Source organism: Xiphias gladius, chromosome 21 (assembly GCF_016859285.1).
Source record: "Xiphias gladius isolate SHS-SW01 ecotype Sanya breed wild chromosome 21, ASM1685928v1, whole genome shotgun sequence".
Taxonomy (NCBI): Eukaryota; Metazoa; Chordata; class Actinopteri; order Istiophoriformes; family Xiphiidae; genus Xiphias; species Xiphias gladius.
Window position 1 is genome coordinate 8,295,001 of NC_053420.1, and position 205,000 is coordinate 8,500,000.

At 41.0% G+C, this 205,000-nt stretch overlaps 5 protein-coding genes across 19 annotated transcripts in view; 1 reads left to right on the plus strand and 4 right to left on the minus strand.

The window, feature by feature from the left end:
- Positions 1-27,823, minus strand: part of LOC120783464 (membrane-associated guanylate kinase, WW and PDZ domain-containing protein 3) — a 127,459-nt gene extending 99,636 nt beyond the window's left edge. For both annotated transcript variants that reach the window (XM_040116509.1, XM_040116510.1), the window contains exon 1: positions 26,882-27,823. In XM_040116509.1, the coding sequence (XP_039972443.1) occupies positions 26,882-27,188 (307 nt within the window). In that variant the 5' untranslated portion in view covers positions 27,189-27,823. The remainder of the gene's footprint in view (positions 1-26,881) is intronic.
- A 5,218-nt stretch (positions 27,824-33,041) lies between these two features.
- lrig2 (leucine-rich repeats and immunoglobulin-like domains 2) lies at positions 33,042-52,558 on the minus strand. 2 transcript variants are annotated; one of them, XM_040116082.1, is made up of 19 exons: positions 52,209-52,558; positions 51,896-51,980; positions 50,945-51,019; positions 50,315-50,449; positions 48,324-48,467; positions 47,940-48,083; positions 47,522-47,665; positions 47,061-47,204; positions 44,628-44,708; positions 44,190-44,261; positions 43,934-44,002; positions 42,201-42,364; positions 41,479-41,790; positions 40,903-41,184; positions 40,108-40,548; positions 39,773-39,925; positions 38,183-38,323; positions 36,587-36,856; positions 33,042-36,041 (listed from the first exon to the last, which is right to left on the minus strand). In XM_040116082.1, the coding sequence occupies exons 3-19, from the start codon at positions 51,013-51,015 to the stop codon at positions 35,809-35,811; spliced, it is 3,000 nt and encodes a 999-aa protein (XP_039972016.1). In that variant the 5' UTR covers positions 51,016-51,019; positions 51,896-51,980; positions 52,209-52,558; the 3' UTR covers positions 33,042-35,808. The 2 variants fall into 2 exon arrangements, with proteins under 2 accessions (XP_039972016.1, XP_039972015.1); XM_040116081.1 differs by having other exon boundaries at positions 51,896-52,558.
- On the plus strand, positions 52,043-67,371 carry padi2 (peptidyl arginine deiminase, type II). 2 transcript variants are annotated; one of them, XM_040116084.1, is made up of 17 exons: positions 52,043-52,149; positions 53,422-53,713; positions 56,835-57,006; positions 57,486-57,555; positions 57,931-57,992; positions 58,505-58,622; positions 60,738-60,890; positions 61,074-61,264; positions 61,715-61,818; positions 62,234-62,345; positions 63,146-63,253; positions 63,337-63,488; positions 63,659-63,806; positions 64,000-64,093; positions 64,183-64,262; positions 65,284-65,424; positions 65,561-67,371. In XM_040116084.1, exons 2-17 carry the CDS (start codon positions 53,559-53,561, stop codon positions 65,792-65,794), a joined length of 2,094 nt encoding a protein of 697 aa, XP_039972018.1. In that variant the 5' UTR covers positions 52,043-52,149; positions 53,422-53,558; the 3' UTR covers positions 65,795-67,371. The 2 variants fall into 2 exon arrangements, with proteins under 2 accessions (XP_039972018.1, XP_039972019.1); XM_040116085.1 differs by lacking the exons at positions 52,043-52,149; positions 53,422-53,713 and adding an exon at positions 54,363-54,510.
- Positions 67,372-68,125: 754 nt separating this feature from the next.
- Positions 68,126-154,534, minus strand: rap1gapb (RAP1 GTPase activating protein b). 12 transcript variants are annotated; one of them, XM_040116091.1, is made up of 26 exons: positions 154,405-154,534; positions 137,732-137,769; positions 114,649-114,684; positions 97,378-97,554; positions 97,114-97,207; positions 87,176-87,223; positions 85,265-85,303; positions 84,879-85,064; positions 83,980-84,083; positions 80,934-81,012; positions 80,786-80,839; positions 80,585-80,668; positions 80,393-80,493; positions 79,812-79,941; positions 77,079-77,234; positions 76,800-76,871; positions 76,619-76,705; positions 76,183-76,329; positions 74,558-74,689; positions 72,169-72,278; positions 71,777-71,893; positions 70,786-70,927; positions 70,490-70,589; positions 69,858-69,964; positions 69,166-69,213; positions 68,126-68,989 (listed from the first exon to the last, which is right to left on the minus strand). In XM_040116091.1, the coding sequence occupies exons 6-25, from the start codon at positions 87,212-87,214 to the stop codon at positions 69,205-69,207; spliced, it is 1,995 nt and encodes a 664-aa protein (XP_039972025.1). In that variant the 5' UTR covers positions 87,215-87,223; positions 97,114-97,207; positions 97,378-97,554; positions 114,649-114,684; positions 137,732-137,769; positions 154,405-154,534; the 3' UTR covers positions 68,126-68,989; positions 69,166-69,204. The 12 variants fall into 12 exon arrangements, with proteins under 12 accessions (XP_039972025.1, XP_039972024.1, XP_039972031.1 ...); XM_040116090.1 differs by lacking the exon at positions 154,405-154,534 and adding an exon at positions 143,056-143,179; XM_040116097.1 differs by lacking the exons at positions 97,378-97,554; positions 154,405-154,534 and adding an exon at positions 143,898-144,000.
- A 26,053-nt stretch (positions 154,535-180,587) lies between these two features.
- On the minus strand, positions 180,588-202,010 carry slc2a1b (solute carrier family 2 member 1b). Its single transcript, XM_040158841.1, has 10 exons — positions 201,478-202,010; positions 191,066-191,161; positions 185,378-185,538; positions 184,446-184,686; positions 184,113-184,275; positions 183,610-183,797; positions 183,277-183,381; positions 182,694-182,795; positions 182,380-182,583; positions 180,588-181,096 (listed from the first exon to the last, which is right to left on the minus strand). The coding sequence occupies exons 1-10, from the start codon at positions 201,490-201,492 to the stop codon at positions 180,896-180,898; spliced, it is 1,476 nt and encodes a 491-aa protein (XP_040014775.1). The 5' UTR covers positions 201,493-202,010; the 3' UTR covers positions 180,588-180,895.
- Positions 202,011-205,000: the final 2,990 nt, after the last annotated feature.

Genomic DNA, 205,000 nt, shown 5'->3' on the forward strand with positions numbered 1-205,000 from the left:
GAGTAATAGTCTCAAACTGAATCCAGATGAGAGATGTCAGCGATCTTTTGCCATTCCCAGTGACAGCCGGTGACAGAGGCGGCGAGTTGCTCGGGTGAAGGTGGAGACGCCCTCCCCCTTACCCTGCTTCTCAAGGTGCGTACAACAAGAACAGGTGAGCACAGAGGAAAAGGGGAAGGTTTGGCAGCTGGAGTCCTAGCTGTCTTTTCAGGCATTCATTATTTAGTCCTTCTAAAAATACATCAGAGGCTGCCTCCCTTCCAGCACATGGTGCATATGAATTTCACAGCATCCTGCTCTCAGCCGCTCAGTCTGATCTGAGGAGCTGCTTGATCTACTGTACATCAAGGTAACACGTGTACACCCAGACAAACAGGCACACACACACACAAAATGTCAGCGATGCACAAAGAGGCATGGATACAATTAATCAAAACAAGAAAGGAAGAAACAGAGAAGAAAACATTCACACATTGACATTTTTACAGTAAATTACAGGCATGAATTAAAGAAGTTATCTAACAGTCACTCGTACTCAAAGTCAATTCCTCTACACACGTTCAAAAGCGACAGCCATCGTGCGAGCCTGCTAATTTACGCCAACAGCACAGCTACGTGACAGTGATTTGTACACAAGCAAGCAAGAGCTCACACCACCTTAGGAAAATGAGCTAAGTGAACAATATACGCCTCACAGGCAGCGTCCTCTTAACACCACTTACCCCTGGTGAGTTTCACATGTTGCCTCCTGGTGGAAAGTGCTCTGTGTCCTGGGCTTGTAAGACACAATCCATGAAATCGAACATCTAACAGGTCACAGATTGGACAGCGCTCGTTGTTAATTGCATTGGGGAGAGAATGTCAACTTAATTATTTCAGCCAGAGCTGGAAATGATTCCTTGCAAATCTATTAGACACGTATGCTATGCGAGTCATGTACTGAGTCTAGCAAGTCAATAAGCAGTTGTCCAGCAGGATGGACTGGCAGTCCTAACAGGACAGCTGTGATTTAGACGACGTCCAGATTACAGCGGTAAAACGTTAAATCTGGTCTGATTAAGGCTGGAAATTTGTGTGTTACTGAACTGAGTTGATGTTCACTCACATATTTAAGAATAAATCACTCCTACTGCTGCCCCAATCAGTAGACTGAAGTCATGTTAATTTAACTAAGTAAAGATTTTTCTCATTATTGATTAATCCTTCTCTTATTACCATCTTATCACTTTCCTTAACATTGCGAGATAGTGCACTTTTAGACATTTTCATCAATCTCTCAGTTTTTCTACTATAAGGGCTGAAGGAATTTAATACATGTTGATAGAGAAGAGAGAAGGGCAGCAAATTCTCACATTTCAGAGGCTAGAATGAGGAAAACCTGCTTTTAAAAAACATTTAATATCACTCTGAATGATTTGCAATGGAGATGACTCTACCAAAAAAGCTTGTTGACTGAAGTCATCCAATCGTCCATTGATAGAGAGCCATGTAACTGGTTAGTGATTTTCAGTTTGGTCCAATTGACTCCAAGATCTCCCATCAGTTCAAGCTCCAATTGAACCAGTTCTGTGTTTGAGGGCGAAGTAAACAGATCAATTGTGCGTTTTAGCACTTCGTGGGAGAAGTACCTCTCATGAGCCAAAAAAACAAATCACAATCCACCTCACATGCATGCCGACAACACAGAAGGTTTGTCAAGCGCGGCCCACTGCTATGCAAAACCGACCCTCAGATCTTTCTGTGCAGTAAGAGCCGTGAACGGTGCGTGCGTCCGCGTCCTGATGTATGCATTCATCACAAAACTCAGCACGATTCGCCGTAAAAAACACTGCACAACAATTGCAGCCATGCCCCAGTTATAGGCAGGGACTGATGGGAACACAGCTTTGAGGGAGGTAAAGTATTGGCATGGGAAAAGGGACCAGGGAATGGAAAAGCTGACTACTTCAAAGACTGAATGTGAGCCGGTGGCTCAAAGCATACTGATTGTACGTGACGTGAAATCTACAGCAGGATCTTAGCAGCCCGACAGAGCAGATGGAGATGAGATTTTCATCACTGAAGGATATATCTGATAACTATCAAACTTTGTTAGAAATATCTTCACTGTAAAAAACTCTGCCGAGGCTCCCATTTGAGACTGCATTATGCATCGAAAATGGGTCATATATTTTACATGTTTCTTAGCAGTTTTGTTTGGAACACAAGGCGGATTCAATTTACTGCTGTAGAACAAATCAGACAGGTATTAAACTAAAAGCCAATTACTAAAATTTAAAAAAAAAAGAAAAAAGGCATCAGGTGATGACTTATGTCTGCCTCTATTTTGGGGGACTTTTGAAGTAAACAACTGCTACTGTTCAAATAGTCGGTTTGATTTTGGATCCAGTTCCAAATTGGAAAAATGCCTGGATTTGTTAAACTCTGCATGTAACAGATCTCTAATCCAATTTTTTCTCTCCCCTGTCTTCTTTTTTCAATCTGAGTCTTTAAAACTTAAATTATTTATAACTTGTTTAAACTTTTGAACAGCTTACTCTGAACAGATTTGATGAGAGATTTGAAAAGAGTCGGATAATCTGATTCAATACTAGATTCAGGTTTGGTGAACTGGTCCGGAACCCCAACCCTTCATATCACACACAATGAAAATGCAGTTATAACATAGTAATCTACTAATTTAGATAACCTGCGATTTTTTTTGCATATCCTGGAGAACACTTGTGTCCCTGATAACTGAAAACCCTCAATGCAGCAACGAAGAAGGCTAAAAATAAAGAACTACATATATTTTCACATACAATTTGACACAGCTCCTGAACAACTGAGCTGTATTTGATTATTTAATTTATAAGCTGAGAGAGCACTGTGGTAAAACCCCTGACTATTGACCTGAACATGTAGGGCCTACGTGAGGGAGGCATTTCCATCTCTCCGGCATCCATCAACGGCACATGTAAAGCTTTCAGATGCTGGATCTCTCTTTGCCAGCAGCCACGCACTCATCTAAATATGCAAACAATATATACTGTGCACACAGCCATAAATAACTCTTTACTCATTGACCATCTGCACTGATCATAACCCGATTCTTATTCTGACCTTATCTCCAAATGCAAATCCTGATTCTGAAGTAGAAGAAATGCGAACTAGAATGACTGGAGGTTTTCCCAGAGTCTCTCACTGAGTACATACGGTCCTGGTAAACAGTTACGGAAAGTATCTAGGTACATTTAACCAACTACTGTACTTAAGTACAATTTTAAGTACTGGTACTTTACTTCACAACTTTCATTTTATTTGACTTTACTTTCCACTACATTTCAGAAGGAATTATTGTACTTTTTACTCCACTACATTTATTTGACAGCTGCTCTTGTTACTTTGTAGATTAAGATTTTGCAAGCAAAATATATGATCAGTCTCCAAGATATGCATATTAATAATAATAATATTAATATTAATCATAATCATCATCATCATTTTATTTATAGACTGCTTATAAAAACACTGAAAGACACTTCACACAAGTAATATATCCTGGAGAACTAAAAACACACACATGCTATGATTTGTTATATGAAATTAAGTTTCCAAAGTTTCTCCACCTCAACCAGCTTAATGTTAAGGCATCAGTAATAATTAGAGATTAAATGATTAGCTGACAGACAGAAAATTAATCTGCAACTGATTATCAGTTGATGTTTACGTAATAAGTTGTAAGTTCTTTCGTCTCGATAGCTGCTGTGGCTCAGGAGGTAGAGCAGGTCGTCCACTAACCGGAAGTTCGGTGGTTCGATCTCCAGCTCCTCCAGTCCGCGTGTCGGAGTGTCTTGGGGCAAGATACTGAATTGCCCCTGATGTATCATCGGTGTGTGGATTTTCTAGATAAGACTACAAAAGCTCTATGTAAGTCAAGTCAATTTACCATTTACCACAGAAAGTGGGAAGATTTCCAGGTTTTCTTCCCCTTTTTTAGCAAACTAAATAACTTGGGGTTTTGAACTGTTAATCGGAAAAATGACTCCTTGGGTTTTTTGGAGAGTTATTGATGGGTATTTTTCAGTAATTTCTGACATTTTATTGACCAAATCAATTATCAAAATAATAATACCCTTAATAATACCCATAATAATAATAATAATAATAATAATAATAATCCACAGTATAACAATATAACACTTTGAAAGCCATCTGCATTAAAAGAAAGTTTACTTTTGATATATTAAGAAATTTTGGCTGACAGTACTTCTGTACTTTTAGTTCAAATTTTTAATTAAGGACTTTTATTTGTCACTGAGTAGTATAAACCATGGTATTACTTCTTAAGTAAAGGTTCTGAATACTTCTCTCTGCTTCTAAGTACACAAATACAAGAGGGTACACGGGAGCTCACATGTTCTGGTAAATGACACACTTTGGATCTGGAAAGACAGGCTCTCAGCGGAGCAGAAACTAGCCAGAGGTGGATCATAGCCTAGCTTTAAATCAACAGTCGGGCAGGCACATCCTATTATCCACCTCGGCTTTCTACCCCTTCAATGACAGCAGTGCACTCCCGTCCAACTCTGCGGCAGACAATGGACTATCTATCTCAAACCTCTCTTTCTGTCAGCTCCCAGGACACATGTGGGCATGTTCATTCACCCACGTACACACACACACACAAGTGCAGGCACACATATCTCTTGATTCCATCTCTTTAAGCACAATGTAGGCATGCATTAAGAGCTATGAGTAAAAAAAAAAGAAAAAGAAAAACAAATACTGTTTTCTTCTTTACAGGCAATGCTTGAAGGATCTACGCTTTGACTCCAGGGCAAGTGGTTGGACACAGACACATACCTTAGCGCAGTTCCCTATGGCAACGCAAGAGCGTGTGTGCTTGACTGAGAGTACAATACATGCGTGTACAGCATGTGCGTCTGCGTGCACTTGTCTGTGGAGGGGCCAGATGGGCCAAAGAGAAGAACAGAGCCAAATAAAAAAAATTAAAAAAAGGATGATAGCAGAGAAAAGAGAGGAGGAAGAGGGGAAATGGGGAGAGAGGACACTTGGAGCGGAAATGCTTCAGTGCCTCTGCGGCCTGCCACCTTGTATCACGGAGCATCCACTGACAGATGAATGCAGGAGAGCCCAATAATAGAAACGCTCGAGAATAAACACCGGAATGGAGGGGAGGACCTCCTGCATCCGTGCTGATGCAGAAGGATGGAAGGGGGTAGCCAGGGGTCAGCCGTCCAGATGACAGCTACCCATCTCAGGGGCCGATGCAAACACAGAGCGTCAAGTAGAATCCTGCATGAAGTCTGATTTATCTCATTAGGGCTGGTTAATTTTTTGGTTTCACAGAGCACACTTCAGTACTGTTACTATGGAAACTTGTACCTTGAGCCTAGACATATTATCCAAGGCGGCTAATTTTACCGATTCACCCTGTTCTTTTACTGTGCTTCTCCTTGGTTTCGAAATGAACTGCTGATTCAAGGTTCCAAAACAAAGTTGAGGAGATCAGATGTGAGAGCAGTTGACGAGGCCACTTTACCAAAATGTCTTTCAGAAGGGACCATGGCCATACTGCATCTTCTACTAAATCATGATAACCAGAACCCTCTCTTTTATTGATTGATATCTAGATATATGTTCAGGTAAAGGATGGAACACCAAATGTGTCTACCAGGCAGAAGCCAATGGGGTCTGGAGACCCCTAAGCCTCTCATTAAAGTGACTGTTATTTCTAATAAAGGCAAAGGGCTCCGTCGAATGATCCAAATCACATTTTTTTTTGCTCCTAATCCTGATCCTTTGTCCTTATCACCAGAGTATCTGACAATACTATGTGCAACCCAATATTTATTTTCATCATAAATTTCTGTAATTCTAATTAGTCGGTAATGTTATTTATTGTGTCATGCAAATACAAATGCCCACCCATATCGATTTATGGACACTAAAAAAAAAAAAAAAATACTGCTCCAGTGGTGAAACATCTGAAAGGGTTCCTTTCCTAAAACATCTCAGTTTTTATATAATCAGCGATTGGGAAGAACTCATTAGAAATTAAGGACATTTAACTAAAAAGTGTAGTCTTACATAATACAGCTGCACAGTGCATAATTAGGCAACAGAAAGCCTAAATTAAAATTGGTAAAGCTCTGATCTAACAGTGCCGTTTGGAGTTTTTGTTGTAAACAAAAAAAAAAAGTTCTGTTCAAATTCAGTGTTACTCACCAAAGCGAATTGTGTCCAAAAGGTCCAACCAACATGTTGAGTTCATTCCTTCGTCATAAAACATATGCAAAGCCAATTCTTTTTTTTCTTTTTTTTTTTTTTTACATTGAAACCTGCATTGTTTTCATCTATGTTAACTAGCTTGCAGTCTTCTTCTCCACTGCCTTTGTTGGCACATTGCTGCATGTCTTGGCACATAACCGCCACTTGTGGATCAGTGGAATAATGTGTGACCGTTGGCAGGAATGGATAGCGCATCACCCGTAGGCGTGTGCGTCATTGTGCAAATGCACGAGACAAACGAAAAAGAGGACTCAGTCCTAAGAAACTGCTCCATAGCGCTGTCAGCGGTCACGAACTTGAAGGGCTGAGAGGCTGTAACTTTTGAAATAAGAAATAACACAACCCTTCTCTTACAAATGAATCTGGAATTCATGGGCAATAGAATCCATACTTGCTCATTTCATTACACCCAGGGGGTTTGCAGCTACAGCCATACTTGGTCTGATATGACCAGTAGCTTATGATTAATAATGTTTACTAATATAAACAAACCTAAGATACTCTATTGTTGTATAACAGCAAGTCTCTTGACTTTATGACTCTTGTCCACTTGTGTTACAGTTTCAGAACTTACCATTAATCTGTAAATGTAGCTTGTGGCCACGGTGACTTGCCTCGCTTTATGAAAGTATAACCTACAACACAGTTTTCCTTTGATGGTTTCCTGTAATATTTGTATAACCCTATTTTTTTTTTATATTAGCTGTAGAAAGGATGTTGAGGCAGAAAGGTTTGGACAGGATTTTGAAAACCTCTCTCTCATCTCCAGCAAAACAAAATACTGAAGTTGAGGTGCAGTTGTCAACAGTAACAACACTTACATTTATGCTTAAAGGACCATTGTGTAGGATTTAGGTGGATCTATTGGCAGAGATGGAATATAATATTCATTATTATGTCTCCATCAGTGTATAAATCACCTGAAACTGAGAATTTTTGTGTTTTCGTTAGCTTAGAATGAGCCCTTCATATCGACATATGGAGCGGGTTCCCTTAACCGGAGTTCGCAATGTTTCTACAGTAGCCCAGAATGGACAAACCAAATACTGGCTCTAGAGGGAGCCGTTCGCGTTTTTACGTTACCTGAAGGCCACCGCAGGTTCACCTGCACACTTGAAAAGGGGGGGGTGAGGGGAGGGGTATTCAGTTGGTTGGTATCTGCAACCTCACCGCTAGATGTCGCTAAATCCTACACAGGTCCTTTAATCAGAAAAATGTCAAAATGCAAGTACTGCAAGCAACGTAGCTCTTCTCACAAAGGAGCCTTTAACTTGTTTGTACCCAGGAATATATTGTCTCTCCAACATTTTGTATTGGAAACATTAGAATACTGGATGTTTATATTTCAAGAAATGCCATCTGCAGCATTAATATGTTTGGTCTGAGCTTTCAGAGTATCTAAGTATTAATTGTATATGTGTGAATGTACAACCCTCCCAGCTTTGCTGATTTTTTTCTACTTTTCCTCCTTTGATCCCTGATAAAAAAAAAAAAAAAAAAGGAGTGCAGTGTAGTGTGGGGCAGGGTGGGGTTAGCGTTTCAGGCAGAGCTGACGTAAATTGAATGCAGGTACGTTAATAGGCTGCTGGGATTCCTCCCATGTCTGTGTAAAGCTATTATAATAGGCATCACAGTAAAAAGGTGCGATAAGAGGGCATTGGCTGTTGCTGGAAAATGAAATCCAGCTCTATCGCAGCTACAATTGCTTTTCAGACATCAACGGGAAGCCTTACAGTGCGAAATCCACCACCACAATATGACCGTAAAATTTGCTTTACCAATTCACATCCCGCTGAATGGCCCTCCAAATATGTCCAAATACGTTGTTTTTGGATCCTAAGTTGTTTAGAGGCTTTTAACATGTTTATGTTCGAGAGGATGATGATTCGAGAAGGATTTAAACCTGTTGTAGGAGGGAGCACTTCAAATATGAAGCTGGGGAACATCAGTGGTGTGGCTGGGTGGATCCGAATACCGATGCCTTAATCACTGGCTTTACAAAACAGGTTGATTTAACTTATTCTTTTCATAGAGGCAGGCAGGGCCTTGTAGTGGCAGCTTGTTCTTCTCCTGTGGCCCAGACACACTGTGGAATTCAACTATCAGGATAAAACGGTCTATACAAATCCAGTCTCTTTATCCATACCTGTGTCTCCGTCCATTTAAAAAAAAAAGAAAAAGGTGTTTCCTCGAGAATTACACCAATTAGTGACATGAATTAAGACATAAAGCCTGTGAAAACACTGAAGGCACGGACATCAGTCAATGCTTCTCTCTCAGCCGCCTCATACTTACAATGTGCAGAAGTTTCCCCACACATATAAAACATTAGAATATGCAAATAAGCAAAAGGCTAAGTCTGTCCTGAATGTTGCAAGTTATATGGAGTGTCAGGTTGGAGTTCATGTCGTGAAGGGGAGATGAAAAGTAAAGTGATCACTCTTCCATGTTCTGGTCAACAGCATGCTTAAAGTGTCAGAATTTATAAAAAAGTATGTTTGTCAAAGTCAAAGAGAGATATATATTTTGAGAAGAACGCAATGACCCACTGCGTGATACAAAATACATTTCAATAAAAAGGCAAATTCACTTGTCAGTGGAGCAAAGAAAAAAAAAAAGACTATATGATTCCATTTTCTATATAAAAAGGTACATATTGCATGTGTGTTCATATTTTATATATATTTAGAATATTTCATCAGGATTGCAAGATGCAGCTTGGGGTCAAGTTTGCCCCCTATCAGCTGTTAGCAAATATAGCAACTATAAAAGAGAAGGACTTGTTGGAAAGTAGCTACCACTGGGAGACAACTAGTGAGAAGCAGATTGTGTTTTTAAGTCAAACATACAGTCTCGCAGAAATGATGAATTAGTAACCGGAACAAAAGCACGGCAGGGTTTTACAAAATTTTGTTGGAAACATTAAAAAGGAAACAAAATATGGTGAAATCTAATTAGAGTTTGACTTGAGGAACTTATTCAATGTGACAGTGAAGGCTACGTCTCAGTATTTTATCCCATCCCCTTCTCCTTAAAACCCTGAAACAGCAAAAGAAAAGAGAACAAAAAAACAACAGGTCCTAATGCTTTTGTTTCAAACTGTGAATTGGCCTACATGTAGCCACCAACTTTTGAAACTCCACTTCATCAGTTTACACTGCAAAATATTTAAAAGCTAGGTTTCTCCCTCCGTAAATGAAAAAGCACTAGCTTCATAGTGAACTAGCCCTTTTGTTGCTATTTAAAGCTGAGTTTTACTGATAGAGCTTTGTAAATGAATATACAAGATACTTCACATACACCACCTTTTTTTCCCCCCAGTGACTCACCAGCTAGACCATGAAATGAATTAACTTCATAGCTTTTTTCTTTCCCTTTTGAAAAGGTCAGCAATGTAATTAAATCAACTCACATACATCTACCCTTCTCCGAGCGAGACAGATAAATAAATAAGGTATCCAACAGCAACTGTGCATGTCCAAAGGTGCTACTGGTTCAACTGGTTTTCATCAAAAAGCACTCTCTCTGTCGAGGTGCACCCGCATGGATTCCATGCATGCCACAGAGGTGTGTTCAGCCTGTCGACAGAATGCACTTTACCCTCCACATCAGCCTGACAAGCACTCGTGTCGTCCTCTGGTTCCATAATCCCCAGCTCCTCTTTGGCCTGTCAATAAGCCTGTCACAGTGAGCAACATCCCTGTCAGGGAAGCCGATGTCTGGCCGGATGGCTGAATGGACAGATGGACGGATGGACGGACGGACGGACGGACGGACAGACAGATGGACAGACGGACAGATGGACAGATGGACAGATGGACAGATGGACAGATGGACAGATGGACAGATGGACAGATGGACAGATGGACAGATGGACAGATGGACAGATGGACAGATGGACAGATGGACAGATGGACAGATGGACAGATGGACAGATGGACAGATGGACAGATGGACAGATGGACAGATGGACAGATGGACAGATGGACAGATGGACAGATGGACAGATGGACAGATGGACAGATGGACAGATGGACAGATGGACAGATGGACAGACAGACAGATGGACAGATGGACAGATGGACAGATGGACAGATGGACAGATGGACAGATGGACAGATGGACAGATGGACAGATGGACAGATGGACAGATGGACAGATGGACAGATGGACAGATGGACAGATGGACAGATGGACAGATGGACAGATGGACAGATGGACAGATGGACAGATGGACAGATGGACAGATGGACAGATGGACAGATGGACAGATGGACAGATGGACAGATGGACAGATGGACAGATGGACAGATGGACAGATGGACAGATGGACAGATGGACAGATGGACAGATGGACAGATGGACAGATGGACAGATGGACAGATGGACAGATGGACAGATGGACAGATGGACAGATGGACAGATGGACAGATGGACAGATGGACAGATGGACAGATGGACAGATGGACAGATGGACAGATGGACAGATGGACAGATGGACAGATGGACAGATGGACAGATGGACAGATGGACAGATGGACAGATGGACAGATGGACAGATGGACAGATGGACAGATGGACAGATGGACAGATGGACAGATGGACAGATGGACAGATGGACAGATGGACAGATGGACAGATGAATTAACTTCATAGCTTTTTCTTCCCTTTTGAAAAGGTCAGCAATGTAATTAAATCAACTCACATACATCTACCCTTCTCCGAGCGAGACAGATAAATAAATAAGGTATCCAACAGCAACTGTGCATGTCCAAAGGTGCTACTGGTTCAACTGGTTTTCATCAAAAAGCACTCTCTCTGTCGAGGTGCACCCGCATGGATTCCATGCATGCCACAGAGGTGTGTTCAGCCTGTCGACAGAATGCACTTTACCCTCCACATCAGCCTGACAAGCACTCGTGTCGTCCTCTGGTTCCATAATCCCCAGCTCCTCTTTGGCCTGTCAATAAGCCTGTCACAGTGAGCAACATCCCTGTCAGGGAAGCCGATGTCTGGCCGGATGGCTGAATGGACAGATGGACAGATGGACGGATGGACGGACGGACGGATATATTCGTCTGTGTTCCTCCGCTAAGCCCCTCCAGCGCAACAGTAATCCAGTCTATTTACACAGATCAATTTTTGTTTCTTTGTGCCAGAGTAACAAAATTGGTTTGGTACGTGGCTGTGAGCGTGGGACATTGTGTGAGAGAGCTTGCCAAACTGACGTTTTTCCTTAGCCGCATTGTTCTTTCAATCTTGCCTCCTTTACAGTTAATACAATCTAAAAATTCAAATGGCAGAGGTCTTTCCAGGGCATCTGACTCACAAGCAGAGAAATATATATCTGCGATGCAGGATGCATAAATGGGATTTTTGTCTATATAAAAAAATTAGATTTTCTTTTAAATTTCTTCTCACAAATGTCTCCAGGAAGTAAAATGTTCTGTTTTGTAAGTGAACTTTGGTGTTTCAGAAGTACAAAATTAAAACAATGTGTGCTCAAAAATTACAACACGGTTGCCCACTTTAAAACACGTACAATATAGACCGAACAGCCACAACGTTAAAACCGGTAACTGGTTTCAGTGCTGTGGCTGATTGGTCTGGTGGACATTTGCAGCCCCTGACACATCAATACACCAACTTGCATATTTTAAGTGACTTGGAGATTTTTATAATGAACTGTCTCCGCAGAGACACAGACAACAATGCTGTTACTTCAAGTACATTTATGAGAACAATACTATCAAACAACGGACAGCAGGATTCCTCAAGCAGGGCTGCTGCTGTGTTTTGAGGAGCGGCGAAACGACGCAAGCTTTCCAACTCATTCTTTAATTGGATATCATATGAAGTGTAAGGTATAATAGAGAGGAGCCCTTAATTAATGATTCACTAGCGTGCCACATTCTATTTCCCTTAACTTGATAACGTGCAAAAAATGTATCCTCATAAGCGATTGTATGCATTATTGAAAATGACAGCGCCAAGCAAGGAAAGGATGGGCCTAAACATTCATTTCACAATATTGGATGGAGCTAGAAATTTGTCATCACACCACAATAAAATTAATATCGCAACTGTCAGACTTTGATGATTATTTCAAAGTAATAATCACCTATCACCCTACACAAATTACCCATATAATAAACATCAGTTTGATGGATGGCCGGGCCACATTTTACTCCTGCCTTCACCTCATCCAACCCAACGGCTTTGTGCGCGCGCGTGTGTGTGTCTTTGCGCGCACGTTTGTGTGTGTGTGTGTGTGTGTGTGCCCATGCAAGTGTGTTATTTGGGATTTGTTCGTAGGTAAGGTTCATGTGTGGGTGACTGCCATGGCAGGGTCGTTCAGCCAGGTATAAAAACAGCCTTCCAGACAGAAAGGGGCTCGGGGTCAGAGTCAGCCATGTCAAAACACAAACTGGCTCAGTCCGTAATGAATCAGAGGAGAGATCATGATGCCACACTGCATCATCCGGCCGGAAGCGCCAAAGCACGGTTCCAACGCCCAGTATGAAAACTGACAAATCTGTTGAGATGGTGGATGGCTGCGTTACAGGTTTCACAAAGTTCGCTTTGATAGACAGAAATCTAATGAGCAACAACTCAAATGTGAATATTTTCTAGTTTTTCTTAGTCCTGAATACCTTTAGGTTTTAGACTGTTGGTTGGAAATTCGATGGGATTTTTTTGAAGTCTTTTCTTACATTATGTAGACTGAATTATCAATAAACTAATCAAGAAAAATAATCAAAAACATAATAGGCAGACTAACTGATCGAGAAAATAATAGTTAATTTAAGCCCTAAGTGTAACCGCAAACGTGCAACTTTCAGGCACCTGCTGCTTCATTATACACTGTGTATCATTTATACAATGAGGTCCTTCGTTGGCTTTAAAATCAAGTTCAGATCTCAAATATAGACAGTAGTTAAGGGAGAGAGCTCAACTCCTCAGTAAATCCCTCTGCAGCACTAAACAGAACAGGCCCTGACTTGTAAAAACGACACGAGGTCAGACTAGGAGAAAGGAAAGAGAGACAGACGGAACAGATCTGTACCTAAATTCCAGAGGTAAAACCACAGTTTGTCAGCGCATCGCTGGCACTGCGTACGGAATAGCAGACACAGACCAAAGAGCAGAGAACAGCAAGTCCGTGAACAATGGAGGAAAAGTTGGCAGAGGGGAGCATTTGATTGTTACATTTTACTGGCCACTCTGAAGCTCAGACGGGATGGAGGCGACACCTGCTTGTATGAGCACACATACGTGTTCTTAATTACAGACCGGCGACGCGGACGTGTACGGTCTGCGTTCACACTGAATGCACAGACGTAACTGCCGTTTTACATTCGGTGCAATTGTAGCTGCATGATCTCAAGCTTGTTTGAAATTCAGAAGAAACAAAAAAAAGTTGTACTCCAGTGTGAGAAACAAATCTTCAAAGCATTCACATATTGTAAGCACACAAAAAGGGAAGCAGCTGCAGTCTGGTGTCAAACAGAATTTTAATTGATGACTGTTTCTCTTTTAATCCACACTATTAAAACTTTTTCAAAGGCTTATTGCAGAGTTACACCTCAGAAACAAACTTGTATGTTGCTTGCTTTTATCGCGTACACTTTTATGAGTCTAGGTACAAATAATGAGGTTTATTAAATCTGTTGTTCTTGATTATGGGGATTTGTTTACATCAGCTCGGATCCTTTGGATTTCAGCCACTGTTTATTTTGGTGCTCAATTGCAATTTTCAAAAATTGTAAATACTTGACTCATCATTTTACCTTGCATGCCGAGGCCGGTCTACTTCTCTGGACATGTACAGGCTTAGTCACTGCTATATAATTATTTATAGGCCACTTTGGGAAAGCCTCCTCCGTATTTATGCGTCTAGGTTAGTCACAAATGGGGAGCTCGGGATAATCTGACTCCCAGGATTCGTTGTTGCTGACAGTCTTTAAAGCTTAAACACAGTAAGAAAGCTTTCATCATCCTCAACTACAGAAATGGACATGACTATCGCAGCTAATGAAGATTAGTATTACAGATTGTTGTCCTTTTAATGCAGTTGTAGCCCATCTCTAACACTCTTTCCATCAACAACACTTTTTATACGTTTTATATTTGTTGTATTTGTTGTTCAGGTGCAATTTTCAGTACCGCTGCCACGTTGTTGTGAAGCAAATTGCCATGACGTTACCGCAATTTAAACTTAACAGCTTCATGGAGGAAATTTCTCTTTCCAATCACTCAACTGAGCAAAAATTTCTAATAACGGCTCATCATCATAATGGGCTGATAAAGAATGAATGCTTTATACATAAGAAATGAATCGCAGTTTTACATCTCATTTTAACTAGACTGCAGAGAATTGACCCCAACCCTTAAAAAAAGCAATCAGAGAGAAGAAAATCCGTTTTATAATTTTACTACTTTTTTAGAAAGTAGTTCTGGTGCTGCAGAGGTTGAACTGGGACAGACCAGAGTTTGCAGTAAAACAATAAGGAAACCCCCAAAACAACACAACAACAAAACAACCTGGGAAGAAATTATGATTGCTTTAAAACCAGCCCTTAACACCCATAATACTCATCATACATAGACACGATCTCTATTTCATTACTACCTTATAATTAACAATATGAAGTATCATAAAGCACATGCTAAACGACAAAAGAAAAATAAGCCAAGCCACTAAAAGATATGAATTCATAATTACCACCAATGCAAATTAATTGCACATCGCTCACAGCAGCATAAGACCAGAAATTAGAAGACGGCAATCACATCGCCCACAAGATCTTTGAGAGAGCAATAAAACAGCCAGCTACCGACCATGTAACATTAGCTAACTGATATTGCCAAGCACACAAACACTGACTGAACATAGCCAAGACAGCGACTCACATTAGGTATGTTAGCATGAGCGGCAAGTATTTTTAATTTGATGAAATGTAGCAGGAATTACCCTGCATCTCTCCTCTCAAGGGAATTAACCCTTTAAGAAGAGAAACTGCAGCTCCAAGCTGCAAACAGCAGGACAGAAGAATCCAGCCTTTGGCTTCAAAACAAAGTTTGAGTCCCCGACACATTTATTTCCTCAAAAAAAAAAAAAAAAAAAAATGTAAAAAACCAATCCTGATAACATGACTGAACTGCTTTCAGGGGGTTGGCTCATAAAATTGTACATGAGCAGCAGCAGCAGCAGGTGTTACAGCATTACAGCAGAATTAACGAGTGAACTGTGCAGAAGGGAGGAAAGAGCATTGTTATCTTTAAAATAGACTTCTTTATTGCAAAGGGTGCATTCGACGTATGTTGCATATAGTATGGTGTTTCAGAAGTCAGGTGAGTGTAACAGCAGGCGATTTAAGAGGCAACCACAAATAGAAAATGCATCTTAAATGTACATACTTAAATTGTTTAAATATCCTTACCAGTATGTTGTGGTAACCTATCAGCTAATTCATTAAATTTGCTCTACATTTATGACTAAAATTCGATCGAAAATTCAGTGTATTTTCTGTATGTTGGTACCCTGCAAATCTGAAAGCTCCTCCAGCACCAGCTGCCACCACTCAGCTCTTAAATACTGCTGTGAAGTCGTTTTTTGGGTGGGGACGTCTAGAGAGATGCGATGTTCATCGGCACGAGCCACTCGGCCTCTTGATTTGTTTGATTTAATTCATCAGTGGTGAAATGTTTGCTATATAGGATCTGATATAAACGCACTTCATCGTTCATACTGTCGTCTTCATCCTGTGAGGGAAGTTAACATTAGGGGTCATAATCGGCCATTGGCAGTTGCCCTAGTGCCTGGGCGAATTATGGGAAATGTGGCTCAATGATGCCAACTTTGAGATATTAAGAGAACCGATGAAGCACTACAACCGCCGTAAGCTGTAGGATTTGACAACATACCTGGATACGGAGCAAACGAGACAGACTCGGATGCAAGTGAGATTTCTATATTAGCACAGGATGAATTCTATGTCACAAATGCTTCAAAAACTCCCTCACTACACAGACCTGGTGATTGTATAACCATTACAATATAATGCAGTGGAATGCTATCACATGATTTCCTCATCTGAACACCACAACTGCATATTACACAACAGAGTTAACCACAGCTGTTAACAACCACGGCTCTTCCATCTGTCCCTTCCCTGATGCCCTCCCTTCATCAGCCAGGGCGACTGTGTGAAGCCGTCTGTAATCAGATTAGGCTGTGACTGGGTGACTGGGGCTTCTGCATCCACCCATCATTCCATCCCACTGTTAGCAACATCTGTGTCATGTGGAGAACCATGTGCGTGCTGTGAAAGAGACAGATTAATGTGCTGGTGTGTGTGTGTGTGTGTGTGTGTGTGTTTGTGTCGGCGTATATAAATATATAAAAGAACAAAAGTTTAACAGCTCTCTATTTATAGTACATATAGTAGTATATTAACAGGTCCTGTGTTGTTGTAGTCAACTGCCCGTGTTGTCTGTGTGACCTGCAGAATTAAGAAGAATCAAGATGCGACATAAAACACATACCCATGCAGACGCAGACACCCTTCAGTCATCCGTCGCCTTTGCAGTCATACAGATGTGTACTGGACTGCAGAGGAGAGCCGAGCAGCAGGGCCGGGTAATATATGAGGTTTGAAAAAGTTCTTTCGCATTACCACTGCAGTTTGATAACACACACATCTTCAGTGATGTATTTTTTTTTTTTATTCAGTCATCATAAAATTATACAGGCAATAATAAATAATTTGTGGGGATGAGAGGAGAGCCAAATGAGAGGAGAATATACTTGGATAGAGGCTACAGTATATACGGCGTCATTATAAGGAAGTCTGAAATAACACATCACATTCATACATTTTCGACAGAAAAAGGCAAATATTACCAGATACTGACAGGAGACTGAAAATTAAGAAAAATGTCATTCTATGTCATTCAATCTGACCCAAAGGGTAGAGTGCAAATTACATAAATCAAAGACAAAGAAGCGGCGCCAAGTCACAGTCGAACAGATTGCTCTTACATTATCTCCCTCTTGACAGAGAAGCACAAGAGAGGGCATATCCTGACGATTAGGTGCGCTGAGATAACTCTGAGACACAAAGCGCCTCTCGCTGTGCAGCTTCTGGGAGCAAAACATGTGTGCCCCTCACCAGGTAAAGGGCTCTACAGCCACGCAGATTGTGGCTGGCCTGGCCTGATCCATCCCGCCTCCACCCTAATGTCTCATTAGCATTCAGTCACACGCCTGCAGCAAGCGGCGAAGGGAAGGCTTGGCACTAGCTCACCACTATTAAGATTCTACAAAGCCAGCCGTTCCCCTGCCGCCACAAGCACACAGCGAATCACACAGCCAAGGAATAATAAAAGGGCTGGGGAAGGGACGAGCGTAACAGCTGGGCCAGCCAGTCACACAGCAAAGACACAGAGACAGGAAAAGGATCTTGGTATGAAATCTGAAAGATCTGCTACTCTTAAAGTTTATGAGGGAGGCAGCTTGGTTAGCTGTTCACACTGCAGTATCGGCTAATGAAAATTATATACTTCAAGTTGCTATATCACCAGTGCAAACACATAATCGCATTGGCCCCAGTCACCCGCTCCATCCCACCCTCTGTCATCGGCACAACTACACCGTGACCACTTCATGATGAGCCGTATTACTGGCAAGCCTCCCATCACGAACCACAGAGACAGCATCCCACCGGCCCATCGCCCCTGCCTGTTTATGTCTGCCTATCAACATCCCCCCAGAATCCTAAGCTGCTTGCTAATCACCCTTTGAGAGAGCAGACTAATTCAGATGTCAAGGCCCATTACCTGTGAGCTGTCTAGAGGTGACCTGGGCCCATATCTTGCAGTGATAACACCAGTTGGAGGATAATGCACATCTGGATAATAGGAAAGTGGGAAGTGACACGCTGGCCAAATGTGCAATCACTGAACACTGCTGTAGGGGGGGTGGAGAGACTACGGTGTGTGGCAATCATTGTTGCATAAAGATAACGTCCTTCATGACAGTGCTAGGTCAGTCAGCCACCGTATGGCTGCTGTGCCTCCGGTAAAATAAACAAGGCTCTCAGACCGAGGAGTGACTCCTCACCAGACGTCCCCTCCAATCTGGTCTCAGACACTGACAGAGATAATGCTCAACCAAAGGAGAACCCACGCCACAGTCACATCCAGCCCTTTGTTTTTTTTTGTTTTTTCTTTGCCCCCTATCCAGTTTCACATGTACAGAATGTGACTGATCAACTGAGGAGCAAGACAAGAGGAAAGAGTTGAGAAAAAAAAAAAAAAAATCCCACTAGTGAGAAATACTGTTATTTCAGATTATCGCTGTGTCACATATCAACATCTTTCGGGGATTTCTGAGCTCCTGTTGTGACCCTGTTTTGACGATTACATATTCAGGGGTTTTCTACGGGAGAAAATGATATGACTAATCAATTTTTAATGATACAACCAGGTACAAGGGCTGCATGACAAGTATCTGGATATTTATTGTATGGACACACAAATACAAATAGATAATACATTTAGCAACTCTCAGTTGTAATGATGGGCAGACAGGGGCAGAGAAAAGCAGAATTCTCTGCAAAGCAGGCAAAAGGAAAAGTGGGTGATGAGGCCAAATAGGATGCAGGTCAAAGCCAAAATAACCACTTTCCATACCCATTACACCTCGTCCATTAAGTCAGAAGTGAAACCCACCCCCAATTGCCAATTTGCTTCCACTGTTATAGCACTATGTGCAACTAAAATGCAGCAAATGATTTTATGATCCCCCCTAATACATATTTACAGGGTCAGGATTAGAATTAGTCATTATAGCGCGGAATGAGCGCTAACAGGCATTTAACATGACAACAGAGTCTTTAACTGGAACAGGGACTGAATGCACCGACTAACTGAAATCCCCCAGAACCTCCTACTGATAAAGTCAAGTGAAATTTTATTTATATAGACCAATATCCCAAAAATATTTTTATAGATATTGTATATCTATCTATATATCTATATCTATCTATATATCTATATATCTATATATCTATATCTATCTATATATCTATATATCTATATATATATATCTATATATATATCTATATATATATATATATATATATATATATATATATATATATATATATATATATATATATATATATATATATATATATATATATATATATATATATATATATATATATATATATATATATATATAGATATATATATATATATATATATATATATATATATATATATAGAGAGAGAGAGAGAGAGAAATAGATATCTCTCTCTATATATATATATCTCTATATCTCTATATATCTCTATATAGATATATATCTCTCTATATATCTCTCTATATATAGATATAGATATATATAGATATATATATATAGATAGATAGATAGAGATATATATATATATAGATAGATAGATAGATAGATATATATATATATCATATAATTCTTATCTATAGATATATAGATAGATATATATACATATATAGAGATATATACAAATATATATCTATATATTTATATATAGATATATAGATAGATAGATAGAGATATGCATATATAGACTTCTAATATTACTTTGCTGAAAACTAAAGTAAGAGTTGTTTCTGATGAAGATCAATGTCTTTGATACATTTACTTGTTAACAGAGGAATTCATTTACCTAATTTTAACTTTTTTGCAAAAATCTTTGAAACAACTGAAGCTGCACGGGAAATGTAAAAACTAGTAATCACTTAGGGACCAAAACTTCCATCATCACCGTACAGTTCACATACAAAATATTCCATCACTTCAGTTTTAATCTAGATTTCTTCACCTTTGATAATCATGTTTTGTAAGAAAATCCTTCCGCATCCGCCAAAATTTAATCGATTTCTTCACCCTATCTGGTTTCCAGATTTCCTAGGAATCCAAGTAATTTTTTTTTTTTTTTTTCCAGCAGTCAGGCAGGTCTTTTGGAAAGAAATATGACTTCTTTCCTAAAGTTTCAATTTAAATTATGCATCAAGATGGACTTTTTGTACAGGTTACTTTTAGATTCATTTGTGTATGCACGTGTGTGTGTGTGTGTGTGTGTGTGTGTGTGTGTGTGTGTGTGCGCACGCGCTAGGTAAGACAGCAGCATTTCTCTACAAGTCTGACAGCTGCCTCAGGCACATATGGGAGATGCTTGATGAGAGTCACAGAGGACAAACAAGCTGTATTTCAACAAAATGCTTTGTAGGATGATATAGCAAAAGGCCAAACAGATATGAAAAATGTTGAGTGGTTACAAAGAAATAAATAAAAAGGAAGGAAAAATTGACATATCTTCCTTTCCACCTATTTGAGTCTCGTACAAATATCAACAGACTGACACAGGTTTGAGGGCTTTTGAAGGCCTATAATGATCAAGACATTTTAATTGGACTTGAATATTTGCACTGACATAATATTTCTTTAAATATTTCCATTTAATATGAAAATAATCATTAACACGCACCTTTCTGATAGCACATTAAAACAGATTCCTCTGTAACGGTCTCACATAACACTGTACAACAAATATATGTAATCAAAATACAACACGGATATTATAAGGATTGTATTTTTAAGAGAAGATAAAAATCACCCTGATAAACACTACTGGCAGAGCAGCAGATCTGTCAGCCCCAAAGAGAGCAGGGAAGAAATCGCTAGGAGAGACAGCAATGAAAGTTAGTAAGACATTAATGAGGTGAGGTTAAAAGGTTAGGAACATCCAGCGATGGAACAACACTCCTGCTAATTTGTCATACTCTGGCGCTGTGGCCAATGTCTTACAGTTTGACAGTCTTGCTCAAGCGTCCCCGTGCAGCATCAACAAGCGGCTGCTGGCTGATGAGTGTAGTGACATGCCGGTGGCCTGTTGATGTTAACAAAACATTGGGGCTCGTGATCAAGCGTTTGCTGCTTTGCTTCTCATCTCAGACACTAGTAGGGGTTAAGCATTATGACTATCACATCATCAGCTCCCGCTCGGAGGATGTTGCAAGGCAGTTGTTCCCGACCTTTTTTGTCTTACATAACACCGAGGCACTATTAGACGAGCTCTTCATCAAGACCTGTCACGTTCCAAATCTGTTCGCTTGAATGGATTTTAAAATGGACGCTTTTTAAACACTGTTAAATGGATATTCTTACATTTATTTTTTAGCTGCATGGCTCTATGGACTGCAGTGCCACAACTTTGGTCCAAACTGAAATATCTCAATGACGATATGATGGACTGGCACAAAATTTTGTACAGACATTTGTGGTTCCCAGAGGATTAATCCTATTTACTTTGATGATCCACTGGCTCTAGTGGCGCTGTGAGTTTCACATTTGCGGTTTTGAGTGAAGTGTCCTAACATCTATTGGATGGACTGCCATAACATTCCTGTGCAGACAATCATGTCCTCCCCAGGATGTAGAGGAATAACTTGTAGAGCGATCCCTTAACTTTTCCTCTAGTGCACGTTTCAACTATTTATCCATTGTTTTAGCTATCAGTTGAAACTTCTCTGCTCAATTGTTTTTCATGCACTCTCAATCATAGCACCTGGTAGGAGGTATATCCTGTGCAGTTAACTTATCATAGCAGGTTGCGTAACCTGGTTATTGTGACAATACTGTGACAGTTTGTTATTTATAATCCAATTTGTGTGTTTATTCTCTTCCTGAACCCAAATATCTCGTACATTTTTTTTTTTTTTTACTAAATCATAATTTTTATTTTTCAAAATAGCCAAGCTACTGTACTCCCACACATTTCCATATACCTTCCAACAACTGCATAAGTACTCCCTGGGGTACATGTGCCTTGGAATGGGAATCACTGCTTTAAGAAAAAGGGGACCATAGTCAACAGATCCCCCTCCATGACAACTGAGCAAACTCACCCACTAATATGAAAGTTCTGTAAAAAGCTAGTAGGTGGACCTTGAGTTGGGATTGTGTTGTCCGGCCATACCAACCCTTTAGCATGTTTTATCCCACTTTCTGCAAATAACATAAAATTTACATTATTGCCCAACAAAACAGTATTTTTTAAGACTTTTTGAAATTAAGACCTAAGTTAACCAATCGATCCGGGTGAACATCACGTCTGCTATTATTGCTGCCAAAAGCAATATTGTCTTTGTGTGGAGGGTGAGTGAAAACTTTTATTAGCATTACCACACAATGATAACTTCGTCAACAATAAAAGCAGACATTGTATCTACTCTGATGGATTACCTAAATGAAAGTTTCTGCTGGGCGTTTTTTTAGATTGTACTGAAATGAACCGAAAACATTTGAAACCTGAAAAGGAAGGAGAAACATATTCTGGAATCTAAAACACTACAGTGTCATTTAGAAAACGGTCAGCAGTAATATAGAGTGAACATATTTGCAGTTAACAGGCTGAAACATGCGTAACACTGGTATGAATCTTTAAGATCTTCCATAGGGAGAGTTTCCGCTTTTAATCCCGTATTACCTGCATTTTAAATTATTAATGACGCCAGTGAGATTTCAGTAAGACCTACAGTTTATTTTGTGTACAGAAATCATTTATCTGTGCCCCTACTTCCTCATTCAGCCTTTATCAAACCAGTTGGCCCCAATGACAGTAGGAATGTTTTTTGTTTTTTTTTTTCCCAGGGGACGCCTGGCCTAGAAAGCAGTATCAAGACAGTTGTGGGAAACATACAGTTACATGCATACTAAGCAACGGTGCAATTAAAATCACTAAGGAGCTGCAAAAATAACTACATTAGCACCAGACAGTCAGTAATCCAATAGAAGATCAGCAGGATCGGTGCCCAAGCCTAAGCACATTTTAGCGAAACAAAAACATAGCCGGCAACTTATTGAATCTGCATAAAAAACACTCATAATCACCTTAAACTCAATAAGAAGGAGCTAATTCAGCTTTAAATTACTTTGAGTTCAGTGCCAAAGGAGCCATGTATGTGATGGCTCTCCCGCTTCATTCAGTGGATTGTCAGAAGCATCTCTAAGGCGAGAACAGATGTCTCTAGTTATTTGACCAGGCTCTCTGGGCTGCTGGATTCCCACTCTCACTCTCAATCCCCATTTTTTTTTTTTTTTGCAGCCGACTGCAAATCTCTTTGCAGTGACAAAGCATCGCCTGTCAAGAGGATGATTCTATTGAGAGGCACTTCCTGATATGAGAGGTGCATTAATGTGATTAACCCACACTCACTATTGCTGTCTGATACGGGGGCTTAGGGGCTCATGTCACTCTGTATTCTTCTCTACTGGCATGATCAGCAGGTAATGGAAAACATGATGATGCTGATGTGTGAGTAGAAGCAGGTAACTCTAAACGTGATCTAGAAAAGGCAAAATTGTTATCAACAGCAAACTCCGCTGCTGCAGTATTCAAACTCGATCATGCCATTTGACGTCAAAATTCAAAGATAATTAAGGACAAAATGAGCCTCTAAAACTCAGTAGCTTACAGAGACAGATGAATTATGCCCTTCTGCAGACACAATATGTTCTCACCGTCACACCAACAATTATCAACCATTAAGATCAATAAAGATAAAATGACTATCTTCTTCCAATAAAGAGGCTGCTATTCCCCCACCCCAAAGGCATTGCCGTATTTCAATTAATTACCATTTCATTTAAAACACACATTTCACGACTATATGTAATATCATGATACCAATTCCAGGGTTCTAACTAAGACACAAATGGCTTTAGAAGCAGGGTGCATCAATTTTAAAAAAAGACGGCCTGTGTACATGTGTTTCCTACATTCATACAGCTAATATTAGTCATCTAAAAGACAAATAAAAGCTTGTTCCAACGGCTCCAGTGTGTACTGCAATGTGAAATTATTCATTTGATATCAGAGTCATCATCCATTCAGCAGCATGCAAATGGCTACAGGTTGTACATATGGTTTGATTGCACAGTCACTGAAGCTGCGAACACACTGTAAAGGAGAAACAGCAGAAAATAACCGCGCAGGAGTGGGGAATTCAAGGATGCCATTCGTGAGGCTTTTCATCAGGCATCTTTTTCGATCCTTACCTGGGGGTACCGGCAGAAATAGATTCCTGTGCTGAGCACATGGCTTTTAATAGAGGCATTTCCCAGCTTAATCAAAGATACCGGGGAAAATGGGCACATCCGCCTCACCGTACATTGTTAAGCCTTTGCGTAAGCTTAGCGTGAACGTCTTCGTTTCAAAGCAGTGAAAAGGGGGAACTATGTATGTGAGAGAAGCCTCTTGGCAGCCCCTAGAGAATATACGATGGAGCTATAGAAAAGTAAGTATAGTGCCTAATGCAACTCTCTCAGCTCACATTCCTTTTCGATCAATGGCGGAGATGGATAATAGCATCCATGGAGACTTGCATCTTGCATCCTGCCTCTCTTTATCTTTGGCTCAAATCTCCATTTTCTCTCTTTGCATCTCTGCTCACTCTCTATCTCTTGCCTCCAAGCTCCGCCCCAGCTCTCAGCAGCGGCATGGGAAGCCCACCAGCTCCAGAGGGCAGGGCAGGGAGAGCACAGGAGGATCTTGGAAGGGGCGCAGGAGGAGGGGGGGGGGTAACATCTGGTGGACCCGGGGAGCCTGTCCATCGCTACCGGCCGCCGTCATGCAGCTTTCCGGGCTTCCAGGTAACAGCTGATCCTCTAGGCCCACTGCCTCCATCAGAGTAGAGAAAATCCACTCGCTAGCTCAATTATGCAAGAGGTGTGAATTAAACATGAGGCTACCACACAGGAATGTATACACACACATCACAGACGTGCACAAATGCACAATACTTAATCATACAATATAATAACCCCATCTGTATGCTGAGGCCAGGGGGACTTTGTGAAGCATTCCTGCAAACAGTACGTTGAAGAGCTGATCCACGCTGGCTGCAAACTTACATACGACTGAAGCAGCATATGGACATCTAGGCCAAACTGGTACGGGCGACGGTGAGGAAATAGGTGAGGAGGAATTTTACCATCTTTGCCACCTATTATTTCCCTGTGAGCTTTAAAGAGCACAAAAAAAAAAAAAAGGCTGGCGTGGGTGTCAAGCCTGCTGCCAAAGGCAGAGCTGATTTTTTTCCCCCCCATCTCTCTTTACATCCCTCTCCCAATGCATCTCTCTCTCCCTCCGTTTCTGTGTGTCTCCCTCTGTTTCTTTGTGTCTCCCTCCCTCACTCCCCCTGCCCTTTATTAATCATCCTTGGTTAGTGGGGCAGAGAGCATGGTGTTAGGAGCTCTGGGGAACGTAGAGCCATGAAATACACACACACACACACACACACACACACACACCTTAGTGTGCATGCACACTAATAGGCACTGGATTCATAAAGCTAGGCAAATATTTTTCCCTTTTATATTGATGAAAAAAAAAACAATAAAATATTGATTAAAAAAAGTGTAGGAAAACTCGTAGGAATGACCACACACGCGTGCACACAGACACACACCATACGTAAGCATGTGCGCAAATACAGTTGATCTTCAGGGATCCTGGCCTGGGGGTCCTGGGACTCAGCTGCTGCTGCTGCTGCTGCTGATGTAACCCTTCGAACAGTCTCAGTTGTTGTTTAGACATTTCAGCTCCAGCCCATAAGCAAAGTAAGGCCATCTCCCGTGGGCATAAACACACAACTTTCACTCCAATGCCACTAAAGCCCCTTGGGTCAGAACCAGTACAGTACAGACAGGCAGCATCGCCAAGCCATCAAAGCTATTAGACCTCGTTATCGGTGTCTGGAAGTCGCGGACAGCATCCTTGGAGAGCTGCATGTGGAATAATGGGACAACAGGATACAACAGAGCCAACCACTCTCAGCGCCGTGGCCAATGGGCAGCAGAGTAGCCTGAATAATGGAGGACGTAATTAGGCCTTATTTCTATGCACGGAAGTGCACTTAGCCTAGAAGGCCCCGGCTGGGCTACATGCCATTATTACCATTATCACCATTTGATCTCCCCAAGAAAGGGGTGAGAGGACCGGCCCATTAGACGGCATGGGACAGTCGGAGGCTTACAGAAGAAGTCGGGGATGTCTATAGGAGGTGTACAAGGACGTAGTGGTGCGTGGACACACCTAAACTCACTTTCTTCACTTTTGTTTCAATTTTTATTGGTTTAGTCAAGCTGACACACACACACACACACACACACACACACACACACACACACACACACACACATATCTCACAGGAAGACATACAAACCTAGTGCGAGTTATATGAGGAGGGGGTCTTTAAGGATAAATCTATACATTTATCCTCGTAATTTAATCATTCTGATTTTTGTACTTTAAACGTTTGTCTCCAGGTCACAGACCGGCTGTAGGCCTAATAGATGGCAGTTGATCCCTACATTACTTGGTGTGTGTGTGTGTGTATAATCCTGAGGTTTTCTGTGTTCGGAGGACGCCACATATCATAACGCTCGTCTCACAAACAGAGCTCAGGTGACACAGCAGCAGCAGCAGCAGCAGCAGCAGCAGCAGCCGCGTTAAAAACAGAGAGCAGGGGACGCACCTGGTTTGACCGTCTTCAAGCGAATCGGCTCCCGAAAGTGGCGTATGACAGCCAGGGTGTCACGGTTTGTAAGTCCACTGACGGGCGTCCCGTTCACCTCCAGCAGAACGTCGCCGTAGTAGGGCAGCTTCCCGACGTGACACACCAGCACGTCCAGCTTCATCTGGCCCAGGTAGGGGAACTGTCCCAGCTCTGCTCCTCCCAGAACCTCCACCACGGAGCCAAAGTCCCCCAGGTTCCCCCACGACACGGCGCACTCCACCACTTTACTGGACCAGTGTTTCTTCTTCTTTAGCGTTCTGGACATGGCTGGCCTGCCCTTCTCAAACAACTCGCGATCTAGCTGGTTACGGTCGCCCCGGTTCGCTGTGGTTAAATGAGCGCCAAGTGACGCGGCCTAACAAACGCTCCGGAGTTAGTCTCCCGACCCGCTGGGGACCTCATCTCCCTGACGCGCGCGAAGCTGATTTCCACCCGCGAATGCGCCGCTGGGGTCCGTCATCCCCGCGGGGTTCCCGCTCCGCTGTGGGCACAGTTGCCTCGGCTGCAGTAAATCCAAGCGCTCCCTGTGCGTAAAAACAGCGGAGTGGATGGCGGCGAGGCTGTTAAACAGGGGACGACCGCGGGTCTGTGCCCCGCGTCGCGAACCCTGGAACCGTATCCGTGCGTTGCTTCGTCTCCGGGGGGAGCCTCCCGACGCCAGGCAGCCAAAAACAACAAACTGTAAACAGAGAGTGTTTCACTCACTCGGCGGCGGATCGCGAACCGTCTGTCGCTGGAATGCGGCGCGCCGACGAGGAAGCCCCGCGTACCTGCGGGCGGGCTGAGAAGGGACGCGCGGCTGCGGTCACCGATCGGCGGCTTCTGCGGCTGCGATCCGGCCCATGGTGACTGGGGCTGTGAGGCATCCGCGAGCGTCTGTCTGCCACAGGTTTGAACACACCTGGCACCGCCGACAGAGACGTTGCCAAGCTACGAAACGCCCCTTTTACGCTCGGCGGCGGCGGCGGCGGCGTTTTCTAGAGCCTCGCGCGGGCTCCATCCTCCGGTGTGCTGTGGTACTAAATGGAAAAAAAAAACAAAAAACAACCAAACGTACTGTATCAGTCCAGTAATGTTCACTTTAACTTATTGTCCTCTCAGTGCCCGTCAAAAATGCATTGTTGATCAGCTTTTTGTTTTCTTTTCTTTCTTTCTTTCTTTTTTTTTACATTTACCGGACTTATCTCGCATGTTAGGCGGAATAAGTGTAACACAGAAGACTAACTGCAAATACAGAGGGCATGTAATCCTAATATCAACCGTGCAAAACAAATTACACCTAATTAAGACTCTTAATTTGCATAGGGAGGTAAGTATTCTCGGGGAGGAAATTCCGGGTGACCACAATGAGTGTCTCCACAGCGCCACCTGCTGACATGACCGGAGCAATTCACGCAGTTTACTGCCCTGGTCCCCATGTGTAGTCTTAACATTCTCTGTACTCCCCCTGTCCTAAGGGTCAAAAATGACCCCCTTCGCTAAGCCCCTAAAGCAAAGCAGCCTCATTGAACTTTAAACCCCCGAATCTTTTTTTGCACGAAGAAACAACTCGTCCATCATCACAAACCTTTGGTGTGTCTGGGTTTTCCCTCTTCACAGTACAGAGAGACTGCATTTAATCATGGGACACCACTCGGTTTTATTGCATCTGTCATAGTTTTTCTTTACTAAGGTAGAGGCTTATCCTTATCATTGCTAAAGGTACAGCACGGGTGTTTTTTATTTTTTTTTTCTTCAGCAAGAGATAGCACTTGTATAGGAAGCCGCAGAAATGTGCAGAAAGTCGTTTTGAAGGGAAACCATAACGCTCTTGAACTTTCCGGCAACACAAGGATATATTCTTATACACTGTACAATGAGGAATTCAACTTTGAAAAATACTAGTCTTCTCCCATTTTTTGAGCCATTGCCCCCACCCACGAGGTGTACAAACAGCAACAAATAAATAAGAATAAAAGAAGATAATAGATACACAACAAAAATGTGAAGAACATAAATCAAACAACTCTAATTAGCGCATGTAGGACAGTGTATAGGTGTGTGTGCATGGACTTTGCAGATGTCCTTCTTTCTCATATGCGCAGCGCATAGTCTTTGTTTTACAGTCCTTCTTTGGGGGGGGGCGGAATTGTCATCTCAGGTGCAGCCTCAGGTGGATCAGGACCAGATTCAGTCCCCTGAACCGCTTTCACAAGTGCTGCGGAGGCCGCTGTGTGGGGGGAGGCGCTCCCTTCTTTGAATGTGTGGGGTTATTAGTGCCTTTCACCCTCCTCTTGTTCCGCCTGTCAGGCATCTAGGTAGGGCTGGTCTTGTTCCATATCATGAAGGCATTGTATTAGGACACACCAATGATGTCATGATGTGTGTGTCCGTCTTTGTGGTTTTTTTGTGGTGCATAAATGACTCTATAGCTGCCAGGGGCCAGCGGGCAGCCATCCTCCTGCAGTTGCAAGTTCCAGTCAGCTTGTCCAGGTTTTCTCCACGCCTCCTTTGTTGTGGTTGTAGTCCAGGAGGGTAGGCTTGCTTCCTGTCCTCACTGATCTCCTTTTTCTGCGGTGTGCTCTGGTCCACCGGTCAGCTTCCCTCTGTAGACGTGCATCTTCCAAGCGTAGCTGGACTGTGCGTCACGGGGGAACCAATATATTGATGCCATGCTTTGCTGGCCTGCTGGGCATAGACTACTGAGAAGGACCGCGACCTTTTGAAAAAAGAGATTGCTATCAGTATTTACCATCAGTGTCACAGAAAACAATGACTTAAATCAATGATATTTCAGCAATGCATAATAAAATTAACAGTGAAAATCACTTACATTAAAGATATGAAAATAGAAATGGACCCCTGAATGGAACCAGTTGCTCATCCACGCTCCGTCCCTTCTCCCCTGTTTATCTCTCACATGTCTTGCAGGTCTTGACTCACGGCTATCGTTCGTAGCGTCGTGGCATGGTGGCTGGTATGATGAACATGTGGAATGTCGACGCAATCTCCTGGGCATGTGCAGCTGCATGTCTTGCGGGCCCCGGGGCTCACCCCCTATGACATTTTGCGCCGCCATCCTGTCCAGGTCGTCATACGGTGACGGGGACCATGTTATTTCCCTGCTCTCCGACAAAAACGAATCTCTTTTTTCTCCTTCATCTGAAGATGAGGCACCGTGGTCTGGGTTGAGTTCTTCCCCATCGTCGTCTTCAGATACCTCCGCCGCTTCTACATCATTGTTCCTCCTGGACATGTGAAGAAATCAGACCTATGACCTGGTGGGCAATGAAACGTGCACTCACGGCCACAGCAAAGAGAGAACAGGGGGTACTGTCAAAAGTGACGACAATCTTTATACCCTGGCGGTAAACAGCCTACATGGAAATCTGAACGAAGGTGATGTTTCGCTTTTTCTAAAGTTGGGGTCAAAAGTCATCAAATTTCAAGTTGAAAAAAAGATCATGGGGGGGGGGGTTCTCTGCAATTAAACAGAGCGGTGGGTCATTTTTGACCCTTGAGACAACACAAGGGCTGGTTCGTCCTGCACTGAGATCTTTGATTGCTCACCTACATACTATCACGATTGGCTGCTTTTACCTGCTGTTATCCATGCATGATCTATACGACAATGATTGAATTGATTTAAATTGTCGATTATCACTGGAACGTTATCCACAGGTTTGTTCTCCGACTGTTCATATAGGAAACACAGTCATCGTTATTTCTGTGGGATAGCACTGTGTTCATGCATAAATTATGATCACATAAGTAGATCCACCGCTGTAAATCTGACCTTTTACTCAAGGGGAAACTTTACTCCCACCTACTTGCAAAGCCCACACACTTTCATGGCCTGAGAGCACAGGCTTTACATGAGCTCATACATTTACTAAACCTATGTGCATTGGTATCAAAGTGTATAGAACATATGTTTCGTGTTACCAGAACTCTATAAAGAAGCTGACGATGATGCAAAACTGACGTGTGTTAATGTGGCTTTCGAAGTTAATTCAGCTTTGTTGAAAAAAAATGTCAGCTTATCTCCAGGGATAACTAGTCCCGTTGCTTTTCTGTCGTCTGCTTTTGCCTCCATACAGCATGCTGGATCATGACAATTTGGGCATGTTGACTCACAGGACGGTCATATGTCAGCGCCATGCAGTTGAGTTAATTAACTTTATTACTGGAAACAGGGAAGCACTGTCGGATTCAACTTGCGTCACATGTTTCCTGGGATGCTACTGGATTTATGTTGGAGGGACTTAAAAAATTAGGTCTTTTTTTTTGTAAAGTCAAGACTGGTGATGGACTATAAGTTCTTTGAGGCCGATATTAGCTGGCTTTGTGTTGGCCTGACATGACTAAATACAGATTATGGAAGGCTTGGCATTTTAAATCGTTCTCTGGCGTGCCCAGAAATCCTGCTGTGGTTAAGACCCCTGCGGCGGCAATTACATGCAACCTAAATCAAATCCTGCAAGAGCATTTTCTCTTTTTTCTTTCAGCCCTCCTACTCCCTGTAAAGACAGACGCCATCTCAGACACCTGAAACAATTACTTGATTAATCAACTGACCGAAAAGGAACTATTTTGAGAAACAAACATTTTAGTAGTTTTTCTTGCAGAAATGCCAAACATTTTCGTGTTCTAGCTTCGAATGTGTGGGTTTTTTTCTGCCTTGCTCTTTTATATATCACTTTAAATTTAATATCTTTGGGTTTCAGATTGATGATCGGACAAACCAAACAATTTGAATATGTCAGCCTGGCCTCTGAAAAACGGTGATTGGCTCTTTTTCGGAAGTTTTACAAACGAAAACGACTAATCAAGAATACAACTCAGTATATTTTTCACCTGCATAACATCGCAAAACTCCGGCACACCCTGTCTCAAAAAGATGCAGACAAACTAGTCCATGCTTTTGTTTCTTCTGGGCTGGATTATTGCAACTCCTTATTATCAGGCCCTCCCAACAAATCTTTAAATCCTCTCCAGCTGAATGCAGAATGCTGCAGCGCGAGTACTGACAGGAACTAGGAAAAGAGTTCATGTTTCTCCTGTGTCAGCTTCTCTGCATTGGCTCCCTGTAAGATTCAGAATACAATTTAAAATCCTCCTCCTCACCTACAAAGCCCTCAATGGTCAGGCAGCATGATGTCTTAGAGAGCTCACAGTACCTTATTACCCCCACTAGAACACTGTGCTCCCAGAACTCAGGCGTGCTTGTGGTTCCAAGAGTCTCCAAAAGTAGAATGGGAGGCAGAGCCTTCAGTTTTCAGGCTCCTCTACTTTAGACCCATCTTTCAGTTTGGGTCTGGGAGGCAGACACCCTCCCCACATTTAAGAGTAGGGTTAGAAACCTTCCTTTTTGATAAAGCTTACAGTTAGGGCAGGCTCAGGCTTGGCTTGAACCACCCCCTAGTTATGCCGCTCTTGGCTAAACTGCCACTGGGACTTCCCATGATGCACCTCGAACCTAAGAATTCAGATGGCATCAGTGCTCGTTACTAACTTGACTTCTTTTCTCTCGCCCCGTCGCTTTCTGCAGGTATTTCTGCCTCTGGTGCTGCAGAGTCTGGATCTGTGACTGCAAACTACCTACTGCCCCCATGATCCTGCTCAATACCCGCTGCTTCAATTATTATGATTACCATTACTATTATTATATTTAGTTTAATTAATATTATTATTCACCCTATTATTTTAATTATTAGTTTTGTTATACATCTTTGTGTTACATCTGTACTGTGCTATGTATTCTACCTGTTAAAAGGGAGTTTTTCCTTGCCGCCGCCGCCAAGTGCTTGCTCATGGGGGAATATTGGGTCTCTGTAAATATAACTATAAAGAGTACGGTCTGGACCTGCTCTATATGAAAAGTGCCCTGAGATAGCCTCTGTTAATATTTGGCGCTATATAAATAAAACTGAATTGAATTGAAAATAATCCTACTTCTACCTAAGGCAAGTGTTAAGACAGACAATAAAGATTCAAACCAAATTATCAGAATTCATGTTTTAATGTTTGAGTAATGGCTACGTAACAAAAAGGCTCTTTAGATATGCTTTACAGAATGTACAGGTAAACAAGGTCCAAAAATACTACTGAAAACAAAATGCAAAACTTAAACAATACAAAAAAAAAAAAAAAAAAAAGCAGCATTGGATATTGCCAGAGCAGTTACTGCTAAACTTTGGTATAAAGTCATAAAGGATGTTCAGAGAATAAAACAATACAAATGCACATTATGTTACACTGTGTTGGCAGAAAATATTGAACATTGAATCAATGTATGCCCCCCCCCTGACAAATAACTCCATTAGGACGACTTATCACTGCTAGTTTTCATTTTAATTTCTCTACCACTAGAAAGGGGCATGAAATTGACCTTGGGCACCAGTCAGAAAACATCAAGACACAACAAAAATCTGCTTCCACTGGAGAAATGACTGTGTGAAAATACAGATGAACTCAGGACAGCCAAATTGCTTTAGCAAATTATTAAGCTTTTTTTCAATTCTTATTAAAGGTAATTATCTTGTAGCTAATACCAATGAGGATTAGGCCTGCGGTCTGCTGATTTGGGCTGGGCTGTGCTGATTTGGTAATTAAAAGGCAAACATGACTGACAAAGTATGAAAACAAGTTAGAATCAAAAAAGAGTGCAAAGAATGACATGCCATTCACATCTGCACGCACCACCGAGGAGGCGGAGGTGTAACGATACCATGTGCTGCTTCACACATGCTTGTAGTGAGTTTTGAGGAATTACTGACCAAAGCTAACAATAACTCGTTTGGCCAGGTCACACTTTGAAACATGTGAAACGGAAAACATAGTATTCAAGCACGATCACACATTTGCACCGTCAATGAACTTTTCAGCATGACTGATTTTTTAGTGTCTGAATTCAGTACCCTCGAACACCCAATGTACCGATACAAAAGAAGGAGTAAAGGAACATGGCAAATCCTTCCTTGGTCAAAAAGAAAAGAGGCAATCAGTCATCAGACCTCATGGCGATGAAGAATGAGTATGATATAGACGTGTTTCTGCTATTTAGCCTACTCTCATTGATCTAAATGGGGTGGGCAAAATAATAGGAAAACCTGTCATGGTAACACAATTCAATTCAACAGCACCACAAATTAAATCCTCCAAAATGACCATGCAGTTGAATCAACGTCTCTCTAAAAGAGTCTCAACGAAAGCTGATTATTATAACCTTCATGGAGGCAGGATATATTGCGGGGCTGTTAAATTAGATTGCCTTACTTCTAGATGGTGCAGGTAATAAACTGCCAACTGAGTGTAATTTGCTAAATATATTGAGCAAATAAGTTTGTGAGAGTCAAAGCCAAAGCCAATCACATCTGAGCTTCTGTGAAGTGCAAAAAATCGAGAGGATTTTCAAGGACAACAAGAGATCAAACCTGATGAAACAAGTCCACATTCTTACACAATAGAGGCAATTTCATTCTCAAATCCTCAAAGCAACATAATAGCTGACGTTTGAAAAAAGTACACCCATTTCTAAGAAAAATGGGTCATCTTTTTACCTGAACCAACATGTCTGGATTACGCTGGGACGATGAAGGTTTAAAAATAATTATCTTAATGTTTTAAAGTTACTGCAGCTTACATCTCAAACTTCTCTGCAAATGAACTAGTAGGACATGGAATTTAATAGATAACTAGCCTTATGTACACATACATACATACATACATATATAAAATAATACAATACATTCTCAATTTTCACAGTCCCAAATGAAAACCTAGACTTTATCAATTTCTATGGAAGGATCATGAACTTTTTGAGAAAAAAAAACAAAAACTGTGATGATAAATCGTAACAAGGTAAAACGGCATGCACACTGCATAATTAAGTTTACCACCATTAAATTAAGTGCCTGTAAGACATGATAAGAAGGGAAAACAAATCAGCGCATACTGTATATACATATATATATAGATATATATATATATATATATATATAAACCATGTCACCTGATTGAGGTTACTGAGAATGCTTGTTAACAAGGCCATCCTGTGGACAACCATCAGAAAATACCCAGCAAAACTATGATTGTCACATGTGCAAAAAAATTGTACGCTTTCTCCCCAAACTGCTTTTCATTACGAAGATATTAAGTGAAGGAATTAACAATTGTGTTTGACATAGGACAAAAACAAGATCGGATAAAGATGATATAGGATATATTCATATATATATATTCATAATATACACCACATCTTGGTGTCACTGTCTCTGGAATTTGCATAACAGGATACTAGATAGCATAGTTTAGAGTCACTCAGAATAGCTGTGGGAATGTGGGACATATGCTTTTAAGTCTCTTACCTATGTTAACCACCACAATCTGCTGGTGAGGGAACTTCAATTGTCCCCCATTTAAAACTCCTTATTCCCCAGTTGGGAAGAGAGGGTTTGTAATATCTACTGAAGTCTCGTAGGCAGTACCAACAGGTGTCTGTACCAGGAATGATGAAACGAACTGCCAGTGTGTAGTGCACTGGCATGCATTTTCAGCCCCACAGCAGCAGGGATGATCCCATCCAACATGGCTCTTTAAAGCATACATTCATAGCTTTCTCTATAGAGAGAAAAAAGAAGAGTGGTGGAGGATGTGGGAGTGGGGAGTCCTGCAGAGGTGGAGGTGTCAAGGAGAAGATCACTTTAGTCACCAGTCCATTTCTCCACCCTGACACAGCGGTCTTTCCACAGTGGAGAAAGTTAGCATGTCCTCTTGAGTGAAAGTGGAATGTAAACATACAAGAGAGCTTCTTTGGCAGAATGTGAGGAGTCTCTTTGGAGGTAGTGGGTGAAGGGGTGCAGCAACGAGGAGTCAGAGGCAGAACGTGGGTGGATTGTAAGGACCTATGTGGGAGCAGGATGCTCCTGAGGGTTAGTCCTATTAGAGGCACTTTTGTGGTCCTGTGTGCATTGGCTGGGGAAGTAGTCCGCCTCTGCTTCATTCGGTTCCTCTGCCCTTTCTGCAGTGGAAGTCAGAGGTGTTGTCCTGTGAACAATCACTGGGTGCTGGGACGCGTCTGGTTGGGGTTTCGAGGACAGATCTTCCCCTTCTCCCCAGAATGACCTGCTAAGGGAGTCTGCAAAGATGGCAAGAGAAAAAATACTTAGGGCTGCACTTTACACTCCACTAACTGATTCACAACCACACACTTTTTTTTTTTTTTTTTTTTTTTTAAACGCGGCATGGATTAGTGTATTTATCCATCAATCAATCGTCAGAAAATTAGCAGACAATAATTTTAATCTGTGATTTATTGTTTATGTACTTTATCCAGCAAAATTGCTGAATATTATTTGGTTCCAGTTTCTCAAGTGTGAGGATTTGCTGCCTTTCACTGTTTTTATATCCTTGTAACTTAAATGCCTTTAAATTTTGGAGCGTTGGTCAGATAAAATTCGAAGAAAGCGAGAATCTGCAAGATTTATAGCAGTCACAAAAAGTAGACGAGAATGTTTACACCTACTGTTTTTCTTTTCCAATATCTGCCGGATGGTGAAAATTCATGTTACTCAAAACACCTCAGCAGGTAGCACATGGCACATAGTTTGCACCTGGACCAAGGATGGTGTCACCATCTCGCTCTAAAAAGGTAAAATGGAAATTTCTATTTCCAAGTCTCACCATTAGTGTAGTGCTCCGGGGGAGTGTGGCTGCTCAACCTTTTGTCATGTGAGGTGAGGAAGATGGAGGAGTTGTGGTTGCTAATGAGGCTCTCCAGTGCTGCGTCCTCATGCTGGGCGTGCTCATTGAAGCTCTCCTTCAGGCTGGGTAGCGTTTTGTCCAGCGGATCGTCCTCCCCCAGATAGGCGTAAGGGCAGTACTCCCGTGTGCGAGAGTAGATGTTGGCATTGTCGTAGCAGTCGGAGCAGATGACCAGCGGACCCGCACCACCTGGCAAGAGAAATATGTACGTATGTTGTTTGTTTTCAAAACTGCGGATCCATTTGAAGATTCAGTCAGTGTGATGTTTGCTGACAGTGGCTGGGAAAAGGCCTCTAAAGTACACTTAGACTGATCAACTGATTACTAATGATTATTCTCACAACTACTCACCAAATCACCATATATTTATTATATGTGAAATAATTACAATCTGTATTCATTTGTTTCAAGATTGAAAACAATCTCACGGCTTTTTTTTATTTTAATGTACTTTACAAAGCATTGTTTGAGAGTTGGAATTACATTTCAAACTTAAAAACTCATTTTCTATGTTTTTACACTGTTGGGGACCTGGATACAAACGATTACTTTACTTCTGTGGTGGCAATTTCTGTTCAATAAAGCACTTAGAGTCAACTCTTATCTTTCTGTATGTTTAATTCGCTATCTGCAGATGGTCTAAAGCATACAGAGATCAAAGGCGCCCACAGCAACGAGCAGTGTATGGCAATGAGCAAAAAGCACAAAACTTAGTAGAGCTTATACCCTTTCATGAGTACAGAAGGGAGGGGTTGTTGTGAAACTGTTCAGAGGGATAAAACACACACATATCCTTAGTTCCATAATTAATTGGTGAGATGAATTGCATCTGCAGGGAGGAAGGACAACCGCTTGGTACAAACTGGTTCCATGTTTTATCTTTCAACTTAACAGTGAGCAATCAGTACATTCCATAGATAATGTAAGTACAGCTTAACAGGTGAATAGTATCATGTAAATAGTATTAAGATTTTCCAGTACACTCCCTTCAGCTTTTTAGATGTATTTTAATATTTCAGCCGCTTGCTGTTGTATGCACTTTTTTGCCTTGTAAAGCACTCAGAGCTGCCTTTCATGTATGAAAAGGTGCTACATAAATGAAGTTTATCATCATTACATATATCAAGTATTTTATCTGGGTGTGTTATGCTTCCATCATCAAATGCATCGATGCTAGTATTGCTGCAAAATACTACAACCCTGACCTGATTATTTAGAGTAGTATGCATTTTCTCTTACTTAATTGAATCAATTGTAATTATATTGAAATGACATTAAAATATATAGACATACATATGAAGAGACCATAAAGCTCATTACACCTTAATGTGAATAGACCTACACATTTACTGGACAAGTTGAAAGACCTGGTGAAAGGCACAGCTTTAGCAGCTTCAAAACTCCTCAGACATGAAAAGAGCTTGGAAAAATGTGAACAGTACGAATGCATAAAAAACCAATCCTATAAAAAATAAATAAAAATCACATAACCGCTCGTGTGTAGTTGACACTAACCTATGGGGACTCCAGCTAGGACCTCCCGGGGCTCCCCAGGGTGGAAGCTGCTACGGCCAGTGAATAGAGAGCCAACCCTGCAGTGCAGCATGCCATTCCCCTCAGTTTCCACCTCACTGCTCGTGTCTCCATAACACACACCTGGGACACACATGATAATTAGTCAGTGTCTCATTTCAGCAGGGATCAGATCCCAAACACAAAAGCAGACACAAGAACCTAATAAGCATGGAGGTTTTCAAAACCTTTGGATTCTGAAAATCACATCCAAAAAGCTGTATTTATTTTAAGACATTTGAAAATTAATTTTTCGTGTCAGAAGTGATTCGTATGAAAGGCAGGACATGCGGCAGCGTATCTTGGTGCGTTTCATTTCTCGTGATCACGCAATAATCTTGTAATCTTTGTAATGTCAACATAAAAGGCTTTGCTTTCTTGTGATCAAAATGTTGACATAACCCAACCAATTAGATTAAAATTTACAAGGAAATAATGCGGAAATATGACCTATAAACAGCACTAGGCCTGACCTGAATGCCTCGAAGCTTCTACCATTGCCTTGGTAATCGACGTCCAAATCAGTATTCAAATGCTAGGTTTTGTGTTTTTTTTTTTAAATTATCATCATCATTATATATGCATTACCACAAACATCCCACATAGCAAATGAAATAGGATATAGTAATCCAACATTATTCATTGTGCATTAACATGAAATATTATTATTAGTTATTCTCAGAAAAGGACATTTAGTCTTAGTGACAGTTTTGTGCGTTACATCTCTCATCTAACATTTCCAGCACCGACACTGGGACAGCGACATGTGACCCTGTGAAAGGCTTACAAGTCACAACTACACTAGCAAAATGCTGAAAAAGTCAAGTGCTTGGAGTAACTATAATTTGTGAAGATGACCCCCAAAATGTGGAGTGCCAGATATGCCAAATGAAACTGGCATTATCCACGACAAGTTTGGCAAATCAACTGAAAACTGTAATTAACAGCTTACTTAGCCCCCTTACCTCCCCCTACCCCCCGCATCTGCAGGTAATTCTCACTGAAACTTCCAAGCCCCAAAAATGGTATTCGGGTGAGACCTAATCAGCACACACAAGTCAGTCACTACCGCAAACTCCTGATTTATGTCTAATCAAAAGTCACTTAATTGCAAACTAATGAATCACTTACTCCCACATGTATGCCATCTTTACCTCTTGTTAAATTACTGGAATATTACAATGCCTTGTATCTAATTTGTACATTATACTGAAAGTTGGCAAGACAATAAAAAAGCACAGTATAAATCTTTATATGACAATTAATGGGATACTACTGGAACTTTTCATTGGTTTCCAGCTTCTGGAGACGCCAATGTTGTCTTCTACTAAAGTAAAGTGTGTGCAGTGATAACAGCAAAGATAGCCATATATGTGCAGTTCGTAGGGGATTTCTATATCATGTGTTGTTTATACCGTACAAGAATTGCAAAGCGTGTATATCAAGATGATGATATAAATAGCTTGTGATGATGATAAACCAAACATGTCAAATATGGTAAAATTGATCAAATGTAAAAGCAAGATGACCTACCATCTGTCCCCTTATGGATATATCCATTGGAGAGAGGAGGCATGAGCTGCTGGTGGCTGCCAGCCTCAGAGTTACTGTAGCCTTCCTGAGGCTCTGACAAAGTACCCTGCGAGGACAGGTAGCTGGGGATGTCTGCTGGCAAATTCATCTCATCTGGAACACACAGAGACATATGTTGTCACTCGGTATCGATGGCTGTGAGACGTTGTATTCTCAGAACAAAGTGCTGTCCCCATTGACGTGTTTCATGGTTTCCAAACAGGCATCCCTATTGGGCACATCTTCAAATAAGATTCATTTTATATCACAGATGGTTATATATCTAAACTGCTCACCTGTGTTTGTGATACTGTAGTCCTCGCTCTTTCTGCGCATGTGATAGATAACTATGACCCAGACCAGCGAGGTTCCCACCACACAGCACACCACCACAATCACCACAATGCCCACAGTGGTCCAGCCATCCTGGTCGTACCCTGCACCTGTATCGCAGTTTGGTGATGGTGAGACGCTGAGGTAGATGTGGCCACGCTCTGTGCCCAGAGTATTAGACATTATGCAGGTGTATTTCCCAGCATCAGCAGGACCAGCATCTACTATAATAAGGAGCTGGTTGGCAGCAGCAAAGAAGTGGCGCTCTGTGAGGACCAGAGGTCCGTCATCTTTGGTCCAGTTGAGACGGGGGGCGGGGCTGCCTCCAGCTATACACTGAAGCACAGCAGTTTCACCACGGGCCACTGTTCTGTCTTCCAGAGGACGCATGAAGGATGGTGTTTCTGGAGGAGAAGAGGATTCATTGGTTTTTGATTTAATAAGGATTATCCCAGTGACATTCGTGTCAAACTGTTTAGATGGATGTGTGTGAGGTCAAGTTTGTTATTTTTTAGAAAATCCAACTCTGTTTTTTTCGTATTAATGTAAAGATTTAAGTATTATACATGGCCATGGTATAACAAGGTTTTCATTTATATTGTTACTAATTAAAACTGTCGAGGAGGAAACATAAAAATAGGAGTATGTAATGAGTGACAGACATCAATGAGCAGTCCTTTTAAGAAGAGTGACTCAGCTGAAATGAGCTAGTAGCAAAACATCAGTAATACACCCTGCTAATCGAGTGAGTGACTCACCAAGGACGGTGAGAGTAGCGTTTGCCGACAGGCTACCAGCTGCATTTTGAGCCGTGCAGCTGTACACTCCCATGTCTTCTGTTTTCACGTTAGCAATGAAGAAGATGTCATCATCCGGCATCACGTGCATCCTTCGCTCTCGGGCAGCAGGAAAGTCTGTGCCTCCGTCCTTCTGCCAAGCAATCTGGGGTGATGGATGGCCTTCAGCAGCACACTCCAGCCTGGCCATAGTACCAGTCCGGATTGTTAGGTCCATGGGAGTCTTAAGAAAGGATGGCAGCTCTGAAAGACAGTTGACATACAGTCAAGGGTGGGACAGTTTCCTCAATTTTCTGGCAGTCACTGCATTATCCAGTAAGTAGGGACACAATGTTACTAAACAAATAATAAAACTATGCACAAGAAATATTATTCTCAGATATAAATGAGCTGTACCAGAACTCAATGTATACTACATTGGCAAGAACAGAACCTTAAAACCCAAAGAAAGTAAAGGGCTGCAGAGCAAGTGAAAAACAAATGAGCTCAACTGACAATCATAGATCACATTCTTTGAATAAGGGCAAACATCCTCACCATTGACGGTAAGCTTGGCCCTGTTGGAGTAGTTGGAGCCAAAGTGATTGGAGACCACACACTGGTACCGCCCCTCATCAGTAAAGTTAACATTGAGTAGGTGGAGCATAGTGGTATAGATCAGCTCTCCCTCCTGGTACCGGGCGTAGTTTTGCACCTCTGCATCATACAGCACCTCTCCGTCCTTCCGCCAAGCTGTGGTCATTGGCGAATCACTGCTGCTGGAGGCAATGCAGCTCAGAGTCACATTGTTCCCCCGTAGTGCCACAGACGTCTCTGGGTGAGTTGTGATCAGAGGCTTGGGGAAATCATCTGAGGAGGGGCAGAGACAGAGAGTTTAAAAAAGTCAGGCAGCATTTTTACAAGTTAGAGAATCCATATTTTTAGGCAGACCTTTTAATCAAAATGTAAGATATTAGTTGGTGGTCAACATGAAGTATTCAAATACAGGGAGGACAACATGGTTGTCAGCTTGGAATCTATTAGGACTTTTTATGAAGTTGAACTTTATAAAACCTGTGAACCAAACTTCCACAGTGAAATAATGTGCTTATTGTGAAATATATAAACACCATGAAATGAAAACTCAATGCCCTTTCCAGATTTGCACCAACAAACTTCTTCCAAGTTCTGTGCTGACTGAAGACTACCTGGTTCGGATTAGACTGGGAACAATTAAAACCAAAAAAAAAAAAAAAAAAAAAAAACAGACATGAACTGACCACAAACAAACTCTTCTGGGCTGATGGACAGAACGTTGCGGCCAAGTAGACTCGCAGGATGAGCACAGACAGCAGAGACAGACTGCTGGAACTGACTGTCAGTCAGCCAAGGCCCCAACCACTGCATGTGGCAGTCACACAGCAAACTGCTTGTGTTCAGGATGCTGAGGACAGAAAAGTAATGAAGGAAGCATGAGATGAGTGATTGTAAAATTAGTTGGAATCATCAAACTACTGTAGAGATAAAAGTATGCGATGAGCAAAACCCACTGAGCAAATCAATATAAATTTGGGATTTCTAGGATTTGTTTGTCCACATTTCAGAAAGTGATTCGTGATTTTACCTTTTAGAAAAGCAAACCTGCATTTATGTGCATGAAATGAAGATTAAATTGACCTCAGTTGTTTAAAAAGGTCTGTTATCTACTCTGCAAATGTACAGGTATCTGACAACACAACAGTAAGTCCAGTGCTGCTTGAGTAACTGTTTAACAGTGAGCATGCAAGCAAGAGTAGCTGTGCAAGAGTAACTTTTCTTATACCAGTTATAATGAAAGCAGTGCTCTGGTGACTCTGTTACAATGTGTGACATTTCTTACTAAAAAGCCTTGTTCCTCTGAACCACAAAGGTAAGTGTTATTAATAAACACAGAGTTTATAAAACGTTAATGTCACATTGAACATTTTTTGTGGCAATTGAGATACATAAACAACACAGTCTCACTAGACAATTAAAAACACAAACAATATAGACAACGAGCAATGATACACAGCTATATAAAACCATTGTTAATGATCAGTGATGATTATATGGAAAGGGGTCATTTAATTATCTTAAAAGCATAAACACTATCTAAGTCATATATCAAGGTTATGATTTTAAAATGAATCAGCAGATGTCAAAAAGTCAACCAGAGTCAGCTGGACCATGGCAAACGTAATACAGGCATTACTGCAAAGTTTCTATTATCTAAATCATGACAGGAAACTGGATTCTTTGCTATATAAAGCACCAGCAGGAGCCTGTTTTTAAATATACTTTGTACTAAAATACACTTCAATTACAAGGGTGTTGCCACTATGCTCTTACAGCTAAATAATCAGGCAAAGCCAATTATCCACTTGCAAGGCAAATAGCGCTATACTCTATTAAAGCAGCAGACTAATAACAAGAGGATATGACTACTATCATGACACATGTTCTGGGGTTGACAGCTACTGGTGCATTTCGTTAGCCACTGCTTGACAGACACTGCTAGGATGGGCTGATCAGAACCTCAAAAAATCAAGAGACTTAAAATTTCCACTGTCTTTCCTCACAGTCAGGAGAGACAGAAATCTCTGCTTGGTCCCGTCTGAACCAATAAATGTATAGTTGTGGTAAGACAACAACCTAGTGACTCAGCAATTATGCGGATTTTTAAACATCACCACCAAACAAACAGGGTTAACAGCTAACAAACTAAAGTTATAGTGCTCTTTTATTCGTTCATTACTAAAACTACAGTAGGTCAAAAACTAGTCACATTGGGGTGGTTGGGATTTTCTTCATATAACTGTATATGCCAATTTAAAATGCTAATCATGACACTTAACCATTATTTATTTAATCATTATAATTTCTTTTTCATGAAAGTATCGATAAATCAGTTGAGAAACAATATTAACACAGGTAAAAGCTAGCTTGCAAATGTGCTTAAGAGTGAGTTAAGTTTAATTTTGTGTCTACTCACAACACTTTGAGCTTCATATGGGACAATGCCCCAGGGTGTATCGACATGATGCCATTCTTGCTGAGGTCCCTGCGGAGGGGACAGAAATATGATTAGAAACACCTACCATGTGATTCGATCAAAATGGCATCCCCATTTCACAAGCATAAGACAACAGCAACAGCACGGTGGTAATAAAAGCCTTCTGCTATATTTGATCATTCAGCAATAACAACAGATCCTACAAGAAAAAGGATTGTGCAGTGGTTTAACTCACAGGTGCTCCAGCTCCTCCAGGCCCTCAAATGCTTTCTTAGTGATTGATTTGATTTTGTTCTGCTGTAGGATTCTAAAAAAACAAAAAAAAAAAACAAAAGTATTGTTCACTGGAACCAGTGTATCAGCAGCTATCATTAATTCTAAATTAGGACATTTGACCAGACTTTCAATGCAAGTTAGAACAAACTTAAGGAACAATTTCACAGGAAAATAAAACCATACCTACAGTGTCTGAATAAAGCTTCACCTTATCGGTTCGCACCACAAAAGCAGTATACAGTATTACCATGTATCTAGAACACTGATATAGAATTTAAGTAGCACCCACTATATTTCTCTAAATGCAGACATTTCATAACCACACACTTGTGTGTGAAATTCAAATCTATCAATATTCCTCTCTATTTATTTATCTGCACAATCAGAGTGTCCTCACAGTGTGTTCAGCTTCTTCATTCCATCAAATACACCAATGGAGTCTTCAATGGCCCAAGAGATTTCATTGTTGCGGATATCTCTGAAAAGCAAAGAGACAGAGTAGACTGAACATCTAAAGCTTTTTTTCCCGCAAAGACCACAGAGATTGCACATTATCTCCACTGCCATTGTCAGTGGCATTGACTCAGTTAGGAGACTAACAATTTGAGACACCACACTTCCACATTGTGTCACAGTTCACTGCCCCTGCTGTTCTGATGAGGAGAAATTAATTGGCTCTGTTTAGCACTAGAACAGTGCAAGGGTCCACTGGAAACCCAGAGAGGTCTTGTGTTTACAGGATGGGTCATGGGCTCTTTTGTTTCTCATTCCTCATGCCTGGGCACCTCTGAAAGAACTTTGGCACTCTCCAGTTCCCCTCTCCAATGAAAGCCCCCATGACGGGTAACCTCCCAAATATGACCCTTTCCCCCTGCAGCTCAGTGGCTTAAGTGGAACTCTGTGTGGCAAATAATGAGTTCACAACTTCCTCGTTTCTCAGCACTTCTTACCTCGGACATTAATGTAAGATGAAGAAGACATACTTGCTTAATTAGGCTGATACTCTGGACCTTAGCTACACTAAACTTTTCAAGCTTTTGTGCCGTAACGCATAACTCCTAAGAACTTAATAAACAGTGCATAATATTTAGTGGTATTCAACGAACCAAGGAAGCACATCATCATTTCTCTCCCTGACAAAGCCAGAGCTGCTGTGTTATTTGTTGAAATGCTCAGTAGACACAGAAATGCCGGCTGAGCATATTGTATGTTGATATTATTTTATCACTGCTTCATGAAATATGAAAAAGCAAAGAATCTCAACGCCAAGAACATGAGGAGTCTCGCCCTAGCCACGCTGACAAAAGATTCTAACAACCTTCATCCCTTGGCCTCTGCCTCAGCTACAATGTAGCAACCAGTCTGCTCTCTCGCCCGTGCAATTTTACAAAAAACCCCTATAAATGTTTCACGTGGATGACACAGACTCAGCACTTATATTGCATCTCAGATATTCTGTATCTGTTTGTGCTTGATAACGAAGTTCCCGATGCTTTGTGGAGGTGTGAAATGAGTGTAATCGACAGACGCTTTAATGGCGAAAAGTCACTTCATACTATGGAAGCACAGTACTGTATTACTGTTACTATCATTACTGCATTACTGCTACCATATGTATCATTGCTTATTATGTACGTGTATTCTACAGTCTTTATAATCGCATGCACAATGATTTTATAAGGGCAGACACACAACTAACTATACAAAATTGCAATTATTATCGGAGCTCTGTCACAACTGTCTGCCACATATGCCTTGGTTATGATTAGGTGGCTAACAGAAAGATATTATATCAGCCAGAGAATATTGTCAGGTGGTTGCTGAGAACAGCCTGGGAATTGTGTAAGGTAAGTTGAGACAAAAATGTCAGTTGTATGAGAGGGATGCTAAAATGATCCCGAGAACAGTATTCGATTGTACAACTGACACACAATGCAACCTTCCAGTGCACTGTGACCTGGCATCAGTTCGATGGGGAAATAGAGCGTGCACAGCATGATAACAATTGGATTATGATACACATCTTCAAGGACAAGTCTGTAAGTGTAAGAACGTTCGAGATATCAGGCCTGACAGATCTGATAGCCACCGCCCAGATTGAGGGATAAAATATTGTGACATTTTTTTGAAAGGCAGTTGCTCTCAAGAAAACTCGGCTTGCTCGTACTTGTTGTTTGTAAACCAACGTGGACTGAATTGCACTCAGTCTCCATTTCTTGAAATTTCTAAGAGCCCGTCACTATGTTTGTGGTACCTCACCTACGAATTTTTAAGTAAAACAGTAAGTTGCTGAAGCCTTGAACAAGTGAAGAAAAAAATCCACCACGTTTACAAATTCAAGTGGGACACCTATGCTTGCTTCTACTGTGAGAGAACAGAACTGTCCTGTAAAGATTTAACCTTTTAACTCATTTGAAGTCAGCATGATGTTCAATGGCAGGACGGAGGATGCAACACCAAGAGAACAGGATTCTATGAACTTACACACTGGGTGGTTTGATCTAAGACTAAACAGGTGACAAAAGACAGGGAAGATCAGAACACAACTAAGTCTATATTAGAGGATGCAGACTTAACATACTGGCAATTTCTGTTGTTATTTCTCTAAACTACTTAGAATTAATCAGGAGATGTATTCAGGACAGGACTTGAATTACACATGAAGAGTCAAACAAGGAGACCTACTGTAGTCAGCAGCCTTTATGAGAATGCACAGACCCAAGAAAAAGTCAGGACTTGGTTATATTTTGAATAGTGAGCTTCATTACACTTCTTATATCAAATAGGTTACACATATTTTAGACAGATGTCCCTGAGGCGTAGCACTTACAGGGTGCGCAGACTTGCCAGGCCACTGAACACTCCCTCTCCCAAATGGCTGATGGAGTTCTCTCCCAGGTTCAGGCTCTGAAGGAAACCTAATCCAACAAAAGCTGTCTCCTCAAGCCTAGTCAAATGATTGAAGGACAAGTCTCTGCAAAACAACCACAAATATTATAAAGATTATTCCAAACTATTTCCTTATTCAACAACAGTTTTGAATGTAAATGTAAATCCACATTCAAGAATGATACTCCAAAATGAGACATTTTCACAAAAAACGTTAAAACCGTAAACAGTACATGCACTGGAGGCAACACAACATGGAATCAGCTTCAGACACCCCACAGTACTGCAGCAAGATAATAGTAACTCCTCTGAGCACTCAGAATTTCAGAGCCCGGGGATGGTGAAATAAAAAGGAGATTCTTAGCTGCATGGGGATTTTAACTATAAAGCAAACACACTCACAGTTCCTCCAACTTTTGGCAAAATTCCCAAGCGTCTGGTCGGATGATGCCGACAGCATTCTGGCTGACCCGCAGGATGCGCAGCATGCGCAGGCCATACAGCCAACCTTTGTTTACCTCAGTTAGGTTGTTGTGCTCCAGCTCTCTAAGACACATACGGGAAAAACAGTGGCATTAACAAAACAACTGAAATTACATAACTGTTTTTATTTTTGGGACAAATTTCATTTCAGGACAAATTCGTTGAGAATTTTTTCCTGCTTTTGTGTTTTCACCACTTAGCCCCAGCTGTCTTTGTGCATTTACAGATGTCTTTATAGCTATTTTAAATTTTTTTACAATCTACTACTCCACAATTGCTGAATAACACAATGTTGAATGTTGTTTTTTAAAAGGAGAGTCTATTACACTGTACTCACAGTTCTTCAATGTTGTTAAGTCCAAAAAAGGCTCCATCCATGAGCTTAGTGATGCTGTTCCTCTGCATCTTCAGTGACTTCAGTGAGTCCATCCCTTTGAATGTTAGGCTGTCCACTATCTTGATTTTGTTTCGCTTCATTTCACTACAACGACAGCGAGTGTAATTTTTCTCCAAAAAGCAAAAAACAAAAAACAGAGCTACTGTAATATAACTGACCCTTCGCTAAGCCCCACCCATCGCCCAGACTGACCAGCTACTTTAGTAAAAATTGTTACAACAGAATTAAAATCCACAGATTTGTCTGCCAACTATCAACTGCTCAATTCCTAGCTAATCCTGAATGATTTTAGTTTTTCATCAAAACATATCATACAATACTTACAGGAACTGAAGCTGAGGAAGTTTGAAGACTTTGGATGGTAGCACAGCTAATCTGTTCCTGTTCAGCTTCAGCACCAGCAGGGAGCTGGAGATGTTTTCGAAGCAGCCAGGCTCGAGGACGCTGATCTTGTTATTACTCAAATTCCTATGAGATAAAAGAGCAGAAACATTAGGGCCAAAATCAGCCAGGAGAATAATGTTTGCTCTGTAGTTACACCTAAGTAGGCATACAGTACTGCAAATGTGAATATCCACAAGAGAAGGCCCCACAAAGTCGGTCTGCCTACAATAAGTTGCTTCCTTACAGCAAACTAACCAAAATATGATGCCTTTAGTGCTTTTCCTTGATAAACACTGACTAGAATGAATGGTATGTGTAGTACTCTGTAATATATTGAACAGCCATAGATGCTATGTCACCTTACTGTTGTATTATACAGAGCCCATTCTTCCTTCTTATACAATTAGTTAATCTACAATTGTTAGATTATTTACTGTTATGACAAGTGTCTTTGTAATTACGTTAGATTAGATCCTAGACATTTGTTATTATTAAAAGAAAATATTTTTGCAGTATACAACCTTCTTAGATGTTTGCACTCCAGGGTCTGACATAACCGATGGCCCAGGGCCAGTAAAACTTTATGCAGAGCAAGTTAAAGAAGGTCGCTCTTCTTTAAGAAAGGAGCGGACGCCGGATCCCAATAACTCAACGATGTGGCATGTCGAAGATAAATTAAAGATCATAGCTGTTGTAAATCTGCTCATTATAGTGTTAAGACCCAAAATATGACTGTGGTTGAGGTTGTCATCTCATAGCAGTCTAAGGTTAACCCTTTTATGAGACACTTCGCTGATGTACTTGTGGCTAGCTAACCATGTAGCCAGCTGCATTGAGCTAAACCGCCGCGGTGACTTCTGGGGCTGTTTAAAGTTTAGTGTCTGATACTAACGTTAATATAGAAATCTGAAAATACTGACAGGAACATACATTCATCCTTTCTCCCCATAACCACTCTTGCTATGTAGTGCTCAGCTTTTTTTAAAATAATCTGCTTTCAGAGTTGTTTTCATCAAGAAAATGTATCCACTAATGTTAGGTCAACACAATAGACAGCCTGCCTATAAATTCCTTATCACGGGTTCCAGCGTTTTTGTGCACAGCACAGACTTTTCTGTTTCTACTACTTACTACTCAGTGACTGTATTAAGCTAACAGTAACGCTAGCTAATGTCAACTTTTACTGTAGCTGTCTAATGTCATGTTCTGTATAAGACATAACCGCCTGCTAAAAACCCACATCACCCAAGTGGAGAAAAAATAAGTCATCATGTTTCACAGTGTTAAGTTTTATTCAAACAACACAGACGGCGGTCTAAACAAGAAATGTGACTTCCATGGGCTGTGACTGGCATCAGATGATGGTGTTTTTAGCTACTTCCTAAACACAAAGAGAGCCTGGAAGATGTCTCTGATTTATTGCTCCCATCCTTGCCAAATTTGCGGACTGCTTCACTATTCACGATGTCATTTGCATCAGGCAAGGGCGGACGGACAACAACAACAATAATAATAATAATGATGATCATGGCATCTCTACAATGTACAGCACTCTTTGACTGTATAAATATTTACCTAATGTCATATAGTGTAAGGGAATGACTGAAATGTCCTTTTACCATATGTGTTGCAATATAAGCCCCCCATAATTATTACATTTTTAAATTATGTTAAAAGAAAAAAAAACGAGCTATTTTCCATTTTTGGCTGCTGGACCAGTGAAAGTTTCCAAGGGGCCAGCAAACCTCTGATCTACTGGCGGAGTGGACCAGTGGGGAAAAAGTGTTGCATTGGATACTGTATTCTTTAGTGCCCTCTAGTTTTTTTTTATTTTACGTTGATTGCATTGTCAGGCTATTCTTGTACATAAACTGGCCTACCTTAACTGATGAAAAAAATGAAGATGATTTAAATGAGCAGTGTTTGCTTACAGATACTTCAGCTGCATGTTGGGGAAGGATCCAACTTTGAGCTCAGAGATGGAGTTGGATGTCAGGTCCAGTGTCTCCAAGGAAATGTATGGCTGCAGCTGATGTATCAGCAGTTCTGAGATTCGATTGTGGACTCTGAAAAACAAAAAAAACAAACAAACAAAAAAGAAAAAAACAGGTTTTAGTCTTCAAAGTCATAATGACACTGATTTCTATGTCCAGCTATGTTGATGGTATACTCAAATCATATCAACAAGAGGAAAGACATCTGTCATTGTGCAACATGCTGGCAAACAAAAGACATCACCTTATGGTACAATACCAGTGTTTTAGTATCATTACATTCGTATACAACAAAAAAAAAAGGTATCAAGAACTTGCTTCATGAAAGAAAAGTGGTAAATGTTTTAAAATCAGAATTTAAAGTAATCACAACTGATAACAATATATATATATATATATATATATATATATATATATATATATATATATATATATATATATATATATAGAATGTCTGTCTTTAATATAAAGGTGGGGGTGTGTTTTTATACAATGAAATGCTCAGTTTATTTTGACTATTTGTTTAGTGGTGCCAGGAGAGGCAAGAAAGGGGGATTTTGTACTTACAGTGACAGTGAAGTGATGTTCGAGGAAACATCTCCAAGAAAGGGAAGAACAGTCAGCTCATTGTGATTCATGGTGCTGAAATGAAATTCAACAAAAAAATTATTATCATGTTTAAAAAAAAACATCTGCTGTGCAGTTTAATGGGGACATGAAATAATCGAGACTTAGAGCCATTTCATGAGTCAGATTACAGAATAAAATACTCCTGCCCAATTTAACTGTAAATTCTGAGCAATTTACTCAGGTCCACCATGGCTTGACACTTTCAATCAGTTGCAAGTTAATTATGTACACCCACCTAAAATTAATATACTCAAATACAGCAGCCCAACAACAAATGCTACCATGAGGAATGTCATAATGCTCAATTTTGGTTGATACATTTTGGAGGAGTGATTAACTTAATGTTATGTAGGAGGCTGCAATCTTAGTGCTGTTGAACTGTATTGTATTGAGAGATGTTTCTAATATTGTGTATTATATTGATAAAAGTAGATTAAATATTGGAATGAATGCAAAACAATTCAAAAGCACCACAAACTACATCCTCTACAGTGACCATAACATGAGTCAACACATCTCTAGAACAGTTTTAATAAAAACTGAACATAACAACTTTCACAAACCTCGGATTTATTGCAGGATTGTTGCATTAGATTGCATTAGTTTAGCTAGGACTAATTATTAAAATATCAACTGAGTGTAAATTATTTTAATATTTCAGGCATAGTTTAACTTGTTACTGGATAAATAAGGTTGGATGTGATTTTTTTTTTTTTTAAATGTACCCACTTTTGTATTCAAAGTTAAAATAAGGAGAATATATTATTAGTCTATTTCCAAAATAAATGCGTGTTACGGTTCACCCCTTGGTTTAGCAACCCATCAGTGCAGCGGATTCAGTACAGGACTAACTTCAACACATTAACGTCTAACCGATTGTGTACTTACACTTGGGTTATCCCATCTGGTGGTTCCAGGGGAGGCGACGACAGCCTTTTCCTGTTGCAGTCCAGAATACGTACCTCACTTTGTCCTTTTGAACAAGAGCAAGGAGCAGGACAAAACTCTAAAGCCCAGGCACTCACAACGAACAGCGTGAAGACAAGGGCCGAAGGAATGGGCCAGCCCTCCGCCATTTTAAAAGTCTTCCCACTGAAGGCTACGTAGCTACGTGGCTAACTCGCTAAACCGACACGTTAATGGTTAGAACACCACGATCAAATTGTTCCTGCAATTTGAATTCAGTCAAACGAACACATACTTCAGGTTTACAGTGCCGCGATTCCAGGCAGAACTGTAAAATACATTTTTTTTCCAACTTGCGTGAGGCATCCCAGTAGGTTTCTCCCCGTCTTCCCAGTGCCTGAATACCTTCCGCTCCAATCTGGACACCCTCCCGGAGAGGCTAGCTCACGGCTGAGCTCCTTTAATCCGACAAATGCGCAATTTTTCACCAGACGACATCGGTTTAACTCCACACTTGGCCGGCTTTTGGATATATTGAACCAAGCGAAACGTTATCTTCGCTTAACCCGGACCGTTCACAATTTTATTAAAAATATTTTTCTCCGTCTCCCCGTCCCGAAAAAACAACAAAGCGCCTTGAGTTGATGACATAGGATATCCTAGATCCCGCCCATTCCGAGCATGTTTACAGTTCTTCTATTGGTCGGCATTCATGCTTGTCAGACATTTCCACCGATTTGATTGGCTTTCGGCCCAATGTGTTTTTGTGGTAGTCTTTACTTCACACAGCAGAAAGTTTTTCAGGACTGCTCAAGTATGAAATGGGCTTTCACATCCTCGTGGTTATTGGTGGTAATATCCCGTTTTATGCCTTTTGAGACTTTCAAATCCAGGCATGGCCGGATTAATCTGTTAAACCGCCCCTGGGCAAAAAATTTTCTATGGACCCCCACTAACCCCCCACCTACGACCCTTTGAATATTTGCCCCCCTGCCTCCAAGTCCCCATTAAGTCCTGTGCAACCAGACCTCCTGTGCTGAAACTTTACTTCATTTGTTTCAATTTGTGGTCATTTCATCAAATGCAACTTTATTTAGGAATATGCTCCACATGAGGACAATATAAACTAAAATAATAATTTTGATAGACGTTATCTCAACATGAGAGGCCCTGATAATTAGCTATGAATGCAGGACCCGGTTGATATTGTGCTTTATTGGTGCAAATAACACATTTGTAACTAATCAAATTACCAAAAGCAATTGACATGGATGAACCCTTGGCTTTTGTCAGGCAAATAAATTACAAAAAAATGGAAAAATAATTAAATTACAACACAATAAAATAGGATAAAAGAGAGGTTAGTTTAGAGTTAGAAAACTTAAAGTTAGGGCAAACACCATCATCGTTAACTGTTACCGAGTATGTACCTATACCTGCAAAAGTCTTTTCGGAGGATGTAGAAAAAATTTGCCAATAAAGATTTCATTTCACATTGGCCACAACAGTGGAACTGGGACGTCGTGCACAGGCGGATCCGCACCTATTTATCCCGCCCTCCACCTGGAGAATTTACCACCACCAAGAACGACGGACGACAGCCGCGGGAATCCCCTCAGCGGTCCGAGGCGGACAACAACCGACGATGTTCCAAGAAATGTCCGTGACCGGCACGCCCGCTTTCCTGCGGGCGAGGAGATCGGGAACCCCGGAACACCACCGGACATGTAGCCTGAGCACAGGGCCTCCGCGGGGCGTCCTCCATGTTGTCGGCACCTCTTTGAAGGCAATCCTGAACAGGTAAGCTGAGATGCGGTCCTCGACTGAACAACACACCCCGAACGACCAGTGCACACGTTGCGTGTTATTAATGTTGATGGTGGCGGTTATAATAAGGAGGAAGGTGCTCGTCAGTTTCAGATCCAGCACTTTGCCTTACTTTACTTTTATTCTATTGTGGGAAGCCCTTGGCGATTTGACGTGGGAAAAGCAGGAAAGTAGGGAAAACTATGTCGTTGTTCCGTGTTCATAGATGCAATTATCCAAGTGAAATTCTGCTCGTATTTCTGTATTATATTGATGGAAAAGACAGAAAACAACAACAATGCGCTGTATTGTTACTTGGGCTTTAATGAATTAATAGTATATGTGCCAAGAGCGTTTTTTTCCCCATCACGGCTCGAAATGCGAGCCTCGTCTCTACACAAAGGAATACAAAAGCCCCTAAGACAATTCAAAGGGGGAGAGTGAACGGGGAGAGCAGGGCACAGACAATGAACAGAGGGGAAAGAGAGATGGGTGACATGGGTCGCGGGTGGTGGGGGGCGTGGGTTGTGGTTGGGTGCGGTTGGAGGTTGGCTCAACCAACCAGCGAACACGGAGGCTTGAACCCTCAGTACCTGTAGTACCTCACAGTCGCCCTGCTGCACACGGCTCTGACAGTCTGCGAGACCGGGTTTTTGCGTCTTTGCCTCACGGTAACGGGACAGCCGCGGGACCGCAACCATGATTCACCCCCGGACTCTCAGAGTCGATTATGACAAAACTACAAGTATTTTGTGCGTGGTCGGCTCGGAACTTAACGTGAACTTACACAGGTAAAACTCTTTCTTTCAATCTGCTGTCAGTTACAGTGCCGCGGGCTCCCGCAGCCACAGAGACGAATGTGGACTGTGGGTGACGGAGATTGCCTCTGTCCCGTTTTGAAAATATTCGCTTTTTCACGTGAAGATAGTCTATTCTATTCTATTCTTTTCTATTCTATTCTATTCTATTCTATTCTTTTCTATTCTATTCTATTCAATTCAATTCAATTCTTTTCTATTCAATTCTCTTCAATTCTATTCTTTTCTATTCAATTCAATTCTATTCTTTTCTATTCTATTCTATTCTATTCTATTCTATTCTATTCTTTTCTATTCTATTCTATTCTATTCTTTTCTATTCTTTTCTATTCTATTCTTTTCTATTCAATTCAATTCAATTCTTTTCTATTCAATTCAATTCTATTCTTTTCTATTCTATTCTATTCTATTCCATGATGTTCTGTTCTGTTTCCTCGTCTGTCACTGCTGTCATGCTAGAGACTTAGACAGCTCAACCTCAGCTTAGACAGCCGACGCACCTAATGCATTGACGACTGAGCGTGTAAGAAGGCCATTGTTGACCCATATCGACAGAGCTGCGGGGAAGATCATCATTTGCATGCGGGCCCCGGCGGTGGCGGACCTCGCGGTCTTTTGTTTGTTCAGTGGAAAGAAAGCAACAGTCCCCCCCCCCCCCCCCCCGTTGCTGGCAACAGGAGAGACTTTGTCGTACCAAAGAAACGTAGGCTATAGACTCTTGTCAGATGCCAGCCTACACAACAGAGCAAGGCTGGATTACGGAGTAGGCAGAGTGGGTTTTTTGGAATTTCCAAAAAATGAAAGTCTTGTATCATTTGAAAGGATACCCAGTCTAGATGCCTTGTTATGTTAACATCTTAAAGACCAGGCTTTTCATTCTGTCAAGTGTATCTTAAATACTGACTACTGTTCGTACACTGAAAGAGTCATTGGCTACTGTAATCATTCCTCCTGTCCATAGTGGCTGTGAAGACCAGTATGGACAGGATCCCAATCCCAACGCAATTCCACTCTAGGTGAGGGGGGACAAAATCCGCTCTCCTCGTTCTGTAAAGAAATGCATTTTAAAGTTCAGCCAGAGCTATTACGAGGCTTCACCAGCCCGAGTTGGGCAAATCCAGTGGTTAATCTGCCAAGGCTACAGTCTTTTTTAGTGCAAACTCCCCTCTTTATATTATGATCACTCCACTGCAGCTCAGCACGGAAAACCCCTATGGCTGTACACCTGCCCGGTACACTGATCAGGCACAACATTAAAACCGGTTACTCGTGAGGTGTTTGTTTATATATGTAGAGCTGGATTCATGTGTTTTCACAAAGGCCCTAGGTCAAAGGTCCTCCGAGGGTGCATTACAGTTTGAATAGGAGGAAATGCTTTGGACGTAGAGCCATATGTTAGTGATGTTTTTCAGGAAAAACAACCGCCTTATTTAGGAGTTGGGGACCAAGGCTGATTTTCAGAGTGGTTCATCGGCTTCACACCCTCCCGCAAGCAGACCTGCAGCAGAGACGCTTGACTTGACGCTGTACTTCTCTGTAATAAACCTTTATATGCAATCAAGACGGTGTCAGCGGAGTCTCCTTCATCCTCTTCACATCATCAACACCATCTAATAAACTAGTTTTAATGTTGTGGCAGATCTGTGTGTTTTTGACTCGGTCAAGCCACGAAGCCATGGAAAATAACAGAGGCTGCAAAATAGGTTTTAAATCACATTACTGAGGGTCTAGAATGAACTGTTTCAAAACAGTCCAGTGCCACAACATTAAAACTGCCTACCTGTTTAAATGTTAATAATTGCGGTGACCGATAATTCTTTCAGTGCACATATGGGCATGTCCGTATTGTTTATCAAGACGGACTTTAAGAAGCATGGAACTCTCCTTTAATGCCCCTTCAGCTGACGTTGGGACTGCATGGTGCCTACTCCTAAACAAACCAGTGGTGACGATATTACAGCAAAATAGCTGACACAAGGGATCAAGTGACGGTTTAATGTGGGACTATCAGGTATCTTAGTCCTTAGGCAGAAGGGAGGCACGTTTGCACTTTAGTGTTTTCCATGGAATAAAAATACAGACTGACTCATCATCGCGACTCTCTAGCTGCTACTTTGGCCTGCCACCTGTTGTGAAATACAAGCTTGTGGCTTGCCTTCATACACCAGTGCTGTTCCTCGCTTGTGTATGGATAAATATGGGCCGTCACGCTAACATTATATGTTTAATACGGTATGTGTGTGTGGTGTAAACACAGCTCTAATATGCAACAAACGTGATGTTTCTCTTGTTCCCAGGAGTGCCCCTCCCAGCTCCAAGTTCTTCTCTGTGAAGTGCACTTCCAATGTTCAGTACAGCATCAGCCCGCCGCCTCAGGAGACATCACATCTCTCTCCCATCCCTCTCAATGGAAACTCAGTGTTACTCATCCGCATGAGCCGCGCTAGTCAATTTGAAAACGATAGCAAGGTAAAGTAAGACACCAAGTTACTGATGACAAAATGCACACCGAGGAGGATGAAGTTCATGTGAAAAGATATTGACGTCAGAAAAATGATTCATTGTTATGCAGACAAAAATATGTAGTGATTTTTTTTCTAAGGTGCGTCAGTGACGAGCAGGTCCACTGAAACAACAGTTTTAAAACATCTGGGCTTCAAATGTAAAATATGAGTCAGTTTCAGAGCCCGAAACAAAAACACTAAAAGAGAAGTCAGTGAATTTCTATACTGCCAGAGTAGAGTTTTACTGAAATAAGTCAAAGTCAGACTCGCCCTCCCTGTAGCACTTGTACGTTCTCCTTTTTTGATTAATGAGCTTTTTTCTTTGCAATGCACAACTTATAATCCTAAAGTCTTTATTCTTGCTTATTTCAGATTTTACAATAAAAGGGATTCCAAATATTGTAATTTTGTGAATGTAAGTGACCTGTGCCTTTATTTTATAAGCTGTCTGTCCGGTACTATGGGGAGAATAAAGAGGTCTTGGGGAAAGCAGTTCTGCACCTGACAGCTGTTGGTAAGTTAAAACATTATAAAGCAACAATTAATTCTAGTAAAAAAAAAAAAAAGAGAGAGATGTATACCATACAATAGCCAATTATTTGCTTAATGTTTTGACTGTGAGTTGTTCTTTAGTAAGCATTATATCAGCAGAACATTAGTGGTGTGTTTCAAAACACATTACATTTAAAACAGGAATCAAGTTTTTAACCAGAACGGTCTGTATTTTGTATATATATATACATGTACAAAGCAATTTACACAATGATGGTAGAAGTATTTGCGAACAGCGTTTTGAAAACGATAGCTGTACCATGATAGGAGCCAATATCTGAAATATTTCAGCCATGCAAAGGCACCTGGTGATAAACAAAATGTCTCTGTCACACAGAGATCTCTCTGGATGTGGATGCTGACAGAGACGGCGTTGTGGAGAAAAACAACCCCAATAAGGTGAGCTCAGACGTATCATTTTTAGACGGCAGTGCAAAGTCTGACTCCTATTAAGGAGACATTTTCTGTTTCCGTCAATTTCTGATAAACAATAAAATGCCAAGTCTAACAAACTGAATTGAATAAAATTTATGGAATGTGCTGCGTATTCCTAGTTTTTAAAGTGCTCCTGCTTCCTGTTTGGGTTTTAAAACTTGCCAACCGTGCAGAAGATAGTATCTCCGGACAAGCCTGAAAAGGCTGTCATCAGAGACCATTGAAGTTCAAGTTAACTTTGACATCTGATTTTTCTCTACTTTTTTTCCTTTGGTTCTGAGACCTTTCTATATAGGTGTTTTGAAAACACACATTTTCATTTCTGTATTCTCTGTGTTTTGGCAGTTTAATAAGCACAAGTGAAAGCCCTGAAGTCAAAGTCTAAGCAGTTTCACAAAATGTATCGTGAATTAAGATTTTCCAGCAAACTGTGAATCGAGTTTATTGCCATGTCTGGTTTGTTGAAAACTTTTTAGGGCTCCTGGAAATGGGGTCCTAATGGGCATGGAGCTATCCTATTGGTCAACTGTGACTCAGAGCGGTCCTACGGGAAGAAACCAGACACCGAGCAGAACTACGTCTCCAGAGTGTCAGGTAAAACAGTATCAGTTCTCGTTCGCCAGTGAATACTCTCTTTCTGTACCATGAGCTTAATTATAACTGTTGCCAGCATTAAGAGGTCACTCATACAGTACATACTCATACAGGCACATAAGTATTTGGACAGTGACACAATTTTAATAATTTTTCCTCTGTAAACCCCCACAGTGGATCTGGAACAAAGGTATCAAGATGTGATTGAAGTGTAGACCTTCAGCTTTAATTCAAGGGGTTTATATATAAATGTATATTTATAAATATCACATTAACTGTTGAGGAATTACAGCCATTTTTATACATAGTCTCTCATTTTCAGAGGCTCAAAAGTAATTCGACAAGACAGCATAATGATAAATATAAGGATTATTTTTAATGCGTGGATGAAAGTCCTTTGACGTCGATGACTGGCTGAAGTCTGGAACCCATGGACATCACCAAATAAAGAGTTTGCTCCCTTGAGATGCTTTGCCAGGTCTTTACTGCAGCCGCCTTCAGCTGCTGCTTGTTTGTGGGTCTTTCTGCCCTTGGTTTTGTCTTCAGTAAATTAAAAGCATGCTCAGTTGGGTTGAGGTCAGGTTACTGACTTGGCCATTGAAGAATATTCCATTCCAAGAAGACATTCCAATATTCCAAGAAGACAGGAAGCCGTAGGCTGTTATTCCATTTCTTATAGCCCTATAAATTTCACAATTCATCCTGCTACTTCTATCAGCAGTCACATCATCAATAAACACCAGTGACCCTGTTCCCTTGGCAGCCATACATGCCCATGCAATGACACTTCCTCCACCATGTTTGACAGATGATGTAGTATGCTTTGGCTCATGAGCCATTCCTTTCCTTCTCTATACTCTTCTCTCCCCTTCATTTTGGTTAAAGTTAATCTTGGTTTCATCCGTCCCAAGAACCTTGTTCCAGGCCTGGGCAGGTTTTTTAAGATGTTTTCTGGCAAAGTCTAATCTGGCCTTTCTGTTTTTGAATGTTATCAGTGGTTTGCACCTTGTGGTAAAACCTCTGTATTTACATTCATGAAGGCGTCTCTTGATTGTAGACTTACAAACGCCTACCTCCTCGAGAGTGTTCTGGACCTGGCTAGATGTTATGAAGGGGTTTTTCTTCACAGAGGAAAGAAATCTGTGATCATCCACTTTAGTTGTCTTCCGTGGTCTTCCAGGCCTTTTGGTTTTGCTGAGCTCGTCAGTGCACTCCTGCTTTTTAAGAATGTAACAAATTGTTGATATGGCCACTCCCACATTTTCTACCACCAGTCTGCTAGGTTTGTTTTTGGTTTTTCAGCCAAATGATGGCCTACGACATTGGACCTCTTTGGACCGCATACTGAGAGTTCCCATGAACAGCAACCAAATGCCAATTCAACGCTTGGAATCAACTCTGGACCTTTTATCTGCTTTATGTGTGGTGAAATAATGAGGGATCAGGCCACACCTGGCCATGAACTGATTGGCAGTCAATTGTCCAATTACTTTTGAGCTTGTGAAAATGAGGGAGCATGTATAAAAATGGCTGTAATTCCTAAACAGTTAATGTGATTTTTTTGTCAGACCCCCTGAATTAAAGCTGAAAGTCTACACTTCAATCACATCTTGGTTCGTCAGTTTCAAATCCATCGTGGCGGTGTACAGAGGCAAGATTACTAAACTTGTGCCACTCTCCTAATACTTATTGACCTAACTTTATTTGCTTTATTAGGGTCAGTGGATTAAAGTGATGATATGGTAGATCAGTTTGATAAAATACACATTAAGAGACCTTTGTGTGAGTGAGCGAGTTGATAAAATAGGCCTCGCAAACCACTGTGCAATGGACAAACCAAGAGAGCTGAAATTTTATAGTAAAATGAGGTGTTTGTCATGCTGCAGTTTTACTTGTATGTGTGTACTTCCCTCTAGTTATCATATCCTGTGTTTGACCACATGCTGACAGTCGTATTTACAGTAGCTGTTTAAAAAAGTCACTCAAGTACATTTATGTCATGTGTACTGCATTCCACATGTATACTGTATATTACATGTGTTTAAAAGTCTATGGTATTTAGGATTGAACAGCACACTTGAGTAACATTTCCCATGTCTCTTTGTGGATGTGGAGATCTGAAGGACATGTCAGTCATGGTGCTGCGGACCAAAGGCCCTGCCAAGCTCCCAGAGGGCTACAAGCTCACCATGCACATCTCTCAGGGCGACGCAGAGAGTGTCAGAGTCTTCAGGTCCGGTTCCGCTGAAGCGGTGAATAATAGCCTGCGTGAGTAAAGATGAAAGCGCCAAAACAGATGATGTCACATCCATGTCATTCAGCTGGTTTTAGATAAGGCTTTGTGCTGTTTTAATCTGTTATTTGTATGCATTTTTCACTGTTGTTTTTTCTTTTTTCCAAATTAGGCACCTCGGTATTTGAACCTTGATCATGGTGTTCTTACCTCAACAGATAAACTCTTCTATAACTACTTCGTGAAGGACTACCCACTGGTGCTGAGTAGTGAGGTCCTGTCACAGGAAGTGCCTTACCTCGGAGGCGTAGCAGAGATGACGTTGTACGTGGAGGGCCTCAGGTTTCCTGACAAAGACTTCAATGGCCTCATCAGCATCAACCTCAGTCTGTTAGAGCCCATCAGTGCAGTAAGACCTACAGCGTGTCACCAACGATTTTGCACACCTTTATTTCATCTCCTAATTTGAGCTCCTCATTTTGCTTAATCTTATTTTTTACGCTGGATTTTATACATAGTGTTTGCGATGAAATTGTAAAAACAAAAATACACTTTGACAAAAACTCTTCAGTCAAGGTCCGTAGATTTTTTTTTTTCAGAGCTTCCAACTACATCTTAAAGAGTCTTCCTCTAATGATTTGGTTGATAGCTTCCAACAAAGTTAGTAGGGAGATAAGTTGTTTTTTTTTTGGCAAACTACAATTTCCAAGGACAAAAATTACCTTTCACTCTCAACAACATAAATGAACTTGTTAATCAGATTGAGGAGCATTTGTTTACCAAAAAACAAACATTAGGCCATTCTTAGATAAAATTTTTTCTAGCTGGCAGCACTCATCGGCCTCTCATGTTTTGACAGGGTCTCCCTGAGACGCCCATTTTCACAGACCGAGTTGTATTTAGAGTGGCACCCTGGATCATGACACCAAACACCTTGGAGCCTGTAGAGGTGTTTGTCTGCAGGTAAGAGAGGACTGATGAATAATAAAAATGATGTTGACAATAGATGTGTCAACAGCATGTTACAGTGTTACACATTCCCCTCAATTTGAACTCAAACTACCAAGAAAATGCGATGCAGAATACAAATACAGAAAATGATTCCCAGTTATCTGTATCAGCACTTTTGAATATTTTCAACATCCATTTACCTATTGTAAGCTTTCTCTTTGTGGTCCTAAATATATTATTTTTGGATGTTTTCAAATATTTCATTATTTAGTTTTACCAAAAAGAATCTGGACAATGTTGATGTTGTTTATTGGTGGAATTTGAAGATACAAAAAGCCAGATGAATTTTGCATTTTGCAAATGACAAGAAAATTGCAAAATATTACCTGATGAAAACTGTGTGTGTTCCTGTGGGTACCTTATTTAGCACATCTGATAACAACCAGTTCCTGAAAGGAATGAGGAATCTTGTTGGGAAGAGTGGGTACAAGCTGAAGATTTGCCATGAGTATGTGAACAGAGGAGATCGTTGGATGCAGGTGACAAAAACGAACTGTGTCACACTTTCATGTAGATTTTAGCTCTACCTGTCATTTGCAATATTTTGATTTTTGGTTCTCATTCACATTCTCATACAGTTTGTGAAAAGTCCTTCACTGGGATTACTTTTTAGTTCTTTTTTACATTATGTTTTTATAACTTTGGCTAAAGGCTTTCCAACTAAATTTGAACTGACTGTCAATGAGCTAGAGTACTTGGAGATCCTTGCCATACAGATTTATGTGGTTACATGCAATAGATAAAATGTGGACTATGGAAATTGCAATTTCATACGAAAATGAAAAAAAGGTATATAAATTGGTAATTGTGGAAGAATATGAAAAACTTAACAGAGCCTGGAGGTTGTTCAGGTAGATCCAGTTCTGGTTGGAAATTTGGTGACTAAAGTAACAGTGTCATAGGTTTCATAATCCTTATGTTATGAAAGTAAGAGGAAGAAGAAATTAAATTACTATAACAAAGTTTTTGTAATAGTATACTTTTCGGAAAAAGCTCAACTGAAAAAATGTGCTTCTTTGGAAAATGAAAAGCCAGACCAGAATGGGTCTATTTGGAAATACTGTAATAACAGGGGCAGTCAGTGGATCATGAGAAAGAAGAGCAAAAAAAGAAAAAACTTCAAACAAAATCTAAAATTTACACGAAACATTCACACTGAAAAAAAAATGACAACTAGAATTTTTTTTTAAACATCTCTTATGTTTTTGTTAATTATAAACCTCTGATAAGAACTAAAAGACAGAAAAAATATAACGTGTACATACGATCTAATTTTCAGGATGAACTGGAGTTTGGTTACATCGACTCACCTCATCATCGGTTTCCTGTTGTTCTGGACTCCCCTCGAGATGGACTACTCCTGGACTTTCCATATAATGAACTGCTGGTGACTCAAATGCTTTCAGAAATGAAAAGGCTCTGATAGAAGCAGGATTTTGTGCCTTATCCTAATCAACTTCATATCCCCAGGGCCCCGACTTTGGCTATGTGACAAGGGTGGCCCAGAGAAAGGATGTGAGCAGTCTGGACTCATTTGGTAACCTGGAGGTTAGCCCCCCTGTTACGTTGAATGGAAAAAACTACCCCCTTGGGAGAATCATCATTGGAGTGGCCTTCCCTACGTGAGTTTTCCAGAGAACTTGAAATGAGTCCATGACTCATGAAGAATTTGAATCAATGAGTTAAATATCAGCAGTTTTTCATATGATTAATAAATTCCGTTCATTGCACAGTAAACAGAACATGTCACAGATGATTTATGAACATACTTGCTTCTCTGAATTTCTTCAAGGGCAACTAAAGGACGCAACATGACCAAAGTAGTTCAGGACTTCCTTTGGGCTCAGAAGGTTCAGGAGCCCATTGCCTTGTTTTCGGACTGGCTCGTTGTCGGCCATGTAGATGAATTCATGACCTTTGTTCCTGCACCTGACAGAAAGGTGAAGTTCCCTCTTGAAAAGATACAACTTAAAGTGCTAAACTGAAGTAAAATATGACATAGTAAGAAGACAGGAAGCTGTCAGCTGTTAGTGGCTGATACTGACATGCTGTTATGTACATTGTGGGATTGTATAAGCTCTCAGGATATGAGACAGCCAGTGTTATGTTTGTCTCTTGTGTTTCTGTTCACAGCGCTTCCGCCTGCTGCTGGCCAGCCCAGACTCAGGCTACAAGCTATTCAGAGGCTTACAGAAAAATGGTCACGGACAAGCCAAACTGTTTGAGGGTAGGCTTGTCTGTCTGCGATGTGCATCTTAGCAATGAAAAAATTCACAATGTTATTCTCAACACCCGCTCTACAATATTTCCAAAAAGGTCTGAGAGATGAAGAACCCATAACAGTGGATGATATACTTAATGATGAGAGTCTACAGTCTGAAAATAACTACGTACAGGTGAGTGGGATTGTAAGGTTACACTTAAGCCCAGAAAGGATGATGAAGGGCTAGTTCAGTTGGTGAAAGTCATACAGTATCTGATTGATGAGTATCTCATTCGAAATATATGGGCAGTTATATGCTGCTATAACAGCCTCAACTCTATGGGAAGGCTTTCCACCGGATTTTGCAACCTGGCTGCAGGGATTTGCTCCCATTCAGCCAAAAGAGCATGTTGCTGATGTTGGGTGATAAGGCCTGGCACACTGTCAGCATTTCAGTTCATCCCAGAGGTGTTGGATGTGGATAAGGTTGGGGTGCTGTGACATTAGGATATTAGGATTTCGCCTTCACTCAACCTAAGGGGCTAGGCTTAAATCATGAAAAACAGCCCCAGACCATTATTCCTCCTCCGCTAATCTTTAAAGTTGGCAACCATGCATTCAGGCTGAAGTTTTCTTCAGGCGCCCAGCCAAACTATGATTCATCCATCTGAAAACCAGGCAGTGAAGAAGGATGCATCACATCAGACAACATGTTTTCATTGTTCTAGAGTCCGGTGGCGGCGTAAGCGGACTTTTTGTATTGTTGATCTTAGTCCCGTGTGCCGCCACTTGGCCACTGGTCTTAAAGCGCCTGATGAACAGTTGCTGTGCTGACGTTGCTTCCAGAGGCAGTATGTCCTCTCTCGCCACTAAGTTGGTGGCCCTGTTCTATGAGCTTTTGTAGCCTACTGCTTCACAATGAGTGGTTTTTGCTCTTAGATGTTTGCACTTCACTATAACATAACACACTATAATAGCACTTATAGTTGACCAGGTGCAAATCTAGCAGGGCAGACATATTGACGTATCGGAGAGATGGCATCCTTTGAGTCACTGAGCTCTGCAGTATGACCCGCGTTTTGTGAGCAATTGTTTGTCTTCATACTGTTGGTCACACAGTGGACTTTGTGCTTGAAGCAAAGATAGTTTAAAACTGGTGTGTTGTACAGTATGTGGAATGCATGGTATCTTTTTCACCGCCTCCTCTCTCCCAGAGCTGCATTGACTGGAACAGGGATGTACTGAAGAGAGAGCTGGGCCTGGAAGATGAGGATATCATTGACCTGCCAATCCTATTCAAGTTGGTGGAGGAGGAGGAGAAGGAGTACAGAGCAGTGGCTTACTACCCTGACATGGTGTGTTCAGACGTATTATTCAGCTGTGATCATCCCCCAATGGTTTTTTCCTATTTAAGAAAGAGATCAGATTTAAGTAAATCTAGGAGCTGGTAGCACTACTGTGAGTCGCATCATCTGTCACGTTTTTTCCCAGGTGAACATGATCGTTTTGGGGCGAAACCTTGGCATCCCCAAGCCCTTTGGCCCCAAGGTGAACGGACGCTGTGCCCTGGAGGCTGAGATGTGCTCCCTGATGGAGGGCCTGGGCCTCAAATGCACGTTCATCGACGATTTCGCCTCCTACCACAAACTGCTGGGAGAAGTGCACTGTGGCTCCAACGTCCGCAGGGAACCGTTTGACTTCAAGTGGTGGAACCTGGAGATGTGATCAACAACTGATCAGTGGGTGGAAATGGGTTAATGTTGTAATCCTTAAAATTACAGTCCTGGTTGATTTGGCGAATTCACTGCCAAAAATACTTAAAATGTTGTTTTAATAAAAAAGTCAATAATAATTGCGACTGTGATCTGATTAGATGCTGTGAATGGTGCCTGTATTCCCTGAGGAGATGGAGGTCTGCGGCCCTTTTGCCTGCAACTCTTCATCTTGCAGCTCACGGTGGCTGCTCCATCTTCCAGTAATAACTTGCAAAACTTAAAAATTATCCGCTGACAAAAAAATGCAGAATATGACCACTGTCTTGTTTTTCAGACATATTTCTGACTAACAATTGCATAGTGCTAACCAAGGTGGCAAATACATCGGTGTCCTGTGACTGAGTAAAGGCCAATTCCCGGTTTCACAAACCAAACACTTTTGATGTGAATCGGCACCAACAGGATCTGGTCAGTTTACATTAGCAGCATCTTAATACAGCTCTGACATGGTCTAAATAGAGTGAAGAGCAAACAGTAACGCTGGACTACTGTCACGCTTCGTTTCTTGTGAGTCGCTCATGCGTGTGAAGCCAATTTACAACGAGCGTGATAATGGCAGACTCCACTGCTAACAATGAAACGAACACAGAGACGTAATTGCAAATTGTTAATACATTGAGATGGCTATTGCTGAAAAATGCCAACCATAAATGGTATAAAAAAAAATGGGTTATGATTTCATGAAAATCTTAAAGATCATAACTTTGAACAGGCTGATAGAGATGGTTGTTTTCAACATACTACATTGCTTTAGAAAACAATAGCTCCTTGAGTTAACTATAGTTTTGGACAAGAAACAAGCCTTACATTGTCTCTTAAAAACATGAAATGCCTAATTTTCTTATCAATCTTTTTGCAGTAAGTGCTTTTTTTTTCCAGACATATACCTAATATTCATACTGAAATCCTTGCACAGTAACCATCAACATTTATGTGGCAAAAATTACCAACAGGGTTTGATGTAATGTATGCCTCTTCATCTTTATTAAACGTTTTTATTGGTTTAATTTACAAAAAGGACGTGAAGCACTATTTACAAGTCTTTTGAACAAGTGCTTAAGCAGACTGTTGACAACAGAAATACAATCATTTGAATCAAGCACATAGAAGGTTCACTCCCAATCTCATTGAGGTTTGGATCGGCCATTGGCATACAGTGCAAGCACAGTTAAACGAATGGTACCACACAGTGATGTGCTATAATATTACATAGCCACAGGAGGGCGTACTTCATCTATTCAAGCTTTTCCAAAGTCCAGAAGAAATCATTTGAAATCATATATTTTAATGAATCAATTTAATAGGCTGCACGAATGTGAAATTATTACCAAAAATGTATCTATATATTTTTTACTTTGTTCCTAGTGATTTGTCGGTACAAACAGCTTGATGAATACAGTATAGAAGGCTGTTTTGCTTTTGATCCAGTGTCCTTAACCTTTTGAACTTTCACATACTGTAAATGCTGTCATTAATTCACTATAGACAATAAATCATATGTCTTCTTCAGTTATATCACTGAAATAAAACAATTCCACGTATCAGTTCTTTCCTTCATAACAAACTGAAAACAGGAAAAAAAGCTGATCCGCTCGGGAAAGGTGAGCTGTTTCAGACTGAAGTTTACTACGGTCAGGGGTCAACACAGTATCACTGTTCAATGGAACAGATATGTACGAATAAATACATGTCTGCCTAGTTTTACATTCAATCCAGCTGGCAACGCAGTGCCCTTGAATAGGACCCTTCTTCAAAGCAGCTCACGCGACATCATAAAGGCAACTTCAAGACAAATCACAGTGTAATTCATATTCAGCAACAAATCCGGCTTTTTAGAAGGTCATCATTTCGGAATAACTCTGAAAATGTAGTGCTTCGGTCACGTACATATATTACACTTTACAAATAAAGTAGGAAACTATGGCATTTGGCTCTCTTATCAGCAATCTGCACTGCATCCGGAGATGCCGGCTGGTTTTCAACGGAACACAAATCACAGGGATGACACCGCTATGTCGAGCGCGACACCAGTGCACAGAGGAGAGGGCTTTTGACAGGCAGATTTACACCATGCACAGTACCGTCATATACACACCTGTACACAGACATCAAATCAACAAGTGGCGAGTGACAGAGAGCATTCGGAGACAGAGGTCTAAACAGCATACCTTGAAGCGTAGAGCGACGAAGCATGTTGCTGGTTGGGGCACTACAGTAATTCTGCTTTTTACTACAATTACATAGCATCAACAGAGTCTACATTTGTGTTAAAATATATATGTTTTTTTTTTTTGTTTGTTTTTTTACAGATTTACTGGGGTACAACTACATTTTGAATGCAAAAATTGCAGACACATTTTCGGTGGTGTATTTCAATCCTTCACCCACCTAGGAAAAAATTGAATGCTGCCTATGCAGCCACCAACAGCAGCATCATAGAAGTACCCTCCATCAAAAACATGATGAATTTATCGAAACTGTCATAAAATATCTGCTGCAGAATACTCAGAAGGAGGAGAATAGATCATCAATAAAGCAACAACCATGGCCTGACAGACAGCCACATACACACATTCGGTACATCAAAGTTAACCCCTAATATCCCCCAATATCACAGTGGAATGTGAGGTTGACATTAAAAAAAACATTTCCTCTCTAGTGTAACTCTTCTCTCTACAGACCCACTGTCTCGGTTTCTCTCACCACCTTTTCAGCCACAAGATTAAACCCCTGTGCAACTCCTGATCTTTAAAAGAGGACACACGGCATTTGAGTGTTTACATTAAGAATCAGGTTTAAGAGGATACTGTCCCGGAGAATGAGCAGGCAGGCAGACTTATTCTGCTAAGCCAGCTGACAGACGACAGTCAGTAGCAGATGCTTGGTGCACGGGTGTGGAGGTCTCTTTTCCTTTGCCTCGAGCATATAAGAAGGATCCCGTGTGGAGCTGGATTGAGGGCGACAGGTAGGAACATGTCAGTGAAGCTGGGTGTCTGTCATGACAGTGGCAGATCCATGCCAAACACAGGAGGGACAGTCTGTCAGTCTCTTGATTGGGCTTGTAATTCTACTCCCCTTCTACATCACTGGTGGAAATCACACGCCTTTGGCTCATTTTTGCCTCAGGAGGCCTCTTATGGGAATGCTGGGACGGAGGAGAGGAAATGGGAGCGAAGGTTACATAGATTATCATTAAGCTGAAACAGCTGAGTGAGGAGTTAACAGGTGAGGGCAAAGTAGAAAACAGATTAATGAAGAAAATGAAAATGTCTTTAGTATCATACTGTTAATTAGGCCCAAAATATTGAGAATATGTCTAACCTGAAAATGGATGTTGACGTAGTGATCATTTGGGTGTGGCTAACAGCTCTGCATACAGACATGAAGAGATAATAGAGAGACACAGTTAATATCAACAAATACAACAACAGAAGGCCTGCAACAATACAGGAGATCAGAGTAGGTCTGCAAGTAATGATCATTTTCGTTATTGATTAATCTGTCCATTAGCCATGCTAGCGGTGGCTCTATGGATGGAAATGTCAGTGTGTCAGTGAGCCCACCACTTTGGTCCAGGCTGAAATATCCCAACAACAGATGGATTGCCATGACATTTTTTTAAGACATTCATCCCCCCCATAAGATTTATCCAATTGACTTTGGTGATCCCTTGACATTTCCTCTAGCGCCACCAGGAGCTTCACATTTGTGGTTTGGAGTGACATGTCCGGACAACTATTGGCTGTATCGCTATAAAATTTGGTGCAGACATTCATGTCCCTCTCAGGACGAACTCTAATAACTTCAACGGTCCCTTAACTGTTCATCTAATGCCATCAACAGGTCAAAATCTTAATTTGTTTCTTAGTGGTGGGAGGGATAGGAAGTAGCGACTGTTTGGTCCTTCTACTCAATAAATGACTTAAACAATTATCAGAGAGAAAATTCATTTCAGTGACTTTGTTTATCTTAGTGTCATTCAATGACTGATGCCAAGTACTTTTTTTTCTCACCGGTGAGAACTTGTGCTCCTGCGGGGGGCGCTCTATCTTGGTCCTGCTGTCTGTCCCTTTTGGCTCTGACGTCTTCACTCCGTCCGGTTGCTGCTGAAGACGAGAAGCTGGAGGATGACAACAGATGTGTAGCTGTCATAGTTAATCAACTCAGGCACATAATGCTGCCAAACAGTTCCAGCCAAAAAAATTAAAGAGCATGCAAGAGATTAACGGTTCAGGGGGAATCAGCAGTGATTTAAAAAAAAAAAAAAAAAAAAAACTAAATGTGCAGAATAAAAGAAGTTGTGTGGGAATCGCAGATAAGTTTGTAATGCTGTAGGCATGGTGAACGTCACTCATTTAAGAGGAGTTTTGCAAAGTGCTCTTTATTCATAGTTACACACAATGGGCCATTGGTTGTTGGCAGTGAGCTCTACTGGTGCAGCTGAGGTGAAGTTCATCACTCAAGGCTGCCTCGATATTATTTTTCTCGGGAGGCAGAGAGTGTTATTCTTACATATGCCCCATCTAGATTTTCCCCAGATACCTTGGATGTGGGAAACGGTCGACCTTTTGGTAGCTTGCCTGCTTCTCACACCTTCAAGCTATTACTGGCCCAGTAATAGGAGTCCTTTTTCTCCCAAACTCACCTGGAAAACTTCCCTGGCTGGTACTGCAACCACTGTCCTCCAACCCGGAGCTGTACACAAATGAGTCTCTCTTGAGTGGCGTAACACAAGACACACTTTCCTGTAAGAGAGGTAAAGGAAGTTACTTTTTTCCACAAAGTAAAAGTAAAAGTAAAAGTGAGATAAATATTAATTGTAACTACAAATATGTCACTAGCTGTAAGAGAAGCTGTCTGCTGTTTTTGGTTTGGGGAAGTGACATACTGCACATATCTGCACTTCCATTATGTGTTGTCGCCCTGCCTGTCTCCACCCACCAGTCCGGTGTCGTACTCCTCCTCGGCCTCTTGCTCGTTCTCGTGCTCCTCCACAACACTAGCAAAGCTGCTGGCGTTGGAGGAGGAGCGGGAAAGGTCCTGTGCCTCGGGGATGGACGGCGCCCTGCAACACATCGCCAAACTACACACCTGGGTCACTCTGACTGCACAAACACCCGTACACTGAACATCAAGACACCTATTTGGGCAGTAGCAGTGAAAATGCTTCTTGTCCTTCCAAAGGTCAAATTAATTTGTCACCTATAGTTCACAGCCCTTCCCCCGTTCCCTCTGGGAGCGGTTTCAGGCGAAGTGACAGCAGTGCCTTTGCAACTATGTGCCGTGTAATCTCTTAAAGTGTTTGGAAAAAGAGTCCTCTAAATTAGCCTTTGTTAGAGCTGGGTAACACAGAGGAAAACATAATGCATATATCATAATCTTTTTGCCTGTATACCTATAACAGACAAAAAAACTCATGTGCAGCCTTTAAGACACAGCAAAACACAATTTAAGCTATACCATGCTAATATTATAAACCAAAAACCCAGATGTTTTCTTGTCCCATATAAGCTTTATATCATGCATGTATATGTGTATATTTTTCTCAAAATAAAATGTGCCTTACCCCATTAACAATGCAAAGATGTCAGTATTGTGTATATTACAACATCACGGTCAAAACTTTTACCAACTTTTTATATACTTTTTGTGAGGAGTCCTTCTGTTTCTTGTCTTTGTCTAGACTAGGCACCTGCCTCCTGCAGAATGAGAGGGGAGTGCTGCATTCACAAGCTACGATAAAGGGACATAAAATGGTTTAAAAGGCTCAGAACTATGACTATGAGGGCAGTCGTCCGTGGAAACTGTTCTAAACTGTATAAATGCATTCCCTACCCACTCACCAAAGGCATCTATCCCCACAAAAAAACTTCTCAGTGTGTTTGATTATAATAGAGCAAACCATTGGCGGATTAATTTAATTAATAGTCACCTGTTCTTAGTAGCAGGAAACTCTGGAGAACTGTGATTGGAGGAGTTGTCTGATTTATTTTCCTGCGACAAGTGGCTGCTATCGTGTGTCCTCTGAGTGCTGGGTGACACCTCTCGGCTTCAGGACAGGCATGGAAATTGAGACATGAAGACAAAGTGAGTTTATTTATTTCATATAGTAACAATTTAGATGAACTACTGATGAAATGTTACAACACGTTAACATCATCTGAACAGGTGTTGTGGGATCTGAAGAAAGTTGCCGTTTAACTATTTTTGCCTCGTTAAAAGGGACACACTGTTCCTCTGCTCATCCTGCTTCCATCTGGTGCAACAATATATTCTCTCTTCACTACCCACTCCCTGCTGATCAGCTCCGCTCTGTCCTCTCACCTCCTCTCTTGGACCTCCTGGATGTTCTCGATGCCAATGGCGCTGCTGCGACGGGAGCTGAAGGGCCCAGACTTTTTCCTGGTTGGGCTTTTCCCAGGAATTATCAACGACTGACAGTGGGTAGGGAGAAGAAAGTCAGACACACTACAGGAATACTATGAGCTTCTCACAACCACACTTTAAATTGTATACACTATATGACACAATAGGTTATCAAAGTGAAAGGCATTTACATCTAAAATATGCTACAAAGGAATTATGAACTGATGGCTTGATAAACCCTTAGATAATGTAATGACACATTTGAAAACATGTTTTACAAATCCATTATACACTGGGCTTCAGGTAGGAATTGATTCTATATTCTAGATTTTTGACTCTTAACTCGGATGAACACAACTTTTTTACCGTCCGTCTTTATTAGAGGCATCCTGCTGGGTGTTATGGGTGATATTTGGTTTTTATTTAAAATAATGACATCAGGCCGTGGAGTTTACTTGTCCAAAATTCAAAATGTCTGGTACATACTTCTACTTCAAGATGCAGTGTGATTCAGCAATGAATGACTGTATGAGAACATAAGTGGGAGTGTTTACAATTTTCTTTACCGATTTTCTTACTCTTCTCCTACAGTGATTAGGACCAAATTAAAAGCAAAATGAAGTGATGGAATTCACATGCATGAAGCCCTAAGATATGGTGTTATGGAGTGCAAAGCATGCAACAGGAAAACTGCAAAACATTCATCTGAAATGAAATCATCTACCTGTAAAAACTATTTACATTACAGGAAAGATTTTTATTAAGGTAAATGAGCTATAACATCCCTCAGTCCATGATGGACCATTCCCTCTCAGCCATAATACATAAACACAAGTGGGTTAGGTATGAATGAATGAATCAAATGAATGAAACTGTAATCGAACCATAACTAAACAAATGTCATTATAACTTATTACGCCTACAGATTGGAAAAACTAATAGCCATGAGAACTGAAAAACTCTAAACAGGAACATTTGAAACTACAAACAGGGTAACTACTAACTGTAGACTTACATTTTAAAAAGACAATAGCAAAGTTAAGACAAAAACAGTAAACAAGAAGTGAGAATTATACATGAACCTCTTCTATTGTTCCTATCCCTATGGCACTGCCTCGGCGTCCATATTTACTGGGACTTTTCCCTGGGACAAGCAATGACTGAGCCACGCACGACAGGGCGGGGGAAGCAGAGAGAGAAAGGAGATGATAGATTGAAGAGAGCAAGAGGGGGAAGAAAAAGAAAAGAACACGTCATAAGATCTCATGCTCACAGCACAAAGAATTTAAACAGCTAGGTGCAAACGAGCTTGAAAAGCAGCTCAGAGCACGAGTTAATAGAAGACAGTAAAAGAGAAGACATGATATCGAGGTCATAGTAAGAGGCCTTTTTAGAGCAAAAGCAGGCTGGGTTCCAACACAGGAGGGCAGAGCAGGAGATGGAGTGCCACCGAGGTAGCGGGCATGTCGACGGTCTCTGCCCTGAGGGATGCAGATCTGTGTAGTGATGCATTTGGACGGAGAACAGGGGCAAAGAGGGCTGACACAACCCAAAGGGGTAACAGCTTTTAGAAAACTTGGTCCTTTCAGAAATGGGGTAAATTTAGTTTCAATCCGTATTACTGTACCTAATCCCAAACTGCAATGAATCCCAAAACAGGTGAAACATAATCAACCCCATCTTTGAAAGAGACAAAAAACAGGAGAGTGTGCTCCTCGCATTTTTGGCGCATGCCATGCATATTTTTCAGCCATACACGCACAAGGATGCAAAGAGAGGTTATAGCATTTACAGGAGGAAACAGCCATGAACGAAGCACATTAAGGAGGGAGGGAGTCTGGGTAGTCAAACAGCTGTTCCACTGAGCTCACTTCAAGACTCAGGATAGAGACTAGACTGGGGCTCACAAACAGAGTCATCTTGTATTGTAAAGGAAATCATCGGTTTCATTCCACAATGTATACTTCATTTTGAATATAATCATATATATCTAACTGTCACACTATGTAGCGATGAAGATTCTCTCAACAGATGAGATTGAATGAAAGAATGAGACTGAGAATGAATACCGAGTTATTAATAGAAACACTATGAGCCATAGATGGAAAAGGGCAATCAGCGAAAGCCACTTTAGTACAAAGCAAGAGTGAATTTAAAATGTCGGGAATGAAAGTGAGTTAACATAATGATGTAAGTAAGGTGCTATAAAGTGCTGCTCATAAGGAAGAGGAGGGGATTGAGGAGTCTGTATGTGTACTTATCCACTCTGCTGCGAACAGTGAAAGTATAGTATATCCTGAATGTATGTGTCAGGTGGGCATCATGTGAACCAAAATGGGCTACTTACAATCCCCGGGGTTTTGGGGCTCTCTGCGGGATTGTGGGTAAAGCTGCCACTGTGACTAGTGGAGACTGTGTGTGACTTCTTGTTACTGAGGCCCATGGCGTCCATAGACTGGCTTCTGCTGCGGATGACCCGCTACAGAGAGAAACGAGGAGATACTGTCAGTGGATCCACTGATATTATGGGGAGCGCAACACACTGACCGACGCTTCAAGTGTCGACCAGCATTTAGATATTAGTAAATATTCATGCTAATTCAGTGTGTGTCTTATTTATAATGTGTTTTTACAAATTTCTCACATGATGAGAAATTTTCACGCAGAAGACATGTTGACACAGTTGGGAAGTAACACTTGTGTATACACCTTAAGTATTTTACGTATCCAGATGTATTTCATAGAATGTCAAAAATTCTGGGGAAATGGCAACTATTAATAATCAATAATTTGCTCCAATATTTTTTTACTTTAATGGAGGTAATTATGAGTACATGTTGAACCTATTTTAAAGTGTGATGAACGTGTGGGCACAAATGTGAGCATATTGCCGTGTGGTTATTTGTAACATATTTTTATGCAGGACTATTTTTGAACACTTAGGGGCAGTGCAGGTCAACAGGCAGGAGGGAGAGGCTTTGTGAAAGAGATATATGGTCGTACGAGGTCAAGGAGAGTGTATGCTTTGTGTTGGAGTAGCATGACGCCGCATCGGTTATTTTCTAATTCGTCATTTAACCTGGCAGAATCTATAGTGGGGTTTTTATGTCATGGCGGGTGAGAGATCATGAGCAAGGAGGACCAACATGAGAGAACCGACAATGAGAGGAAGTAGAAAAGACAGCAGCAGCAGAATCTACACACCCAAACAGAGAAGACAGAGAAAAGGAGAGTGGTAAATCTTTGCTGATATAAGTTGTGGAAGTGTGAAAGAGAGAAAGAGAGGCTCTCCACAGGTAGAGAGAAAGAGAGAGACAGTACTTGCAGGTAAGAGTGTATTTATACAGAGCTAGTGAATGGAGGTATGGAAGAGAGATGGATCTAAAGAGATAACATAGACAGAGAGAGACTGTGGGAAAGGCGGATATATTTCTCGACAAAGAAACACAAAAAATAGCCGAGATCTAGTCGGCAACTCAGAGGGAAGAGAAAAACAGCAAGGGAACACTGTCCATGGGGAGACATGCAAACTGCATCATCAGCTTCCTAATGAGGGGTCATTAAATCGTTCGTCAGGCACACACAATCACAGCTTCTACTGTCGTGCCTCAGCAGCTGGGCTACGCTCCGCAACCCTAATGGTCATTGATGGAGCACTCTCAGTCAGAGCAAAGTGCCTTTCATACACAGCAGGACGCTCCCCAGCCTCGAAACCACGCCATCATGTGAAAACACACCGAGTTCAGCAGTCTCAGCCAAGTGAGGAAATCAAATGCCACAGGGCTGGTCCTTTGAGATACTGCAAATTTTCTATGCTTTGTTTTCTCATGTGTGAATACCCAGAATCCCAGCCAAGAGACAGGGGAGGAAAAAAAGCATCCTTAAAGTTTCTCCACTTATCCCCGTTCTCTCTAATGCATGTGGAGTTGCAGATTAACGGTGCGTCTCATCAAATAAGGGATGGGGCTGTACCTTGAAGGACTCAAAGAAGCCTCCTCCTCCTCCTCCTCCGCCCCCGTTCTCCAGCTTATCTTCATCCCCACCCAGACCCATCATGGACTGGCTGTTGATGTGTAGCTCCTCATACAGAGTCTCCAACAGGGCTGAACGGGTGCGCTCCTGTCAACAAGTTCAAGTTAGTTCATCATTTCAAATGGAGGGATACGGGCGAAACTGATGAAAATAATACGACAGCAAATATTAGGAGTGGAGCTCATTTGCACCGTGACAGTTTGAGAAGTGTTAGAGATTACAATGAATCTGTGTTGTCACTTGAAATAAGAAGAACACAGGCAGCAGGATGCACAACTATACAAACAGGTGTGTGCTTAAGTGTGCGCACATGCACACACACACTACGGGCATCCACACTTCTATGGCGCAGTTTGCATTGCAACACTCTTCTCACCTCCAGCTTGGCAAACTTCTCAGCCTTGTAGCAGGCGTACTCGGCATTGATGAGCTTGGTGAAGAGGAACTCTCGGAACTCGGGGCCCTGACGGAGGCAAGTATTGAGGCAGAGTGAATGAAGGTTTAGGACGTCCACTTGTGATGGGGAACTGCGTTCATGAATTTGTTTGACTGCTGACCTTTTTGAAGATGGCAGGGTCAGGCAGAGCAGGCCCAAAGAAAGGTACATCATCCCTTGCTGTCACAGACACCTGGAAGAGAGCAGGCAGGTGAGAAAAGCCTAGGAAACACCTCTGAAAGATACACTGTGCTACATGATACACATGCCACTTTTTAAAGCCACACAGAAGAACAGAAACTCCTGAATAATGAATGGGTGAATCTATAATAGGCTTTAAAGGTCATTGTCAGTAAGAGTATCTTGATATTCAGTAGTATTGTCTGTCCTCAGAACCAACCTTGTAGGTGACATTGTCCGTACATGCGTTCTCCACCTGCACCACCACATATGCATGCAGGAAGTTGGACTGGATCATGTCTGGCACAAAGGGTGTGTTCTCCTCCTGGAACACGATGGCTACAATGTCGTTGCCTATGTGCCTCTTCCTCTGCAGCTGGAGGGCACAGATAATCAGAACTAACAGCGGAGGAAACATCTCAAATAACAAACACAAACACAGGGCCGTCGCAGAATCACTTCGAGGACTCGCACTGAAAGACTGACTGGGAGTAAATATTTTCTCAGCAGCGAGGTGGATATGACTTTGATCCAAGAGTACAACCTCTTCTCTGAGATGCACGACACTCCAGTTAAAACAACTGTCAGACAAAACATCCAAAATCATCTTGTAGCTCTTCTGTTTTTCTAATGTAGCTACGACTAGGCTAAAAGGATTTTTGGTTTCAAATGAAACTGATAAATCTGAATACCAGTCAAACAAAAAAGGTTTATGATTCAGTAAAATACTCTAAAATGTTAGTGGATATCAGAATGCCAAAATGAATCTTGTTCAGCCCTCCAAAATGATCCTTATCATGAAGACACTGTGACCTGAATCATTCCGCAGCTTGTAAGTAGAAGCAGATCTAGCAGATTGTGCAAACAGATACAGTTTGGTGATAGACGGACATTCTCAGTCAAAAAAATCTTATCAGTGCGGACAGTCCCAGCTCCCCTGTTCCTCCACATTAATAGCCTCAGCATTCTGACCCTTGCTCTGCAGCGGCATGCGTTGATTACCCGTCATCAGGCATCAGGCGGTTTAACACACTAAAATACAACCTTTTAACAAAGCCACTTCACAACAGTTGATATTAGGTACTGCTATAAAATTTGTCAAGAGTGGACCGATTGTGTACAAACTACAATACAGCAAATATTTATACTAGGATTTATAGATGATTCTTTTACAGTTAGTGGTCAAATTATTTTACAGCCTCTGTCTGTTAAAGCCAGTCTGTTTGTTCACATGAGAACAATCAACCATCTGTTTCAGGCGCTGCCAAGTTCTCATAAGTCATATCAGCCAGAAATAGGCCAGAAATATTAAATAAATGCCTCAGTAAAATGGAAAATGTTTTATATTGTTGAAAGGGAGAGAGTCTGACACTCCACCATTCATTTATCAAATATCTACAAATGTCTCAGAATTTTATTCCACATCAAAAAAAAAAAGCTACTGATCAGCTTTTTAATTGCAGGAGAGTTTTACTGCAAATTAACACACAGTGTAAGGGAAAGTTGAGGTCACAATTTGATGGATATAAATGAGGATCAAATACAGTCCTTTGTGTAGAAAATGAAATGTCATAACCAGAACATATTCTTTATATTTTTGATCCATTTAATGATGAAATTCAGGCAGCCAGGTTACAACTGCATCATCCCCGAGCTTATTAGGTGTCAGCTTTAATATTTTCTCACACAGAGGAATCCTGAACCCAGATAGCTGAATAACAATCATTCTCTCCGAAAACGGACTGCCAAACTAGACTTATAAATGACCTCAGCAAGCGTGGGGCTGGATTGAGACACTTGACATCTGTCAACGCTCTATATCTGCTCAAATCAGATTCATTGAACACATTCATTCAGATCTGGCTACGTAAATTCCACATTTTCTCCTTCCCTGAAATAAGGTTGTCTCATTATGGGTGCATCGTGCCTCATGAATCATTTCATGTCAGTGTTGTTTACGTCCTCTGTTTCTCTTCATGTATACGGACCATCTGTGCTTGGTTACTGTGGTAACAAAGTTCAAACGACTCTAAGAGACAGTGAAGAGCAGCGGAGGACCAATGCAGCTTATTGCAACATGGCATCAAAGAGATGAAAGTCTCCAGCCCCAAACCAACAGAAGAGAAACTTCAATGCGAGTAGAGAACACTGCAATGCTAGTGGAAATGGTAGATCTAAAAAAAAAAGATATTTCTCTAGGACAGCAGGTTAGGTGAGGAAAGCTGCAAAACCTTAATAAATGCTAAGCAGATCCCTGCAACTTAAGTAAGCAAGTAAAGCATTCTTAAAGTAAAATACTGTTTTTTTTAGATAATCACTCTTATTTGCAGAAAGAACAGTCAGACATTCGGGGAAGTACGGCACAATACTTGCTGAGAGTTAGATGAGAGGATCAATTCTTCACTCTCATGTCTGTACGGTAAATATGAAGGTACAGCCAGCAGCCAATTAGCTAAGCTTAGCATAAGGAATGGAAATACATTTTTGTATGGACTAAACAAATTAGATAATGTTAATTAGTGAGACTTTTTTCCCTGTTTTCAGTCTTTATGTTAAAGTTTGAGCTAATCACCTTCTGGCTCTAGCCACATATTTATTGTTCAGACATGAGAGTGGTTTTGATCTTCTCATCCACCTTTTTGTAAGAAAGCAATCAAGTGTATTTCCACTAAAAATGTCAAACTATTCCTTTAACTGCTAACTTTAGCTTTCGCCCTGCACCTCAGAACTAGGGCAATTACAGATTCAAAGGATTCATTTTGCCTCATCAACATGAACTTAAAAGAAGTAAATTAGGATTTTAGCCCCTGACCAATTACCTGCTGCTGCAGTCAAACACATGGTGAAGTCACAAGGAGAGGCCTTTACAAATCAATTAGTGAAGGATAGTGAAAACTGCCCTGAAAAGACAACCTAGTTACGCTGATGATTTATCACTGGAATGTCTCTATACCTGCTGTGAGTCGCCCTCTGTGTAAGGCAGCTTGGTGGACACGTGGAACATAATCTCCTTATTATGGAAACTTGTGTAGACTGATTCTGTGCCTGTCTGCCCATGAGTGACGTCCAGCCCACCCCGAAACCTAGAGAAGTAAAGGACAAGCAGAGATCGCAGAGTTAAGTGCAGACGCAAGGAAAGGGGGGGGGGGGGGTCAAAAAGCAGAAGAGAAGAATGAATGAGAGGACAAGGCAAGCAGAGGATTGAGGTGAACAGTTGAGAGGAAGAAAGAAGAAAGACGAACAAAGTGGTGTTAGGAGCGGGGCATTTGGGGAATACTCACAGAGCACCCGGCCCATCTATGCTCATCCATCATTGAGGAAATGCCAAGGGCACTTATTCTGCCTACTCAATCACAATGTCGGCAGACACGCTTTTGCAGGGATTTATTTTAACGTAACTCTAATCAGCAGCAAAGTGAATGGGGGCCCGCTACTGACAGACATTAGGTAGAGTGCTATACTGAGAATTAACCAAGTGTGCCTAAATCTGCTGCTGTGAAAACTGAAAGAAATTGAATTGAAAAGTGTCCAAACCCTTTGAAGTCATGAAGCTCAATCTTCTGGCCCAGAAACTCCAAGAACTCAACAAAGGCAGGACTTTCTTCCATATTCCCAAACAGCTCCTCCTCTGATGTCTGTGAGGACAAAGCAAAGGATATTTTCAGGGGGAGTGACACATGACTTCAAAAGGAAAGATTAGCAGCAGTATCTCTGAAGCACACTCACCTGGCCAAACTTTTGATAAATAACTCCAAACTTGAAGTTGTTGCTGATCACATGCTCGTCAAAGGTGACAATGAGCCTTGATGCCTGAGGACGAGAAGATAGGAAGTTTTAAGTCAGGTTCTTGAAGCTGTAGCGTTGGTGAAGCTGGTAGCGATAGAGAAAGTGATATTTCACTAAGTCACAATGAGGACCCGTGCCTACCTTTGGGTAGAGGACAGGGTAAAACCTATCCACATTTACTTCTTCAAAAACGAGCTAAAAGTGAAAAAGTACATTCAGCGTTTTTACATTTTAAATACATACTGAAATAGTTTTTGACAATATATCCAGCGTGATAATAACTGCCTACCTTAGCCATTTGAACCACATTGGGGAACTCGGTAAGGCAGGAAATGGGAATCACATCATGGTAGGTTTTCAGCTTTGTGCTGAAAGGGCAAACAAGTTTGAAAAGTCAAAGTTCTATTTCTAATGCAAAGCAGTCCTGCTTTAATGGGTTTTTTCTTTATTGCTTAGCTTTCAAGTGATTTGCACATTCAAAGGAGACCTTTCCTACAGATGCTGTGTGGAGCTGGGAGTGTGGGCTTTACACTTGATGTCTTTGAGACAAGATTGCCTGGGAGAGGGTTGAATGGGTCTGTCATTACTTTTCTAGGGGGGTCACTGCTCTATCAAAGGGGTTACAATAAACAATACTGTGAAAAGCTTACACCCACAGAGTGCGACAGAACGATCAGAAAATTAGAACAATTTATAGTAGCTCACCTTCATCGCTGAGATACTACATCCAATAGTTCAACACGTTGGAAAATATGCTTATTCCCTGTATATGAAGACATATATCCCACCTCATATCTGTCCAAAATCCACCTACCAGCACTTCTGAAACTCAAATGTATTTGGAGGAACTGGAAAGCGGATTTTGCAATGGTGCAAACCCCTCACTCAAACTTTTTTTTTTTTCAATCACAATCTAGCAACTGTAACTAAACAAGGAGCTAAGCCTTTTGAAGGGCTGAGTTGAAGGGGTTTGCATGCAGCTTTGGTGAGAGCAACAATCTTTATTTCAAGACTGTGGAGACTGACGTCTTCTTTCCCTAGCCTCTCAAAATTAAAAACTTAATTGCAAACATGTAAGGAACTGATTACACTTTATGTTACCCACTCCAATGTAAGCTGCAATCGTTAGCAGGCCCAGCTAGCTACCTACAGTAGTGAGCGAGCACGACTTCCAAGGCGGGGTTACAGGTTACAAAAAAAAAAAAAAAAAGTCAAATTTTTGGAAGCCAGTCCAGGATGCCTCTCTGGGTTTAGGGTTACATCAGAAGTTCTGTCCTGCTTTTTATTGGATTTGGTGAAGTTTACACTCCAGGGACTGAGATAACGAGACATTTGCCAAACAAGAGTGTTAATACTCATCCTAAAACCATTTTCTCTTGTAATGTTAAAAGTGAAAACATATTGTTTGATAACACCAACCAATACAATACGTAAGCTAAGCAACAAAACAGGTTCATGGTAGAATAAAATTACTGTCTGATCTTATATTTTTCCCATCACAGTTATAATACTATATGTCTACATTGCCTCTATTATCGTCTATGTAGATATCATGTGTATATTCTAGACCCCTTTTAAAAGATTCTCCCTTTGAACCAAGCCAGAGACAGAAATTCAACCAACTAATGGAGATTACATTAGCTCAACTAGTTAACTAGCAAAATCAACAGTTGCCAGCTACAAATGAGCATTGTACACTGTGTGTGTGTGTGTGTGTGTGTGTGTGTGTGTGTGTGTGTGTGTGTGTGTGTGTGTGTGTGTGTGAGAGAGAGTCTAGAGAGCCTGACAGGTGCAGCAATAGGAGAGTGGAGGCTTGGCAAACGGTCAATTCACGCTGGATTTCTAACAACCTTTTATATGCTAAAGAATATAAGTTGATGTTTTTACAGTGTGTAGGGCGGCAACAGTAAAATATAAAAAGAGACTATGACTTATCATGTAGGTCTTGTACAGATGCTTTAAATATAGACTGTGAGTCAGTGCCTGCGACTACACCAGCTGAGGTGACTGACTTTGACTGGGGGGGAGGGGGCTCTGGGTGATGCCCACCCTGTGGAAAACATCAGTACGTGGAAAAAAGTTGTTGGCCAAGTGACTGTAACCTTGCTACACACTCATCCACTCTGAAGCTCCATTACAAACAGGGAATGCAGGTACTGAAATCTGGAGTGGAGTCTCTCAGGTGCTAAAATTAATTCACAGGTTATACGGTGAGTTGAGTTCTGCCTCTCTCCCCCTCGTCTGCCTTTAGCAAAATGTGGAGGAGTAGAGGGTTTCGGTGAGTGAGCCATGAGTTTGGGTGAAAGTGGGTGGGAGGCTTGTACAGCATAGATTAATAATTTGTTGATTGTTGAGTACTTTGTGACACAGAGAGGCTTGAGCGTTTATGCTTCATCACGCAAACATTTTAACATTTATACTTGAATTATTACACAACTCCCAGAACATACATTACTGACACTGACCTTGGCACATGTTTTGCTGTGTTTTAGGGACCTAGAAGCTGCACCTTTTCGAAATCTGCAATGGTATTATCGTTTCAAAATATGAATTGAATTATTACATTAATTGGTTTATTAATATCCAATTATTCTCTCAATACAAGAAAAAAACTATTTTGGGGTATAATTTTGTTGAATAGCATCAGGTTATGACAAGCAGTGTTAGTATTAGAGGGTGAAAAGGTTATTTTTTTCACCTCACTCTGTCTTACACAAAGACTGGTAGCTATTGACTATTCACACTTCCTGAGAAGAAACTTGGTCAAAAACACCCTTCAGAAACAAAATACTGTGATCGAACCAAAGTCATTTTGTAGAGGAGAAACAAGTACATTCATAAAAGGCCACAATCCTTTCTCAATAGCGGCCTGAACACTATAAGAATGTGTAAAAGAAGCAGCAGATGTCTGAAGCCGTATTTAATTGAAGATGAAATTGATGAGAAAATTTCTTGGGAAACCTCTGACAGCAGGGGTAGGCCTTCCCGCTGAGCTGCCTAATGTCAGCAATCGAGCTAGAAAATAAATTTTGAATTTCATTACTGAGGCGACATGTGAGAATTGAGAATCTTTTTCTGTCAAAATTTTTTCAGAGCAGTCAAGTCATTTGGGAAAATACTCTATATGGAATGGTTCGGTTTGGGAGACCCCTATGAGTAAATGCCAAAAATCACTGCATTACATGGATCTTTGAAGCCGACGTCGAGAAGGGGGTGTTGTGGAGAAAACAAAGAGATATTGCAAACGAGAGGACTGTGATCAATAAGTGAGAATAAAAGAAAGGTACAAATGGGAGAGAAAACAGGTCAGAGATAAAGATAATAGGACAGTGTACCGAAGCATCAAGCGTAGATGCTCTTGATCCCCAATGACATCATACTTCATGGAAAAGACCAAGTGGCCCAGGGCGGCATCCATGGTGTAATAATTAAAGTGTTCCTGGGGGCAGATAAGTAGAAGAAACAAGGATGAATACTCCCCCAGCAACTGACAGTGGGTGACAACAATTAAAAAAACGCTATAATAAATTTGAAATGCAGAGGGGGGAGGAGAGTAACATGTCTTCTAATTAAGAGAAGTGGTTGAACTGGCAATATCTTTCACAGTTCATTTTCATTTAGCAAAATATGACAACACTGGGTATTGTTTTCTTCACACTGTGTGTTTATACACTTCTTCTTTTGATCAGTCGGTGAGGAAATACTTCATTAACATCAAAGAACGACCAAGGAGAAATTGTTCTGCGGAAACACAGAGAATTAGATTTTCATGTCATTAACGAAAAGTAGCAGCTGTTTTGCAAGGCCTACATGTTACTCCATGTGCCTGAAAATGATCCCGGTAGTTGTAAAGATGATTGGATATTAGAGAACACACACTCAGAGATGATCACAAATAAACCCACACACAAACTAAGGGTTTTCTTCTTTTCCTTCATCCCCCTTGACAGAAAGTAAAATTTTTACTTTACGTAACACAAAAAAGCAAAGTTCCTAAAAACCAATACTTTCAAGAGCAGTTTTTACTTGTTTGATAATGTTTTTAGAGGGAAATGTTATCTCAAAACATGGTAGATCATTAATATCAGGCAATTAAATTTAAGAAAATGGAAACAGGTGACCTTTCCCTAACCCACTTGTATATTTGAAATTGTTATACTAAATATAATAATCCAAGATCGAGACTTTTTGCAAAACAGAAAGAATACATTTTGTAGTGCATGAAACCAGACACCTTGCCCATGAAATGCTTCCTGTAGATCTTGGCGGTGCTGTTTGTCTCCAGTTTGATGTGGGAGGTTGGACAGGGAGGTTGATCAGCTTCTGGTGTGTCTTTAGGCTCATGATTGGTCCCCTCGATCCAGTAGCCTCCAAATTGTGGCAGCAGGATGAGCGGGAAAGGGCTGCTGCGACCCAAAACCTGGCAGCGATGGACAATAATGACGTTGAACAAGAATACTGATTAGTAACTAATAGTCACTGTGTTGCATGAAGCACTGCATTGCTTTCATTTTTCCAGAAAAGTGTGCTTTTTTTTAAACCTATTTCAGCCTTTAGTGTTACAGTTCTTGACATCTATAAAGTAGACCGTGTTTTGTGTGGAGAGTACACTGTATGTACCTCATGAACGCTGGGATAAGGGATGTAGTCCTCTTCTGTCTGCAGGGATGGAATCAAATATGAGTCAAGCTGACAAACAAATAATTTCAGTTTTAGTTCTTTGAGGAAAATAACAATGAGCATAAACACTGTGACACAGTATCGTGCAGTTCGCAGGGTTATGTTACTTATCCTATAAACATGACCACATTAGCAGCCTTTCTGACGAATGCCTTATATTCCTCTCCAGTGAATTATAAGCCCTTTTCTGTTACCAAGTAACAGTTATCTAAGGCTTCAGTCTGTACTCACTGCTTCTGCTGATATTATGTAACGATTGACAACCCATTTAAACTTGGCAGTTCTTTGGTAAAAGTTGAAATATTTTATAACCTCCGGTGGCTGGGTGCTAAGACCTCCCAGTATCCACAGGAAAACAGGGACAGCATCACCTTTTGCAAAATAAAGCAACTTGGTTCCTACTGGATATGCATGTGGTGGTGTCTATTGGCAGCTAATGCATGCAGTACAATTTAAAACATATCTGTGGTCATCTCATAATAACAGAGATTTCATCTCTCATTTTACCCTCTGATAATTGTATTCAGTTACTGTGGCATTAATCTGCGATGTTCGTTGCACTCCAGAAACCATTTTGTGACATAATGCTGCAATCAAAGTCAGGGATCACCCATGTCAATCGGTTTCATCTTCCTGGGACCATGGATACAGGAAATTTCTTGGCAATCCCACCAATAACTGTTAAGATATTTCAGTTAGGGTCAAAATGGTAGACTGACCAACTGACCAGCAGACCCACATCGCAATCTTAAGAGCTGCTAAGTTTGACAGATAAAGAAGCGTTTAGAGTAGGTGAAAAAAACAGTCTCCACTGTAGCTGCATTATATTGTCAACATTTGTGCAGCTATCCGCAGGAAACGGAGACAATATACCACCAAACAACAGAACTGCCCCAGGAGTGCAGAATATAGCCAAACAATGTTTCTGTCCACATATAAAATTAGTCTGAGGCTGTTTTCATGCTAAACTAGGCCCATAAACTCTAATTACAGAAAACTGCTAAAAGACCTAATATTTCAGATATATTGTATTTCTGATTTTGTGGCAGCAGTTTACGGAAGGCCCTTTTTCAACACAGTGCCACTGCCATGCATAAAGCGAGGTCCATAAAGAAATGGTTCTTCAAGTTTGGTGTGGAAGAACATGACTTTGGAGTGAACTGCAATGCTAACTGGGAGCAAGCCCAACATCAGTGCCCAATCTCACTAATGCACTTGTGGCTGAATGCAAACAAATCCCCAAATCTAGGTTTAAACATCTTGTGGAAAAGCCCTCCCAGTTGTGTGGAGGCCATTATAGCAACAGATTAATGCCCATGCGTCTGCAATGATATATTATAAAAATCTGACATGGGTAACCTGTCAGGTGTCTACATACTTCTGGCCATTTAGTGTACATCATTTACAGCAAATTTGTTGTGTGTAATTTTTATAGATTGGCATTTTCCTTTAATTATCCATGCCAATAGGAGTGTAGAACTTTCTCTTTCCACACCGGGCTGTATAGCAGCCTCTATGTAGCCAAACCCTGACAAAGTTACCTGACTGTTTTCAACAACAAATGGTTTTATATGCTCTTCTTTCTGATGATTACCATCTACAGGGTGACCTTTCTGACTTCACCCGAAACATCCTGCTGAGACAATATCCAACTCTTCAATACCTTTTGCATTATCCTGTCTAGGTAATAGGCAGAGGATTTGGAGTCCTTGTCCCCGTCGAGTTCCTAACCCAGTCGGTGAGCACCCTAAAGCCTGTCTGACAGCTGATAAGGAGAGGTTTATAATTCTGCCATTACAGATGCTTTACCAGACGGTGGTCTAAGAGGAGATGTGACGCTTTGTGACTCACTTTAAGGGGGGGAGGGAGGGGGCATCTTTGCTCATCCATTCTGCAACCCTTTGGAGAAAGAGAGACAAGAAAGATAGGATACTGACCAAGCAGGTGAAATATCTACAAAACAGGATCACGTGTGAAAAGGTACACAAAGAAACACACAGACAGAACATTATTTATTGTAAGTGCCATGAAATCTCTTGTGCAGTAAGAGAGTGCAGGGTAATTCCTTGTTATTATAATCCATGTTTAAATAATAAAAGCGAACTCAGATGGGCTGCAGAAAGAAGAAGTAAAGAGGAATGATATCTTAGAGACTATAGCACATTGGGAAAAAAAAAAGCAGGAGTCCATGAGAATATAGAAGGTGTTTTCTAACAAGCCATACTGCAAATTTCATTAACCACACTTCCACTTAGGCCCACAAAGTACCAAAACAGGACTTTCCATCTAATCTATCTTTCCACATTTTGCCGACTCATAACTACTGACAGTTCCCAAGGCACAGAGAGAGTTGAGTAACGAAGCATTCCTGATCAGTTGCCCCTTTCTGTGGAAGACCCCGCAGCAGGATTTGAAACGTATCAAATTTGATGCATATTTTTTAGGGTTTAAGGAAGATGAATCAAATAGAAACTGGAAGCGCTTTCATTAGAGTCATTCTTTGAGGGTTGTTCCGCTGATTCTGTTTTTCCTTCCCTCCCTCATTCTCTAAGCCTTTTTCTGAGGAATATGCATTACTAATAGTAAAAAATGCTTCCGTTGTCTGCAATTCAGACATGTTACTCCTGTGTTTTTCAGGTGCTTAATAACCAACAGTGAACAAAACAAATGTGGTTTGAATATGCCAAAATATCCCCAAGTTTCTTGAGCAAAGTTTTAGACATTATGTTTAAAATGAATGCATTAGTAATAGGTATCTTCAGGCCTATGCATCGTGCATTTTAATGCCTCTGATTTTTGTTGCTTCCAACGCTACAACTTTGTTGATGTTGCTGTTTGAACCTCTACAGTTCTTCAAAATCTGAAGAATGTTTTTGTGCTTCTGCTTCCACCTAAGATATGATCACAGTAGACTGTTCAGATTACTATGGTGTTTCCAGTGTTTCAGGATCACGATAAGTGACAAGACCCTGACACGGCAATGCCGCAGCTAAAAGATCAGTTTCATAAACTCTTTGACAACGACGGAAGCGGACTCATGAAGCAAAAATAACAAAAAATACCTTTTGTCAGTTTACAGACGACTTTTTCAACATCAAACAGAAGAAAGAAAAAAAAAGAACTGAAGTTTGTTATTATTCAGTTAAAAGGACAATTTGTTAATGCCTGTGGAGAAAAAGACACTCTCAGATCAAAGTATCTGTTTAAACTTTGCTGATCTCTCCACTGGCTTACTCAGAACCTACTGTTCTTGCTTCTGGTTCACGCAACACTGTTGAACATCACTGGCTACGAAACAAACTACATTCCTACAAATCTACCTCAACAGTTTGAAAAACCTAACAACATTTCACACATCTGATGACGCAGACAAAACTACCGAACTCTCAAGAGAAAACACAAAGGCTCTGTTCAGCCCATTCAGAGGCATCAGATCTCTAAAGACAGCCTCGGGGTGTCACGGCTGCACATACCAAAAAACACATTAATGGCAAAGAGAGGGCTACACAGGCACACATAAAAGTGTTGCAGTACAGAGCTGTAATCTGGAATACAAAAATAGCAGGAAAGGCAGAGAAACATGAGTCACGAAAGAGAAGAAAATGGAAGGTTTATGTGTGAAGCAATCGAAATTCTGAGGACGGCGTTTGATTAAAGTCTAAAAGGAAGAAGGGGATGGTTCAGGCAATGAGTACAAGAGGCAGATCCAGGAGACCACTTACTGTACCTGCATTCTCTCGATCATGGCAAACAGGTCTGAGGTCTGGGGGAAGAGAGTTGACACAGATCCAAAAATGGACATGGGTTTGACAGTTTGTCGAGCAGTGCTGATATGCTTTTCCTGTGGTCTTCACTCATCCTCCACCTCTGCTCACTAAGAAAGCTGGCTGTGCAGTCTCAAGACACGAGACCTCACGTTGGAATCTCTGAAACCCCCAATTCCATATTTCACTATGAAGGCACTCCCACTTGAGACCACTCTCACTGAGGCTCCATTCAATGCCAGGAGAATTGTCCTCCACACTTGAAGACAAACACACTGTAAACAAGTAACTCTTAGGGGAAATTGAGCCTCAGAGCGCCACGGTGCTTTTTCTCCGTTGCTACAGCCAACAGCTCATCTGACTCTGTGCAATGGCCAAATTAGCTGTAAGACACCCTAGTTTTGGTGTCTGAAAAACACAGTCAAATAAATGTGTGAAAGAGACAAACTTAACCTATCAGGTAACAGGCAAATGCAGAGTGTACAAAGCAGGAAATAAAACAAATTAACATGGATGGTCCTGCAACTACATTTCATGTCAGCCACAGTATAATCCGGATGTTTTGTAATCAACATGTAACCAGGTGGTGTACTGACACCAGTGCTGCTCATTAGACAAAGAGGCATCAATCCAGCTACTGGATTTATAATTACACCTTGACCATGCACTACCACATAACATAATTAGTAGTGTTTGGTCCAATTAGCAGGGGGACTAGTACAGGTTAAAGTACAAGAAAACACCCCCTGGCACGCATCTCTTATCTGCAGAGGCCAAGTTATGGATTTTAAGCATCTCCAACCTGAGATGAAAGAGGAGAGGATCACAGAAGCCCTGACAGCAGTGCTCATCGTTGGGTGAGCCCTCTGTTCAGCATGTAACAGAAGTGGACTGAAGTGCCAAGCTGATGTTTCCACATGACAGCTTAAATTTACTAAGGGGCTTGCTTAACACACACACACACACACACACACACACACACACACACACACACACACACACACACACACACACACACACACACACACACACACACACACTCACAAACTCAGACAAATACACAAAACCATAGGAAAGCATACACGTGCATACATATAAAGACTTTGACTAAATCATTACTAAAACATTCTTGTAACTTAAATGCACACATATCACCACCCATAGAAGCATGCTCACACAAGCACACACAGCTGACCCTGACCTAGTAAAGCCAAAGGTGCAGCCTCAGTCCATTGTTGCATGTGAAAATAAATAGTGCCATATGGTATTCAGGGAGATACTGCTCCGCTGACTGCAAAACAAACATCAACAAACACTGTCCTATGCTGACCAGATTATCAGTGAACTACAGACTCCACAGTGTCCACATCAGTGCTGAATCTCTCCTGAGAAGTGCGTCAGTGCAGCAGAATGTAAACCACAGATAGTTATACACAGTGTTCCAATAAAAATAGCATCATTAAAGAGTTTGCAAATTGTATTTAGCGTGGTATCATCAGGTTAAAAAAAAGAAAAAGTCATAGTAAAAAGGTAGTTTCTTTCTCACAGTCTATCCTATCTATACAGGGCTAAAACAGTTTTAGGGACAGTGGAGCATATATCTGTCTATACAATGTAAGAAAATTCAGTATCTACGGGTCTACTACAACAAGCACACTATATTTATCTCTGTCTCTAAGCTATTTTAAGAATGAAACAAGCAGAATTAACTAGAGCAAAAAGAATCTCTTACTTCAAGAAAGTGAAAATACTCACATCACTGAGGCATCTTCTCTTGAGCAAAGGCCGTCGGGGGACATTCTTAGCTATCCTGAGCTCAGTCATCATTCCTCAAGTGCGGATACAGGCAAGCTGACAAGAGCGAGGGTGTTGATGTCACTGTCAGCCACACGGAGAAAGGTGAGACTGACAATGACACTTCACACTCACTATCGCTCAGGCAATAAACCAGCAGAGAAAACTTAATAGCTATCCATCGGAGTCCACACACGTATGTGTGAAGTAAACGCATGTGCTAAAATGTGAGAATATACCTTCCTTCCTCTTTTCATGCCCCCCACCCCACCCTCTAATAGACACACACACACACACACACACACAAACAGCTGTTCTGTAGGAAGTAGGAGAAAGGGAGGATTAATGTTTCTCCCCTCCCTGTGTACTCTGCACAACTATCTTCTCTTTTTAATGCAAACACTTGCATGTTGACACACAAAAAACGGCATAGTTCTCTTTTTTGTTATAGCACAATATGAGACTACTCTCTTCCTCTTTACTTTCATCTCATATTTCTCAAGCCTCCTTTTTCAACAATTCTCCTCAGTCCCATACAGAGAGGCAGCCATAAACACAAAAGCAGTTCAGTTCAGGAATTTCTTTTACATCTCAGATAATAAATGACTAACCTAGAAATTTCCATAAATTTTACAGTTTGTTTTCCTTTGTTCTACAGCACATGTTGAAAAGTAGGATAATTATACCTGCAGCGCTCTTATAGATTGTAGGTGCTGTGCTATGAGCTGTTTGCCATATTCTTCTATTTCTCTACAAGGCATCAGATAGATTTTCAACCCTCTTCTTGGTGAGATATTTTTACAATCAGCGCTTAATCTAAAGTAACCATTATAAATGAATGAGAAAAGTTAATAAATGAGAGGGTGCACTCTGGGGATTCTACAAGGGAATGCATCAGGCACTTTTCACTGCATTGTGTCCTTGCTAAAAAAACAACAATGCGAAAAACCCCAAGTGTTATCACTTCCACGAAGGGAGATACAGCATGTGAGACAAGAAAGCAGACCAGTACCTCCGAAAATCATCTGTGCATAGTTAAACATGGGTATGACATGAGAGCACAAGAGATGGTGGGAGACAGAGGAGGAAAGGACAGATAGACAAGGGAAGCACTGTGAGATGAAGGGGAGCTGTCATTCTGTGAAAGTGGTCTTTTCTGTGCAGCTCTCTCCATCAGGTGCACTTCCAACATCAGATATCAACAAACACTGAACTACTTCTAAAAAAAAAAAAACACTGCTGAAAGCTGTCTACCCATATATATTAAGTTTTTTTCATTTTACAATAGAAGATAAGCATGGTCAGCTAATCGTCCGCATTGATTTCCCTTGAGGAAAATCAATGGGATGTACTCACAAGAAGAAGCGGTTACATGGTTTGAATAAAAAGTGCACAAAATACGGATTTTGTATGGACAGAGGAAACTTTCAGTAGAATGATAACGCACCAGAAGCGGACTGCCTTTTGCACTATCTCATCCTAAGGTTACACTTCATTACTAGCTGTCTGTTTACTCTGGTCTAGACTGACTTTAGCTGAAGGCCAAACTGGGATTTGATAACATTTCCAGATGAAAGATGAATACTAATTACATAATTGCCACAAAATCATGTATAATTGTTACATGAAGTCAAAATGTGAGTGAGACTTTAATTACTAATCAGATCCAAACGACGAGCACTGACATTGTGTCAGTTATAAAGCATACTGATTGCGAAGCTGCACTGGTGAGTCCGACTATTCAGCTCTAGCTGTTAGGAAAGTCAACCTTCTGTTGTACAATCCTGCTTGGTTTTGGTGGCTACAGTATGTGGTGTGAGCTAATGGAACGATATGTACTGAAGAAGCCCAAGGCCATCAATAAACAAGTGCAAAGAATCACAGATTTGACTGAGGAGTAGGCTTTCAGACTTCATGCACGTTAAGTCTTTTAAGCTGCTCACGTTTCATCTCCTGCCCTCGGAGACAATATGGAGCCACTGCAGTAAACGCACTATTGCTGTGTGAGAGCCATACATCTCTTTTCTCTGTTAATTACCAGCAATTGCAGTGTGGGTGCCTATGAAGGAAAGATCCTGAGAGTGCATGAGCGAGAGAGTGAGTGACCGACTGATCAACTGATTCATTGATTGACTGTTTGACTTGGTTGAATGGCTGAGTGAGTCTCAATACAGTACATGAGTGAATACATATGAGGGGCATTAATATCCATGAACCATACAGTCCAGACATTTCTCCTCAGTCTGCGAACTGAAGAGTAAAAGCTCTGACCCCAGTACTTCATTAAATCCTCACATACAGAGCCCCATTAAAATTTCAAAAGACAAATTGCCAGTGATCTACATCCAAAGCATCTCCACACCCACTCCCTGTCCCTCCATTTATGTTTTGCGGGTTAGCTACATCCTCATAGGCAATACAATAAAATGGAAAACTAAACTTCAAAGACAGTCAATCAGTGGGCAGAGGAGCCTATCTTTTCAGCCAGAGAAAATCCATCGGGGGCCATTCATCAGGTCTGGCTGGAGAGACTAGCCTGACCTTGCTGTGGCCACTGGGGCCTGAGAGACATAAATGGAGTTCACACAGATCGCCCACTCCACCCCATCAACGCCTCAGAAGAACTGGTTGATTGCCACAGAGTCTAAGGTCTACAGAACCGATGCTGAATTTTCTGTATGCAGAGGCAGAAAAAAAGCAATGAACTGTCGGTTTAGAAAAAGTAGCACTGTAACTCTCCCTGATGAGCATCTGGTGAGCATTGGTATGTGTGATGCAGTATTATCACCAAATGCCTTATCAAGGACTTCAGAAAGCAAAAACCTTGAACTTCAGTATATAGCTGCTGAATTCATTAGTACCCCTCTATTACTGCTGCAGTAGACAAGGGTATCAAGTTAATGAAATGATTAAAAGAGAACTGCATCAATTTAGCATTGCAGTCCTATAAAATTGCCAGACTCACAATGGACACTTTAAAAAAGAAAAGATCAAAATCGAGGCAGCAGAACCAGAGATATCATCTTTTTTATTCTAAGCATTCTTCTTTTTTTTTGTCAAAACCTGGCATCTAAATTATCCACAATGTAACTTGACTGCTGACAGATCACTCTGAGATGTTGGTATGTTCTGCTAGTAGCCTTAAGTTTCTAGCATCAAGCAGAGATGAGGAGTGGGCTATAGAGGTCTGGTAAACCCACTTTTCCTTCTAACTATGCACCCTCAGATTATTTTCTTTTTCAATCGTGTAGTATTCAGACGCAACTGATCCTGAGGCAATTTATAATACTTCACTTTGAAGCACGAAGCACATGTATGGATCCTCATACATGGACGAATATCTGAAATTGTTTGAAAAGGGACTCCTGTATTGTAGTTAAACCCGGAGATAACAATGTAAAAACCATTGGACTATCAGCTCAGATCATATGATTATAACACACTGAAGCAAGATGTGACTCGCATGAGTGCCAAGTAAAACCCCCACACTAAGAAGATTTAAGACATAGATCTATGTAGCTTCATCTATGTGCAACTTATAGGCCAATATGAGTGTATTAGTATGCATTGAATGAAAAGATAATGATCATCTGAAGTATTCTGAAGTACTCTTGGCTTTTCTCTGATTGAAACTCCACTACGTGAATCTGCCTTTAGTCCTTGCATCAGCTCTGTTCTATTCAGAAACACTTGGCTTAATTATTGAAATGGCTTTTAACTTCAACCACTGGCAATTTCTACAGCAATAAAACTATAAAATGTTGATGTCTTTCCGTAATTTCCAGCTCTATATCGTTATTCTGAGACTCCACAAAAGTGGCTTTGCATGATTAGCAGTTAAAAAAAAGTCCTTATTTATCTCAAATTGCCTATTATGCAACCCCTCAGTTGAGCCTCTGATTGAAACAGGCAATATTAGCTCAGGCCTCCTTAAGAGGCCTCCTTAAAAGCCCTCTTTCTTCTGATTGGCTAAAGATCCGGAAGCCTGCCGAGGGGTAGCGCATCCAGCACTTGTGAGCACCGCCTCATCCTCTTATCAGTGTGGAGGTTCTGAAAGCAAACTGTAAAACTAAGTAACTAGTAACTAAAACTAAGCAACAGAACATAATTGATTGGAAATGGAAACTTCCCAAATTCATCAGTACATTTTTGAGCCAGAGTCCATAATATGAGCGTGTAGACCATGACAATCCGTAAGATTACAGCAGGATGTCTCTCGGACTAGAATGCCTACTAAAGTGGAAAATGTCTGCCATCAGGAAATACAGAAATTTAAGTTGCTAGTAAAATGTTATTCTGCTGTTGACAGAAGAACATATAGTAAATCTGCACCATCGGTTATATTTATGCTGGGGTACAATATATGTCTATAATACTATGAAGTAGACTGGGTTCAGAACAGTCTGACACCTGAGCTTTTGTCTCACAGGGATTACATTTACATACGTTTACCCCATTATTTGAAACTTTGGCCATGTTTAATATCAACAAGGTTGTAACATTATATAAATGACAGAAAATAAGAATAAGCATAATAGGTCCCCTTTAAGCTCTTGGCTTTAAAAACCCTACTGCCGGCAACCAATAACCCTATATAAGTACTGTAGATGTTACAACTACCTGTCACTTTAGACACATGCAATCCATTTTGGCAATTGCCACATAAAGTTTGCCAGAAATCTCACTGGCTTCCATATAACTTGTAACATCATAAAATAATTGGGTCTACAAGTTTACATATACAAATATGTAAATGAAAACACGAAGACATGAACACAGCATTTAAAAACAAAAACAAATGTATTCCCGCAAGTCTACTCTTTGCAAGCTCCATATAAAGCTTCATATTATTAATCCCTTGCAAACTGTATTACAAGTACATGTGTGACAAAAACAATACCAGTATGCCTCCTATGGTATGTATTAGAGAGGAGCAGCTGCTGCAGATCTATATTTGTAACAGAAGCCCTTGACAGAAGGCACAGTCTCTTCTGTCAAGCACCACAACAGCCTGCCAACTATGCTAGCGGGGGAGGAGGCACCTTTCACCTTGGTGTAACAGCTAAAGGATTTGATGAGCGAAAAGGAGGGAGGACCCCAATGAGGAATTAAAATGCACAGATGCTGTGATGGTAGTGATGGACTGGTAACACTGTTTCAGTGCCAATGGTGACTCCACATACTGGAATCATGCAATCCCCAAAGCCAAATACTGATCTGTCCTATTGCTTTATAGCATAAGGCTGACATTACTCTATATTTTTCTTACTGGTCGACAAATATCATTAAAAGACCAAACAGAAGAATGTGTTAGTCTATCTTCAGTCCTTCCTGATTCCCTTACAGGCACCCTGTCTGTGGCACTTGTTCCTGCTGAAGATATGAATTTTTAAAATGGGCCAAAAATAAATACTTTCATTTTTTTTAATAAGGGAAAGTAATTTTCTAAAACAGCTGCACACTGTCGTTTTAAATAGAGCAATGAGGACCACCTTCTGCCACAAATTAACACATATTAGGACAAAGTATGTGTGACCGACTCAAAATGAACTACAGTGCCGTGTTCCTTCATTATTTGTTCAGCGACGATGTGCCTCTAACCCTTCCTAATAGTTTTTGGACAACAATTGTGGTCTATGGGCCAGATGTGCGAGGCTTTGGTTAGACAGGCAATACTTGTCAGTAAAATAACTTAATTGTCGGTTTTGGTCTTTTAAAATCATAATAGAGATTTGTTGACAATAAGAAAAGTATAGAATATCATCTGACTTGAAATAAACAACTCAAGATATGGGGTGGGAATAACTGCAATCCACTTTTGTCTACATCATCCTCCATTAGGCATATACCCTCAAACAGACCTTTTTCACAGCAGATATTTTGACCTGTCAAAAGAGGAAATGCACAGGTGCAACTAACAACATTAGTAATTAATGATGGCTCTTTTTTATTCAAGTGAATCAGTAAGCCATGCTAGACACCAGCCCTGTACAATCCCAGAGCCCTGGAACGTGGACACCTAAATGGAACGCAGCCATTACTGATGTTATTAAAGTATATAGTGGCAGTTTTTCAATAGTCAAGTGCCCATATGAAGATTTTCTTTGACATGTCTTCTTTTGTAAGCTCAGTTTAAGATTTGTCAGATCAGGTTCTCGGCACTGCGTCAGTTTCCAGCAACGCACACCTGAATAGAGAAGAGACCAGCAGCAGGTCGAAGTCATGCGTTACCTTTGAAAGTGAAGGAAGAGGAAATGGAGGGTGGGAGTGTGCTTGTGAGGGCTCTACTTCATCAGAAATACGAGGAATCCTTCCATCTTGTTTCCTGTGAGTCAGAGAGGATGGAGGGGTGGGGTGAGAGAGAGAGAGAGAGAGAGAGAGGGAGAGAGAGGTTATGGCTAGCCTTGAGCTGAGTTTCTGTAAGAAATAAGAGAACAGGAAAATGTCTGCAACACAACTGACTCATCCCATTGATGAGGATAGTTCAACACTTACTACAATGAGAAGGGTGCAAGTATTTCGCCACTGTCCTGAGAGTATTTCTTCAGTCAGAAATAAAACAAAAACTTCCTGTCCTTTGTGTGTAGCTTCCCTGCCGTTTCTGCCCTCACACCAGCTATGGTGAGTTGAGCGTGATTGGAGGCGAGACTGTGAAACAGCGGATCAGGAGAACTGCACACAGAGGAAGAGGGAAAATGTAAAAAACCAGGGAGAACAAAGCAAAAATTGATACAAAGCAGAGGAAGAAAGGACCCTCAGCTTTCATCTCTTAACCTGCTGCCCTCGCCTCCCTTTCCCTGTTCCCCTCGGCCTCCTCTCTTCACTGTGTGACTGGAGTAAATTACCAGTATGACCGGGATTCTGGTCGCAGCGTGTTACTTCACACCTGGTCTCACACAGCAGTCAGTTGCTAGAACTGGCAGCCCGTCTGTGCGTGCATCCTGTTCACAAATCTGCAGCAGAGGGCTTTCCTAAATACTGCTTAGGAGCAAAAGAAACACGGAACAATGGCGCAATCTGATCCCTTTGCTGAGAATGGAGTACAAATTGGTGGAAACTCTCACACTCACATATTTCCTAATTTCCGCCATCTTGTCACACAACACACAGTGGTTTAAAGGTAGAGACGTTAATAAGATCATTTACAGTGTGGTCTTTCTCCTGCAGGATTAGTAGATATTGCAGCTCTTTTTATCTTTAGACACCTTACCTATTATAGCTGGGGAGAATCTGTAAGTCTGAGTAAACAGAGCTGCACTTTTTTGACAACAGCCTGCTGACCGGGAGTTGGGGTTAGGAAATCTATTTGTAACATAGCAGGAACACTGCTCTTTGTTGCCTCCGATCTGTGCTGAATCCAGGAAAATTTGTGAATGAGGCTGTCAGTTCTTTCTGCAGGATCCTCAGCTTCTCGGAACCGCGGTTTCTCAAGAGTGTGAACTTTGTTGCGCAAAAACACAAAGAAAATATGATGTCAAACGCAGTTCCAAGCCAAGAATTATGCTTTAAAATCTGCCTTCAAAGAAGCAGCTTACTGCGCTTTTTCAGTCAGAAATCTGCCTATAGGCTGTGGTGACAACATGTTTAGCTGTCCCATGGGAACAATTAAAGTAGCAAGGTCAAATAACAATAATAAATCTGAATCCCAAATTTGTGAAACACAGTTATTATTACAATATGTAATGATTACATCTGCATATATTCCACACTCTATTGAAATTTTTTAATCTTTATTTCGGTTTTAATCTTCGTACAGTAGGTGTAAGTAACCTGCTCCTTCAGCATGCAGGCTGCTAACCCAAATTGCCCATATGGGACTACTCATGTCCACAATGAAAGGCAAAGCACAAAGGTGCAAATCAATATTGATTTAAAAAAAGACTCAATAAACAGAAAGATGGCAGCTGCCTGACAGCTGCCACTTTTACTACCAATGGCAATGCTTGGCGGGTCTCATCACAGAAGATGAATCATTTTTTTGTGGTTGTGTGTCTTTGTGTGTGTGTGTGTGTGTGTGTGTGTGTGTGTGTGTGCTTATGCCCTCATCGCAATGATTTACAAGGCAGATAACAGAAATACATCGGGTAAAGGGATAAATGTTAAGTTTGACTCAGGGAAGGATTTCAGGCTGGCATATTCTGACTAGCACAGCGAGCACACATTATCAAATGTCATCATCCTGACATACGACATGATGATACTGTAAGATATGGATTTATTAAGTCTAAAATCAAATAGGAATATTCAGTAATTCATCAATTGCTGCAAAGGAGCCGTGTGGCACTGGTGCATTAGAAATATTGTTAGCATGCAAAGAGCGTGACGAAAGTATGAACTGTACAGTCTGGACAAATGGTTCTGCGGAAGGTTATAGAAATATATGCATCTGTTCCATCATTCATCTCACTAGGTGCAATTAGGTGCATTGTTTGTTACATTTTTATAATGTAGATTAAAAGAAGTTATCTTACAGACAGAATGCTGCTACAAATTCTGTTGTATCATTCAATATATAAGTACTCCAACAGTGATAAAAAATACTCTGCTCTTTATAGCTTACACGGGGCTTCAAGCCCCTTGTGCTTCAAAATAAAGACTACAATTTCCAAAATACTTAACCTGTTGTATTATGTGTATTCCTGTATGTTTTGCTTCTTTTTCTCTCATTTTGGAATGACCAATGAATTTTAATGCTATTACTCACATCAATACAGCAACTAATATGTGTTTGACAAGACCGAATGTCTGTAAAGGCCTACTGTGCTACTATTAAGTACTGTAACTAATGATTGTTTTCATAATTTATGAGTAATTGTTTAATCTATAAAAAATTGCCATTTCAGTTTCTCGCTGAACAACAGTCCCAAAACCCAAAGATATTCAGTTTACTAGATAGATATATAGATATATAATATATACTAGAGATTCTTTTCCATTTTTTCTTTAAAAATTCCTTAAACTATTAAGTGAAATCATAATAGTTGCTGATTAATTTTCTGTCAGGTGATTCATTCTCATTCCTTACATGTGATGAACTAGGGTTATATAAAGAACCAACTATTCTATTAAGTCGAAATACTGCAGGGTGTCCTAATGAGTTCTGGACCTGGTGACTGCCACAGGTCAAGCCCGTGCAAGGCAGAAGCCAGGTGGCCAGGGTCACTGTGTCGCCTCGGCCGGATCCCAGGCAACACTTCTCTAGCCAGTTTAAACAATGGCAGTTAGGCTGCCTATTGCCAAGCTGCTCACACATAATCATAATATGATTAATTATTTGCAATTCGTGGATGTAGAGAGCCAACAGAGAAATATATATATATATCACGCTGTGTTACTTCTTTTTTATGACACACTTTGCTTGTGCCGGTGTTAATAAAAGATCTGTGATCATCCGCTTTTATGGGCTGAGTGTGTGGCTACTACCACAAACATCTGTGGTTTATTTTTTGCTAACTATACATTCATCTTACAGGTATTCTCTCCTTCTTCCTGTTCTTTCCATACTGAGGCTGATCTCTGGTTCAAGCCACAGTTGTATAAATACGTGCGTCACCTAGCAACATTACCTCTTCCCTGGATCACTGTTAGATGTTCCATTTAAAAAGACAAAAAAAAAAATTACAATATTGAATGAATGTTACAATGGCATAAAATTTGAGAACGTTATAGGTACTATTACCAGACTCATAAGTCATCTCAAAAGAAAAATACAGTTTTAAGGAGAGTGACAGGTTAATTTTTGAAATGAGGAGCTCCAGTCGAACATTTATTTTCTCCTTTGCTGAATAATACATTGAACATACGTATATTGCCATACATGACACTGATGAAAGGTATTAGGCAACTATAATGTGTAAGGAGACTGATTTAAAAAACATAATAGATATTAATCTCATTTAATTTAAAAAATCTCTCTGCAAACATAAGACTGTTAAAAACAGTACATTATTTGTTAAACAAAATTACAAGACTAAGTTGTAAATTATTTAAGTTTACACATTATTTACATGCTCTCATTTTCAACACGCTGCTAATCATGAGAGGTGACTCAAAATAGCATATTCTAAACTGCTTGCAGGAAGCACCAAGGTAAACAATTTACACTACCCGGGAAACATTGGTTAACTGTGCCATTTATGTCAGTAGACCAGTGAGCAAACCTCCAAAATAACTATTCACCCTTTGCTTGAGGGCTTACGATTTCGAACCATATGTTGTCATGATATTTCCTGGCAGCACGAAGCTTTCTAAAATGGACACAAAGCACTCTGAAACAAGATCCACCAATTAATCCCGTGGGTTGCTGCCAGCAACTTCCTCCACACACTGCTGGGTTATGAGCTCTGATAAGAACTCCGCCTCTCTGCAGTCCAATCATGGCTCAGGCTTTGCAGCACCTGCAAATACAAATGAGCTGGGCGGCACTGAATGCTCCAAAAAAACTTCACTCGAAAACATAAATTGGAGTGGGATGGGTCCGTAGTGGGCTCAGTGTAGTCAGTGAGAGGGCAGAGTGGAGAGGGTCTAGGCAGGTGAGATACAGCAAAACAGTGGAACCATTATTTTACATATTAAGGGACAATGTATCAACTGGCCATAGAAAAATTGCAGGTACATTTTAAGAGGTGGGTATACTGTGTTTTTATCATTCAACATATCATAATAGTAATGTTTTGATTGTCGTGTTTGATAGGTATATCTTTAAAGATAAACTGATTATTTGAACTGTTTTATATATACATAATATAGACATAGTGGCATGACCTTCATGTATGACCTAGATAAGCTGATTATAATGTATACCTACCTATCTGGGGTGACGATAATTGCATTGACTTTTCACCACAAAAATTAGTGTACAGTTAATTTATCGTTATCAGTTGTGGTTAGCCCTGCAAAGTCTAAGAAGAGTAACCACAGTCAGCTGAAAGTCAGGCCTACCAGCCTGTGTTAGTATTATGAGTATGGGTAGTATGATATTTATCACTGCAGCAGAAAAAACAGAGCAAGGTGTGTTATAAAACCAAATAAATGAAATAGTGAAAAAGAAAAAAACATGTCATGAAAGGTAAAGAAGTCTGAGATTAATCCAAAGGGTCGTCTCAGGGGCCCATCTGCAAAAATCTAAAACGGTTCTTCTAGTAAACACTCTTGACCTCAGGCTAAACATGGGGTGAACGTGACTATTGCATGTGTGCCCGCTCAACAGATACAGTGGTTTCTTTGGCAAACAAAAGAGAGCCACAGGGCACTGCAGGGAGAGTCAGATATTATCGGATTGAGTGCTGCTATTGTAGAGTACCCTTGTCTATTAATGGTCGAGTAACTTTCTCCATTAAAGCTTACCACATGGGCTTTAGCACACAAGTCTCCGTCACCGAGAAGACCTTGGGGCATCTTACATTAATAAAAAGATCAGAAGTGCTATCAATAACTTTGTAACTATGGCCCAAATGAGCAATAATTCCTGTAGGCAACAAGAAGTGGAACAAACTTTAGACTTATCTAATTGAAAATAGATAGATAGATCAAAATGGTGCTCTATCTATCAAAGTCAGGTAGGTCAGTGATTCTGTAATTATAGGTCTGAACATATAAAATCTGCAACTGCACGATCTGCGCAGGACGATTCTTTTATTGAAACAGGGCTTTATATATCAAAGAACAACAAAATTCTGCAAGTCTGGTGCAAAATACCTTTTACCCTGTAAACCACCAGTCAATACTTTGATGTCAAGGTTAATCTGAAGACTGTGGAGAGATCTGTCTTAATCTGTCAGCATGATTGAAGCCTGTGTGTTCTTACTTCTGATCTGAAACGAGGAAATGGCCCTTTGTAATTGGGAGTCTGTCAAAAATGACTTATTTTTCTAGTTTTGCTTACACCCATTTTACTGGGTGTAAAGCTGTAATTGTGTTTTGCTAATACTATACGGGGTCATCATCATCATCATCATCGTCGTCATCACCACCACCACCATCGTCATTCAGTTCCTCCCTTGATGTCATCAAAAGACAGATCCTGGAGTTGCTCCAATAAGACTGAAAATGAAACTGGCTCTGCCAAAGCACAAACTTTGCAAACATTCTGGCACATTTTCTACTTGATAATTGTTGATGTAAGTCAAATGAAGCTCAATTGAATGTGAAAGCTCAAAGCATCTACATATGAAACCAGAATGGTTTTTTTCCAATTCACCTTCACTGCAGCAGCTCCAGGTTTTTCCTTTCAGTGCTATTATAGATTAAATTCCTGCTATGGGCCTGGGTTCCTAAGATTCATAAATACTGAACAAAAAAATAATATTTGAATCATTTTTTTTTCTTTAAGGGTAATGTCTTGCTTGGCTGCATCTTTTCTTCCACCAGCACCACACACACACACTGAAAGACACACACACACACACACACACACACACACACACACACACACACACACACACACACACACACACACACACACACACACACACACACACACACACACACAGAGAGAGAGAGAGAGAGAGAGAGAGAGAGAGAGAGAGTCTGAAAGAGACAAGTACACATAAACCCCTAAGCTTTGCAGGTCCACTTAGTAGACAGCAACTAATCTAATCAACTACAGCAGCTAATGCACAATGAAAGCAGAGTCATTTACTCGAGATGCCAGTCAGCCACTTCCTGGAAGACTGAGACACACAGAGAGAAAGTTTAAAGTGGAGGATGAAGAGATCAGGACAGATTAGCCAGAGCTGGACACAGAGGTACACAAGAGGCAAACCCTTCTATAACTGCTTGTATGATATTTTTGTTCCTCTGTCTTATCTGGTATTGACTTTAGCTCCTTCCCTGTCAATTTATCTACCTTTCAGCAGTTACAAGCGCAATGGACTCCCATCATCTCTATCCATGCTTACCTGTCTGAAGTGCTGCCTCACTTGCAGCTAAAATCTCTTCTCAACAATTTGGTGCTCCCGAATGTATCGCTCGCTCTGTGTATCTGACTAAGTCTCTCTCTATATTCCAGCACCTGCTGTCGGAGATCAGCCTCTCTCCTGTCAGATGATGCTAAGAGCAGCCCTCCCTCTATCCTCCCTCTCTGTCCTACCCTCCCTCTTTTCCTCTCTCCCTCTTTCTCACATACATGCGCGCGGTCTCCTCACTGTTTTTATTCCGAGGCGAGCACAAATGCTTTCTTCTCTCTAGCTCCTGCTCTCCCTCCCGATGTCCCCCCTTTGTTTGCTTTCCATCTCCATCGCCCCTCATTTCTCTTTATCCCTCTATGACAGAGAGCTGCCCATTCAAGCTGTGGGTGTTGCTTCGCTTAGCATTTGCCTCACTGAGTCTGCTTGTTAACAGATTTTGCTCATTCAGTAGGACAAAAACTCTGCAGCCAGATGTAGGCTTGAAAGCAAAGTTTTCAAAAGCAAGGGACATTACCTCATTTTAAAGATGGCATCAGAACTCTCTGTCCTATTATCTTCCTCGCTATGACAGCTTGTTCCAACATCATAAAGCACGTCCTGCAGAAATTAGCCTAACTATCCCATTGCTCATGTGACATAGTAGTGTTAGGTGAAAAGGCAGTTAGGTGAAAAGCTCTCAAATGCTGCAGATTTTTTTCTAGAACATTCACACACGATGGAGAAAATCACTTGCCCAGCCCACACAGGAATAAGCACAGGTCATTGTTGTCCAACGTATTACTGAGTGATCACATTTTCCTATTTGCTGGGAGGCTAAATCCCCATGCATAAGACAGTAGAGGACATCACTACATATTATGTGTATAGTCGCAACAAAGTAGATTTGCATAACAGGAATTTATTGGATTTCCATACCATTCGTGTCGCCCGTTCGTGTCCACCCCTCTACACCAAACGTAGGACAGTATCTGCAAAGAACTGCTTAAATTCTAAATCACTTTATCATCCAAAATAAGTCCAATGTAGTAAATAAATGTGGTTTGAGCATACTCTTACATTATCCATAACAGGGGTTTTGGTGTTTTCAGATTAAACTGATGATTCAGAATGTGTCATATGAATGTCTTGGCTGTGACTCAGCTTCGTAACACTTGCGGCATTTTTTATATAAGACTATCCTACACATATATTACTGCACACAGGACAAAACAAAAGCTAAAAAAGATCTATGTATAATAAATGACCCATCACCTTACCAAACATGCTTAATTTTTCCGAAAAACAGTCTCAGAGAGGCTCACTCGCCAAAATCTTATGCCAATCCTTCCTCTTCCTGCACCTTTGCTCTGAAGCCTTACCTCTGATGACAGATTTAGCTGCTTGGTAAGGTTACAGCTGTCTGCTAGGAGTAGTACGAGCTGCAGAAAATGTGATGATAGTAGTACCAATCAATACGTCAGGCTGCAGGCCCTGAAACAAACCCTTAAGGAGATGTGAGGCAGGCTATTCGGCGGCCTGTGGGCCTCGTCCACACCCTCATGTGAGTGTAATGTTACAGGTAGCCCAGAGCTACGTTAAGCACACACACACACACACACACACACACACACACACACACACACACACACACACACAAGCAAGTACGCCACAACGAAAGGAACACTCACTTATTACTCAGGAGGTATCCCAGGTAAGATTGTCTGCCACTCAACTGGGGGAGGGTAGGACTCAACCGGAAAAAAAAGCCTGAGCTCCAACAGGCAGAGAAGGAGCACGAAGCATGCAGGTTACATACAGTACAATCAACATCTTTCTGCCTGCTTCAAGCCTCTGAGCTGACAGTGGAGTGGAGATGAAGATGAAAGAGGATCTTTGCTTACACGGGGCAGAACAAATGGGAGTCAAACCAGGTCAGGAGCAGGTTTACTAAACAAACGATCCCTATTTCTTTCAAGTGAGTACATGGGAATTCAGAATTGTCAAGTTAATCAGATGGTGTACAATTATAAGAGCAACTGTATTTGGGTCATGTTGAGACTCTTCTGACTCTTTTTTTTTCCCCATTTCTCATTTCATTAGTTTCATGCCCCTCTCTGTCTCTGTCTCTCACTGTGACTGTCTCTTCCCACTCTGTTCAAAGTCTTCTCCTGAGGCAGCCGAATTTAACATTTACACACCACTAAACTACAGAGAATACTCCTCGAAGCAGCGATAGCAACACTTTAATTTACAAGAATTTTGTCCTCTTGACACCCATAACATATGCGAGGACAAGTCAAGCCCCCCCCCCTCCTCTAACACTGTAAGGCAGATTCAGTCTCATCCAGAGCTTTCTCTTTTCTCCATCAATATCTCAGAAAGTCTGCAGTTTTTACTCTGGTTCCACTCATTTAACAAGCGTGAGCAATGTTATCTGATCTACAGTGACAAGCAGGGTATAGCTGAAACCTTTTGCAAAAATGCCCCTGCAGTTGCTGCTCCTCTATGTGAACTCCTCAGTTCAATGTAAAGGCTCCTCTGAGCTCTACCAAATGTCTGGCAGCTCTCTGAATGGGTGAATCCTTTAAGATTCGTGGGGGGGGGGGTTTCAAAGTGACAAGTACATGTCCTGGTTTGCTTTTACAGGCTCAGTGCAAGCCTACAAGAGCAAAAGATAAACATAATAGTGGAAAAGGTATACAACTTTTCCCCTATTGGTATCAGGCTGTTCCAAGAGCCAATCCCATTTCACACATCACTATGTATATCTAAACTACAGCAAAGGTACCCCTTAGGAGTTTTTTTCGACCACTAGCAGTGCTATGAAGAAATGTTTTTACGAGTGGGTCCCCGTTTTGTTTGTATTTTATACGCAAACGAGGATGCCCACGCATGCATGTGAGCGCACGGGTAGCACATTTTACATCCTGCCCTTGGTTTCGCATTACTCTGCTGATTGAGAGTTGGTTGCGGTTACGCTCCAATAAACGAGGTGAACATGGATGTTAACAATACTGGATTTAAAAATTTTTACTCAAAACATTTGGCAATGAATGCACCAAAAGAAACGGCTCTAAGAGCACTAAATGCAATTAAGAGAAAATCTTATAACTTCCATATTCCAATTAAAAATCTCCTGCCCAATGTGCTATATGGTAGCGAAGTATGGGATCCGCTCCGTCATCATAGCTATACCTGTTGGGACAAAAGCCCAACAGAATCTCTACATGCAGAATTCTGCAAATTCACTTTACACCTACAAAGGGAGCAGTCAATTTTTTTTAAGCACCTTAAATCCAGCCCCTTACATACCCTCCATGCCAAACCCCTCCAAACCCAAGAGCTGAACCCAGAAAAGAGTCCCCTGTCAGCTGGTACTGAGACTAACTGCCCCCTCTCAAACACACACTGACCAGTCTCTCAACAACACTGGCTTCCAAACACTAATCAGGGTAAACCGTATTATAACACAATATAAAGAAACCTATCTGAAACACTGAAAAGAAGAAACTAAAAGCCAGAGTAGATTAGAGCTTTATCTGTCCCTAAAGAGAGATAATGAATCGGCAGAATCTCTCTTAACTGTCTGAAATAGAAAACAGGGGCAGATCCTGACCAAGTACAGGCTCAGTGATCGCAAACTGACAATCAAACAAGGAAAAACTAAAACAAAACAAAAAAACAACAAAAAAATCATGGCAACCAAAAGAAAACAGAACATGTGGTTACTGTTGGACAGGTAAGGTTGAGACAGAGATTCACTTCCTCCTAAAATGTAAATCATTCAATGAAATAAGGAACATTTACTTCAAACTATTCAATTCTGTAATTTCAAATTTCAGCAACGTTGTGTTTTGAAACTTTCATGCCAATAAAGCACCTTTGAATCTGTATTTGAAAAAAAAAAAAAATGTTAGACATCAAGGATACACACAGTGTTTTGGTGAGAAACACTGAATGTAAACATAACTTTTGTTTGTTTACAAGAAAACTCGTCAGGGCACCTTTAAACTAAGGCAGGAAAAGAGACGGAAGATGACTTACTATCTAAAATGTAATTAACATGTGGAGCCTTGGGTTGCAGGACTTGGCCTTGGCCCCTCATTCCCCTCACTGCTTGACAGGCGGGAAAGGAAGCAGTTCTTCTAAACAACAACGGTGTTGTCAGCACTCCCAGATCCCCGCTGGCCCTCGTAATTACCTTGCATTTGGGTGGCCATCTCTATTGATGTTGGCAGTGATAAACCTGGACTCAAACTGAGTGTGAAACCACAGGACCACCAGTGGGGCGGGTAGCATATGGAAGAATTGCTGTGGCTCATCCACAGTTCACCAGCATCATTCCCCGATTTCCTTTCAGACTACACTCAAGTGTTGTCTTGTGCAGTTTACATTTGATAGAGTTTATGTGGAACCACTAAATCAAGTTTCAGGTTTACATTAAATTCCAATGTATTAGACAAAATTGATTAAAAAAAAGATAGCAGCAACAATGGTTTTGCTCATACTCGTCCATTTGTCTCCTGTACAGTGTGTCTTGGTCTGGACTATCCCAGCATTGACTGGGCAGGGTACAGCCCGGACAGGTTCCCAGTCACACAGGCTTTTACATTTAGACAAACATGATCGCATTCACACTTATGGAAATTGGGATCTCTAAATTGGCTGCTGGTGATTGTTTCTGTAAAAAACACTCCTTGAAGCACAGTGAACTGCCCTAAAAATTAATCATAAAAATATTACATGATAATTTTGACATAATTTGAGGGCCAGAAAAAAACGGTTTTGGAGCTAAATTTAGTCTGCTGGCTGTACTACAGATGGACTTGGTGGAAGAAAAGCTAAGAACTGCCTTTGTTTTCTTGAGAACCAGCGACCACCAAGGTACAGCTTAAATGCCTTGTAGTAGGCTTGGGATCAGTACACTTTATATTCAATCAGTTAAACAGCACATATAAACAGCTAGCATCAGCATTATTTTATTTCTATATGGTTTACTATTTTCATTTATTTCTCAGTAGGTAAAGTAAGACAAACTTTCCCAAACAAAGGGATATCACAATTAAAATTCTGACAATATTTTTCTTGTCCTGTGTTGATCGAGTGGACTGAACCGAACATCACCCTTCAGTGTTTCTGCAGAGTGGCGTTAGAGTGCCCCAGTGACTAATTGGGTGATTAGAGTCAATATTGTGGACATGCAGGGCTGTCAGCAGCTGTGCCAGGTGGGCACAACGGTCCCTCAGTGAGAAGTACTCACACACACACACACACACACACACACACACACACACACACACACAAAAAGAGAAATAACAGTAAACAACACAGCTGACCTCAAGAAAAGACTGAAGCAGAGAATGAGAACATACAGACATGAAATGTCAAAAATTAGTTGAAAAAGAAAAAGAATGTGAATATGGTGATACAGTCAAGTGCGTTCATGTTTCTGTGGGAAATCAAGAAGAACTGCAACCATTTGCCACTACAGACTACACCATGTGTTTATGAGCCATGCAGTAAAATTCTATCGGAAGTCTCGGCATGAAACATGACATTGTCTTCACCACTTTCCCTGAAAAAGAATGATTTCATCTCCAGTGACAGCTTGTGCCTCAGAAATGGATTCAGAAATACGTAGCTGACGACCCCGACCGCATACACATCATCGTATAACTATGAAGGATGATGTGAATTATGATCAATGTCCATAAATTGAACAAAAAAAAAAGCAAACCACACATGCCTGAGTGGAACAATTGCAGTGTAAGACTGACGCATCATTTCCTCCTTTGTCACTGTCCTTTGCTCGCTGTCATCCTACTCAGTGAGGTATGTACAAGTGACTAATTGAAGTGTCTCGTGAACTGAGATATAATAGAGCTTGATTACAGGGAGTCGACGCCCTGATAATGTTAAATGGCTACAACTGCAAGCAACATTACCCCCTCGGAGCTTTTCAATTATTCAGCCGAATACGTTTATACTAAGTGGGGAGGCTAATGAAGCGCAACATGGAGGAATGTACAGTAGGTGTTTGCACGAGGAACATTATAATTAATGCTTTTAATAATCTCTAGGTTAATGGCGAGTGGGCAAAAAAAAAACCCCACATTGTAATATGAAGTCATACATTACAAAAGAGTAACAACACCTCTATGTCACAATGTCTTAGAACTAAGCACTATAATCTTTAAAAAAGATGCGATTTTAAATATGACAAGAGGCTAGACAGTACTTTTTCGCATCTACCATGGCAGCCGCAGTCTAGCATGCATTTAACCGAACGGGTGCTACTGAGTAAGAGGCGAACGCCATCTGCTAAAATGACCTCCATCACCACCGCTATGGTCTTTCACTGTGCCCTCTGCACAACCTGCATAAGCAGACCTCACTGCGACGGCATTGGGTCGTAATGTTTTCCTCTGTGAAGTCACTGAGGGCCGGGCACGCCCGTCTGGGTCGCAGGAGGGGTCTATTCCCGGCCTGGTTTTGATGTAGCCAAAATAGCACACAGTCAGTCCCATGGACCAGAAATAAAGCCAGAACCCCGCTGCTTTTTATCTATGTTAAAACTCAACTGCTCTGCCTCTGCGAAACATTGCCAGAGACACAACCCGGGTTTATTTAGCGCTACCATCACCACTGTAAATGATACAAGAAAGGTTCTGACAGGATTTTGTTCTGTTCTCATCGTGTGCCTCTAGAGATAATTAACATCAGTCACATTCATTTGATTATGTAAAATATGCCTAATAAGATAAGTGGTTGTATAAAACAATGACATATTTTGAAGGGATATTTTGCGTGACATTTTTCATACAAAAGATTCAAGTTAAGTGAAACATTGTAGGATTTTTTATAGATTTTACCACCATGAAAAGATTTTTGTTCAGGTTTATTGAAGACACAAGGACATCACAAGACAGACCACTGCTACGGTAACAACCAGGCCATTATGTAAAATCCAAATCTATTGTGCTGCTATTCTGTAAATTAGACATACAGGCTACTCTAAATAAAACTGTGTGCACACATACTATAAAAACAGTACGCTGGTGATTTATTTAAGAACGATCTCTGCAATACATTAATCAAAATTCTAGGCAATGCCTTTTATTTTTTGCCTTTATGTTACTATGTGGATTAGATTGTGAATTTACATTGGATAGCAAAAAACAAAGTTAACAGAAACTTTTTTTTTTTGCATTGGATTATGATATTACTTGGTATGCAGAGTGGAAAAGTGGGATCGCTTACCCTCAGAGTGAACTGTGATAAATTTCTGTAATTTAAGGATGGGACCAATACTTTGTGATGTGAGAAAAACAACATCCAGTAGGTAATAGTGCAGTGGGGACAGAGGGATGAGGGAACTGAAGCTGCCTGAATGAAATCCAGTCCTGCCAGCTCCCGAGTGGTGTTAGAAGACTCATGTCTGGAGAATCCTTTGCATTTATGTGAGGAATACGCAATGAAAATGATCTTATCCACCCCCCCCCCATGCCATGTGTCAATACTGCAGTATGGTGGTAATGGTCGCATGGTGTTGGGTGTGTTTTTCGTTGCACGTTGGCTCTCATTGCTAAAACCGAAACAACAGGATATCCCGGCAGCAGCGTGTTGGAATTACAATAAATTCAGTTCGATGCAGTGGTCCGCTCAGCTGTCAGATCTCAGTTCAGTTGAACATTTGTGAGATAAGATGCCACCCAGGCTGCTCAGGAAGCAATAAGGGGTTCAACACAGTATTAGGAACGCAGCTCTAATATTTTGCTTATATGGTGTGCAAGTATATGCCATTTAGTGGATGTCTCCATCCAGAATGTCCAAAACGGCAAATGTTAACAGTCTGTTTGTCCCCATGACAGCAAAGTCATGCCCTGAATCAGTATGCGAGCCTTGATCTGCCCACTGAGCAACAGTTGACTACTCTGTCTTCCTGTTTGCTCTGTCAACATAGCACTGACTCCTGTATTAGGACGGAGAATGGCCATTAACAGCCATCTGAAGTGCCTCACTCTCTCTCTTCGTTCAGCCTGAGGACCATTTCATTACCAGCCAGCTCCTCGTGTCAGTCAAAGGGTTGCTCGGGCTCTTCACCCTGCTGCTGCTTAGAGTAGATGGCTGCAAGGCAACAGACGTGCCTCCAGCTTTGCATATACATAATATATTACATTATCTCAAACAAGGGGCCCTTAATGGCTGCCCGTAAATAAACATTATTTCAAAAATTATTTTAATTTATAGTTTATAGAGTACAGTAGACATGCTGATTACGTTGTTCTGCTTTATTTGCTGCTTCACTAGACGGACAGTAATTTTGATTGTAATATAACGTTCAATGGCTTTTACCCATTAGAGCAGAATCAAGTTGTTAGGGACAAAAATTTCCACATCCAGAATGACAACTCTTGCAGAAATGCCATGGCATTTATTCTGGCCTCCTTACTGCAGCACAGAAGGAGCTTTAGACTGAGGAAGATAAGCACCACCATCATCGAGAGCAATCAAGTTAATGAGTGTTTAATTGGGAAAACTGTGCTCTAAGCAGTTCAGCATAGGAAAATAAGGGTGTCCTCACCTTTCCTGAAGAGCACCTACTTGTCCAAATGATTCAAGGGTACTCAAGTTACATCAATACGAACAGAAAGTGTCGGAGACGATTCTGCTTGGTAAGAGTGAATGAAAAACGTGGGAGCTCTGTGTTTGTATCCACACACACACACACACACACACACACACACACACACACACACACACACACACACACACACACACACCCCTACAACTGGGCAGTTGAGGATAATGTGATTGATTTGAAGCAGTGGCCTTGGCAGGGGATCCAGGAAAGCCAATTTTTAATGACAGACACTGGGGTTTGAAGCCGCTGTCGTAAATCTCACCGTCATGTTGCTATTCCTGTGACAACAGCGGTGAGGGACAGACCCACACAAAAAAAAACTCCCCCATGGACAAAACTGAGACATGTCCTAATTTAGTTGTAAAGCTTTTTTCCAAAGTTATCCAACTATATTAGATTTTGGAACAAAGCGTACTGGATTTAGAGAAGAAGAAATCATTCCCTCTGCCAAAAAGAAATGAATTATTAAATACTAAGTATATTGTTCATACTTACGTTTTTTAATCTGAGTGCAGCCAGAGACTGATGGAATACACACTTGGCATGACTCAGTGATTATAATCAGAGAGTTGCGCTGTGGATACGCAGATATCAACTGCTCAGCCCAACCCTGAGGCACCATTAGGATGCGCTACAGACCTGTTTGCCACAGAGAGAAACCTGAACCGTCATTATGAATTCCTTGCGTCTTCAATTTCCCCTCTGCAGTACACCATCCCATTGTCCTTTCCAGACTCATTATGATTCAGTTTTTTTTTTTTTATGAGTCTTTAGCCCATTCGATATATAATGGTTAAGCAACACAGTTTTTTAGCTGTTGGTATGCTAGTTGAGAGCCTTGCAAACAAAACGATAAAATCCCTCTGAACAAAGGGAATACACTTCACTGCATATGACACAGAAATACAAATACTTAAGAAAATGTTTTTCATATTTAGTCTCCATTTCTGTGTCTCTCTCCATTTCTATTTCTCATTCAACTCGGGGATGGTTTTATACCCAATTCTGGTCCATGCAAAACAGAAACAGTCTGCCAATAACCTAAGACACTTATAGCAGATAACCGATGTTCATGAGGAAGTTTGCTGCCCTGATTCCATACTAAAGGAAACTGTGCATATTAGTACATCTACATATTACATCAATAATAAAATACCAAACTTATGTAAATATAGACTTCAATATAAAAAAGGCACATACTGTAACTAACAGCACCACAAACAAAAATTCTCATGGATTCATTACTACACTTTCATGTAAATGAAAAATTGCAAATAAGTATTTGTGTTAAAATTGTATTATCAATCTTTCTGTGGCCCTTGATGGCTGAGATCTCGGAGGCGTGTGCCCTACATGCCCAGCTGGTATTAAACACACACTTGTGCTCCCTGTCTCCCTCCATCTGCTCTTGCTCCTGTATTTACAGCCACACATTTCTTCCTCCATGCCGGGAGACTACCTGCCAAGTAGGGAACATTACAAGCTCCACTATCTCCATCCTGATCAAACGCAGATGTCCAAAGCCATAAGTAGAGACAGGTTTTTCTAAGTGAGAAAAAAAAAATTTATGCACATTTGAAAAATCTTATTAGGAGCTGAGAGTTGAGATAAGGAAGAGGGAAACTCTGCATATGGTTTTACTGCTCTGAAAATACAGGTCTTATCAGCCTTCACCTCTTTTTAACTATGTCTGCAGTCAGGACATCATAATTTCACCACTTTGGGGCAAAAAAAAAAAAAGCAGATTTTTAGAATATTAAAGTGAAGAAGGATGACTTCATTACAATACCTCTTCCACCAAGTCACTGACTAAGCATTAAACTGATTAAACTGGTGGAGAAGTCAGAAGCTATTTCTCAACTCTTCATACTGACTCAATTGGCCGTACAGTACAAGTACAGAGAATTTCTTGTTTATTGCTGCTGCACAATACAAAAAATGCTGGAAGTGAACATGGGTGGAACAGGAGGATAATATGAATACGGACATATAGTGCAATCCTAACTCCAGAGCTAGGGCACGACGTTTTAGTCATGTGTCATTCTGCTTTCGGATGATTGAAGTTGGATATATAATCAGAAGTATTTGTAGGTCATCTAGAATAGGAGAACAGCTTTGTAGCCTGAACCTCAAATGCTTTAATAGTTGGAAACCCAACATTTGGAAAGGGAGTGCAGTCAAGCATTAAAACAAAATTCTCTGATAATGTTGTATTTCAGTTAGGAGAGGACTCACCATAAGATTCTGGTTCTGGAGAAGCTCTTGTCAACTCTAGAGAGAAACAAATTGACAGCAGATTAATGTTGGTTCTCATCCAATGCTTATCTGAAGGATGATTAAAAAAAAAAAACATCTGAAGACGGTGAAACAAGGCAAGATGTGTGAACCTCCTAACCAACATCAATACTGAACAATCTTATACTGGAGTAGGCTAAGACTTACCTCCATTTATTTCCATTTTTAACGCTGGGCATTTTTTTCAGTTTTATTTAGACTAAATAACAGCAAGTATTGGAGAATTATTAAACATGCTGTGAGGCCTTTTGATGGTAATTTTTTTTTTTCAGTTAATATAAAAGAAGTTTTCATGAGCCTAGCTTTTACCAAACCAATGAAAATGCTTGATCAGAAGCCTTAATAGCTAAATGGCCATTGTTCCTATACTTTTTGGCAGCTTGGGGGCAGAAAAAACAAATATAAACACTACCATTGACATATTATCACCTTCAAGTAGACAGAGCAACATTAGTGTTCATTTTGAGTCAAGCTTCTGTTCTCCTGAACAATGAGTTTAATTCACTCGACTTTTACTTCTCATTTGGTCTCTCTCCATCAACTCTTGAGGAAAATACCTGGCTCCTCAGCCATTAAATGCCCCACTACAGTTGTTCACTAGCTGTTCACGACCTTTGTCTGTCCACTGTTTAATGCTGAGCAGGAAGCATACAGCAAAAACTGTGGAGCTGCTGTGAAAGCAAAACAGTGAGCTGCATGTCACTGTAAACCTCCACAGAGTTGAAGGGAACAGCAGATCTGGGTAATAATTCGTGTGGGTTCATCAAGACAGGCGATCCCTTTCAAGTTACATGATGATTTGATCAATTGCTGACACAAAAATACTGGTTTGTGCACGTTATGTTTTCAACGATATACACCACATTGTGCTTCCATGAAGCCAGATGAACATGATCCACATCGCCTCCCTCCACTAATCCCTTTTCTTCCCTCCAGTTCCTTTATCTACTCCTCTGCTTGCGAGCTACAGTACTTGCTAAGTATATCCAGAGTGGGATCGTCTCAAAGATGGAAAGGGGCGTCTGGCAGATGCAGGTGCAGGTTTTTCTATAAAAAGAAGACTCAGAAATCACATATGATGAAAAGGGAAAAAAAGCATGTAATGCTGACAAAGCGTGCAGAATGTGTGTGTGGAATTAATTACAGGAATTGTGATCCGTTGCTGATACATGGAAATATGGGTTGATATGAGTAGTGACAGAGAGGGAAAGACAAAGCGTGGGCTTTTATAGGTAACATTATCTGCCAGGAGGAGAAAAGTAGGGAATGGGAGATAAAAGGCAGCCAGGATAAGGGAAATAAGCGATTTGGCTGCTTTCCTCTGTGGATGCATTAAATTTCCAGAGTGTTAGGAGTTCTGTGGTGCTCCGTTTCCATTCATCCTGCACACAAATGATAGAGAGCAGATTCTCCCACCTGGATCAATCTTTCAAGCAGCCCCTTTTGGGTTGTGGACAATCAGTCCACAGCTTATCCCTCCCTCCCAAAGGGCTAAGCCAATCAAATAATTACTGTTGCCATTTGATGCAGACACACTGACAGGCACTTGTTCCATTCCTCAGTAAAAGAACAAAAATTAAAAACAACAGCAAGACCATTGAAGCCATTCTTCTGGCAGTCTCCTTTAAGTGGACAAAGAAAGAAAAGGCAACTGAAGTTTGGTTTAAGTTTAGCCTGCAATAACAATGTGCCAGACTCAATTTCAGCTTCTTGTGGGATCACTGCTGTGGGCATTTCAGTAATGTGTCTGCCTCAAAAATAAAAATCGACCGTTCTCGACCTTAGCAAGATTTCTCGAGAAGGGAAATTTTGTCTAATGACAACTTGCCATTCATCCAGCGTTTGTTGCACAATATCTCTTGACATTGACACAAAGACAACTTATTGAATATTCCATTTCTTTACACAGTCTCATGATGAAAAAAAAAATCAAAATGATTAATGAGATTCCTGGCAATGTCAAAAACCATTTACTGTAAGATTTACTCAGGGAGAGTGGGGATGCATTCAAAGGCAACACTTACATGTGATTTACTATCACTGCCATAACATATTCAAAGAATGACATCTTATTCAGTTTTAAATAATCTATTTATGCCAAAGAGGGTTTGAATTGTACAAGAACAGGGCGCACAGACTGACACCATGTGTATGTTTTTTTTTTTCTTAAAGAGCAGATTAAAACCTTGTTTTAGCTTTAGTATGCCCCCCTCTCTTTACATCTTCAAAAAATGAATTCAAGCCCAGACACACATCTCTGCTGCACCGCCAATGGTGGAGGAAGTATTCAGATCATTTACTACAGTAAAAGTAGAAATATTGCATTATAGAGATACTCCATTACAAGTAAAGGTCTTGCATTGAAAATGTCACTTTAGCAAAAAAAAAAAAAAAAAAAAAAACTCACAAGTATTACCCTATAAGCGAAATGCATTTAAAGTATCAAAAGTACAAATGACCCAATGACTGATATAATACTATATAATTGGATTATTATTGCTGATGATTTAATGGGTAAATAGCATTTTACTGTTGAATATGTTGAAGGTGGCGCAAATTTTGACTACTTTTTATACTGTTGGGTATTTCAATCTATAACAACACAGTGTGTGTTATAAGCTTGTCATGTGTTTTGAATGGAGTGCTACAATCTTAATCTGGAAAACAACTAGAAACTATAGCTGTCAAACAAATGTAGTTGAGGAAACTATCTGGTCTAACAGGGCAGCCATTCACTTTCTGTGGGAAAAGGCAAGTAACTTCTGTTGCTATGAGCACTCTACACCGGGACCGGGATCAGTTGACAGTACGAAAAGATCCCTGCAAATATCGTTTATAAACTCTATATCGTGGATTTAGTGTTAATTTACTCTCCAAAGAGCAGTGGGTCAATTTTCAATAGCGTGCCCACACCACTGGGTGGCAGGATAGAGCCGGGTGGTGAGACCGGGCCCGAGAACGTGTCTTACGCATATCTTATCTATGCATCTGTGCATGTCTCCGTCTTCACGCTGATTACATTGTCTTCTGCGTCTGCCGGCTCTATAGTTCACTAGCCCGTCACTATCTCTAGCTGTGTCTCGCTACCTGACCCACCACCTCTCACTCGGTCGTTCCTCCCCTTTTCTCTTATTTCAGTACTTGTGTCTGTTGTACAAATATTGGATAAAGTCGTATGCAAGAGGAGAAGGGTGATGTAAGAAATTGAAACAGTATCACCGCAGTGTGTCAGACACCAAAACATGTTATTCAATGACACTCTTACAATGCACACTCTTAGCACTTGGTTCTCTCATTAGGTGCAATTCACCTGTGACTTGTGAAATGTAAAAATGTGTTTGACGTGGAAACACCGACCTAATGCGAGTTGCTGCTGAGGGCTCTGCTCTATTGCTGTGTTTGTTGCCCAGTGTTGAGGATGGAAATATTAGTTTGCCAGTCAGCGATACGGTTAGTGATTATACCCCTGCTGACACAGGCAATACACTGTTTTGGTGTTAACAGTCAGGAGTGAGAAACAGACCGTCACATAAACAACTACACCTCCATCTACTGTGGAGGCACATGACACTCACTGAAGGACGGACACAAAAGAGCAGAGGGTAGCAAAATGGGCTTGGTTACTATGACAGTTTAAAGCTATGCAACACTGAGCTTTTATATTATGATGCAAGTAAAAACTATTTTTTTTATCCTTGATTAATCTTTCAATGATTTTTTGACTAACTGAGTAATCTTTAGTTTCTAAGTTGTCAGAAAATAATGACGAATGCCCATGACAAGTTCCCAGGACCCAAGGTGATGTCTCCATATTGCTTGTTTTGTCCACCCAGCAGTGGAAAATTCTCACAATAGAGAAGCTGGATCATGGGAATGTTCTGTATCTTTGCTTAAAAAAAAATTATAGAAACGATTAACCAATTCTTAAAATAGTTGCAGATTATTTTTTTGTTTGTCCACTAATCGATTGTTCGACTAATCCTTTCAGCTCTACATTTATATAACTTATGAGTTTTCAAGACTTTCAAATTCATGTCTCACTACAAGACCTAAAAACATACTAAGTAACCTCATTTTAGAGCTTATTTCCCTTGTTTAATGTCTGCATGTTATTACAGTGAGCTTAAATACTCCCAGTATAGTAAGATCATTTGATTTTAAATAAGCTAATATATTCTCTGAGAAATCAATGAGATGCTAGTACGTGTATCCATCAAGCTTTCTTTGAGTGGAAGGATTCGGAAGCGTTACCATTCAGAAAAAGACTGCCAAGAGCACTTCACTTATTATCCCACATCAGCACTCTTCCTCTGCTAGACCTGATAAATAAGGACTGTCGTGAACTGCTAAGTTCAGTTTGTGGGGCTAATCATAAAGTATGATTTATTACAAACTGTGATTGACTTGAGTTCACTGTTTTTGTGTTTTTTTGTTGTTTTTTTTTTTTTAACAATTTTCCTATTTTCTAGACAGTCTACTCTCATACCAGTTGGTGTGTATGTACATCTACTGAGATGGCGGTGAACCGGAATTTCAGCAGTTAATTTAGACTTAAGAGCTGCCATCAAACTTTTTGGAATAAAAACTGAATGCAGCTTTAGTAAAACTGACAAGCGTACCCCTTGAGGGGAAAAAGGCAGCACTTGGTTGGCTGCTGGGAAAAGATGCAGCTTGGCAGCATCCTGATAAGGCAAACAAACATTTTAATCTTCTCAAACTGATGTGAATAACTGAACAGACAAGTCAACAGAATTAAAAAAAAAAAAAATCCTCAATATAATATCTGGACTGAATATATTAGCATTAAGAAAGCTGCCTTTCCACAGAATTGTCATGGAGGGAATACAAATGAGAGACATCAAAATTACAGTCAGTGACCACTTCTTTTCTCAATCAGCTTCTTACTATTAGTGATGGGGTCCTACATTAACACAATGTTTTTCTAACAAAATTTTTGTTATTTCATGTGAAACATTTCTGTATTTGTGTTTTTTCCTCACTGTTTTGAAGTTAGTTGGGCTCAGTTGGAAAAAAGGTGACGTCATGTACTTAGGATTTAGAAACAACTAAATCAGAATCTGGTGACATATGGTGGTTATTTGGTCACCGTCAATAAAATCTGATCAAACCACACCCACACGGACCTGATGAAACAGACTGAATTTTGTGTGTTTTGAGTGCTAAACTAAATAATGACCTTTTTCCCAATTTTGATGTTGATTATTTAGTCATGAATATTTGATGTTGACGTACCATCACCTTTAAGTGGATATGGTGAACTTGTGAGCAAACAGTTGCTTATTTACACATCCAGCAGTTATCGAGCAACATCATGTTTCATTTGGAGTTGTGTTTCTGGCCTTCTGGCAATATATTCATCATACTTTTACCTCTGTTTTTGGTCTCTACCAACCCATGAAGATAATATCTCACTCTTTAGCTGCTGAACGCTCCAGCTAGTTGCTAACTGCGGCTGTCTGTTGTTTGGTGTTGGGCAGGTAGTGTACAGTGAGTTTTTTGCAAAAAAAAAAAAAAAACAGCTGTTCACTGCCAGTGAAAACAACGCTAAATCCCTGAGCTGAAACTCGCTATAAAGCTCCGTAAAGCCGAAGGGAGTTGCAGATACAGGTGACAATTCTCTACATGCTCATCACTTTGAACGACCCCTTTCATTTCAAATTGTCTAATTGTCATTTGATGCGTTGTTATGATAAAAAGATATATATTATGGCTGCTTAAAGCAATGAAATTTAAACTCTTTCACTAAATGTATTTGTATCTGGATGCAGATAGCTACAGCCACTCAAATGGATCAGAATAATACAAAAATAAATAAATAAATAGACCTGAAATACAGCCAAAATGTCCAAAAGTAAAGATGTGCACGATCCCACCCTCCCCCTCCTCTTCAACACCATCATCAGGTAGGTATAATACCTTCAAGGGACACTGTAACAGAGCAATGGGTTATGCGCACAATCCTCTAATCTTTCACTTGGCTGAGCAGTTGCCAGTTGTGTTCAGGCTTAAAGCTGACTTCACTCAACAGCAGGGAACCAGCCAGCTATTATTTTAGGCTGACCATCATAACCTCAAATCTCAACATAGGTAAGTCACTAATATCAAACAAGGCCTTCAAGCTTGTGTAGGAGTGCTTTTGAGGGGGCACTGACTTCACCTGCTTGTTCCTATGCTTTAAATACAAGTGGGAAGTTTAAAGAAAAAGCTTACGGATTATCCACAATGTTATAAATAACTGTTCATCCACACATCACAAAATTGCCTGTTCTCAATTTAGATGCCATTAAAAGTATGTCAGATCAACAAGTGAAATGGCACAGGTGAAAGTCAAATTGATGCTTAAACAGGGCCCAATTTCCATCCATTTTTGTTTGCAATTGTCTACAAGGATTTTGCAGAAACAGCCACATTATCAATCTAATAACAGCAATTTCCATTAAATTTGTATGTTGAAATTGCTGCGACAAAATCATCTTCAAGGACAAATCCTGAAACAAATAGACCAGTAATTTGATGGTCCAAGCCTGGGCCCCATTCACTTGTGTTTGAGAATCCTTTCCGTGTTATTCATTAAGCATTAATTTCCCTAGAGAGACTGTTTCTCAACAACAAAGCTTTTAACAACAGAGACAAATTTAGTTGACAATTGCAAACAAACCAAATCTCTTTGACACATTAAAGTGAAAAAGTTAAAAGCTTCTTTCTTCTCTAGAAACAAAAGTGTTAATTCATGTCAGATAGATGAATTAGAGATTAGAGGAGTGGGCTAGAGACTACAGGATTATCTGACTGGATCATAGATGTCTGGAAAATGACAATTAACACAATCCCTCCATAGGCAGGCTACCAAACTTGCAAACCGTTCCAGTAGAACTTCTCTGGGGACAAAGTGAAGTAGTGTTGCTCCAATATGTGACTGTGTGAGCCAGGACAGGCTGTAAAGGTGCTCTGCCAAACTACCCTTAAAACTCATGCAATTAATGAATGAATCAAATCGACTCTATACATTTCCTGTTCTAAACAGCTAAATACTGTAGCTCTTTCCCAGATTTCAGTAGTTAGCATCAACAGTGATGACTACCATTGGAACAAAACACTTGCAGTTGCTCAAAATGTACAATGAATCTCTTCAGTCATCATTATAAACTCCATTAAGTGACTTTTATGTCCACTTGCCAGGAGTGAAACAAGCTGTCAACATTACACTGACATTTGAGATACCAAAGCTAATCTTTGGTATCTGTTGAGACGCCTGACAGAAAATCTCTTTAGCTGATCATTTCTCTTCTCTAAATTCTATGGTCATGGATTAGCTGATAGACTGATGGTCTGTCACTAACCTTGTTCTTGTGCTGCTTGATGCTTTGCAAGTTGTGAGTGCAGCTTTTTAATGTAAATATTGTGACTGGCTGCTGCAACTGGAAATTGGCTGATGAGAAGAGTGAGCGTGAACCGAAACAGTTAAATCGCCAGCCATAAGTGCAAAATTGTTGTTGAAAGCTGCTAAAAAACACACTGTACTACTCCGGCCCCCTTAACATCACACATATTACACTAATCTATTGTCAGTATAAAATATCGATCAATGCAGCTTTAAATAACTTTAACAGGAACAGTGCAGATATTTAATTCAGAAGACGACAGAATTAAGCAACAGAATCATTGCCCAAAAGCAATTTCATGCATAATGAGGAAAATGGCCATAATCCATCCCCAATTATCACTGTAGGTGAAAAAAACATTCCTCACATGATTTTTCAGCTCAGAAATATATTCCACTAAAAACAAACAGAACTAACGAGATAGTCCAAGCACCTTAACAGCCAGAAATTTTTGTTGTTGTTTGAGACCTTGTTGAACCTCAATTCCAGGCTCACAGATCACAGATCACAGATCACAGTATCAATGATGCGTCGTCCACAGAAGCAAGTACTTCCAATTAACCAGAGTCACATCCGGTTGACCTTGACTGTCTGACACCCAATACTCGAGTCGATATCAAGAGCTTATCAGTGTCCAGTTTCTAGGTGAGCAAAAACCCTGTCAGGGTACTAGGGTAATTTACAAGAAACGGAGGTGATGTGACAACAAAGACCCAATTACCTAAAACCAAGACAGATTAACAAAACACAACTTTCTCTTTCCGCTACATTTTTATTTTGGACCGCATATTCCTGGAATCTCATCGCATATCTTGGTGCAAAGTGGTTGTTGCTCCTACAAAAATGTTGTTTTCCGTGCCCTATACTGTGCTTCCTTGTTCACGATTCGTCGGCGATATCTGCCTGTGCTCATAGGCTAGCTTTCAACCTGACAGAAATGTCAAATTGAGTCTCATGAGTGTCTTCTAGGCAGACTTGGCAGAGCTCACAAGTGATTTCTTTGGCTCTTGAATTCTAATGCATTATGTAGGTGAGCGGCTCCTTGCTCATAAACCAAAGTATTTTTGAATCTGAAAGATTCACGTTGTGACTGCTAAAGATAATTTCCTTTTTATATCCCTCTTTCAATCATGCTGATGAGATATTTAAGTTATTCACTACCACCAAAGTGAAGATGCTGCTAATGGCTCCCTTTTGCTTTCCTCAGAGTGATACACTACCTAAATAAGCCTTTAATTGAATCCATAATCTCACAATAACTCGGTATACCGAGCGTTTTATTGTTTTTCTGAGAAGCATTTCTTATGTCTTTGTTTTACCCAGAGGAAAAGCATTTTAGTGGTAATTTAAAAAATCCCCTTATGTCTTGATAATTTTTGGATTCATGTATTTATCACTAATGGACTGACAAATTTGCTACCAGTACATTGCTTTTATTCACTATCATACATTTAGGGTATTTTTCTGAGTAGTCTGCACTGTCAGACCAGCGTGGCCTCACACATCAATGCACTGATCTAATTATTTCGGCATCTCAACAGTAATTGCCTATTAACGGTCAAAGCTGTGAATGAGGAGGAGTTCACTGTGCTGGCAGTCCAGTTCTGCGGTGGCTGAGCAGGTGCCGTGCAACTCCCGAGAGCAGTGTCACGCCTTCCTCTCACCGCACCTCTGTGACAGAGTCAGACGGGCTGGTAACGCGACGCAACAGGTGCTCAAATACTGCCCTGTAGTTTTGTCATAGGAGAAAAGGGTGGCAAACTCTCAGAGTAAATCAATTCTCCATTGTCTTACCCTCCGTAGGCTCCAAATGTGAAGCTCCTTTTCCTCTGAGGCATCCTGCTGAACGGCTGGTGAGACTTTCCAGGGGTACGCAGGATAGCAGTGCCATTCACAACACGGGGCTACAGAATATCAAACATACCACTTCCCCTCTCTTTTTACACCTCTACCTCTTTCTCCTCTCTCCTCCCTCCGTGTCTCAGCCCTCATTGAACGTGTGTGTTTTGTCTGAGAGTGTTTTATGTGTGTACACATCCCAGCCCTCCCTCCTTGTGTCTCCTCTGTGCTCTCTGACTAAGTAGCTCCCATCTCTGCCAGATTAGAGGAAAGGGGTGTCCGGCTGCCCTGTCGTCCCCGTCATCCTAAAAACAAACAGGATGATTTCTTGTTGTTTATCTGACTAATTCTGTCTCATTTCCAGCAGGAAAAGAGCACAAAATACTTAAATTTCCTATCCATGTCTGATGAAGGCAACTTCCCCCTGCTGTTCAGCCCTGGCAAGTGATCATATGAATCACTCTTTGCTCAAGAATGGTTGTTGTGGAACATAAGCGTGTAGCGGTAACAACACAGAAAGGTTAGGGAAAAGACAGGATTTCCTGTCTGCTTTGTTGCAACTCGCAATTAATGTCATTATTGATTGATCAGCCAATGAGTTTCTCGATGGATCATTTTGACTAATAAATGTCAGAAAATAGGGGGAAAAAATTACCCATTGTAATTTCCCACAGCCCGAGGTGATGTCTTCAAATAGCTTGCTCTATTCAACAAAATGTAAAACTCAAAGATATTCAGTTTACTATTATGAATAACAAAGAAGAACGTCAAATCCCCACATTTAAGAAACTGGCACTTTCACTTGTAAAAAGAGTATTAAATTAATTAACGATCAAAATAGGTACCATTACTTTTATGTGGAGGAAGTCACTGATTAATCAACAAATCATACAACTCTACTGTAGTTGACTTTTTTTTTTTTTAAGCACAATACAGCAGAGTATATGGATTTTGAAAATGACTAAGGATTCGACATCGAGCATCTAGTTCACGTAGAGACACTGGCATGACAGAGGCAGCAGACAATAAACGTAAGCTATAATGTGATAGTTTAATCATTTATGTATAATATTAAGCAACATTCTTAAATATAAAGTTTAAATTTTTTATTTTAGCTCTTTATAAAAAGGGGCATGCTGGCAATGTTCAGGATTGATTTCATTCCTTCTCTATACCGTTTAGGAGGATTCCGTGATCTGGCAGAGTCTGCATTGGGCTGGAGTTGCCAAGGTGCTATGCCAGCTCACGTCAGATGCTAATTTGGCACACTTGTTTCCACTTTAATTTGACTGTCATTGGAGTGTAAGTTTTGAGCCTGGTGACTTCAAAGCAAACAGGGCATTTTTGAGTGTCACCATCTGAGTGGGCCAAAACAGTCTTTGTAATTTTGTCCGGCATTATATTAGTTTGCTGTCGAATTGCCAGGTCCACATCTTAGATGACAGCAACCGCTGAAATGGGGTCGGACCGAAATGGCGGCGAAGCAAATTATCGCCTGATGTATATGCAAAAGCCTCTCATGTTACCTGACATGTTTCAACTTAGCAGTTCTAGCCCTCTAACTGACATTAAAACATTTTGCATTTTGATCAAAGAACAGAGAAAGACACTTTACCACTGAAATCAACATAATTTCCCTTGAACTTCCTGAATAAATCGAATGACGAGACGTGTCAAATGACACCTACATCAGGCTAAGTGGAAAGGGATATATCAATTTCACATCACCTCTGATTTCACCTTCTTCTTGTCTCTTCTCATTTTCTTTCCTCTCCTTTTCAGCTCTCTGCATGCTCCCCTCTCCTCTCCTCTCCCCTCCTTGCCCTCTCTCCTGCCTGTCTTATATACTGTTTATCTGAGTAAATCATGAAGTTTCTGCCATGATGGCACTGTGTATCCTTCCGTGCCCTGTCTGGTTCAAGTTCATTGATTGTCCTCTTGTCCCCCTACACATAAGTGCTAATGTCAGGGTGCCCCGATGACTCCCCAGTCGACATTTTGTGATTCTATTCACTCTGACTGGACTCTGGCCAGACACGGGCTCTAAATCAAATCAGAGGCTTAGAGGAGAGGACGCAGCAATGTGCCATGGATATCCACAGTGTCCCCATCAAGGTCCTTCAGCTCCTTTTGTTGATTGATACTGATACTGATTGTCCTCTGACATCTGACTATTCAGTCAATCTTCTATTGATATTCACTAGGCCTAAATAGCTGGTTAGGGACAAATAAATGTATTGCGAGTTGAGGTGATAGATTTACAGAAATCTATCAGAATATATCTGGGTATATTTGGGTCGTGACTTCGGGGCTGACATCAAATATATTTGAGTCGGAACGCAATAACTTTTGAGGATCTCGTCTCAGAGGAGGTGGTTCAGTCTCTTAGAATTTGGTTGTTTGGAACCATTAGGACAGTTTGCAAATTCTGTGATTTCCACATTATTTCATGCTCATACATGCTTTTCATATACTTTTAGTTCTCATTTATCTGACAGCTTTTTATGCAATTTTTTTTGTACTGAAAAAGTATTTTAATGTACTTTCTCGTTACAGTCCACAGGCAAAAATTAGCATCCTCCCCCAGTCAGATCCCTTTTTTTTATTTAAGGCAAAGTGGGCACAATTGGCTGCTCCTGCTTTCCAGCCAGCCTGTCCTGATAATGGTACTAAAATTTCATGTCTCTAGCAGAATGATTCTCCCGAGCCAGACTTCTGCTGACAACCTTGTTTTTGTCACTAAGGTAATGTAGTTTCAAGAGCTCTTTTCACTGTTGCTTTTCCCCTGTGTCTCTCAAAAGAAGTCCTTCGTGAAGATGTGGAAAGAGAAGAAAAGCTATATACCCAGAGTAATTTTTGTGAGGCAGGTGAAGGGGAAAGGGCAGTTTGGTGTAATTAGTCTATGTCCACAGGTTTCATTCACGAGACGTGGCACGCTGGCTAGAGAGCTCTTCTGAAGCAGGTCAGCCTGGACTTTGAGGACTTGACTGGCAATGGGAGGAATGGGGCAGTAATGAGAGGCTGCCCTCTATGAGATGGGGTTCGGTCCACCCTCCAACACTGTTGTTGCAATAGTAGATAAATATTTATGCTCGCAAATCACCGCCAGAGCAAGACACAGAGTTACAACACAGGGTAAAGGAGCTCGTTACCCAGACACAACATCTAGCAGAAAATGATAAATATGTTCTCGGGAGAAAAGAAGAACACGGAGAGTGAAATGCATAAACATAAACTGTGGGATGGAACTTAATTACTAACATTTTAGCATTCATTTTTTTGTCTACAACATAGTATTTGACAAAGAAAGATGATACAGTATAGACAAAAAACACAGGGGCTTACTGCTAGTCTTGTGTTTCACACTGCAGTTGATGTTACAGCACTCACAACAGATGACTGCCTTCATTCGCCACCTGACATATGGTAGCTGATGTGCAAACAAGAGTTTATAGATCGCTAGATGAAAAGTAAAAAAAGGGATCACCAGAGTAAGTAGGGCTCATTCCATTCCAGCCAATAGTCGTTGAGATCATTTAACGTGGACTAAAGTGATGGACCGACCGACAGACAGACTGACGGAAAGATGGCTATTGCTACCCCTGTAGCCATGCCGCCAGCATGGCTAAATAAACACAAAGGGCTCCTGATCATCTTGTGGTTACAAAATAGTCAGTTGACACTTACAACCAACTGCTGCATTGATCCGCTACCTGAACGTACAGTAGCTGATATACTGCAGGTTCAGCACAAACACATTTTCCTATAGAGTAGCCGTCCAAACGTCCACACTCTCTCCTGGCGATAAAAGTCAGTAAACCGCCAAGCGCAGTAACACCTCTTATGTGGGTCTTAAGGACTAATGAGCTACTACATAGTTATAGAGTTCCTCCCCTGTGGAAACAGCAAAGAAGGACACAGGCATTAAATATTTACCAGCTGTGCGCACAACTACACCCCTGACAAGATCGCAAGGACAACAGACTCTGCCTCACTGGCCTGAAATGCCCGCAACCATGTTTCCGCTCCCTTTTTGTTGAACTTTATGCAGGATGAACTGCACCTTTGCTCCGCTTCAAAAAGCACCGCTTTAAAGCAATGGCTTCCTTAAGTTGTATTTTGAAGGCTGTTTAAGAGCAACCTCCAAATTTCTAATGAAGAAATGGCACAAAGTATTCACCAGTCCCTACGAAACTGAATAATCCTCATGCTCACTGTAGGCAGGGTTTAATGTAAGGATGCCAAACAGGAAAGAGGAAGCCAATTGAAAAGGAAGGCAAAAGTCTAATTAAGTTGTCTTGGAGCAAGACTACCTCTCGCTGTTGGCTAGACGAACTACTTTTCATCCTCTCAATCTGCTGAGTGTCTCAGGGGCTGTTTGAAACCTTTGTTTGACACAGAGAACTTTGAATTTTAAGCAGACAGACTCTGCCTTTCAAGCAACAGATTGTACCGCCTAGGATGAGTTACACCGCGGAGAGAAAAAAAAAAGAGCCAGAGCAGAACAGAGAGGACAAAGTATTAAGATTTTATCTCCCTTTATCTTCATGACATTATCCATTATTCCATTTCAGGTTGTGCACACGCTACTGGTCAGTATAGTTAAAAGGTTATGGAGCAGAAACGGGCACTGCAGAGGCAGCCACTGTTCCATAACCAAATGCAACAATTGAGATTCCCTCTCTCTGCCACAAATTGCAAGAGCGAGATTATCAGGGGTGCTGAAATTGTATAACTCGCTCATCAAAGACAGACAGATTCCAGCAGGAACTCGGGAGAGTATTCTCGTCCTCCATCACCCAGCCCCTCCAGATCTGAGTGTCATGAATTTCACAACTCCTCTCCGGGCCACGATAACAGAGGAAGCGGAGGGAGGTAGGGGCTTCACAGTAAAAAACATTTGGGAGATAGAGAGAAGAGAGACAGAGGAGAAAAGAAAGAGGGTGTGTGTCTGAGACACACACCCTCCACACCCTCGGCAACAGGGGTGTGGAGATATATCTCTATATATCTATTTGTATATATAGATATATAGATATCTCCTCTTTCTTTTCTCCTCTGTCTCTCTTCTCTCTCAACCCAGTTGCTTTTTATTCCTACTTTGGCTTCTTCAACCTCATTTACACTCATGAGGTAGCATGTTGGAGCGGAGACAAAAAGAAGAAATAGGATGTCGCAAATCACAACGGAGTGGGAGATTCTGTAAAAGTGCCCTTAGAGCAACACAGAGTGAGGGTGCAGCATAGCAATTTACAGTGCTGCTACACACACACACACACACACACACACACACACACACACACACACACAATCCCACTGAAAAAGCCCAGCAGGACACGTAACTCATCCTCTGGGGTGAAAACTAGGAGCAGAAGCCTATTAGAACAAATAAAAGACAGATGTGGTGAGTTGGGGAAAAGGCGAGGGAGAGAGAAACTAAGCTTATTTTTCATGTAACAATTATTGAGTCAAGCAGGAGTAGAAACCCCCGTAGGCCACATCCTTGGATTAATGACTTTGCAGACAGAGGAGCAGCAGAGACTCAGTTAGGGGCTGACTTTGATTTATCCACATGAGAGGGTGAGACAGGCACCAAGAGGAGGCAGGGAGAGACTCCTAATCATGCAGCCTCATCAAAGTAATCATCCATTCAGACCTCAGGGCCTGTCCACCGTCAAAAACCTCGACGTGACCTGCAATGGCTGTTTGTAGTTTCCCCCCCTCTGCATCTGCCACCAGATTAAAACTTCTTACACTTCCACTTCCACAAGGAAAGAGTAGACATTCGCAAAACCATATGCTCACAGTTCAAAAGAATGTGGTTGTGAAGAGAAAGAGGAGGTCATTAAAGTAAAGTTGTCCATCAGACAAGAGCTTTTGTTTGTTTCCTCTCTTCGTGGCATCTGAGAATGTAAAACTTAATTGGAGGCTGGTTCTATGCAAATTACCTGTCACTTTGCAACATAATGACATTTATGTATCTAGGAGAAGGGGAAAGAATGTCAGAGGAAAGGACACATTTTGTGATCAGATTATCTGGAAGTGCCCGAAATACTGAACAGTTTTTAAAATAAATGAATTTTTAAGAAAAAGCATTCTACGTCCCCGTAGAAGAACAAGTGTATAAATACTGTATGCTCATTATGTCCTAAAGTATCAAATAGTAGGGTACATTTTTTTCAAGTGTGTCTCAGTACAACATTCACATGCCTCAGGCTGAAACGCCAGGTGTATTTCTGTTACTATATTGGTAATTGTTAAGTTTTTTAGACAGCTTACAAGCAAATCTAAAAATTCTCAAGTTTCAACCTGATGAGTGTGAGGATTATAGAGTCAATATCTTTGGGTGTTTTGAACCGTTCACCAGACAAAAGGACAAAGGGAAGCGATTTGATGACATGGTCTTGCGCTTTAATAAAAAGTGACGATTGCCAGAATAATAATCATTTATGATAACCCATACTTTGACAGAGTTATTTGAGTTCATCATTCCTGCACTCTGCACTGGCACCAGAATGATCCTACCCTAGCACGACTACAACAGGGTGTTCAAGAGTTGGCGGGAAATCGAAACAAAAAAAGACCGTAACTCTAGAAGATACCCACTTGATTTGATCAGCTCAGACTGACACTGTCCAGCGGCCCCATTTGGGAAACAATCAGATGTTATTTGCTTTAGATGTTTTGTTTGTCTTCGCTGTGCTCAACAGATATGGAATGCACTGTGAGTCAAATGAAACTAATTATGAACACTTTTAAATTTGGCAGCACCACTGTTTGAGGCAGAAACCCCAGACTCTGACCAGCCTGCCTGACAGGAAGTCATCCCGTACAGAGCGGCCGAAAGCATGGCAGGCACTGTCTCCCAGCAACACGGGACCCCACAAGACAATGAACTGCACTGCGCATTTAGAGAGCTGCAGCAGCAGCAGTTGCGGGCTCCGATACAGGATTCACTTGGGCCTTAGGTGAATCCATCATTGCAAAGTCATTCTAAAGACACCATACAGTACGAGTCATGATAAATTACAGTTCGATATCTAAGTTACTGCAAACAACGTCAACAGTTTTTTTTTTTTCTCCATTTGATGTAATGTTGAAGCCACAATAATTTATAATAATTTTAAGGGAATCTATCGAAGGAGAACTACATCCTCACGGGCAAAACAATATCAGCTCATTGAATTCATATGAGATTAACTTGAGGTCAGTGGAGGCTTTCTAGGCAGGGGCCGGATCAAATGAAGCTTCCTGGAGCCAATCAGAACTAATTCTTGTGACGTGTTAATCCCAAACTGCCCATAAAACAGGGGGACAGATGGAAATACAGCAACTTCAAATTTAACATACCCAAATCTAAGCTAAATATTTTCTCTGCTAAATCTCTTTAAGCAAATATTAACCACTTTGAAAGTATTGCGGACAAGCATGCACATACACAAACATGCTCGAAAGAAATTCTGCTATGTGGGCATGAACATGTGCGAGCCTTCTCCACACAATAACAGTGTTTCCACAAATTACAACCCTGAGACGTGCCAGCGTGAAACAGCTGCTGAAGGTGAGGGAATGTGCTTTGTGCCAGAGTGTGCAGCATGATCTCTGTGTTCATCCTCCTCTACGCCCCTTGGCAGTAGCCCTCGATTTCAGCTGCGGCATCAAAGGGCAACAGGGCTCTTTCATTCGCCTTTGTTCCCACTGTGGCATTTCACCAAATCTGATGGCACTGCCAATGTCCATTCCCCACTGCGGCCCCGACCCTTTGAGGGCCCCCCAAAACTCCAGCTGGGAATTGCTAAGCTTGTTCCTATGAGGAGGCAACATGCTGTGACACACTCTCTGGGACAACGTTTATCAACCAAAGGCTTGAAAGCCAAATACGCGTCACAGGACTCCTCTGAAGAGGGTTCATGAATATATGCTCCGAAATGTATTTCCACAGGGCATCTGATTATTTGAAAAACAATGGTACCTGTAAGTATGATAGTAATTATTATATCAGGTTCAGAAATATAATAAAATGCTTCAACAGAGCATAATGTGAATTTCATAACATCCTTGCACAAGGAAACGTGATTTTACTCGGTAGATAAGAAAAAAAAACATCCTTATCAAAATTCAACACACACACACACACACACACACACACACACACACACAAAATAGGATTCAGTGCGCCGAGATTTGTAACAATAGCCAACCTAGTGCCAGCTGTTATAGATAACTAAGGGACACAGATGTCCATCTGGACACTATGATAAAGCAATATACACTGTACAGTTTTTCAGAAACACAAATCCTACCCTCAATACTGCCTTATCAATTTCTGTTCAGAAACAGCATTCAAACGCTGAAGCTCTGGTGCTAGCAGTCCTGTAATTTAGAGGGAGAGAGGAAGAGGAGTGTCAGAGGACTCAGTCATTTTCCATCTCTTCTTCAACCCCGGGATGAAAAACCACCTCTCTGTTCCCCCCCCTCTCAGACAGGAACCAAAGCCTATCCGAGGTGTCTGTCTTTTGGAATGATGGATGAGGGGCAATAGAAGGTCACATCAAAGACAAGGGGACGAGAAATGCAGGATTAAATTAAATTTAAATTCAATGCATCTTTGGTGACTGGGTCCCTGAATAAAAGAGCGGTATTTAAGAGCAGTGAGTCAACGGAGTAGCAGTGTAACCATTTAAACAAAGGAGCTTCATGCAAATGATTGTAATTCCATGAGCCTGGAATACATCTCGACAGGCAATTGCATGCAACAAGATAAATCTTACAGCAGTATGCCAACACACATGGTCTGTACGGTACAGTACGTCCCTCAGAGTAGCAATATGCAAGGGAGCCGAGATTAACGCTGTATGAATAGATAAAGCTGTTATCGACGACAGCTTATTCTCTGATTGTCAAGTCCCCTATATGTGGGGTACCCCAAAGCTCTGTCTCAGGACCAAAGCTTTTTTCATTGTACATGCTCCCCACTAGGCAACTTCCCCCATCAACTGAGTGTAAACTTCCATTTTGAGTGATATTCCCATCCTGCCTGGAGATATACATGATGCCTTCAAACACGATCGCTGTTCGAATACAGTTAGATCTTGGCTTGTCAAATAACTTACTTCACCTAAACAAAGACAAAACAGAAATGACTATTGGGCTAAAAAAAATATCCATCCAGCTTGTCAAATACCTGTGACTTTTCTCTTATATTTCTCCTATAAAAACATCAGCATCACCTCCTCCTATGCCACATTGCCTGAGTTCACCCAATTTTTTACAGTCAACACAATTCAGACATTTTCATTCATGCATTCATTTCGTCTAGACTAGACTATTGTAATATGGCCTTCCACTCATTAAAAAAAAAACTCCATCTAATCCTTTGCTCACTTCACTTAACTTCCTATTTCATCCAGGTCAGAAAACAAACCGCTACTTATTACTTACAAAACTCTTCAGCGATCAGCACCTCCCTATTTTGCAGAACTTCCTCAGACCTTATTTCCCCATGAACACTCAGATCACAGGATGCAGGCCTTCTTTATTCGAAGGATTAGTAAGAAATCCCACATTTTGGCAGAGCATTTTCTTACCCTGCTCTACTGCTGTGAAATACTTTACCTCACCCCATCATTGGGGCAAACACCACGGAGATTTTAAAAATCAAGCCTGAAAACCTACTGCTTTTCCTTCTCCTATAATTGAATTGTATATTTACTACCTTGATCTTCATTTAGAGCCTTTCAAGTAAACAATGTTGTTTTAACATGTGTTTTTTTTTAAATATTATTATCCTCTCTTTCTGTAATTGCCTTTTTCATATTAAAATATATTGTTACACTCAAAATAAACATACTTCCTCACAGAACATGTAGAAGAGCTTGAATTAATACTGACTTCACACTCCTCCCCACGGAGATCTCCTCTTTCCTCTTGCCCTCCCCAGAGAGGCCGGCGTCTCACTGCACGTGTTTGTGATTCAACACAAACGTTATTTGTTTTAACTTGCCCTCATCAAATTCAGCTTGGCACTTACCCTCCAGGGAATCCACGCTGCTGCTTAAACTCTAATACGTTTCTCCAGCGACTCAAGTAACCAGTCTGAGATAGAGACTCCTTAAGTGGGAGCGAGCAGGTCAAGAATTTGTAGAAACCCATCTCACCCAGAATACATTGTGATTACTTAAAATTTTCTGTGGCGTGCCCACATTGTGTGAGGCAGACAAAGCACTACACAACAGTAAATTAAGCAGTCAATTAAAGGTAATTGTGATCATTTCAAACGCCCCACTCTCAATTTGGACTAGAGCCTTTGCACTGTAATTAGGCACTTGTGTAATTGTGTACAGTATGATGCTGCACGTCACCAGGGAGACTTAAGAGCCTGTAGGTGACTAATAAAGCAGATCATGGGCACTTCAGTAGGGAGGGATACCTCCTTTTATGTCCAGTGGAAGGACTTATTCCTACTCTCGACCACCTTACTTCCCAAATAATATTAAAAATGTCAATTTCCGATCCTTCTAAAAAGCTGGAAAATCTCTGTTCAACTGATGCTATTATTATTACCTTCCTGAGTATTAGGAATAACTACATCTACTATGTTTCCTTTTGATTTTTTTTTGAATGTCCTCTTTATTTGCTTAGAGTGTGGCTCACAATGATGCAAGGTTCTGCAATCTGCCTATCAGGAAAACAGTAAAAGATGGCAATCCATGAAACAAAAATGAGTGGGTGATTTTTGGAGCAGGCAATATTCCTCAGAGAAGCCATAACATTGCATAGTGAAGCCTGTAATGAGTTTAGCTCAGAGTCATGAGGGGCCCCTGTGGGCTTCTGGCAATACTGGTGAATTATCAGAGTGATGCCATTCACCGCAAGGCTTTATTAGACATTGCTTGAGAGAACTGAATTTTTATTTTCATGGGCACAATTGAAAAATTTTGGTTAATTTAAGATATATGTTAGTTATTCCCCCAATTTCCACATGGGATTTCTCGGATATTGCTTTTCACGTGTATGTAAAAGTTAGCTTTATTGAAATTTGATCATTTTATGACTGAAATGGTGTAAATATCAATTACCAAAGACGTATTAAGTGATCATAGAGATTATTGCTTGTTATTCGGTGGAAAAACTGGATATTGATGTTTAATTTGGAGCAAGTAGGTACTGTACAGTGTGTTTGTGTGTGTGTGTGTGTGTGTGTGTTTATGAGAAAGTCTGAGCAAATAAGATGTCTGTGTGACCAATAAGATCAAACCTGTTGAATGTCTCAGTCTCTTTCCCTGGTGAGGCCTTGCTGTCTCTTTATAGCTGCATTTCACAAACATAATCCCATCCACCATGTTCAGCTGTGTCTTGCCTGTTGTAACTGGGATTCCACAGAAATACACAGACAATTTATGTGACCCTGCACTGAGAAATGTAGCACAGAACGTTCAGCACCCCCCTCTTGACAGGCTTATCTGTCATTTCATGCTATGAGTTAGACCCTCTGCTACCACTGCTTACTGCATCGTTTCTTGACCCACGGTTCAGAAAAACCGAGGAGGAGGGGGAAGAACACGGAGAAAGGTCAACACAGAAAATATGAAAACAGGGATGCTGGGTATCAGTCATAACCCTGCACACAGGAGCTCTCAAGACGACACCGCTGTGTGTGAAATAGCTGCCCCCCTCTGCAGAGCCAGCCTCCAATTTACAAAATTACCCAACAGTCACGTCAGTTAGCCAAATGTATCGACAATAATCCGCGACTTCGTTGGAAAGAAAATGCAGACCCACTTCCAAAGCTTGATCGTCTGATATAAATATTTTTAAGGAGTCTGGCCAGTGGACACATCGGTCACCTCTGGAAGGGAAAGAGCGATTGAAAAGCATTTGAGTCTCATGTCTGCTAATTTTCTGTTTGGGCACATAAGATTTTAATTGAAAGCTACAACACGCATTACAAAGACATAGAGATATACCAAGATGTACAAAGATGTTTTGTTTACAGGGCAGGGCTGAATGATATGACCTCATATCACAACAAATTGTCACATTAATTGTGACGATGATACATTTAATGAAAGCACACCATTTCTTTTCTCATGCTGACTCACTTTTATGTTTGTAAGTATGACTAAGTAAAGATCTCAGACATCTGGACTGGATTGTGGACTCACTGGTTGATAAAATGTATGGTTGGGAGTCACTGGTTGTTCTAGTGATTTTCAGTTTACTTATACCGGAGTCAGACAATTTATTTATTGAAAATTATATGATATACAGTAAATAATACTTGACATGAATGATATATTAGTAAATTTAAAAAAAAAGAGAGAGAGAGTCATAATTGGTCTATTTTCCATCCCTACAACCACTGTTTCCATGTTTTATATAGCACAGTATTATATGGCAAACATTATTACTTGAACAAGGAGGATATTGTTTTAACCTGCTTCACATACAATAGTTGCTGCAGCAGGAATGTAGATGCTGTCTTCAAAAGATATGGCAAGAAAATGTTTGAACTATGCTAGTTTCATTCAAAACTTCACTTGCATTACATAATATTTAAAATAACACCATGATTTTTAACTGTGTCCTTCACCTTGTTGTGAAAATCAACACAAAAACTGTCATTTTCATGTAACACAGTCTCCACACAGATTACAGTTTTTGCACTGCAACTCGACCTGACAGTAGGCCAAGTCATGAATTATTCAAACTGGAGTACACAGATAACCACTACAGATTGCTTTCTTGTTTACTGAAATGGCTTGCACTGCCCTGACTGTCGATAACACAAGGATAGAGGCACTCGCCTGTATTACTGGAAATAATGTGAAACTTGGTAGGTTGTCAAAACTCTGCATACGGCAGATGGCTGCAGTGCAGGATGGAGTAACAGAAAGGTACAGGTGATGAGAGACGAGACAAGAGACAAAAAGGTTAAGAGGATTATTTTCTTTATCTACTGTATGTCTCATTCAAATTAAGTCTGGTGTACATAGGCTTGCATGATACCCAAACAATTTTACAGCCAGTATAATACAAAATACATCTACTCAAATAAAAAAAAAAAAGAAGCAACAGAATATAAATAAAGTCAATATGATTTCCAAATAAAAAAAATTCAAGATCATAAAATGGCCAAACTGAGAAATACAAAGAGAAGTAGGGGAAGCAATAAATGAGATGCTACATTTAATGTAGGGGATCACAGGAGTTCATCTGCACTCTAAACCACTACTACCACTTGATGAAAAAACACAAAAGAAGTAGAAAAGCAGCTTTTAACGCCCTTCACTGAATCCTCTATAAATATCTTGGCAAAAGCAGTGGTTCATTGTGTTAAACTCTTAAATGAAAAAGCCAATTCAGAAAGAAATGAGACAATCCATCTGATATGGGGTTCAGAAAACCCTCTATCTAAAGACAAATGCATGAAGGATTAGACCTCACAAACCACTGAACAGGTCTCTAAGGTTGTGCACTAAAACCTCTATGAGTATCTCCTCTTTGTCAAGGTAATTTCAGTACTGAAGCATAGTCTCAACAAATACCAGTTACAGCCCTTTCAAACACCACAGGAAGTGACCTGGAGCGCTCCCAACACATGGCAGCTCGCCGTACGCAGAGTGGCAATACAGCGCCATGTGTTTTTTTTTCTCCTCACATCAGTTTTCTGGCCATCCTCGTGACAATATCCAAGCTTGAATTCTGTTCTCAACTTTGTGGTCAGTAAAACGTTGTTATGCGGTCTGGGTAACGATATGTTTCAATGATTGCTGGCCTACCTGTAAGCTGCCGAGTTGTATCCTCTTGTCAGCTGTTGCTGCAGAATACAAGAAAAGAGAACAATATAAAATCAACTATTAAAGAAAAAAATAATGCTGGGAGATATAGGACTTGATTTTCAGGTAGCCAAGCTGTAGCCACAGATGAATGCACTTGTCCATCACCAGGCAGATTTATTGCCTGCAAAGACCCATTGTATATCAATTAATGGCCCATTCGTCTGTCAGTATGATATACAGTGAATCACATCTTCAGTGCTCCATTGAAAAACGCTACAATAGTTTGCCTTATTTGACTGATTTGTTGACTTAAATATGACACACATCCCTAAGCAGATTAAACCACCCACCACCCCTGAGGCTGTTTACACTGAATTTAACTGGCAGCTGCAAGAACGCTCATCATGAATATCAATTATTGCTAAAGTGGAGCTGTGAAAATTAGCAGGGCGGCTCTATTGTGTAGGTTAATGGAAACTCAGACAGGCATTTAACTGTAGGGTTAATGTCGGCACTACGCCACCATAACAATTCTGTCCTTGAGCTTGAATAATAAACTGTAAATGTGTGTGGGCCTATGTGACTGGTTGGCAATATGCATGAAAAATTGGATTTATCAAAATAGAGAAAGCAAGAAAAGAAGGAAAAGGAAACAAATTATTTTTTCAAAAAAACACTACATTTCAATCATTTGAAAAAGCATGCTATATTTAAATCCTACCTCAAACATCAATTAATATGTTACACTAGAATTTTCAGGTAAACTCCCTCTTAATTGAAAATTGATAGCCTAACAGTCATAGTATAATATTTTTTATTAAAAACAAAAACAGCTTTGAGGTGTGAATCTGAACTGAGGCAACAGGATTTTATGTGCTATATTAGAGCCTTTACTGTGAAATGACCCTCGTTAATCAGTATATTTGATCGTATTTTATTAACAAGCTTCCCTGAGATTGGATCTGCTCCTGATTACCATGTTAATTTGCTGTTGTCTGTTGCTAATACAGTCTCTCCAGTCTTCTCCATCCGTGTCACTCTAAATCACATTCAGTCGTTCGCAGAGTATAATCCCTTTATTTTTCCTGTTGGCTTTTATTGTGAAACATTTGTAGGAAGTGTTGACTTTCACTAGCAGCTAGCAATGTTCTATGTTTTTCCTTTTTTGCCAACAGCTCGCATGAAAAGGACCAAAACCACCAAGGAACTGATCCTATTAGCTTCCCAAGTAGCTAAAGCCTGAGGTTATTCTTCAGTGCCATAGAACTCCACCAATGCCCATAAATTAGAAGACAAATCAATGGGCCACTGCACCAAGTCACAGCTTCCTTCACTAAGATGAACATGGGTACTGCAGTTTATTTTGAGTTGACATGCACCATCCTGCTGCCGTAAATACTCACTAGCTAGGCTTTTAAAAAGATTTTAAAAGATTTATGTCTTCATTAAGAACCAATGGGCTTGGAGCTGAGTGGCGCAGACAGGGTAGGAACATTGGAAAGTGTTGAGAGACAGATCAACACGTTGTTGGTTTGGGCCTTTCCATGGAATTTGCTGACAGTAAGAAAATACAGAACGACACCAGCTTTCTCCTTTAAAAGGGAAAGTCAGAAATTATTACATCATAGCAGCTTTCGTTTTAGCATTTACAGTTACCTTGCAAAGCAAAAGGTTCAAGAGGTTTAGGAGGCGGAAAGTCATCACATCACGTGAGCCCAGTGAGGTGAAGAAACGAGGTCTGGGGACACAGATTACTGACTGCTCTGGCTTCAAACCGGCGGCTCAGTCAACTGTTATTGGAGGTTTTCTGCAGTGAGATGTTTTCTGGTTTTTTGAGTTCACGTGAGTATAACCCTGATAAGCACCACTGAGAGTGATGCTTACAGTAAAATAACCAAGTTTTGAATTTTAACTGATGAACCCGCAACTTTACTTCCAGTCCAAGATTGAGTCGGTTTCCATACTGCTTGTCAAGGTTAACATTAATTCATACTCCATTAAATTATTAACTGTTGCCGCTTTTTCTTCAGACCACAATGCCTCACAGGCCTAATTTCAGACAGCAGAGCCATTATCATTATCTCCACCATCAATGATATATCTCATGAGCGCACTAATCCTTACCAACAGCAGGAGGTGGGGCTAATCCACCAGTCCAGTTATCTTAATTGACCTGTTCTGCTGAGGAGAAAATTGAGAGAGAATGAATGTAATTGAGTCAGCCACAACCGTAATCACAACGTCTTGATGAGAGGAATGGGATAATCATCTCGGATACAGCATGCTTTCAGGTGCAGGAAGAGCACAAGAAACTATATGAATATGAATTGTCTGAACATAAAGGAGAGAACAAAATTCAGTAATAGTGGCAAACTGAGTCCTGATGACTATTTCAGAAAAGGAGAGATTTTGAGTACTGTATTAGTCTTGATAAATTAATTCAGAAATCCCAGTTTATTTGCGTTTTGTTCACATAGTCAGCTCCCAGCGCAAACTCTGGTATCGAGCAGCTTGCAGAAGACAAACATCCACCCTGCCGTGCGGTTGTAGCTGGGGCGGGCTGATCAATATAAACTAAAAATATTCTGCTTTTCTACCTACACCTCTGCATCCTCTACATCTGGTGGACTGAGCCGGTTTGCACAAGCAGCTCACTAACTCAAGGTGTTGAAATAGCCTGGTTGTAAGGGATTTCACCCTCAGGTCGGACATTTAAGAAACTGAAATGTGCAGAGATCAATGCATCAGCAACTTCTAAACATCTAAACTTGGTAGTTAGTGTCGAGGGAGCAAATGAAGTGTCTCGCTTTGTACATTCGATTTTTTTCCCCCCCGTTTTACAGGGGAAGCTGTCTGCTTTAAAGAGACTCATCTCAGAGTCAAATGACATTCAAGTCTTTTTACTAATACAACACAGGGTCTGATGCAGCAAGTAATTACTCATAGAAGAGCAGCTCGTGTGATGAATGAAAAAGGGAAGAGGCGTCGTTTAGTCTGTGCTACACTTTCTACAATCGGTCAGGTGTTTGGGGTAATGTCTGAGATCCCCCTTATTATCAATAGTGCCATTCACTGACCTGGTGTCATATATATCGAGGCAAACACTGACTGGGTCAACACAGCATGTTGTCTATAAAGTTACGACAAGACACAAATAACTCTAAACTTGTGGTATTTTTATGTTAAAGCAATACACCTACACTAAAGCTACTGGAAAGCACCGCTCACACAGTCCAGCTTAACAGAGAGCTGCTCACATCCCTCTCACACAGAAGCGTCTCTCACAGATCGAAGCAGGACGGAGGATGGGGATCAGGAGAGCAGCCCAAAAAAAAAAAAAAGAAAAAAAAGAAACCCCAACTTCTGCCAAATTACACGGTAAACATAACAGTATGTGTGCAACTGTTTCTGTAACACAAGGAAACGATAAGCTTTTGATCTGACAACACTGCGAAAAAAATGAAAACAATACACAGAGCACACAGCATGCAATGTCTCAATAGATAGATTACTGCATATGTGCTGCAGTTAAGACACTTGAATTGCTTGAGTAGAGTAAAAAGACATAAAATAATGTATTTAATGAATTTTTGATACTATGCATTGTCTAGTATCCCTTGAGGAATGACAAAATATAACAATAAGAGACATAAAAATACGTTGGCTGGCGAGGGCAGATGTCCCTGAGAGCTGCAGGCGTGGAAAACATTTGGAGGATGAGAGGGAGAAACAGTGACTTGCCAGAAGGTACAAAATGAAAACATGGAACATGGTGAAGTAAACAAAGTGTTCGCAATCAAGTACTTCATATTCGCTGAATACAGGACCTGAGGGATATGCTTTCTGGAGCAATGATTCAAAGAAAGTGACTGTAGGACATTTTATAGAGAACTGATACTGCTCTTCAAGGAGGGAGAAGGGTTATATTGGCTTATATTTTTGTAGTCTTACTTCATATCGTCACCATGACTGCAAAGATCCCCTAACCTTATTAAAGTAGAAATTTTAACCCAAACCATGATCTTCCCCTAAACCTCAAAGGGTTGATGTTGTTCTTAAACCTAACCAAACCATAACTAGAGCGTTGTCATCATCATAAAACTGATTCATTTTCTAGCAAGACTTACACCAGTTTCCGAAGGTACAGAGAAATGACGTTCCTGCCAATAAGGGTGTGATTGGCATGTTCCGTCACAGGAATCTACCACAGCCTCGTGGCTCGATTTGTGACGCAGACAGTTGGGATAGGCTACCAGGAGACTGTTTCAAATATCATGTAAACAGTGTGGACATAGTTCAGGTTCCTCAACTAGCACTTTACTAATGTAAATGCTGTCCCATGGAGTCACCAGTAGAGTTCTACACGCTTTGGCGAGGCTGCAGATAGCATTTAGCCCTTATTACTGTAATTGTGTTTTCCTCCTCCCTTTACTCTCTGGGGAGCCGAAAGGCAATGTTGCTTATCTCACTGACATTTCACAACAGCGTGCTCTCTGCAAGGCTGTGTGTGACTGAGCATAAGGAGTGAGTGTGTTTACAGTCTGTGTGCTTAGAGTGGCGGTGAGGCTGTAGGTTAGGTACTGTTAACGGCTGCAGAGTAACTGCTGCTATTATATATATTTTCCAGAACCAAGTCAGGACAAAAGATTGCATAGTAAAACAAAAAAAAAGACAGAAAGGCCTCATGTGATGATCTTTTAGGTAAATTTATTTACAAATCTGTCATCACAAATCATCAGAAAATGTGTGACAGCACTGAGCTCTCTCTTCATAAAGGATACATCATGTGATGTATCATGATGACGTGATTTTACAAATCAACAGTAAACAATTACACCTGAGAAGAGTTCATCTACCTCCACTCCCACCCACAAAAAAAAAAAAAAAAAAAAAATCAGTCGTTTGTTTTGTCACAGATTTGAGTCATTGTGCTAAACTAATCAAAAACATTATATATTGGCATATACTCCAATCAAAACAATGCTTGGAGAAATAAAGGTCCCGCCGCTTTCTGTTCCGACGGTGCTCCAAAGATAAGAGATGCCTTCTTGTCCATTCTTTCAAGTGGCCTGAAAGCTACGACTGGCTATCGCTAAAAAGGCAGTTTTAGGTGTGGCCAGTGCCCCCAGTGTCATGACAGACCGTAGGTACTTCGAGCATCCTTTTACTGGTCAAAAATGTTGACCATAGACAGTTTATCAACGGTGATTCCACTATGTTGGCCAAATGAAAAGAAAACTAAGGTTTCAAATTTCTGAACACAATACTGCAATGAGAACCAAAAAGACGGGTTCTCCTACGGCCAAACACCATGGTCTGCCTACCTCACTACGGTTTGTTGGTCGGGAACAGGTGGCCAGTGATACGTGGTAGCGACCGCTCGAAACCTCGGCCTCAAAACAGGAGTGTTCTGGGAAGATAAATTAAATGCGATGATCCGACATGTTACCTGAAAATTTACACAACATTTCTGTGGCACAGACACAGGAATGGGAGCGAAACTGAAAATTTAAAGATGTTTGTGGGGATCCAGCAGCATGAGGGAAAACAGGTCATCATTGTCATGAGGTCTGACTCATGTCTCCTGCAGGCTTGTAAGCGATGCATTGAGGTCCAGGCTCTCCTAACTCCAAATTTCTATCTCATTACGTCATCGCCACACTGCATCACTAGTATAGTCTGGCCCTAGCCTGGATGTAGCAACCGTTCTGTCATTTTATTACATCTGACAGGCTGAGGTTTACGTAAAAAGAGGGCTTAGATTTACACCACTGGCTTCTTTTCACTACTGTCCATTAATCACTTCACTGCGGAGGCTTTGGCAGAATTTCCAACCACAGATGCACCCTGCATAAAATATCTGTCTCAAGTCATTTTCCCTGCAGATCTTGAGATCCTTTCTAACTACAGGAAAAAAAAGGTGAAATCATTTCAATTGTTCCACATGGACTAGTCCCTTGCTTTCGCCTTTGTTTCAGGGATACAAGGCTCCTAGTGTCTTGAAACAGACCAAGGCATACACTAACCCTGCATTGCAGCCTAGAACACAAGTACTAAATTCTAGAGGATTCTTGAAACGTACAGGGTTTCACCTAGGAAATATGTTAGCAGAGGTGGTGGGGGATACCAGTCCCGTCGGTCAGTACAAACTTTACAGTTAACTAGCCTCAACTTGTTGCAGACTTGGTAGACCTTTTCCGCAGCTTTGACTTGTCAGAGCCGGAAAAGCACAGGTGGAATTAATAACATTAACAAATGGCTCAGTTCCATTAAGTGTCCCAGTAAGTACGTACAATGCCAGGACCTCCCTTAAGAGGAGCGCAGCCATGATTAATGTTATTAAATTCACCTGTGCCTGCCCGCTATGTCTTTGGTCATCAACAGCTGATCAGAACCCAGTGATTTCTTGTTTCCCTGTCGAAGTGATTTTGTTTCAAAACAGGTCTTCCCCTGGCACATGTAAAATGTATGAGCTGTTGATTGCGGTCTTTTTAAGTGTCCCATTTCTCACCAGCCTTTTATTTGAAAAAATTAAAGCAAAAGAAATGTCGAAAATGTTGCCTGGAAAATTACTAGTTGATTGTGAGCTTTGACATAAGCTTACTGAGTGCCTTTTCTGTTGACTTTTAGTTACTTTGTACTTTCTTATCAAAAAGATTTAGCATTATGCACATTACCAAAGCAACAAATCATGAATGACCTATTCAGAAGGTTGGATTCATTTTAGCAGCAAAAATGCTATTTCACTTTCCGTGTATACTAGTTATTTCTGTTACCCCGCCATAAATTGTGGCAGCTACATGCACTACAAACAAGCTAAATTTATAAATTAATCATTTTAAAAATCAATAACGGTGGCATTGGTGGCTAGCAGGTAAGCTTAGGCACCTCAGCTTTCTCTTGTCTTTCTCTTGGCGTGTGCGTGTATGTGTGTGTGTGTGTGTGTGTGTGTGTGTGTGTGTGTGTGTGTGTGTGTGTGTGTGTGTGTGTGTGTGTGTGTGTGTGTGTGTGTGTGTGTGTGTGTGTGTGTGTGTGTGTGTGTGTGTGTGTGTGTGTCTTGAGACGGAGGTGGCTGTCATTACACTACTTAATTACAGAGGTGACAGAACCAAGGTCCTCATGGTGCATGAGTAATGGAAGGGACCGTGCAGCCAACATTGCCCATCAGCCCCAGAGTGCATGATGACTCTTATCAGTAAACTCATTCCTGCCTCCTGACCTTTCAACAGCTCCAGAATAGTCCATTACCCTTTCTCCCCTTCTGCAGAAACATAGCACAAGAGACTACTCTTTGTTTGAAAAACAGGTAATGTCTAGAGAAGCTGCAAAGGATTTCACTTAGGAGAGTAGTGGGCACTGCACAACCCTCAGCAAGAAGGAGTGGATCGATCTAGTAATAAATCAAGGATGTCTCAGTCCCGCAGCCTTGTTTTCTTTTGAATAAGAGACATTAAATTTAGTCAAAATATAATTTGCACAGAGTGGCATACCCATAGAGAATTATCATCAGACTCCAGGAACAAAGTTTTTCTTTATACCAATGAGTGTTCCTGGAGTTTTTTTGTTCTTCACATTTTGTAGATCCGACAAGAAGTGCAGTCTGATAATTCTCTTGCTGGAGTGTGTTTACCTCTTCAGACTGGTTATTTTCTCCATGCATCTTGGAAGTAGTTGAAGTTGTGCCAGAGTTCCCTCCACTGTTTCTATAGCTCTACGAAGTGTTTCAGCATCTTTCAGCTAATTCGTTTGGTTTTACGCCTTTCAATTTTACGACTGTGATTCAGTCTCTCATGAGACATGCCTTCCCGAAGCACAGGCAACTGCATTCAGTGAAATGGCTCTGATATATTCACTGCACAATACCTGCCCAGCTTCAAACAGCAGACACGCAAATCTACCGCCTAACTGGGAACATAGTGGAGTATTTAGCAGCTACAGAGCCAGAGATTTCTCTCAGGAGTTGGTGGAGACCAAAAACGGAGCTACAACGAGAGTGGACTTGGACAAGGTGCCAAAAAAACAACTCCAAAAGAGGGTTAATGTTGCTTTGTGTTCACCACAACCAATTTACAGTTTAATAATATGTCAATTTTGTGCAACTAGTGAAGGTTTAAAGAGGAAATTAGCAACAGCTGAAACATTTTTTTGCTGACCTCCAGTGGTTTAACATCTCACCTGGCTGCAGTGATGAAGAAGTGAAATCTTGGGGGTCTCAGTATACATTGTATCACTGAGTCACATGACGGCTTATTTACACATTTCTGATCACAACAATCATTAGTCTTTCAACTACAGAGGGCAATAAAACGTTATATGGACAAGAAAATATAAAACACCTCACAACTGCCCCTATACACATCAATTCGACTGGTCGTTTTGAACTACAATGGTAGACACGCTTAATTATTTAGCCAAAAATCACATGCAACGTCTCAGTGATTTAATCTGACATGTACTGGTAATAGTAACCCTGAATGGATTTTACTGTGATTATAGGTACTTGATGTCAAGCTGCAAATTGTAGGCTACCTATTGCATCTCACAGCTAAAAAAAAACAAACAAACAAAAAAAAAATGATACCAGTCAACCCTATAATCCTTTGGTCTAATGTGCACTGCCTTGATACAGTATGCATGTGGATTTGACAGTTTTTACAAATATAGACCTTATGGAATGTGTCATCCTCCACCCCAGCACAGAACTGCAGGCTGCTAATGTTTGTGTTATTCAAAGGCTCCCACTGTGACCCTATGTTTCATAACCAATTTAGATTTGCTAGTGATTATGCCCATTTTAAATTGTGATAAATATGATTACTCAGGGAAATGTATGAGAGCTAAATGAGGAGTCATTATCATAACACATTTGTCATTTTCTATTCTGTAGCACCCCGGTGTTCCTGAAGAACACATTGATTTAAGCTGTGTTTTCTTTTTTTTTTTTTTTTTTTGTAATAACACCCTGGGGTTCAAACCAGGGCTACTATTTCTTGAAGCTCACAAATGTTTTTGTGCTGTGCAATTTTGCACCTCACTGAGTCCTACGTTCTCAGAAAAATCATTTGTGATTCAGTTAACATATTTCAGAGGTGAATCTGTAAATGGTGAAAAGCTGCAAGACAGAAAGGCATTTCCAGACATCTCCATATTGTATATCCACGAGTTTACATTGGAGCAACCCTGCAATAATACCTGCACTAAACTGTCTCCAATTTAATCCAATACATTTCAACACCACAACTAACCTACAGCCTGCAAAATTACCATAGAGTTCACCATAACGAATGAACACCTCTCATAATCTCAATAAAAACTGACAAGCATATAGCAAGAATATGACAAGCTTCATAAAAGTTGGATTTACTGAAGCGTTGCTGCACTGAGTAGCTGCAGAAGGTGTAGCTCAAAACTGGCATATCAGTGTATATTTAAATAATGCTGCACAAGAAAGGCACCGTCTAAAAATGGGTGGAAAACTGTCAGGCAGCAGCCGAAATACAGTTCAAGACAAGACTAACTGTCAAGACATATCATTCAAGACAAATTTACATTGGCAAGCAGAGCCATACAGAGGTCAGATAGGAACTAACGGGTTGCAAGGAGTGACATAATTACAATGCCAACAGTGACAGAAGAGCCATCACACACAGCAAAGTATGTGACATTGACTTACAAGGGGGTCAGAACATTCTTCATAGTCATAACACTGTCTTACCTGACCTGTTTTTGTATCGAAATTGGGATTTGAAAGAGTGCAAATTTCAAGAAGAAAAGAGACACATCTTTGATTACAACTTACATGATTAATGGTGTCTTAACAAGCTCTGGCAGGTTAAACTTTAAGCCAATGGCTGTTGATTGCACCAGCTATAATTTTTCACCAGCAAATCTACTCAGCTACTACTCAGTTATATTACAGTAATTCTACGATGTGGTGAAACATGAAACTTCAGGCTGTTGTCTGGTTGATATGCTCCTGATATGCACAGGTGTCTGCACATACAGGCCAAACACAACTCATCGTATCATTTTTTTGGATGTTTGACCAAAATTTAGGGCTTTGCTGTTCATAAAAGAACAGCAGTCCCAGACCCTTTTGCACAATCTTTTCTTCAGTTTATCGTCCCCACTCATGGTTCCAAGTCTTAGCTACTAAAATAATGAATTGCTGCTGCTCATGTTTAACAGATGCCCAGTACTGCTCCTTAAAACCTCCCCACAAAATGTCTCTCATAAATTGAAATCTGGCTTTCTCTCTGAGCATCAGGGCTGACGCTCATCATGAGGACAGGGGAAGAAATGACTTGGCTGCCTTTAATTCTGGATGAAGCCTCATATCCAGTCATTTTCCAGCTGCAAATGTGAAGACGGAGGGATTTGTTGAACTCACAGAAAAATGTGGAAGTGTGATAATGTGCTGTATAATGCCCTGCCCTGGCAAACAAGAATGTAATGAAAGTGGAGGAATGTTCTGTCTCTACCCGGGTGCCGATACCTGAAGGATAATGGATCCCATGTTGCCATGGACGACAGCGGCAAAAGCAATCCAAGAAAAAATCAGTGGCACAGGGAAAAACAAATAGTTCCTCTCAAGATGCTTATCTCAGACGTGTGTTTGGGAGAGTGCAAAGTTGGCTGGTATGCATTCATTGCTTACACCGACAAAAAGAGCCTTACTATTATTGCAAAAGGGAATGATTGGATTTATAACAACACCAAGAGACTACAAGGAGCTATATTACAGAGCTTCACTGACAGAGGCACAGTTCAACACAAAGAAGGAAATGAAGGTAAACAATGCTGTGACAAATATTTCGTTTAAGGTCTGTGGTTCTTACACATTTGTCTTTTACGATGAGATTTTCTTTATGATTATGTATTTTGCTGACGCTTCTTAAAACGTGTCAGCAGGACACAAAGCTGTCGGGCAAACTCTTCTGGCTGTTTATGAGAAACGCACTACAGCCATTGTGTTGTTATGAAATGATTGTATCTGTAAGTGCTTGTTTGCTCTCTTATCCCATCTGTGGATTTATCTGCACTGTGTATCATTGTAGCACCATTTATATACCACAGGCGTAAAAACATTAAAGCAGTCATGAAGCAAAAGGGCAAAAACAAAGAACAGAGAAAAACATTTGTCCAAGTTTCAAAAACCAATGGGCTCATGGTAAAGAAAATCACATAAGTGAAGGCAAGACCAATCTCTTCACTATTTTATGTTAACATCAAACAACTTCGCAAAAGTGAAAAAAATGGAAACCTTCCTTATTGAAGTAAAAGTGTCACAGCACTCAAAATGTATCTTTGTTAGTGATGGTTTATTAACGATTATGGTTTAAGCTTCTCTCATATGCCTTTCTACATTCAGCAGGCTCACAGGCCATTTGTCTAGTTATCTAGTTAAATAAATGTGAAGATAGCTAGGTAGGAAGGTGGTAAATGAGACATTCCAGTTTTTGATTTTTAATGAATTTGCACAACAACAAAAAAATAATAATTCTAAAAACATGTTTTCACTTTGTAATTATGGGTTATTAGGTGTAACACATACTCCATGACACAATAATGTTTTTAGGGTCTGAATACTTCCTGAAGCCACTGTAATTACCAGTTACCAGTTACATTCATAATGTTTAACTAAGCCATGCATTGTTCAAATTTTACTTTTTTATGAGTTTATAGGAATTTATAGAAATTTTACATCTTTATGAATTTGTATGAATGTCCCAATGCACCCTTGCCAAATCGATGTTAGCATCAAAATCCTGTTTTAGTTGCTGGCATTGCTATTTCACAACAGATTCTTTAATTACCAATGCAAATATCCACAACCTAGAACATTTTAGCAGTTAGCTAACTATCATTTGCTATTAGCTAACCTTACACTAAAATTTCAGTACTGCGTTGTTAATATTATTAGGAACACCCGTGCTTTTCCTGCTATAAGTCAAAATGTCTGTGTCTAACAGCGCATATTGGTTAACGGGATAGGAGACTATTAGGCTGTTGTACATTTTTGGCCAGATAAGCACAGAAGTATAGTAACATAGCATGTTTTGAGTTGTGTTGCTTTTTACTCTTTACAGATTCTGTGTGTCTTGACCGTAAACCGGACATGTTAATCTTGATTAAATCAGGCTTATATCTGTATTAAAATCAGTTACCCTGCACTTCAAGCCAATTCAAATCATCACCCTTTCGATTCGACTGTTAGTCATTTATCCAAATTGGAGATGTCAGCATTACACATTCACAATGCTGACTGCAAATTGTTTACTTTCATCAACTGTTGACAACAGTAGAAACCAAGTATCCTAATATACCTGGGGGAAAAAATCAAAGGTGAAAATTTTGATTTGTGCAGAGCAGTGTGCCAGATAAGGGTGTAAAATATTCATCAACCCTTTCAAAATAACAAAATAGTGCTGGATGTTTATTTTTCAAGACAGACAGTCTATGAGGGAGAAAGTTGAGCATAGTCTGTGTCAGTACCTTTTGTTCTTTTCCTGAAGCAGACAGGCCATTTCGCTGTACCTTACAACATACATTTGTCAGGAAAGCTACAAATTGGTCCGTTCACAATTATTTTATTTTTTTGGGCAGAGTGCTGCGAAGCAATGGATTTCCTGCTGTGCAACAGGGGAATCGATCCCCCTTCAGTATAGCAGTGGGTGGGTTCTTTCAGGGGAGTCGATGGGGTAACTCATTAATCATGACTGTAAGGTAAAAAGCGATTTTTCTTGCTATTGTTCACTGTTTTGTTTACCCTCAGGCAAAAGTGAAGCGGCCTTAGCTGGCCAGATGCATAATAGATTAAAAACAACACAAGTTCATGGTCTCAAATGGGGGAGGGCGGTGGGGGTACAAACATGACATGACATGAAAATCAACACTTATCATTTACCTTTACAGGAGCTCTACAGTGTTAACTATACGTTTTTGTCTCCCTTTCACTTGTCTCCCATCTAAGGCTTATGGGCTCAGCCAAACTTTCCCTTTCATCTTTTCATCCTTTGTGAAAATCACTGTCAGCCGACAAAATGAGGCAAACTATGAGATTGGTTTGATTCAATGTACTGTGGCATGAGTCAACTTCAGAATCAAAAACGACTCTCGTGTGTGTGTGTGTGTGTGTGTGTGTGTGTGTGTGTGTGTGTGTGTGTGTGTGTGTGTGTGTGTGTGTGTGTGTGTGTGTGTGTGTGTGTGTGTGCAGGAAGGCACACGAATGAGTGAATGTGTGTGTGGCCTGTGGATGTGTGATAGGACGTAGGTCATTTGTTGGTCACAAAAATATGTTCAGACATTTACGACATCTGACAGACCGAGTCCAACGTGATAATGTATTTGATGCCCCTGACACATGCGGCATACAACTATACATTTTAGGGAGAAAAAAAAGCAGACAGCATCTATTGCATTTTATAAATGTTCAACAAAAACTGACATTCTTTCTTTTGTCTTTTTCCTCGTTCCTCCCCTCCTTTCTTTCTCGTCTACCTCTATGCCAGGTGGTACTCAAAAAATACATATTCTGCAGACACTACCTTTTCGCCAAACCACTAATCACCAAACATGTTATCAATGAGAAACACTGGAGTTATGTAAATGTGTTCACGGCTTACAGACACCTTTTTGTTCCACATTCTCACACAAACAGGAACAATTTAACCCAGTGTATTCCCCGGAGTATCCCTAAAGCTTCAGTGCTTAACTGGAAGCATGTGTCACGAGACGGTCTCTGGATCATCCTACAGTTTTTCAGATACACTGCACAAAGCTGATACATACAAGGATATAGCTGTTGAAGACAAATGAGAGTGAAAGAAGAGGAGAAACTACTTTAGAGACCCAGGGTGAGCGCTTCGTAAAGATTTCGGATGTGCATTGCTGTGGCGCAAGAATATCTGTTTGATAACTGGTCTGTAAAATTAAGTGCAATGATGTACAGTAATGCCCCGACATACTCGGGCATGTCTTCCAGTCCTGATGTAGGTTTGCTGTGCCATCATAAGGGCCGTAAAATAAAAGACAAAAGGCAACAAAAAAAATTTACATCCCTCATAAATAATGGAGGAGCCCACCACCCTTCCCCCCCCGAGTCCTCAAAATCAGAGCAGTGGTGTGTCAGTTAAGACCTCTGAGAGTCTTACATTTTGATCTCTATTAATTGCGTCCTTAACCCTCCAATCTGTGTAGTTTTCAAATGCCAGAGCCCAGTGACAGTGTAATGTTTTTCAGCTGTTGTCAAGGCGAAAATACTTTGACAACATCCTTGAACACGTTCCAACTCTTACAGAGCAGCACAGGCTGCAGTATTTCTGTAACTTTTACTGTTTAACAATATACACAGAAACTATTTACACAAGATTGTGAGATATTCATAATGTCTTATATACAGGACATACTGCACTCTGCTTATATTAACAAGTGTCTTGTCAAAATACCCCTTTATGATTTAATATCATAAAGGGGCCCAGCCTACAAGTGTAAGCAGTTCCTGGCCGTGGGTCATTCACAGGATATTTACATAGCAATGTTGTTGTGTAAAAAGGCTTGACTTGAGGTGTAAATTCAGTTTGTTTACAGTACAAATGTGCAGAGGTGTATGAAAAGTCCCCCAAGATTAATGTCGAGCTAGAATAATGCCTGGGCAGAGGAGAAAGTGCAGACTGGAAGCTTTAAGGATTACAGGAATCACATAATCAGAACCACTTAAATTAAAGACATGTGAGTTGAGAGGCAACAGCATTTCCGCTGCACCGTTAACAGGAAGATCAAAAGAGAGGCTAGAGAAAGCTGCACAAATTTAAGCTTTCCCTCACTTGATAAAAGTAACCATTTGCTTTCACAGCGGAAAAGTGTTTGCTCTGAACTTGTGCATCTTCAGGTTTTGTTTACTCATTAAGTGCCACAGAATGAGAGGGACGGTGAATGATTTGCCTCAGTGTTAACGGATCTGAGTGCGGAGCTTGTGGTTAGTTTCATCAGTGTATTTTGGGCCACAGGAGCAACTGAGCAGACACATGACATTTTCTGAGCTGCATGATTTTAATCCTTTAATGTTATATAATCTTTCGGTTGTATGATCAAATACATAGATTTTAGCGGAGCTTTAGCGAAACAGAAAGTGCAGGGTGAAAAGGGCGAAAAGGAAATTTGGCACAAAAAAAAAAAAATCCACTGGTTGCGGTACTCCCAGTGTGAATACAGCCCAGTGCTACTACTTCAACATCTGGGTTTGATGTCACTTCAAGTGGCTTTCTTTCATGAGGAACTCAGCAAGCATTAGCAACATATTTTTAAAAAAATGAAAACAATTTAGGGGTCAGCAGAAGATAAAAGACGCTTCTTTTTGATTCCCTTTTCAATCTCCTACAAAAATTGCAGAGATAAAAAGTTTGTTTCAAGTCCCGTTTATAACTGTGCTGTGAAAAGTAAAAGGGAAGTGGGCAGAAGAAGGGGAGCAGATTCAACGTTGATTAAAGGTGATGGACTGGACTGCCCAGCGTGCAGCGGGGTTATGGTCTGAGCCCGCAGCCTGCTGGGCAGCCAGGACACCCGGGACCAGGGGTTGCATCTCTGACCGTGCAGGTCGTCGTTAGGATGCAGACGGACACACCCCAGATGGACTTCGGAGGTAACTACATTAATACTGAATCGACTGCTCTTTCCCATTCGTTTTCGGATGGGACAAACTGGTAGCCAAACAAAATCTGCTGCTGGAGGGGAATGCTGCAGAGATCAGGGGGGCAGTCGGTGTTCCTGTATACATGTCTCTCCACAAGCCTCCAAAACGTATTCTAATCGAATAAAAAAAAAAACAGTCGCCCGTCAAATGCGCTCTAACACGTTCACACAGGAGCTGCCAAGCACCACCAGAGCTCTCCACCGGCTGTCCAATGCCTTTTTCAGAGGCGCTATAATATGGCAAGATGATCAAACTCACATTTCCCCGCTAAGATTTTCCACAGACCGGGTTCAAACCGGAGGCCTTCAAAACAGAAGCTCATGTCTCTAACCAGCAGAACGTCCCCTTAACTGCACATTCAGTTGTCACATCCGACTTAAGGAAAACGCAGAGCTAGAGAGTCAAAAAGAAAGACCGGTAATGGTCGCTCCCAAGCTTCTCTGCAGTGAGTTGTCCTGAGTTTCAAACACACCGCAGAGATACAATATAAATCTGCTGCAGTAATGCAGCGAATTGAAATAGGAAAAAGAAGAAAAGACTCATGGGTAGTTTAACCAGGATTGCCACTACATGTTGAAGCACCTAGACCGAATGCATTGTCTTACATTTAGTAAGTTACTTGAGGATTGCTAACCTGGAAATGGGTCATTTGTATTTAGTGGCAGAGGCAGAATTAATTGCAGATCAAGCGTGTGTTTAGGCTGCTGAGGCAACTGTGAGTAAGTGATCCTATACCCTGTCAGTTGACAGTGCTGCTGAAGAAACTGCACTATGTCGGCGCAGTTGTCTCATCTCTAACTGCCTTCCCTCTTTGTCAGGTGCACATGCTCAGCCGCAACCGACGCCTGAGATTGATTTTAGAAACACGGCAAGAAAAATGAACTGCCGTGGGAATCCGGTTCTTCGTGGGGTGTGGAGCAAAAATTAACAATTGTTCCTGAACGATTCCTTTAAAGGAAAAAAAAAAGTTACCTTCTCTTACCTTTTAGGAGAAAGATGAGAGCTGCCCTGCGCGGACGCGCCTCCCCGCTGCTGTGACGGTGATGAGCGCAACAAAGGTAGGATTGGTCAATGCTTTTAATTTTGCAGAAACTGAAGGGGAGGAGGGGGGGTTGTTGTTGTAGTTGTTGTTGCAAAGGTGGAATAGTGGTTAAAAAATAAAATGAAATAAAATGAGGACCAAAAAAAAAAAAAAAGCTGCTGTCCCTGTTCAGCTGCCCTGCTGGAGGCGGGAGAGCAGAGAGGTGAGCGGACGTCCAGCCGGGTTCCTCGGCACGTATCAGCCCGCGTCTGATGCTCAAGTCACTATTTTCCTTTCTTTTAAATCGCACATGCTCTCACAGTCACGTGACCACTCCCCACCGTCCAATGCGCTCCCTACTACTCCTCCATCCTCACACACACACACACACACACACACACCGAATAACGCTGCGGCTTTACTATGCGGTCTCTTAACAGCTGGGGGGGGTGAAACATACACGTTCGCCCTACATGCAGTAGTTTGCATTTAATTGGCTGCTGTGAGTGCTTTGCAAGCGAAAAACCCACATTTGAATAATTCTGAGGGATTTTAAGGACATCTGCTCATTTCCATGCTAGTCATAATACACCCACCGATGGAGTAAAAGGTGCAAGAGTTTTCTCAGAAGCTGTTTCTTTAATGTATTTAGTAAAAAGAACCACACACATTTAAAAAAAACCTTCGAGTTTGGCGGGAATGTATTAGTATTTTCACCCAAAGACACACTTTTCCTCCATTCAGGACTTCTGCTTGGCGTAACCTGCCTGCCTTCCACGCGCCATCCACCCTTTTAAAGCCTCATCCGTCTTTCCAGGCATTCACGTGTCCATCAGCGGCTCGTGTTTGGCTGCATTTCGCCCCAGGCCCCACTGATGTGAGGGGATTTTTTTTGTCTGCGGCCGTGTGAAGCCGGCCGGTGAAATCACGGATCCCACCAGGGTAATGGATGGGAGCACTGAGTCCGACCCACCAAAGCAAAAAGTGAAATTTAGACAGAACTTTGAAAATGGTTCATTTTTGGGAAGGCAAAGGCGATTCAAAAAAAACTCTTCAACAGGTGCTGGACCCGCTGTTTTTAGCCACGCTGGATGACAATGTCGGTCTGTAAATAGGTCCCCCGTTTTGGTCCAGGCCGATATGTCCCACCAACTATTGGAGGGATTGCCATGAAACTTTTGGACATACATGTACGATTCTCACGGAATGAGGCCAACTGACATCAGTGGGCTTCTGACTTTTCTTCTAATGCCGCCGTGAGGTCGACTCCTTTGCTTTTATGGTGAAATCCCTCATCAGGTGTCGGGTGGATTGTGATGAAGTTTCAAAGTCAAAATTCCAATTTGTCCAATCATTTGGTTTATGACCGAATATCTGCAAAAAAACTAATGACATGCCCGTCAGCCTCGGCTGTACTTTGTGTGGTGCTGTTAATCAAATCTTAGCATGCTAACACTTTACCCTGTTAGCATTTACTCTCATCCTTTTCTCTGGAGGTGATTTGTTAGTAAAGTATTTAATTTACCGCTGTGGCAGCAGTGTAGGTCAGATAAATCCACCTCCACCTCGAAAGAGCCCAGACTGTTTATTGCATGAAGAAATATTGGTCTGTCATCATCTTCACTTTCAGTGAGTGAGAGGCATCTACTAAAAGTTTAAAACCCCCGATGGCAGCCCTGAGAGGATACATTGCTCATTACACCAAGAAAATGTTGGACGAAAACCAGCAACAAATGAGACTTATCCCCCCTGGAGCATGGATTTGCTCAGCTAATTTCGTCGCAGTCTGGCTACTAGATTAGGATATTTATTCAGTGCCAAGTTCAAATTTTGGCTACAGGGTGGCACAAGAGGAAAAAAACTCAAGAAGTTACTGAGACGGAAACGATTCATCAATAAATTTAACAGCAATGTTTTGGGCTGTTGGTGACTCTAGACCAAAAGCCAGTGGGTCACCTAAATTCTCTAGCAAGCATCCTCTGGGGACAATGAATATCCACTGTAAATTTCATAGTAATCTGGCTAGTTTTTTGTTGAATTGTTATACTCTGAACCAGTGTCGGACAAATGGATGGACAGGCTGACCTCAACGTCCCAAAGACCGTGTCGATCGAAAGCTGAAACTAAAGCACTCTCTCCCATAGAAATTTGCAAAGCGAGCACCCACTTGGTCGTTTGAAGCACTAAATGAGAGGGATGTCGGTATTTTTATCAGCTCTCGTTTCTTGTGGCACACACCCACGTCTCTGCATCCCCTGTAAAATTCAGCAAAACACCAACATGTGGTGCGTGCCTTCGACAAAATCTTTGTTTTGTTTTACAGCAAAACCTTAAATCTGTAGCAGGAACAGTCACGGCTGTCACTGCAGTGACACCGCTAGCTCCTATCTTAGTTTTTGAAGCCAGAGAGCGATAAGAGGGAAATCCGCTGCTGACTGTCTCCTCTATAATACATGCCAAATAGCCAGCAGCAGTTGAGCATCTCTTGTTAATAGTAATAATAACGGCATTATTTTGATGCATTTTAATGTAGAGCGTATTACCTCAGTCTCCAAACCTCACTGTGCGCGCTCCCCCCCTCTGCTGCTAGATGAGGCCCGGGGATCTTCTTTGTAAAGTCCCAAACCAGTTTTTGCCAAACCAGATTGCCTTTGCTGTTCAGTGAACAGATGGAGTGCTTTAGGCGACATCTAGAACAGTCCCCTGCGATGCACTGCTGTGTGGCAAAGAGACGAGAAAGCCCTACCGTACACGGTTGCAGAAACATTTGGACCGTGGAGATGTCAAAAGACGTAATGACTCTGAGAATGTGTTTGTTGGTGTGGATGTGTAGGATCCCAGAGAAGATGTGGCCTCATACAGTACTGCCACTATAACGTCCTTCTTGTTACCTCTTCTGTTCCATCTTTCTTGGTATTCTTTGCCACCTGCTGTGCATATCTCATCTCTCATCTCTGCCTTTGTCCTATCTTTTTCTGTCTTAATTTTCCTGTTGGCATCCAACTCAGCCCTCACTGTTTTTTTTTGGGTTTTTTTTGTTTTTTTTGGTCAAGATACACAGTTGATCATCACTCACAGCAAAATCAATACACATCCACGTATCAAAATTTATCTTTCAGCAGGTCATGTCAGCCTCGTCTTTCTCCTCTTCAAGGAGTAGCTGAATACCTTTAGGCATTAGATTAATTCACCTCCGCCGGGAAAAAAAATAGATCTTCTTGACCACAGCTGCTTTTCTGAGCAAAGACGGCGCAAACCTCTCTGTGTGCTGTTCTGAAAGCAAGGAATGAGCACAGGTGCATAGACTACATATATTCCTCTGTCCTCCCACACGCTGACCTCATAACCTTAACCTCCTCCCAGGACATCTGTTTGACAGTTCTACTGGGCTGCGAGGAGCTGATTCAAGTCTTAGCTCAAACCATCGCCGCACTCCAGTTATGGAAAACTGTACAACTGAAGCAGCATCCGGTGGGACGTCTGTAGAGCTGCAATGATTAGATGATTAGTCGATGGGCAGAAAATGAATCTGCAACTATTTTGATAATGGAAATAATAATTTTACTAGTTTTTTAAGCAAAAATGCCAAAAATTTGATGCTTCCAACTTTTAAAATGCGAGTATTTGATGTGATTCTTTGTCATAAAGGCAATTGCAAAGGCAATTCATCAGTTAATCAAGAAAATAGGTGGCACATTAATGAAAATAATCATTTGTTTTCGCCCTAATTAATTCTGGCTTTGGTTTCTGCTGCAATGGATACCAGTGCAACCATTCAGACTGGGCGAACTGGCTGTCACCTATAAATTTCTACGGTGGTGCCCTCACAAACCTAAGGTTAATGCAGCATCAACGGCCTTTTTAAACACAAGAAACGATAAAGTTTTGTTTATTCTTTTCAGTATCCATACTTATTCTATTAGGGTCAAATATCCTAATTACTTGGAGCATTTTAAAGGAGCATTTCAAAACTGTCCATAATCAAATCATGACACAAAGTCACTTTGACAAAATAAGGCCACAAAGCTACCTTTTTCAAATGAATTGTTTGTCGTCACAGCACGATTCAAATTGTTAAGATATACTGCAATATAATAAGTCACGACATTAACAGACGGAAGGGTCAAAAAGCAAAGAGGTTCATTATGTGGCTCCCCTTAAGAAGAAAAAAAAAAAACACACAGTTTAGGAGCAAAATAACAACAGGCAACAGTCACGCAAGCTCTACTATCATTAAGATTTAAAGTTCCTGGAAGTTCACTCACTGTAATTGTACATGTTTTAAAACATAAAAGACCAAGTGCATGGTCCATTAATGGAGAATCTTTAACATAAACATTGACCAGTGCAGCTTTTTAGTCCATAGTTTTCAGCACAGCTTGGCAATTTTTTCTTATCCCTATTCCTATTGATGCTGTTTTTTATTTTTATTTTATTTTTTATTGCATATATATATATATATATATATATATATATATAGTATAGTACTGGTACTTTCAGTGTCTTCAGTTTTATTGTATTTATGTTTTTATGTTTGCCTTGCTGCAAAGAATTTTCTCTTGGGCGACCATAAAGATCTGAACAGAGTTGAACTGAACTGAACTTATAGGGGATGGACAAAAGAATATGAACACAATTTAATGAAATTCAGTATGACTGCGCTGATACTACCATTGTGAATCTCATATTGCTCAGCTTTTGTAAAGTCTGTGCCGGAGAGTTGGAGATTTGCTTCCTTCCTCCCCCCTGAGAAAGGTCAATCTAAAATTGTGTTCATATTGTATGAAGTCCTATTGGTCTGAGCCCAAAATATTCACCAAATGGATATTGAGCTTTGGAACACCTAAAGCCTATTGAAAACAATTCAGTCATCTCTTCTGACTCAATTGTCATTAGCTGGCAGGTTATTAGATTTCCGTGGCCTGGGAAAATTCAATTTCAGAAATCATAGTGCGACATTCGGAGCACAGGCCGTGGTTATGGATGAATGTCATTTGGGTGGAAGTTGCCTGAGGATACAGACACTCCATCACAATAATGGTCCAGTTAGTACAAAGTTTAACTGCACTCACAACTTATACAGATGGTTTAAACGTGATGTTATTACACAATGTTGCCCTTTATGAAGTTTTATACGGATTATTAGACATAATCTTTTTTTTTTACCTCAGGTTGTAATCCTGACAAACATTATTCAATGGCAAAAGATCATTATCATTATGCCGTTGATGTTATTTAATGATAGGGAGGTTTACTTATCCCAGTTGACCCAGAGCCAATTAAAATCTCCAATCTTATGATCCCAGTATAGTAGAGTATAATAACCCGAGTATAATAACAGGAGTTATTTGTTGTTCAAAGCAGTGCAGTGCAGTCAGGCACAGTCGGAGTCGACCACTGAAATCAGTGAACAATCTGCAGGCGGAGCGAGGACACAGTCTGCCTGTCGGGAGAAGGGCATCAAGGCGGCCTAATAGATCTGTATTCATTATTCAGACCTTGGCTCCACGCTGCACGGAAATTTTGCAGAGAAAATGTCAACATCATGTGCCTGTTACCAGCTGCGCTGTCGTTCCATTTTAGAGACAGAGCTAATGAAAGGTTGTTTTTTTGGTTTATTGTCATGTAGAATAGGCTGTTTGTCACGCAGGTTTGCAATCTGATCTAGAAAAACATCATTTTCACACCGCTTCTAATCTTTTAAATTTAAGGCTGTTATTTCTTCTCCCTAACACAGTTTAATATGTATGGCATCAGTCAGTTCGCTTAGTTTCAAGTATAACATTCTATGTGGAAAATATATGTGTATTAAATTGATTATATTGTCCTTCTGTACGTTAAAGAAATAGTTTGACATTTTGGAAAACACACTTATTCACTATCTTGCTGAGAGTTAGCTAAGAAGATTAGCTTAGCTTAGCTTAGCTTAGCTTAGCTTAGCTTTGCAAAATGACAAGAAATGGGGAAACAGCTACCCTGTCAAAGGTGACAAGATCTTCCTACGAGCACTTCGAAAGCTCGCTAGTTAACATGTTAAATCTCGTTAAATCTGCTCAAAACCGAAAGTGTAAAAACTTAGGCTGCATTTCACAATTATTTTCAATATCAATCAATCTGCTGATTATTTTCTCATGTTATCAGCTCGTGGTTTTGGTCTACAAAACATCTGAAAATAATAATAACGATAACACTCATCCAAGTCCAAGGTGACGTCTTCAGGTACCATGTTTTGTCCAACCAGTTGTCTGGAGTCTAAAGCTACGCTAGTGGCTGTGTGAGGCTGTATTTGATCACTGCAGTGCTTTGAGCTGAACATGTTAATAATGACAATATTAACATGCCGACGTTTAGCGGGTATAATGTGTACTACAGTAGCGATCTGGAGTGCTGTTCCAAACAGCAGCTAACACATAAAGTAATGAAGGTTCATGTAGAGAAACAGTATTACTACACCAGCCGATGCTTATTTGAAAACCCAGCACACATAAAATTTTGTCATCAGTCCTCCCCCAGTGTTGTGCAGTCTCCCACTCTTAATGGGAATAAATCATGACTCATGTACAAAAGGGAAAGTAAATGGCACTACACATGCTGACACTACTGACATGAATAATAGGAAGAATGAGTAATTACCTTCAATTTGTGAAATGAAAAGGATGTTTTCAAATGAAAGTACGTGCTTATTCTACCTGCCAATTAAAACGTCCATCCTCAAACATGTCATTTCAGACACGATGTCTCTAAAATGGAGTGACATCAACCAATGAGACCACCCGCAGAGAAGCAGTCACGCTGCACTACACAACTACCGAAGAGCCAGCGCTTAACAATCACAACCAGCGTTTGGACATTCACCATTCTCCGGGGTCATGCTGTCCTTCACTCTGAAATGTAAGTGCATCCTGACTCATGTACAGATGCTATTTATACAGAAGCTACCAGTGCCGAGAGAGACATAATGTTCCCCGGTTATCAGGAGAGCCTGGACTTGACCTATGGAGAATCATGACGCCCACCTGCCTCTCCGATTTATCTGGATAAGAAGATTTGTCTTCATTAGACGGAGCTTGTGAGCAGCGCAGCTCTGACTTCGGTCACTCAAATGAACAGATTAGGCTGCTCTAGTGAGGGACATCAATAAAATCTCAACTGACTGCAGCCTCTGCGAGGTCAGGTGTGAGGTTTCTGTCAGACAGCGGAGAAATAGCCTTCACATTATTCCCACAATCCAGGGTTTTCCAACAATATCAATGTTTGCCCGAACTCGGCATGTGCAGAGAAGGGGTTTGGTAAACCCCAAAGGTATTAAAATTCTCTTAAAGGAATAGTTCGACATTTTAGGAAATTCGCATTCATTTTCTTGAAGTGAGTTAAATGAGAAGATTGATACCACTCTCATGTTGGTCCATTAAATATGAAACTATAGCAAGGTGACGATCAGCTTAGCTTAGCATAAAGACAGCAGCACTAAAGGTCTAATTGACACGTAACATATCACGTGTTTAAACTGTACAAAAAGCAAAGTGTAAAAAGCGCAAGTTGTGGTTTTTCGTGAGGCGCCCGGTCACTTCCGGGAGTCTCCATAACTTGGTGTTTTTAATTAGAGCCGCAAGATTTAGCGGATCACCTGATTAGTCAATTGACAGAAAATTTAAAATGAATTGAAAACCATTTGGATAATCTATTCATGGTTCAAGTCATTTCAAGTAAAGAAGCCAAACCTTACCTACTTGCAGCCTCCCTAGTGTGAGCATCCGCTGCTTTTCTTTAACGCCGTCATCAGGTCAAAATTTCTATTTGTCTTATATACTTTGGTTTATGACCAAATAGATGCAAAATGAGTGCCGTTCTGTTTCTCAGCTCTACTTTGTGTTTAGTGCTATTTAGCAAATGTTTGCATGCCAACACGCTAACCTTAGATTACGTAATGTATATCCGTAGAAGACGCCTTTTTTACAGTTCTGCAAGGGCTAAACTCATCTGTGGATTGGAAATGATTCAGGTTCGCTTTCTGGTACAGTGGATGAATGTCTGTGTTTGTACAAAAAAAGAGCAAAGAAAATCATTTGCAGGTCTGCTTTTACTGCTGAAATGGCTAATTTGCAGCCATAATTGTGGTTATGTGGGTGGGAAGATTATATGTCACTACTCAGTTCTCTGCTATTTGTCTCGCTACCTCCGATTTATCAGTAGTGCTACCAAAGCTGTATATATTAAATGTTTTTCTACATGATGCTGTATGTTTTCACTAAAGATTGAGATGCTTGTGCCAATTGATGTGTGCGCGAAAGTGCTTTAATTTAAGCTCCACGTGATCCTGACACGTGGTAGACGCTCTTGAGGCTAGATGGCGGACAACAATAGAGGCTGAGAAATCATGTAGGAGGAATGTCAATTGCGCATTCGAAAACAGAAGCGCGCCCGTCACGCTCACAGCAAAACTCATGAGTCTTTGTCTGCAGACAAACATCAAAAAGGGGAGGGCTATCTGCACCACTGCATCCTCTGATCACTGAGGGACCTAAACGTTCAGGATTCTCAGGTGAAATTATGCTGGGATATATGTTCATCCAAAGGCAGCACAGTTACAAAACATCTGTACAGTCTCCTGCTCGATGATTTCAGCAGATTACTGAGGTTATTTTTTCTAAGATGTGCCTCCGACTGTCTGCAGTGCCACAGAAGGATCCTTACCCTTTTCTCTGGGGGGGCAACATGGCCGCATGATCTGAGTCTGCTGGTCCGTGCCACAAGCTCCATTGAGCCTGGGATCGATAGAGCCCAGTTTAATCTCACTGCTGGTGCAATAAGCCAGAGCATTACTGTTGGGTGCGTATGAGAAACAAGCCCCCCCCCACCCCACCCACACACACACACACACACACACACACACACACACACGCAATGATTGAAAACCAGATCTGTGAAGACAGAGAACAGGTGGGAGGAGGGATTGAGAGTGTGAGTGTTAGTGTGTGAGTGTGTGTGTGTGTGTGTGTGTGTGTGTGTGTGTGTGTGTGTGTGTGTGTGGGTGTGAAAGGAGTGCCATGCTTTGTTGGAATAAGTTCAGGTGTAAGAAATGGGCTGTTTGTCGTCTCTGAAGACAGATGTAATGAAGACACTCGAAAATGAAACAGTGTAAGGCACCATAACTTAGTTTAATTTTTCAATAGAGTAACAGTTGTTTGGACAGAGACGACTCCAATTGCGGCTCTGAATTTAATTTACTAACCACCCGCTGATGAGCGAACAGGTCAACCGCAGTTCGTCTCCAAGGCTTTTCACCAAGAGAAAAACAAAATAGTTCTTTTACTCTTTATGTCATTTTTGTTCATCGGCAGTTTATTTCACTAACTACCTTCAAGCTGCAGCAGCACGCCTGTCCCCTCTGCTGGCCTCGCAGAACACACGTGTGTGACGAGTCAAGAGGTTCATCCATCAAGACGGATTATTTGTGGGGGTCGTACATCACACATGTGGCACAGGACTTATTGATCTGCTAAGACAACACGGGTCAGGCAAGACGTTGCTTATTTTCACGGGTGATTGGAGACGGTGAGAAGCTGCAGTTCACGGGGTTGTGTCAAGGCATCGTTATGTTACTTATGGGTTTGTGCCTCTGAATCCGTGGTGTCAGACACAACAGGCTGTAAATTGCGGACTGTAAACCTCCTGCTTTGTCGTGCCCACAATTTTTTCACATCACTGCGCTACCCGTTTTTGATTCCCTGTGATCTGTGCTGTTTTTAATCTGTGCTCTTGTCACCGGATCGGAGTTGGCGAGGCACTGCTGAGGAAATGTGACGACATTTGAATCAAAATCTGACGACGGCTGTGGGGTTTTAACCGTATGTTGTCAATCAAATCTGATCCAACCACACCCACAGAGTCCTGATGAAGCAGATTAACAGTTTTTGGCACTTATTCTCCAGCCATTTAGCAATTACAGAAGAAGATGGGGTAATTAAAAGAGCACCAGCAAAACCTCACATGGTGTAAACAATGTAGAAAACGTGCAAAATATGGTATTTACGTTTGTTCCATGTGTCTAAGTGACGTGACAGTGTCAGTATTGCCTCACACAGATCTGATGTTTTTGTCTGTTGCTCTTTTTAGTCTCCTCAGTGGAAGCTTGAGTGACAAATAAGTCACATGCTTACTTTTCAAGCTTTTTTTTTTTTTTAACTGTTTAGGTTTTTTTTTTATGAACATAAAAATAGTTGGTGGACGGAAACCCATTTATCCTTGCATACATGAAACTGCCATTGAAGGACCACGAAAAATGTTATCATTTAATGAAATGTTGAAGTTAGAAGCCGCTGGCATGATCAACCAGACAGGTGCAACTCGGCAAACTGATATACATAATCAGGGCATTTGTCTTCAACCACAGTTGTTACACCATTTTTAGTGCTCCACCTCTCTTTGTGAGCATTGTGTTTGTTCAGGTGGAGCACTGAAGGCTCGCTTGCATTTGCTGGCATCAGCTGCTTCATTGATGCCTCACCGCCAGCTTGACGGATCGCCTCGTTCTTATTTTTCGAACAACCTTTGCACGACTGTCCTTTGATTTCTTTCATTTTTCTTCATAGCGCAAAGCTCTGGCAATGGATCCCTTGACAAAGCAATGGTCCCTGACTTTCACCCAAGGCATGCTTGGACAGTCTGCAGCCCTATTTGTTACACTGAGTAATGATAATTGGCTGTGAAAGATGTAAATTTGTGCTCCTCGTGGACTTAGGCTGATGTATATTAAAAAAATAGCCCTAAACAGTATAATAACAGACTATATACTGTCCCAAATGAGCCACACAGAAATACTGAAGCGGAGTCACTTGTTGTTTTAATGTCCCCTCATCCTCCCTCCAATTCACTTTGCATATATCGGCACACAGCACCGGCTTGTTTTTTGTGTGTCTGTGTGTGCAAGAGAGACATTTTGCATACAACATTTTAAAAGAGAAGGGACTTTGCTTTGCAGCGCATCTGATTTAGTTGATATCGGAAATTACGTTGCAAAGAGACTTTGGTTAATATGCAGCTTTTTTTCTTAGTTCCTGTTTTTTTTTAAATGAGATGCGAAGAGTATTGTTGTGTGTGTGTGTGTGTGTGTGTGTGTGTGTGTGTGTGTGTGTGTGTGTCTGTGTGTCTGTGTGAGCTTGCGTACCCATCCAACAGCGGCCCTCGCAGTCATTACACACCCACCAATAGAGGACCGGTGAGCCAACAGGGGACATTTTGGAGGTCCACTGCTGGTAATGCTGTAATGCCTATATACACCGATCAACCACAACATTAAAACCGGTTACCGGTTTTAATGTTGTGGTTGATCGGTGTACAGTATAGTGTGAATAAAGTGCAACACTACATCATTATTTTCAGAATGTGTGTCAAAGCAAGATGTTTAAATGTTAAAAACAATACAGTTAAATTATCCATATTTAAAAGACATCAAGAAAACCTTTGGATGTGTCCATGTCCCCGTCCCTTTTCACCACAGACAGTTCCATAGCAGTCTACGTGGCTCCCCTCTTTGATAGGTAGACACAAGCCAGAGTTGCAAGTCCCCTCTCTTTGTGCGTGAGAGAAAGAGAGAGAGAGAGAGTGTGATTTTTGGACTTAGTTCAGTGGATGTAGCAATTGATCATCACATTTAATTCAAGCATATTCTGTGCATCTTCTCTTAAAATCCAAAATACCCAGGACACAGCATAAAAACAAGGGTTCATAATCATTTTGTGTCTCATATGTATTCACTGGGTCAAATTAATGAGGATTTCTGTCTATGTGTCTATGTGAAATGTAACTGAACATGTTTGAGTTTTCAGTAAATTTGCTTCGCTCTCACTTTATTTTGCATATTTGCATTCTTAGGCGATGCCTCATCCGAAGCAGCTTACACCGAGGGAGCAAGCAGGAGTGCATTTCCTAAACTTCCTGGTGTGCCGACTACCACTCTGGCCATTAGTGTGGTGCTGGTTAATTATACAGTACACAAGTTCAAGGGTTGAACTTGGATGCGGGCAGCCTTACCCGGTTTTTGTAATGGTGATGGAAAACGGCGGTCCCAGCTTTAGTGTTTTCAGTTGTGGGTTTCTGTAGATATCCCTCAGGACCTGAAGTTCCCACACGGTCCTCCCCGCTGTGGAGTGCTGCATCAGTGCATACGCAGTGCTGGTTGAGCTGTACTGTAAGTCCACTGTGGGTCTTCTGGGATTGAGGCTGGTGGGGTGGAGGATGGGAATCAAGGGCTCACTGTGGCAGAGCTGCTGAATTATTCATGCCCCCCCCAGCCTACCTGCCTCCATTCCTCTCTGCTGTGCATCGACTGAGAGCTCCATAACAGTATGAAGGAGAGATCTCTCGCTACCCTAATTTATATGGAAGCAGCTACTAATTAAAGTCATCAAGATTCCACAAAATATGTGCGGTGCTTAAAATTGAATTGAATTTACACCAAAACTTTAGCACAAAGAATCGCCCAGAGGTTATTTTGCCTTATATTAAAGTAAAACATTTTTATTTTAAAAAGACACCACTGAAATCAATATTTCTTGTAGAAACACACACCACAAGCGCACACACTGCACACATCTATCACTTGCACATTGTCAAGTTCAAGATAAACAAGCAATATACACACACACACACACACACACACACACACACACTCAAGACCCACACAACTTTGCCGAGCGGTGGTGTTAAGCAGCCGCCAAGCTATCCTTTGTATAAATAGGAGGCTCTAAATTTGTCTGACCTTAGACACTGTGGAGAAAATGGATCTGCCAGAGGGAACACTTGTACTTGTTCCTTCCCATCAGCCTCCTTCAAAATGTCAAATTCGCTTTGCACCTCGCAGACACAAAGCCTTGGCTGTACATGTCCACCAGCACAGTATTAGACCGGCTAATGAGAATTAGTTTTGCTCTTCATTAATATTCACCAGAGACACATAAGAGGCAAGCTTACCTTATTAATAAGACTCACCGCAGGCTACTCATGCTGAGTTTTTCCACTGGCGATAGATAGATAGATAGAGAGATAAACAGACAGACAAAATAAAAGAACTAATATGATTTTGGATAAGTGCTCTAACATCAATTCTGTTGTTTCAATTAAAGCTGTTTTCATTGCTAGTGCTAAAGGGGCAATCTGAATGGGTTATTTGAACAAATAACACAATGCATTTGTCAAACTTTAAGATTAAAGTTTGACAAATGCAGAATGCAGATTTAAGATAGTCCAATTAATATTATTCATTTTGTTCCCATGACATTAATTATAGTAATGAAAGCACATAACAATGTGCTTCAGAAAAGATTAAAAAATACGAGAAAGTCCTCCCAAAAGTTATAATCAAACCCCCATTTTAAAAACAAAGTTTATGAGTAAAATATTACGATAATAAATGAGATTCTTTTAAGCATCATAATTTTTCTTTTATAACCTTAATTACATGTTTGTTATTGTAACGATGATGATGAGATTCCCTTAAATTTAACAAGAGTAGGTATTTTAACCCAAACCTCTATCTTTCCCTAAACCCAACCAAGTTGTTTCTTTGCCTAAACATAACTGTCACATCCTCAAACTGATTTACTTTTCAGCTGTGATTTCTAACAGTTTCGGAAGGCGCAGACAATTTTTGCTGTTCTGCTGATGGGGGCATCGCATCAGAAAACACTTCCATGCGTTGCTCTTAAGGGCAGTTGCAAGTGACTGGTTGAAAAACACAGCTCGAGAGATAATCTGCCAGACAGGAACGGCATGATGGGAGAATGAGGAACACCGCCCGTTTCTACTGAGATTACAGAACCTAGTCTGACACTAGATTCAGCCTCATCATGCCGCAGTTCTCAGAAAAGTGAACGACTGAGCAGGCAGATCTACCAGTAAAGCCCCCCCCAAAAAAAAAACACAGTGCAAAGTCAAAAACACAACCAGGATCAAAACAGGCAGGTAAGACAGAGAGACAGAAAGCTAAATGACATAGCACAAAGCAGAGAACAAGTGGAAACACACCAGTATATATGCTGGGGAGCTAATGAGGGAACGGGGAACAGGTGAGCGCGTGAGTGGGGAGCAGGAGCAGGTCAGGTGATTCTACTGGCGGGAAAGGCAGGCAGGTGGGAGTGGCAGGGTCTGAAGTAACAGCAGAATGGCAACATGTATGCACAAACAGATGGACTGAATGCAAGAGCAATACTGAAACCCAGACCCACGGCATATCATCACAGGTTTCCTTCATGTTTGTCCTTCCGGGCCTCGACTGAAAATGAAGGCATAAAGCACTGGGGGTGAGCTACGCCTCCTGCTGTGTTTTCAATTGCATCATCATTTCCCTCCACACATTGTGTCCATAAAACTGTACATCCTCCTCACCCGTTTAGGTCCACGTCATCTCTTCAACGTTCACCCACTAATGCCCAGCTGCTGTTTGGCTGTTTGCTCCCGACACTTTTGTCGCTGTGTTACCCTCTCTCTCTCTCTCTCTCTCTCTCTCTCTCTCTCTCTCTATCTCAGGGTTCATTTCGTTGTCATGTTGCCTACACTGTGTCAGTCCTGAATGTCTCAAGCTGTCACAGCTTGTCACAGCTGACGTGCGGCGTCAGAAATAATTGCTCGAGATAGAAAATGAATAGCAGAATGTTCCCGGGCCATGTCTCTCTTGCTCTCTCCCTCTTTCTCTCTCTCTCTCTGTCTCTGTCTGTATTTCTTCAGCGTGTGAGGTCAATAAGGTACACAGAGCTGCAAATACAGGAACGAAAAGTGTATTGTTTTTCTTTTAACTTTCTCTTTTATAAATATAAAATAAGGATCGGGGGATTTACAGTTTCATGGCTTTGTTGATGCTTAAAGCGACGTTCCAACATTTTATTCTTAATCGCGTTCTTGCAAAGAGCTAGAGGAGAAGACTGATACCACTTTCATGTCTGCACAGTATATATGAAGCCACAGCCAGCAGGTGGGTAGCTTAGTTTAGTGTAAAGACTGAAAAAACAGGGGGAAACATCTAGCCCTGTTCTACCCCAAGATTAAAAAATCCTCTTTCCAATAGAGTTTTTTCGAGGTGGATTTTTTTTGAAACTGTGGACCGAGCCAGGCGAGCTGTTCCCCCTCTTACCAATCTTTGTGCTGAGCTGACTCTAACTCCACAGCCAACAAAGAACCTGAGAGTCTTCTCCTCTGAGACTCTCACGTGTCAGTGTTTTAGAGTATGACTTTTCTCTGTGGTTAACACACATAATGAGCAGACTGTCTTCCAGAAACACGCTAGTCAGGCAGCATTAGTGTTTAGCTTCCCTCTATTTCACTATGTTTTACAGATTGTTGATTAATTTGTCCCCCGTCTCTGGGGAAATTTCACATACAAGGCCTCTGGGACTTCCTCAAACGCTCGTGTGCTTTTTAATTCTGTACCTTTCATTTTCAGTCAGTTTTGTTTGCTGGCTCGTGGTTACAGCAGTTTGGCATCGGTAGATTACTGTCGGGAGAAAGAGGATGAAATCCAAAAAGGAAACAGCTCCATCTTGACTGAAGCCACTGGAGCATGGGCTGTATCACCCTGAGGAATCGGGGATTTTGCATAACCGAGTCTTGATGACACACAGTGACTGCGATTGGTATCAAACAGTTGATAAATGCACGCTGCTTATGAAGAGGCAAACCCAGCTGAGCGCTTACAGTGCCCTCGATCCTGCCCTTCACCTTTCCTTGACTGATGCTAAAACAAGCAGTGCCTCGTGTACACGCCGTTATCAAGGCTGACAAAGTTCAACGCTGTGTGTGTGTGGACTGACTGTGCGCAGCTTGTTAGAATGATGACTCAGAAATGAACTTCCAAATTTTTCAATTATAAAACCGCAGGACATTAACTATAGTTGGCATTTGCACCCAAAGCTCTCTGTTTGACGTAAAGTCGTGCTCTGTGCTTTATTTATTAATTTGTTTTAGTCTAATACAATTCTTTTATTAAATCATAATTCTGATCATACTTAAAAAAAAACCCTCTGGTTAAACTTAAAGCCATAGTTGTGTGCATACACGGTTTTCCTGTGCAATGAAAGAGTATTAAAGACATTTTGGATGCACTCGTTTTCACTTTTAACTCTAAATGAAGTGGCCGACATGATCTGGCTAAACCAGCGGCTTGCTCGCCACCTGACCATCTGACTGCTGTCATTTCTTGCTGCACCTGGCCCGGTTGTAGTGCTGTGGCTGCTTGCGATTTGGTGAGGACGATGTTATCAAAAGCACTCGCTAAACGTCACTCGCACAATTATCCATGACTGTAACCGCGGGGTTCAAAGTGGGCCAGAAGGGGTCCAGAAAGGCACCATCGATTGAAAATTAGGCCAAATCAGTCAGAAGGGCAGTTTGATACATAACTAGAAAATGCCATTTGTGGGGAAGATTGTGGGGGGGGGGGTTGCTGACTTCTGGTTGTGCGTGTGCGGTTGAGGGGTCAGCTAGACCCCCCCCCCTCAACTGGAGGCGGCACCAAAGCAGCATTTTTGGTGACACCTGTTGAAATGTGTGCAAATCCGTGTGTCTTGGGTGCAGTGGATGGACAGTTTGACGGAAATTTCAGCCAAGTGTTTGGCATCTGATCTGAAATCGGCCCTCTGTGCCCGACTGCACTCAGGGGGTTGCCATGGTGATCTTAAGTGCTGCGTTTCTACTGAGTGAGACGTGAGTACTCAGGCTTTACCAGTCGAAGACCGTAGCTCCTTGTCGCCTCAATCATTATATGGTGAGAGCATGGACACTTGGCTGAATGCAGTGACACAAATTATGTGCTCGCGGTGTCAGAAAAATTTAAAAAAAAAAAAAAAAAAAAAAAGGGGTTGAGTCTGTGAAAATCTGTTTCTGAAACTGTATTGAAGTCTATGGGGCAGTCACAAATATCAGCCATGTTGAAAAACATCTTTGTGTTAACAACCGGCATGGGGGTTGGGCGGTACTCCCGTCACTCAGAGGCTCATGGAGCACAACGTGTAAGTCTGTTTGCTTAGATAGCTGCATTGTGTGAAAGAAAAATAAATTAGCCTACATTCTGGCAAAAACACACACAAAAAAAAAAAAACAGAAAGAAAAATGATGTGTGAAGTGTGAAATTTGCTATATTCAGTATCCAAATGTCAACCCCAACATTTCCCAGCAAAACATTGCTGGAAATGAAATCATACCATTATAGTGAATGATGTTTTCTTTCCAAATAATTTGAGCTAATCGATATTTATTTAAAAAAATATGTATCACTTGCTGCATTTCCTAAATGGGAAGTAGTCTTCATTGGTATAATCTAGTTTCCAATCTAGGGGGTGTAAATGCTGCCTTCAGATAAGGAAACTTGAAGATTAAACAAGAACAATCACATGCTCTTGCAATTGTGCATAACAAACAGTGCTTTGACAATGATATTTGATTGCAGACAGGTGCGAACTGAATGATATTCAGGAGCTATGCACTGCACTGAGAAGGCACATATTTGATCTTTAATCTAAAACAAATTGTCACTTTGACACGTTATTCCTTTGGGAGCACAATCGAGCTGGATTGAACACAAATTGCTGTCACTGGTATTATTTGATCCACTTTCCATTGCAGTCAACTCTCTGTCATCCTCCAAAAAAAACAAAAAAACAAAAAAAACCCCAACATATTTTCTTGTTTATACTTAACTCTGCCATCGCCTCAATTATCTAAGCATCTTCCGTCAATTCTGTGGCCTCGCCACCTTCGCCTGGCGTCATCCGCCCACGTACGTGTCCGTCCAAAAATTCCCCAGGTCAGAGCGTTGCTGGCAGAGGGCCAGAGAGGAGACAGCGCCCGTGGCAGGGGAGCGCAGGGGGGCGAGCGGGAAGACTCAGAGACGACATAATAACCCGGGGCACCAGGCTAATGAACACACCACAGGAGCAACGATAACAGTAACAACGGGAGGGCTCCCGCTCCTGACTCCGGATACCGGCTGCACATCTGTCATTATGTGCTTGGTTTAGCACCATACGCTTTCTGATACAGTGTCTCTGCAAAATCCTGCAAAACTATATCGTGTCGCAAACCTTTTTTGTTGTTGTTGTTGTTGTTGTTGTTGTTGGTCTATATTTGTGATCAGTTTTAGATCAGTCTGGGCAGGCAAACACAGTATCAAATCCCACTGGACTAACACGAGGCACATGGAAGGGCCGCCCTTCCATGCTCAGTGTCGCTTGCTCTTCCTGTAAGATTATCCACCGGTATCACCAATTATAACACCGTCTTATCTCTCAACATCTTATCTCTCTGTGTACCTGTGATGTTTTCCTTATTCTTCCTTTGTTATCCTCAACCTCTGTTTTTATTTCTGATTTTTTTTTTTTTTTTCAAGCATCAGTGACGTCAGCGCCACTTCAGTCCCACCATGTTTTGGCTCAGGAAACACTTAAGAACTGTTTACAGGTCTAGTGTCTGTCATTTCTTATGAAAAACGCACAAATAACGTTATAATATATACATGAAGTTGCACAGTCCATTAGTAACAACAATCCTCCATGAAATTCTTCCAGACTGCTGCATTACTGGGATATAGACTGGAAGAATGTAACAATCATCAGCAATTTATCAATTTAAAATAATTTTCACAGATTTTACTTTACACCTAAATTTTTTTAAAATGTATTTTTAGAATAGGTTGTTTATACAGTATATCCACTTTAGGGTGTAGGTTGTATATATATGGTAACTTTTGAGTTAATGCATTTAAGTTATGCTATTCAATATCTGATATCTGATCATTTATATATCTCACGATATGATCTCAGATGACGGTTCATCACTTTGTTTACTTTGATCCTGAATCTTGTCAGCCTTGTACTACATCAAAAAAAAAAAAAAAAAAAAGATGGCCAGTAGATGTCAGCAAAGTAGCTCACATCCTATTAGTGAACCGTTCAACATGCTTGGGGGTTGGCTTGTTTTTTGCAGATTATTTCTGTGTGTCATAACCATATTAGAAAATAGTGGGGCTCACGTCAGTGTATCTGTATAATCATTATATAATGTAAAACCTACTGAATTCTTAGACTAATGCAATAGCTTTCCTTAAGTCTTTGTAAATACCGGATATTCAGTCAGGTTAGGGAGTTCTGTGTATACTCTTCAAATACAACTTCCCTCCAGTGTGTTAATTCACCATGTCAGTCTCTCCTGTACACCTCTGTTGACTGCTGGGAGAACTGGGGGGGGCGCTTTAGGATCCAGTGTAAAACAATCCGGGACCAGGATGCGGTGGCTCTGCGAAAGCCTCAAGAGAAGGAAAAATATCACAGACGGGGCAGAAGCCGGCGAAGAACCTCAGCTGAGCGGCGGTGCATCATTAGTGCAATTTGTCAGTCCTCTTCATAATGTGTAGCAGGTCAAAACCTGCGTATACGAAAGAGAATTATCATTAATCTGCCGAGTGTCACATCTTTGGCCGTGTGGCATGGTGCCAAAAACGTCCTGGTTGGAAGGCTAGAGAGATGAAACGTTCAACAGAAGGGATAGTTTTATAAAGCTACAGTGTTCGAGAAGCCGAAGCAAATTACTTAAAAAGTACTGATTACGTTCATTATCCCAGAGGGAAATTGGTTTGCAGTGCGGTCGCGAAATTTACCGTGTACAACAAAAACATACACAGTCTGATGGGTGTCTGACATATCACCTATTCCTGTTAGAATAAAGCAGTTAAGCAGTCGATTTTTTTGTATACTGACTGCTAGATAAACTAATAACTAATAAACTATGGTGATCTGTATATAGTAGCCTACATTCTGTAAGGAATAAATGTGTAATATGGATTTTGGACATAGCTGAAGTCATGGCAGACGCAACAATGAACATTACTCAGTACCACACAGAACCGTCCGGCTGTGCTTATAAAGTATAAAAAATTAAGTTTAAAAGGAAAGTCAACTTTCATAAGACAAAATAATGGTTTATTATCACCTCCTTTTGTGCTGCCTGACGGCAAATATCTGACTCCAGACATTCTCATTACAGTCTTAAACAATCGGGAGTCTTTTTTAAATCTGAAATTACCTCTGGTAGCAAGAGATAGGATAGAGCATTTTGCAGCCAATTACGTAACACAGCATGAAGCCCTGGGAAAAAAAAAAAAAAAAAAAGGATTTGAGACGCCTGCCTGGAAATGGAAAATTGCATTTTAGGAAATTGTGGAGTTAACAGAAAATCTTCAATCATCAAAGATTTTTACTGGCTTCATTATATCTGGAGAACTGTTCACCTCGTATTGTGGGAGACCGACACTAATGTATCAAAGCAGTGGTGAACAAAACACTAAATTATCCAGCTTTGTCCTGGATGTTTTTATTGAATTTTGTCTTAAGTGTGGGACCAAATTCCTGTCTGGGAGCCAACTCCAGAGCTGCTGCTTCACAAAACGAGGCGTTGAAACGTCATACTGATGCACGAATATCACGTTATACCTCCACAGTGCCTCCTGCTCAGTCATACGTCTGTTGCCGTGGGCTTCAGTCTCACTAGCACAACTTAATTTCCCTCGCCACACCTCCTTCCTTTTTTTGGGGAAGGTTTGCTGCGTCCACATTCACTTGTCAGAGTCAACATGTTTGATGTTCATTTTTCCTGTAAATGGGGATCAAACATCTCGCTCAAAGCCAAATTGATAGAGTGGCTCTGCTTCACTCTCTAGGTTCTCTGAGGATCCCATTTTGGTCGCAGCCAAATTTCTGCACACTTTCGAACAAAGCAGCGCCCACTCAGAACGGATGCAGCCTCTTCTCATATGCGGCGAGATCACAGAAGGGATAGACTCGGCGCTCTACAGAGGCATCACCGCGAGTGTTTGCCGTTTCTTTTATCTGACTGCCCTGTAATACTCTTGCAGGACCGACTTTTGGTCAGCACCCATGCTGCCTCGCCTAAATCTCCCCTCATCGATATTCACTGACAAAGTCTCCTCTGCCTCCTTTTCATCCTCAGTTGAACCTTATTTCTCTCATCCGCAGCTGCGGGTTTGTGGCCTGTGGATTCTGCGTGTGGGTTTTTACACAGAACAGAAACCGGATGTATAAAATATCGGCTTCAGCTGACGGATGTTTATTGGCAGGACCCTTACATAATCCACATCTCAGTGCTGTCAAAGTTTATTTTCAAACTTTATAACAGTTTTTTTCTTTTTACCTTACTAGTTTAAGTGGCAGTAATACTTCTGGTGGGGTCCCCGAGTTCCGTTTTTATCAATAAACTTACAGTGAGGATATGTAGCACATAAGCACGGGATTAGGGAACAAAGAGGACTCCGATGGTCACAACAATTCCACATGCACAAATCCGAGGTAATCTGTGGAAATTGGGGAAATGGGCTTTTTAATAGGGGTTGGCTAACCTTGTTTACAAAACACATCTCTCCCCCTCTGAGGAATTTTTTCCCCTCCCTTCTTTCTGCTTGCTGAAATCAATAACGGGAGGACGTGAAGCGACGTCACAGTTATATTTAACGGCAAACATGCCTTTGAACTGGTCGATCCCATCCATCGAGGAGGAGGGAGGGATTTATATGTATAACAACAGAGGAGGGAGATATGGAAGCTGCGCCCAGGGCCCCGGAGTCGAAGGCGTCTCCGCTTTGTTCCTCCCTGGAGTTTCTGGCTGCCTCGCTGTCTGTCTGGGCTACAAACGCTCATATGTGCCAGGGTGTGATCAAACGTATTCAAATGTTTTCGTTTGCCTTGGCGTCTCCTGTATCTCATTCTCCAGTGTACTGCTCTCGGCCACCTTGAGAATTGTTTTAAATTCACGGGAACAGGCCGGGGCTCCGCGTGTTTTGGTTGTTTGTTCTCTGCTGCCTAAGTGTCGTTTGCAATCACCGAGAGGTCACAGATAATAGATAATTGTTAAACTCTGACGTTTGCAGGTGTGTGGCTGCTGCTGCCGGAGAAGAGGGGCAGCAGATAAATGGGAAATAAGATATTTTAGTGCTGAGATTTCACAGATGTCTATGAAAAGGAAAAACAAGTGAGAGGTGAGACCCGTGCCCTTTAAAGACAGCTGGAGGACACGAGTGAAGTGAAGCATGTCTCTGGCAGTGATAACCCTAATCTCATTCATCTGGAGGTCATCCGTGGAGGTCGCCATGAACTCAGTTTCTCTTCACTGACCTCACCGTGGGGAAAAAGCCAAGAAAAGTCATGCGCCTTCCCTATTCTGCACAAATGTGGTGAAATAAACCTTGAGGCGTAACATTTCACCTTTTTTCAAGGCCTATTCAATGTCATAATTGTTCTGTAACAGGTTAAAGGAAAATGTGAGGCCTTTTATTTGTAACTTCGATAAGAGATACAGAGTTCAGGCGAATGCTTTTTAGGAAGGAGAGAAATTGTAGATTCAGTCACACAGGGACCAGATTATGCTTCTAAAGGTGCCATCTTCAAAGACGTCTTTGAAGCCAGAGAATCACAGCTGAGTGATTTCTCATTTTTGTCTCACTGGTAAATGCTTGTTCTCTAATAAATCAATAAAGACTTTTCAGATGTTTTTATCCTGATGACACGCTTCTTTTCAACAACATATGGTAAAAGTTTAATATCATAAATATAAATAATGCGTCATAATAATTATTATTATTATTATAATAATGCAGTTATTAGCAATAAAGACCTATGGTAAAAGTCTCAAAATGTTGTAACAAAATAATCTAAGCTCGGGGTCTTCTTCAGCTAACAGAGACCCACACATGATGACCCCTAAACCATCTCTTTGTCAACTGGATGAAAACAATGAGATGCAGTTGAAAGCTCTCAGAATCTCGGGAACGGCCCTTTAAGCTTAGATACCTTTGTTACACATGCTGGTCCCAAAGATCCAGAATGAAGCTCCAGGCTTACGTGTCATTCAGTTACAGCAGCTAAAATCGTTATTTTCATACCGTCAACATATCACTTGTGGTGACAAATCCAGATAATTATCACCCGACTCCGCGATTCCCCTTAGCTCCACGGGGCTTTTTGGCATCTTTCAGCTCATTGTTTTGGTTTTACAGCCCACAAATTTACTGTTTGGGTTCACTCTCACCGCTTCATGGGTGTTTATTTTCAGACACTGTTCTTGTACCAAAACAAACATGAGCAGACAGTCAGCAGTTTGCTGAAAAGGAAAAAAAAAAAGGAGTGAGCACGCTTTTTGAAAGACTTTGGGTGAGATCCTGGGTGCAGAGGCGTGCACAACACGGGCTGTATAGCCTGAGGAGGAAATGAGAGGGGAGTGAATTTTGTAAAACAAGGTTAACTTGAGGTGAAGCTGTTTATTTACCGCCACTTCTCCTTCAACCACTGATGTCAGTCACAAATACCAGCCATGTTTAAAAACATCTTTGTGTTAACAACCGTCAGCGACTGGATCTGAAGATTTAAGATTAGAATCTTTACATATCAAACCCTATGATATTACCTAAGCATATGTCAGTGTCGTGTTTACAGCTTGTTTCTGCTGCCCCCGAGTGGGCAAAAAAAAAAAAAATTCAGTTAGTGCAGTTTAAATTCAAACAAAAGCAACAAAATTACCCAAAAAACATCAGATCTGTATGTATGATTTAATTTATTCAGCCATTAAATCACTTATACAAGACTGCAGAGGCATTCAGATCATCATCCATCACAAGTTATATTCCCCCCCAAGAGGATCACATTCCAGCACCATACACACAGATCTTTTATTATTACAAACATTACAATATGCTCTGTGCACTAATGAAAACACTACTGAATGCATCTCATTGAATCAATCCTTACATGTAAAATCTGAACTAAAATTATTATAGTTTTTAGGCCACAGCATATCCGCAGATATCAAATCAAAAGGGAAATAATAGGCAAGTGTGGAAGGTAAATGCATAGAGATGTACGACACTACCATACTAATCATTAATTTATCTATTAAATATAAGTTTCTAAAACTTAAAATATTTTATAAAGTTGGAGTGGGTGAGGCTGTAGTACGTTTCATATTTACATCATCCCGTGTTTTTAGACCACCAACCTGTGCCATAAGCAAAAGATTTCATCGGCCACATTGAAAATGAAATGCCCAAGCAGAAGTGTGGATCTATTTACACAAAATACAACTTTGATATTTGCAGTACAGAACCTCAGTCTGTGTGGGGAAGTGTATCTCTTAGGTGCCATTGCATGAGTTTGCTGGTGAAGATATGTGAACGCCACAAAAGGTACAGAGAGTGGATGTTACAGTGATTACCAGTCCGGGAGAGGTGACATGCTGAAAAACAAAAAAATATACTATAAAGATCAACTATGTACAATAATTAATAACCAATTGTGTAATGATTAAAATGGTTTTTGACTCCTGGGTTGGATCTGGATCAAAGCCCTCATTAGATTGTGAATATTGCCATATTTAGTCACAACTGACCTTTGTGTGTACACAACTACATGTGCTCTATACAAGGCATGAACAAATGATACAATTTCGCACATTTCCATTTTATAAACATCAAGTAATCCATCAGCAGTACTTCAGTCGCTCTTCAGTAACATAGCATCCACTCTGAGTTAAAAAAAAAAACAAAACAAAAAACAACCTCAAGGTGATTGTTTCAGTGACATAGTATTGTGAACAATAAAGTGCTGCCAAACAGATAACTTTCCTCCAACAACGCATTTAAAGAGAAGAAACAAATGATACAGCAGTCATAAACAGTGACGTATACAGCGAGGCAAAGTGAGCCAGACTACGGAGGGGTTTTCTTTTTTTTCTACCTGCTCCTGTATACAGTACACAGCCAAGAGAGAGAGAGCTACACAATACTGCAGAATTCAGTGCACAAGGCACAAAAATCAGCCTTGCACCATAGGTGTCCACCTCCTAAGACACAAAATGGGCATAATGGAGCGCAAAGACCATCGGTAGTTTGACCCAACTTGGGTGACGAGCACTTTCAGGATAACAAAAATCGTTCCAAAAGCTTGACATTCATTTTGGTCCCCATTATTTCTTTTCTTTCCCCCCCCCTCTCATTTTGCCTCGTAGCTGTCGCAGAGGAACAGCATGCGGCTCCTGTTTGCGCAAAAAAAAGGGCCGGACAGCTCTCGGGCCGATTCACCAGACTTCGGAGGCTCCACAGATAATTTCACCTCAGAAATACTTAAAAGTGAAGATTGTCCACTGACAGAAGCTTTCAGTCTGGATCAGGTCGGTCTGACCTGAAAATGCTCCGAAGAGATAAGGCTGAGAGGCTCAAGGCAGAGGAGGCTTGATTGTTTTTACACGGGGACTTGAACTCACAAAATGTTCTGGTTTTGTGAGACAGATTTTTGGTTTTGTGGCTGCTGATGGTGAGCGTGTACTTACCTAGTGTTACGGTAAAGTGGATGGATGACACATTTTTTCAACTTCCCTGCCAAGTTCTGCGCTCTGGCACTGATCTGTGTAGATACTGCTCCTCTTTTCGTAGACCATTTTTAATATTAATTTCATAAGCTGTACTAATAAAAAGGAATGGTGTAAAAACGCATGAACGATGAATGAATTACTTGCTATGTTATTCGGACACAGTTTTGTCTTCATGACCAAAAATAAATCTTATTTTTTTTTAAAAAAAATCACATTTTCATTTATTTCAACAAATAATTTCCTACTATAAAAGAGTTAAATATTGTCCAGCAGGAGTAAATAACTAACAAATACGTATAATATGTGGAGTCTTACCATTCAAATTTCATTAAGAAAATTAAAATCCTTACAGTAATACCAATACCGACATGTGACAGATTGTGTACTCAGTAACATCAAAGGTACAAACAACTTATTCTTCATCAGTGGAGCATTGGGACCTTTTTTTAAGGGCAGTGCCCCATCTGGTGGAGGGAGACAAAGTTGAGCCGTGCGGCATCATCTACAGTGCTAAGGTCTACAGTGATACAGCCTTACAGTATGATCAACAGCAACAAGTATCTCTGCACAGTGAACTGATCTCTACAGCTGCAGTGCTCTTTAACCAGAAAATATCAAACTGACTGTATTGTAACAGGCTACAAAGAACAGAGCATAAGCGCATATTATCGCTAATATAGTCAGTGAAAAAAGTTATTTAAAAAAAGGTTGGTGGATTGATGCAGACACTCCTTTTTCCTTCTTTATTATATTAAAAATCTTCCCCATCTATCCTCAAATCCCGCCATCTACATCTGCAAGGCGACAGAGCGCCCACTGAGTTGTTGTTTCTTTGTGCGATAGGAGAAGGGCAGCAGAAGGCGTCGTGTTGGAGAATCGCGCAGGGCTGTTCTGGGTTCGGTAATGACGCCCGAAATGTGGAGACAGTGTGAAAAATTATATTCTACCAATGGACCTGTCTACCTCTAGTTAGTAGACCCTTCCCCGGTCCTCCTTGCTCTGAGAGAGAGTTTGTTAGAAAGTTAAAAACAGTCACTCAGAGCTGAGAATCAGCTCCCAGGCTGTTGAGCTCCTCCGGCGAGTGCTTTTCTCCCCCAACGGCGGCTGTCTGGCGGAAGCCGGCCGTGATCTCGTCAAACGTCCGGCCCTTGGTCTCCGGCACTTTGAAGTACGTGAAGACGAAGAACAAGAGCAGCAGCACAGTGAAGATGACAAACACGTAGGGGCCACACACTTCCTGTAAAGAGGCGTGAGAGGAGAAACACATGTTGAGTGGAGTCCTAATAGCGTTCAGTCCTAGATGACCAGACAGCGACGATGTAAGATGGATTCATCTTATTTGGAAATATACATATCAGAGATAGAGAGAAAAAAAAAAAACAAATGTGATCTTTGAGTTTGGTAGCTTGAACTTTTAAGTATTTGGAAACTAAGCGTCCCTTCGCACTCGCATGTCTTTGTGGTCAGCTTCTTTATGTCCGTTTCGTATTTTCTACACAAATTTTTCTGACTGATTTCTGGCTCAGCTGCGGACTGATCACATGTAGCATCTTAAATGTGGATGTTCCAGCATCACGAATTTACCAGTTGGCAGAAGTTTGTCAAACTTGACGAATTTAACTTGAAACTAATGTGTGCAGTAAACTCGTGTAAGGACGTAATTTGATGGGAAAAAGAAAGGTTTTTGGTCAAACTGTAATGTTGCACATTATAATGCCACCACTTGCTGCTTAGATTAAGATATTTTGCCTATAACACACTGAATCATTACTAGTCCCTTTTTCAAAAAATTCTCTGCAACACTTTTAAACCTTTTCACATGCCTAACACTGAATTCAGTTTATTTTCTGTTCTTACTGCCTCATTGCTACTCGTGAAAGTGGTGTTCATATGACTCATTAGGGCCATGTAACGACATGAAAGGCGATATCAAAGCATTCGGTTCGATTTGATTGGTCACAACTAGAAGCTCCCAGTCCGGCCTCAATTGGTCAGAAGCGAACAACTCATCAACCGGGCAGTCTGCACTGTGTGATCCCTGGGTCAGTCTGTATTTTTAAGTAGGTGGAATGGACTTTTAGTGTGAAATCAGATGAAGTAACTGTGTGACAAACCCTGCCATCTAATTTCTTAATAATTTCCTGGTAAAGTTCTTGGAAAGAGCTATGGACTTTATTACCAATTATAGGTGAAATACTGTATATAAAGTTTTCAGTTGTTTTACTTCCAATGAATTGCTAGTGTAACCTAAGGAGTTTTTGAGCATGCAAAACTGCGTCTACAGACAAGCAGAGAATTCAGCATATACAGTATGAGGAATACATTTTCCAATGATTAATGACTGATGAATGAGTATTTACTTGGTTTTAAACAGAGCCTCTGCAAATAAACAATTGTTTTTAAATTTAACTAAATAGTGACTAAAAGAACTTTGTCTCATTTTCCTTATAACTGGCACCAAATTCATTCTTTCCGGGACAGTTCCTTAGGAATTACAGACCCATGAGCTTTTCTACTCACCTGTACATACTGGAAGCCCATTCCCACTACAAAGTTGGCAGTCCAGTTGGACAAACCAGCTACAGCGATGGCTGAAGGCCTGGGTCCCTGCGAGAACAACTCTGCCACAATGAACCAGGGGATGGGACCTGGTCCGATCTCGAAGAACGCCACGAAGGCGAAAATGGCCACGATGCTCAAGTACGACATCCACTTGAGCTGTTCCTACAAGAGCGGAGCACAAGAAGAAAAAAGATTACTTATCATAATTTTTAGCACAATCACTGCACATCTAATTTGTCATAAGACTCTGACAGGCATGTTTGTCGACCTACCAGCAGAGCCAAGGCGATAGTCATCAGGATGGCAGATCCGGCCATTCCCAGCAGCCCCAGGAGGTGCAAAGACCTACGTCCAGCGCGTTCTACGACAAACAGCTACAAAAAACGACATGAGGAAAAAGGTCAGTGCAGTACTACACAATAATAATCCACAGTGATTCAACCTCAGCTGAGTTTAATGAAGCTTTACAATTCACTGCTCCAAAAACCCTGCCCCTCATTTTTTGGGAAAAATACTCTACTGCAAAGAAAGATATTTTGTATTCACAGTTTTGACATATAAAAATTCTTATTTATCCAGTGTAAGAACTGACAGCAGGGTTCCTCACACTGTTTGACTGTACAGGGGTTTCCCAAATGTGTGCTGCAAGACCACGAGCATAATTACCATTCACTACCTCAGATGTGTTCAAAAACAATAATAAAGCATCCATGAAAAGTACTGAATCACTTGTGGGTGAAAATATCTCTATGACCTACTGCTAACACCTTATAACACCTTTCTTTTCATCTGTACCGTAATGACTTTGTCTCTTAGAAATTTTAAAATATACTGTATACTTTATACTGTACTCACCGACACAACAGTAAAAGCAGTGTTAACGACACCAGCTCCAATGGTGGCATAGACGGGCTGCTCAACCCCGGATTTCTCAAAGATCAGAGTGGAGTAATAGAACACCTAAAAGCACGACAACCACAAAGAATAAACATGAGACGGTTGACATGTGGGTAGTTTCAGGATATCTTCTTCTACTTCTGATGTAGCTCCATTGTGGAAAAAGCATGTGACTGTGTACCAATCATGTAAAGGGAAAAGTGATAGTGTTGCTACTGGGTTTCTGTGTCTTTTCTTCAGAACCTCAGTGACAGTGAACAATGGCACAAAGTCTGGGTTTGTTAAACTCACAGCATTGATGCCAGACAGCTGCTGGGAGAGCTGCAGGATGATAGCGACCATGAGGGGCTGGCGGTAGAGGGGCGACTGGAGGAGCTCCTTGATGGTCACCTTTTTCTCCCTCATCATCTGCCGGCTCTCCTCCTTCATCTCCTGCATGTCAGCACTCACATCTGTAGTGCCTCGGAGCTTCTTGAGCACTGAAACGTGCAGAGAAAAAGCAGATTGTTCACTGTACAAACTGCACTGTTTCTTTTTTCCCAGTTCAGCTACAGTTTTCTTTGTCATTTTGTTTCCTTGCGATTGCATGACTGAACAATTTAGGAGCCATTTAGAATCAGCGATAACTCCTGAAAGCGTTCAGTGAGAAATATGTGAGTTTTCAAACTGTCACTTCACAGCCCAATATCTGTAAGTACAAAGCACTACTAGACTAAAAAAAAAAAACAATTAAAAATCATGCAACAACACAGCAGTTAAAGCTAAAAATATCCACTTCATGTGCGTGAACGCACCAGACTTGGCCTTGTTCTCTTCATTCCTGTTGATGAGCAGGAAACGGGGGCTCTCGGGGCACAGAGGCAACAGGACGCACTGCATCACAGCTGGGATGAAGATGAACCCCAAGAGGAGCGGCCACAGGCTGTCGTTGCCCATGATGGAGTCAAGTCCAAACACCTAAAACCAATCCAGACACACACAACCCGGACATTAACCCCCTGCAAAGCTTTCAGGATGCATTTGTAAGAACAACAAAACATCTGATTCCTCATAGGATGATCGTTAAACTTCACCATCCACGTCACAGTATTGAAAAAAATCTACTGGAATAACTTTTGTCCACCCACCTGTGCAACGAGGATGCCGATGACAATGCCCAGCTGGTGCAGGGTTCCCAGGGCTCCTCGTAGAGCTGTTGGGGAAACCTCACCCACATACATGGGCACGAAGCCTGTGGAGAGGCCGGAGTAGAGGCCAACCACAAACCGGCCAATGATCAGCATTTCCCAGGATTTCGCCATCTTCGAAAAGCCCATCAGAGCAGCCGCGATGAAGGCCAGGATATTAGCCATGAGCATAGAGTTCTTCCTGTAGACATCAAAGAACAAGTTCAATTTAACAAACTAAAGATCGATTTTTGATATGATTTTTCTTTGATCATGATGGCTCTCATATTCTTCTACCACTGCTTGTGTATCTGTGTATCTTTGATGTGTATTTTACTCTTTTTCTTGTGATTGTCATGTACACTATTGTGTTATTTCTGCGCTTTGTGTGTTTTATGTGGACCCTGGGAAGAATGAGGAGCCTAATAAATATCATAACATTACTAAAGAGTAACTTAACGCTAAATCCACTTTTCTGAGTTAGTAAATTACCACTTTACCATCAACTAATCCTGCCCCTGCTCTCTAAAGTGTTCAGTACAAGAGAATATCAGAATAGAATATCAAGTAATTCTGCAATTCTAAAATAAAAATCTGTGAAATATCTATGACTTTTCCTGGAACTACAAGACATCACCACATCCATGCAAAGAGGGTGTGTTGGTTGTTAAATTGCTCTTTAAAAAACATCAGTATATGTAATGCAATTAAGTGCAACTGTCACATGAAACTAAAAAAATTTACTCTAACAATCACAGTTCTAATTTTTGGTTTTTACTCCCTTTTAAAAAAACAACAACAAGAAAATTGATCTAGTATAGTCTTTTTCTGTTACAAAAGTCCAAGGCTATTGTGCTACTTTAATACCAGCAAAGATTTTATTCACAAATTACCTTCCTAAGCTGTTGACAAAGAGTCCGACTGAGAAGGAGCCTACGATGCCACCGACAGAGAAAATGGAGACAGCGACGGACCAGATGGCTTTTAGGGAGTTCTTGGTGATAGGCTCCTCATAGCGGTGTAACCATGTGTCATTGATGAAGGCCTCGATGATCTGCAGTTAAAAAAAATAGAAATTTTTTTTTTTTTTTCCCCATCTTTTAGAGATAAACAAGAAATTTGTTCTGAACTGGCTTTGCTAACAGGATTCCACACTGCACTATGAATAGGATCACATTTAATCGTATTGAATAATGAAACACAAACAGAGAAACATCATTATAGAAGTGGTATTATGTGACAGTTTTAATGTCATCGTTAGTTACTTGAGCTCTTCAGAATCAGATCATGTGCTTTATGTTTTCCTCCCGCTCAGGCCCACACATAGTACTGGCTGAGCTGTTTTTGCGTGACCAGCTGATGGCAGCACAGCATGATCAACACCATTTCCTGGCAACCAGGAAGTTTTCTCAAGTGCCAAGTTTCTGTCAACCCCCACCCCCCCTCCCTGCCAGTACAGATGACTATGTTGACAAACACGCCCAGAAGGGCCGGTGGCCGGGTTGACGCAGCAGAGCCTCTGTCTGTTAATGCCTGCGTCACAGTGAAATCTCTCCCTCCCTCAAATTATTCAGAAAGGTCACGACCCAGTCTGCGAGCCTCCGCGACGCTGACTTCAACAGTGTGACTCTGACCCAATAATGCCGTTACCAAATGTTAAGTCTAGCTATGTCATGTGCCTCTGCGATAGTTTACCATCACCCGTGTGTGTTTTGAAGCACTTGGTGGTTGGCCTCGTGTCAGCGATGGTAAGTGGAAACTGGTTCTTTATGAACCAGTTAGGAATAGTAAGGCTGTCACTCGTCAAGGGCTTTCCTGTGATGCGGGAACACATATAGAGTGGCACTTTTAACGCTCTTAACGCAGAGGCTGGGCCAGATACACTATCACCTTACACTCACAAGACCTCGCTTAGTGATGAAACAAGTGTATCATCATATACCGTACTGTACCCCTGACCTTCATCCCATCACATCTACCCTTTAAAACCTGCTCTATTTAGAAGAACCGATCTCTGACTTTGTAAATTTCCAACGAAGGTTGAAGAGAGCCGAAATGAAACCGCAACTTCCCGGTTCTGCTCTAGACGTAAGAAACCCACATTCCAAATCCCTCTGGCATTTGTAAATATGCTAATAACCAAAAATACAGCCTTGGATCAAAGCCTCTCTCAACAATATGGTTTGTGGCTCTCTTCATGTGTTTAGATAAGGACGGTAGGTTTTTTGAGAAAAGACCTGATATCATTGTTATTTCAATATTAGTGTTTTTTTAAGCAGGCTTTAACATACACCATTTTCCTAGACGTTCGCAGGCTAAACGTCACGGCCTGACAGATGCCTTGACGTTTATATTAACAGCAGGACAGAGACGACTGAACGCTGTAGACCTTTTTAGACGGTTCAGAAACTACGACCAAAGAGTTGACAAAATGACTTTAGACGAGAGCGTTGGTCAGTTTTATGGATATGGTCATAACTAAGTTACAATGACGTTAGTTCCTGCACTGCCGCACTTTGTAGTTTTTTTTCCATGTGAGCTTTAGTTTTTTTTCTGTGCTCAAAATGTGTTTTTACTTTATTTAAATCCCAAAAAACTCATGTGACGTCATGACTTCAGCTCTCTATTGAAGACAGCTTGACCAGATTTCATGAATATATACTGTACCACCCATAAAAAAATATTCAACCCCTCTTGGACGTTTTCACGTTTTATGGTTTTACTAGATTAAAGGTTATATGTACGAGATTTTATCTATATTTTTCTAGATTTTATATTTATATATATATAAATACGAACAAACACCTATTTTCGATGTAAAGATTCTGAGCAGAGAATGAAGTCACACTCCCTATTTGTGTGTTGTAATTCGAGCTTCTCTTTATCTTCGTTTGGGTAGCCCGTCCAGCCGCGTGTGCCAGTTAGTGCTTGTGAGCCCCTCCCTATAAACTGGAAGGGCCAGTAGTTTCATAGAGAGACAAGGACCGTGACCGCCCCCGCAGCATTGTGAGAGCGAGATGGCGCAGTGCAGTACGAGGCCTTTAGGTGATAGCGACCTTCCAGAATTTCCTCCACCGAAGAAACCACGTTCTTCGGCTAAATAGGCCTCCAACGAAGGAACACTGGTCCGGCTTGTCCGAAATGGGTCCCAACTTGACTCGGAACTGGCTTTTCTTCTCCTTGATGCGTAAGTAACTTGATAGGTACGTGATGTCACATGTGGCCAAAGGGGGTGTGGCCAACAAAGCATTTGTTTGGGTCCGAGACGCTGGTGCTCTTAGTGCGACACCCAGTGGTAGTTACACAAGCCGAGTTTCCATCCAAATTTAAATTTAAAATTTCAAGAGAACTTTCCATCCACCACCATGATCTGAATACTAGGAGCTGGTTCCTCGAAATAGACCGTTGGTGCCACCGTTCACCAGTTGGGTGCCATTAAACCACTACAAAGGAAGACGGTGCAACAAGATAATTTAATTAAAAGGCTGCCAGTCCGGCCTCACACGAATGAAAACAATGATGGAAATATGGCATTTATGTTTGTTTCACGTATTTTCTGATGTTTTGTCTGGTGCAGTTTTTAGTCTCTTCAGGGGAGCCGGGGCTCCAGTGTAGATTTTAAGTCACAGTCTCTTGTATGTCTGTTTCATAGCTACTTTTTCCGGGCAGTTTATTGGGTCTACAGTATCCTTGCTCCAGACATCTGAATTGCTACCTACATCTCAAATACAAAGAATGGAATGAATCAAAACGGCATTTCAGTCTAATTATCAGGCCACGGTGCCAAAGCGACACCTTTACTTACTCTGATTGGGGTATTGAAACGCTGATATTGAGAAGTTACATAATTATTTTGTGTTCTCTCCCCAGTCTAATGTGAACAGATTAGACCGGGGAGAGCTGGCTCTAACTACCAGCTGGCTCTGACGACACAATGAAACAAGCTGTCTATTCATGCTGCCAGGCTGTTAGCATATGTCGTTGGAGCTGGCTGGTGGCCAGGTTGTCAAGGTGAGCACGGTACTCAGCTCGAACAGGGATTACATATAATGACTCTAACAAGTGAAATAATCTTCAACACTTGTGTAATTATCTCTCAGCAAGCGTCAAAAATATAGTTTCTTGTTTTCAGGGCAGTTTTTACTTTTTTACAAAATGGTCTTCAATTTTAAGTGGTGCTAAAGAATAATCTGGCACACAGGAAGCCTTTGAAGTTATGATATGTATTGCTTCAGAAAATGCAATCTAGTAGTTAATGTGAACAGCTATGACTTCAACGAAAAATAACCTTTAAAAAAAAAAAAAAAGGAAAACTGTAGAAACCCTAACTCTCAGCACCAAACATGTTCCCAAAATTTATCTAAAAAAAACAAAAAAAACAACAGGTGACCCCCTGGATTACATGACTTCGCAAATAAGGATATTATGTGCAGTGTGGAACAGGCAGAGGAGGACAGTACAGCGAGTCGGAGCAAGGCCCCTGGAAGAGCATATCAATCGATCAGAGACGCTCCAACACAGTGCAGGGCCTGCGTCACAGGCAGCAGCCGCTCACTGCAGCCTTTATCGCACACTGGAGCACAGAGGGGAGAGGTGATGGTGATAATCTCAAGTGTTGCTGCTATATAAAAGTTGTGTTTGCACAATTATAGCCTCTTAAGTGGTCATTAACTAAAAGGATTAGGGCCTGTGTTGAGTAACAATTTTTCTGCACATACAGTCTTGAACTGTTTGCACGTGATGCTGCTTAGACCTGAGAGTTTGTGTGTGTGTGTGTGTGTGTGTGTGTGTGTGTGTGTGTGTGTGTGTGTGTGTGTGAGAGAGAGACCAAGGCTGGTTATTGGGAAGAACTGAGAGGGCAGGGTCATAGTAACCCAGTATGTAACAGACGACACATTCCCCTCCTCCCACTCACGGTGCAGCCCCTCACTGAGCCACCCACAATGCACTCAGTGACTGAGCTACATGAAGAGGAACACGTGCTGTTTTCATGTTGGGGGGTCTTTGCTACAATAATAACTGTAGTGTTCTTGAGGCAAAATACAAGATTAAAATATTATGAAATATCTGTAGGTCTTGATTACTTTTCAGCAGGTAGGGACAGACTTAGAGCTGCACTGATTAGACAATAAATACAAAAATGAATCGGCCACCTTGCGGATAATTGTAATTTGTAGTTTTTTAAGCAAAAAATTTCAAATATTCACTGGTTTCAGCTTCTCAAATGTGAGGACTGGCTGCTGTCTTTGTTTTATTTTATTGTAAACTCAATTTCTTTAGGTTTCGGACTGTTGATCAGACAAAACTACGCATTTAAAAAAGTCACCGTGCATACTGGAAAGAATGAATTGATTTGTCCGGAAAATGTTTAAATAACTGTTCTTTGCACCCCTAGACAGACTGTACTCTTTTGTATCCATAATCAGTTTGCAAAACATAACAAAAGGCTTTCTAATACTGAGTTTCATTATTATCATTTTTGCACAATCCATGATGACTGGATAAATTTCCACATATTGTCTCACCGCCTAAAATTAAACATGAGCTGCCCTCTTCAACTTCTCTTCATAACTCAAGAAGAAATGCATAAGAGATCATATCTTTACCCCCGCCTCTCTCTTCTGCCTGTTTCATGTCTATTTTCTAGTTGTTTTACTCTCACGAAATACAATAAGGGATTGTATCCTGACTTTCCCCCCCTTTCAGAGACAACTGATGAAAGCTGCTCTCATTCACCAATGGCCCTTCACATCAAAGTGCAGGATAGCTTTGACAGTGTGACGATAGCGGACAAGCAGTAAAGGTGAAAATCAGGCTGTCCTCACAGAGAGAACACCACAAACAACTGTGACTGTGGATCACCGAGACAGTCAGCCTCCAGCACAGCGAGGACCCGGCTATGTTAAAGGCAAATAAAAAGAGCAGGCGGCGCTCTGGCCTGTCTGGCGACACACCTGTGACCTGTGGGGAGACTGCCGTGTGGCCACAGGGTGTGTTAGGACCAACGCAAACTGGGCAGACAGAAGTTATTTACACACAATGCAACATAGTCATTCCCCAGGAAATTTATTTCTTTATTGTACCTGTCTGTTAATAAAACCTACTGAAGATTAAGTCCTCTGGGGGTATAAAAACATCTTTTTCATTAACCTGTTTTATTATGGGGATAAGCGACTGTCTCTCCCCTACATTTCATTTCCTCTGAATTTCCTTGTCTACCTTCTCCCAGCCTGTTTGCTGGTCAGCAGAGGTCCAATTTTGGGCATGGACACAGTCTTTTACACAGGAATTGCTCAGAGTCTGTTAATACAGATTTCCTTGGACTATAGCCTAAATGCGGCTATTATTATCTCAACCCCCCCCTTCCCTTCCGATTTCTGTGTTCTTCTCCAATCCAGAAATGAGTGAACAGAACAGCAAGCACTGGGACTGGGTTGGCAGTAGAGGGTGATCCACTGCATGAATCATAGCATGCACGTACTTCACACTCAGGACTAATGGTGTTTTAGTAGGCTAAAAATAGCCTAACTGTCGTGAGGATGCTGTTTGAGCAGTAATGAATGCAGACTCGCATAACTCACCTTTTGAGGGGCATTGATGACACCAGTGTTGTAGCCAAACTGCAGAGAGCCGATCACAGCTGCTCCGACACTCATCAACAACGGGAACGTTATTTGCTGAAAGTGAACAGAGAGTAGAGGACATACTGTCAGTGGAAAGACCAGTTTAACAAGTTATTCAACATTTTATCCAGTGGACAAAAGCATTCACTAGCCCAAGAGCTGGGAGGAGTGCAAATAGCATGATCAATAGTTGTATCATCTTTCCGGTTGGACAATAAGATTTACTTCCACGCCTATCAGTGTACAAAACAGGAAAAATGTACTGTAGTTGTGCGTCAGCTGCTCTGAAATATTCTGTCTTAAAAAAAACTTTCAGGTTGGGCAGCAGCGAATTTTATTTTAACCATTCATAACCCGTGTAATGAACGCACTGTGAAAACATCCTAAAAATGCTTGGCCACGCTAGGCTGAAGGGATGGGCTCATGAGGAACAGGGAAGAGGTGGAGAAATGTTTTCTCTTATAGGACACATCAAACGGCCGACGCTCAGGTGGAAAACTGGTTCCAAGAAGCATGAGTAACAAGGACAACTATTGCTGTGTAAAACTCAGGTTAGTTGATGTTTCTGCTCTGAGAGGGTTCCGGGTTCTCCTGAGCAGAGTTATCCAGATAACTGAGGAATTCTGCTCCTTGTAACAGGTCCAGATCAGATTATTGTTTTTGTTCCTGTACCTGTTATGAACAGAGTTCATTTTAAACTTGATCTCGGTAGAGCCCAGTAGATTAGTAGAGATTTTCTTCATACCAAAAAAAAAAAAAGTCAATAAACCACAGTAAAGTATGTCGCCGTGTATTTCTTCCTCTCAGACAGGAAAACAGCCTCAAGCCACAATTCACCTTTTTGCTGTTGTCCATCCAAAGCTACTATCACTTGTACTTCTACTACTTGTACCTCTAGCAAGCTGTGGGTCTATGAGTGTGCCTGGAAATAGTGAGAATGTAGGGTTCCACACATACATCAGGTATTCAGATTTATCTTTGTGAGAGTGCACGTACAACTTTAGAGAAAAGCAAACAGCAGAGGTGCCATCTATTTCCATCTTTAATAGTTTGCCATCAGTCATCATGTCTGTATGATTAGTGTTTTGCCTTAAGTCCTGTGAATCACACCAATCCTTTGCCACAGTGATTCACACTAGATAGGTTCCTTGTTATGGCAACAAAAGACTTGACCTTCAACGGGTCACCTCGAAATCTCATTCCTTTATCATATCCAGAAAAAAAGAGCAGAAATGTAACTTCTTCAGAAACTGCCAGGACACAAAGAATTTTATTGCAAGGATCAAACCTCCATACTTCAAGTTATTTTATTTTATTTTTTTTAATTCAACCTGTGGATCACAGTGAAAATGGTCACAAACCAAGGACACCACAAGTACCCGAAGTCCTATGACCCATAAAGACACTGAGTTACTCTATAAACAAACAACATCCTAGTAACATGTCCTTGAGCAAGACACTGAGCAGTCAATCCAATGTAAACTTGCACCATTAAAAATGTGGTATCACTGAATATCAATTTAATAGGTACTAGCTGTTAGGCAGCAGTTCTCTACCAACTTCTGAGGCAAATATCTGGTTCTTTTGCTGCTAAATGTTCCACGATGTTCACCGGCTAATTGTTAACTTCATCCGTTTGCAGTTTGGTGTTGGGAAGGAAGTGTGCAGTGGGTTTTTGGGGCTTTTTCGCTGCTGCCTGCAGCTGAAAAACAACACTGATATTAGCAGTGAGAGTGAACCAACACAGTAAAGTTGTGGCCCGAAAAAAACAAAACAAAATTAATAAGCTGAAAGATGCTAGAAAGATCTGAGGAGCTGAGGGGAACTGAAGAGCCTGGCGATTACTTTCTGTGGGTTCATCACTATGATGTGAACCCTTTCACATAGAGGTAATCATTTGACCCACTGTTAACATAAAATTTTGATTAAAGCCACTTAAAGTATTCATTCATTTTTGCAAAGTTAGAAGGGATTACTGTCACTGTGTCTCGACAAAGCTCTGACTCAAACCTTGAGGCTGATTCTCTAAAATTTTCATTTAAGTTTCAAAACAAGAAGCTAAGCAAAAGAACGACACCAGGTTTCATTAAAAGGGCAGTCCTGAGAAACCATTTGAAAGGATTGTGTGGGCTCCTCTGTTATATCACCAAAGTGCTGCAGGCTACTTCTAAATTGCATTATTCTTTCTGACAGAAGTAGACTTCATAACACGTGTTTAAAAGTTTTTTTGTGAGGGCCAGAATTCCTCTCCTGCATGATGAAGAGGGACGAAATCCGAAAGAAGAGGAGGAAGAAAACTCTCAGTGTGTGTTTCTGGAGGCAAACACTCCAGCCTGCTAAGTCTAAAAAACGGGCCTGGCTAGAAGAACCACACCAGGTTTCGATAAGGACAGTCCTTAGAGACCATTTGAAAGGATTAGGTGTGCTCTTCAGTAATATCATTTAAGTGCTGCAGGCCACGTTTAAATAGCAGTATTCTTTGTGACAGAGGTAGACTGCATAACACGTGTTTCAAAACTTTTCTGTGAGGGCCAGAATTCCTCTCCTGCATGATGAAGAGGGACGAAATCAGAGAGAAGAGGAGGAAGAAAACTCTCAGTGTGTGTTTCTGGAGGCAATCACTCCAGCCTGCTAAGTCTTAAAAAAATGGGCCTGGCTAGAAAGACTAAAAGACCCACCTACACCGCTGAGCCAATAGGGTCTCTTGCGATGGAGGGTCATCAAGTCCACGACAGGACTGTTAAGGCACAGTGTATAAACACACACACACACACACACACACACACACACACACACACACACACACAACTTTTTATAAAGGAGCCACGTTGCCAAAGAGAAGAGCAACCAGAACTGATGTCACTTACTAAAAGCCCCAGCCCCACTGCCGATTAAAAAATGAGGATTAAGTGTTCTGGCAGCTGCTTTTTACTGTAAACAGAGAAATCCTGTCTGTCCCCTCTGGGAGAAGTGTTCACTAGATTTTATCTCACCCCTTCTGGGGAATAGCTGGAATTATTTGCAGAAACTCCCCCAAATGTCTATGTTAGAATTCAGAAGGAAAAGTGGGGACAGCAGTGTGTTTTCATGTAAAATGAAACATTCCTCTGTGACATCTTTACCTTTAACCCACATGCCAGGAGACGTCCCTCAGCCTGGCCTCAGTGCACACGTAGTGTTTGAATAGGCCAATGTGTTCTAGGTCAATACATAGTAATCACAATGTTTAGGGTCATTTTTTTTTTTTTTAAATGTCATAAACATGTAAAGCTTACATCTAAAACTGAAGGAAATCCAAATGTTCTACTGTTAATAAATGGTTTTTGTGTATTGGTCACATTTAAGATGAATCAGTTTAACCCCGAAAAAACTCACACCAATGTCAGAAAAACCTCATCTGTGCCTGTGTTTAATTCCAAAACAAGACAGTAGGTGTGATAAATAAACTTCCTTGTACCAACAAGCCAGAGGCAGGAGCACAATACGTGATCTCCTCACTGGGGAAACAATGAAGTCACACATAAAAGAAAAAAAAAAAAAAAAAAATCATTTTATGACTACAGCCTTGACGCCACCACTAGTGACCAGCCCTCATCTGGTATCTCAGTTCTCTATAGTACCTTTAGTGACCCCCAAGGCACGTTTCACTCAGCTGCAGTTTTAAGTTGTGTTTACATCTGTAAATGGAGTTTTTGTCTTTATTTACTTACACATTTGGAGTTAGTATCCACTCACAAGGACCTGGCATTACACTGCGTACCAAGCTAATCTACGTGTAGCTTTAAATCTGATCAGGGGAGCAGGATTTCACTATGTAAGAAGGATGGTATCTTTAAAGCCGATAGAAGCTTTAAAAGGCCATGTAACTATTGCTATTTCCCAAAAAACGCCTGTAACAAGATGTTTATTTTGAAAAGGAAAAAAAAATGTCTATGAGTCAGTGCTTAAGTATTGGTAGTCAATGCCTTGCAGTTAACAAGGGTTCAGAGTAACATACATATATTGGATTGGAAGGCTTTCGGTTTAAAGTTCTGTCAGTACGAAGGGAAACTCAATTATTGCTGAGGGAATCCAGCCTGTACAAATCTCAGTGACTTTTTTTCCCACTTTTTTCACTATTTCACCTTCCAATTGGAGATGTAAAAAAGGAAAAAAATCCTCTGACTGGAACTGGCAAAATGCTGTTTCAGTAGACAAACTCAGCTGCCAAAATCCACCAGCATTTGGGTTGTACTTTGGTGCTACTTTCCCACCCCGCTGCTCCTGAAAACCAACTTCACCTCTTCCAAGACTGAATCAATGAACAGTGTTGCCGCTGGTGCATTTTCCTGACTAAATACGTGGAAAATTCTGTATGAGTCGTGTTTAAAAATAAATAAATAAATAAATAAATCTTTTGAAAAAATTGCATCAGCCAAGGAACTCGTGAGAGTATTATTCATTCATTCTTTCCTATGCCTTTACCTCATGTAAATGCCTCCTAGAGGTGATAAACATCCATGCAAATGTGTCCTCTTTGCATTCTGTGGGGCAGAATTAACACTGTTGATAGTAGCTTCAGTTGCTTGGCACCACAATCTCTTGAATCTTATTTGGTAAACACTGACAGCAGCCAACCGGACGGAAAAATAGCACATTAATAAAAGTAACGCAAGATATGTGCAAACATTTACACACCAGCTCAAAAACAAGCACGCTATCTTTTTTTCTCAGCCACATATGCAAACCGTAGGCACTTTTACAGGGTTAATGATGATAAAGTTGAATGAGGAAATGAAGTCGAAGAGCAGTTTTCTTCAAATTAGAATATGTACAACTTCAACAGCTAATGTAAACCATTGTTTCACTATCTACGTTTGAGCCAAGCCTCTTCCAACATCCAAAACCTTTTTAAACATAAATTTGATCCATGATATTAAACAAATATAAGACATAATCCTGTGTCCTCATCTTCTAATGCTTAAGCACACAGAGTTAAAAAAAAAAAAAACGGAAACTGTGGTCTGACATACGAAGCCAGAGACAGGTGTAAAGTCAATTCTTTAGAAAATGATGCCGTCACAGTAAACCTATTATTTCAAGAAAATTAGAGGGTTTACCCACAACAAAGAATGCAAGCAGGAAATCCAAAGTGCTGTAAACAACACTTGTAAGTAATACTGAAGCAGATGACCCACCTACCATTAGTATTCCTCTTAAACGTGGGTGGACGGACAAAAAGTGTCTCTAACGCTGAATTTCTCTTGCAGTACGCTTAAACTCTCCATCCGTGTCTCTTAATTCTCATACGGGGAGTAAAATGACGTTTTTTTTCAAGTAGTAAAGTCAAAATAGTGGCTGACAAAAGGAGAATATTGAGGCAAATATCCTAAAAGGACATTTCTAGCTTCAACACACAATTATAATGTAGGTCTATTTCAAGGCAGGAGACTGGGGAGGCAGTATTATTTAAAATGGTAGATGTCTCAACAGTAATAAAACAAATTATTAAATGTTCTCCTCTTGATAACAATTAAAAGCCTGTTCTAATTTAAACAGTTACTACTTCACATTACATTAGTTTATGACTTTTCCTACGCATAACAGAGCCAGTATTGTGTTTTTTTTTACTGTACCACTACTTAGTTTGTAACTCTTCGCAGACAGCGTCAGAGAGGATTTCCTCTGAATTGGATTGGGACACTATTAATTGCTTTACAAAAAAGAAGGCAGAACTGAGATTTTTTTCTGGAATTGGCTCATTTCAGTTCCTCCCTGTCAATTTGCAAGGTTTGTGGAAACAGCCTACGCTGCTACCATCACGTCCCTCCGCATTCACCTCCTCAGTCTCAGTTTACACAGCTGTAGGGAATCCAATATGTGCCCTGCCCTCACCTCAACCCACTTTGCACTGCTCACGTTCTAGTTTCTCTATTATGGTTGTCTTCATCCTGATCTGGGCTGCGGGGACAGTACCAAAACATTTTTTAATGTATGTTTTATTCTTTTTGGTGTGCCAGAGAAGAGTGAAATGGTGAAAAATTGCAAAGCAGAACAAAGGCATTGTGTTTCTGTAATTAAATATCTTCCTCTTATATTTTCTGCTTAATCTCATGCAGGCAGAAGTGTGGCTAATGCCTTCTTGCAAGGGGAAGTAACTGTAATTGTAAAGGTCACATTTATTTAAACAATGCAGCGCAAAAACAAATAGCTTATCTTATATTCATTATCATCGTTTTAAAAGGTGCCTTTGTTATCTCCTTGTGCTATAGTCTTAATAAAAACAACTGCAAAGTGTGTTAATGCTTTATCTTTCAAGTGCAGTGAAACACCAGCCCGTCATGCTGAGATCAGATAAAAATGTCGCAACAGCTGTGCTCTATGTTTGGGAATGTTAGTGGCACTAATGCATACAATTGGACTGGGGCACGTCATTATTTTTCATAGAGACTACTGCCTGTGCAGTATGTGGTCTTTTGCCATCAATATATTTATTGAGGGAGGTTCTGATGCCTGTGTGTACAGGTGTGATCAGTTAAGGTTCATGCTAAGATTTTTAGGCTAACAGAGGACTGAGACAACCAATCTGAGAAGAAAATTATCTATATCATTTCAATATCAGAGCATTTACAAAGAGGAAGGGGACACTTTATAATAGTAGAACAAGTAATAGAGGTACGGTGTAAAGTAAATCAATAATTATTAGGTTAAAGAGTAGAACTGCTTAAAATCTGGATATTTAAAATCTAGTCTGCACTTTGAAAAGGTCAACAAATTATATTTCCCATTGAGCAAATCCAACATTCCTCGCAGCCTAGTTAATCTATCAGAAGTATTTTCAGATACTGTAGCACTATATAGCTCAGGTCACATAATACTGCCAAATGCAAAGAACACATCAGACAGTTCAAACTGATTCACAGCGCTGTCAATGAAAGGTTACAGACGTTGGACCAAAAACTTAAATGGTCAAACACAAAAGTACGAACCCTGGTCAATTCTGATTTGTTAAACTGAACTAAACTCAATGACGGTCAGCGATGCCCTGCATGAACCAACTCATTTTATCCAACAGTGACCAGAAGTGGAGATCGGTACAGTGGGCACAAAACCATCCTGTTTCTCATGAAAGTGAACTAAACGTGCACTCTAAATTAAAACCCTCCTAGATCTCTTAATCCCAACTTTCGCAGTAAAGCCTCATTATATCTCATTAGGACATGACTGACAGTTACACTCTAAGGCGTACTGAACGGAGGTAGTCATGCAGATGAAAGTCAATCTACTGGACTGTCTTAAAGAGGGCAGGAGTTGGCGGATTGCCGAAAGACAGAGGATGGAGAGGTACTAAGCCTGTGCAATTAAGTCTGTACAATGTGAGGCTGGTTATTGGCTCTGGGCTCCCAATCAAAATACCTGTGCTGTCGAGTCTGTCAGGAATCAAATGTTTAGGGGCAGTTTCATTAAAAACAGAGCTGGTCAACTGTATACTTGACCCCAATTAGCATTTTTATTCTTTGTTGAGGAAATCAGAGGGGTGAAGTGAGTTTTTTCAGACCCAAACAAAGCTTACTGTTGTTGAGAATGAAGCTCTAAAAAAGCTCTTAAAAAATGTGAAGTTAAATGTCATTAATGTCATGTTTTGATGGAGAAGCTGTGTAATTGATACAAATAACTGCATTATAATTAGAAACGACCGCACTGGAAGAATAACATTTAAAAGCAAGTGAAAAGTACAGAACATTAAAAAGGAAAATGAAATCACATGGTGTGACTCTGTATTTCTACCTGAAACAAATGCAGAGTCCATAAACCTGGACTAGCGCCTAGTGCACGAGATCAACAGGACCACACCTTACCGAAACAATAGTTGCCAGGGCAGGGTTTAATGCAAACAACGCAAATTAAACAATAGCATTCATACTTCCCCGACTCGTTTTTACTTTGCTTGAACTCAAACTGCATTTATACCACTTCCTACAGTATGGTAGCTTACTCTGTGGAGCTCAGTCACTCGCTACACTTTCCATGTACACGACTCTATCTGTACATACCTAGGCGTAACACTAAGCATAAGCCAGGTATGAAAATCCTGTCCACGAGATGTTAATTAGCCTGCGTTCAACTGCTGTTTAACTACGGACACGCACAAACCGCTAAACACTGGTGGAAGCAACATAACAAGTGGGGAAGGGAGTGAAGCAAACTGCCTGGGGGGGGGGGGGCAGGCTTTAACCCCCCAGGGTTGGCCAAGTGGGCATTCCCTCAGTGGGCTCTCACTCTTTCTCTGGAAATCTGCTGAATCGGTGTCCGGGCAGAAACTGGGGACAGATTGAACCATTCCCATCACGGCCAGCACGTGAGACTTAAAAGCAGCACGGAGACATAAAACCACAACAGCAAAGGAAACATTTTCAGAACACCATGTCAGACGGAGCTACTCCACTGGGTTTAATTGGTCTTACATCAATGACAAAGTCAGTGTGTGTGTGTGTGTGTGTGTGTGTGTGTGTGTGTGTGTGAAGTCTTTGGCGTACGTGCCTCACTGTGCTTCACGTCCTTGTATGTAACAGTGACCGCAGGCCACAGCAGGTTGGAGAGCGTTTTATCAGACACAAAATAAGCCCTGTTTTCTATCTGAGCAATGAGCCTTGCAGTCTAAGAGGCAATGTAAAGCCCGATGTCTTTACTTTACAAAAAAGATAAAGATGAGGTTAAGTGATGGTTTGGATCCAGATCTTCAAGTGTGAATGCAGTAGCAAAATGATGCTGGATTAATTACCAGTGAAAATGTACTTCTGATGTGTCTTTGACACTCAGCATGGAGTCTAGGGCCAAAGTTAACAACTGCAATTGTTAACGATTTGGGATCAGTCATTTATAAAATATCTAAAATTAGTGAAAATTGCCCAATCAGAAGTTCTCAGAGCCTAAGACGATGTTTTCAAATGTCCTGCTTTGTCTGACCAACAGTCCAAAACCCAAAGCACAAGCTGAAACGATTGCTTAATCAATTAGCAGATTGACGAATTGTCTAAACAATGTTATCAAGCAAAAATGCCAAACATTAGACAGTTCCAGCTTCTCAAATGTGAGCATTTGCCGCTTTTCTTTGTCTTAAAAGGGAGCTGTGTGTAAGGTTTTACCATCGCTACATAGCCAACGTTAGCATTAATAGCTGTTTCCAGTCTAGATGTGAAGTTGCGAGTTCAGCATCACACTTCGGTCCTTTATTCTGCTTTTCAGGACGAAGTATCTGACCGTTAAAAGTTGGATACCTTTTACTAAAGGCTCTTATACTATATAAATAGCACATGTCAAACTTTAGCCAACTTTAATATAGCCTCTAAGGGGAACAGAGCACCTTAACTAAAGCCCATAGCAGCGGCTCAGCAATTCAGTTTACCAACCGTGGGCCAGTTTTTAACTCAGTATTGCTGGGCCTGGGCCAACGCTGGGCCAACACAGTGGATAGATTATTTTAACAGCACTCAATGATTCAGTGTTTGTACCTCAGGGGAAAATGTATTTTCTCCCCGCCATTAGCTAGTGAGTGTTACCAGCAGCTTATGCTACAGCGAAACACATCTGGCAAAAGAAAAAAAATCCTTTGCACAGATCTATGTTTTTGGGTTGCTCTACCAGATTTAGGTGTTGGGTTGTCTCCGAACTCCGGACACATTGAACCATTTCATCTCTGGTTAATCCCACGCCTCAGAATAAGTTCGGCAAACCAAGTCTATCAATGACTGCTGTCATTGTTGATCATATTTGCCGATACAAGGTCCAACTGGGAATGTACAGCATCCTGTTTTTTTTGTGTGTTGACATTTGTCATGTGTTTGCGTGGAAGACCCGGCTTTGGTCCACGGGCCGCTGTTTGCCCACCACGGTAACATAACACTGAATCGTATCCCCAAACGCACGCGAGCCGTGCCGTGGCGAATCTGTTCACACTCGTGCACCGAGACTTTGTCAATAAAAGAAATTCACTCGCAAAACCGGTGATTTGTACGTGAAGTCTTATGGGACTTAAAAAAGTATAGTAAAGCGCCATCTTGGGCGCGGATTTTTTTTTTTTTTACTGGCAAACGAAACCACCACGACGGAGACAGAAAAACAAAATTTAGTTTAAAAAGCAGACTTGAGAGCGCCAGAGGCAAAAAAAAAAAAAAAAAAACGACGCCACAGACAGTGTTAAATTTAGCTGCATCATCGCTGCACATGTGGAGGAAATGCGTCGTGGAGAGAAGAAATGGGGGGAAAGAAAAACTAAATACGGTGAACCCGGTGGACTCGTTGACCAGCACGGAACTAAAAAGCACCGGCATCCCAGCAGGTCTGACCGGATTCAGATACTAGTGGTGAAAATGAGTCGCATAAATAATTACCTTTCCTGAGTCCATGATGGCAGCGCTGTGAGTGAACTATTCTTTTTTCCGTTTGTCTCTTTCTTTCTTTCTTTCTTTTCTTTTGCCTCTCGTCTCCTGTCAAAGTTGAATGCGCTGGAAGAACCTCCTCTGGGCGGGCTGGGGGGGGTTGGGGGTCTCCCGGCGGTTTCGTTCAGAAGTCAGTCATCTTGAAGGTTGACTCAAAACTTCTGTCGAGCGTTTTTCTTCTTCTTCTTCTTCTTCTTCTTTATTTTTTTAAAAACTTGTTTGTCAGTTCGTTTGCTATCTCTCGAAAAGCCCGGCTGCTTTCAGTCGGAGGTCGGCTCTGTCAAGTGCCGCCCCCCCCCCTCTCTCTCTCTCCTCTATCCTCTATCCGCGTCGTTTTATTTCAGGGCTCCGACAGGGCTTCAAGCCAGCGCTTCGTGGATGTTGTCTGAAAACTCGTCCAGGATGTGGGTGCCGGTCTGCTGGAGTAGCACCGTCCGTTCGGCTCTGTGGACGCGGATCTTCGGTGACTCGAGCGAGGTTACAGTTAATATAACTTTGCAGATTTTTTTTTTTTTTTTTTTTTTTTCCTTTTTTTGGTGTGTGTGTGTGTGTGTGTGTGTGTGGGTGGGTCTGAAGTGGAGGCCTGTCTCGGGAGCATCCAATCAGAGCGCAGAAGAGGCTCTAGACAGCGGGGGTATGTTAATGACGCAGGCGAGTTGTGGTGAAAGAAAGTATTCAGATCTTCTACTCATGTAGAAGTGGTCGGAAGTAACTAATTACATTTGCTCGGTTATTGTTGTATAGTTTATCGCCCAACACGTGTTGTCTTATTTTCACGAACTTGTACTGTACTCGAGTATTTCCATTTTTCTGATGCTTTATGCTCCTCACCCCACCACGTTTTCGGAGGGAAATACGGAGCTTTTCACCCGACTACACTTGTGTGACAGCCGTGGTTGCTAGTTGCCTACTGAAGGTTAAGATTTTACACATAAAAAACCTGTGATGAGTTCATAAAATATGATGCATGGTTATAAAAAAAAACGATTAAAAAAAAAAAATGATGCATCAAAGATAATAATCCAATACAGCAATTGGGTAATTTTTTCTGAATGATAAATACTTTTACTTTTGATGAGTTAAGTATATTCTGTCAATAATACAAACTTTTACTTGATGCTTTCTTTACTTGAGTATTTAATTTGTATTGCAGTATGGCTACTTTCCTTTAAATAAAGGATCTGAATACTTCCTTTACATAACCACTGGTCATATAAAATAGCATGTATAGTGTACACATTAGGTGTGAGCATTTATTAATGTGCACTAATGACCATTTCAGCATGTCGTGTGGTCTCATGCGATAAACTTATGAATATATTACCACTGTGTGATATATATATATTTTTTAAACTGAATATCTTTGGGTTTTGGACGGTTGGTCAAACAAAACAAGACATTCGAAGATTTCATCGTGGACTCTGAGAACCTCGTGGACGTTTTGCACTGTTTTTCTTGAACGTTTATAGACCAAATGATTAGTCGTTTGATCGAGGAAATAATCGGCAGAATAATAATAATGAAAATAATCATTAGCTGCAGCCTTCAAAGATAACATTATATTGATCCCAGGGGGGAAGTTCACTATACCCAGCAGTATATAAATTAATAAAATAGCACCACCTTTACCAACTGCAACATTAGTGATCTACACATTAAGGCATCATTAGTAATAAACCAATAATATAATATACATTATTCTGAAATGGGCCATTCTGCATAATGAGTACTTTTACTTTTGGTACTTGAAGTATATTTTGATGCTAATACTTTTTTATTTTTACTTGCATGGCTGTTACTAGTGACAGAGTATTTCTACACTGCGGCATTACCACTTTTAGTAAAATAACTTAAGTAACTTAAGTAAAATATCTGAGTAAAACATCTGAGTTCTTCCACCACTGAATAAAACAATATGAAAATATGCCGTTAAAGGTAAAAGTCCTGCATTCGAACCCTTACCTAAGTATAAGTAGAATTTTATCATCATTACTGATTTATTTACATTTGAGCAGTATTTTAATGTTGAAGCTTGTGGAAAAGGAGCTAATTATAGCTTCTATATATACTGTTGGTAGTTTAATCTGTAGCAATGCCTCACATGTTATTGTGCAGACCATAGGTTTTGCAGACCAAATCTTAATCTGCAAAGTAACTAGTAACTACAACTGTCAAATATATGCAGTGCAGGAAAAAGTACCGTATTTCCCTCCGAAGTGTTGTTAAGTATAAAGAAGCATGAAATGGAAATATTCAAGTACATTTCCTGATTTTTGTGCTTAAGTGCCACTGTATACACTGTAACACATAGTTCATTCTGTTTCTTACATGTTTTGTAGTATTTCAGACTAAAAGTGCAAGTGTTTTGTTTTTTGTTTTTTTTACTGTAGAGATGGGTTATTACAGTGAATGTGATGTCATATCATTACATGGATTATATATGATAGCCAGATGAGTTCATGTCTAGCAAGGACTAGAGCAGAGCTGTTTTTAAATATATTTGTGATCAATCCACTTTATTCTTAAACATGCATTTGGAATACAGTGCATATAGAGTGAAGCAGATAATTCTATTTTATACTGATCTTATAACGTTATGTTGTGAACACGTGGTTTTGAATGCACCCTCCGTCCGTTTGCCTTCAGTTCTCAGCCTTCTAACATTAAGTTATTGAATACGTCCAGATGTGTGATTTAGTGATCTTTTACCAGCTTGCTGATATGACATGTCTGCCCTCCATTCAACCCCTCTCCTGTGATCTGTGATATTTGTTACCAAAGGCTTGAAAAAACAAATTTTAAAAAAGTAAACTGTGCGCTACCTTTTGTTTGGGATTGAGGGGAGTTGTCCGGTCTGAGCGTATGTAAAAAAAATTAAGAAAATAATTATGAGCCCCCAAAGGGAAATGCATGTGTTTGCACAGTGTATGAAAGCACAGAAGTGAGGGAGGGTAACCGGTTGAATTTGTCAAAATTTGTTCCCTTCGTATTTTATCTTCTGCCTTTGAAACTTTAGGAAAACAATAACAGGGAAATACTCAGGAAGAGGTTGAGTGTGAACCCCAAATGGACAGAATTGGTTTTTCAACTCAATTCCTAAAATAAAGAATTAGAAACAAAACATATGGCAACAAGTTTAAGTTTGGTCTTGTCTTGTCACTGTCGTTATTCTCGCTAACATCACTTCCTCTTTATCAGTAGCACATTTGTGGCAGTGTAGCAACAAATCATTTTTCCATCCCTTTTAAGGTCATAAAATGCAAATATACATATTTTATTACACGTGTAGATCAAATTCATGTTCTAAATCTTAAATGATGATGTTTTGAAGCATTAAAATGTATTTCTCCCTCTACCCTCTACCCGTCCAGAACCACTAAATCCAATACACAAGCAAAGATGAGGTGACGTCATGAGTTTACACATGATGCACATACCTCTACAAGTGGAGGGGTGGTACTGAAATGGAAAGAAA

Excerpts from the sequence above, each read along its gene's own strand:
- rap1gapb (XM_040116088.1), bottom strand. Across the intron at positions 85,065-85,264 it reads CTTATCCCAGCGTTCATGAG|GTTTTGGGTCGCAGCAGCCC; the intron begins GTACATACAGTG and ends CATCGCTGCCAG. Across the intron at positions 80,494-80,584 it reads TTTATCAAAAGTTTGGCCAG|ACATCAGAGGAGGAGCTGTT; the intron begins GTGAGTGTGCTT and ends TTGTCCTCACAG.
- slc2a1b (XM_040158841.1), bottom strand. Across the intron at positions 185,539-191,065 it reads TCATCAATGCCCCTCAAAAG|ATCATCGAGGCCTTCATCAA; the intron begins GTGAGTTATGCG and ends TTTTAACTGCAG. Across the intron at positions 181,097-182,379 it reads TGGGCTTCCAGTATGTACAG|GAAGTGTGTGGCCCCTACGT; the intron begins GTGAGTAGAAAA and ends GCCTCTTTACAG.
- lrig2 (XM_040116081.1), bottom strand. The coding sequence starts at position 52,083 with ATGGCGGAGGGCTGGCCCATTCCTTCGGCCCTTGTCTTCACGCTGTTC. Across the intron at positions 42,365-43,933 it reads CATATGAAGCTCAAAGTGTT|CATCCTGAACACAAGCAGTT; the intron begins GTGAGTAGACAC and ends TTCTGTCCTCAG. Across the intron at positions 36,042-36,586 it reads CCCGGAGCACTACACTAATG|ACTCCCTTAGCAGGTCATTC; the intron begins GTGAGACTTGGA and ends CCATCTTTGCAG.
- padi2 (XM_040116084.1), top strand. The coding sequence starts at position 53,559 with ATGTTCCAAGAAATGTCCGTGACCGGCACGCCCGCTTTCCTGCGGGCG. Across the intron at positions 57,007-57,485 it reads AATTTGAAAACGATAGCAAG|CTGTCTGTCCGGTACTATGG; the intron begins GTAAAGTAAGAC and ends TTATTTTATAAG. Across the intron at positions 63,489-63,658 it reads ATTGGAGTGGCCTTCCCTAC|GGCAACTAAAGGACGCAACA; the intron begins GTGAGTTTTCCA and ends AATTTCTTCAAG.